At 32.5% G+C, this 265,627-nt stretch overlaps 38 protein-coding genes and 2 long non-coding RNA genes across 53 annotated transcripts; 18 read left to right on the top strand and 22 right to left on the bottom strand.

Moving 5' to 3' along the window:
• Window positions 1-7,462: 7,462 nt before the first annotated feature.
• On the bottom strand, window positions 7,463-13,748 carry LOC114190218 (ribulose-1,5 bisphosphate carboxylase/oxygenase large subunit N-methyltransferase, chloroplastic). Of its 2 annotated transcripts, XM_028079015.1 has the most exons (15): window positions 13,551-13,748; window positions 13,367-13,464; window positions 13,160-13,223; window positions 12,945-13,055; window positions 12,568-12,627; window positions 12,211-12,318; window positions 11,605-11,674; window positions 10,736-10,776; window positions 10,582-10,662; window positions 10,099-10,134; window positions 9,377-9,460; window positions 9,113-9,246; window positions 8,513-8,601; window positions 8,126-8,274; window positions 7,464-7,871 (listed from the first exon to the last, which is right to left on the bottom strand). In XM_028079015.1, the coding sequence occupies exons 1-15, from the start codon at window positions 13,644-13,646 to the stop codon at window positions 7,725-7,727; spliced, it is 1,368 nt and encodes a 455-aa protein (XP_027934816.1). In that variant the 5' UTR covers window positions 13,647-13,748; the 3' UTR covers window positions 7,464-7,724. The 2 variants fall into 2 exon arrangements, with proteins under 2 accessions (XP_027934817.1, XP_027934816.1); XM_028079016.1 differs by lacking the exon at window positions 9,377-9,460 and having other exon boundaries at window positions 7,463-7,871.
• An 8,320-nt stretch (window positions 13,749-22,068) lies between these two features.
• LOC114190935 lies at window positions 22,069-27,948 on the top strand. 5 transcript variants are annotated; one of them, XM_028080017.1, is made up of 4 exons: window positions 22,069-22,310; window positions 22,977-23,234; window positions 23,332-26,129; window positions 26,229-27,948. In XM_028080017.1, exons 2-4 carry the CDS (start codon window positions 23,211-23,213, stop codon window positions 27,583-27,585), a joined length of 4,179 nt encoding a protein of 1,392 aa, XP_027935818.1. In that variant the 5' UTR covers window positions 22,069-22,310; window positions 22,977-23,210; the 3' UTR covers window positions 27,586-27,948. The 5 variants fall into 5 exon arrangements, with proteins under 5 accessions (XP_027935818.1, XP_027935815.1, XP_027935817.1 ...); XM_028080014.1 differs by having other exon boundaries at window positions 22,088-22,310; window positions 22,466-23,234; XM_028080016.1 differs by having other exon boundaries at window positions 22,088-22,543.
• A 2,473-nt stretch (window positions 27,949-30,421) lies between these two features.
• LOC114192151 (nifU-like protein 4, mitochondrial) lies at window positions 30,422-33,775 on the top strand. The gene is made up of 6 exons (XM_028081773.1): window positions 30,422-30,657; window positions 30,728-30,889; window positions 30,989-31,164; window positions 31,807-31,910; window positions 32,341-32,452; window positions 33,249-33,775. The coding sequence occupies exons 1-6, from the start codon at window positions 30,471-30,473 to the stop codon at window positions 33,318-33,320; spliced, it is 813 nt and encodes a 270-aa protein (XP_027937574.1). The 5' UTR covers window positions 30,422-30,470; the 3' UTR covers window positions 33,321-33,775.
• A 249-nt stretch (window positions 33,776-34,024) lies between these two features.
• Window positions 34,025-36,425, top strand: LOC114192148. Of its 3 annotated transcripts, XM_028081771.1 has the most exons (5): window positions 34,025-34,601; window positions 34,770-34,891; window positions 34,978-35,201; window positions 35,278-35,535; window positions 35,630-36,425. In XM_028081771.1, exons 1-5 carry the CDS (start codon window positions 34,457-34,459, stop codon window positions 36,255-36,257), a joined length of 1,377 nt encoding a protein of 458 aa, XP_027937572.1. In that variant the 5' UTR covers window positions 34,025-34,456; the 3' UTR covers window positions 36,258-36,425. The 3 variants fall into 3 exon arrangements, with proteins under 3 accessions (XP_027937572.1, XP_027937571.1, XP_027937570.1); XM_028081770.1 differs by having other exon boundaries at window positions 34,025-34,891; window positions 35,374-35,535; XM_028081769.1 differs by having other exon boundaries at window positions 34,025-34,891.
• Window positions 36,426-36,755: 330 nt separating this feature from the next.
• LOC114191459 lies at window positions 36,756-37,241 on the bottom strand. The gene is made up of 2 exons (XM_028080630.1): window positions 37,065-37,241; window positions 36,756-36,977 (listed from the first exon to the last, which is right to left on the bottom strand). The coding sequence occupies exons 1-2, from the start codon at window positions 37,239-37,241 to the stop codon at window positions 36,756-36,758; spliced, it is 399 nt and encodes a 132-aa protein (XP_027936431.1).
• Window positions 37,242-38,059: 818 nt separating this feature from the next.
• Window positions 38,060-40,492, top strand: LOC114192152 (ferritin-3, chloroplastic-like). Of its 2 annotated transcripts, none has more exons than XR_003606068.1 (5): window positions 38,060-38,540; window positions 38,681-38,741; window positions 39,254-39,316; window positions 39,412-39,477; window positions 40,142-40,399. XR_003606068.1 is itself a non-coding variant. In XM_028081775.1 (5 exons), exons 1-4 carry the CDS (start codon window positions 38,298-38,300, stop codon window positions 39,436-39,438), a joined length of 390 nt encoding a protein of 129 aa, XP_027937576.1. In that variant the 5' UTR covers window positions 38,065-38,297; the 3' UTR covers window positions 39,439-39,477; window positions 40,142-40,492. The 2 variants fall into 2 exon arrangements, 1 of the variants encoding a protein (XP_027937576.1); XM_028081775.1 differs by having other exon boundaries at window positions 38,065-38,536; window positions 40,142-40,492.
• A 93-nt stretch (window positions 40,493-40,585) lies between these two features.
• On the bottom strand, window positions 40,586-51,076 carry LOC114192150. Its single transcript, XM_028081772.1, has 2 exons — window positions 50,324-51,076; window positions 40,586-43,850 (listed from the first exon to the last, which is right to left on the bottom strand). Exon 2 carries the CDS (start codon window positions 42,628-42,630, stop codon window positions 41,572-41,574), a length of 1,059 nt encoding a protein of 352 aa, XP_027937573.1. The 5' UTR covers window positions 42,631-43,850; window positions 50,324-51,076; the 3' UTR covers window positions 40,586-41,571.
• LOC114191458 lies at window positions 47,439-49,376 on the bottom strand. Its single transcript, XM_028080629.1, has one exon. The coding sequence runs from the start codon at window positions 49,374-49,376 to the stop codon at window positions 47,439-47,441; it is 1,938 nt and encodes a 645-aa protein (XP_027936430.1).
• A 1,016-nt stretch (window positions 51,077-52,092) lies between the features above and the next one.
• On the bottom strand, window positions 52,093-52,578 carry LOC114191457. Its single transcript, XM_028080628.1, has 2 exons — window positions 52,402-52,578; window positions 52,093-52,314 (listed from the first exon to the last, which is right to left on the bottom strand). The coding sequence occupies exons 1-2, from the start codon at window positions 52,576-52,578 to the stop codon at window positions 52,093-52,095; spliced, it is 399 nt and encodes a 132-aa protein (XP_027936429.1).
• An 823-nt stretch (window positions 52,579-53,401) lies between these two features.
• On the top strand, window positions 53,402-55,832 carry LOC114190995 (ferritin-3, chloroplastic-like). Its single transcript, XM_028080104.1, has 5 exons — window positions 53,402-53,873; window positions 54,018-54,078; window positions 54,592-54,654; window positions 54,750-54,815; window positions 55,482-55,832. Exons 1-4 carry the CDS (start codon window positions 53,635-53,637, stop codon window positions 54,774-54,776), a joined length of 390 nt encoding a protein of 129 aa, XP_027935905.1. The 5' UTR covers window positions 53,402-53,634; the 3' UTR covers window positions 54,777-54,815; window positions 55,482-55,832.
• A 93-nt stretch (window positions 55,833-55,925) lies between these two features.
• Window positions 55,926-57,807, bottom strand: LOC114190994. The gene has a single exon (XM_028080103.1). The coding sequence runs from the start codon at window positions 57,797-57,799 to the stop codon at window positions 56,912-56,914; it is 888 nt and encodes a 295-aa protein (XP_027935904.1). The 5' UTR covers window positions 57,800-57,807; the 3' UTR covers window positions 55,926-56,911.
• A 435-nt stretch (window positions 57,808-58,242) lies between these two features.
• Window positions 58,243-66,391, bottom strand: LOC114191455. Its single transcript, XM_028080627.1, has 7 exons — window positions 62,899-66,391; window positions 60,683-62,854; window positions 60,195-60,581; window positions 59,518-59,654; window positions 58,767-59,190; window positions 58,525-58,662; window positions 58,243-58,437 (listed from the first exon to the last, which is right to left on the bottom strand). The coding sequence occupies exons 1-7, from the start codon at window positions 64,729-64,731 to the stop codon at window positions 58,243-58,245; spliced, it is 5,286 nt and encodes a 1,761-aa protein (XP_027936428.1). The 5' UTR covers window positions 64,732-66,391.
• Window positions 66,392-68,693: 2,302 nt separating this feature from the next.
• On the top strand, window positions 68,694-79,005 carry LOC114192801 (SAC3 family protein A). 3 transcript variants are annotated; one of them, XM_028082621.1, is made up of 15 exons: window positions 68,694-69,052; window positions 69,159-69,230; window positions 69,737-70,576; window positions 70,851-71,069; window positions 71,178-71,300; window positions 71,524-71,625; window positions 72,845-72,942; window positions 74,128-74,302; window positions 75,114-75,605; window positions 75,712-75,852; window positions 76,243-76,302; window positions 76,795-76,925; window positions 77,830-77,963; window positions 78,046-78,281; window positions 78,529-79,005. In XM_028082621.1, the coding sequence occupies exons 2-15, from the start codon at window positions 69,171-69,173 to the stop codon at window positions 78,628-78,630; spliced, it is 2,913 nt and encodes a 970-aa protein (XP_027938422.1). In that variant the 5' UTR covers window positions 68,694-69,052; window positions 69,159-69,170; the 3' UTR covers window positions 78,631-79,005. The 3 variants fall into 3 exon arrangements, with proteins under 3 accessions (XP_027938422.1, XP_027938421.1, XP_027938423.1); XM_028082620.1 differs by having other exon boundaries at window positions 70,851-71,300; XM_028082622.1 differs by lacking the exon at window positions 68,694-69,052 and having other exon boundaries at window positions 69,153-69,230; window positions 69,737-69,932; window positions 70,027-70,576; window positions 70,851-71,300.
• A 2,363-nt stretch (window positions 79,006-81,368) lies between these two features.
• On the bottom strand, window positions 81,369-84,039 carry LOC114189780 (ABC transporter G family member 6-like). The gene has a single exon (XM_028078467.1). The coding sequence runs from the start codon at window positions 83,807-83,809 to the stop codon at window positions 81,542-81,544; it is 2,268 nt and encodes a 755-aa protein (XP_027934268.1). The 5' UTR covers window positions 83,810-84,039; the 3' UTR covers window positions 81,369-81,541.
• A 3,514-nt stretch (window positions 84,040-87,553) lies between these two features.
• Window positions 87,554-91,753, top strand: LOC114190805 (protein RDM16-like). 2 transcript variants are annotated; one of them, XM_028079850.1, is made up of 6 exons: window positions 87,554-88,131; window positions 88,527-88,811; window positions 88,969-89,424; window positions 89,517-89,711; window positions 90,063-90,223; window positions 90,597-91,753. In XM_028079850.1, the coding sequence occupies exons 1-6, from the start codon at window positions 87,607-87,609 to the stop codon at window positions 91,477-91,479; spliced, it is 2,505 nt and encodes an 834-aa protein (XP_027935651.1). In that variant the 5' UTR covers window positions 87,554-87,606; the 3' UTR covers window positions 91,480-91,753. The 2 variants fall into 2 exon arrangements, with proteins under 2 accessions (XP_027935651.1, XP_027935652.1); XM_028079851.1 differs by lacking the exon at window positions 87,554-88,131 and having other exon boundaries at window positions 88,527-88,610; window positions 88,693-88,811.
• A 1,661-nt stretch (window positions 91,754-93,414) lies between these two features.
• On the bottom strand, window positions 93,415-95,207 carry LOC114190807. The gene is made up of 3 exons (XR_003605853.1): window positions 95,022-95,207; window positions 94,831-94,902; window positions 93,415-93,678 (listed from the first exon to the last, which is right to left on the bottom strand). It is a non-coding gene; the product is annotated as an uncharacterized LOC114190807 (long non-coding RNA).
• An 812-nt stretch (window positions 95,208-96,019) lies between these two features.
• On the top strand, window positions 96,020-97,594 carry LOC114190806 (cationic peroxidase 1-like). The gene is made up of 4 exons (XM_028079852.1): window positions 96,020-96,292; window positions 96,469-96,660; window positions 96,761-96,926; window positions 97,001-97,594. Exons 1-4 carry the CDS (start codon window positions 96,029-96,031, stop codon window positions 97,411-97,413), a joined length of 1,035 nt encoding a protein of 344 aa, XP_027935653.1. The 5' UTR covers window positions 96,020-96,028; the 3' UTR covers window positions 97,414-97,594.
• Window positions 97,595-100,424: 2,830 nt separating this feature from the next.
• Window positions 100,425-101,840, top strand: LOC114190515 (chalcone--flavonone isomerase-like). The gene is made up of 3 exons (XM_028079430.1): window positions 100,425-100,807; window positions 101,042-101,265; window positions 101,449-101,840. The coding sequence occupies exons 1-3, from the start codon at window positions 100,546-100,548 to the stop codon at window positions 101,635-101,637; spliced, it is 675 nt and encodes a 224-aa protein (XP_027935231.1). The 5' UTR covers window positions 100,425-100,545; the 3' UTR covers window positions 101,638-101,840.
• Window positions 101,841-102,146: 306 nt separating this feature from the next.
• On the bottom strand, window positions 102,147-104,618 carry LOC114189846 (chalcone--flavonone isomerase 1B-2-like). Its single transcript, XM_028078562.1, has 4 exons — window positions 104,402-104,618; window positions 103,944-104,102; window positions 102,651-102,874; window positions 102,147-102,553 (listed from the first exon to the last, which is right to left on the bottom strand). Exons 1-4 carry the CDS (start codon window positions 104,490-104,492, stop codon window positions 102,371-102,373), a joined length of 657 nt encoding a protein of 218 aa, XP_027934363.1. The 5' UTR covers window positions 104,493-104,618; the 3' UTR covers window positions 102,147-102,370.
• A 2,521-nt stretch (window positions 104,619-107,139) lies between these two features.
• Window positions 107,140-109,027, bottom strand: LOC114192130 (chalcone--flavonone isomerase). Its single transcript, XM_028081738.1, has 4 exons — window positions 108,760-109,027; window positions 108,518-108,676; window positions 107,611-107,834; window positions 107,140-107,478 (listed from the first exon to the last, which is right to left on the bottom strand). Exons 1-4 carry the CDS (start codon window positions 108,863-108,865, stop codon window positions 107,302-107,304), a joined length of 666 nt encoding a protein of 221 aa, XP_027937539.1. The 5' UTR covers window positions 108,866-109,027; the 3' UTR covers window positions 107,140-107,301.
• Window positions 109,028-112,680: 3,653 nt separating this feature from the next.
• Window positions 112,681-124,143, top strand: LOC114191044. The gene is made up of 18 exons (XM_028080193.1): window positions 112,681-113,064; window positions 113,296-113,520; window positions 114,106-114,201; window positions 114,992-115,044; window positions 115,497-115,593; window positions 116,107-116,180; window positions 117,724-117,838; window positions 118,706-118,816; window positions 119,577-119,653; window positions 120,034-120,100; window positions 121,017-121,082; window positions 121,481-121,588; window positions 121,692-121,822; window positions 122,055-122,121; window positions 122,235-122,302; window positions 122,545-122,635; window positions 123,119-123,189; window positions 123,496-124,143. Exons 1-18 carry the CDS (start codon window positions 112,915-112,917, stop codon window positions 123,857-123,859), a joined length of 2,031 nt encoding a protein of 676 aa, XP_027935994.1. The 5' UTR covers window positions 112,681-112,914; the 3' UTR covers window positions 123,860-124,143.
• A 2,444-nt stretch (window positions 124,144-126,587) lies between these two features.
• LOC114190589 (probable membrane-associated kinase regulator 4) lies at window positions 126,588-128,080 on the top strand. Its single transcript, XM_028079538.1, has one exon. It carries the CDS (start codon window positions 126,833-126,835, stop codon window positions 127,895-127,897), a length of 1,065 nt encoding a protein of 354 aa, XP_027935339.1. The 5' UTR covers window positions 126,588-126,832; the 3' UTR covers window positions 127,898-128,080.
• Window positions 128,081-130,544: 2,464 nt separating this feature from the next.
• On the bottom strand, window positions 130,545-133,763 carry LOC114191809 (ankyrin repeat-containing protein ITN1). Its single transcript, XM_028081211.1, has 4 exons — window positions 133,531-133,763; window positions 132,929-133,450; window positions 131,948-132,357; window positions 130,545-131,786 (listed from the first exon to the last, which is right to left on the bottom strand). The coding sequence occupies exons 1-4, from the start codon at window positions 133,553-133,555 to the stop codon at window positions 130,953-130,955; spliced, it is 1,791 nt and encodes a 596-aa protein (XP_027937012.1). The 5' UTR covers window positions 133,556-133,763; the 3' UTR covers window positions 130,545-130,952.
• Window positions 133,764-136,460: 2,697 nt separating this feature from the next.
• On the bottom strand, window positions 136,461-141,393 carry LOC114191810 (probable protein phosphatase 2C 11). The gene is given in 9 exon segments (XM_028081212.1): window positions 136,461-136,757; window positions 136,853-136,924; window positions 137,035-137,126; window positions 137,244-137,264; window positions 137,267-137,329; window positions 137,634-137,792; window positions 137,922-138,020; window positions 139,292-139,434; window positions 141,154-141,393. Coding segments are annotated over 9 exon segments (948 nt in total). The 5' UTR covers window positions 141,324-141,393; the 3' UTR covers window positions 136,461-136,628.
• A 2,724-nt stretch (window positions 141,394-144,117) lies between these two features.
• Window positions 144,118-144,739, bottom strand: LOC114191454 (3-ketoacyl-CoA synthase 19-like). The gene is made up of 2 exons (XM_028080626.1): window positions 144,726-144,739; window positions 144,118-144,622 (listed from the first exon to the last, which is right to left on the bottom strand). The coding sequence occupies exons 1-2, from the start codon at window positions 144,737-144,739 to the stop codon at window positions 144,118-144,120; spliced, it is 519 nt and encodes a 172-aa protein (XP_027936427.1).
• A 1,767-nt stretch (window positions 144,740-146,506) lies between these two features.
• On the bottom strand, window positions 146,507-148,258 carry LOC114191453. Its single transcript, XM_028080625.1, has 3 exons — window positions 147,118-148,258; window positions 146,634-147,025; window positions 146,507-146,536 (listed from the first exon to the last, which is right to left on the bottom strand). Exons 1-3 carry the CDS (start codon window positions 148,256-148,258, stop codon window positions 146,507-146,509), a joined length of 1,563 nt encoding a protein of 520 aa, XP_027936426.1.
• A 988-nt stretch (window positions 148,259-149,246) lies between these two features.
• LOC114191452 (protein MAIN-LIKE 1-like) lies at window positions 149,247-150,986 on the top strand. The gene is made up of 4 exons (XM_028080624.1): window positions 149,247-150,167; window positions 150,255-150,440; window positions 150,543-150,656; window positions 150,750-150,986. The coding sequence occupies exons 1-4, from the start codon at window positions 149,247-149,249 to the stop codon at window positions 150,984-150,986; spliced, it is 1,458 nt and encodes a 485-aa protein (XP_027936425.1).
• A 5,695-nt stretch (window positions 150,987-156,681) lies between these two features.
• Window positions 156,682-158,535, bottom strand: LOC114190894 (3-ketoacyl-CoA synthase 19-like). The gene has a single exon (XM_028079964.1). It carries the CDS (start codon window positions 158,492-158,494, stop codon window positions 157,043-157,045), a length of 1,452 nt encoding a protein of 483 aa, XP_027935765.1. The 5' UTR covers window positions 158,495-158,535; the 3' UTR covers window positions 156,682-157,042.
• A 2,883-nt stretch (window positions 158,536-161,418) lies between these two features.
• Window positions 161,419-163,236, bottom strand: LOC114189901 (3-ketoacyl-CoA synthase 19-like). The gene has a single exon (XM_028078626.1). It carries the CDS (start codon window positions 163,160-163,162, stop codon window positions 161,711-161,713), a length of 1,452 nt encoding a protein of 483 aa, XP_027934427.1. The 5' UTR covers window positions 163,163-163,236; the 3' UTR covers window positions 161,419-161,710.
• Window positions 163,237-173,629: 10,393 nt separating this feature from the next.
• LOC114190464 (putative pectate lyase 21) lies at window positions 173,630-176,209 on the top strand. Its single transcript, XM_028079358.1, has 5 exons — window positions 173,630-173,883; window positions 174,036-174,387; window positions 175,256-175,466; window positions 175,578-175,646; window positions 175,771-176,209. Exons 1-5 carry the CDS (start codon window positions 173,748-173,750, stop codon window positions 176,005-176,007), a joined length of 1,005 nt encoding a protein of 334 aa, XP_027935159.1. The 5' UTR covers window positions 173,630-173,747; the 3' UTR covers window positions 176,008-176,209.
• A 1,936-nt stretch (window positions 176,210-178,145) lies between these two features.
• On the bottom strand, window positions 178,146-180,005 carry LOC114190057 (60S ribosomal protein L35). The gene is made up of 4 exons (XM_028078816.1): window positions 179,863-180,005; window positions 179,657-179,792; window positions 179,395-179,551; window positions 178,146-178,389 (listed from the first exon to the last, which is right to left on the bottom strand). The coding sequence occupies exons 1-4, from the start codon at window positions 179,864-179,866 to the stop codon at window positions 178,315-178,317; spliced, it is 372 nt and encodes a 123-aa protein (XP_027934617.1). The 5' UTR covers window positions 179,867-180,005; the 3' UTR covers window positions 178,146-178,314.
• Window positions 180,006-183,942: 3,937 nt separating this feature from the next.
• LOC114189660 (caffeoylshikimate esterase-like) lies at window positions 183,943-187,360 on the top strand. The gene is made up of 8 exons (XM_028078292.1): window positions 183,943-184,197; window positions 184,290-184,322; window positions 184,429-184,555; window positions 184,666-184,812; window positions 184,986-185,116; window positions 186,224-186,361; window positions 186,692-186,790; window positions 186,867-187,360. Exons 1-8 carry the CDS (start codon window positions 184,195-184,197, stop codon window positions 187,143-187,145), a joined length of 957 nt encoding a protein of 318 aa, XP_027934093.1. The 5' UTR covers window positions 183,943-184,194; the 3' UTR covers window positions 187,146-187,360.
• Window positions 187,361-187,912: 552 nt separating this feature from the next.
• On the bottom strand, window positions 187,913-193,730 carry LOC114189934 (spliceosome-associated protein 130 A). Its single transcript, XM_028078662.1, has 4 exons — window positions 190,552-193,730; window positions 189,580-190,071; window positions 189,175-189,330; window positions 187,913-188,399 (listed from the first exon to the last, which is right to left on the bottom strand). The coding sequence occupies exons 1-3, from the start codon at window positions 193,564-193,566 to the stop codon at window positions 189,193-189,195; spliced, it is 3,645 nt and encodes a 1,214-aa protein (XP_027934463.1). The 5' UTR covers window positions 193,567-193,730; the 3' UTR covers window positions 187,913-188,399; window positions 189,175-189,192.
• Window positions 193,731-194,983: 1,253 nt separating this feature from the next.
• Window positions 194,984-198,358, bottom strand: LOC114189544 (COBW domain-containing protein 1-like). Its single transcript, XM_028078134.1, has 10 exons — window positions 197,994-198,358; window positions 197,845-197,910; window positions 197,552-197,732; window positions 197,171-197,367; window positions 196,866-196,916; window positions 196,664-196,755; window positions 196,226-196,353; window positions 195,844-195,935; window positions 195,599-195,703; window positions 194,984-195,436 (listed from the first exon to the last, which is right to left on the bottom strand). Exons 1-10 carry the CDS (start codon window positions 198,300-198,302, stop codon window positions 195,299-195,301), a joined length of 1,359 nt encoding a protein of 452 aa, XP_027933935.1. The 5' UTR covers window positions 198,303-198,358; the 3' UTR covers window positions 194,984-195,298.
• A 6,858-nt stretch (window positions 198,359-205,216) lies between these two features.
• On the top strand, window positions 205,217-208,373 carry LOC114189983 (glutathione S-transferase DHAR2). The gene is made up of 6 exons (XM_028078715.1): window positions 205,217-205,391; window positions 205,498-205,588; window positions 205,670-205,813; window positions 206,219-206,336; window positions 206,440-206,580; window positions 208,114-208,373. The coding sequence occupies exons 1-6, from the start codon at window positions 205,334-205,336 to the stop codon at window positions 208,201-208,203; spliced, it is 642 nt and encodes a 213-aa protein (XP_027934516.1). The 5' UTR covers window positions 205,217-205,333; the 3' UTR covers window positions 208,204-208,373.
• A 3,646-nt stretch (window positions 208,374-212,019) lies between these two features.
• On the top strand, window positions 212,020-214,718 carry LOC114189635 (DNA-directed RNA polymerases II, IV and V subunit 6A-like). Its single transcript, XM_028078260.1, has 7 exons — window positions 212,020-212,118; window positions 212,397-212,498; window positions 212,801-212,834; window positions 212,964-213,136; window positions 213,217-213,268; window positions 214,212-214,279; window positions 214,403-214,718. Exons 2-7 carry the CDS (start codon window positions 212,464-212,466, stop codon window positions 214,467-214,469), a joined length of 429 nt encoding a protein of 142 aa, XP_027934061.1. The 5' UTR covers window positions 212,020-212,118; window positions 212,397-212,463; the 3' UTR covers window positions 214,470-214,718.
• A 3,347-nt stretch (window positions 214,719-218,065) lies between these two features.
• LOC114189659 lies at window positions 218,066-218,950 on the bottom strand. The gene is made up of 2 exons (XM_028078291.1): window positions 218,777-218,950; window positions 218,066-218,422 (listed from the first exon to the last, which is right to left on the bottom strand). Exons 1-2 carry the CDS (start codon window positions 218,931-218,933, stop codon window positions 218,265-218,267), a joined length of 315 nt encoding a protein of 104 aa, XP_027934092.1. The 5' UTR covers window positions 218,934-218,950; the 3' UTR covers window positions 218,066-218,264.
• Window positions 218,951-225,933: 6,983 nt separating this feature from the next.
• Window positions 225,934-227,500, bottom strand: LOC114190777. Its single transcript, XR_003605849.1, has 2 exons — window positions 227,165-227,500; window positions 225,934-227,072 (listed from the first exon to the last, which is right to left on the bottom strand). It is a non-coding gene; the product is annotated as an uncharacterized LOC114190777 (long non-coding RNA).
• A 5,839-nt stretch (window positions 227,501-233,339) lies between these two features.
• Window positions 233,340-238,917, top strand: LOC114192397 (beta-hexosaminidase 1-like). 3 transcript variants are annotated; one of them, XM_028082107.1, is made up of 16 exons: window positions 233,340-233,373; window positions 233,803-234,215; window positions 234,314-234,397; window positions 234,838-234,873; window positions 235,391-235,502; window positions 235,613-235,683; window positions 235,831-235,961; window positions 236,192-236,208; window positions 236,374-236,422; window positions 236,829-236,929; window positions 237,130-237,189; window positions 237,422-237,455; window positions 237,754-237,852; window positions 238,057-238,116; window positions 238,205-238,455; window positions 238,564-238,917. In XM_028082107.1, the coding sequence occupies exons 1-16, from the start codon at window positions 233,355-233,357 to the stop codon at window positions 238,737-238,739; spliced, it is 1,713 nt and encodes a 570-aa protein (XP_027937908.1). In that variant the 5' UTR covers window positions 233,340-233,354; the 3' UTR covers window positions 238,740-238,917. The 3 variants fall into 3 exon arrangements, with proteins under 3 accessions (XP_027937908.1, XP_027937909.1, XP_027937907.1); XM_028082108.1 differs by lacking the exon at window positions 233,340-233,373 and adding an exon at window positions 233,599-233,614; XM_028082106.1 differs by lacking the exon at window positions 233,340-233,373 and adding an exon at window positions 233,652-233,713.
• Window positions 238,918-241,010: 2,093 nt separating this feature from the next.
• Window positions 241,011-242,364, top strand: LOC114191451. The gene is made up of 3 exons (XM_028080623.1): window positions 241,011-241,628; window positions 242,069-242,256; window positions 242,340-242,364. The coding sequence occupies exons 1-3, from the start codon at window positions 241,011-241,013 to the stop codon at window positions 242,362-242,364; spliced, it is 831 nt and encodes a 276-aa protein (XP_027936424.1).
• Window positions 242,365-265,627: the final 23,263 nt, after the last annotated feature.

The raw sequence follows: 265,627 nt of genomic DNA, 5'->3' as shown, positions 1-265,627 counted from the left end.
TGTCATGAAATTTTAGTTTGGTTCTCAAGTTTTTCGTTATCCCAACTTGGTTTTCATTTTCTTAAAAATGACTCAATTTGGTCATTACTGTTAACTTTTACCAGACGGTGTTAAGTCAACACCAATGTCAATATCTGACTTTTTTGAATTTTTTTAATTTTTTTTTAATTTTTTTTAATTTTTTATTTTTATTTTTGACACGTGTCACTTCACAGTTGTGCAATGTGTCAAAGTGACTCAATTTGGTCCCTATATTTGTTTTTAGTTTCAATTTAGTCATAATTTTTGTAAAAATAAAGCAATATTGTCCTCCTTAGATTGAGACTCAATTTAATCTTTGTATACAACTTATGATGATATTCTTAATAAAATTGACGTTTTTGTTAAATATTTGTAGAAATATTTTTAAATAAGTTTTTTTTTTGTTTTATTATTAAAAAAAGTTAAACCCCAAACTTAATTTCAAAAGTTAACAATTTTGTAACTATATAAAAACATCAAGTGTATCATATTATACAAACTTAGTAAAAATTAAAAATCAAATAACTTGTCACACATAAGTTTAGGAACTAAATTTCAAGTTCAAAACAAAATCAAAATCTAATGTTTTGTATAGAATTTAAAGTTAATTTAAAATATTTATAGAAATATTTAATAAAAACATTAATTTTAGTAAGAATATCACCATAAAATTTATAAAAAAGTAAATTTAGTGTCAATTTAAGGAAGGACAATATTGCTTCATTTTTACAAAAATTGGGACTAAATTAAAATTAAAAACAAATATAGGAGTCACTTTGACACGTGGCACAACTGTGAAGTGACACGTGTCAAAAAATATTAAAAAAAAAACCTGATACATGACGTTGACTTTAACATCGTTTGGTCAAAATTAACGGTGATGATCAAATTGAATCATTTATAAGAAAATGATGACCAAATTGAGATAACGAAAAATTTAAGAACCAGACTAAAATTTCATGACAAATAGAGAGACCAAAAGACTAATTTAACCTTTTATTAATATAAAGATAGAATCAAAACTATTTGTTGATGACGTATATATTGATGACATGGCATGAGTTATTATTTGAATGAAGCTGAGAAGAATGATCTGAGTATAAGAAGTTGGTGGAATGTGATTGGCGAAATTCACTGTACATGGATTGGTGACATGGCACGACAGCTCAACAAAATTTAATGATTGAGAGATAATCTCAGCATATATGTTCAGATCTAAAATATTTATTTTTTAAAATATTATAAAATATATTTATGTATTAGTTTAGAATAAATTACAATAATAATTATGAGATTGTTTTCAATTAGGATAAATTTTTTTCACTACTAAATTATCTTTCTTATTGAAAGTATATTTAAATTTTAAAAGCAATACATGTAATATGAAAAGAAAAATAGAATAGTATAAATTTATTAAATAGATGAGAATTTTGTAGATGCGGTAAGAGATTACATGTGATGGTGTGATTTCCAACCTGATTTTAACATGTTATCCAAAAACAATTCTTTGAAAAAAGCTGATTAATTTATTTGTATGCGTGTAGTGTTAGTAGCATTTGATGATAAATTTTAATATTTTAATGTATTAACGTTGAATCAAAATTACTTTATTTAAAAAAATGAGATATAACTTGTTTTCATTTGATGAAAAATAATCATAAAACAACAAAAAAGCTATAAAATGACAAATTGTTCAACTATTTCACTTATAATATCTTATGTTTTAATTTTGTAAATTAATATATAAATTAATCACTATACCAACTAATTACTTTATATTTATACAATTAGTTTCTACTCAAGGATTTTTTATTTTTTTTATAATGTGTCGTTATGTTATTATAATTTCATCAAATAATACATTCACACTTAATACTTGTAATAATTAATAATACTAATAGTATTTAATTAGGAAGTTTCATAATTATTATTAATGAAAAAACAATACAACATTTAAATAAAATACAATCACAATAATATTTAATATCTAAATATTTAACATTTTTTATACCATATTTAAAATAATCATCTTTTTAAAATTAATTTAAACTAATTAAATTTTCAGGATATTTTTAACAATCGGGACAAATTTGTAATATTTAATTTTTATGTATTAATATAATAATCATTATCAATTTTTTACAAACTTTGTCATTAAGGGAATTAAAAATAAAATTTAAATCAGGAAGCTAAAATTAGAATTAAAAGGGAATTGTAAACAAAAATATTTAATTACATTTTTCAAAATAAAAACTTCAATAATAATAGTATAACTATTATAAACATTATAGTAATAAATAATAATAAATTTTAATAAATAATATATCTTTTTAAAGGTAAATGAAATTAAATTAAATTCCTACAATTTACCAAAAATAATAAAACTATATATAATGAAGTACATGTAAAATTAATATCATTAACATTTTTCTATTGTCATATCTATAACAATATATAAAAAAGATTTTCTCTTTTATGTCCATATCTCAAAATATCAATTTTATCCTTTAAAATATAATTATTTATTAAATTTTTAAAAATTGATCGTTACTTTTACAAATTTTCATATAGAATCGTCTATCTTTATTTTTTTTTCTCTATTTATCAACAATTATTCTCTCATTTTTTTATATATTTCACTTTAATTTTATTTTATATATTAATTTAATAACATTATATCATCACCTACTAATATAATATCATATCATATATTAATAAATATATACACAATATATACACATAAACGTGATAACTTGTATACACTAATATATATATATATATATATATGCGCGCGCAAATGTCAATTAATGCTAATTATCACACTCAAAATTAGAGACTAGAGTGGCATGTAAAACTGCCACAAAAACAGAGTGCTAACAAATTAAAATACTGAACACGGTCTAATACAAAGAAGGCTATTTTTATTTTCTAAAAGTGGTTAGGCTTCTAACAATACCACGTCCTAATCCAGATATAACTAATTTTTTTATTTGTTAATTAATTTTAGAAATTAAATTCTACATTAAAAATCAATTTTACATTAATTTAACGCAAAATCAAACACAGGATTATGTTAAACCAAATAACATGAAATTTTTCAAAATTCGCTGACACCATCTTTATAATTCATTTCAAAATTTTCAACCACTGTTATCAATAATTATAAGCAGCATGACATTTGTGAGAGTACATTATGATTTTTAATTAATTTTTTTTGTTTAAATATTAAAAACAATTACCTAAGTTAAAGACTTTGCAGAAGATATATAGGAGAAAAATCCATGCAAATGAAACGACATAAATCCTTTATTTTTGATACAAAGAAACATTGGTAAGACGTTAAGATTTCAACAACCATCATTTCGCCAAGTTTTTCGTTTCTGCCAGTTTTTGTTGTTCCAACTATGAAACACACCGTCTTCCTTCACTAACCAATAGATCCTTTGATGAGTTCCATCTGTGTTAGGATCATAACCATAGAAAATCGAACACAACACATCCCAATACACTATAATCACTGTGCGATCGAAGTTGGTAGCTTTGGTGAAGGGTCTTCCAGGTTGCAAATAGATTCGGGTTTTATCGTAGTTGTAAAAGAAAAACACTTTTGGTTGATTAGGGGACATAACATTCTTGATGGAAAACGAGAGACTGTTCATGTCTCTGTCATTAAGGTTTGACATGGTTGGAGATGCAAACCTGTTCATGTCAGAGGAAGAACATTCTGAACTGCTCATTAAACACAGCGTCACAAGAAGAAGGACAGAGCCATGGATTTTCATCTTTCTGTATCTATACTGTTCACTCTTCCTCAATATTTATAACAACAATCATATTTTGGAAATTCAACTTTTTCTTATAATATGGTATGTGACATGATTTTGAAATATAAAAAATTATATCATCTCAAAATATAATTATTAAAAAATTATTTTCTTATTTATAAACCAACAAAAATAATTTTATAATGATAATTCATGCACCTCAACTTACACGGCAGGTAAGAATATAAGTGTTTCTATATATATTTAATATCGGGAAAAAAGAGAGTTAATAATTATATAAAAATTAATATTTATAAATAATTACCTTAAAGTGGTGTCAAGTAGTCAAGAAGTTATGCAGCTATAGTACAGTATTCAAATGTATTAAATGCAATTTTAACATTGTGTATATTGCTCCTTATTTTTATACAACGGTGTTATTTTCGATCATTTTTTTTTTTTTCATCTGTAAACCACTGTTTTAATTGTTTGTATGAAAAAAGGTTTTTAATTATATAAAACTTACTTTATAGTATTGAATAAGTTAAAATAAAATTGCATTTTTAAGAGTGTTTTTGTTTTGCATGATGGATTTGAGAAAAATTGAATGGATGAAATTGAGGTGATTTAGAGAAAAAGTAAAATTGTTTATTTTAAGGGACGAAGAAGTGAGAATGAATGGATTTAAGATAAAATTTGTGAATGATTTAAATAGATATAAAATAATATTTTAATAGATAAATTTGTTAGATTATAATTTTACTTGATTAAAACTAGTATAAAATAAAATATAATTATTACTATTAGTTTTTGTATTATCATTATTAGTTTTATTATTACTATTATCAATTTTAATATTATTATTATATTATTAATGTTACTATTATTAATAATATAATTAATATTGTCATTATTGTTATTAATTATCCACAAGGTTTAAGTAAAAATATACTTGTTAAGTTAGAATTAAAAAAAATTATGGATATTTAGGTACATACATATATACTTATGTGTCTTTTCCTCCCATTTCTTCATCTGTGCAAATATGAGAATATTTTATTCTCCTTCAAACTGATATGCAAAATTCACCTTTAATTTGTTAAAAAGCAAACAAGTTTCGTCCCAGCATAAGAGTGTTTTTTTTTTTTAGAGGATGAATAACAAGGAGAGAGAGTGAATGAATTTTGGTAGATTTGAAAGTAAAAAATATGTTGTTTCTTTTAAAGAATTTAAAGGTAAATACTAATAAATTTGAAGGTAAAATTTATAATTGTGAATGTTTTGAATGAAAAAATTAAAAAGAAAGTTGTAAAAAATATAAAAGGAAGATTACAAAATTATCCTTATTATTAAAATTAATATAAACAATTTTTAGATTAATTAAAATTCATTTTTAAAAAAGATGTTCATAATATTATTTATTAGTTATTAATTATTAGTATTAATCATATTGATATTATTATTATTATTAGTTAGGGTTAAGTATCTCTTTAATCTTTGAACTTTGACGCAAATATGAAATTCGTCCCTCTTCGGAACTTTGATATATTTTGATTCTCATCCTTTCAAAATAAATGAATATAGTCCTTTTAATCTAATTATTTTTAATTTTGTTGGCATGTTAAATACGGTTCATGTTAGCATTTGAATCGTTTACACGATTCAACACGTTTATGTTTCAATGTTCGTTGAAAAACGCATTTGATACGTCAAAATAACTTAATGTAATTGACATAAAATGATTATAATCATTCATTTTTAAAGTATGTGTACTAAAATGTATCAAAATTTTATTTACGAATGAATTTCAATTTCACGTTAAAATTCAAAGACTAAAAACATGATTAATCCTTCTGGTCAAATATTTTCCTGATAAAATGTAAACAGTTACTTTTTCATCTATCTTTACGATTCAATACTTAAATTATACAATTACCAATGAATTTTGTATGAGAGTAATTCTGTATTTTTTTTTAGATCATTATGTGACAAATTTATTTAACCTTCTCATTGAAAATAAGAAAACAAAAATCTTTACAAATAAAAGATCCATTCAAATTTCAACCACAAAAAGAAAGTACATAATTATTCATGTTCTTGGTGATCCAGGAAGACCAAAGTCTCAGTCTATGAAAACATACATGAATCACCATTTGCTCACAAACAACACTGAATGTAATGTTGTGTTCACTGGAAAGAACAGTTTCCCCAATCTGACCTTTTCTCCCAAATCTCATTATCCCAACTATGATAAATTGCATCTCTTCTCATCGACCAAAAGATTCTTTTATGGTCACCTTCTACCTTAGGATCATACACATCTAGATCAACACAAAACTCACCATTACCTTTCCTCAGTGAAGCTTTTTTGGGTTCATAATTTTTGTACTTCTTGTAAGGCTCTCCTGCTACCAGTTCCACTTCTCCCCTTTCAAAGTTACTAGTAAATGATAATCTATCTGCATCTTCTGCCATATCCTTCTCCATCCAAATCAACAGTGTTTTGCGGATGGGATCGTATTTGAAATCAGGTTCAGAAAGGATTTCAGAATTAACGAATGGATTCAACCACAACACAGCAAGAACCACCAAAGCTGATGATACACGCATTGAATTTGACATTTTTGTTTTCTATTTTTCTCCATTCTCACTCTCACACCATTCTATTATAGAGAGATTTTCAAACTTTAGTGCAATAAATATTTTTCAATGGTATATTTACTTTCTTTTCATTGTTTTCTATGAAAATAACCTGTTTCTACACGTTTAATATCTATAAATAGAATTATATATTAAGTAAATTAGTAAATATTATCGGACAACAATACATACCATACTTATGTTACTGTATGAGGTTTTTCCTAATTAGTAATATTTCTTTATATAAGCAAAGTGATTATATTTATTGAACTTAAATATGAACAAAAATAAATTCTCAAAATTTTATTTTGATATATTACTTGAAAAATATTGATATATTTAATTTTAAAAAGATATTCTTATATATATTCTTTCCAAAATATATTTATATTTACTTTTAAAAATATATTTCTATACATGTAGGTGTGTGAAATTGAAAATATTGGGGCACAATAAAATTGTAGCAGGATGACCCACAATTAGGTTATCATAGCTATTTAACAATGGGGGCCCTTAACAATGTTGTCTAAGCCCAACAACTTGTCTCCCACCTCATGTAATCTTAAATAATAGATTCAAATTGCTAAAATTAAGCATCGCGTCTACTCTATTCTTTTTTGTGAGATAATGTGCTGTGTATCTAAGAGCTAAATCAATGTTGTTATATTTTATAGATCAAATTAAATCATTAATATTTTCCACTTGTTTATGTTTAAAGTTGTTGATGACGCTAGTCAATGATTTCCACTGTATAAAAAACAAAAGAAAAAAGAGAAAATTTATCACAAAAAAATAAAATGAAAACCTGTTGCAGAAGAACGTGAGAACAAACCATAAAAAACACTTTAACATTACTTTTTACTTTTTAATCCACTTCATAAACATTTATTTTTACGTCAAGAAAATCATATCCTTCCCATAAAAATAATATTCTGAGTATAATAAAAAGTATTATTATGAATATGAATATTCCCATAATCAAACAAAATAATTTCTGTAATTAAGGAATTAACAGTTAAATTACTTGTCTTTTACTGTATTAAAGAACAATAGAAGCAGAAAATCTCATAATATCTCTAATTTGGCAAAGAATCGTTCCCCACTTGGAAATATCTTCCTCATTACTATGAATTCTATCACCTATCAATTTGTAAACCTAATTCATTAATTTACAACAATTCATTTCAATCAAGAATCAATTAATGGTAAAAAAATGACAACTACAAGATAGCATACTTTCAAATGTTGCATGCATTTGGCGCTAACTATACTCCTGTGACTGCAGCCAGTAACTAATGACTATGAAGTCAAGGAGACACAGTAGTTCTCCAGCCAGGCAGAAACAGATTTGAGAATGCGAAGCTCACCGTTTAGGAGATCTTGAGCCATTGTTCTTCTAACAGAAAGTCTTTCACACAAGGGAGGGCTACGACAAGAACCCAGTGACTGTACAACAGTGTGAAAAAAACAGTAAGGCCTTTGAATGAATTGAAAAAAAAAATGACAAATGAAGCAAGCATTTTAATGCTCTTTATATTTTGATTAGCTTAACATTCTCAAAATATCAAATATGATAAAATGGTCAGGCCCACCCAAATGCACTTTTCTCTCAACTTGCTATTGATTCTGTAACCACCTTGTTTGATGTTTAAACAAATCATACAGATATATGGACAGATAGATGAAGTCCTAATTTTTACCATAATAATCGCATTGCGCTCCTCAATTAATTGGATGAATACCGATAACAACATCAAGTGTGCTTGTATCTCTTTGCTGATATCCTTTAAAGGACGCCTAGCCAGCCTGCCATCATTTTGAGCAGCTTCCTCGACCAAATCGTTAAGTTCTGATTTTTTTTCATCAGTAGAAATTCCAAAGTGTACCAATTTTTTTGTGAGAAGAAATGTAACCATTATTGCATGAATAAAATTAAATAAATGAGATTTTAGATGCGTTCTTTGATAAAAATTCCAAGTGAATACTGTTTCGCATTGCTTGTTTAACATGTGTGCCATTCTCTTGGTGGGAAGAATTGTACCCATTATTGCATCAATAAAACTAAACAAACAAGATTTTGTGCACACCCTGAGATGTGGTACAAGAAAGAACACGAGCAAGCGCACGAAGTGACTGTGGAAGACCCTTCCCTTTTCCTCTATCCGACTTCACCTCCCTACGTTATCACAACCTCCATCAGATAGCCAAATACTACCAAGTATATTATAAGCAAAATTTTCTAGTGAAACCATACCAGGAAATCCTACATTAGCAACAAAAAATATGGAAAAAGGTTCAACTGTTTGCATGCACATTTCATGCAGCGAGACACATAAAACTCAAAATGGGTACAGGTGACAGTGCCGTGACTCGTGAAGTGAAACATGGAAAATAGATCAAAATAATATTGCAAATTAACCATTGAAGATAAATACGTTGGGATATTGTATGTGCCCAATATGGGCTTAAAAGGGAGGGGAGAGGCAGATGATATATATCTATTCCTTTGCTTTGCTGAAAGTAAGCACTGCATTCATGAATAATAAGGGCAATTTGGATCCACAAAGCAAAAAGCATTCTATTATGTCGGTAAGAGAACCTAATACTAAGAATCAACATACAAAAATTGGACTGTATTATCTAAATGATTCCGAAAAACAAATAAAAAACTAGGAATCAGTACAAACTTGATACTGAAGGTATTCACGGGACATGTCAAGTCCTCCATATCTTCAGGATGAGGTACAATGTTTCGATGCAAGAGTTCTAACTTCATGTCATGCAAAGGGTCATGCTTAGGTACATCAATCTGGATCTTAACCTGGGATTTGTTACCATTATCAATTAAGGATAGCTGATACAATCATTAAAAAAATAAAGCAACAAGCCAGAGGACCCAAAAACATATCAGCTGACATTCTATAATTACCAATCCAATTGCAAGGATATACCTGATCGTAAATGTTGTATGGAATTGAAAAACCAAAGTCCAGCACTAGTGTAGCATTTGAAAACTTTCCATATCTTATTAGGACCTAAAAGCCATAAGAAAACTTCTAGATCCATGTGAAAAAATTTACAATTGAGAACCAATATGCCTCATTGAATTCAAGCAATCAATACATTAACTAAAATTTACTGAAGTCTCATTTTCTCATGAGAAAACCAAACATATTAAAGTGGATGGTTGCTTTATTAGAGATAAAATTCTTCCTAGTTGTATGGTGACTAGTTACACAATCTGACATTTTCACAAGTATCTTAGGAGGCATAAATTGAGTCTATTTTTAACAAACTTGGGGTTTATAATAATTTGAAAGGGCAATGCTAATATATAATAGATCGTATACTAATTTTGTAAACCTATCTATCTACTACATGTGCATATGTGTATGTGTGGTATATTGATATAACCCTTTAACTAAGATAATAAAATCATTTTTCAAAAAAAAAATTCTCTCTCTTTTGTCAAATGTTAAAAAGCAAACTAAGCAATGCTAGTTGTTTAACAATCAAGGAACAAAAAAAAGTCAAAGATGAACTTTTCAGGAATGGAATCACTGATTAATTCCATTGAGTAAAACAAGGGAAAAACTGAAACCTAAAATTTTTGTAATAAATTCCAGCTCACAAAAACTTAACAATATAAATTATTAGCACAATAATAAATGACCTGTTCACCAGGGGCATAGTCACGATCAGCAATAATCTGCACAGAATTGTAAAATTAAATTAAGATTCAAGTGCATAAGTTTAAAAATGTGTGTGTGTGTGTGTGTTAGGAGTAGTTTTTCTCATTTGATTTGGATAAAGAGTCTTATTGCAGCAGGACTTTGCTACCTGAATACTGGACTTGATTATCAGTTCATGCTTTGCATTTTATTTTTATTTTTTTGTTACTTTTAAAGATTTGTGCTCTAAGTACACCAAAATGTAACCCCATACCATATCATAATGGGACAAAGAGTGGAAATAAAAAAGAAAAATGGAAGAGAGAGATCAAACTTCTGAGCATTGTGTCTGAGATACAAGTCAATAACCAGTGATAGACTAGATACAATAACCATTTTAATAAAGCTCCAATAACCAATGATAGACTAGATACAAGGCAGGAATGTGTGTGTGTGTGTCAGAAAGAGAGAGAGAGAGATCAAACTTCTGAGCATTGTTTGTCATCATCACTCATTACAATTGCTTCTGAAAGTCCATCATGGTTTAAGAAATCTGCAAATGGAATCTATACAAATATTAAAAAACTAATTACGGACCAACCATAAAATATAATAGAAGTCTACATACAGTAGCCATACCAGAGCTAAACCCTTTGTGCTTCCCCATGCTCGAGAACCAACTGGAAACTCAACATTAAATTCATCAAATAGAACTAAGAATAGGTTTCATATTCAAAACAACATATAGTAAACAAGGTTTAACAACACCTTTCAAAATCCAATCGGAGTAAAAGATCGGGCACATCATAAAAGATCAAAAGGCCATAAGCTACAAAGACTAAAAATCCCCAGTGTGTATCTATTACAGGAAGTCTCTATGAATAACCAAAGAAAACCACCAAACAGAAGCCACGGGGACTAAATAATACACCAACTAACAATCCTGCCCCTTCTGCTAAACAACACTATAGATGGTGATCCAAAACTTAAGTAGATTATGGAAAAATAATTCTCAAAATAATTCTGATCAGATTGCATAACCATATGTTTGATGAAAGATAAATGAAACCAGAAACTAGGATAATATTGGGTCACTTTCTCATTTTAATTATTGAACAATCAGATAAATCTGGAATGAGACAGTCAAAACACACAATGAGAGATGTCAAGAAAGAGTAAGAAGATATAATAATACACAATAAGCAAAAGATTAATCATTAGAAGTCAAGGGCTAAATCATTGGCTCCCAAAACATCAATAGTTTAGAGTGTTTTACCAAACAAGTTAAATCTTAACAACAAAAATTAAACCATACAGCCACCCTCAAAACTAATTATCAAATTTATTATAGCTAATGCTATCAAAAACAAACTTGAATTAACAACCCTCAAATTGACCAAAGTAAACTTATATGCAACTCCTTCGTACATGAAAGATCCTTTAAAATCATTGTACCCTATAAAGTGAATATACAATGGAAGCACAAACTTTGCAAGAGTTTGCATTACCTAGTGTGCATGCATGCATGAAGTCCTTGAAGGTAAAATCTTCAAAACTTAGATGGAAAGATTCAAAAACCTGAATTAGGAGGACAAATTTAATATAATCAGTCTCCAAAACAGCAAACTTAATTTATTTAGCCACTCATATGAGAATAATACTTTGACCCCAAGCACCTATTGCATTGTAAAAGAAAACAATAGATGTATTTATTCTGACAGAAATTTGTTGCGTTTGAATTGATAAAAGTACTCACTCATGATCTCATGACTTCATATACACCAAAAGAAGCTAACGTTCTTCTGTATAGTTTTTGGGATTTTAATTCACCTCTCTATTTGGTAACAAGGTTTCTTGTCCTATAATATTTCCCCCAAAGCAAAATATGTTTTGCTTTACCCCAAGATAGATAATAATAATTAAAAAAAAATGGAGTCAAGTGCATATTTAAAACTAAAAATGAAATGACATACTAACCTAGGTAAAAATATGTTTTATTTCCAACAAATGGCAGCAACCTAGTATTGCACACACAAAAGCATAAAAATTTTAACAATAATAGATTGAGTAACAACTTGAACATTTAAAAGTAGATAATGATGAAAGTTACTTACACGCTTGATTGTCAGAAAGTCCTTTTCAATTTGAGACTTATGGTCAATAGTTTCTTGATAAACTGAACTTGGACGAATCATCTCCAACTCACTTTCATTCCAAAATACCTGGTGGAAACAAAAAGGTTCAAAAATCAACCCACAGTAAAGGTACTATTCTCCAAGTCTAAAAACTGTATACAAAGTAGGTATTATTAATTATGTCAAAAGAATAATTGCGGAAACAAATGAATGGTATAAACTATTTCAAAGTCTAAAATTGATACAAGAGCAAAGTGCCCATTAATTTCAGAAAAGAGAAATAGATTCTACAGAAATACAATACATTAGAAGAGCATTTTGGCCGGGAAAATTTACCGTATTGTGCTGCTCCCTTTGCTGTGGAAGACAGCTGATATAAGGATACCATTCAGAACCCTATCATTCAGACAAAGATGTTATCGATTTAGTTTGCTCTAAGCTAACTGTGTCACAGGTCTCAAAGAATATACGTCATCAAGGTATTGGTTAGCTGGGTTCTGTAGATTTTCTCTTTAATACATTCTTTTTCTATTTCGTACTTTTGTCTCTGTAGTTTTCTTTTACCCTCTGTCTCGATGTATTTCTTATTAAATTAAAAGAACTCTAAGCTAAATATAGCTATACAAAATTATATCTTACTTTATAAAATTTGAGCTCAAAAGCTCCTAAAATTCAGATGAAAATCATTATCAGAGCAAACTAATAAGGTTTACCTGACCCAATTTCTTCTCAATGAGAATAACAATAGCAAGTTTCGCAATATTTCCCACTTCCTCGCCAATCAAAGATTTGATTTCGGGAGGGAGATTATCAGCAGTTATTTGCTGAAAAACCAATTATGAATACCGTCAAGAGCAAGCAGTCATGCGACATGTGTAAGTAGTGGCATAACATAACATTCGAGCACAACTTAGAATGCGAAGCATACCACTCTGTAAGGAACCTTTAAAATGCAATCTCCAGTTTGTATTGTCTTGGAAGCAAACAGAGACCTATCAAGGGAAACGACAAGAGAGACAACATTTCATTTTGAGTTGCGAAGAATCTTATCCTGGAACAATTGACCCCAAAATAATTGACAATGTCATTTGAATTTTGCAGCAATAATATTCTACATTGCAAGAGGAAGACGAACCTTCCATACGAAGATTTCCCGATGAAAAGTGAGGAAGAAACTGCAGAATCAGCTTTCCGCTCCAACCATGGCAAAAATTCATGGCAATTGGCAGAAAACTAGTGTTTGGGTGAAGGAAAAAGGATTGAGAAAAATACGAATATGATTTATTAATTTAATATAAAAAGAAGAATTTGAAGTGAACCTGAGGTTTTGATAGAGACAAAGAACAAAAGCTATGGTGGAGACAATGAAGAGACCGCCGCAAGCTTGCAGTTACAGTGCGAGCTCGAAGTGGCATTGCTCAACTTCGAATGCTGCAGAGTGTCGATACCATACGACGACGTCGTTTGGTCATGCACTCTCTGGTTCACTCACTCTGTTGCAAATGCAAGCAATGCAGTCAAATCAGTAAAAAAAAAAAACACTTAAATCCGATGATTCAATTACACTCATTTTATTCTTAAAAATTAAAATTTGTGTTCTAATCATTTCCAACATAATTACATTTGCTACAAAGTATATATAAATAACAGTTTAAGACAATGAGATTAAAGAAATAACTAATATATGTAAGTGAAGCATCCAAAAGTTCATGTGAAAACTAAATGTTCTTAATGTAAAAAGTAAAACTGAATAAATTATTTTTAAAGAATTTACTAATTGATTTTTTTATCATCATGTAACATACACTCAAATTATAGTCGGAAACAACATTACAAAAAACATACAATGTTTCTGTCTTCCTCTTACTGTTGGACAAATATAAAAATGTCCACGGTGGTTATCAAGAGGAAAAACAATATCCGTAAGGTTTAATTTTTAATTAGTCGGATGATATTCATTTTTGTTTATATGTATGAGTTTGGTATCCATCCGCTTTTAAAAATGTGTCAATCTAGTTCTAATTTTTGAAAAAAAAAATTAAATTAAGTTCCTTTCAACAAAAAATTATTAATGCCGTTAGTTTTATTCATGACTTGTATGACTAAGTTTTAATATAAATATTAATACTTAATTTTGTAAGACATTTTAAATACCAATACCGTTAGCTGTGTTAATAATTTTTTCTGAAATATACCTAATTGAGACATTTTTTAAAAAATTGGGATTCATTTGACACTTTTTTTAAAGCTGATACCAAATCGACACATATGAACGAAAGTGGATATCATCCGACTAATTAAACATATCTATAACAACATATAAAGAGATAAAATATTTTGTGTTTACATTTCATTATTCCAGTTTTATCCTTAATTATTTTATAAATAATTTACTTTTAATCATTATTCTAAAAATCTCTTTTGTCCATTATTTAAAAAATATATGTGTATATTTTACTTTTTAATTTTATATTTAACAACTATTTTAAAAAATAAATATATATTTTTTATTAATTTTATCTTAAATTTATATGAAAATTAAAAATTATGAACACACGTATGTCACAATTCGCAAGTAAAATTAAAGAGAATATAAAATTTGTTGGTAATGATTTTAAAGAACAAAATAAATAAAAAAAATAGATGATTTGGTTTGGAGGAATATTAGTTTATTTGACTATAGAATTTATTGCTACCTTTTATTCATTTCATTATATTAATAGAAGTTTGTAGGTTACTTTTAGTATAATCTCAATTTTTTCCTTACATTTACTTTTTAAAATATAAATATTTTTTAGTTATAAAATGAAATAAAAAATAGTAATTACAATGTCATTAGTTTATTTGAGTATAAAAAATAGTCATAAAGGTAAAGTGTTTTTTTATGAACAGCAACATTAAAGTGAATTATAATCTCAAAAACTCTTAATTGAAAGTTGTTGGGTGACTTGGAAAACACTACTACCATTGTAACAAGTCATTCTGCAACAATCTCAAAAGAAAAGTCTGTTTTTGAGAAGAAAAGCAATTATGGAAAGCATGAAATAAAGGTTGATAAAGAAGAATGCTAGTGTAATTACAAAAAAATTATTAAAACGATTAAATATAAATTCAAAATGTTCCAAGTACATTGAGATAAACATAGTTAGAGTTGATCATCATACTTTATATATTGTTTTTCATCACAAATGGTTGAAAAATAAGAAAAATATATTTAAATTGTCGTTATTCTTTAATTTTAATATTTTTTTAATTAAATATCAAAACAATTAGTTTTCTCATCAAATTCGCATGTACATAAAAAATATCTAGAATGGATCATGTGTAAATAGTTTACTAGACATGTTAAATGATTTAAAAATTTAATATTTGTTACCTTAATTCATTTTAATAATACGTTAAAACCCTTAAATAATGATTATAAAAAAATCCTATTGAATTTGTACTTATAAAGTTGTCATTATACAGTTTCAAGCAATGTTTGAAAGATAAAAACCCAAACCACCAGTAAGAAACAAGTTATGTGCTTTACACGTTTGAATAAGCATCTTAAGGTGAATTTATTCCTAAGTTATACTTATATCGTGTTTGCTCCAAGGCACAAATTTATCAAAACAATGCACGCATTGAATCGAAGAGAGAACAGAAAACACGAAAAATAATGAATAGGAAAGTTTTAAAATAAATATTTGAAGGTAATTTTTATTTTTCAGGATTGCAAAGATTTAGGTAATACTGTGACCATTTTCATGATAACAGTGAATATAAAATAAATGCAATTAATAAAATACTATAATATAATAAAACAATCATTACAATATAATAAAATACAGCAATCATATAATTATAAACATAATAATAATAGTATAAAAATAATATAAAAATAATAATTAAGAGTCAAATAATAATATTTTATTTTTACCTATTTTTATTTAATTTATCAAACCTATCACGTTACTTACTAATTTTATGAAATAAAAAAATTAACTATCTTTATTTTTCATTATCTATATTTTAACTAACGAAAATACAGTTTATTTTAACCAGCGAAAATACATACGCTTGTATAATCGCATTCTTTAATTTTTATAAGAATTTAATTAAGATCAATAATATTTACTTTTAAATATATATATATATATATATATAATAAATTTAAAATTAGTTATTAAATAAAATAATTATTAAAAAAAGAGTTTTTTAAAATAATGATGAAAATAAAAAATATTCAAACGACTTAACTTTTTTATCAAACAAACACACTTTAATCATAAAAATAAAAATTTATTTCAAACAACTCACACAATTTAACTTATACATAAGTTTAATATATAAACAAATTATTTTTCATTTATAAACAAATATTTGTTATTTTTTCATATAATACATTTATGAAAAAAGTTTTTTCAAACATATTTTATATTTAATGTTATATTCATTATATAATTAAAAAATATTTAATTTTTAAAATATCATCTATATTATTTATTACTAAAATATCATGGATTTTGTTTTAAATATATCTTCAACCACATGTCACCAAAGCCACAAAATACACAATTATCAACTTATAATTTTAGGATCGTCATACAAATATGCATGATGTGACATCCCATTTTAAATAGAGTAATCTACTGAAAATTAAGCATCACATAATTATAATGTAAAAGAGCACATATCATGAAGCATACATGTACTAACTATTACAATTATCCATAGTATACTTGGAATAAAAGCTTAGGCACACCACAATTGCCATAAAAAGGATACAAGGGTACTATTGTTTTACAAAAGATTGCTCATAAAGCAAGGAATCTAAATAAACAAGAGTTCTTCAGAAAGTGGCTCAACAGTGAGACATAATCCAGACCATGGGAACCACTCTACACAGCAGCATCTTCACCATCCTGAGTTCAACCAAGGGTTTCCACATCTGCTCACACCAATAAATTGGTGATCATTGCAAAAGAGAAAGCAAAGCAAGGAACAAACAAAAATGAAAGGGTAAGCTAAAGTAAAATATTTTAACATGTTATAAAGCAACCAAATGATAAAACAGGTTATAATCAAACAAAGTAGTAGGCACCCAAATCATGTGAAAGCAAACAATTGCAAGACTCTATGACTCAATATCCGGATCATACTCTTGATATAGAATTCTAAATGAAGTATGCACCTGTGCTGGTTTCTAAACTTTGCAGAGTTTAGACGCAAGGGGTTATCACCCAACCACACACAGGTTAATCCTCTAATGTCTTAGGCCCGATACTTCCCAAGACTAAGACCTCCTGCCACTCTCACCACATAAATCATTATGCTCTATGTGAGCGTGAACGATTATTTAGAGTTCATGATACCTTTCTTTATCTAGACATCTCCTATATCAAGGTATACATTAACTACCATTACCAAGAGTTTCCCTTGAAACTCTTTTACCAACAAATTTCCACATGCCATCTCAATAATTCAATTTTCATGTCATTCCACCACCAACCACAAAACAAGTCATGTTTTCCATACCAACATTTTCATTATCAATCCCATTAAAGCATACAAACAGGTATGATCATCTATATTGAGTAAGGGAAAATTAAAGAAAACCATCATGAAACAAACAACAGTCAACACAACGTCTCCTACCCAAGTTTCATAAGAATGACTAAAAAAAAACATGTATTATCATTGAAAATCTGACATTTGTTTTGAACTTACAAATATATAAATAGTTTTAATAATATTTGACAGTAGCATATAAAATTAAAACCCATTATTAAACTTGCATGTGAAAGACTTTGAACAAATTATGTTAAATTGGTAATTGGTAATTAATACATTTAAAAATAAACATTTTTCTTTTATAATAATGAGAATAAAAATTACTGTCATTTATTCTTATACAAGGATCAAAGATATTGGTATTCTAAAATGTAACAAAATGATTAAAATTTCATCAGAAAACTAAAAGAATATTTATTATTTTTTTTTACCTTTACTATAAGAGGAAAGACATTACTAATTATAAGATGAAGGAAAAAGTAATAGGTCTGAAAATCAATACATGTATGGATTCATGATAACACTTACAACAAAATAATGTCTTTTACAACAGTGTATTCTGTTCTCATTAAACTAGTTTACTCTGGTGAAAATAGTTACATATATAATAATTTATAAATTATTTAACCAAAATATAATTTACCCAGAAGGGAATACTCCTCACATTTATACTTTTATCTAGATTTTTAGTTTTTACAAAACATAAAATGTGCTCGATGCAATATGAAAATTGTCAAGGGACATGCCATTTTTAAAGTAAGCATCAACACCTTAAATTATTTTTTACAAATCCTGCACATGGGAAATTTTCAATAAAAGAATAATTTAAACAAGATATCAATCCACAAATGTTTAAAAAAAAAACAATTTTACTCAGTTTATACTTCAACATAAACCCAAGTCTTCAGAGATTGAGACCAAAGACAAACTATTTTCATGAATAAAATCTCAACAAATAAATAAAAGTATCTAATGTCAATGATCCAATGCGGGCAACAATCAACATCTAAAATTTTAACCAAAGAAACTATGTATAGAAAACGACATACCTTTAAAAGAATAAATATTAAATACTGTCAGATACTATACAAATAAAAGTACAAAAATGATGCACCTTGTCCAGCAACAGTTAAATTACAAGGTGCTTTCTGTTACATAAATCTGATGCCTATATAGAAAGCATAATAACTTAAAAAAAAAAAAACTTTAGCTTCCCTTACCTCGAATGAAGCTAAACGTTCTTAAAGGACTTTTGGTGGAAGAGAACTAGGATTAATAACAGCTTAATGAGCTAAAAACAAACACACGAGCACGAAAAATAACTCAGATTTGATAGAGATTAACGTAGGACTAGAACTTATGAGCTAAAAACAAAAGGAAACAAGGGAAGGAATCAACTTACGTGGTAGAAAGATGTTTCAGCTATGAAAATCAAGGAACTTGTTCAAGAGCTTTCTGCTTCAGCACAAGAGACACAAAGAGGACTATTTTTTGTAAAAGTGGCAGAATGAAGGGTAAGTGACTGTGAGGGGGTCTTGGGGATCCAAAGTGAGTTGAACTTGGACCCTTAAATGGCTAGGCCCAACCCCTCTTTAGGACATAGTTTAAAAATAGAAAAAGGGATCTCACACATGAAGGTGAGATTAATGTATGTTGAATAATCTCATATCATTTTTTAAATAAAATGCATTCTCATCTTCATATTTAACATAATGAATATTTTTCTTCATCTTTGTCCAATAAAAAAACGAGTATACTCATATTTACATATGAGCACACTATTTTACTATTTTAAATATTAATTAATTTATTTAAAAAATAAAAATTACAATAAAAATATGATATTATTAAATATTTAATGTAAAAAATATCTATATTTTTTAATATTGAATATTAAAATAAAAATTATAATTGTACAAATATTAATAATAGTAATAAGTAAATGTAAAATGATTATATAAACAGTATAAATATTGCTAAATATATATTAAAAATAAGTTACCAAATTAGAGACAAAACAATAACAAATATAAGTTTTTTAAATTAACTGATAAACAAAAATAACAATATAGAAAGAAATAGGATATGTACATCCTAAAGTTATTTCCAAATTAAAAAATTGAGTAGTATTGAGATTTTATTTATATCTATACTTTAGTAATGTGAAATTCTTTATTAAAATAAGAGATATTAGAATAATATTACTACAACAATTCACATAGAATTATTTTCAATAGTATATACACACTATTTTGTGAAATAAATTTAATATTAGGACATTTTCGTTGAAATATGTATAAAATTATAAAATGATATAATTATAAATAGTAAAATTATAAAATTAAAAACTATAAAATTATTAAATCAATAAATTATAAATTTATAAAATAATTAAATTATTTTTTTTAAATTATAAAATTATACAATTTTATAAATTTATAATTTATAAATTTTTTATTTTGTAATATTATATATTTTATAAATTTATAATTTTTATTAAATATAAAATAATTTTAGATAAATATAATAACAAAATCTCAAATTCTTGAGAGATAAAAGAATATCCTCATCATTATTATAATAATTTATATAATATATTATATAGCAAAACTCCTGATATATAATATGAAAAGTTTTAAAATTTTAAGAAATTAATAAATTATAACAATTGAATAAAAAGTTATCCAAATTTTTTTAAATTTATCAAAAATTCAAACATATTTAAACCTATATTTGTAAGTAATAATGTAACTCGTAATTTATCATATTTATCTTTTGTTAGATTTCCAGGCTTCAAAGATTTGATTTTAGAGAGTTGTAAGAATTTTATATAAAATGAGTGAAGGTATAAAATAAAATTATTTTAATTGTTCTAGTACAACAATATATTATATGAAGCAACGTGATAAAAAGAATACTCATAAATTTGTAAAAGTATCATAAATCACAATTTATAATAAAAGTTTATATATATATAAGATAAAAAATGTAATATACCATATTTAGGTTCAATAATAATAATAATTAAGAACAATTAACAATTACAAATATCTTAAACAAAATCAACTATAGTGATAGTTTTAGAAACATTTTTTATGAGCGGAATAAATTATCTATCTACCTATCTCTCTCTCTCTCTCTATATATATATATATATATATATATATTTATATTATTTAATTATTTGGTGTACATTTTTTTCCAATTATTATTATTTTAAAGTAAAATAATTATATTTCTATTTTTACCAATTGTTAATTTAAATATAATTATTTTTCTATTTTATGTTTTAGTAATTATTTTTAAATTTAAATAATTTTTTATAATAAAAATTATAAAAATTATATTTTTATAATTATTGAACTTTTTATTGTTTAACAATTTTTATTGAAAGAAGCGGAAACACGTCATTAAAGATTAGTCACGACGGTATTATCTATGATTTATAATTATATAAAATATATTTTTTCATATATATATATATATTTATATTATTTTCTTAATTAATATTTTTTAATTTAAATAATTATTTATAAGAAAAAAGTTATTTTTTAGTTTTATTATTTTATAATTATTTTTTAAAATTTTAATAATTATTTATAATATTATTTATATATTGCTATATTTTTATTTTGATAACTAAAATATATTTTATTTATAATTATATATATATATATTTTTTATTCTTTTAATTACTATTTTAAATTTAAATAATTTATAAATATTTAAAAAATACGTATACCATAAACATAACTGTTTACAATGGTAGATAAATAAATATATTCAAAATCTGTTATTAATTTAAATTTAAATTACTGGATAAATTAAGTGTTTCTTGATATAAACATTTTAGAAAACATATTTAAGATAGAGTTTAATTGCATAAAGATAAACAGTTAAGTTTAGTTGTAATTAATTTAAAACTTGGATGCAAATTGATAATATTTTTTATTTGAATTATTATAAAATGACGTTTTTGGGCAACTTGCAGGATACTTTATTCTTGGTCCATTGAATGATTGAAATAAATAAGTGATAATGAAATTAGGTTAAAGATTGGAGGAAGGAGACAGGAAGGTCCAGTTGCCAGTGGGAAAGAACCACAATAAAAGTCACCACTTTAAATCGGACGGAGGAGAGCAAAGGGTAGAATATCAACAGACGAGAAGAAGCCACGTGGAGGGTAAGAACACATGGCGATACGTTAGTTGATGCGTCACGTCGGTGGAATAGAATATATAGAAACGAAGATAAGTTCCCCTTTTCACAAAGTCAATAAAATCAGCATAAAAACGCAAACCCTAATTTTTTCTCTCTAGATAGATACACACAGAAGAAAGAAAGAGATTAGAGATAGAGAGAGAAAGAGATTCCTTTTTATCTCTTTCTCGCTCGTTCCTTCTTGGTTTTCCACTTTGGTTGTTGTGTCGTGGAAGTTGCAGAGCTTGACCTCAACCCACACCAAACCAAACCCTTTGTTTTCTTTACCCTCTTTTATTTTTTCCACAACCAATCAGGTTCAGGTATCTCTTCGTCTTTATCAACTTCTTAGCTTTCTTCGTCAAGATCTGGCGTTTTTCCTTTGCTCCTCCTTGAGTTTTCTGTGCCCTGCTGCGATTCTGGTTATTTATTTTTAGCGATGATGCCGTGCCCTACACTTTATTACTTTCGTTTCTAGGTCTAGGTCTAGATCTGATTCCACGCCACTGGATTCTGAGACCTTTTTCCTCGGTTTCATGGGTTCTCTCGGTTCAAGGTCGTTATTCTAACTTTGCAGTTGAAAGGGGTTCTTCCTGGGTTTCTGCTTGATTTGATGAACGACGATGATGTAATCGAGTGGATCTTTTTTCGTCTTTTGATTGAATCTTGTTTTGGTGAATTTTGGCGTTGTGGGTCGTTTTGTGGTGGATCTGTTCATGGTAATTTGCTTGGGTTGTGTTTTCTGCTTGTTGTCTGCGTTTTGAGGTGATTACGAAGTGTTTATAGAGACTGGCGTGGAGTTTGTTTGTTATGATTGTATGGGGCAGTTAATTTTGGATCTAAGGTAGCTTTATGAGGGGATTTGGTTGACCAGAGGCTTAATTAAATTTGCACACGGGTGTTTTGTTAAATTGTTTTTGGCTTTGATCACAACCAGTAATCTGTCCAAGGGAGTTTACGATCTTCTGTCTTTGTGGTGTGTTTTGCAGGTTGACGCTACTTCTTTGTCTTCACCATTGAAGTGAGAGTAAGGCTAGGATTGCTTTACTCTGAAAGAAGAAGCTTTTTAGAGGATAGATATGCCTACGATGGTTAATTCAGTGCCAGATTTTTTGTACCCTACTTCAATAATTTGTTGAGGATTTTGCTATTCAATCGTATTAACTAAAGTTTGAAAGAAGGGTTTTTGACTTGTGAGATTTTTAGAAGACTACTTGGGAGTCATGCCTGTTTCAGGACATGAAGAGGTGTTTATTTCCTTTCTGATTTACAGCTAACTACGATTAGAGAACCATGCCAATTTGTTCTTTTTTGGATATTGATTACTTGATCTTCTATTGACAGACCGGGGTAAAGTCCTATGCTGGGCAATTTAGTGGTTTAATTGCAGGTGTGCCTATCAAGAAAAGAAGATTTCCTTCGTTTCAGCCTTCTTCCTCACCTGTGTCTGAGGAACCATGTTCTCTCTCTGAAGAAACTGAGTTACAACGTAAAGAAAATTCAAGCACTTCTCAAGGATCAACTTTATCAAATGCCAGTATTGCAGGTGCACCAATCAAGAAAAGAAGGTTTCCATTTATTCAGCCTTCTTCGTCCTCTTTGGAAGAGGCTTCACGTTCAGAAGAAAGTGATGCCTTGCGGAAGGAACATTCAAGCACCTCACCGGGTTCAACTCTTTCTACCAGCTCTTCTAGTTTATCTGATGTTAATGGAATCCCTGCGCTTGAAGATAGGAAAGCAAGTACTGATGTTTCCAATGCGACCACGGGCCAAAGCAACTCTTGCTTCCTTATACCGAAAATCGAGGAACCAAACCTTGGTACTCAATCATGTACTTTGGATGTCATGTATAGCAAAGAGACTGTGATACCCAGTGAAAGCAATAAAAAGTTGGAATCCCAAATTATCAAGGGCAATCCTGAACTCTTATTGGCTGCAAAGGAAGGTCTTGCTCTTAGCATTGGAACTGAAGTGAGTAAGCAAAATGTCAAAGATATTTGTAGAAAAGAGAGTCCCTTAGTTTCAGGAAGTTCTAGTTTATCTTTAAGCTTAGAGGAACACCACTTTCCAGCTGTTGAAAATGTGGAGAATGACAAGAGTCGCCTAAAAATAGAGAAAACGGAATCTGTCTCATTGGAGTTATCTTTAAGCAAGGAAGACTGCAGTTCTCACAGTTTAAATACTGATGCTAAAACTGATGGGAACACGACTCCTGTTCATTCTAACAGGGCAAACTGGGATCTTAATACGACAATGGATGCATGGGAAGAATCTGGGACTGAAGCTGGCTTGGGTAAAACATGTGTTGATGGGCTGAAAATTACTGAAAATTCTGTTGTTGAAAAGCAGTTAATGTGCTCTACTGGGATGACACGACCAACAAATGTTCTATCTGTGAAGCCAGTGTGTGAAGAGAGTCAGAAAAAAGATTTCACTTTTCCATCTGCGATGTGTGGACAACAATTTAAATTTGGTGACTCCAGTAATCTATCTCTTACTCCTTTTCTTCAGAAATATACTGAAGAGCCCTCTAAATTATCTGTTAAACTGAATTCTGGTAGTTCTATTCCCAATGTAAGCTTATCTAGTGTGGCTTCGGCAGCAGGTGATGCAAATACTTCTAGTTTTAGGTTGGTAAAGCCAGAACCGTTTGATGAGAACTTGAAAAAGGAATTGAAGGAAGCTAATACCTCTACGGCGGGTTCATTGGACAGTGTGACTGTTAAACAAGAACTATTTCAGCCTATCGTTGTAAAATGTTCTAAGTTGTCCAACGTTAGCAATTTAATGAAAGCTGATGCTGTCTCAGTTAAACAGGAACTAGTCCATACAGGTAATCAGGAAAAATCCAATGCCGCTGTGAGTAAAACAGATCGGTTAGATAAAGAAGTACAACAAGGATTGGATGACTCTTCTCCTTCATTGGCGATGTCTATTGTGCCCGATACGACACCAATATCTACCGACGCAGCTGGTCCTCAAATGAAACCTGGGTGTACAGCTGAGTTATCAGCCAGTGAAAACACAGTAAGCCAGATTGAAAATATTAGTCCTACGGATGGAGACAATGTTGCGAAAGTTTGTCATGGAGCTTGTTTAAATGCCGAGCAGGATACCATAGAAGCAGTTACTTTGCCTGTGGTTGATAATGGTTCAGAGTTGAAAATTTCTGGTCTGAAAATTTCTTCTGTTAGTACTACTGAGGAAAAAAATGCTGCCGATCGTGATGCATGCAGATTGAAACTCATGAATGAGCCGCTGTCTGCTGCCCGGGGCTCTGGTGAAGGCTGTGTAAGTGATGAAGAAAAGATAACCCTGTCAGGTGACATGTTGGAGGATGATTCTTATGGTTCCGATTACGAGTCAGATGAGAATCATGCAGTAACTATTCCTGTGGATACTGAGCGGTATGTTGAAGATGATGATTATGAAGATGGTGAGGTTCGGGAACCACTGGATCCTTCCATAGCAGAGGACAACATATGTGAGGTAAGAGAAGTAGAGCACCCTGACTGTAGTAACTTTGTAAATAAGCAGATGGAGAAAGGAATGGTGAGTGGTGAATGTGCCGCTCAATATCAGGTAGTGGTGGAAAATGACAACAAGACTGCAATTCAAAGTGAAATAAATAGTGAAGAAGCTATGGACATTGAAATGCACGAGAGGTCTGGTAAGGTCGTCGACAAAAATGTGTGTTTGCAAGAATCATTGGAAGACGAGAAGTCCAACATTGCTGCTCATGGCAACAAACCAGTTAATGTTTTGCAAAAGAAACCATTAGATCTTTTGGAAGGTAAAAACGTCTCTGAAGCTCTGGTGACAGAATCACTTTCCAATCAAGCTACTGATGGAAGCAATGGGGTTGATGTCCAATGTGCTGATGAGGTTGTTAAAACAACTGACACTGTTAAACAAACTGATCTAGAATTGCCAAATATGGAAGTGTCTGCGAATGCCAATGATGCATCCAAAGATGTTAATAATGGTGGTAATCCAGGTAGAATTATAGATCTGTCTCGAGCTACTAGTTCTTCATCCCCTGGTAAAACTAGGTCCATTCCAGGCAGATCACAACTGGCATCTCGAGCCGGAAGAGATGTATTGCCTGACACACTTGATGGGGATAAATTACACAGAGGAAGGTATACTTTTTAGTAGTATGAATAACTTATTTCTCGTTTATCCACTGAGTAGTTTGTTTGCGTATCCTCAAGTCGTATTCTTCTTGTTTTGGTTTTCAGAGATGATGTATACATTGATGGCCCTCCGAAATTTTCAAGAGAAAGACATCAAGATATCTCCCCTAGAAACTCTAGGTTGAATTTTGGGCGTGGTCGAGGAAGACTCAATAGTCGTCTAGACTCAGTTCGTAGTGAATGGGAATCTGACCGTGAATTTTCTGGCGAGTTTTATAATGGTCCGAATCAGTTCCGTGGGCCGAGGCCTAAATATGCGTCTGCTTTTGCCAATACTGATATGGAGTACAACAATGTTGCACCCGATGGCGCATATGTTGGGAATGGTCGATTAGGCAGAAAACCGTTGAATGATGGGTCTTATATAGCACCAAGGAGGCGTTCACCAGGAGGTAGAGATGGCATCCAAATTGGTCATAGAAATCCAAGAAACATTAGTCCAAATAGATGTATTGGTGATGGTCCAGACTTGGTTGGGGTGAGGCACAATGATAAATTTTTGAGAGGTTTGCCTGAGGATAACATGGATGCAATGTTCACACGGCCCCAGACATTTGAGGGGATGGATGGTCGGTTTACAAGGGGAAATAGGAATTTTTCTTCCATGCCGAGAAGAGGCCTTCCTCGAATGCGTTCCAAGTCACCCATAAGATCTAGGAGTCGCTCACCCGGTCCATGGTCATCTCCAAGAAGGAGGTCTCCTAGAAGAAGATCCCCTGAGGGTTTTGGTGGACATCCGGAACTAAACCATAGAAGATCACCGTTTTACAGGGTTGACAGAATGAGGTCCCCTGATCGCCCTGTTTTCCCTGCAGAGAGAGTGGTGAGGAGGCATGGCTCACCCTCGTTTATGTCAAGACCTTCTAATGATATGAGGGACATTGATTCTGCCAGGGACCATGGCCATCCAAGGTCTGGTCGAATTCTAATCAGGAACCGGAGGTTTGATGTTGTAGATCCCCGGGACCGTACGGATAACGATGATGACTACTTTGGGGGTCCCATGCATTCTGGTAGGTTACTTGAGCTTAGTGGTGAAGGAAACGGTGAGGACAGGAGAAGGTTTGGTGAGAGACGAGGACCTGTGCGTTCTTTCAGGCCTCCGTACAATAACAACGTTGGTGAGAATTTTCACCTTAATGCTGAAGAGGGACCTAGGCACTATAGATTCTGTTCAGATGATTCAGATTTTCATGAAAGGGGAGGCAACAACATACGGGAAAGAGACTTTGACAGGCGAATGAAGGGGCGACCAGGAAATGTGCCGCCGCCCAGAAGAACAAGAAATATGGATGAGCAGGAAGAGAACTTCAGACACGGTGGTGGTGGTGGTGGTGGTGGACAGGTTTGGAGTGATGACAGTTTTGATGATATTTCACGGGTGAAGAGGAAAAGATTTTGATATCCCCCTCCTAGTCTTCTTCTCATCGATAGTACATAAGGCCTCCTGCGGAATGTTGGAGGAGTATTATGGAATTTACATTTGCTGGTTTTTCACCTACAGAATTAGAGTTAGATTATAATAATACTAATGCTCCTTTTCCTTACTACCTAGTTTAGATTCTAAAAGCATGCGTGCGCATCATCAAATGTGGTAAAGATTGTAGGGGAAGAAGAAGTAATTATGAAATGAAGGGTTGGTGAAGGAATGAAATGAAGTGTGGCTCCCAATGATGGAGGAAGGATAATGTGCATGCGAGCCAAGCGACAGACATTTTCGTTTTTAATAATTTACTTACTGGAATGATGTTATTGGTTCTTTTCACTTTCCTGTTCCTACCAGCAACCATGGAATTATCAAATAACGCATGCCTAATGGAAGTAGTACTAAAATTAAATTAAAACAACAGAAAGCTATATTAAATGCAGAAAAATAACATTAAATGAAGTTAAATCTGTCAATTATTGACAGCGACCTCTATTTTGTGGTCAATGGGAGAAGTAACCCACCACAAAATGTCATTGATTCACACCAACAATTAGGATGAGTTTATTCGTATTTATCAATTTTTGCGAACCGAGTAAGTAAATTATTTTAGTGATCATAATAATTCTATAACCATTCTGCAGTACTACCTCTGAAATTGACAGCTACTACTATGCCTTGTCTTCTACCTGCTGCTGCTCTTCAATCCTTAAGGGGAACTAAATCAATTATTGTTTTATGACAAATCCAAAAAAACATAATTTAAATTCTCTAAATTTATAGAATTTGCTTAAACCATTAGGCCTCTGAGAGAAATACTATGTAAGGGCGATAAGAAAGAATTAAATTTAATATAAATTCTTATTCAATTTCTAAGTAACAGCTTAGAATAATTAAGAATAAATTAGATGTATTTTCATTTTTCTTCATTTATTAAAATACCTTTTTCATTTTGTCATTCTCATATTTTAAAATATTAGCCAATTGTAAGAATGATTGTTTTTATTTTTTATTTTTTATTTTTACTTTTACGTGTAAGAACAACAACACTCTAGGTGCAAGTTTAAGGTAGAAAGGAAAAAGGAAAAATCACAAGTCAAGGCACAATTTATTTATTTTTATTTTTATTATTAGATTCAAACAACCTAGAGCGTAGTCAGAAAAGATTAATATTCTTAATTTATAAAATATATGGATTTCGTATAAACGGTGAATAGCATCATCAGAAAAGATAATATTTCTAATTTATAAAATATATGGATTACGTATAAACTGTGAATGGGTGTTTGTTGAAAATTGCATATAATATTCTTCGGGTTTGATCTTTTACTTTTCTACAATGTGAATTGGGTGTTTGTTGAAAATTGCATATAATATTCTTCTGGTTTGATCTTTTACTTTTCCACAAGGATTATATTTAGTAACAGGGAAGAAAAACTTAATAACAATTTTTTTAATATTTGTAATGTGCAAATAACTATTAGTGATAATGTTTCAAATTTTATTTTTGGTGGTTTATTTTTTTTATCAAACTTTTGTATTTTTTTCTTTAAATTTGCTAAAATTGGTAAAAGAGAATTATAGGTAAGTTTAGCGAAAGGAGCATGATTCTAGTTTATATAGTATTTTTTAAGGCAGAAATTATCTATAACAATATATAAAGGGAATTTCTCTTTTTGTGTCTACATTTCAAAATTTCAATTTTATTCTTAAATATAATAATTTATTAAATTTTTAAAAATTGATCGTTATTTTACGAATTTTCTATAAAATCGGTTATCTTTCTCTTCTTCTTTATTTATCAATAATTATTATTTCATTTATTATGATATATTACTTTATTTTTAATAAATATAATTTTAGTTTATATATTAACTTAATAAAATTATAATATTATCACTTACTAATATAATATCATATAATATCATGTATATTTAAAAAATTCATACACACAGGCGTGATTAGCGCTGCGCGATTAGCGCCTGTATTTACTCTGGTGTGAAAAAGACAAATTTTAATTCACAACATTTCAAACTAAAGTATCATCTTCATCTTTGCATGTCTTTTATCAATTTCGAGAATTAAAGTTATGTTATTCCATTAAAAAACAGTAAACTTAAAACAAATCTAATTTAAAAATAATACATGTTAAAAAGTCTTTAACATGATTTCTACATAATGAATTCATGTCAAAATGATTTTTTTTTAAATTATTTATTTTAATAAAGTAAAAAATTACACAAGCTTATATTAAATATCTATAGTAAATATAAATGAATTATAATAATGATACGATGTATACAAAATAAGAAAGATAAAAGATAATTTATAGTAATAAAAAGCTAATAATTAAAAAAAATAAAAATAATACAGTAAGAAAAATACACATAAACAATTGTAATAAAGTAAAAGAATGTTTACACATAAAAATCATAATTATATCAGATAAAAATTATGGTATTTATAAATATATATATATATATATATATATATATATATATAAAGATTTTTTCTTTCATTTTTTGAGTTTTTTTCTTAATTATTATTTTAAAAGTTAATTATTTTATAAATAATTGATTTTTAATAGTTATTCTAAAATTTTAATTTTATCTGTATTTAATAATTATTTTAATTTTTTTACGTAAATATCATATTTTTTTAATTTATATTTAATATTATTTAAAAATTAATTAAATGTTATAAAAATAAATATTATTGATTTAAATTCAAATTTTTATAAAAATTACGAACACATTACGACAGAAAAAACAAATAGAAGGAAAATACCAGTAATAATATTTGAGCAGTAGATGAATGGCGAAGGTTAGGGTCTGAGAAAGTGTTGTTCAACCATTGGAACCATGAGAGGTAGTGCTACCAGTCTCTGGCGATTGGCAAGACGAGCGCGTCTTCCATTCCAACCACCCGCGCACTTTAGCAATAACAACACTGCGCTCTCTATCGCACGCCGCCTCTGCGCAACCGCGCCCTTCCGCCGCAATGATTTCTCCTCTTCCCGCCATCCACCACCCTTTCGATTCTCCACCGGTTAGTCCCTTTCTTCTTCCATTTTCCTCAATCTTTCCAATGCAACGGCTTTTCATTTCTCACCTCACAGGGCAACGTAGGACCATGTTCATCCAAACGCAGGCCACGCCCAATCCCTCCTCTCTCATGTTTTATCCCGACAAGCCTGTCATGCAGGTTGGAAGCGCCGACTTCCCCAACCCTCGCTCCGCCATGAATTCTCCCCTCGCCAAATCGCTCTTCGCAATCGACGGTCTCTTTCTTTCCTTTCTTCCTTCGCTTTCCCTTTTTCCTGTTTCGTTAGGGATTCTATTTAGGGATTCTATCGGCTTCCTCCCTCTTTGCCTTGCAGGCGTTACTCGCGTTTTCTTTGGATCCGATTTCGTTACCGTTACGAAATCGGAAGACGCTGCCTGGGAATTTCTGAAACCCGAGGTCTTTGCCGCTATTATGGATTTCTACTCTTCCGGTCAGCCTCTCTTTTTAGATTCTCAAGCCGCCGCCGCCATGGACACCGCTATCCACCAAGTAAGCATTTCTCAATAATTCGTGAGACGCTGTGAGTTGGATTTAGTTGTACCTGTCACCGTTCAGGATTAGAGTTTCTCGGGTATTCAATCCTCGTGGGAGAACAATAACAAAATCCCTAGAGAAAAAAAAAACTGCATCGAGGTCTTATTCAATTCCTAATCTGGGCTTTATTTCGAGTCTTGACCTAACTGAACTTGGAAACTGGTTCTTGAAGCAAGTATTTCACCTCTCACTAAGGATTGGACATCTCGAGTCAGAAGTTTGTAGGATTGGACGTGTGTGGACGGGTGATCGGACCCTGGACTGATATGTCCAACAGCAATCATTGCAAAAGTCTCGTATATCATCTTAGAATTTAAGGTTCTGGTTTGGAACAACATTAAAAGTTAGTTCTTCGTATGAGAGTTGTCTTTAACTTATATACACTACTTTTTGTCATATTGATAGTAAAGATGAGATCTTTCGCAAATATCTTAGATAATCATGTTATTTTAGTAAACATGAGAACAGTATTTTTAAGATTATGTACAATGGTCCGAGTGTCCTGGAGTGTGAGATTTGTCTCCGTCTTGATCATGTAGTATATGGGAAGTTTGGTTAGGGCAGAACTAACTGGCATGTATACGTGTTTCAATACAGGATGATTCTGAAACAGTCGCGATGATCAAGGAGCTGTTAGAGACTCGAATTCGGCCAGCAGTGCAAGATGATGGTGGGGACATCGTATATAGAGGTTTTGACCCGTAAGTTTCTTTTAACTTCTTTATTTTAAAAATCTTGAGGAGGAAGAGCATGGATATATTATAGACTAACTTTTGTACAACTTGAATAGAGAATGAGAAAACAGATAGTAAAAGATTAACTTTATTGCATAATTCTTTGGGATCCTAAGGAAATTGATAGTGCAGAAACATATTCCTCAAGTCCTAGGAAATTCTTGAGCCATTGTGATGGCTTTCCCTCCCAGTCCTAACCCCCAATCTAAAACATTCATTCCGTTGCTTCCCTCTTTTTTTATACATATAACATGTCAATTATTCTAACTAAACTAACCTACTTTCCTGAATTGTCCTCAGAGCCGTTACTGACTATACTGTACTGAGTGTTAATATTTGGTCAATTATCTGACTGATATTTTTACTGACTATTATTTTATGTTGTGAATTTCTTCAGAGATACTGGAATAGTAAAACTTAAAATGCAAGGGGCATGCAGTGGTTGCCCAAGTTCATCAGTGACTCTGAAATCAGGCATTGAAAATATGCTGATGCATTATGTTCCTGAGGTAACAAATTTGCCAATATCTTTTTGTGATGAGCACAATGTATTTATTATTTTTATCATATCTGATGGCGAACTTTATCTTCCTTTAGCATTGAATTGTTTTGCATGCTCCATGCAATTTGTCAAGTTAACTCAGTTCATATTACAGTGGTAGAGTCAGGGGACTAATTAAATTATTTTGTAAAATTTGATAATTGTATTGTATAATTTCTAATTTGATGGAAAGCATGTGATAAACACATAACTTGTGGAACATACCTATTAAAAGCTAATTTTTAAAACTGGATAACCAACTACTTAAATACATCACCGAATAAGGTGACCAAGATTGCATACACCTACCTTCCTTCCTTGGATACTACCATCTAGGTGCCTTGTACGTTGAGTCAAAATTGTCAGTTGTTTTTTCCCTCTATTGCATTAAGATGTGGAATATGGATTATAAAGAATAACTAATCCTAATTTTCAGCAATAACTTTTAGTAGTAGTATCTTTTTGAATTCAATCTCTATCCACAATCACTGTAAAATAATTTACACTAATAGTCAGTAAATGAATCATCATTGATATGACTTTTAATCCTGCTATTATGCATGGCGGTTGATCAAACGGCAGTGCAATTTTTTACACATTATTCATTCTATTTTCTCATATTAAATTTGTTATACATGCATTATAGTATTTATCATTGAATTTAGTCAAGGAGAGTTAATAAAATGATTGCAATTTTATACGAATTATTCATTTATACTGTATTTGCTTAAAGCATTATTTAATGCTGCTTCCCGCACTTACAGGTCAAGGGTGTGGAACAAGAAATGGATGCCCAGGATGATGAAGCAACATTAAGTGGACAAATGAGTAGTTGAACTTTTGTTGTTTTTGCTCAAAAAAGCTACCTGCATTTAGTCTCGTCATGCATGGATTTCACACTCGACGGAGCCAATGCAACGGCAGCACGGGATAGAAACAAAAGTCAGTGTACTAAAATTACATATTTAATAAACCGTGAGTTGGATACATTGTAGTAGGCATGAAATCATCATTCCAAGATACTTGGATCTTGCTGACATAGGATGAAGGTAAATTAATAACACAATGCACAATGTCATTACACAGAGACCAGGTCCTGTACCAATATTTTTCGGCCCCTTAGCTATGATTCTTGGTCATTTGTTCATGTTGAGGTTGTTGGAATAGTACAAGGCACTGTTTGTCCGTTGCATGTCTTCAGACACACCCCTATTTCATCCTTGTAGTGTTCGAATATGTTATCCCACATTTTACTTCTCATATACATGACCTATTTAGGTATTGGAGGTTATTTTACTGAATTAACATATGTTTTGTATTGTGTCAATGGTGCAAATATGAGTTTAGTTTGCGGATTGCAGTATGAGCTGTTAGTGGTGCGGCTCAAAAGAAAATGTATTGTGTTTTGAAGTTGCAGTTAGTGGTGCTGATTACAGTATTACGATGAACAATTTAGATTGTTTCATCATCGTTGAATTAATTCTAAAATCATGTATTATATTAAAGGGATAACATTTTGACTGTAATGAAAGAAAAACACTCATTTGAGAACTCAAACTTTTAATATTTTTCTATTTTTAAATTAACATATTAATGCATGTTATGATATTGTGAAAGTGATTGTGTACACTATATATTTTTTTTTGTAACACAAAGTTGGATTAAAGTTACATGAGCAACAACATAATCCAGACATTGTTTTATATTATAATAAAGTGCAGTGAATTTTTTATGGAAAAATAATCTCTAAAAAAATGTTAATTTATTAAACACTCGTAAATATAGCATAGATGTTTGGGAAGTGCGTGAAATTGAAAACACATCTATTATGTGATGGGCCTCAAAGATAGAAAACCAAATAATACTAAAGAGTGAGCAATAATACTGCTACGTCCTCATTTTTTTTTACATAAGGTAGGTTTACATTAAAATCTTAGGGTTGAGGAAGTGGAATACAAGTATTTCAGTGGCCATGGCTCGTAGGGCAAAATCCTTAGCTTCAGATCAAGTGGAAGGGTCATTCAAAGAACAGTTTCGAAGAATACATGATTATGCTTATGAAATTCTGAGATGCAATCCAGGGAGCACAGTCAAAGTTAAAGTGGATGAAATGCAGGGTGAGTCTATTTTTGGTAGGTTTTACACATGTTTCAAAGCATGCAAAGATGCTTTTGTGCTTTCTCGCCCCTTTATTGGGTTGGATGGTTGCTTCCTCAAAAGGAAATATGGGGGCGAGTTGCTAACTGCAGTGGCCAAGGATGCTAACGACCAAATGCTTCCTCTAGCATACGCAATTGTGGAGGTAGAGAACAAAGAGACATGGAAATGGTTTTTGGAAATCCTAGTGGATGATCTAGGAGGACCTGAAGTCTGTGGGGCATGTACATTTATGTCAGATCAACAGAAGGTTTGTATCTGTTCATGGAAATATTTTTATTCACATTATAGCCATGAACTGTATTAATTTTAATGCATATAACTGCTGTGAAACAGGGTCTGTTGCCTGCAATTCAGGAGTTATTACCTGGTGCAGAGCAACGATTTTGTATGAGGCATTTGTACTCTAATTTCAGAAAACGGTTTGGTGGCCAGAAGTTGAAAAACCTAATGTGGAAGGCAGCAACTGTGACACACCATGTGGCTTGGGAAAGGGTAATGATAGATATTAAAAAGGAGAATGAAGATGCTTTCAAGTACCTCATTGCTATACCACCTAGGTATGTGTTGAAATCTCATTTATTTTATAGTATTTAATATCAACACTGACTTATCATAATGTTTGTTTCTACACAGGTTTTGGTCCAGATTAAGATTCATTAGGAATGCTGTGACTGACACAGTAGTAAATAACATGACAGAGGCATTTAACAGTGTGCTTGTTGATGCTAGATGCAAGCCTGTTATCTCAATGTTGGAAGACATACGAATATACATGATGAAGAGGTGGCAATCTAAAAGACAAAAGCTGGAAAAAATGGAAGGGCAAATCTATACTAAAGTAAACAGCAGACTACAAGAAGAATCCAAAAAAAGTAGATACTGGATCCCAAGGTATGATTTATAAATTGGTTGATCATGTATAACCTCATTTTTGTTGATGATTTCTGCTGTAGAATCTAATATGTCTATATCAATTGTAATGTAGTTGTGCTGGGGGGAAAGTATTTGAAGTTGCACACCTATCAGTGCTAGGTGACAAGTATGTTGTCAACCTAGACACCCAAGATTGCAGCTGTAGGAAGTGGATGATAACTGGCACGTGCTGCCATGCACTTGCTGCCATCAGGTTCTTGAACTTGAATGCAACAGATTATATCCCCCTATGTTTCAGGAAATCAACTTTTGAAGAGATGTACAACTCCATTATCTACCCTATCAATGGACAAAACATGTGGCCCACCACTGATTTTCTAGATGTCATGCCTCCACATAAAAGGATTATGCCTGGGCGACCCAAGAAAAAGAGAAGGCTGGAACAATGGGAGTTGAGGAAAGATGATACCCAATTACGAAAAGGTGGCCATAGAAAAAGATGCAGAGTTTGTCGTGAACTGGGGCACAATAGAACAAATTGCCCACAACTGCCTACACAAGGACAGTCCTCACAGCCAAGTGATGCTCCTCCACAACCAACCCAGCCATCTCAAGAGCCAATTTCTGCTACTCAACAACCAACCCAGCCATCTCAGGAGACAATTTATGCTACTACACAACCAAACCAGCCATCACAGGACCCAACTTCTGCTCCTCCACAACCAATCCTACCACTCTGATTCACTTCTTTAATGTATATGTAATCTGGTCTTTAAGTTTTAATTTTGATGGCTGTTATTTTGTAAAATTCATTAGCCATTTTTGGATAATTTGGATCACAGACATTTTCATTTTGTAAGTTGGTAAATTCAGGATTATGGTGGACAACAACTTGTTTAATCTCAATTATGAGGATTTTGGTTATTTATGAATTATAATTTTATTAGTAATGACATTCTTATACGACTTACAATGCAATTAATTGTATTAAGAACATTATTAAACAGGAAAAGTTTATCCAGTACACAATCTACTTAAACAATTTTTTAAAAATTTGGGACCTATTTGAACATCAATTACAAAAGTAAGGACCTATTTGAACATCAATTACAAAAGTAGGGACCTATTTGAACAAAACTAACACAATTGAGGACCTGATTGAACATAAATAACTTAATTCATTCATAATTTTTGAAACTTCGTACATCAGAACCTTCACAATTACAACCCTTTTTTTGTCAATCTTTCAGCATCAACGCCAACATCACAACGATTATCAACCCAACGATACTAACAACTACGGCTAATACATTAAAGCATTTTTTCAGATCCTTAACTACATTCTCGAGATCTTCTATTTTCATGTTTTGGTTCACAATAAGAACTTCTTTTTCTTCATCAACGTCTTCGTACCACCATTGAAAAAAATTGCAGGAAACACCACCACCTTCACTCTGCCGCTGTTGATGAACAGAAAATACATAAAAGATTCATTAAATCAGACATACCCAGAACAATAGCAATTGATTCAATTAAATCGATCTTACCTTGTAGTTAGCACAACCACAGAATTTTCTACTCACATTTCTCGGAGTTCTTGCTGTCCGCACAACTGCAGCTTGCCCACAATCGCAAATAGGTCTTAAAGCTTGAGTGCGAGAAGCGGGAACACTACGCTGCACGCAGTTATTACAGTATGAAGAAGATGATTGGGTCCGAGACATAGCTGCAACAAAGCTTCAACCATGAGCAAGGTCACACACGACGAGATGGCTTCTTCGACTTTTTATAAACCCTAACACTTTCTTTTTTAATTTTCATTTCTTGCATTTAATTAAAAACTTAATGTCATTAACCCCCTAATTAACCATCTCATTATAAAGCAAACACTGACACGTAGGATTAGTATTTCGACACGTAGCAAGGAAAAGCCAACTGTACAGTGAAACGTTATCAATTTAAACGGCGTTACCCAATTAGGACCTAATTGAATCAAATTTACCAAATTTAGGACCTATTTGAGCACCCCGCGAAAATTGGGACCTAATTCAAAAAAATTGACGAAAATTGGGACCAAAAAGGTATTTTAACCTTAAAAAAATTAAACTCTGTGATAAAGGGCGAAAAACTATCCATCAAGTGAAAAGAATGTTAAGATGCTCATTTGCATTTGAAATTGATCCAAAAATATCATATTTAACCTCTAAAAAGTATAAAATTTTAAATTTTATATAAAAGAAAAAAAAAAGTAATTTTTCGTTACGATAATGCTATGGTGAAAGGTGTGAATTCATCAAAATCGATTTTAATATTTCAAAATATCAATTTTTAATTCACAACCATCAAACACCTTAAATTTATTAGAAAAATAAATTATGATAGACATATTGTGATTTGATTTTTGAAAATAGTATTTACTTTGCTACAAAACAAACAAATTTGTGATTTAATATGGTATGAACTAAACCGACACAGCAAGAATGAGCTGAGAGGAAGATATTGAAAACACAGTATTTGCTTTTAATCTACTTGACAAAAAAATAATATGAAAAACTAGGTTTAATATCTTGTTGTTGAGTGCATTGTGGTTTTGAGCTCATTTCACATCCTCTGGCCCTCGTTGTCCTCTCCAACCTCTCCCTACCCTCCGATTCCGTCGTTGCCATGCTCCCCTCCCGCCTCACCCACGACCTCTTTGCTAAAATCTTCGCCGCCTACTACCACCCTCATCCACCTCCGCTCCACCCCCAATAACAACCCTAATCTCCACCCCTACCCCTATGGCTACAGGTACGTCTTCGACCATGCCGACTCACTTCATCGACAACCTCCGACGACATCGTCTAGGACAACGTCTTGGGTCGGCCCCAGACGGCACCGACCACGCCACCCACCTCCACCGACATTCCTTTGAAGAGGTCAAGAAGGAGTTCGACCTTGTCCCCATACTTCCAGAAGCTTCCCTTGTTCGCCAGAAGTACACCAATGAATATGAAGTTGTTGTCAACGAACAAATCAAGTGGGTTGGTTCTCTGCTTCTATCTTTTCCTACTCCAAACTTAAATGCTCTTTTTAGTTATATTCACCAACGATAACCCCTTATAAATTTCACTTTATTTTTATGGGTGGGAGTACATTATGGCTTTTGATTTCATCGTTGCAGATTTTTTAAGGAGTCAAGTGAGGAGGAAAGAGAGCATGTTGATAAATTGATGGAATATCAGGTATAAACCAGTTACAGCTTTTAATCTACACAAAGATTCTATATAAAATTTCAAATGCTAATTTTCAAGATTGCTTTCTAGAAAGCGATACTGAGAAATTTGTTTACGTTAATGTAATTTTCATAACAAACGTGGTGGAAAAGTGAAGTTGCAATCTATTGTGAGGCCTCTTTCTGAGTTTGACCATGAGGAAATGGGAGATGCCCTGTATGGTTTGTGTGTATGACCCTCTCGTTCTGTTTTTTTTTTTTTTTCATATAATTTATAACCAAACCATTCTCTTTTGGTGCACTGTGTGCATTTATTTTAACGAGAGATGCGTGTTTAGTTTGTATGCACATGTTGACTTAATTTGTTAATTTTATAAAATATATAATTTCTTACCACATTCATTTAATATGTAACAGATGATGTAAAACAACTTGTTCAGAGTTTTCACTTTGCCTGATGAACTTCCCCTATAAATTTCTAAGTATGACACTAAATGTGTTTGTGTTTGTTTCTTGTTGCAGCAAGGGAACTTGCTCTGTCTTTTGGAGAAGCTAACAAATGAGAAGCTTCTTAACTTGCACACTGTAAGATGAGTTTTTTGTTTGTCACATTTATGTCCAATTTGATGTTATTAAAATATGTATTCCTTTCTTTGACCTTGTTACATGTTGTTTGACAGGTTGCCTCAAAGAACAATGATGTGTAATTGACAGATTTTATTGAAAGCGAATTTTTAGATGAACAGGTAATGTGGTGTTGCAAATTAAGGGAGCTTTTGTCTTGTACTTTATTAGATAGATTATTAAGTGACTTTTATCAATATTCAATTGACATACTTTAGATTTTAAATTGACCAAGGAAAAATATTTTATTTTTATTTGGGTAGGTGGAAGCTATTAAAAATATCTGAGTACGTTGCTCAGCTCATAAGAGTAGGCAAAGGACATCATCTTTGAGAAAAAAATTGCAATTTATTTATATTCTTATTGCAACTATAAATTAATTAAGAATTAAATAAATTTAGAAAGTGGGTGATAAATGAAAAGAAAAGATGTTTATGTTTTGATAATTAAAGGAGAGAATATATTGGAATTGGGGTGCCCCATAAAATGTTCCCATTCGTAATCAAGTCCACAAATTGGTCTCCCTTCGTTGCTCCATTTTGTCCACTAGTGATACATTTTTCATTGACATGGAATGACCTCAATTTAATTCACTCTTGTGTTGAAGACTAGAGTATTATCAACCATGACCTTACTTGTGTGTTCTGACATGACTTTTCCTCTTTCATTACTATTTACTAGTTTAAACTAAAATACTGATTTTTTTTGAAGGAAAACTTTTTTTTTTATATTGTTGAGTTTATTATTTTTTTAATGTGTTAAATTCCTTTCCTATTTGTTCTGCAGGATCTTGGATGAATCACTCCAGCCCCTGATGGATACAATCTAGCTACATGGATGCTTGAGGTTACCACACTAATTGTTGAAGAGAAACTTGGTGTAGACTTGTTTTGTTTTAATTTTAAAATATAGCTTTACATTCGTGCATCTCTTAACAGTGAGCTTGAAGAGAATTTTGACATTGGAATAATTATTAGGACTACTTATGACAGTGTAGTCAATAGGACTTTAATAGGTAGTTGAGTGTTGATTTTTCTCTAATCATTGTACCTAGCAGTCTAGGACAAGCCTCTTGACTGTCCAACTCCTCATTGTATCAACTCTTAATCACTATAAATAAGATGAACATAAGAAGGATCCAAAAAGCCTTATGAAGATATATTAATCTGTTTTTAATCTTAAGTTGGTATCAGAGCGGGTTTATCCCGCTCTGGTTTCCATCTCGTCTTGTCCGGCAACACTAATCACTGCTATCCGCATATGTCTTGCCTGTTTGCTAATGTCCACCTCTGTTTGGAGCTCTCCAACGTGTTAACCACTCTTTTTTGCCAATTTGTCGTCGTCCGCCACCGTCAGCTGCTGTTCGCCGCCGACCGCCGTCAATGGCCACCCTAGTTTTCGCCGGCGACCACTAAATCTGGAGCGCCTCTCCGAGCGATAGCCACCCCCGCCGGTGCCGGATCCAGACTCCCATTCACGCGCCACATCTCTCTCTGCTTCGAACATGCGCGTGAAGTCCACGTGCCACCATCCTCTTGTTGGATCTTCACCACACCACTTCCATAGCTCTTTCCGAAGTCTCCTCTGTCTGTTTTGACCCTTAAAATTCCATTTCGGTGTAGTCCAGAAGCCTCCCTTGCGGAAATCTCCCTAGGGTTTTCAAAAATCCTCACTGTTTCTGCATCTTCTCTTTGTTTTCTTTGTCCCCTTGATCTGAAAAGGCCACTAGAAGTGTTGGAGGTGCTATTTCATTCTTTGGAAGCCCTACATCCCTTCTGAGAAACTAAATGGCTGAAATTATCTATCTTGGTCTGTTGCCGTCTAAATGTGGTTTCTTTGTCAAGGACATCACGACCACCTTGAGAAAGATGACAGCCATGTACTTACTGAAAAAGCTAAACAGTGGAAACAGGCAGATTTCCAACTATGTGCTTTGTTGTGGCAGTCGGTGGAACCAAGACTTTTGATGTCCATCAGAGCCTTCAAAACATGTCACTCCTTTTGGAAGATGGCTCAGAACATCTATGCCAATGATATCCAACGCCTCTATGATTCGACAAACAAGCTGACATCTTTAAAAATGACCAACCATGATATGATCTCTTAATGAATGAAGCCCAACCGGCTGTTCAAGATGTTCATGTCATACAACAAGTTCTCCCTATTCCAGTGGTTGAGTCAAATATTTCCAATGTCTCTGTCAATCCAGGTCTTGATCAAAGTCCTCCTGAACCATCATCTCCACCTATTGATACCTTACAACACATGACCCCAATGGATAGTCCAGTTTTCCAAGAACATGGTGAATCCCTTACTTCAGATTCAGAGTTACTCTTTGCTGAAAAAATTGAAGCAGAGAAAATATGATCTTCGTCATCTTGCTCAACAACTTGGGCATTGACTTCATGTTGTTTGCTTCCACAAATTACAGCTTCATGTCCAAGCTGATTACACTTGTTGCATTTTGCATCTGGTCTTTTCCAACACCTGAATGGTGGATGACCCAATTTTCCGCAATGCTCACAAGGTGGGTAATTTTTCTTTTTGCCCTTGCCTTTGTATGTAGTGTTTTCACCGCTTGTTTGTTTATGCTTCTTGAAGTTTTTCTTTCCACTGTGATGCTTTGCCGGTAATGCACCTTCAACCACTTGATCTTGTCTCATAAGCCTCCGTTGCTCTTGGGCCTGCAAGGCATGTAACACCTCTGCCAAGGTAATCTTGGACAGATCTTTTGTGTTTTCTAGAGTGGTTATGGATGCCTCATACCTTTCTGGCACAGTTACAAGAATTTTTTCGATAATTCTGCAATCCAAAAAATTTGTGCCAAGTAATCTTACCTTGTTAACAATGGCAAGCAATCTGTCTGAGTACTCTTTAATGGTCTCAGACTCCTTCATCTTTTGAAGCTCAAATTCTCTCATCAAATTCAACACTTGCATACCTCGAATCCTTTCATCCCCTGCATACTCCTTCTTTAGATACTCCCATATTTCTTTTGCTGTTTTTAAGGTCATGATTCGAGTGAAGAGGGTTGCCGAAACACCAGCAAAGAGACATGATTTCGCCTTTGCTTTCCGAGTTTTCTTCTCCTTGTAACTTTTCATCTGGGTCATGGTGGGATTTTCGGGCAGCGGAAGGATTTCGTAATCTTCTTCAATGGCTTCCCAAAGATCCAAAGCCTCTAGGTAAGCCCCCATTTTTATCGCCCAGGCATCGTAGTTCTCTCCGTCAAAGACCGGAGGTGCTACTTGGGAGAAATTTGATTCAACGTCCATTATTTCACAGGCCCGTAAGAAAACAGCTCTGGATACCAGATTGTTGGAGTTGAAAGGGAAATAATTTAATCGGGAGAAGGAAAAAACAGAACCAGGTAAAGTGTACAGTATTATGAGATTGATATGAAGAAATGGCTTATTTTATTCAACGTAGCAGCAATACATTTATAACAAAAAATAAAACTGACAGTAACCACATAAGCATGATTTCAGGGAACGTGAATAACAGTCATAAGTCTACACGTGTTAACCCCTACAGTGAATAACGTCCCTCATGTCTCTCTAGGTGTCTCTGTCTCTCCCGGCGTCTCTCCCGGTCCTAGCCTCCTGTTCCGTCGCCGCATGATCTGATCGCGACGAGGTGGGGGTTTTTTATACCGACGCCATATGTGTGGAAAAAGGGTGCGTAGGGCCTTGAAATGATCGCGTACTCCCTTGTACTTACGTACAAGGGTAGAAAATGTAACCTGGTAAGATTAGATAAAATTAAATATACGTCAAATGAAGTTATATATTAATATTTATTTAATTATTAAGCATTATTTACTACTTACCCTATGCAGAGGGTTGTCTGGATCAATCACGTCGAACGTTCCCTCATCCAAGTCTGTGATAAGTCCAGAGACACCGCACTTGAGAGTGCGGCAATAATCTTTAAATAAGTCTGATATTTGCAGAAAGAAACATCTAATCTGAAAAAAAAAAATAAATAAAAATGTTAATGCTTATCTATAGAATTAACAATGTATAAAATTAACAAAACAATTACTTATAATGTTACTACTTCTTTACTTACCTGCACTGCCGTCAAGGGGGTAGGATGTTGTGCTCTCAAGGTAGCAGAGAATGTCTCACACTCTTCTAACGAGTAGTGGCATGAGATGATATCCCTAATATAAGATTTTTTCGTGGTGGTTAAATTCACCACCATGTATAATAAAACCCGATAAGTCTCATCTAGTGTTTGTCCTAAATCAGGGAATTCATCCTCTGGAGGTGGAGGATGCGGGTTCTGCACACCATGGTCTGCATGTGGAGGATGCGGGTTCTGCACACCATGGTCTGCATGTGGAGGATCCGGGTTCTGCACACCATCGTCTGCATGTGGAGGATCCGGGTTCTGCACACCATCGTCTGCATGTGGAGGATCCGGGTTCTGCACACCATCGTCTGCATGTGGAGGATCCGGGTTCTGCACACCATCGTCTGCCATTGTATCCCTGTCATGGCACATTTTGGAAATAACATTCAATTAAAAATCAAAACAATAAGCAATTTAAACATAATATATTATTTTTTCTAAAGTACCGGGTAATTTAAAGCAATCCACAACAAAATAATCATCACATTATATAAATCAAAATGTAAAGTCAATAACACACTCATCTTATCAATGGTTTTAGTGTATGTGGTTTGGTTTTATTCTGTTTGGTTTTATGCATTAGTCTGCTGAACATTCTGTTTCTATTCTAAATGTATGTGGTTTGGTTTTAGTGTACTAACTGACTTTTGTCATGAACCCAAATTGATCCATATATTAGTTTTACATTGACCCATTCTGCCACTTAGGTTTCATGCTATACTGGTTTGAATTCACGTTGCATAATTCTGGAGCAGCATTCAATTCTCCTTTCCATTTCTCCACTGGGACTTGATTTTCAGCTCTGCATGTGCATCTGCATTTCTGCAATTGTTCATTCTAGTTTCATATTATAATAGTGCTGTCACAATCTAGGTTCTGCTGTCATACTGCCATAGTCATATTCCTTTTTCTGCTGTCACAGACCCAATTCTGCTGCCATTGGGTCTCATGTGCACTGTCATCTAATTTCATGCAGCATTCATTGTGCACATACATGCATCTTCACTCTAAAGTACTTACTCTAGATCACCTTAGCACTCATGCATAGAGACTGTCCATGCTTACAAAGTTGCATTGCCGTTCTGCGCTCAAAATCTGCATTCCATTATGATAGGATTGATAATTGCTGGACTTAGCTAACAGCCTGCTTTATTGAATATGGGTATATCTCCCACTGCAGTAACAGGGAGAAAATCCCAAGAACTTGATTCTTACACACACTTTGCACCAAACTCTGAGAGACCCTCTCTCAGCCCTTCCCACGCTTCCGTAACCGAAAAACAGACTTAACAAGAAAAACACCTAGACCTTTAACAGACTTATATAGGTCTGTTACAGTTTACATTCCTAACTGTTTCTAACTGTTTCAACTGTTTGTTTGGCCCTCCTTTTGTACACAATACCATATCTATCATTACCCCCTCCATGGAGTTTCACCTTGTCCTCAAGGTGAAAGTCGGGGAACTCCCTAGAAATGCACTCAGCTAATTCCCAACTGTTGTCTGAGGGTGGAAGATCCTTCCACTGAATTAAGACTTCGAGATCTACTTGGGGTGTACGCCTAACGTCCAACAAGTGCTCAGGACCAACTTCCAACACATAGTCGTCAGCCAAAACTGGAGGCAAGGATTGAGGCACTGCAGGTGGTGTAACAGCTTTCTTCAACAACGAGACATGGAATACGGGATGTATTCTGCTATGGGGAGGTAAGTCCAGCTGGTAAGCGACCTGACCAACACGAGTAAGCACCTGATAGGCCCATAAAAACGAGGACAGAGCTTTTCATTGGGTCGCTTAGCCAAGGACCTAAGCCTATAGGGCTGCAACTTCAGATAGACCCAATCCCCTACCTGATATTCCACCATTCTACGATGTTTATTGGCCTGAACCCGATTCTGATCCTGGGCTTTACAGAGGTTCGCTTTGAGTTCCTGAAGCATATCATCTCGTTCCTGTTGTAGCTGATTCACACTAGCAACTTTAGAAGGAATTGTAGTCCCTTTTAGAAGTAGGGGAGGGTCACGTCCGTAGAGAGCTTTAAAAGGAGTCATTCGTGAGGAAGCATTGTAATTGGTGTTGAACCAAAATTCTGCCCAAGGCAGCCACTTGGGCCATTGTTTAGGTTGCGTCCCCGTCATGCAACGAAGGTACGTTTCCAAGCAACGGTTCACTACCTCGGTCTGGCCGTCCGTTTGTGGGTGGTAGGCGGTACTAAACTTCAGCTTTGTCCCTGCCTGTCGAAACAATTCACGCCAAAAGTTGCTTAAAAAAAGTTGATCGCGATCAGATACAATGGTGGAAGGAAACCCATGAAGCTTGACCACTTCTTTAAGAAATACGTGAGCCACCTCTGCTGCTGTGTAAGGATGAGAAAGGGGGAAAAAATGTGCATATTTGGTCAATCTATCCACCACCACGAAAATGGTATCTTTCCCTTGTGCCTTAGGTAACCCTCCTATGAAGTCCATTGAGATGTCCGACCACACAAGCGTGGGAATAGGTAGAGGTTGGAGTAACCCTGCAGGAGCCAAGGTTTCTGCTTTATTACGTTGACAGATCTCACACTGCATGACAAAGTTTTTGATATCCTTCCGCATACCATCCCAATATACCACACCTGCTATCCTTTTCAATGTTCTGAAATAGCCGCTATGGCCACCAAACGGGGATTCATGCAGATCCTTAATAATAAGAGGGATGCGGGAATAAAGCTTTGGTAACACCAATTTCCCTTGATAAAACAATCTGTTTTTCGTCCATTCATATCCAGGGTGAGCCTTCGAATTTACCATAAGATCCTGGATTAAGGAGGTAAGTTTAGAATCTTGATGAACTTCCTTTTCCCAGGCTTCCCACTCATCAATATGAAAGCTGGATAAAGCGAGGAAATGCCCCTTTCTTGATAACGCATCCGCCACTGTATTTTCCTTTCCTGGTCTGTAAGTGATTTCGAAATCAAACCCAATTAATTTCGAGGCCCATTTGAACTGTTCCTCCGTTAATAGCCGCTGGTCATTGAGAAATCGCAAGCTTTTTTGATCTGTAACTACTATGAAGTGACTTCCCATCAAATAATGCTTCCATTTATTTATGGCTTGAACCACCGCCATTAGTTCCCTTTCATAGACAGATTTGTTCTGGCTTCTTTCAGACAAAGCTTGGCTCCAAAAGGCCAGGGGTTTTCCCTCCTGCGACAAGACAGCGCCCAAGCCTTTACTAGAGGCGTCTGTTTCAACAGTAAAAGGCTTGGAAAAATTTGGAACTGTTAAGATAGGCAGCTGAGTAACAGCCTGTTTTAGCGTCTCAAAAGCTTGTTGAGCTTCTGCTGTCCAAAGAAACCCTTCCTTGGTTAATAATTTGGTTAGAGGTTTAGCAATGCTCCCATATCCTTGCACAAAACGCCGATAGTACCCTGTGAGACCCAAGAATCCCCTCAAAGACGTAGGATTCTTAGGGACATGCCACGTTTGCATAGCCTCAACCTTTTGAGGATCTGCTGCTACCCCTTTACTAGAAATAATATGGCCCAAATATTCCAAACTAGCTTGCCCAAAACTGCATTTTTTCTTATTCAATCGCAACTGATGACGTTGCAGTACCTGCAAAACTTCTGTCAAATGAGTTGCATGCTGCTCTAAGGTGGGGCTGTAAACCAAAATATCATCGAAGAAAACCAGCACTGATTTCCGTAGATAGGGCTTGAGAATGTCATTCATTAGGGATTGGAATGTAGCTGGTGCATTAGTCAACCCAAAGGGCATGACTAGGAATTCGTAATGGCCTTCATGAGTGCGGAAGGCAGTCTTCTCAACATCACATTTCCTAATCAAAATTTGGTGATACCCGGATTTCAAATCTAATTTCGAAAAGAGCACAGCCCCAGCCAATTCATCCAATAATTCCTCAATTACAGGGATTGGGAATTTATTAGGGATGGTAATTTTGTTTAAAGGCCGATAGTCGACACAAAATCGCCACCCCCATCCTTCTTTCGAACCAAAATTATGGGGCTTGAATACGGACTGATGCTAGGTCTAATAATCCCAGCATGAAGCATCTCTTGTACCAAGGTCTCAATTTCATTTTTCTGCTGATGGGAGTATTTGTAGGGTCTGAGGTTAGGGATTGTAGCTCCCTGCTGGAGGTGAATAGCATGATCATGATTGCGGCTAGGGGGTAAGCCTATGGGCTCTTGAAAAACTGTCTCGTGGAGCTCTAAAATTGGAAGCAATGTAGCAGGGATATCTAGAGTGTGGTTGCCCTCCTTTTCTTCTCCCCATTTCAGCAGAAAACATGATCCTTCGTTTCGCCATTCGTGCAGCAGAGTTTTCAAGGAAGACTGCGATTTTGATAAGGTTGGATCTCCTGTGATAAGCCTCTCTGTATCACCCTTCCTGATGGTTAACTTTAACTGACCAAAATCTGCCTTGACCTCCCCAAGGCTAGCCAGCCATTCCAGCCCCAACACAATGTCTGCCCCACTCAAATCAAAGACGAAAAATTGTTGTTGAACCTGGAATCCCTGTAAATCCAATAAAAATCCTTGGCATTTACCTTGGCACCGTACCTTGTGGCCATCACCAACTTCCACCACGAATGGAGGTGTGTCTTCCTGTTGCAGCCCACATCTAGAAATAAGGTTGGAGGAAATAAAGTTGTGGGATGCACCACAATCCAGCAACACCACTACTCGTTCAGATCCAATACTACCCCATAACTTCCAGGACTTCTTTGTAGTGATCCCAGCCATGGTGCACAAGGAGAGTTGCAAAACTTGCCCCTTTGCAGTCCCCATTTCATCATTGACCTCAGGTTTGTCTTGAACACCCTCTAATCCCGTCATTTCTTCCTCTGTTAACAACAACATGTGGAGTTGTTTGTTTTTGCAAATGTGGTTAGGGCCATACTTCTCATCACACCGAAAACAAAGGCCTCTCTTGATCTTGTCTTGTAACTCAGCCTCAGACAATTTCCTAAAGGGTGCTCCTCTAAGACGTTGCCCTCCTGATGTGTTGCTGGCAATACTAGTGGTCTCCCCCGATTTCCCTTTTTCGTCATTGAAATTGACAGAACTTCCTGAGGCTGTTGGCTCCCTGGAAAAACTTCTTGTCACTGTATAAGGTTTGGAGGTAGTGGTAGACCTATTCAGAGATGAATAACCTGCCTTCGAATGCACGCGAATCTTCTCCTCCACCATTTGGGCTTTAAGCATTAAATCTGCCAGCGTAGCAGGGTCATACAATTTGACTTCTGCCTTAATGTCATCTTTCAGACCATTCAAGAAGATCCCCACCAAGTATTCTTGCTCAATTCCCTTCAAGAATCCTGCATACATCTCAAACTGCTCAATATACTCATCAACCGTTCCATTCTGACTTAAGCCTATCAAGATTTCAAAAGGGTTCCGTAACATAGTTGGTTGGAACCTTCTAACCACTGCTACTTTAAACTCTTCCCAAGAAGGGGTCTGATGACAGGTTTCCCACCACTGAAACCAATTGAGAGCTTTCCCTTCCAACGCTACCATTACCGCCTGCATTTTTTCCTCCTCCGACACAGCCTTCAATCGAAAATATCGTTCTAAACGATTTGTCCAGCCATAGGCCTCCTCCCCCACAAAAACTGGAATATCCAGTTTCCTCCAACGCGACGGACACAATCCCATATCTGTTTCCTCCTTCTGACGATCATGAGGACGAAAATGTCCTGTTGAGGACGACTGCCCTGTTGGCTCTCCCAAAGATATCTTCTCCACCAGCCCTGAAACCCCTCGCAGCAAGTCTTCAATGCGTTGAAAGCGATCATGATTCTCATTATCAGTTTTATCACGATCTTGCGCCATTTCTTGGAGCAACTTTTCCAATCCATCCAATCTTGCCTCCATTCTTGTATTCACCATACCCAGGTGACGCTGTGACCACAGTGCCAAGATCCCAGCTCTAGATACCAATTGATAGGATTGATAATTGCTGGACTTAGCTAACAGCCTGCTTTATTGAATATGGGTATATCTCCCACTGCAGTAACAGGGAGAAAATCCCAAGAACTTGATTCTTACACACACTTTGCACCAAACTCTGAGAGACCCTCTCTCAGCCCTTCCCACGCTTCCGTAACCGAAAAACAGACTTAACAAGAAAAACACCTAGACCTTTAACAGACTTATATAGGTCTGTTACAGTTTACATTCCTAACTGTTTCTAACTGTTTCAACTGTTTGTTTGGCCCTCCTTTTGTACACAATACCATATCTATCACATTATGTAGAAATTCATTGCTGTCACAGATTTGTTAAATGCTGCCATCTAGGTTTCATGCAAGTTTTCTGGTTTAAAGCTTATTTTGCATTAAGTTTTAGTATGAAATGATAATCGTGCGAGAAAATTGAGCTCATACTAACAGATTCAGAAAAATATATTGTAATTGTCATCATACATTACAATAACTGAGTGTGTTAATGATGGTCCTTCAAACTGGCTGATAAGAAATATATAGGAAGGTAAGGTAATCCATGAGATTGCAAAGAACTTACATCTTTTTATAAGGCCAGTAAAAAATTTACCTATAAAACAATGTACTGCGAGTATAAGAGCATGTCATTATTTAGATAAATAAGTCAACAAAAACTGAGCTTTTACCTAGGTAGCTAGATGCATCATTGACCCTAAAGACACCCTTTTCAATTAAAAGCACAATATATACTTTAATTCAGATAAGAAGCGGCAGTCTTTTCCTATCTTATTTTCTTTATACCATCACATATATTTAGCATCTAAACTATAAACCTGATTACTTGGATCTCTATTTCATAACCTTTGTAAACCTGTGTACCTGAGATTTATCCTATGGTTAGTCGGAAGTCCTCCAAATCCTGCAAGCTATTTCACGCACCAGTTCCAACTACCTCCAAGATTTTGATGTCCTTCAAAGTTCAAACAGACTAATCAGTCAAGTGTTATGAAAAAAAAATTCTAAGACAATTTATCTAGTTAATATGACAACCACAATGTCTACCAATAACTAATCATAAATTGATACAGATTTATTTCTTATAATAATTTTATACTTTTCCAGTAATTGTTAAACCAGTTGAACAGTAATTGCTCAAACAAAAATGCTTATTGTAAGTGCTTATCAATCAAATGTCTCCAACTTTTACATCTTAGCAATCTTGCATGTAATGGTAAAATTGTGATTGGACACAGGAGAGTATCAGGGAAGCAATCAATTACTGGCGCAACTCTGACCACCAAAGACAGTAAATTTTTAATCTTTCCAGCAACAAACTTCACTTCATCGCGCTTGCACATACCCCCATAGTAAAAAAGATTCAATATTGAAAAGAAAGATGCAACCTTCAACATGCAAGAATCGACGAAAATATGTAAAAACAAAAATGGCGAATTAAGAAAGGAAGAGGTTTATTTGGTAACAGGTAGATGGCGAGAAGAGCGATACCTACCAAATCTAAGCCCGTGGAGTGTTTTTCACTTGATGACAGTGAGAAGGAAAGCCACCGGAGGGAATCGAGTGATACAAAGGAGGGAAATGAAATAGAAAGCGAATTTTGACTATTTATATAAAATTAAATAAATAAAATATATTTTTTTATACATTTAGTAATAACTTAATAAAATTAGGGATATACTTGTCCACTATGTCTACATAGGTTATGTATACATATAAAAGATGTTATATTTTTTTAATATAATTGATTTCATGTTTTTGCTATAAATTTGTAATAATTATATATTTAAGTTGGGAGAAGTAAACATGTACCATGAGTTGATAATTATAAAGTGTGTCAAGTTGACTTTAAAGTAGATACCTTCTTAGAAACATTATAAAAGTTATAAAGTAATGAAGTTATAAAATAATACATCACTATAATATCACTAAACTTATGTAGAAAGGCAAGAGAGAAACAAAAGATCTAAAGATAATTGAACAAAAGACAAAAAAAATTAAAAAACGCGTGAAACTAAATCGATATTTACAGTTTGTTTTATATATTTTAACCAGTGTTATCTTTTAATATATATATATATATATATATATATATATATATATATTGTAAGGAATTGATTTATCTTTTAAATCAAATTATAATAAAAAAGTTACCTAAAAGTCAATGATTTTGTGACAAAGTATGTTCAGTCACGTTATTTAATTTGTTATCGTTATTTTATACATTATATGATCTGAACTACGTGAAAATAATAAAATAAAATAAAAGTAAATTTTTACTTGTTGATGGCAATATCATGAGACAATTTTTTTAAAAAAATGTTCAACATCTAGCTTTAAATGCATCTTGAAGTTAACGAATTAACAAATTTCATTTGTGTATATATATTTTTTTTACTATGTATGTATTTTTAAACCTGACTTATTAATATAAATTTGACGAATTTAAAATCGCTATATTCTAAAAATTGCACAAAATAATTACAGATTTTTTACAAAGTCGTGTGAATATATATATATATATATATATATATATATATATATATATATATATATATATATATATGTATGTATATATGTGTGTGTTTCAAAAGTAAAATGACAATATTCATAAAATATTTACCCTTTTTTTGTCAATCTTTCAGCATCAACGCCAACATCACAACGATTATCAACCCAACGATACTAACAACTACGGCTAATACATTAAAGTATTTTTTCAGATCCTTAACTACATTCTCGAGATCTTCTATTTTCATGTTTTGGTTCACAATAAGAACTTCTTTTTCTTCATCAACGTCTTCGTACCACCATTGAAAAAAATTGCAGGAAACACCACCACCTTCACTCTGCCGCTGTTGATGAACAGAAAATACATAAAAGATTCATTAAATCAGACATACCCAGAACAATAGCAATTGATTCAATTAAATCGATCTTACCTTGTAGTTAGCACAACCACAAAATTTTCTACTCACATTTCTCGGAGTTCTTGCTGTCCGCACAACTGCAGCTTGCCCACAATCGCAAATAGGTCTTAAAGCTTGAGTGCGAGAAGCGGGAACACTACGCTGCACGCAGTTATTACAGTATGAAGAAGATGATTGGGTCCGAGACATAGCTGCAACAAAGCTTCAACCATGAGCAAGGTCACACACGACGAGATGGCTTCTTCGACTTTTTATAAACCCTAACACTTTCTTTTTTAATTTTCATTTCTTGCATTTAATTAAAAACTTAATGTCATTAACCCCCTAATTAACCATCTCATTATAAAGCAAACACTGACACGTAGGATTAGTATTTCGACACGTAGCAAGGAAAAGCCAACTGTACAGTGAAACGTTATCAATTTAAACGGCGTTACCCAATTAGGACCTAATTGAATCAAATTTACCAAATTTAGGACCTATTTGAGCACCCCGCGAAAATTGGGACCTAATTCAAAAAAATTGACGAAAATTGGGACCAAAAAGGTATTTTAACCTTAAAAAAATTAAACTCTGTGATAAAGGGCGAAAAACTATCCATCAAGTGAAAAGAATGTTAAGATGCTCATTTGCATTTGAAATTGATCCAAAAATATCATATTTAACCTCTAAAAAGTATAAAATTTTAAATTTTATATAAAAGAAAAAAAAAAGTAATTTTTCGTTACGATAATGCTATGGTGAAAGGTGTGAATTCATCAAAATCGATTTTAATATTTCAAAATATCAATTTTTAATTCACAACCATCAAACACCTTAAATTTATTAGAAAAATAAATTATGATAGACATATTGTGATTTGATTTTTGAAAATAGTATTTACTTTGCTACAAAACAAACAAATTTGTGATTTAATATGGTATGAACTAAACCGACACAGCAAGAATGAGCTGAGAGGAAGATATTGAAAACACAGTATTTGCTTTTAATCTACTTGACAAAAAAATAATATGAAAAACTAGGTTTAATATCTTGTTGTTGAGTGCATTGTGGTTTTGAGCTCATTTCACATCCTCTGGCCCTCGTTGTCCTCTCCAACCTCTCCCTACCCTCCGATTCCGTCGTTGCCATGCTCCCCTCCCGCCTCACCCACGACCTCTTTGCTAAAATCTTCGCCGCCTACTACCACCCTCATCCACCTCCGCTCCACCCCCAATAACAACCCTAATCTCCACCCCTACCCCTATGGCTACAGGTACGTCTTCGACCATGCCGACTCACTTCATCGACAACCTCCGACGACATCGTCTAGGACAACGTCTTGGGTCGGCCCCAGACGGCACCGACCACGCCACCCACCTCCACCGACATTCCTTTGAAGAGGTCAAGAAGGAGTTCGACCTTGTCCCCATACTTCCAGAAGCTTCCCTTGTTCGCCAGAAGTACACCAATGAATATGAAGTTGTTGTCAACGAACAAATCAAGTGGGTTGGTTCTCTGCTTCTATCTTTTCCTACTCCAAACTTAAATGCTCTTTTTAGTTATATTCACCAACGATAACCCCTTATAAATTTCACTTTATTTTTATGGGTGGGAGTACATTATGGCTTTTGATTTCATCGTTGCAGATTTTTTAAGGAGTCAAGTGAGGAGGAAAGAGAGCATGTTGATAAATTGATGGAATATCAGGTATAAACCAGTTACAGCTTTTAATCTACACAAAGATTCTATATAAAATTTCAAATGCTAATTTTCAAGATTGCTTTCTAGAAAGCGATACTGAGAAATTTGTTTACGTTAATGTAATTTTCATAACAAACGTGGTGGAAAAGTGAAGTTGCAATCTATTGTGAGGCCTCTTTCTGAGTTTGACCATGAGGAAATGGGAGATGCCCTGTATGGTTTGTGTGTATGACCCTCTCGTTCTGTTTTTTTTTTTTTTTTCATATAATTTATAACCAAACCATTCTCTTTTGGTGCACTGTGTGCATTTATTTTAACGAGAGATGCGTGTTTAGTTTGTATGCACATGTTGACTTAATTTGTTAATTTTATAAAATATATAATTTCTTACCACATTCATTTAATATGTAACAGATGATGTAAAACAACTTGTTCAGAGTTTTCACTTTGCCTGATGAACTTCCCCTATAAATTTCTAAGTATGACACTAAATGTGTTTGTGTTTGTTTCTTGTTGCAGCAAGGGAACTTGCTCTGTCTTTTGGAGAAGCTAACAAATGAGAAGCTTCTTAACTTGCACACTGTAAGATGAGTTTTTTGTTTGTCACATTTATGTCCAATTTGATGTTATTAAAATATGTATTCCTTTCTTTGACCTTGTTACATGTTGTTTGACAGGTTGCCTCAAAGAACAATGATGTGTAATTGACAGATTTTATTGAAAGCGAATTTTTAGATGAACAGGTAATGTGGTGTTGCAAATTAAGGGAGCTTTTGTCTTGTACTTTATTAGATAGATTATTAAGTGACTTTTATCAATATTCAATTGACATACTTTAGATTTTAAATTGACCAAGGAAAAATATTTTATTTTTATTTGGGTAGGTGGAAGCTATTAAAAATATCTGAGTACGTTGCTCAGCTCATAAGAGTAGGCAAAGGACATCATCTTTGAGAAAAAAATTGCAATTTATTTATATTCTTATTGCAACTATAAATTAATTAAGAATTAAATAAATTTAGAAAGTGGGTGATAAATGAAAAGAAAAGATGTTTATGTTTTGATAATTAAAGGAGAGAATATATTGGAATTGGGGTGCCCCATAAAATGTTCCCATTCGTAATCAAGTCCACAAATTGGTCTCCCTTCGTTGCTCCATTTTGTCCACTAGTGATACATTTTTCATTGACATGGAATGACCTCAATTTAATTCACTCTTGTGTTGAAGACTATAGAGTATTATCAACCATGACCTTACTTGTGTGTTCTGACATGACTTTTCCTCTTTCATTACTATTTACTAGTTTAAACTAAAATACTGATTTTTTTTGAAGGAAAACTTTTTTTTTTATATTGTTGAGTTTATTATTTTTTTAATGTGTTAAATTCCTTTCCTATTTGTTCTGCAGGATCTTGGATGAATCACTCCAGCCCCTGATGGATACAATCTAGCTACATGGATGCTTGAGGTTACCACACTAATTGTTGAAGAGAAACTTGGTGTAGACTTGTTTTGTTTTAATTTTAAAATATAGCTTTACATTCGTGCATCTCTTAACAGTGAGCTTGAAGAGAATTTTGACATTGGAATAATTATTAGGACTACTTATGACAGTGTAGTCAATAGGACTTTAATAGGTAGTTGAGTGTTGATTTTTCTCTAATCATTGTACCTAGCAGTCTAGGACAAGCCTCTTGACTGTCCAACTCCTCATTGTATCAACTCTTAATCACTATAAATAAGATGAACATAAGAAGGATCCAAAAAGCCTTATGAAGATATATTAATCTGTTTTTAATCTTAAGTTGGTATCAGAGCGGGTTTATCCCGCTCTGGTTTCCATCTCGTCTTGTCCGGCAACACTAATCACTGCTATCCGCATATGTCTTGCCTGTTTGCTAATGTCCACCTCTGTTTGGAGCTCTCCAACGTGTTAACCACTCTTTTTTGCCAATTTGTCGTCGTCCGCCACCGTCAGCTGCTGTTCGCCGCCGACCGCCGTCAATGGCCACCCTAGTTTTCGCCGGCGACCACTAAATCTGGAGCGCCTCTCCGAGCGATAGCCACCCCCGCCGGTGCCGGATCCAGACTCCCATTCACGCGCCACATCTCTCTCTGCTTCGAACATGCGCGTGAAGTCCACGTGCCACCATCCTCTTGTTGGATCTTCACCACACCACTTCCATAGCTCTTTCCGAAGTCTCCTCTGTCTGTTTTGACCCTTAAAATTCCATTTCGGTGTAGTCCAGAAGCCTCCCTTGCGGAAATCTCCCTAGGGTTTTCAAAAATCCTCACTGTTTCTGCATCTTCTCTTTGTTTTCTTTGTCCCCTTGATCTGAAAAGGCCACTAGAAGTGTTGGAGGTGCTATTTCATTCTTTGGAAGCCCTACATCCCTTCTGAGAAACTAAATGGCTGAAATTATCTATCTTGGTCTGTTGCCGTCTAAATGTGGTTTCTTTGTCAAGGACATCACGACCACCTTGAGAAAGATGAAAGCCATGTACTTACTGAAAAAGCTAAACAGTGGAAACAGGCAGATTTCCAACTATGTGCTTTGTTGTGGCAGTCGGTGGAACCAAGACTTTTGATGTCCATCAGAGCCTTCAAAACATGTCACTCCTTTTGGAAGATGGCTCAGAACATCTATGCCAATGATATCCAACGCCTCTATGATTCGACAAACAAGCTGACATCTTTAAAAATGACCAACCATGATATGATCTCTTAATGAATGAAGCCCAACCGGCTGTTCAAGATGTTCATGTCATACAACAAGTTCTCCCTATTCCAGTGGTTGAGTCAAATATTTCCAATGTCTCTGTCAATCCAGGTCTTGATCAAAGTCCTCCTGAACCATCATCTCCACCTATTGATACCTTACAACACATGACCCCAATGGATAGTCCAGTTTTCCAAGAACATGGTGAATCCCTTACTTCAGATTCAGAGTTACTCTTTGCTGAAAAAATTGAAGCAGAGAAAATATGATCTTCGTCATCTTGCTCAACAACTTGGGCATTGACTTCATGTTGTTTGCTTCCACAAATTACAGCTTCATGTCCAAGCTGATTACACTTGTTGCATTTTGCATCTGGTCTTTTCCAACACCTGAATGGTGGATGACCCAATTTTCCGCAATGCTCACAAGGTGGGTAATTTTTCTTTTTGCCCTTGCCTTTGTATGTAGTGTTTTCACCGCTTGTTTGTTTATGCTTCTTGAAGTTTTTCTTTCCACTGTGATGCTTTGCCGGTAATGCACCTTCAACCACTTGATCTTGTCTCATAAGCCTCCGTTGCTCTTGGGCCTGCAAGGCATGTAACACCTCTGCCAAGGTAATCTTGGACAGATCTTTTGTGTTTTCTAGAGTGGTTATGGATGCCTCATACCTTTCTGGCACAGTTACAAGAATTTTTTCGATAATTCTGCAATCCAAAAAATTTGTGCCAAGTAATCTTACCTTGTTAACAATGGCAAGCAATCTGTCTGAGTACTCTTTAATGGTCTCAGACTCCTTCATCTTTTGAAGCTCAAATTCTCTCATCAAATTCAACACTTGCATACCTCGAATCCTTTCATCCCCTGCATACTCCTTCTTTAGATACTCCCATATTTCTTTTGCTGTTTTTAAGGTCATGATTCGAGTGAAGAGGGTTGCCGAAACACCAGCAAAGAGACATGATTTCGCCTTTGCTTTCCGAGTTTTCTTCTCCTTGTAACTTTTCATCTGGGTCATGGTGGGATTTTCGGGCAGCGGAAGGATTTCGTAATCTTCTTCAATGGCTTCCCAAAGATCCAAAGCCTCTAGGTAAGCCCCCATTTTTATCGCCCAGGCATCGTAGTTCTCTCCGTCAAAGACCGGAGGTGCTACTTGGGAGAAATTTGATTCAACGTCCATTATTTCACAGGCCCGTAAGAAAACAGCTCTGGATACCAGATTGTTGGAGTTGAAAGGGAAATAATTTAATCGGGAGAAGGAAAAAACAGAACCAGGTAAAGTGTACAGTATTATGAGATTGATATGAAGAAATGGCTTATTTTATTCAACGTAGCAGCAATACATTTATAACAAAAAATAAAACTGACAGTAACCACATAAGCATGATTTCAGGGAACGTGAATAACAGTCATAAGTCTACACGTGTTAACCCCTACAGTGAATAACGTCCCTCATGTCTCTCTAGGTGTCTCTGTCTCTCCCGGCGTCTCTCCCGGTCCTAGCCTCCTGTTCCGTCGCCGCATGATCTGATCGCGACGAGGTGGGGGTTTTTTATACCGACGCCATATGTGTGGAAAAAGGGTGCGTAGGGCCTTGAAATGATCGCGTACTCCCTTGTACTTACGTACAAGGGTAGAAAATGTAACCTGGTAAGATTAGATAAAATTAAATATACGTCAAATGAAGTTATATATTAATATTTATTTAATTATTAAGCATTATTTACTACTTACCCTATGCAGAGGGTTGTCTGGATCAATCACGTCGAACGTTCCCTCATCCAAGTCTGTGATAAGTCCAGAGACACCGCACTTGAGAGTGCGGCAATAATCTTTAAATAAGTCTGATATTTGCAGAAAGAAACATCTAATCTGAAAAAAAAAAATAAATAAAAATGTTAATGCTTATCTATAGAATTAACAATGTATAAAATTAACAAAACAATTACTTATAATGTTACTACTTCTTTACTTACCTGCACTGCCGTCAAGGGGGTAGGATGTTGTGCTCTCAAGGTAGCAGAGAATGTCTCACACTCTTCTAACGAGTAGTGGCATGAGATGATATCCCTAATATAAGATTTTTTCGTGGTGGTTAAATTCACCACCATGTATAATAAAACCCGATAAGTCTCATCTAGTGTTTGTCCTAAATCAGGGAATTCATCCTCTGGAGGTGGAGGATGCGGGTTCTGCACACCATGGTCTGCATGTGGAGGATGCGGGTTCTGCACACCATGGTCTGCATGTGGAGGATCCGGGTTCTGCACACCATCGTCTGCATGTGGAGGATCCGGGTTCTGCACACCATCGTCTGCATGTGGAGGATCCGGGTTCTGCACACCATCGTCTGCATGTGGAGGATCCGGGTTCTGCACACCATCGTCTGCCATTGTATCCCTGTCATGGCACATTTTGGAAATAACATTCAATTAAAAATCAAAACAATAAGCAATTTAAACATAATATATTATTTTTTCTAAAGTACCGGGTAATTTAAAGCAATCCACAACAAAATAATCATCACATTATATAAATCAAAATGTAAAGTCAATAACACACTCATCTTATCAATGGTTTTAGTGTATGTGGTTTGGTTTTATTCTGTTTGGTTTTATGCATTAGTCTGCTGAACATTCTGTTTCTATTCTAAATGTATGTGGTTTGGTTTTAGTGTACTAACTGACTTTTGTCATGAACCCAAATTGATCCATATATTAGTTTTACATTGACCCATTCTGCCACTTAGGTTTCATGCTATACTGGTTTGAATTCACGTTGCATAATTCTGGAGCAGCATTCAATTCTCCTTTCCATTTCTCCACTGGGACTTGATTTTCAGCTCTGCATGTGCATCTGCATTTCTGCAATTGTTCATTCTAGTTTCATATTATAATAGTGCTGTCACAATCTAGGTTCTGCTGTCATACTGCCATAGTCATATTCCTTTTTCTGCTGTCACAGACCCAATTCTGCTGCCATTGGGTCTCATGTGCACTGTCATCTAATTTCATGCAGCATTCATTGTGCACATACATGCATCTTCACTCTAAAGTACTTACTCTAGATCACCTTAGCACTCATGCATAGAGACTGTCCATGCTTACAAAGTTGCATTGCCGTTCTGCGCTCAAAATCTGCATTCCATTATGATAGGATTGATAATTGCTGGACTTAGCTAACAGCCTGCTTTATTGAATATGGGTATATCTCCCACTGCAGTAACAGGGAGAAAATCCCAAGAACTTGATTCTTACACACACTTTGCACCAAACTCTGAGAGACCCTCTCTCAGCCCTTCCCACGCTTCCGTAACCGAAAAACAGACTTAACAAGAAAAACACCTAGACCTTTAACAGACTTATATAGGTCTGTTACAGTTTACATTCCTAACTGTTTCTAACTGTTTCAACTGTTTGTTTGGCCCTCCTTTTGTACACAATACCATATCTATCATTACCCCCTCCATGGAGTTTCACCTTGTCCTCAAGGTGAAAGTCGGGGAACTCCCTAGAAATGCACTCAGCTAATTCCCAACTGTTGTCTGAGGGTGGAAGATCCTTCCACTGAATTAAGACTTCGAGATCTACTTGGGGTGTACGCCTAACGTCCAACAAGTGCTCAGGACCAACTTCCAACACATAGTCGTCAGCCAAAACTGGAGGCAAGGATTGAGGCACTGCAGGTGGTGTAACAGCTTTCTTCAACAACGAGACATGGAATACGGGATGTATTCTGCTATGGGGAGGTAAGTCCAGCTGGTAAGCGACCTGACCAACACGAGTAAGCACCTGATAGGCCCATAAAAACGAGGACAGAGCTTTTCATTGGGTCGCTTAGCCAAGGACCTAAGCCTATAGGGCTGCAACTTCAGATAGACCCAATCCCCTACCTGATATTCCACCATTCTACGATGTTTATTGGCCTGAACCCGATTCTGATCCTGGGCTTTACAGAGGTTCGCTTTGAGTTCCTGAAGCATATCATCTCGTTCCTGTTGTAGCTGATTCACACTAGCAACTTTAGAAGGAATTGTAGTCCCTTTTAGAAGTAGGGGAGGGTCACGTCCGTAGAGAGCTTTAAAAGGAGTCATTCGTGAGGAAGCATTGTAATTGGTGTTGAACCAAAATTCTGCCCAAGGCAGCCACTTGGGCCATTGTTTAGGTTGCGTCCCCGTCATGCAACGAAGGTACGTTTCCAAGCAACGGTTCACTACCTCGGTCTGGCCGTCCGTTTGTGGGTGGTAGGCGGTACTAAACTTCAGCTTTGTCCCTGCCTGTCGAAACAATTCACGCCAAAAGTTGCTTAAAAAAAGTTGATCGCGATCAGATACAATGGTGGAAGGAAACCCATGAAGCTTGACCACTTCTTTAAGAAATACGTGAGCCACCTCTGCTGCTGTGTAAGGATGAGAAAGGGGGAAAAAATGTGCATATTTGGTCAATCTATCCACCACCACGAAAATGGTATCTTTCCCTTGTGCCTTAGGTAACCCTCCTATGAAGTCCATTGAGATGTCCGACCACACAAGCGTGGGAATAGGTAGAGGTTGGAGTAACCCTGCAGGAGCCAAGGTTTCTGCTTTATTACGTTGACAGATCTCACACTGCATGACAAAGTTTTTGATATCCTTCCGCATACCATCCCAATATACCACACCTGCTATCCTTTTCAATGTTCTGAAATAGCCGCTATGGCCACCAAACGGGGATTCATGCAGATCCTTAATAATAAGAGGGATGCGGGAATAAAGCTTTGGTAACACCAATTTCCCTTGATAAAACAATCTGTTTTTCGTCCATTCATATCCAGGGTGAGCCTTCGAATTTACCATAAGATCCTGGATTAAGGAGGTAAGTTTAGAATCTTGATGAACTTCCTTTTCCCAGGCTTCCCACTCATCAATATGAAAGCTGGATAAAGCGAGGAAATGCCCCTTTCTTGATAACGCATCCGCCACTGTATTTTCCTTTCCTGGTCTGTAAGTGATTTCGAAATCAAACCCAATTAATTTCGAGGCCCATTTGAACTGTTCCTCCGTTAATAGCCGCTGGTCATTGAGAAATCGCAAGCTTTTTTGATCTGTAACTACTATGAAGTGACTTCCCATCAAATAATGCTTCCATTTATTTATGGCTTGAACCACCGCCATTAGTTCCCTTTCATAGACAGATTTGTTCTGGCTTCTTTCAGACAAAGCTTGGCTCCAAAAGGCCAGGGGTTTTCCCTCCTGCGACAAGACAGCGCCCAAGCCTTTACTAGAGGCGTCTGTTTCAACAGTAAAAGGCTTGGAAAAATTTGGAACTGTTAAGATAGGCAGCTGAGTAACAGCCTGTTTTAGCGTCTCAAAAGCTTGTTGAGCTTCTGCTGTCCAAAGAAACCCTTCCTTGGTTAATAATTTGGTTAGAGGTTTAGCAATGCTCCCATATCCTTGCACAAAACGCCGATAGTACCCTGTGAGACCCAAGAATCCCCTCAAAGACGTAGGATTCTTAGGGACATGCCACGTTTGCATAGCCTCAACCTTTTGAGGATCTGCTGCTACCCCTTTACTAGAAATAATATGGCCCAAATATTCCAAACTAGCTTGCCCAAAACTGCATTTTTTCTTATTCAATCGCAACTGATGACGTTGCAGTACCTGCAAAACTTCTGTCAAATGAGTTGCATGCTGCTCTAAGGTGGGGCTGTAAACCAAAATATCATCGAAGAAAACCAGCACTGATTTCCGTAGATAGGGCTTGAGAATGTCATTCATTAGGGATTGGAATGTAGCTGGTGCATTAGTCAACCCAAAGGGCATGACTAGGAATTCGTAATGGCCTTCATGAGTGCGGAAGGCAGTCTTCTCAACATCACATTTCCTAATCAAAATTTGGTGATACCCGGATTTCAAATCTAATTTCGAAAAGAGCACAGCCCCAGCCAATTCATCCAATAATTCCTCAATTACAGGGATTGGGAATTTATTAGGGATGGTAATTTTGTTTAAAGGCCGATAGTCGACACAAAATCGCCACCCCCATCCTTCTTTCGAACCAAAATTATGGGGCTTGAATACGGACTGATGCTAGGTCTAATAATCCCAGCATGAAGCATCTCTTGTACCAAGGTCTCAATTTCATTTTTCTGCTGATGGGAGTATTTGTAGGGTCTGAGGTTAGGGATTGTAGCTCCCTGCTGGAGGTGAATAGCATGATCATGATTGCGGCTAGGGGGTAAGCCTATGGGCTCTTGAAAAACTGTCTCGTGGAGCTCTAAAATTGGAAGCAATGTAGCAGGGATATCTAGAGTGTGGTTGCCCTCCTTTTCTTCTCCCCATTTCAGCAGAAAACATGATCCTTCGTTTCGCCATTCGTGCAGCAGAGTTTTCAAGGAAGACTGCGATTTTGATAAGGTTGGATCTCCTGTGATAAGCCTCTCTGTATCACCCTTCCTGATGGTTAACTTTAACTGACCAAAATCTGCCTTGACCTCCCCAAGGCTAGCCAGCCATTCCAGCCCCAACACAATGTCTGCCCCACTCAAATCAAAGACGAAAAATTGTTGTTGAACCTGGAATCCCTGTAAATCCAATAAAAATCCTTGGCATTTACCTTGGCACCGTACCTTGTGGCCATCACCAACTTCCACCACGAATGGAGGTGTGTCTTCCTGTTGCAGCCCACATCTAGAAATAAGGTTGGAGGAAATAAAGTTGTGGGATGCACCACAATCCAGCAACACCACTACTCGTTCAGATCCAATACTACCCCATAACTTCCAGGACTTCTTTGTAGTGATCCCAGCCATGGTGCACAAGGAGAGTTGCAAAACTTGCCCCTTTGCAGTCCCCATTTCATCATTGACCTCAGGTTTGTCTTGAACACCCTCTAATCCCGTCATTTCTTCCTCTGTTAACAACAACATGTGGAGTTGTTTGTTTTTGCAAATGTGGTTAGGGCCATACTTCTCATCACACCGAAAACAAAGGCCTCTCTTGATCTTGTCTTGTAACTCAGCCTCAGACAATTTCCTAAAGGGTGCTCCTCTAAGACGTTGCCCTCCTGATGTGTTGCTGGCAATACTAGTGGTCTCCCCCGATTTCCCTTTTTCGTCATTGAAATTGACAGAACTTCCTGAGGCTGTTGGCTCCCTGGAAAAACTTCTTGTCACTGTATAAGGTTTGGAGGTAGTGGTAGACCTATTCAGAGATGAATAACCTGCCTTCGAATGCACGCGAATCTTCTCCTCCACCATTTGGGCTTTAAGCATTAAATCTGCCAGCGTAGCAGGGTCATACAATTTGACTTCTGCCTTAATGTCATCTTTCAGACCATTCAAGAAGATCCCCACCAAGTATTCTTGCTCAATTCCCTTCAAGAATCCTGCATACATCTCAAACTGCTCAATATACTCATCAACCGTTCCATTCTGACTTAAGCCTATCAAGATTTCAAAAGGGTTCCGTAACATAGTTGGTTGGAACCTTCTAACCACTGCTACTTTAAACTCTTCCCAAGAAGGGGTCTGATGACAGGTTTCCCACCACTGAAACCAATTGAGAGCTTTCCCTTCCAACGCTACCATTACCGCCTGCATTTTTTCCTCCTCCGACACAGCCTTCAATCGAAAATATCGTTCTAAACGATTTGTCCAGCCATAGGCCTCCTCCCCCACAAAAACTGGAATATCCAGTTTCCTCCAACGCGACGGACACAATCCCATATCTGTTTCCTCCTTCTGACGATCATGAGGACGAAAATGTCCTGTTGAGGACGACTGCCCTGTTGGCTCTCCCAAAGATATCTTCTCCACCAGCCCTGAAACCCCTCGCAGCAAGTCTTCAATGCGTTGAAAGCGATCATGATTCTCATTATCAGTTTTATCACGATCTTGCGCCATTTCTTGGAGCAACTTTTCCAATCCATCCAATCTTGCCTCCATTCTTGTATTCACCATACCCAGGTGACGCTGTGACCACAGTGCCAAGATCCCAGCTCTAGATACCAATTGATAGGATTGATAATTGCTGGACTTAGCTAACAGCCTGCTTTATTGAATATGGGTATATCTCCCACTGCAGTAACAGGGAGAAAATCCCAAGAACTTGATTCTTACACACACTTTGCACCAAACTCTGAGAGACCCTCTCTCAGCCCTTCCCACGCTTCCGTAACCGAAAAACAGACTTAACAAGAAAAACACCTAGACCTTTAACAGACTTATATAGGTCTGTTACAGTTTACATTCCTAACTGTTTCTAACTGTTTCAACTGTTTGTTTGGCCCTCCTTTTGTACACAATACCATATCTATCACATTATGTAGAAATTCATTGCTGTCACAGATTTGTTAAATGCTGCCATCTAGGTTTCATGCAAGTTTTCTGGTTTAAAGCTTATTTTGCATTAAGTTTTAGTATGAAATGATAATCGTGCGAGAAAATTGAGCTCATACTAACAGATTCAGAAAAATATATTGTAATTGTCATCATACATTACAATAACTGAGTGTGTTAATGATGGTCCTTCAAACTGGCTGATAAGAAATATATAGGAAGGTAAGGTAATCCATGAGATTGCAAAGAACTTACATCTTTTTATAAGGCCAGTAAAAATTTACCTATAAAACAATGTACTGCGAGTATAAGAGCATGTCATTATTTAGATAAATAAGTCAACAAAAACTGAGCTTTTACCTAGGTAGCTAGATGCATCATTGACCCTAAAGACACCCTTTTCAATTAAAAGCACAATATATACTTTAATTCAGATAAGAAGCGGCAGTCTTTTCCTATCTTATTTTCTTTATACCATCACATATATTTAGCATCTAAACTATAAACCTGATTACTTGGATCTCTATTTCATAACCTTTGTAAACCTGTGTACCTGAGATTTATCCTATGGTTAGTCGGAAGTCCTCCAAATCCTGCAAGCTATTTCACGCACCAGTTCCAACTACCTCCAAGATTTTGATGTCCTTCAAAGTTCAAACAGACTAATCAGTCAAGTGTTATGAAAAAAAAATTCTAAGACAATTTATCTAGTTAATATGACAACCACAATGTCTACCAATAACTAATCATAAATTGATACAGATTTATTTCTTATAATAATTTTATACTTTTCCAGTAATTGTTAAACCAGTTGAACAGTAATTGCTCAAACAAAAATGCTTATTGTAAGTGCTTATCAATCAAATGTCTCCAACTTTTACATCTTAGCAATCTTGCATGTAATGGTAAAATTGTGATTGGACACAGGAGAGTATCAGGGAAGCAATCAATTACTGGCGCAACTCTGACCACCAAAGACAGTAAATTTTTAATCTTTCCAGCAACAAACTTCACTTCATCGCGCTTGCACATACCCCCATAGTAAAAAAGATTCAATATTGAAAAGAAAGATGCAACCTTCAACATGCAAGAATCGACGAAAATATGTAAAAACAAAAATGGCGAATTAAGAAAGGAAGAGGTTTATTTGGTAACAGGTAGATGGCGAGAAGAGCGATACCTACCAAATCTAAGCCCGTGGAGTGTTTTTCACTTGATGACAGTGAGAAGGAAAGCCACCGGAGGGAATCGAGTGATACAAAGGAGGGAAATGAAATAGAAAGCGAATTTTGACTATTTATATAAAATTAAATAAATAAAATATATTTTTTATACATTTAGTAATAACTTAATAAAATTAGGGATATACTTGTCCACTATGTCTACATAGGTTATGTATACATATAAAAGATGTTATATTTTTTTAATATAATTGATTTCATGTTTTTGCTATAAATTTGTAATAATTATATATTTAAGTTGGGAGAAGTAAACATGTACCATGAGTTGATAATTATAAAGTGTGTCAAGTTGACTTTAAAGTAGATACCTTCTTAGAAACATTATAAAAGTTATAAAGTAATGAAGTTATAAAATAATACATCACTATAATATCACTAAACTTATGTAGAAAGGCAAGAGAGAAACAAAAGATCTAAAGATAATTGAACAAAAGACAAAAAAAATTAAAAAACGCGTGAAACTAAATCGATATTTACAGTTTGTTTTATATATTTTAACCAGTGTTATCTTTTAATATATATATATATATATATATATATATATATATATATATATATTGTAAGGAATTGATTTATCTTTTAAATCAAATTATAATAAAAAAGTTACCTAAAAGTCAATGATTTTGTGACAAAGTATGTTCAGTCACGTTATTTAATTTGTTATCGTTATTTTATACATTATATGATCTGAACTACGTGAAAATAATAAAATAAAATAAAAGTAAATTTTTACTTGTTGATGGCAATATCATGAGACAATTTTTTTAAAAAAATGTTCAACATCTAGCTTTAAATGCATCTTGAAGTTAACGAATTAACAAATTTCATTTGTGTATATATATTTTTTTTACTATGTATGTATTTTTAAACCTGACTTAAAAATTGCACAAAATAATTACAGATTTTTTACAAAGTCGTGTGAATATATATATATATATATATATATATGTTTCAAAAGTAAAATGACAATATTCAAAAAAATATTTACCAACACTTAAGGGTCATAAAATTTTATGTTTCTAACTAGACTTTATTAATTATGTCCGCAACTTCAATGACATATTTTTGATACATGGAAAAACAATGATCGAGAAGTAAGTAAGAACTTTTACTATTATATTATTATTATTATTATTATTTCTAGTATTTCTAGTATTTCTAACTTCGCAAAATTAGTGTGTTTAGTAGACAAGTAATGTTTTAACAAAATACATTATCCAATTTATTAAAAGAATATATCAAATTAAATTGAATTAATATTTCATTTTGTTTACCTTTAACTCATTTTAACCAATTCTCTAATTAGCAAGTTATTTGTGTTAATATGATATTTTTTTTAAATTGTACTTAAAAAAATAATTTAACATTTCAAGTACAATAATAAATAAATTGTAGTAAATTAATCCAAACTAATTCAATATGCATATATAACCCATATAAAGAGTGAATACTATACTATTCATGTCAAACTTATCACTAAAATTTTATTAGTTAGTTATGTGAATTTACTTCAATTATAGACAAAACTCAATCTAATTCATTTAGACTCAATTAAATTGAATTAATCATACCCGAGCACTAAAATTCTACAAAAATTAGTTATGTGAATTTCATTTCAATCAAAAACAAAATTCTATCTAATTTATTTGACTCAATTAGATTGAATGAGTCATTAAATAAACCAATCTAGTTATCCTAATAAATATCTCTAAAAAGATTATGATAATCATATCCGATCACTAAAATTTTACATAAGTTAGTTATGTGAAATTTAATTCAATCATAAACAAAATTCAATCTAATTTATTTGGACTCAATTAAATTGAATTGATCACTAATAAATTAATCTAATCATTCTACTAAATATCTCTAAAAAGTTTATGATAATCATATATCAATCACTAAAATTTTATAAAGTTAGTTATGTAAAATTTACTTCAATCATAAACAAATTTCAATCTAATTTATTCATACTCAATTAGACTAAGTTAATTAATGAATAAATCAATATAATTAACCTAATCAAATAAATATCATGATAATCATATCCAATAAAATATTCTAAATGATTATTTTAAGTATTAAATATGTTATCTGAATGTTTTATAATAAAATTTTTATTTTATTTCAAGACTAAAATATATAATTTATAAAAATCAAACATAACCAAAACTCAAGATTCAAGATTGAGGACAAAAATATAATTAAGTCAAATAAAAAATAACACTTAATTGTTAAAGAATGGTTAATTAATCGTTAAGATAACAGTATTTGAGAAAATACTAAGATTACTAATACTATAAATACATATTATTGTAGCGCCACCGGAGGACCCACCTCTGCACAGTCCCCTCCCTCAATCAATTCTATTTCTCCCAACTTTTTCCCTCAAAAACAACAACACATCCCAACCCATCTCTCTCTCTTTTCCGGCGTTTACGCCTGTAACCCCTTTTTACGTTTTACTGCAAAGTCCTTCCCCTTCTTTCTTTTTCAATCTTTCAATCTTTTTATTCTCCGTCGTAATATTTCGTTCTTTCGTTCATATCTATCTATCTATCTGCTACTTGTTTTTCTTTTCTGCTTTTCATTAATTTTTCTTCTTCTCCCCAATTTGCTTATCTGCTTCCTCGGATTCCTTACCGCTTCCCTGATTTCACCGTTATGACCTTTTCCCCATTCATTTTCTGAGATTTTCCGAGGTTTGCACTGTTGCCATTTTATTATCAATTTATTAGGGTTTTTCTCCTATCTGCACCGACTTTATTATTAATTATCTGCGTCTGTGTTTTCTTTTTGATCAATCAGGGTTTCCGAGAGATGGCGAACGAAGGAAGTAATACTGAGACCTTAGCTCCCGCGGAGCCACATCTGTTCGAGGTATTATATGAAGCGTGGTTCCGTGTCTTGAAAAAATAAGTAGTTTAGATGCTTATATTTATGGTGAAGTTTGTGAATCAAACAGTGTTGTTTGTTTAATGAGTTTGAAGATGTGATGTACTGATGTCGTTCAAGCATTCTTTATTTAAATCTTGCATCCGTTAAAATTTTGATCCGTATGTTACTGGATACTGAGAGCCTCCTGCAATCATTGTTTTGATATTTTCAACGGTTCTTAAATCATAAGAGTTTACTGGAGAAGTTTTTTGTGTCTGTTGTGTGAATGACATGTCTTCCAGGGGGGAATTTTTCTTGCTAAGCGGCTAGTCCTCTTTCTGCACTTACTAGTGTAAATGGAGGCCTATTTAATTTCTACACCAGAATTTTTCTGTTTTGGATGTTTTGGCGTGAATGATATCTTCTTATCCTTGTATCACTTAATTCTTGCACGGTTCAGTTGAGTATAATTTGATCACGTAAAACATAACTCATAATCTCTTTTGTAGAACCGGCACGTTGATGCTAGCCAACATCATCAAACTTCGTATGCTCCCGCTACAACTGGGTCTGAAGCCGCATCATGGACTGTTCATAGCTCTACAGGAAATGGGATCTATTCTAATCCAACCTACCAGTATGATCAACATCCACAGCCGCCTGCAAGAAGCATTCAAGATGGACACAATGTATCATCAGTTGCTGGTAATTCATCAAATTTGGGAACAGCTAATGTAACCCAAGATTACAATGCATACGCATCATACCCAAGTTCTTCTAATCCATATGGTTATGGCAGCATGGGATACTCGGGCTACTATAACAACTATCAGCAGCAGCCTAATCATACCTATTCACAGCCTGTAGGAGCATATCAAAACACAGGTGCTCCTTATCAGCCTATTTCCTCCTTTCAGAATACTGGGTCTTATGCTGGATCTGCAAGTTATTCAAGCACTTATTACAATCCTGCTGATTATCAGACTACTGGAGGTTACCAAAACAGCAGCGGATATGGAAATCAAGCGACTGTGTGGAACAATGGCAGTTACTCTTCTCATCCGTATACTAATTACACCCCAGATTCCAGTGGTTCCTATAGTTCTGGTGCTGCCACTACTTCATTGCAGTATCAGCAACAGTACAAACAGTGGGCAGACTACTACAATCAAACAGAAGTCAGCTGTGCACCTGGGACAGAGAACTTATCTGTCGCTAGTTCATCTGCTTTGGGTTGCCCTATTCCTGCAGTTACTAGCGGTTATGCAACTCCAAGTAGCCAGCCACCACAATCATATCCACCATTTTGGAGGCAAGAGTCCAGCTCTTCTGCTATACCTTCTTTTCAGGTTTGAAGATTATTTTCAGTCCAAAAGTGTGGAAAATGATTACTTCTTAGAATATTTGACCTGACAGAGCAGATACATTGTTATTCATACTGTCAAGTTGCTTCTGTTCTGGCTTTTGTTGAATTCCAATTCTAATAAAAGAATTTCCATGATGGATATCTAATATTTGTCTGGCTTCAGTTTTATGAGATTGTTGTATTTGGATGATTAGTATTTTTTTGAAGTCTAGTTTAGTTAACTTAATAATTTTATGTTAATTTCTTTTTGTGGTCAGCCTGCTGCAGTAAATGGTGGTGATCACGATGGTTACTGGAAACATGGGCCCCAAAGTTCTCAGATACAACAAACTAATCCTATTCAGCCAAACTATCAAAGTCCTTTGGATTTAAAATCTTCTTATGATACATTTCAGGATCAACAGAAGACTCTATCTTCTCAAGGAACCAATTTGTACCTCCCTCCTCCTCCTCCGCTGCCTCTCCCCTCTCAACAGGTAAACTTGTCACCTGTACAAAGTGCTCCATCTCCAGATGCAAAACGGGTAAGCAAACTTCAAATTCCTACAAATCCACGAATTGCTTCAAATTTGACATTTGGACAGCCCAAAGCCGAAAAGGATGGGTCTTCAACTGTTTCTGCTCCGAAACCTGCGTATATTGCTGTTTCGTTACCAAAGCCAGCTGAGAAAGTATCATCTAACGATGCTGCTAATTCCATACTTAAGGTGATACTTGGACAATAATATTTAATGGATTTTTAAATTACATAATGCATTCTAAATTATTATCTTCCTGACAATTTTTTTATTTCATTACATTATTTGCTTTATAAGAACATCATTGTACTATAAGTTGATGGAAACTAAGTGTTTGGACTTACAAGCTTGGCCATAAAAGAAAAAAAAAAGTATTATCTTTTAATAATTACCGAACTATTCTTGCTCACAGCCTGGTATGTTTCCCAAGTCTTTACGTGGCTATGTGGAAAGAGCTTTGGCTCGTTGTAAAGATGATAAGCAAATGACTGCATGTCAGGCAGTCATGAAGGAGGTGAGATTTTAGTCTTATACTTAAAGAAGAAAATATATGATGATAATATTTCTTTCATATCCTGCTCTTTATTTATTTGCTAGATTTGTTTCCCCCTTCCTTCTAGTTTTGCAGCTTTTACTCTATGGCAAATGATACATGTTTGTATGTAACGTTTGAATCAAACAAAACAGGGTTGACGGTCTTGACCTTAGTTATTCAGAGCAGAAGAAGTATATGATTTTGTAATTTCGTATAACTTGCTGTCATGTTTTTAAATTGATACTCTCCAGTCATTCAGAAAAAAAAGTTGACGTGTTTATAGAGCTAATGGTAAGTGATAGAGGGACATTTGTGTACGGACATACCCACGGCAACATTCTTAATTACCTTTTTTATTGTAATTAATAATTTCATTTTTCATCCAATCACCAACCATCATGTATGGTATATTAACTTTTATAATGACTATCTTGAAAGTCATACTAGGGATGATTTCTGATTGGTTGACTTTTATATCGACTTCAATAGTGTAAAAGGTTTTACTGATAGTGCATGTCTGTGAAACTCTTCGTAATAGTGAATTTAGTTAGATTCATCTACATTGTTGATGCCTTTTACATTGTCATCTGATCATGATAAGATTATTGAATTTTTGAAATAATGACTTTAAGAGGAACATCTATGGTGATTTCTGTTTGGTTGATATTGTAAAAATCTTTATACTGACAATGTCTCAATGAAATTCTTGAATAAATACCTGCTGCCAAATCATTGTACATGCACACAATGTCTTGTAAATTTTCCCCTCAATAAGCACACAACTTGTGTGTGCACAAGGATGAAAGAGAAATGTAAGCTGTAGAATCTTATTATCCGCTACAGGGAGCACATGATACCATTCAGTGCAGTAAAAAGCCAGAGCTTTAGGACTATTATTTACCATGAGATCTCCCTTGACAATTTCTTTCAAAATCCTTCTTGGTCTCCCTCTCCTCCAGTGCATGCAAGAATGTTACTGAAAACGATTGCAGTTTTTGCCTGCAAAGGGAGACAATTATTATCTGATGCTGTGTCTGAGAATTGGAATTTATTTTTACTTATTTTCACTTATGGCAATTGACTTCTTGTCCTTTTTGTTGATCGCTATGAACATCAATCATATAGGTTGTTTTCTTGATTTTTGTTTGTGAGTTTGCTTCTATAATAATCTTACCCGATTCCTTAACCTACTTGGCAGATGATAACTAAGGCAACAGCTGATGGTACCCTCAACACACGAAATTGGGATATGGAACCACTTTTCCCAATGCCAGATGCAGATGTGATCAATAAAGAGTATGATTTCTCTTGTTTTTGTTGGTTGAAATATCATTATTGTACCTACCTGAGTGTAAATTTCAGGTGTTTATATTTTTTTTTTCTTCTGATTTTCATGGTTTGATCAATTTCTGTTTATTCTTCCTATTTTCCATTTGGAATATGTACAAGGAGGAATTAAAGTAGCTTATTTCTTTTGTTTGGGAGGACCAAAAAGTGAAAAATTGAATGTAGTTAAATTAAAAGAAAGTTAAAAATTTAAAGTAAAGTAAATAGTTTATGTTGTACAATATAGAATTACGGTACTTTATTAAAATAGGTATACAAAGTATTAAAAATTTTGTTTGATGTGATAGTATGATAGGAGCTTCCTCTTTATACACAACAAGAACCTATGTGTTTTAAATGTTATTAGAAGCCATACAAATTTCTGTTGTAGTAAATGTGACATTTTAGAAACTATTAATCATGTTGCTTGATTTTAATTGGATTTGGTCAGATTAGAGCTTATAGTGTTGAGTGTATTTTATCGAATCTGTTAGGCCTCTTGGTCGCTCACAATTAAGCCTCTTTTGGATCATCCATAAATATGTATTTTTACATTCGAGATGTCTAGTCTTTAGTATGAGGAGGTGTATTAGAGATCCTCCATCAACTAGAGATATGACAAAATTATAGTATACAAGTGAGTGCAAATCTTACCTAACAAGCTTTTTGTGGGGTTGAAACTTACTTGCTAAGTGCAATAAAACACCAATTCATAAAGATGAGAATGTATCTATGTAGTCTTTATCTGATACCAAAGCACATACCTAAATGCTTATCCTTAAAACTTATACTAAGTTTTTACCTTTTTTTATTTTACATCTGTTGAAGGTTTTCTTAATCTCTAAAGCAATACATTAAGGAAAAAAACTATTGAATGAACAACTAGAAGCATCTAATCTCTTAGAAGTCCTGATATCATTTATCTGCTTCCTCTTGAAATAATTAGGATAATTTAATGGAAAGTGATGCATGTCTTATTTTATTTTTTAATTTTATCCTCATTTTATTCTTTTTCAAACGTATATACCATGCATTGCATCTGTGCTTCATATGCATCCTATCCTTTGTAACATTAGATTATAATGTTAACGATAGAATATTATTTTAATGTGATGTTATATTATGACAAATATTATTTGTTGCTGTTTCGAGCAGTAGTTCACTGTCATCAGCTCAGGATTCTTTGTTGCCAAAGTATAAAAAAAGTCCTAGACGATCTAAAAGTAGGTGGGAGCCCATGCCTGAGGAGAAGCCAGTTGACAATCCAGTGTTAATGAGTAATGATGCTGTGAAGTTCAATAGTTGGGTGCCTAATGCAAAGGACAGAAAGGTATTTATATGCTTGTTCAAGTAATTTATGGAATTTTCAAGGCTCTAGCTGGTGTCATTCTTGTTACTTGTTACAAATTGGGTGGAACTGCAGTTTAATTAGTTTACCTTTTTGTTTTCCTGTTTTCTCTTTAGTTTTTTATTATTGGTTTTGCTTCATTTCATGCCATTTTTATCTTATGGGTTATGTTTGAGGCTATGCATCGATATAATCAGGGATCTTTACTATTATGCTATGGATAATAGTTGCTTTGTGATCCCCATGGCACGATCCTAGTCTGAATGATCCTTTGCTTTTCAGATAAGTTGGTGGTTCACATCCCATATATTTAGTGTGCTCACTTTTATTCTACATTTCAATATCCTGCAATTTTTGTGTGAGCTTCTGTGAGTGAGCTAGTATCATATGAAAATTGTATAGATGTGTCATTTGGTTGGCTTATGTATTGTCATAATTATAATTATTTTGTTCATAAAGCTTCTCAAGTTCATTGTATTCTTTTATGTTTAACCAAACTGACTGCTTTACTTATTTATATTGTTCTATAAACTGTGTCATTATTGACATATACCGTAACTGGTATTCTTTGTTGGGTCTGGAGTTTGGTACCCTTGTTTACGAAAACATGGATTTGTTTTTTGTGTCTTTAGCCTTATTCATTTTCAAAGAACTTTTAATCTTGTGAAGTATTGTTCTTTTTTCCTCATACCAGAAGTGCTCTTAAAGTACAATCACGTTGAGAATGAGAAGTATGTGTGCCTATAAATTTTAAAGAATGAATGTTTCGCTTACCTCATAAAATGCCATGCAGGTGGCAATGGAAAACAAAGAAAGCAAGGAGGACGTGTTGAGGAATACTAAATTTTCTCCATTACTGCAGAGAATGTCTAGTAAGGCTCTCCAAAGGCCATTTAAGAAGCAGCGTCTTACTGATGCTTCTATTGTTTCTGAAAATGGTGATGCATCTAGTGATAGTGACAAGGAACAAAGTTTGACTTCGTATTATACTTCTGCAATGGCATTTAGTGATACACCAGAGGAAAGGAAGAGACGCGAAAATCGTTCCAAAAGATTTGATTTACAAGGCCATCGAACAGAAAATAACCACTCTAGGAAAAAACATGCTGGAGCTGGAAACTTGTACAATAGAAGGGCTAGTGCCTTGGTTCTGAGCAAAAACTTTGAGGATGGTGCCAGCAAAGCTGTTGAGGATATTGACTGGGACGCTCTGACTGTGAAGGGCACTTGCCAGGAAATTGAAAAGCGATACCTGCGTCTAACTTCTGCCCCTGATCCTGCCACTGTAATGTCTCCTCTCAATAATTTAAATTACTGTTACTTTTCTCTGTCTTTCTATTATTTCCTTTACTCCCTAACTATGAACCTTATTAAACTGCTATGAATTAAAGGTACGACCTGAAGAGGTTCTTGAGAAAGCTCTATTGATGGTTAAGAATTCCCAGAAGAATTACCTTTATAAATGCGACCAGTTAAAGTCCATTCGCCAAGACCTAACTGTTCAACGAATACGCAATCAGTTGACAGTCAAGGTATTTTTTCTGATGGATAACGTTCTAGTATTGCTTATTCTTTTTTTCATTTTTATTTTTTTTAAAATTTAATGGTTTCCCACTTCTCCTGCATCTCTCTGGCTATGCTACTGATCAATTGTTCAGGAACCTCTTTAAATTTTAAATTTCCATATCTTTATTGAAGTAATGAGATATTATAGTGAAAACATATCGTCCCGCACTTGTATTTTTCTTATTTTAACGTGTTCTGCATATCAGAATTCGTTTCTGATATAACATAATGACGTCATCTGATGTAACCTATAGAAAAAGGCTTTTTGTGATGGTAATTTGCATATTCTGTATACACTGATATATTTTCCACTTTTCTGCCGTTGATAGTAAGTAACCCTTGAAAGTGTGATTCAGGTGTATGAAACACATGCCCGATTGGCACTAGAATTTGGGGACTTGCCTGAATATAATCAGGTTAGTTCTGTATATTATCTGTGAAGAAAAATGCTTTATTTAGTTTTAGGGTCTGATTACTTTTTTGTGTGTTTTTTCTTGTGAATTATGCATCTGTTTTCCTTCTGAGATCAAGGATTAAAATATTTCACTGTTGTTTTTTTGGTTGGAGGGGTTAGAGTGGAAATAGGGAGGATAAAATTTAATTTATCAATACTTTTTCACTTTATTTATCACCTATTTTCATTTTTTATCTCTTCTCTTTATTTTTCTTCACCTTAGTACCCTTTTTAATTTTTACTTTATTTCTCACCCATTTCCACCCATCGTTTTAATTGCTATCTATCCTATTTCTCTAGTCTCTCTACCAAACAAGGCATAAAGGCAATCAAGGATGAAAATTGGGTTCCATTCTTGCTCGTTTTGAAATGTGAATGATTTATTATAGACGTTGCCGATGTTATTCAACTTGTAAATGAACTTTACATATCGATCCTATTTGTGTGAATGCAGTGTCAATCTCAGTTAAAAACTCTTTATGCCGAAGGAATTGAGGGCTCGGATATGGAATTTGCGGCTTACAACTTGCTTTGTGTTATTATGCATTCAAATAATAACAGAGATCTCGTGTCATCAATGGCCAGGTTTGCCCTGCGCTTCCAAGCCTTGATTTCTTTTTTGAAAGGACTCATCTGTCTGAATTTTGTGATGTTATCTCAGATTGAATCGGGTGTGGGAGTTATCTCCCCAAAAACATGCTTTGATAACTATATTGTGTTTCACCTATCAGAATTTTTGTGCTTTTGTTATTATAATCTGCATTGTTAAAATTTACTAGTTTTGGTCTTTTGGGAGTTCTATTCCCTGAAAAGTACTTTGATAATTCTGAATGTTATTTAAAATTTGGAAATTGTTGGTTTGAATTGTAGTCATGTGATGGGAAGGATTTGCCTGCTCAAAACCTCAAATGTTAGTTGTTTGGGATAAGTGAAGTGATAGATCTAAAAATGTTTGAGAGAAAATAAAAGGATCGAGTCTAGGAATGAATTTACTGGGTCAATATTTACATTCTGAATTAAGTTTTTACTATAATTTAAATTATAAAGAAAATTTATAATATGTAAAATATACATCCAGAATAGAGGATATTAAAAATGTTTAATTGAGAGAAAATAAAAAGGATTGAGTCTAGGAATGAATGTACTGGGTCAATATTTATATTATGAATTAATTTTTTACCATGACTTAAATTATAAAGATAACTCATAACCTACACATCTATACTTAAAATATATTAGAAGTTTGTGTCCTAGTTGCCCGAAAGTCAATTTTGATCCCATCCCTATTCCTTGGGTTGAAATCACTGATTCTCAGATGCTGATGAACAATAGAGGATTGGATCAATATATGCCGAGTCTTTCCATGGATATACGGAAATATTTTTCCAGAAATTATTGTAATAATATTATAATTATAGCCCAGTCTCAATTATTCTGCCATGATTCATATAACGTCTCAAATTTGAACGTCTAATGTTCTCAACACCAGGTTGTCACCCGAAGCAAAGAAGGATGAAGCTGTAAAACATGCCCTTGCCGTTCGTGCTGCTGTAACTTCAGGAAATTATATTGCATTCTTTAGACTGTACAAAGCAGCTCCTAACTTAAACACCTGCCTTATGGGTGAGTGTTTGAAATTAACTTGTTTTCACCGTGTTAAGGGGATAAACTGAAGTGATTTTTTATTTTATTTTATTTTCCACAGATCTATATGTTGAAAAGATGCGTTATAAGGCTGTGAACTGCATGTGCCGGTCATATCGCCCAACTCTACCTGTCTCGTACATTTCTCAGGTTCTTGGGTTTTCGACTGGAGGTGCCATAAATGGAGCCAGTGACGAAAGAGATACAGATGCTTTGGAAGAGTGTTCAGAATGGTTGAAAGCACACGGTGCTAGCATAATTACTGATAATAATGGAGATACACTACTTGATGCTAAAGTATGTTCGATCTCTATCCTTCTCATATTTTGATTTGTTGAAACATCACTCATGTTGAGCATTATGGTAGTGTTACCTTGAATCATTGCATTGACTTCTTCCACATTTTGAGAGGTGGTTTGGACTTAATCCATGAGCCGGTTCACCTGTATAAGTCTAGAAATTCACCGTCACTAATCGACTTGTGAAATTGTTTTCTTAACCTGATTTATGGGTGGGTGATCTGATGGACATTTTTAATTTGCAGGTTTCAGCATCTTCTCTGTGTATGCCTGAGCCAGACGATGCTGTTGCCCACGGAGATACCAATCTTGCTGTTAATGACTTTTTAGCACGAGCACCTTTATAGCCAAGTTTATTGTTTTTGAGGCACAGAATGATATGTGATATGACGTGGTGGGTAGAACAAAGGCTGTGTGATGGATGGTCGTGTAACTTAGAGTCAAACCTTGGGATTAGTAAGTGGAATATAATGAACTGTGGGAAGAGAAAAATATGAAGCCGCCTAAGGTTCCAATGAATACGTAACATACATACAGCCTTAAATATTGATTGATTAATTGTTTTGATGCTTACTATTCTTTCCTGGAGAAAGGTCAGGACTATAGGTGCAATGCAATGTAATTTAGCTCTCAAAATAGTTATAAAATTTCCCTCTCATTTTTGTACGAGAATGTCTTCTGTACTTTAGACAATTTCAAATATTCATATTTTATATAAAAAATTTATAACATGCTTTCGATTTCGATGGTTAATAGCATCTAATATAAAGTCGGGCCGAAATAAATGAAGAAACATGTATATTTTGTTACATAGTTGCAAGCTTATATGCTTAGGTATTGCCTCCTGCACCCTATCTTTTTTTTTTTTTTTTTTTTTCTGCATCTTATCGATTATCAATGTGAAATATCATAGATAACTTTTTAACCCTATTTACTTTAAGCCAATTTTTTTTGACAGTTTCATACCCAACGTGAGGCGCATATCCCTCAATGTTGACGGTGGCAGCACCTTTGAAGTTGTGAGCTGCGTTTTTGCAGCAGAGAAGAAGCATGTGGGCAGCAGATCAATGTATTAGAGCATAGAGCAGAGGGCAGTGAAGTGGTGGCTTTCCGCCGGCAAGCGAACGGCAGTTTCCTCCACCTGAGAGGTAAGCTGTGTTCTCCGTTAAGGGGAGCTTTCGAAAAGCAAGAAAAGCAAGGTCACCGTGTTTGAGTAAGGGCATTTTTTTTTGCATCCCACGTTTTTTTTTCCTGCATTTCCTTTTTCATTTTATGTTCTTGATTTATATTTATATATAATGAGATTTTTTTTGTCTGCAAGGACTTATTTGTAATATACTATTTACAATATAATTAATTTATTTTTTAAAGATGAACAGTTATTTTTTTTATATATTTTTATAAAATTATTTTAACAATTAATTAATTAATTATTAATAATTAATTTTCTTTTTTCTTTTACTTTATTTTTAATAAATATAAATTGACTATGTATATTATTATATACTAATATAATATTATATATGTATAAAAAAATGTTTAAAAAATGTGTAAATAGTGTTTATGTTTACGCAAATAATAATAAATTGGATAACAATCTGTGAAAACGAACCGGATAAAAAGAATTCAGGATATGTGGTGTGAACCAGCATATGAAATCCGGTTAATTTTTTTGATGAGTATTAGATTTCACAATTCGTGATTAAAAAAATTTGACATTTAATTGGATTTTGAAATTTGATGAAGAAAAGAAATTAACACAATTTATATAATCGGATTTTTAAATTCAATAAAAATAAAAATGATATAATTTGGTTTGGAAATCCGGTAAATAAAAATCATATCCAGATTTCAAAAATTTGATGAACACGAGAATTTACACATGAACAGATATTAAAATCCAATGAAAAAAAATTATATTCAACCGGATTTCAAAATTTGAAAGAAAAAATGAAATTCGGTAACGATATTATTTTATTTGGTGGAAGTCTAAATAGGGTCATACTTAATAATTTTATAATTTTATAAATTGATATTAGAGTTGAATTGGGTCTAAATTTTATTTCTTAATTGTTATTTATTTGGGTCGTTTACTATTGGATCACTTATTAATATTTAATTTTCTACAGAAATATATATTTTGGTGAGTGGTATGTTGAAAGACTCATAATGATAAGATCAATTTATAGTAAATAAATAGACATAAATTTTATCTTACGAATCAATTTATAAAATGAAATTTGGTGTAAAATTTGATTGATATATATATAAGATCTCCTAAATTCTCAACTAAAAACTTGCAAGCACTTGTCATTTTCCATCTCCAAAACTCATAAATATTTGGAGTAACTTTACTAATATATATATATATATATATATAAAGTTGACTTTTTCTCTTTTATTTTACAAAATAATAAAAATATAAATTAGCTACAATATATTTAATCAGAGTCTCTTATTAAATAGACGATCATTAATTCATAGCCTAAAATTAATTTTCTATTTGTAATATAAAATTATTTATATGCCATGCATAAACATATTTTGTTTCATCATTTTAAATGTCTAGATTTTATTTTATCAATTACCTTTACTAAACAAACAATTTTATTAATTTAACAAACAATTATCATGTTTTATATGATACATTTATATATATATATTTTACACAAACCTTTACCCGTGTGTTAATTTAGCTAAAATACCGTGGTGTAAATTAGTAATATTTCATAGAGAAATACGGCTTTGACACTCACTCTAAAAATACACATATTTTACAGTTCTTTTTCATAACACAATAAAATAAATTAAAATTTTAAATTAAAAAAATATATAAATATGATTATAATATTATTATTTTGAGTTGTAATATAAATATATTTTTTTCCTGGTGTGAAAGTATCACCGCTCCATTTCATGTTCTACTTAAAATATATTTTTCTATATTTTTTTAACTCTTTGGTTATAATTAGGGTAAGACTAAAAATGCATTCAATATTAAACCAAAAAAAACTTCTGTTTTTTGGTAAAACATTAAATGATGAAAAATTTAATAGAAACAGATAAACACTGAGGAATGTATGAATGTTTGTGGTAAGGAAATAATGAAGTAATTTATGAAAGTGAAGATTACAACTTTTTACCAGAGTGCCGATTGCCAGCACCGCACTAGGCAAGAACAGAAGAAATAGAATAGAGAAATTACAAAAAACAAAAAAATGCACAAACTGAAACTCACGATGGTGATGATGATGATGATCAACTCCTCTTGTTTTTACTACCCAGCAAGAGGGAGAAGTAGAAGAGAAATCTAAAGAAGAATCCCCAGGCAACTGTGACCCACAAGCAGTTCCACTTGGTCAAATCGGTGACCCCGTTCTGCCGCAAAATGTCGGAACCGGTGGTCAAACAGGTGGAGGTGGTGATGTTCATTCCGAGAGTGTTGCTCATGGCGTCCAAAAGCTTAAGCTTCAGGGCCTGTGGCACCGACCCAAGGGGCGTGTTATCGAAAATCTGGACCCCCCTCACGAAGCACTTCACTGGGTCATCGAACTCGTTCTGCAAAACAGCTTCATAAGGGTACTTCACCAGTGACAGATAGTGGAACCAAATCCAGTAACTGGGAATCCTATCCCTGTTGATGAAGAATCCACTGAACAGCAAGAAATACGCGAGAATGGCCACCACTATGGTGTAACCCAGCATCACGTGAGGCACCACACCGGAAAGGAACGTCACGAACGAATTCCCAGCCCAAAACGACGCAAAGATAATCAGGAAATAAAACAAAAAGCCCGAAACTCCACCGTCCAGGCCCACGGCCCAGAACGTGGTTGCCGCGAAAGCCAACGAGAGAAAGGCTAGCGCCGGCAATGCCACCACCGCATGCGAGACCAAATAGGAGATTCTCCGATAAGCGTTGTAAGCAGTTTCCCTCATGAAAATGTAGCGTTCTTGGAGGAACACGGGAAGCGCGTCGGCGGTGGTGTAGAAAGTTGTTGACATGGCAAACGCGAAGAATCCGAGTCTCTCTTGCACTCCTTTCGGAGAGTTATCGAGTTGCCAAAACATGGTGGCAAGAATGAACCCCGTCACCATCACCGCACCCAATCTTATCCCAAACAACTCAGGCATTCTTCTCGAGTTCAAAAACGACCGCTTCGACAGCGTCGCCATCTCAATCCAAAACGGATTCGCAAAAGTTGGCACCATTGACGACGGGTTTGGATTCGTGTTCGTGGCGCCGGAGACCAGTTTCCCTCGCGAAATGCTCGCGCTTATTGCTTCCTTCAACGACAACCCGTTCCGTTCCGCCTCCGTTGTCGTTTGATGATGCTTCGTCATGCTCTGCCACGACTTGTTGAACTCGACCAAGCTCTTCGTTCCGCCGGGGGAGCCTTCCAGTTCGCGAATCAGGTCCAACGCGAACTCCGTTCTATTGTCGGTTTCCGGAATCGGATGACCGAACTCGGAGAAGAAAACCGGTAACTGCGACGGTGAACCGCTGTAAACGGTTTGGCCGCGTGATAAGAAGATCATGCGGTCCAGAAGCCCTAGGATTCGGTAACTCGGCTGGTGAATGGACATGATCACGATGCTTCCGCTCTGTGCGATTCTCTGCAAAACCTTCACCACCAAGAACGCGCTGGTGGAGTCAAGTCCCGAGGTTGGCTCGTCCAGGAACAGCAGGATCGGGTCGTGGATAATATCTATACCGATGGAAACTCTCCGTCGCTCTCCGCCGGATACCCCGCGGTGGCCTTCGTCACCGATGACTGTTTTCGCGGCGTTCCGAAGACCTAGCTGCTCGATGAGAGCCTGGACGCGGGCGTTTTTCTTCGACTTGGAGAGCGTGCGCGGAAGTCTGAACTCCGCTGCGAACATCAGAGTCTCTTCCACGGTGAGCATCGGGAAAAGCAGGTCATCCTGCATCACGTACGCGGAGATCACCTTCAGAAGACGCGATTCCAGCGTTTCGCCGTTCAGCGCCACCGTGCCTTTTAGACTTCCCTTGGCGATTCGGTTCGCGAGCGCGTCGATCAGTGTTGACTTTCCAGAACCGCTTGCACCTAGAACCGCCATGATCTCGCCGTCGCGCGCCTCGCCGGAGATATCGTTCAGCAGCGTCTTGGTCCGCCTGAACATGCTCTCGCCGACGGCAGGAGCCTCGGCCACCGCGGACCCGCCGAGGCGGCTTCTACGGCGGGGGAAGACAGAGGAGAGGCTCATTTTACGGCGCGCCTTGACGCTGTATGTGAGGTTGCTGAAGGAGAGGACGAATGGCAGCGAGCGAGGCCCAACTCCGGCGGCGTCAACTATATCAAGCGCGTGATGAACCGGTGTCTCACTCCCATCACCGGCGGCTTCCTTCCTGGCATCTCCGACGTGCTTGAGGAGCTGTCCGAGAGTGGGCATCTCAGCGGAGGCGGGGCGGCGCGTGAGGTCGTCCATTTCCATTAAATCGAAGTAGGGAGTGGTGACATTGTTTATGGATAATGAATTGTCCGCAACAATGCGAGATGACATTGCTTCTGGGAGCTTGAGAGTGTAGAAGTTGTTGATGAGTTGGAGAAGAAAGGTTGAAGAGTTATGCAGTATATATATGGAAATGGGTGTGGAAGGATAATAATATAGGGTTTTGACTAATGTATGGGTTTTATTTGGAGGTGACCTACAACTCCTAATTCATCAATTGCCCAAACGTATGTATCTGAATGTGATGATCTGTTATCTTATTCATCACACTGTTTGAAATTCAAATTCCTGCGTGTTAGGTGGGGGCGTCCATCTACTGTGGCCTAACCATGCAAATACCACATCTTTCGGTCCAATACTATTTCATCTTCCCCATTTTTTCACCTTTCTTCAGACCAACCATTCACGAAACTGCACCTTATCCGAAAACTGTCCAAACAAATAACCACTTATATTAGAACACCTATATAATATCACCAATGTTGTTGGTCTTTTGGATAATCATTTCCTATAACACAAAACAGTGTCACTATAATACTATGATTTTAGTGTTACGACGTGTCATTACATAATGAGTTTCACTAGACAGTACACAGTTCCAGAGACGAAAGGGGATTGAGGATGAAGTCTTACGGCTTTTGGGTTACTTCTCTCCTTGTTAATGCATTCACTGTATTCATAAAATTACTAAGTTGTGCACGTAAAGCTACCAAAGTAGGCAAGAAATATGCGTAAGAAAGGGAGAAAAATATGTGGAACTGAACTGATGCATCAACACTGTTACTTTCAAATTATTATTATTGTAATTATATTTTGAAATACTTACAGGTATTAATTATATTAATATTTTCATTGCCGTCTATTTTCTTCCCTGTGTTAAATAACTGAATTTTACTTTTACTGTCATGTTTTTATTATTCTGTTTTGGCTTCCAGAAGAAAAAAAAAACATCGCCGGCCAAAGTCAAACAACATCATCAGGGATAGAAAAATGGTCAGAGGTGACGGTTGGTTACCTTTTACAATTTAAATTTGTTTTCTTCGGTAATCTCTGTCTTTGATACTGCAATATGATTGTTTGCAGATCTAATTATAAACTTTAATCACTTTCTATCTTTAAGAAAAAAAAAAGAGACTTTTGATTACATATTCTTCGTCAACTTTGGTGTCAATGCAGGGACATTGCTACCTTCTCACTCTCACTTTCAACCATGAAACTTAGTATATGTTTATTAATTTACAACAAAAGAAAAGAAAAAGCAGAAACATGGTAGTTAATGCAGGTGGACTACCATCCCAAAGTTACCAACTTGCAAGCTAACTCTTACCAATCTCTCTCTCTGTGGGTTGCGTTCTCACGTAAAGCACTGAAAAGTGAAGACAAAAAATGTGTATGAACAATTTGTGCATGTGCACACACACCCTTCATTCAAATTATCTTTGTATTATGCTACACTGTTCCAACGGTGTTTGGTTATCTAGTTAACTGTCACTGTTTTATGTGTTTGGAATCTGCTACTTTTCTTGTCACTTTTTTTCTCCATAGCACCGTCAATTCATAACCAAGTTCTGCTAAAATAGTAAGTATTAGGTGCTTTTGGATACTCATATCACCAATTTCTTTCTATTCAAATCATAATAGTTTAAGATACTGTAACAATTTCTGGTCAAACATTTTGGTTCAATTTTAACTCCTATTTCTATTGCTTAAGTTACGTGCCTTTCCACCTTATCGAAAGACACACATTACGATTTTTTTTTTCTTTATTGATGATTGTGTTAGTAATTAGATTAGTTTATAGATCTCGTTTTATAATTGATTTTGTAAAGTTAAATTAAATTTAGAATCCACTTATTATAATATGAGAGTCATGAAAATTCTATCACAACGTTATTTATTATATCTTTGTGTCGTACTATTTTCAAATAATTAAAAGTCTTATTGTTACTTTACATTTTACATGTAAGAAAAATAATTATTACGTTAGTGGATCACGTTGAAAGTTTCACATTGATTATAGATAAGACAGTTTCATATAGTATATAAATGAAGTGTAAATCTCACCTTACAAGCCGATTTTGTGGGGATTGAGTTAGACTTAAAGTTCACTTTTTAACATGTATCAGAATCAGGCCAGGTTAGAGTCTATCCTAGTGAGCTTTCTTGGACATGTTGTTTCATCTCCTATCGGACCGCTAACGGACTACCCATTAATTTCTAGTCTCACGCACAAGATGTCTATATTTCAATGTGAAAGGGTGCAAACCTCATCTTACAAACCAATTTTGTGTTTTTTGGGTTGAATTAACCTTAAAACTCACTTATAACATATCCCTTAACTTTTACCAAAACAAAAATATATATTAGAAGTCTTTAATCATCAACTACACATATCCTAACATTTTTTTTTTTATTGAGAAAATGATTGGAAGTCCAACACTGGATCCACTTCCAAAAGAAAAAAAGAAAATGACCCTTCGCCATGCCCAAAAAGGAAGAAAGTTATGGATAATGTCAAATGTGAAGAAGAAGAAGAAAGTCAGAGACTGTGTAAAGTGAAGGAAGAAAAGTAAATAAAGAAATGTGTTTGCAAAGATATCGTTATTGGCATTTACTTTGATTTCGTGTTTAAAAGTGGTAAGAAAATGTATTATTAGGTTTTTAGTTGTTGGTCCACTCTCAACCGTGTTAAGAAATTATTTTTATCACTTTTAGACTCATAATTCTCTTACTTTCTTTCTAGATTCTTTTTCAGATTCATAGCCATAACTTCTTTTCCAAGATTCAGTATATGGACTCATTTGCCATATTATTGAATCATTACTATGTCTAAAGTATTTTTATGCTCTGTTTTATTTAATCTATCTTCCATTTTTTTTCCTAATACAATATAAATACAAACTATTATATTTAACAATTATAATAAAATGAAGACATTTTTTAATTACATGTTCACATTTCACTCTCAAATATGACCCGAATGGTTAAACTTGCAACATGTCCGAGTTTGAAAAACGTCAAAGCCATTTTTTTTTCAGAAAAAAAAGTGATTCCAGATTGTTGGACTCATCACTCGTGGGTTAGCCCACTAACACTCAAATAATCCATATAATTAATTAAAAATATACGTTTAACACGACAACAAACATTTTCATTGTTGTCAATGGAATTGCTGTGTTTATTTTTATATCATTATATAATCAAATTTAAAATGAATAATACATTATTTGTGTTTTAAAATAGATAAAAGATAGTACCTCGCAATAAGTTTTATAACTATATATATTGTACGTATTTTAAGATTGTATCTAAGTTGTTTATATTGTTTGACACACTTTTGCTTTAATGTTAAGTTAAATATTATTATGAAACGTGGTTGAAATGTCAAATAAACTTAACAAAATTTGATTAAAATGAATAAATCCACGTATTTATAGAAATGAAAGACTAAATTAGTTTAAAGTTTCGAAATGAACTAATTTCAAAATTTATTGAAAGTTAAGAGACAAAAACATATTTAACCCTAATAATAATAAAGAATTTAATATTAATTTTAAATAAATATTACTTCATTTTGGTAGAACTATATCAAACTTATTGAGATCATTTTAGATTTGATTAAAAGATATATTATTAGGCTAGATTAAGTTAATTTTGATTCAATTGTATTTTGTAATTTTTGGTTAAATATACTGAGTTTTTCTTTTATTTATTTTGATTTCAGGTTAATATTTATTGTTAAGAAAGAAAAAGAGTTCATATATATGTACTAATATATAAAGTTATAATAAAAGGTAAACCCAATTTACAATAGCAGAGAAGAAGCATTTTCCAATCCAAACCCTGAAATGGACGACAGAGACAAATCCGAAAAGAGAAGCAGAGATCGTCACTCCGAACGCCATCGCGACTCCGATGACCACCGCCATCGCGACTCCGACGACCACCGCCATCATCGATCAGACAGGCATCACAAGCGCGACCCCAAATCCAGGGACAGAGATAGAGATAGGGCTTATGACAGAGAAGGAAGCAAGGACAGAGATAGGGTTCACGAGAGAGAGAGTAGGTCGAAGGTGAAGCGCGATGAGGAGAGGGAAGATTCGGTGGAGCCGCGACACTCCTCGCACTCTCACAAGCGCAAAGAGAGGGAGCTCAGCGAGGAGAGGGACTTGGAGGATAAGAAAATTAGGGTTTCCGTCGAGAGGAGGGAACGGAGGAAGTTTGGGGATAAAGTAAAGAAGGAAGAGCAAGAAGAGAGAGTAAACGGTGATGATAAAATCGGAGGTATACCTGAGGCCAATGTCAAGGAGGAAGTCACCAATGGCTCCCATGCCTCTGCTTCTTTCGAAGACGCTGCATCTGTCCAAAACGTGAGTTTCTTTCCCTTATTTTAATGTTATGTTTTAACGTTAGGATATTTCACAGCATTTTCTTGTAGTTTTCTTGGTTATAGATGAACTGTAATGTGCTTGGTTTCATAGTGTTCCTTATAAATTACAGAGCTGTCTGATTTCAGTTACTGCTTAATGAACTAGAAGGGGTTGCTGGTTTACTTAACCATCTTTCGATATGTAATTTTATCCTTTGTCTCTTTACCTATAGGTAGGTTTGCGCAGTGATGTTTTGTTATCTTATACGTCCGTAATTGCGAATTTTGTTTCTGTTCTGTGTTTTCTAATTCCTTATCTTCTGTTAATTGATCGATCCTGTTGGAATACTTGGAGAGGGACATACGTTCACTGGCGTTTTATCCTTGCTCTTTCAGGGTGCATTGGGATCACTAGCTGTGGCACCCTTGGCTGTGCCTGAGACATCTTTGACCCCTTCTTCTTCTTCTTTTCCCATCAAGGTATCTTCGAATTTTACCACAAATGAAAATAAGGGTGTTAGTATTACCAGGTCTCATGAGGTTACTGGAAAATCTAGTACAGATGGGCCGTCTTCAACTGCTGGAAAGCCCGGAAGCTTCTCTATTGATGCACTAGCCAAGGCTAAGAAAGCTTTACAAATGCAGAAAGAGTTGGCAGAAAAACTGAAGAAAATTCCTCAGGTACGTTAATGTTGCACATTTTATCTATTCATAAGTATCAGTTGTCCGCAAGATATTTCTCATTAATAGCTGCCAGAGCCAGACGATACTGATATATTTTGTTGTTGCTATGCTTGTTCCTCCGAATGCATTCATTGCCATGCTTTTGGTTGTGCAGTTGAATAAAAGTTCTACCCAAAATTTGCAAGGAGGCTCAAAGTTGGGTTCAAAGGGTGAATCTACAGCGCCATCTTCCATTGCTGGAGTCGCATCAAATACTTCCACCTCAACTTCTCTGGGCCCAGTTGCAAACATGTCAATTTTCCCATCAACTGCCTCTGCTACTTTTGCAAATTCTCTCGCTAGTGGCACTAGCGCTACTGGTATTGCAAATCTACCCAACCTTGAAGCTGTCAGGCGTGCTCAAGAGCTTGCTGCCAGGCTGGGATTTCATCCTGATCCACAATTTGCTCCTCTAATAAATACGTTTCCTGGTCATATGGTAACAGATGTTGCCATTCCACAGAAACCCACCAAGGCCCCTGTTCTTCGTCTTGATGCTCAGGGACGAGAAATAGATGAACATGGAAATGTTGTTAACGTGACCAAGCCCAGCAACCTTAGCACATTGAAGGTCTGGTGTTTGCTCAGTTGTTTCTTCCTACACATTTTATCTCTTTCTGGGATTCCTGTCTTAACTGTAGAATCTGTGTCTTAACATTCCAGGTCAACATTAACAAACAGAAGAAAGACGCATTTGAAATACTAAAACCTGTATTGGATATTGATCCTGAATCTGATCCTCATTTTGATGCAAGCATGGGTATTAATAAAACAAAGCTCCTGCGACCAAAGAGGATGAATTTCCAGTTTGTGGAGGAAGGAAAATGGTCACGAGATGCCGAATCCATAAAATTGAAGGTACTGGAACCGAAAATGGGTAGAAAGAAAAGTTTTTATTTGTTGATTGTATGTTAAACTGAGTCAAAGGTTTTTGAGAGACTTGTCCTCTCCTCAAGAATGATCAATTATGATACTACCATTCCAAACTCAATCGCTTCTTTTATAATACCCACCTAATTAATGACTAACTATAGTCAGTTATTAGTTATTTCTTTTGTTACATTTTTTACGGGGCTTCATCCCATGATCCTCCTATGTCTGCTTCTGTAGACATAGACTCCCCTAGTAGGAGGTCTCAGCTCCTTGTAATCTTTATCTGTCTTGTATGTGCTTTTTGACAGCTTTGTTATTATTATTTGGCTCATGCAGAGTAAATTTGGAGAAGCTCAAGCAAAAGAGCACAGGGCCAAACAAGCACAGTTGGCAAAGGCAAAGGCTGCTCCTGATATAAATCCAAACTTAATAGAAATAACAGAGAGAGTTGTAATTAAGGAAAAACCCAAGGACCAAATTCCAGAAATTGAATGGTGGTAAGTTTATGACGGCCTGAACTGCGACTTTCTATTTGTGTTTCATAAAAGGTTCATGATTGTTTTTGAGGGTGTTATTTGAATGTCACAAATTTTAGCAATGTAGATTCAGCAAGTATACTGCATTTGGCTGGTTTAAGACTTCAAGTAGTTATGACCTTGTGTCTTTTATTTCTGTTTATAATGATAACTATAATCATGTTAGAAGAAGATACGATGTGACAAACGGGAATAAACCAGTCGAGTAGTTTGAAAACAGACTGGTTGAATAGTTGGAAAATTGAATCTGACAATGAACATTTGACATTGGGAATCTATTTGAGTATGGTATTGTCTCATTTTATTGTTTCCATTAACTACTTGAATTTAACAGGGACGTGCTTCTTCTGCATGCTGGAAATTATGGTGATATTGATAATGGAATCATAGGTGAAGATAAACTGAAAATGGAAAAGTTCACTTTTTACGTGGAGCATCCTCGACCAATTGAACCACCTGCTGAGCCTGCACCACCACCACCTCAACCGCTCAAACTAACTAAGCAAGAACAGAAGAAACTCCGGACACAAAGACGTATAGCCAAGGAGAAAGATCGACAGGAGATGATTAGACAGGGTGTCATAGAACCGCCAAAACCAAAGGTCAAGATTAGCAATTTAATGAAAGTACTTGGCACTGAAGCAACTCAAGATCCTACTCGGCTTGAAAAAGAAGTCCGTAGTGCAGCTGCTGAGCGTGAACAGGCTCACATGGATAGAAACATTGCACGCAAGCTTACTCCTGCTGAGCTGCGAGAGAAAAAGGAAAGGAAGCTGTTTGATGACCCAAATACACTGGAGACACTTGTCTCTCTCTACAAGATAAATGATCTCTCACATCCGAAGTCCCGCTTTAGGGTTGATGTTAATGCTCACGAGAACCGTTTGACTGGATGTGCTGTGATCTGCGATGGTATTAGTGTTGTTGTCGTTGAGGGTGGAAGCAAGTCGATTAAGAGGTATGGGAAACTTATGCTCAGGCGTATTAATTGGAGTGATGTTTCGAAAGAGAAAGAAGAAGATGAAGAATCAGATGATGATAAGACTGTCAATAAGTGTGTTCTGGTGTGGCAAGGAAGTGTTGCAAAACCCAGCTTCAATAAGTTCAGCGTTCATGATTGCATCACTGAAGCAGCTGGCCGTAAAGTTTTTGTGGATGCTGGTGTTCCTCATTATTGGGACCTAGCGGTGAATTACGTAGAAGATGAAGCTGTGTGACATGTCTTAAAGTGTTTTTGTTCTTCGTTATTGGCCTTAATAAGGCCTTCTGGTGAGTGATCGGTTCTATAATTTGCATTTAGCAGTGTTTTAAACAAAATAATACACATGATAGATCGATTAGTGGTGTAAACCTTTTCATGTTGGTTTGGATGATTCAGTCAAATATGTTAATGATTGCGTGCTAACATTTGTTTAAATTTGAAGCCTTCGTGATTTTACTATGTTTCTGACTATCTAAAGTCTCTGATTTGATGTACTAATATTTTATTGATCTCCCTTGCTATATATCCCTATTACCCACTGAAAAGCCATTATTCACATAATAAGAGGTGGCACGAGGGATTTCCGAGGTACCCTTCTGAAAAAGTAACTGGTATTGAGTTGGATGAAGCCTTTTTTGGACTTCAAACTTCCCAGCCCCTATTACTTGGTAGTTATACAAATGTCATTTTTAAGATTGATCATAATTGAATTAGTTGTATTATTTTGAATTATGTTAATTTACTTTGTTAATTGTCAAATATAAAAATAACTTTAGAAATTTCATAATGCTTAATTAGTAGCCTGACAAATTGTCGTGCAAGAGATTAGTTTGGTTTAAATTTGACGTTACATTTGAATTTGTAAAATTCGTATGACTTTCCAAAAGTTCGATCAAATTGTGCTGTGAACACTGAAAGTGGAATGCTTATAAATTCACAATCTACTTTCATTACATCTAAAATATCCACCCACCATCTCTTATTTATGGCTGCCAAAATTTCCCCTTGTGACTTAAGAAACCTAATTATGAAGTCATTTTCGTAGTTTGAATTCAGCAGATATCAAAATTCTAAAAACTGAAATCATATATATATTTGAAACTAAAAATCATCAACGTTTACAACCAATTTTTGCTTTAATACATTCCAAAGCTTAAATTGGTGTGAAAATGGAAGTTATCAATTCAGTTTTATGATATCGTTTCATATTTCACTTGTATATATGATTTAACAACCAGCATTAAATATTTTTGTTGGACTAAATTCCATTTATAATGGAATATCAGTTTTTCCTGTAATTATTAAGAGATCCCTAGCTTGAAGGTAGGATTATATCTACTTAAAAACATTAGAAGCGACACAAGTTAGTGCAGACTATATATTTATACATGAATGATAAAAAAAATTCAATATCTTTTTGAATTATACGGTTGGGTTTCATTTTACAAACTTCATTACTTATTCTTAGAAATTTTCAATAAATTATATTTTGGTAATGTTCAGATCAAACGTAACTCTTTTTTTTCGTTTAATTTGTTTTTTTTTAAATGTGTATGACAAGATAATTTTATAAATTTGTCACTTATTTTTTTATAATAAATAAGATTATTGAAATGTTTGATTAGGAAGCCTTTTTGGGAAAAAACGTTTCACTTAAAGTAGTATATAACTTATAAACTAAGTGTTACACTTTTTCCAATTTTGGTCATGCTAATTTTTAAAAAAGGCTTTTGCTCTTCCTTTATTAACGTCTTCATTTTTAATAAATTATTATAAGCACGTACTTAATCAATTCACTTTTATTTTTGTATGAAGCGTACTTTGTCTTATATATAAGAGCAAATTTAAATATAAGTTTACTAATTTTTAATTATTATATGTCCACATATATAAGTATGCTTTGTTATGCAATTAGAAATGTATTAACCAATTAATTAATTTTATAAAAAATTGTTTAATCAAAAGTTGATTTATTTCGTTTCCAATTCCTTTTTTTTAACTGTCAATAACTTCTTCTATTTGTAGATCGCATAATTATAGATGACTTATCAATAATTTTATCATCTAATCATTTAAATCATCTTCTTAAGAAAATTAACATGTTTTTATTGTGACATCCCATTCTCAATAGATTAAACTATTAAATAAAGCATCACAAAATTATAGTAACGAGAAACACTCAGATGAACATAAACGTAGAAAAGGTAACTGTTACAGTCATCCAGAAGTATACTGTGAAAACAAATTTAGGCATACCACCATGCCATACACAACCTAAGAGAAAGTTAACAGTTTTACAAAAGGCGATGCTCCTCTAGAGCATGAGATTACAAAAAGGCACTTAGGGCCATAGACTGATCCTGAGAGTCACACAGACAGATCTCCTAAGCTGCACCACTGCTACCACTGGGCCTACTCCCAGAATTTCCTCCATCTGCTCCCACCAAGGGTGATCATCGCAAAAGAGAAAACACAACAGGAACATAAACAGAAATGCAAGGGTAAGCTAGTGTAATTTAATCTTATCATGATATAACGGACAAGTACTTAAACATTCCTTAACATGCAACACAACAGGCATAGAACATCATGTTATAGCAAACAAACAGGACACCATGACTCAATTATCCGGATAAATATACTAAGATCGGATTCACTGGACGCTTGCACTTGTGGTGGCCTCTACTGCTCTGCAGAGCCATTGCCAATGGGTTTCACCCTACACGCACAAGGTTAGCCTTTAAACGTCTAGGGCCATTATCCTGCCATAGACTAAGGCCTCCCGCTACTCTCACCACTTGGGTCAGTTTGCTCTACTTGAGATTCACTGACTCTTTAGAGTTTCGGGATGCGGTCCTTACTTGAATCCTTATCTTAATATATACACTACACGCCACCATGAAGTCTCCCCACGAGACTTATGGAATTACGCCTAACTCACAATCAGAATCATGTTTCTCATACAATTCCCACCTCTTTTTGGTCATTCATCCAATTTTCATGTTAAAACATCACGAAGCCACAAACCCATGATCAATCTCATACCAAGCATGCCAATTTCGTTCATAAAATCCAAACACCCAAGCATATTCACGTACATCATATTTAGGAAGAATAATCTGAACAATACATGCAACAATTCATCCAAACAGTCAAGAAAACATAGCACACATTCGCAAACTCGCTCAGGCGAGAAGCTGGCCTCATTGAAACAGCGGATTCTCGCCCAGGCGAGACGCGCGACAGTGGAGGCTTCACGAATTCTCGCTCAGGCGAGTCCTTCTCGCCTGAGCGAGACTATGCGTCGCTCAAAACGGAAACTGGGCCGCCTAGGCGAGTGCTCGTGGCAGAACCAGGGTGAGCATTCTGATACTCTCGCCTAGGCAAGACGAGCTCGCTTGGGCGAGAATAACAGATCTCACCACTATCAGCCCACATGCAGTGGCGGAAACAACTCAGATCAACACCCAAATACACATGCAACTCCATTCCATCCAATAAAAGCATACTATGCACGCATATAAACATAAAATCGACCAAAAACAGCCAAGAGTAACTTAGGACCGATGAGTCTAGCTTCCCTTACCTTTTTAAGCGCTAGCAAACACAACGAGTCCACACCACGGAACACCACAACTTCAGAAACTACTACAATGAGCTGCAACCACGAAACCAGGACCAAACAAGGATACGGAGTTAGATCCCAACCAAACTCATGTGCCCAACAACGGAAGAAAGGAAAAGGGAAAAACCAAGAAAGTTCCCAGATTTACTTACTTGAAAGCCAAAACGAACTTAGCTAGTTTGAAGAGGGAGATTCACCGTGCCCTAGCAGAGAACTTCTGCTTTCGTAGAGAGGTTGAGAGGAAGACTGCTTTTCTGAAACAGAGGTGATGTGAAACTGTGAGGGGGCTGGCAGGGTAGGGTGTCCTTCAGAGGGGCTGCCCTTGGGCCTACGAAGGGCCAGGCCCAAACCTCTGGGACAGAAAAGAAAAAGGGCTTACATTTATGATAAATGATGAGTACATTTAAATTATTTATTTTCAGTACAAAATCTCCGGATAATTAATTTAACTTGTATAATAGATTGATATCGCATTTATCTTCGGATAATTTTATTTATATACTTTTTATTTTTCTCATTTTTATTCAAGAAAGACTAAAACTCACTTTAATTTTCATAACATATATATTATATTTCTGTTCTTGTTACACCGGATTAAAGAAAGGGATCTTGGGGAAGAAGGTTAAACAAAAACCAGAAGGATCAGTTATAAAGAAGAGAGTGTACAATGTCTTATTTCTTACAAATTCAGAAACCCTATCCCCAGCATTTGAAGTTATTAATCTTTTCCTCTTATCTTTTCTCCAAAGTTTCATTAGCACAGAAGCTTTCTGTATAGTTTTCTTTCGGCCACCAAATTATAGACAAAGGGATCACAAGTTGACAGCCATAAAACTGTAGATTTGTTTTTTTTTTCTCTTATATTTGGATCGATCCAGCCTTATAGGTTGAGTGCAGATGCAGTATCTTGCAGTGAAATCTGCAAGAATTTGATGAAGTCAAACATGTTTAGCACAATACAGCTAACTAACAACTTTATATTATACACGGTTTCGTAATCTCAATCATTTGCACGCCTTTGCATGTCCATTTCCTCCATTTTGCTTTAGTCAAATGATTCTTTCATAGATACACAATTGACCCGGAGTATATGGACCATGTAGCTACACTAACCAAAATCATGTTGCAGAAGAACTTCTATATAAGAGTATAACATTTCATGGCCATGATAACCAATCTTTTTGCAATGGCCACTACAAGTTCTCTCTCTATGTCTTTTCCCGGTTTCAAACTAAAACTTTGTCTGACTTTGATTGCATGTGTTGTTGGTTTTACTTCAGCTCAGTTATCTACTAAATTCTACGAAAAAAGTTGCCCTGGTGCTCTTGTCACCATAAGGAAAGCAGTTAAACAAGCTGTGCAGAATGAGTCTCGCATGGGAGCATCCCTGCTCCGACTGCATTTCCATGATTGCTTCGTTCAAGCAAGTCTCATTTCTCTCTCAACATCATCATGTTTGCGTATAAAAACTTTACTTTCTAAATGAAAATCGAATGAGTTTATAAACACTATACCTCACACTATGTCATGATTTCAATACAATATAGTGTGTTTGTGTTAAGAAAATGAATTGACATTGATCTGTGTTTGGTATTACAGGGATGTGATGCATCAGTGTTGTTAGACGACACGGATACTTTCACTGGGGAGAAGAATTCATTTCCAAATGCTAACTCTCTCAGGGGTTTTGATGTGATAGATAGCATAAAATCAGATTTGGAGAACATGTGCAAAGGTGTTGTCTCTTGTGCCGACATCTTAGCCGTTGCTGCCAGAGACGCTGTTTTTGAAGTAAGTAATTCTTGTTCAATTAACATTCCAATTTAGATTCTTTATTGTCAAATCTGATAGATATGCTTAATTTCTAAGATGAGTTGAAAAATTGTATCAGCTTGGTGGACCAAGATGGGAAGTACCATTAGGAAGAAGAGATTCAACCACAGCAAGTTTAGCCGAATCCAACTCAGACTTACCAGCTCCTTTTTTCGATCTTGATGGCCTCGCCAGTGCTTTCGCCAAGAAAAATTTCACTGTGAAAGAACTAGTTGCTTTATCAGGTAAAACCTGTTCTTGATGAAATGATTGATATAAAGTATGAATCTTGATAAACTTTTCTTGATTTATGGTTCAGGTGGTCACTCGGTAGGACTGGTGAGGTGCCGTTTCTTCAGAAAGAGGATTTATAACGAGAGCAACATCGACACGACATTTGCAGAGGATAGGCGACAAGATTGTCCCTTCGAAGGTGGTGACAACAACTTAACTGCTTTCGATTCGACCACTCCTTTCAGATTTGACAATGCGTTTTACAAGAACTTGTTGGTGCAAAAGGGTCTTGTCCACTCCGATCAACAACTCTTCAACGACGTCAATGGAACTGATAGCCCCACAAAGGATCAAGTAATTCGTTATGCCAGAGACATGGGTAAATTCAAGAAGGATTTTGCAGATGCAATGTTGAAGATGAGCATCATGACCCCACTTACTGGTTCAGACGGTGAGATCAGGCAAAACTGCAGGGTTGTTAATCCTCCTTCAACCTGATCAACTTCATCTTCAACTTCATATTCAACTATACTCTCTCTCATGATTATTATTATATGTAATGTTAATATTCAATGCATGATGTGTTCTTCAAATAAAGCTTTCTTCTTTCGTGTGTTTCTCACCTTCAACTGTAATCTAATGAAATTTCTTAACTAAATACCAGTTGATTCTCCCCTGATTCTTGTTACTATTAAAAGAGCATGCATGCACTAAGAAACATAGTTTTTTCGGTCAAGATTTCAAATAGATTATGTTTTTCTCTTTTTTTGAAGAAAAATAGGTTGTTCCGTCGTGATCTTTACAATAGAATAATACGTATAATACAAAAGAAATCATACGTATAATACAAAAGAAATACTCCATATATGTTGGATCTTTAAATGGAATCTCATATTCGAACTATAGTTTCATTATGTATAATACACATTGTTGTACACTTACGAAAAGAATCGTAATCGATTCCTAAATATCTTTTATTTAGGACATTACTAATGCAGGATCTACCACTGATTTTTTTTTTAATATAAGTTATTTTTAACATTTAAGATCAATTATTGAAAATTTATAAACAGTTGTTACACTAATTTATATCATATGTACTCTACTACACTGTTAAGAAATTTCTATACACATATTACCTAATATATAAAAAATAAATTAAAATAAGGGAAAGTGTTGGGGTGGGGTGGCTACATGCATGTGTGTGATTTTGAAGAAACTTAAAAAATGGCATAAATCCCAAAGCATATGTATTTTCTAATGAAGCTAGATCATCAAATTCACTGAAAGATATTTTCTAGGTTATATTATATTACTATTATGAAGGCTTGTGTATTTGTAAAGAAACGCGTTTTTGCATGCAAAAGCACTTTTTTTTAGACATTCCAAGATTTTGACTTCACTAAAATCACTCAAGCATCGGTATAGACAAAATCCAAGGCCACTTGTGGTTTTTCTATTTGGACTCACTTGTTTTTGTTAGGTTTACAAAAGGAGTTTTACTAGGGAGATAAAACACCAATGAGACTTGAGTCCAATCACATAAGACATTGACACCACTTTTAATCCAAAATCTTAAGGCAATGGGTTTATGGATCTTTACTTTTATATAGTTCTCTACTTTCTCATTTCTAGCCAATGTGAAACTTAGACTCAAACACTTGGATTTCTAACAATCTTCCCCTCAAGTGTGAGTCCCTTCAACCACATTGGTACATTCCCCCTCCAGCAAAAGCACACGAGTACCCCTTCCCGTACCACCGTTCATCTTTAACGGGACACGCTTATCTAGAACCCTTGTCAGGAAGACTTTCAAACCTGCACTCGTCTAAGCCGATTTTAACCATCGGTTCTAATACCACTTGTTGGATCGAGCACTTGCTTACCACTTGGCCAAAAGGTATAACTATTAGTCAAGACACATCTCTTTCTACTTAAGAACATATAAATCCAAAAGTTATTATTCGAAACAGTTTTCTTCATCATTAGGAAGATTCTACAACTTACTTCAAATCAACAATTTCTCTTATCTATTCTCTCTTTTACACAATCTGAAAAAAAAAAAAAAACTAAATGACCTGTGTAGTTTTCTTTGTAATATAATATGAAACGAAAAGGACGAGAAAATCAGGTTAGTTGCATTACCTTTAAAATATACATATTTTTTTATGACTTTTTTATAAATAAGAAAACAGTGGGATAAGATGAGTAATGTAAAAAATATATATAAGAAAAACTGTGTTTAAGAGAATATAAACAAAAAGAGAGAGACATTAATCTCACCGACTTTTCTTTGAATCTATGCATCAAAATATTATAATTATAGTCTTGTTATCTTTAAATGGATCAGAAAAGGAGCATACTTTTAATTTACAAGTTATTAGAATACCTTTGCATTCTTTTGACTTTTTAGTGTTACGTAAAATGATTAAATAGAAATGAAATCCATGAACTCGAAGTCAAATTTTCAATAAAAGAGATGAGTTAGTTCATGAAATTATTTATAAGTAAATAATTATGAGAATTTGAGATTTTGTTGCTTTGTTTCTTAATATAACGTGTCTACATATTATTATAGTCACATAAAAATATACACATTTGAATAGAAACCGAAGAAAAAAATATTTCTTAAGGAAAAAATATTTAATGATTTTCAAAAAAAATGTATTTATTATTGAAAAAGTTAATATTTGTCTAAATGTTATGTTGTTATTTATGGGTGCGTTTTCCCAATAAGAGATTAACTTAATAGTGTTTGTTTCTAATTTTCATTATATAGATAATAATTTTTATATTTAATTAAAAAGATAAAAGTTACAAAAAAAAATTAAAAATTATATTGATGTTGTCCATAATCACATATAATAAGTTTTTATTACCTAAATTGCGAAAATAATGAATTAGAAATGAAGTTCAATTTTTTTTATCATACAAATGTAAAAAAAAGGTAAAGATGATTTTTTTATATGTGAGATTAGATATAAAATTTAAATTTTACCACCACAACAAACATTAAAAATGGCACCACCAAAAAAGTGTCAACTCAAAACAAAAATCAAAACTTATTGATGAACTTGTACATGATTATTTGAATAACAAATTATGTTTGTTTGAAGCATAATCAATCACATATTAACCATAATCTATTATATCTTATTTTCTTTTTAATTAAGTTAAAAGGGTAAACAGGTAAAAATACTTTTTACACGTATGTTTATACGTGTTTCATCTCATGCTCCTTCGCCACCTTCCTCTTTCTGTCTCTGCAAATAATCAATTACCACACAGTATTCATCATATGCCATTTCTGCATAATTTCTTAATAACCCAGTGTACCATTATGGACATGTTAGTGATATTAGCAAATTATTGTTTGAATCATTGTTGATTAGGTAAGAGAAATGTGTTGTGTTTGCAGTAATTGAGAATAAAAAGATGGTATTTTTAAATGAGTTGAGAAGTTAGACCCAATAGTTTAAGACTGCATTGAATGCTTGATGGCGCCACCTTCCGTTTCCCTTTCCTACCTACCCTTCACCAATTTTCCCTCTTTAAATTTCCCAATTTTTTCATTTCACTTCACTTCAATCCATCAAATTCACTCCCTCACTGCTTCCAACGCCGTTACCAATGTCACTCCCTTCCGTAACCGCCCTAGACGTCGACAACGTCACATTCCCTCCCACCGTCATCCCTCCCTCCTCCACCGCCGCCTTTTTCCTCGCCGGCGCCGGCGTCAGGGGCCTCCAGATTCAAGACAATTTCGTTAAATTCACTGCCATTGGGATCTACCTCCAACCTAACGCCGTTCCTCTTCTCTCCGTCAAGTGGAACGCCAAATCTGCTCACGAATTAACGGAATCCGTTGAATTCTTCAGAGACATCGTTACAGGTAATTAACTAACTAACTAACTAACTAACTAACTAACCACTCCTTGTTGATACACACGTGTGGTCATTATGTATTATGTAGCATCTGTGGTTGTCTGCTAAGTAATAGTGTTTCGAAAATGTTACTGAAACATGTATGATGTAATGGAATCTCTATGTAAGGTTTAGAGACATGTTTTCAACATGTGAATGGGAAGAAAGAAACTAAAAGGGTGTTTTTTTTTTCACTGTTCAGGGCCGTTTGAGAAATTTATGCAGGTGACAATGATCTTACCCTTGACGGGGCAGCAATACTCAGAGAAAGTTGCAGAAAATTGTGTAGCCATTTGGAAGTCTCTTGGGATTTACACTGATGCAGAAGCTGAGGCAATAGACAAGTTTGTTTCTGTTTTCAAAGACGAGACTTTCCCACCAGGCTCCTCTATCCTTTTCACAGTGTCACCCAAAGGATCATTATTGGTTGGTGATTATAGTGTCAAAATAGTAGTTGTAGTTGTTGTCGTGTATCAATTTCACATCATGTCATGGTTATTCCTATAAATTATCTACTCTTATCTGTTTTTTCTTATATATGTATGTTGTTTCTACAAATATTAGTACATCTTTTTTCATTGTTTGATTAGAAATATGTGTTGCAAACAGATAAGTTTCTCTAAAGATGGATCCATTCCAGAAGAAGCAAGCACTGTTATAGAGAATAAACTACTTTCAGAGGCTGTGTTGGAGTCGATGATTGGTAAGCATGGCGTTTCCCCTGCAGCAAAACAGAGTTTGGCCACCAGATTATCTGAGTTATTCAAAGAGGAGGGTGTCCCTGAATCTCACAACTGATTTTATCACCTTCTGATGATGAAAATCCTTTATCACTTTGGTGTGTTACCAATAAATAATGGAGGAATTTCAGATTTTATAAGTTTGTTCAAGTCTAGTAAAACTTGTGTTGTTGTTATCCTTTGTTTTCTAAGTTCTGAATTGTTGTATTTGATTTTTCGTTGTGAATCAGCTAATTATGCTTATCTGTTTTGCATGCTTGAGGATTTCTGCTGATTGAATTCAAACACAGTACATGAAATTTGAATGAAAAAGTGGTCAACTTAATTTGACCACCTTTACAATAAGTTAAAAAAAATTGTCAATTTGGCTCAACTTAATTCGGGAGGCTTGTTCGTGGGTTGGCTAAAGGAGAATCAGATAAAAAAAGGACAAAAAAAAATGTAAAGTGATGGGCCTAAAGTTTAATTTTATAATAATGCATAATGATGAGACTGATGTAAAATAAAGATTATGGCAGTGCTAAAAAAAAAAGTAGTTTGATCAGGTTCATTTCATATAATTTCATATAGTATCAAAAGTTAATAAATTGAAGGAAAAATGATATACTAAACAGAATTTTATTTTCCTTACATTCAAACCCCATTTGCTCTGATAAATAACTCAAACAAAAAGATTAGAAATGTCTGGTTTACATTATTCAGATTAGGAATACATTATTTAGAGAGTAACACAGAAAGTGCAGCAATGGCTGAGGGAGACAACATTGTATATCTCATGCATTTCTCAGTTTTCACTCAGTCTTGGAATTGTCCTCTTTCAGAAATTCATAAAATCTTGTAGCCAAACTCTCTTTCAAAGCAGGAGAAACAGGAATCTCTCCGATCATAGTCTCCAGCACTGCCTCTGAAAGTGCCTTGTTCTCTATCACAGCATACTCATTTTCTGGAATTGTCTCATCTTTTGAGAAACTAAGCTGCAATTTGTGGAAACAAAAAAAATGTTGTAAACTATATGTGTGCACAGGTTCATTATACTATTCAATTTCACAAACAGCTGGTGACTACACTAACCCCCAATGTTCCAGTGGGTGATTGCCTGTAGAAAACAGTTGAACCTGGTGGGAAATGTTGATCCTTGAATGCATATCTGAATTCTTCAATCGCTTTTTCTTCTGCTTCACCGTAATTTCCATCGGATTTCATAAAGTTCACACAGTTCTCTGATACTTTCCTAACATATTCAGGTCCTTCCAATGTTCTTACCTTTGACCCTCGAATGAATTTCTCAAAGGGACCTGATTAGACACATTCATTCATAATTTCAGTTGCCATTCATCCAACAATTTTCTAAATGAAGTGACGACAATTCAATCGTATACAAGAATATAGTGGTTGGACACCAGATTCAAATTTTCTTGTTCATATTATAAAATTCAACAACAAAGAAAAGTTCTAACTTTCTAAAAAAGGAATCTCATTGAATGTCTGCCACTTGATTAAAGACATATAAAGTAGAAGAGAGAGCATTTCAATCTGAACTAACTTACATACAATAATGGAGTTGAATTTATGCACAGAATTGAATGTATCAAACAAAATTAAATTGTTTAATTCAAGAATGGTGCTATTGAAAAAAAGAAAAAATACAAAAGACAAAACCCTGAGTTCCAGGTTGTCTTCAACGCATGTGCTAAGTAAGAAATTATTTAAATTTGAACCAATAATTTTCATAGTAAAAGAATTTAACATATTATAAGCTCAGAGTATTACAGCTACATTAACTACTCTTTCAAAAAATCCATCACAAACCTCTAAGGTTTTGGATCAAAGAATGAGTAACTCAGTGGTACCCAATTTTCTTATACCCTTAAAAGAATTCAATAATTTTAAGATGTGGAAAGATGTTAATTAATTTGACTAATATAAGATAACAACAAAAATTAATATTCAAATATCAAACTGAGGAAATATAAATATATTTTGAAGTTATTGATTGATCTTTGGTGGGAGGAGGTTTCATATCATTAATGAGACATTTATATATTTATGTTGTTAGATGGAAAATTATACTATAATTTACATTTTTTGACACTCATCCTTCATTTCTTGACATGACTTAGTATGAGTCATTAATTCTTTCAAAGTAAAAGATATTGGTATATTAACCAATGACCCACGTTAATCAACGTCAAGAATTAAGGAATAAGAGTCAAAAAAATGAGAATTGTAGTATCATTGTCCGTTGTTATATAATGTTCCATTTTTTCACTTCTATCCAATATAAGACTTAGACTCTTATTCGAATTTTCCAAGAAAAAAAAAAAACAATAACTAACAACACATGAGCTAAAGATCAATTTTTACCTTTGATGATATCTCTGTAGAACTCAAGGGACTCGACCAATTCAGCTGCACTTTTGCCCTTCCATTTGGAACCGAGCCATGCCACAGCCTTCTCTTCCAAATAAACCCCAATTCCAGTGAACTTAACAAACTCTCCTTCAATATTCAACCCTCTCACCCCTGTATAAAATAAGTAAATAAAAAACAAACAAGATAATGATTTTTTTTTTCTTTATTACTTTTTAACATACTTAATTTTGTGTCTTCCATCAACTGTCTTAACTCTAGCAAGTTTCAAGCAAAAGCAACGAAAATTTCAAGTTAGATGGTAACTTGTTCGTTATCTCACATCATGTAAAAACTGAGACCATCATCAATCTGTAAAAACATGTCTGTCTTTTTTAACTGATTGAGAATCTTAAGAATAAAATCGTAAAACTTAAACCAATACTAAATGATGAAAAGTATATAGAATGAACCTGCTCCACCAAGGAAATAGGGTTTGGTAGAGGAAGGAGGTGTTACAAACGCAGGGAATTCAAGGAACTCAACAGTGACTGGTGTGGCCATTATAAGAGCAACAATGGAGAGTGTTGTTTGTGTTCTGATTTCTTCAAGAACTGAGATGGTTTATATAGAAGCCATAGGACCTCATCCTTCATTTTTTTCAACTCTCATTACATTTTTAAACAAACCAATGCTGATTAAAAAAATTTGATGGCAGAAATAGTGGATCACGAACTTTTAAATTAATATAATTTTCGGTTGGTAGATGAAATAACATAATCAGTGATCCCATGAGACGACTCTACCTCAGACTTTGTCAAGAAAATTATGATATTTTAAACAACTACTGCATTGACTACAATAATATACAACATTTTTTTTATCTTTTCGTCTGAATGAAATTTATCAAACTTATGAGGATCAATGAAGTTCAGAAGTATTTTGGTACATCCATTAAGTTTCATATAGTTTAGAAATCGATATCAAGTATAGTTTAAATACTCGATCATTCTTCTATCCTCTGAGACGTTTTTTAAGAACGAAACTCGTGATAGAACTCTATGCTTCAAAGCGTATACAAAAGGAAAATAATCGATATACACAAATACAAATTTTTTTATGTAAGCCAATTCTAACAGATTATAAGTTATGCGAGCCAGCAGACTCAATATCCCAACCTACCATGCATTTTTTTAATAGGTCTATAGACTGACCAATTATGCCAAACTCGTATCGTCACCCCTTCTACCGATAATTGGTAGGGAACATCTTAATTTATGAACTGTATTCATATGAACTTTATATGCAGCAACTTAGAGGCAAGGATAGTAAGCTTTATCATTGTAAGTACAATTTCTGTATGATTGTTGGGAGTATAATGACTGCAGATGAAAGAATCGTGTACCATATATCCTTATAAACTAACTTTATCATTCTTGGGAGTATAATGAACGTGGAGATGAAATAGTTACGTACATATAACATTATAAAAAAAATGAAAATTTAATAAATTTATTGTTATAAAATTTTAAGATAAAAAGATATTAATTAATGAATTAGATTTATATTTTATTGGTGATGTATTTATGATTTATACTCAAAATACCATTTTATAATTTTAGTACCGAAAGTTTGTCTCATAAATCAACTTAGAATCATCTTTTTATGGAGGATCAAATAAGCACATCTTGTAAAGGTGATATAAGTAAAAGGATATTCAATCTGAGTAAACTCTATAATTTAAAAGTCTTCTTGACAAAAAAATCAAATAAGTATATTGGAGATGATACAAGATAGTCGAGGAGAGATACTAACGTGAAACTAAGAAAAGTTCTTTAGAATCTAAAAATTATCATTCATTTTTTCTCCTTTCCGATGGAAAAATATTCCATTTAACAAAATTGAGAGTTGTATCGCAATACTTTCATTCGCCATTTTAAATTTATCAAACTAACTTTATTTTTTAAAATATATATTTATTGTATATTTTTTATTATTGTTAAAAAAACAAATATTTTATCATAAATCTATTACACATTCATATATTACCACAAACAGAAAATTAATTCAAGATAAATTAAAAAATTTAACACTTTAATAAAAGGTATCAAACATTATGCTAATATTTTTTTAATCATATGTAACATTTTAATCCTATAAAACATAAACTAAAATAATAATTTCACTCTGACTCTTTCTTTAAATATTATCGGGTGTTGTGATTCACAGAGAAACAAGAAAAAAAGGAGAAGAAAAAAATAAAGTAATGAGAATAATATTTTGACAATTCTTTTATATAACTTGAGATAATATTTTTTAAGTAATTTTTTAATATAAATAAATAAAAAATAATAAAATGAGAAGACATTAAAAAAAATATTACCTTATTACATTATAGAAAAAAATATTATGTTATTATATTATAGAAAAAAAATTGTTGAAATTTTAATTGTAAAATTTTAAAAAAAAATTAAATATATAAAAAAGAGACAATAAAAAAATAGACAGAAAGATCTATTAATAATTAAAAAAAGCAGACAGTCAAAGAGTGATGTCAGCTTGTTAATTATTATCTATTACTTTCTCTTCTTTTCTTTTCTTTTTTTTTATCTAAATTTGGACTTTGAAAATGATTTTGTTAGCACATGAACAAGTTTTTAAATATAATGCATCACAATTGGTCGTACTTAGAGGAATTGCTAAGAATCTCACGAACACCGACAAGATATTTTTTACCAAATAATAGATGAAGACTAAAGAATTACGTTGATGACAGATTATAATCAAAATTTGATTTATAAAAAACTAAATTTTAAAAATGAGTTGAAAAATAAATAAGAATTTAGCTCCTGGAAGACTAAATTTTGAATTGAATTATTATTATTTAGTTGAAAAAAAATTAAAAATAGTCCGAGTATCTATTGAATAAATTTTAAATTTTACATTAATTAAGTTTAAAAATTATTTTTTAATATAATATTAAATTTATCTGATAATGATTATTAAAATTTTTAAATTAATGTCGTAAAATTGAATTAAGATTAAAATTTATTGCTAATTTTTGGAGCGATCCAAAAGAAAAAAAAATTTCAACATGACAAAAAATCATTTTTCATATTTTTAGTACTACGTATGAAATATACATGTCTAACTAATCACAGTCATCTTTTAGTTTGGACAATGCTGTTTAAATAACACAAAACATTTATACGTTGAAACTCAAACTCAGATTTTATTGATTTGATAAAGCAGTAGAAATACAAGAGTAGAAGATGAGTTTAGTAGGAAGAAGGAAAGAGAGAGAAAACAAGAATATTTGAAAAACTCAAGTTCATAACAAATTTCCCTCAACTCATGTGATGATCCTCAATTTTCAGACTATAATGCCGTCGTTCAATACCGCAGGCAATCGTGAAGCCAAACTGCGTTTCAAGTCAGGGGAGACAGCGTGTTCTCCGATCATAGTCTCCAATACTGCAGCTGATACAGCCTTGTTCTCTATAACTGCAGCTTCTTCCCCTGGTATCGATGCATCTTCAGAGAAACTAAGCTGTGGGTTCATAAAACAAAACAGTTATATAAAAATATACAAGTTTTAAACTATTTTCAAGGAACAAAAACATGTTTAGTGTAGGAATTATTACTAAATTAGGTTAAGTTGCATATATATATATATACTCACCCCCAAGATTCCATCAGGTGATTGCCTGTAGAAAACAGAGGCACCAGGTGGAAAATTGACAGGCTTGAAGGCTTCTGCAAACTGTTCAATGGCTGCGGCTTCAGCATCACCATATGTCCCAACAGTCTTCAAATGTGCCACGCAGTTTTCCATCACCTTCTTTGAGTATTCTGGCCCACTCAATGGCAGAATCTTCGATCCTCTTATTAGCTTCTCAAAGGGTCCTAAGAATACAATAAAAACACATCTCAACGCCATACACCATCCTTTCCAAGTTCCTCCAACTTAGCAAATAGAACCATTTTACACACACTACTACATTTCAGTAAGAGAATTCAAGTCTAACACTTTCTCAGAAACTGTTTTTAAAGTGGGATTTATCTTCAATTCAACCTTATTTCTATTTATGTGTTATATCTCCAACCTATTTCATCATATGTTGTAAATCTAATAAATCTTACAAATGATTTTAAATCTATTTGATCTCTAAAGTTATAACATAAAATTTTTCCTGGACTTACCCTGTGGCTGGTTAAATGTAGAATCTCTAAACCAATCCGTAAATAAATATAAACAGTATTATTTAATAGTAACAACTTGACAAGTATGCTTTTGTTGACCTTTAGTTTGTCCATAATATCTTAATTATATCTTATGATATGACTACTTTTAGAAGAAAAAATATCTCTCTTGTTTCAATAATGTCCTTATCTATACTCAATTATTTGTGATAAACAAACAAGAGACAAGTAAATTTATGTTCAGCAAGTTTGAAGAATATTAATTAATCTAATAAATCTGACATTAATATTGCAGTAAAATTCCCAATTTCAATCAGAGATGAGTAGAACAATACAAAAAGGAGTAAACAGAAAAGAGAAACAAATGGAGAGAGTTGGATCTTAACCTGAAATGATATCTCTGTAGAAGTCAAGAGTCTCGATCAACTCTTCTGAAGGCTTACCCTTCCACTTAGCGGCGAGTGATGCCACCGCTTTATCCTCCAAGTATACTCCGATCGCCGTGAACTTTATGAATTTCCCCTCAATCGTCAATCCTCTCTCCCCTGCATCATAATTCATCTCTTAAATATATAGGTCAATTCAAATACACAGATTTCTATGTATTTAATGGCGGAAGTAGCAGAACCTGCGCCGCCGAGGAAATAGGTTTTTGCGGTGGCCGGTGAAGTGACCACCGCAGGGAAGTGGAGGAATTCCACCTGAACGTCGGTGATCGTCGGTGCTGCTGCCATTTTCAAACTCTGTTCTGTTAATGCATTGACAATGCAAGGACGCAGCCACACTTATATAGGAAGCGACGCACTCCTATGTCTCGTAATACATTATTTTTTAAATAAATTTCTATTATATACTATTCCATTTTCATGCTTCTATGTTCTTCACACATTTCCCACAACACACTTCTCTTTTTTAATTTAACCTTTTTATAACTAAAATTATCTTAAAGGAAATTTCTATTATATGAGAAAAATATAATTTTGGAGTATACCATTTAATGAACAAGATAATTATTAATTAAATAGCTATTTTATTTAATCATTTAAATAAAATTCATTAATTTTATATTTACTTGTTTTTGTTTACGTGTATATAAAAGTCGTCACCACATCGGTTTTTAAAATTTTGAGGAAATATTTTTCTAAAACCTAGTCAATTATTTGACCACTCTCCTTTGAGATGATTCTAAGTGAATATTTGAAAATGAAATGTATTGATATTAAATTTTATTAATTCCTTTGTCAATATTTTTTGAATATAGTTATCACTATAAAAGTTTATAAATGTTTTGCTAAAAACATAATTATAAGACACTCACTCGTGTTTATCTTCTTTCTCACCTACCCACCTAACTAGCACACTCGAAAGAAAATAATAGAAAAATAATATAAATGAAGGTGCCAAAGTTGACTTATAATTGAGTTGAGTGGGTGGGGTTATTTTATTATTGTGTTAGAATAATCCACACATATATGCTTAGTTTACCTCACCTAACATCTCACAAAAAAAACAAAACATATGTGTTCTTATGCAGATTAAAAGTTTTAAAAGATTATTTTAATTGAATAGAAATGCATTAAGAAATCATAATCAACATACTTTTATGTATCATGATCACAAAATTAATTCCTTAACCAGTCATTTTAAAATATTGATTAGCATTCATCAAAACCAAAACCCTTAACAAAACAACACCCTTGACCAGACCTGATAAGCATTACATGTTTTACAGTAAAATAATAATACTTCTTTATCGAGAGAATAAATGAAGAGAATATTCAAGGTGATATATACATATCCCTTTTAATCAACTAGCGTCGCCCCATGTTCATATATTTTATGCTTAATTACTCCTATCATACTTATTTTGAATCGAAAATTTCAAAATAATATCTACTTTGAACTTTATCTCAATCTAATACTCAATTTTGATTATTTTATCAATGTAGTACTCTCCGTTAAGTCTTCACAAACGGCGTTAACTACCTTATCACGTGTCAGCCTCTGGATTTTTTAATTTTTTATTTTTTTTTTAATTTTTTTTTTTTTGATTTTTCTTTTTTAAAAAATTGCCACGTGTCAAATCCTTGATGTGACACGTGGCAAGGTATCGCCACGTGTCAAGGTACATGACAAGTGTCATTGTCTTCATTTCAACTTAGTCCCCATATGTGTCTATTTGTTTCAGTTTAGTACTCATATATGTTTATTGGTTTCAATTTAGTACCCAATTTATTTGTTTTAATTTTGTCTGAATATTTTTTTACAAAATAGAGAAATATTATGTCTCCCTTAAGACCAAATTTATTATTTATATAAATGTTATATCTATATTTGTTATAAAAAATGACTTACAAATATGTTATTCATGACTTTTACCATTAACTTTAATATAATTTTCAATACTTAATTTTATAACTCATTTTTAGTAACAAATATCAATATAACATTTATATAAATAATAAATTTTGTCTTAAAAGATATACAATATTTCTCCATTTAAAAAAAAAATATTTGAATAAAATTCAAACAAATAAACATATATGGATACTAAATTGAAACAAATAGACACATGTGGGGACTAAGTTGAAATGAAGACAATGACACTTGCCAAGTACCTTGACACGTAGCGATACCTTGCCACGTGTCATTGACAATGCCACGTGTCACATCAAGGATTTGACACGTGGCAATTTAAAAAAATAATAAAAAAATAAAAATAAAAATTTTAAAAATTTAAACAAAAAATTTAAAAAAAATTCAAAAAATTAAAAAATCCAGAGGCTGACACGTGGCAAGGTAGTTAACATCGTTTGTGAAGACTTAACGGAGGGTACTATATTGATGCAATAATCAAAATTGGGTGTTAAATTGAGACAAAGTTCAAAGTGGGTACCATTTTGAAATTTTCGAACCAAAATGGGTATGATCCGAGTAATTAAGCCATCTTTTTAATTTTCAAAAAAAATTTTAGTTAAAATCAATAATAAACATATATTTAACTTTTAAAATAATTGTTAATTGTAAAATTAAAAAAATTATATACAATTTTTTTTAAATAATAATTTAAGATAATTTTTTTTTAGAATAACGATTACAAGTAAATTATTTATAAAATAATTAATTTTTAAAATAATTTAGGGTAAAACTGATATTATAAAGGTTAAGTATATTTTTAGTCCCTGAACTTTGATTCAAAATTGGAATTCGTCCCTAGTCAAAACTTTAATAAATTTTGGCCCCTAAACTTTAAAAATGAATTAATATAGTCCTTTTAACCCAATTTTGTTAACTTTTTTTTACATTTCGAACACATTTCTCAGTAAATATTGATTCGAGAATGTGTCAAACGGCGTAAACAACTATAATATTTACCGAGAAATGCGTTCAAAACTTAAAAAAGAGTTAACAAAATTGAGTTGAAAGGATTATATTTATTCATTTTTAAAGTTTAGGGACAAAAATTTATCAAAGTTTCGACCAAGGACGAATTCCAATTTTGAACCAAAGTTTATAAACTAAAAACATACTTAATCCTATTATAAAATATGGACATAAAAGAGAGAATCTCTTTATATATTGTTATAGATACACATCATGATAGACCGTAATAAAAATATATATATATATATATATATATATATATATATTATTTTTTTTTTGGAATTTGAAAATATAATAGCTAGATTTCACATTTCTTAGTTAGTTTAACATTCATTTGTTTAAAAAAGTAAAAAATATATGAAGATTAATAAGAAAATTTCAAAAAAAAATTAATTTTAATTTTCACTAAAAAAAACCAGAGACAAAAAAAAAATTAACGTTTATATAAAAACATAAAAAAAAAACACACGTTCACAGACTAATTCGTTTGCAATCTCATTCTTCATTTGTGAAATGACTAAATATAACACACAAAGTTCAAAGAAAGATATATTACAATAGATATTTCTAATGGTGTTTACAAATATCTAGAGAGAAGTTTTTTCTTCAAATTTTTTACAATACCTTAAGCACAAATTTAAGTTTATAAAATAAAACTATTGAATACACATTAATCATATTAGCCTAACAAATTGAATGCTTAATTATCACCCTACTAAACACGCTATGACCTAGTTAACATCTAATTAATTACCACAAAGGCATAACTTGTCAAGTTATTTATCTCAATGAACAGTTAATTCCATGCTTAATATACGAGGCTTGATCTAGCCATCAAATGGAAAGACTAAAAGTTAAATTTTGAAATTTAAAAAGATAAAAAAACAAAATTAATTGTAAAATATTTATCCGTTTACAATTAATATTTATTTTTATTTAAAAATAAAGTTAACGTAAATAACAAATATTTTAACCAAAATGAGAAATTTTGATTTTTAAAACTTCTAAAATTGTGATTTTTGGGAAAAATTATCAAAGACAAGTAATTTTTTCTATGTAGGAGAAACTCGTAACAATCTTACATCTTTAGAAAACTATTCATACCGTTTGTACTATAACCAACCAAACTTTTTTTAGAAATTAAAGAAAAATGAAACTTGAAAAAAAACAAGTTTGAAGATCGAAACGGCGTCGTTGAGCCTCGAAATCTTGACCCTCTGGAAATCCGATACGAAGCAAACAACAGAGTCAGACAGAGGGATGGTCGGTGTTCATTTTGATTCTCCCTAACCTTCTTCTCTATCTTATCGTTCTCGCTTGTGATATTCCAAACCCTAAATAAATTTGTTGCCTCGCTCTTCAATCGCCGAATTCCGACTCGGAGTGGCCGAGAGCAATCATGTCGTGGCTGAGATCTGCGGTGAACAAAGCCGTCGAAGTCGGCAACAATAACAACCTCACTCGCACCGTCAAGAACTACGCCGACACCGTCGTACAGCAAGCCGGTCAAGCCGTCGCCGAGGGTGCCAAAATCCTCCAGGATCGCATTGTAAATAAATTCCCTGTTCTCAGTTCCTCTTTTATCTTCTCTCATGCCACCTCTCGTTTTTAATTAATGCATCAGTGTGTATGCTAGTCACTAGACTGAGACCAATCCATAACCATCGTCTTTGTGTGCGTTGTTCCAATCAAAGTGCTGTGTTACCGATATTAGGGCGTGTAAACATTTCGATAGGAGAATATTAATTTCGTGTTATGTTCTGTTGTGCACACTATGCAGGGTGCTAAGAATTTCAGAAGTGTTGAGCAGACCATTAAGAGGTTGGAAGACGCTGCTATCTCTTACAGGGGACCTGAGAGAGTGCAGTTGCTTAGAAGATGGGTGGCTGTGCTTCAAGAGATTCAGAAGTTGTCTGAAGCCTCGTTGGTTGAAGGTAAAGAGAGGACCCTCGAGCAGCACCTTGCAGTTGAAGAAGCCAAGGAGAACCCAAGCAGACCATCTATGGTTTGAATTCGTGACCTTCCTTTTTCATATGTACAGTAGTTTGTTATGACCGATTTTATACTTTGCAGAAATTTGGTTATACGTTTGAGGACTATACTGTCTCTGAAATTAGAGAAATGCTAGCAACACTCTCTTTAATACACTTTTCCTAATACACTGTATTATTCAAAGTACAAAATTTTATAGGTCTACATCAGAACTTAGTAAATTCCACTCGTGATTTTATAGTTTTCCGTAGAATTTAAGCAATAGTAGAAAATTTGTTAATAGGAGTGTGATGTCACTGATAGCAATCCTCCTGATTTATGGCGTATTGATGCCATTCCCTAGCTAAGTCCAGTCTACTTCAGAAGCTGTTGCTGTTTGTTTTCTCACTGCAATGTCTTCTCGTGTTTTGGATGATAATAAAATTCTTCCGTTGTCGTTTTTTTTCCTTCCATCTAGATTACAGGAGGATATTTTCCCTGTTGGTAGGTAGTTGGTGCCCAAATTTTTATTTTGGTAATGTATTCTTCAAAATAGCGAATATAATGGCATCCTTTTACCTTAACCGTTTGTGTTTGCTATTCTACTGTTTCTTTTCAGGTTCTTTACTATGATTCTGATGTTGGGGGTGAACCATTAAATTTTCGTGATGTTTTCCTTCAAAGTCAGGCATTGGAGGGTATAGCATTATCCATGGTATGTTCAATTAATGTTGATTATTACGTATAAATATCCTGAACTTCCCATGGTATAATTGGTACGTATCTTTTTAACATAAATATGTATGGTTTGTTCTGTAAAGCATAAAAAACTTTAGTGTTTTTAATTGTCTTAGCAAATTGGGTGCAAAAAGAGAAGCGAGTTTCAAGTGTACTTTTGAAGTGAGACATGAGATTAACTCGGTGAAAGCCCAAGATGTAAGCTTGAGATGCACTGTCTCAGACTGTAAAGAATGTATACACACATGCAGCATAAGTACAATGTTCTTTATATATATATATATATATATATATATATATATATATTGCGTTCTTTTCCCTTTATGATAGTGAGTGGGTTTGCATTAATACTTACTATTCAAAGGTGCACCTTGTATATCTAAAAAATTAATTTAACGTAAAAGTTAATGCAATTTGCCTTACTTTAATAAATTTAATAAATTCTTGTGAATATTTCTTACAATGTGGGTTTATGCATAATTCAACCTCAAAATCGTCTTGTAAGGTGAGGGTTGTCTCCATTTATATACTCTTTTTTCAGGATCTATATTTAGTCATCGTGAGACTTGGTTTTTCCCTATAGTATTTTATTGATTATATTTTGATCTAGTTACATACCTTGTCCTCAATTTCTCTTTGGTGTATGCAGCTTTATATTTTACCATTTTCATTATACCGGTAAAAGAATATCATTCTGGATAAATCAATTTGTTTCTTTTGCTGATAATGGAGGTTAACCGCAGGGTTAACTCTTTTCTATTCCTCAGATTATTCATGCTCCTGATGAGGAAGAGGTTTCCCTTCTCCTGGAGATGTTTGGGTGAGTTTATTGCTTTTATACACACAAACCCACGCGGACACATACACACACACACATATATATATATATATATACATATATATATATATATATGTGTGTATATATATATATGTATATATATATGTGTATATACACACACACACACACACACATATATATATATATATATATGGATCTCTCATTGTGATTGGCCATGGCAACTTGAGTGTTACATTTTCATGCCATGGTTTATCTTTGATCTTATGTTTATGAATGACATCCGAGTCTATCTTATATGGTATACTAAATCCTTTGGTGCAATTTTCTTGTGGTTAATGATCAATGTTGTTATTGTGAAAATAATGTCTAAAATTTTAATTTCATTTGTGTCTTTGTGAGAACTTTTTAATATTGCAGTTCAGCTGAAGATACATCTAATCTTACTTTCTGCATCCTTGTCTATATCTATATAGACTCTGTCTTACTGGAGGAATAGAAGTTCATAATGCCATAGTGAGCAGCCTGCAAGATTTAGCAACCGCTTTTTCAAGCTATGAAGATGAAGTACTGGTAAGGATGATTTTTATTTCCCTCGTCCCTATGGACAGAGGTATTGGTCAGAAGTAAATGCTTCCTCTGTTTTCTCCTCTCTTTGATTAATTGTATTTTTGGTGTTTAGTTGTGACTTCACAAAATCTTGGATTCTTTTAGTCAATTTTTTCTTCCTGATATATCAATTTTAAACCGTGACTTAATCTTACAGTTAATATTATATTTTATAACTTATTAAAACGGGGAAAATGGGATTAAAATAATAATTTTATAACTTCAATTATGGATTTTCAATATATCATAATTAAATATAGAGAGAATAACTATCAATATCTAATCATAATTTAAAAGGTGACCTGAATGCTAGTGTTAAATGGAAGTTGATTATCATTCAGGTCACCTTTGAAATTCACTTTGCTGCCATTTTCATTTCCATTGATCATCTCTCAGTGGGGCCTCCAATGTCTTCTCCTCTTAAACTTGCTCTTTATGCATTCAATAAGATTGTTATATGTTTACCTTTTTCATTAGGTGAAGCGAGAGGAATTGCTTCAATTTGCACAAGGTGCCATCAGTGGGTTGAAAATCAATTCTGATGTTGCAAGGTCAGTGTGAAGACATGTGTTTCCATTGTCATTTTCTTTGTACCTCGCTGGTAGACGCTTAAGTCTTGACATTATCTTAAGTTCAAATATCAAAATCTATAAATTTTGTTGTCATATTTCTGAAGATTTGGTCTTTAAATGAGCCAAATGATGTCTGGCAATTCATGTAGCTACCTCACCTTGTAGGACAATTGATGTATAAATTGTTTATGAATTTGGTTATTAGACTCTTTTTTCTCCAAGTGATTTATAGATAATCCCATTTAATTAATGAAATAATTTGTGACAATTTTTCTAATAAGGAAATGTTGCTCCAGAGAACATCATGATCTGAATGCTTCGTAGCTCTGATCTTATATAGGTAGGATTTCAACAGTAGTAACTTTGGGTGGAAAATGTCTTTTCCTATTGCAGTAGGTGGTGGGATTGTAATCTTGTACCTCCCTCCAGCATCAGGCCTCCATTATGTTTGATTTAGGAGAAAATGGTAGGCAATCAAATGAAAAATGTAGGGGTATGCGGATTACTGTTGTATGATGGATGGAATTTAGTAAATAGATAAAAGTGATTACAGAGCAAAAGCCCACATCATCCTTAATAGAAAAAGATAATAAAAAACAGTGAGCCTCCAGAGGTTAAAAACTGCAACAAAGCTGTCATAAACTTCTGCACAGCACTCAAAGGCACTCAGAGGTTACAACTTAAACACTATCGTAGTCCACATTGTCATTTAGGCTAGGCAACTGGAGCAGGGACAGAGCCACATTGACTTGAGATGGAAGCACAAATATGTTTTTTAGCAGATGAACAAGTACTAAAAAAGTAAAATTTAACAACAGTGATGACTGGATGAGTGATTGTTTTTGGCCATTTACTTTGGGAAATATATATTTATTGGCATTGACTAGGAACATATTGTTCAAAGATTTCACAGCGTGAGACCTCTGTGTCTCCCCCTTCTTATTTACTTCAACTTACAATTATTAACTTTATTTCATTATCCTTGATGTATGTCATGATGCTTTGGATTTATGTAGTAAGCATAACCAGTCACTACAGCTCTACAAAGTTAACTGATAATATTCCTTTAACTAATATCAAAGAAATATGAAAATAGCTCGGTCACTTCTATAGAAGATAAACCAAATTCAACCATTTATGTTCTTCCAGGTTTAAGCTTTTGGTATCGTTCTATTTTGGATGGTTTCACATTTGGATTTGATTATATCTTTATTATAGGTGAATCATTTTATGTCATTTATAAAATATTGATCCATTTTAAAGTTACTTTTATTGATAATATCTGAAATAATCTTATTGAATGTCTAATATTACACAGCAGGATTTGTTGTTACTTTTGGATCAAGTTGAAATATTTCTCTTTGCTTGTGAATTATTAATTTTTTTTTAATGTTCCATTTAGTGTGTACTTTTCAGATATTACTTCAGTTATTATCAGCAGACCCATGTCGTTATAATATAATGTGAGAAAACTGCCTGCAATCTACCTCAAGTCATGTATCGTTTTCCTTATTGACTGCAGAATAGATTCTGAAGCCTCTACTCTTAAGAAAAAGCTCACTGAGATAATAACTTCAAAGGGGTCTGTAAACAAAGTTGGTTTTAAAGCTGCTGAGGAAACAACAGCAACTCTAGAGGTTTGTTTCTGCCGTCACTTCCTCTCCAAAGCCTATTGCCAGTAATGAATTTTTTCTTTGACTAATATAGTAATAATATTAAACAAGTTTATCTGGAACATTTATCGAGTCAGCCATTTTTTATTAGTCGAGTATGCTGCTGTTCCCATTCTTGTTTCTTGTTATGAGCTTATTTTCCATGTTGGTTGAAGAAGCGGGGTTGGTATACTGTAAATTCCTTAGTTCTTTCTTGAGTTCCATGTGATATTTTTACTCCTATCTCCATCACTCGTCACCCTTCAACAAGAACATGACATTTATCAAATCTCACATTTTATCCTTTTAAATATTTAATGTTTTGGATTTTGAAGCTTTACTGTGATTGATTCTTAATTGAACTGCGATGCTTTCATACCTTCTGGCTTAAGCATTTTTTGTTTTACTTACCAACTATCATGACAACGGAAATGGAGTTAGAGTGCATGGATTGAATGAGTGGGTGAAGTGGTGAGATATTCTTATACATAAGTTTAGAAGTGCTCCTTCAATTGCTTTTCATTTAACAATTCATGCTTATATGCATTTTCAATTTCTTTTACGAGAATTTGTGAAAGAGAAAAAAAAAAAGAAAATTATTGAATCTTGTAATTTGTATTGATAAAAAATTTCATAGATTCATTCATGTGTAGTGAGATACAAAGTCATTTGTGATTCATCTTATGATATGATGAAGTGCAATATAGCCAAATTACATCGTAAGTTAAAGATTCTAATTACTATGTTGTAATGTAATATATATTTATATATATGATAATTTACTGTTTATTTTATTTATGTAGACCATTCTGTGTTAGAGAGTGGATTATAAACCAACCAATAATTTTGCAGGCTTTGAAAATTGCCCTTGCTCAAATTAGAATTTGTTCCAGACTGGAAGCATTATTGCTGAAGAAAAAAAATTTAAGCAATGGAGACTCTCCTGAAGTTCATGCTCAAAAGGTATATTTCTTTCCTTTATTAGTTTCTTTGGGAAGGTAGGAGAACGGAAAACAAGAGGTAAAAGTTATATTTCCGTATATGAAAAACTAATATTTTGGAGCAATTAAAATTGGAATGGTTTACCTGGAGTTCCCCAAATTAAAAATTTATTCACTCATTAAATGGAGAGAAACTGAAAAAAAAATGGAAAGATTTTTTAGCATTTTTAATTTTCATAATTACCCTTCTCTAGTTTGTGAATCATATAAAAAAGATGTTTACTAGAGGTACAGATTATATTTCCTTGCTTGAAAAACTGATTTTATGGCTAAGAAAATTGGAATGATTTAGCTTGCGTTCACCAAAATAAAAAAAATTGAATCACTCAGAAAACGTAGAGAAACAGAAAAGAAAATTAGAAGGATTTGTAGCATTTATAAATCCCATAATTACCCTTCTCTAGTTGTCAATCATATCAACAAAATGTTATGGGTAAACATTATTCTCTACATTTTGTTATCAGGTTGTCAAATTGCAAAACAATAAAACTACCAGGTGTCCTAGTTTGGATCTAACTATTTTTTTAGAGTGAATGAGATGGTAGAAGTAGAACTTACATTTGGGGTTATTCTGCTTTGAAATGTTCTCAGTCTTATTGGAGTGTTCTCACTGAATATAGTTCCTTGTTATCTGTCGTTCTGTCTATTATGTTCCCCATGTTTTTGGGTAATAAGTTTTGATTGTTTTCTATCCATGGAAATACTTTTGTGTTTTTAAGTAGGTTGATAAGCTGAAGGTTTTGACGGAATCTCTTGCCAACTCTGCTGTAAAAGCTGAAAAACGTATTTTAGAGAACAGGTAGCCTGTCATAATAATAATAATATCTTCTCTTATACTCCCGTCATTACTTTTTGTCATCTGAATTCATAGTTTTATCCTCGCCAGACAAATAGGTTTTGTTGAAAGTACTTTATTTAGCATTTTACTTTATAGTTTTTATTTTCAGATTCCGATCAATAAATCTGTTTTATTTGTAAGTAGTGGGCTTAAATATGCCAGAAGTATGTCCATTCATTTAGAAATTGTAGTGGTGGTGGTATAAGTCTACCTTCTGCCTACTCTCTTAGTTCATTGTGCAGTTTTTGTAGATGATGTCACTGATTAACTGGGGTTTTTTGTTATTCTATTTGGCTCAAGCTAATGAACACTAAACCATATTTCTCTCTCTAATTTTACAGAGTACAAAAAGAGGAAGCATTAAAAGTTAGAGTAACTAAAGATGGTGAAGCTAGTGAAAAGGAGAAGGTAATGTATTTGCTTTGGAATGTATTATATTTCAAATGGGGAAGCTAGTGAAAAGGAGTAGTTAAAAAGTTCAACAGGGAATCATTATGTTTATTCCCAAATATCACTGGTTTGTATTTGCTTTGGATATCATATTTCAATTGGGGATTTCATGGTTGTACGTCTACTTATCTAGGCTGTTGTTCTGTATGTCAATTCTTAAAAAGTGGTTTTTAAGTTTGATTTAACCTCAAAACCGGCTTATAACATAATATTTACGTACACTTATATACTATGATTTAGTCATATCTTTAATCCATATGAGATCTCTAACACATTCTCTCACGCCGAAGACTAGGCATCTCAAGCTTGTGACTATATATTTGTGGTTGGTACCATAGCAGGCGGTATGATAAAGCCTATCAGAGCTTTGCTAGGATAACCTAGCGTCATTTTAGAAAGTGAACTTTAAGTTTGACTCAATTTCACAAAACTAACCTATAAGGGGAGGATTGCATTTACTTATATACTAATATTTGACTCTATTTCTAGTGGAAGTAGGTTCTCTAACAAAAGTGATATATGGACAATATGATCGATATTGTTAACAGCTTTATTGCATTAACATCTGGAATTTATATATAGCTTCCTTTATCATCGTTTCTATTATTTTGTTCTTTCTTCATAGGTTATGCTGGACGAGATTTTTCAGAATGTATTAATAATTTGCTTTCATACATACATACATACATACACCCTTCAATTGGTTCACTGTTATTTGGGGGCTGTGTGGCTGATTAAGTTTGTAGAGAGATGATGAATTTCCGTGTGTCATAGGAGCCAAGACCATAATGAAAAACTAACATTTGCCTGTCAGTACTAAGTCTTCCATCTATTGTAGGGGGACAACTGATTTTTCTTTCTTCCTCAATTTCAGGAACTGACAGCAGAGATATCTGAACTGAAACGTAAAAAAGAAGATCTTGAAGCTGAATTGAAAAAGGTATCACCATATTCAACTTTTTTTTTTTTGTGGTGCTGGTGAGAGTGGTAAGTGATATTTGCTTGAGAAAATGGGTTTATTTATTATCTTCTTCATTTCTACTTATGCAATGTCTGATTTTTGTAATCTAGTTGTCTCTTTTATATCCTTGCGACTTAGGGATTGATATTTGTTGAGAAGCCTTGTATTGCCCGTTTTTAACTTTTAACATGAGTAAGATTCTTTGGCCATTGAATGTGAATTTTATTCAAGTTTACTGCTAATAGCAATAAATGGTAGTTTGTCTTATTATATTGTCAAAATGACTCCAACTTTAGTATATGGGATGCTCTTGGAGGAGTGGTGACGACTTTCATAACTAATTTGTAAATAATTGAAATGTGGCATATGAGGTGTAGGTTAACACTTCTTTGGCTGCTGCTCAAGCACGACTATGGAATGTGAGGGAAGAGAGAGACCAGTTTGAGGAAGCAAACAATCAGATAGTTGAGCACTTGAAGATAAAGGTTCGAGGTTTTAATTTTCTATTCTACGTATCCTTGAATATTCCTGAATAGTGACCCTCAGCATCCAGGTTGTCTGAAATTTTGGTTTGACCTTGATTGACAGGAAGATGAATATTCAAAATCCATTAACTCATGTAAGGTTGAAGCCGATGTTATCAAAACCTGGATTAATTTTCTGGAAGATACTTGGGTTCTTCAGCAGTCAAATGCAGAAACTAATGACAAGCTGGTCAAGTATGTAACTGAACTTAAGTAATGATAAATGTTTTGTCGCTTGTAAGGTAGACTAATTTGAGTAGGACCTGGGTGTATATATATTTATTAGATTAGGAATAAGTCCAATTTCACATATACTTAGTTCACTATATCCTTCAACAAGAATTCTATGAGCTATACTTACTCTTATTCTGTCATTGCTTTTTGTTTTTCACGAATTATTATTTTGACTAATACTTACATTTTAAAGTGATGAATTGGAGAGACATGAGAACTTCTTTGTGAACTTGGCCATTCAACTTCTTACTGGTTACCAGGTACATACTACGCTTTACTGATTCAAATAATGGATGTATAATGATGGCAGACTCCTTTTTGCTTCCCTCATGGTTTTTCCCATTAGTAGTATGACCTGCTATGTTGTGTGCAGAAAGAGATAGAGCCTTCTATTAACCATATTGGAACATTTGTCATGAACCTCAATAATTTAAATCAGAGGTAATACCTTTTAAGGGTGTGCTTGTAAATTTCTTGAGGAGTACAATATTTTCTCCATCTTAACATAAAAGTTTAGATTTTCTTGCTTCAATAAATGAACTGGTAATCAAATGATTGGTATTTTAATTTCTCCATAAAGTATTAAGTTTTAATTTTAAAATATTCATGTATGTGTGCTCTTGTGTGTGTGTTTCTGTATGTTATTTGTTTATCAATTTTCTCCAATTTTGTTGAGAATACAGGTTAGTGACACACAGTCCAGATACTGAGGATTCAGAAGGATTAAGTCCAAGGAAAAACCTTGAGGAGGAATATTTGACGTACGAAGCCAAGGTATATATGCGTATCACTGGCTTGTTCAACTAGCAGTTTATTTACCTTTTTTTTTTTATTGTTCATGTGTGAATTTGGTTTTTGACTTAGCCTAATGGCAACATAATAACTGAACTGACTTTGAAGGCAGATCTTCAGCAGTTAAAAAATGGACTGCACCTTCTCCAGTTGTATCCAATAGCCCACGACTTTTAAAACTGTATTTGCTTCTTCTTTTTTTTAAATAAAAAACGTTAAACATTTTAATCGTGATATCTTGACTGCACACCCTGCAGTTTTAAAATGAACTACAGGGTATCCAATTCCAATTGACTTATCCTAATAGGATAAGATAAGGCTATCAATGCTGTTGACTGCTGTCTACCTAAATGAGTTTGATCTTCCAATATATGTTGTATGCTGTATGCTTTGTTTATGATAAAAGCAATGGAGTAGTGCTATGATTTGCTTGAATTTGTTGATGGTTTTCTTTCGTTGTTTCAGATTATTACCACTTTCAGTGTTGTGGATACTATGAAACAGCAGTTTTACGCTCAGCATGGGAAAGTTTCCAGGTTGTGTTTTCTTTCCAGATAACTTTATTGGGTGGCTTTATTAACTTAAGAATTGAACGGTTGGTTTATACAAGTTCAAAATAAATGTATTGTGTAAATCCAGCTGAAAGTTAGAATTCTCTAATTGGTTTTCACCCAAAGTCACCTTTTACAAACCATTTTGTTCTCTTCCTGTGAATAACATTTTCTCATTTATTGAAAAGATGTTATAAATTCCGTTTCTATGAATAGAAGATTATCGTTGCATCAGACACCTTGTACTGAATTTTTTCCTTTTGCCTTCACTTATTGGTCGCACCAATCCAGGAACGATGAAGAGAGAGTTAAAGAGCTGTTTGATGCCATTGAAAAGTTACGAACTAAATTTGAGTCTATTGAGAGACCAATTCTTGATATAGAGAGTCCTGCAAAGCTTGAAACTCCACCTTCTGAGAAAATTTTCGATGGTGCTACTTCACTTTCTGCACCAGCTCATGGTGCACACCGTTCAAAGCCTGAGACGGATGAACAGCCAAAGTCATCTTCAGTTAAGGCAGAGCAGGTATTAGACCATGAAGCTGAGTTAGCTAAGCTGGAATCTGAGATTGGGAAGGTTAGTGACGAGTATTCGTCAGAAGAAATTGGTGATTGGGAATTTGATGAGCTTGAAAAAGAATTGTCTTCTAGTTAGGTCAAATCTTATTTATGAGTAATTAAGCTTGCTGTTGTATTTTTATAAGGAGGCAAGTCCAAGTATCATAAATTTGTAAGCATGGGTCGGCTGTTAATGGAGTCTCAGTTTGGGTCCAGATATCTTTTAATTTGTAAACATTAGAGCATAATTTCTTGATTCTTCTGTAAATTAATGAGTATGTAATATTCAGACCAGTCATAAAATTATTTGTAACAATCAGTATGGTTACCATAGAACCGTTACTTCGAATGACTGGAAAAGTTCTTGTGTCATATTTTGTTTTTGGTGAGTGTTCCCAGCCCACACTTTCTGGCATTCTTTTATTGATTGAAAAATTGCAAAATTGAGTTATATATGTATTTTTCTCTAACAATTTTTAGTTAACAGTAGTGTTAAAAAAGTCTGCTAGCCTTTCTCTTTGAACTTTCTACATTTATGGCATGTTTGGATAAAAAAGAAAAAAGAATTTAGATAGAAATAAAAGAGTATAATAAGGAATATAATGAGTGTTCCTCTCTTTTTAACAGAGCTGTTTATTATTTTTAGAAGTGAAGAGAGTGAAAATTAAACATTGTACTGTATTTTTCTTTTTAAAAAGTGTTGTTTATTGTTTTTTATTATAAAATATTTATAAAATAAAATAAGAAATATAACAAGTGTTTCTCCTTATTTTGAGATTGTTTTTTCTTTGCTAGGTGGGACTTACCAAAATGTTTATTTCCTTCTAATTTCTCTTCAAAATAAACAATGAAAATTTGAAATTTTTATCTTTTTTTTTGCTTCTTTTTTTCTTTCCATTTTTAATGAATATATGCAAATAAACTTCCACTCAAATGTACACTGTGAACCCTGTACCTAACATGCAAAGCATGAAACATAAACTTCGTAGCTGCTAGTCAATCTTGTTAATGTGATTCATAAAATCGATTGGTGAATCTATCCATGTAAATGCACCAAGTGTATTATTAGCCTTGAGATGGATGTTGTTATATTTGACTATGCAACAAAGAAAATTATTGGCTCAACGAGGAAATTTTAGTTCTTTTTATTTGTTCTCAATCTGATCCTTTCTAGTAACAAAAGTAAAGTATTCTTTTCTTTTTTTTGTGATAGAGATGCAGTTTAATGAATGTTGACATTATATTATAATATATAAGTAGGTTTGAGAAAATAAATGAAAATGCTTGACAACCTAACTTGACAAATTGGACATGAAAGTAAGGTGGGCATTAGCATAGGTCCTGCATTGACAGAAAGAACCAACCATTTGGTGGCAAATAATAATCTGAAAGAAATTGCAGATAGGGGGAAAAAAGAGGAAAAGTTAGGAGCTTATGGTTTTGTTTGCGACTAAAAAATGGAAAAGGGAAAAGGATGGTAAACTCAAAAGTAGGTAGGAAGAGTGTGTTAAAAGATGATGACAAACAAACTCTCGAGCTTTGCAGGCATTCCGGTCTCAGTCTCTTCTCCCACCATTGCTTGTCGGGTCATGTGTTGCTTCTTTCCCTACTCATTCTTCTTCACTCTCTGCATTCACTATAATACTTTATTCACTTACCATACAACTTCATTTTCCAAAGTGAAATTAATAAACACAAAAGTGGTGTAGTTAAAGAAGACACAAATAATTTCAAATGAATCAAAAAGATGCCCATGTTTTGCATCCGTGTACGCCAAAAGCTTTGCCAGGGCTTTTCCCGTGTGCAATTATTCACTAAAGTGCGTTAAAACAAAGGCAGGAATCCAGTTAAAAGTGCAAAAATTTAAGCTCTGCTACTTCTTCATCAACTCATTCTAGTGCACAGCCTATCATAAGTACTTAAGTACTAACAAGATCACAAATCAGAAGGGACCATTTTGTTGTGATTCAGGAAAAAATTTTGTCCTGAACTCAATTTATTAAATTTATATATATCAATATATTAAGAAATTGATTCTTTTACAAGATGAATCAAGATCATCTGAATTCTACATTAATTGTCGATTAGTACTTTTTAATATATACTAATATAGCATTGATGATCGTGCTATATTTTGTATGTTTGGTTAAAAGATAAAAATTACAATGAAAATTGAAAAAACCCTTCGAGATCTTATCATGACATGAATGTCAGAGTGCATGCCTCCAGACATATCTTGTTCACAAACCCAATTTTCTTGCATGGGAATTCGGTAGTGTTACACAAGGTTCCAAAATAGGCTCTTTAATTCACAGACCAATTTTCCCCAGAGACAAAAAAAGTACCCATAATATGAGACTCAAGGACAAATACTGTAGTTACTACCAGGAGATTCCTGTGTTGTACTCTTTTCTCAGTTTTAGCCTTCTGCTTAAAATAACAACAATAAAACATTGCAGTTCACTGGTTTTTAATTAAGATGTCTGTTTTTGATTAAAGGTTCACCTTGTTAGAAAGTAATCATCAAATCAATGGCTACAATCATTATGTAATATCTTGATTCTAGTTTCCCATTTTGCAAGACTTCATCATGCCAAAGGCACTAAGCAAGTAACTAAGCTGCAGTGAGACACGCTGCAGATTTTGGACAAATTCTCTGCATTATTAATCTCTTGAGGAAACAAAATAATTCCAATCATGTCATGCTAGTTACCATTAGCAGCAAAAAAGAAGTATAAAAGTAGCAATCCCAATTAGAAATAAGCCACAATGTTTATGTTGGGTGGGTCAGTGCTTCTCCCCGTAAGAAAATCAATGAGGTCTTAATTTCACATTTGGATGCTTGCAGACAAACTCCTTCAATAATGACAAGACATGAAATAAAAAATAAAAAGCAATAAGATTAGAATACCACTAATTCCAGGATACTGCTTTTTGAATAAATCATTCTCTGCACTTTCAAAAGAGGTACTACACCACTCTTCGTTTTTCCATTATAAAAGCTCAGCAACCATTACCTGCTATCAAGAACTTCAAAATACAAGAGTAGTAGTGAACCTGAGAAGTAACAATGGCTGCAACACTCTTAGCATGTGATCCTGCAGATGATGATTACATTGACATGGAAGTGAACTCATACTCCAACTTCTTCTGCCATTCTCATCAATCTTATCCACAGCCTAGAGAATTTGAGTTTCAAATGTCCTCCATTGTTCAAGAGAAAGAAGCAACAACCTCACCAGCTGATGAGCTTTTCTACAAAGGAAAGCTTCTCCCTCTTCACCTTCCTCCTCGGTTACAGATGGTTGAAAAACTCCTTGAAAACTCAACCTCTCCTTTTCACAAAGAAAATGATACCTTTGATGAGTTCTTCAGCACTCCTCTGGCCACCACCTACACAACACCAATTGCTGGCACCCCATTTGAATCCTGCAACATCTCTCCATCAGATTCTTGCCAAGTTAGCAGAGAATTAAACCCTGAAGAGTATTACAACCTTGCCTACCCCACAGATACCAGTGATGGATTTGTTGTTGAAAACCAGAAGAAGTCGTGGAAGAAGAAACTGAAGCAGTCTTCACTAGGTTCCAAGTTGAAGGCTTCAAGGGCTTATCTCAAGTCTTGGTTTGGAAAATCTGGTTGCTCATATGAAACCTATGCAACCTCAACCAAAGTTGCAGATGAAGGATCGGTTTCAAAGGCCAGGGAAATTTTAAACAAGCATGTGCAAGTGGCAAAGAAGAACCCTTATGGCCAAATTCACAGGGACAGATATCAGTCTTCTGATTCTGTCATGAGAAGCTACAAAGAGAAGACAAGTGAGGATGGAAGTAACCAGCACAGAAGGTCTTTCTCTGTCGGCATAAAAATGCTTCCAGGGAACAAATCATCATCATCATCATCATCTTCATTTATGTCTGGTTCAACTTCGTTTTCATTTTCAAACAAATCTTATGGATGCCAAGCTCGCCAGCTACTGAAAAGGTGCAGCAGTGCAAATTCAGAGATAGAAAATTCAATTCAGGGAGCAATTGCACACTGCAAGAAGTCTCAGCAAGTGTTCTCTTCAAAGAACACTGCATCTAGAACCTCAGTTTGTGAGGATCATGAGAGGGTAGAGCTTTGGAGGGGTTGATGAGGAAATTGAAGAGTAGTTTTTGCTTATTTTGTATTCTTCACACATTGTCTTTCAATTCAATAGTAACTTTGGTGAAAGATAGCTTCATTCACCAGCACTAATTTTAGAAACACTCATGGTTATCATGATGATGACTACAGAATGAGATTCTTCTGAAAATAAAATTCCAACTTTGTACTATCATCTTCCAAGTCGAAACAGTGACAAGTTTATTTTAATGTCTTTCTGAAAATTGGACCCTGTCAACTGAAAAACTGATTTGATCTTTCTCCAGCTTGTAAATCAAATGCAACAATCAATTATTGCACTATGATAGGCATTGATATGCATATATCAAGCATTTTCATATGGATCTTAAAATACAAGGAACAGTGAAAAGAAGAGTAGATTAAAAGTTTATCTTGTGCTAGAAATTTCATTGCTTGTTAATGCTGTCAACTAGAATGGTGACAATGCAACTAGCACTATAAATGTCTGATACTTGATACTAAGAAATTGATTCTGTTTTGTGTAATTCCTTTTATGAATCATGAGAAAGAAATGATTAATGCAGGCACAGTACAAACATAATGAATGTAAGAGTAATGTGGACATCAAAACCTAATTGTTGAAGTGTAAAGCACAATAATATGTACAAACAACTATTAAATTGAGAACAAGCACATTGCAAGATCTTCTGAAAAAGAAAAAGTTAGACATACAAAACAAATGAGAAAGTTAGAGTTAGAGGTATCTACTAATGCAATCCCAGGCTCTCACTGTCAAAGAATACTACTGACTCAGTTGTGTTCAAATGATGGCAAGAAATAAAGAACACCTATCTTTTCATGTCATTTGCCACTGAATTGTAATTGCTTATCTGTTAACTTTGATCATCTAATTTTCCATTAATTTTATGAGGTTTCTTTAATGAATAAATAAATATGATTGCCATACACCAATTTTTTCTGATAAATAAACGTCTTTTAAAATTAAAATACACGTTTCTTAGGTCCCTTCTAAATTCTATTATCAGAAACCAAGAGGGTCACAATCATATTGTTGAAGCCCACATGTCTTCGTCCCTTGGCTACTACTCTAAGACATTTTCTGGCTTCTAATTTCTGTGCGAAGAAAATTTCTTGACCATTAAAGTAAAGCTTATTCTATTATATGGCAAAAAGCTTGTCAGAGCAACTGAGAAAGAAGAAGAAAAAGAAGAGTTATGAGGAAGTGAACTTCATACGTAAAAGAATATGTTAAAATATTCACACTTGAAGTATAAAAAGATCCTTCAGTGCAGACAAGGTGACAAACAGCTTTTCAGGTGGTTCTATTCTGATTTCTTTAAGTTATCAGATGTTTCACAACTTTGTAGCTATGAAATATATTTTATGTATGGCACATCACAAGAATCTCTATTATTTTGAATTTTAATATATGAAAACTGCTTTCAACTTTGGTTTTCTCCTCAAATAGGGTCCTTATAATTTACCTTATTCTGAAGAGATTTTTTCTGTGTCAGCTCCTCATATTCTAAGCACAAGTTATTAAAACCAACATAGAGCAATGTAATGTAACATCTCTTGAGAAAAGTCACTCCCTTAAATAGATTTGAATACGCAATTCTCCTTTTGTATGATTTTGTATGTGTTTATTGTGCAGATAGTGCTTTCAATGCTGTTAAATGGTTCAAGAATAAATAAATCATGCAGGCTATTTTTAACATTCAGTGTTCCTATTCGATCTCACGATTTCTAAGGTGACAAAGTTATTATGTTTATTTTTTTTACTTGAAGTGAAGCTTGTAATCACCAACTATTGTACTAACACTTTCCCTTACGAAGTTAACCACTTATTATAGTGTAGTCAATATAGAGGTTTTCGTTTTAAAATAGCAGCCATTGTTGTGTCCTATCAGTTGTCAAATATTAGGTTTTCAAAGTCTACATGTACTGTAAGAACAAAAAACAAAAGATTATTTGTTGGGAATAAACAAATAAAAGATTTAAACATCATTTAAGAAAATGATTCATTAAATTCAATGTCTCGATGTTTTAGTTGGATTCATGTTACATATAAAAACCCAATAAACTTCTTTTGAGAAAAAAAAAAAAAACCCATCTCGCTCACTTTTAATATAAAACTTATGTATGGGATTATAATACAAGATTTGTGCAACTTTAATAAACATGAGTAGAAACATATGTGCTTTATTTTGTGTTCATCAATTCTGCTACTTTCTAATTAATTTATTATCTTATTTTAAATTAGCTGCTCCATCCTTTATCGTTTTTTTACTTCATCACTATGTTCTTATTTGTTTATTTTTAATAAATTACTTCATCCTAATTGGTAGCACAGTTTGTGTAAGCTAAATTGTTTATTTTTAATAAATTTCTTGAATCGAGATTCTTTGCAACATAAATTATTTAATTTATATTATTATAATATTGAAAACAACGGCCATCTTGGTATCCCACTATAATATTTTCAAAGTTGGCTGCTACACGTCGCTACTAGAAAGGGATAACTACTGCAAGTTGACACCACACTTTTGAAGACAGAACAAAAGTAAAACCTTCATTACAAACTCAATCATACCCTTATCTGCAAATTCAAAACCTTGTTTTCACCTCACAAATTCATCAAATATAAACAAAAATACAATTAACAGGTATATGATTAAGCCTCAAGAAAATTGTCATAAAATACTCAGTAACTAACAGGATTGGCAGGTATATTTTGATGATACATAAATACATAAATTGACAATTAAAGCAATGTTCAGTTTATTTTCCTAGCAAATCACAACCTGGGATTAAGACACAGGTGCTTAATTACGCCCTGCACTGCATCATTTAATAGTTACAATGATGATGAGGGCTTCATTCTAATTCCTCAAGATTCTAGAAAAACCACCACCACCAGCAGCAGCAGCATTACCTGCAGCTAAGTCTGAGAGAACAATTTCCTGTACAGTGATTTCTTAAAGTGGTAGAATGGGGCAACTCTAAACACCTGCATCCATTTTGCAACAATTTGTGTTCTACATGAGGTTGCAAGTTCAAGATCAAATCGCATAAATCCGATCACCCTCAGAGTTGGAGAATTCAGAATGATGCCATGAGTTAGATCCACTCCTCCTGGCTAGCTGCTTCTCCTTCTTCCTCATTGACCTGCTTCTCTTAGATCTCACTACATAGAAAGTCATGGTGCCAATAACTCCAGAAATTATCACCCCTCCAACTAATGTAACAAGTATAGCAGCCCACTTATTCTTCCTTCCCACAACTATGTAAGAAGAAGCAATAAATGCCACTGAAGTACAAACAGAAGCCAGCCACATGAGCTTGTTGATTACCTCCACCACCCTTTTCTCTGCTTTTGTTTCACCTCTCACCAGGGTGATTTGAACAACCACAACCGCCAAAGATGTGAAAAGTGCAATAGCATTAAAGATGAAGAAGATTTTAAAAGCAGCATAAGCAGCTACCACCGCCGAGCCATCATTGTTATCACCGCCAGGCACAGTGAATATAGCAGCAAAAGCAACTGTAGCAAACAACACTGCCACCACTGTTACTGAGTTTGTGGCATTGTTGATTCCTTCCCTATGGAGTTTCCTTAACTCTTTGGAAATATTATGAACATTTTTGTTGGTTCTCTTGGTTTGTTCAAGTTGAGTGTGAACATCTTTCTTGATTTGAGTAACAGTTTTCCTCAGTTCATCCCTTGGCTGGTTGAGCTCGTTAGCTCTAAGTGCTCCGTATCGAGAAAGACATTCTTTTATATCTGATGACTCTTCGGAGAGTGGAAGGCCTTCAGCAATGTCAAGAGCTGTTTTGTGGTCTCTGGTTAATGCATTAACATTGGTGTCTGGCAGATGCAATAACTCATTCACTATCTGTGCAGGAAGTTGAGAAAACACAGTATTAGATTTTCATTTGAGGAACTACGATGGATGATTAAGAATCTGTGCATGGTTATATTAAGAAAAACTAAAAGACAAAAAAGGCTCAAAACTTCTGGACAAATGTAAGTTCAACCATGCAACTTTTGACATACCTCTACTCGCTTTTTCCTGGTTGCCACATGTAATGCTGTGTTACCAAATTTGTCAGGAAGCATAACAATGGCAGCATCTGCATCAAGAAGTAATTTTACCACGTCACAACTCTGCCCTTTTACAGCCATGTGCAATGCAGTTTGGCCTTTCTTGTCGGTCCTTCGAGCCAACTGTGGATCTTTACTGAGCAAGGCTTTCACAATCTCCACATGACCCTGACGAGCTGCTAAATGCAAAGCGTTTTTGCCATTGGATCTAGCAATCTCCAACAAGCTACAATCTTTCGACAGCAGCTCATTCACCACTTCCGTGTGTCCTCTTGTCGCCGCAGTTATAAGTGGAGTCGAATTGGATGGACCAATAGTTTTGCTCAATCCCGGGTCATAATCTAGCAAAACCTGAACAATGGCTGCAAACCAAAATACACCATGAATAACACGGAAGAACAGAAAACCAAACACACATTACACTGCATCAGCAGATAAGAACATCTCATCAGATTACACTTACACACCAACAAATTGAAGTCCATCATCACAATGAACTAACCAAAACCTATCAAGGTCTAGAATTCACACTCTCCCTTCATAACTTTCCTTTGAATCTCGCTCCTCTAATGTAAGTAAAAATAAAGTAAATAATCTCAGTCTCTGATGAGAAAAGCAACGGTTGATACTTCAAGGCTAGTAGAAATCTGACAGAATATTGTTGTGGAGAAGACTAATTATCATTCATCTGCCAAAGAACTCTCTTAAACTAAAGAAACTAGGGTAACCGAAAAGTTTATTCAACGACTTAGATTAATTACTTCACTTTCTAGGATGAGTTGGTAACTTTACAGGTTTTATAATCTTTTTCCTAAACCTCAAGCAGCAGAGTATATCCAACAATATGTTCATAAGTTCATAACATAACTCCTCGTATAACTAACTAAAGCAGCACAAAGAAACACAGGTACCAGAAAGAGAAAAACTACATACAGTGGTGGCCTTTACTAGCTGCAATATGCAAGGGATCAAATCCCGATCGGTTCTTCTTGGAAACAGTCTGAGCAGTGGAATGGTTGAGAAGCTCCTTCACGACATGGAGATGACCCTTTTCGGCGGCAGTGAACAAAGGGGTCTCACCGAGCTCGTTCTCTTCGTTGACGAGGCAAGCTCGCACCTCCGCAATCTCGGTGTCGAGATCGTCGTCATCGCCGTCGCCGAGAGTCCCCATAACCTGAGATTCGACGTCGAGAAGGATCTGCCTCACGGCGCCGACGTCGCCCCTCTGCGCCGCCAGGTGCAGCTCCGTGTCGTTGTGCCGCCCCGTCACTTGCTTCACGTACTTCTTCCTCCCCGTCTGGTCGATGCGCTTCCCCGAGTTCGACAGCACCAGCGCCGGCGCCGTCGAGGAGGACGGCGACGGCGACGGCGATATCTCGGAAAGCGGATTCTGAGAGGCTGCTGCTGGGATCGGCGAAGGGGGGTCCTTTTCTCGGTGCCCTTCAGCTCCCGTTCCTGATACAAGCAAAAGGGTGATCGAAAAATGAAAAATTTAAAAGAGTGGAGAAATATAGAGAAAGAGAGAGAAGGAGAACCTGGTTGGTTTGGGTGAGAGGCCATTGAGAAAGTGGAAAAAGGAGCAGAGGAGAGTGTGGAAGTAAGAGGAAGATGGTTTTGGATTGTTTTGATTACAAGATTACAAGATATTGAGAATCTGAAAGGAAAGGAAGATGGGTGGAAGGAAAGTGCAGAAACAGAACTCAGGAAAAAGGAAACTTCAGAGAAACACACGCATTCAGAGGAAGACACTTTGGACTTTTCTTTTACTTGTCCTTGCTTGCTATATTTTACTTTCTTTTTCTTTTTTCTTTCTCAGTAAAATATTTTTAACCATTACTTAAATTAATTAATTTTGTATATATTTTTTTAAACAAAATTTATATTTTTATGATCAGATTTAAATAAAAAAAGTGAAGTTTACAAATTGATCTTAAAGTAGCCTGATTTATTTTGAAATTTTAAAAAATAAGTAATTAATAAAAGACTTTTCTTATTTCACGGGCTGGCATCATGATTCATGACCTAACTCACAATATTTTTCTTCTTTTTGGAGAGAAATTCCTTTGACATGTGTTTGATTCTGAATTTGTGGATTTGAATTTGACGATAATTCAAATAGTAAGAAAGAAATGTGTTTCCTACCCTTACACTTGAATATACGTCAAATATATGGTGTTATATGTGAAAAATAATTATTTTATTTTGGACAATCAATGAAAATATATCATATTCAAGGGAGTAAGAATAATTTACTATAGGATTAGTATATTCAGATAAGCATCTTATCATACTTACCTGCACACAAATATAAATGTTTAATTCAATTTTAAGCATATGATAAATTTATATATTTTTATTTGAATCACTTTAAAAAAAATTGTTAAATTTTGTTTTTTTTTCTTAGTTGTCTTTCTGTAGTTTTATAATAAATAACTTTTATTGTTAGATAAGGATAAACGAGAAGTGTGGGATTGGACTTTCAGAAATTATGATATGTATTTCAACTTGTGTCAGTTCATCATTTTCTTACATAACTTTTAAGATTCTATTTTTATTTTATAAATTTAATTTCTCTGATCTAATAAAAGTAATACTCAAATAAAATTTAAACTAAATTATTAAAATATTGTATCATCTTTAACAAAAGGTTTAATTAATCGTATAGTGTGTCATATAGGTAACCGATTTTAAAAAAGTGTCCATTGCATCCCAACTTTTGAAAATTCCTTTAATTAGGTCCCTTTCAGTTGACTAATGCCGTTAGTCAACGTGCCACCGCCACGTGTCAATCTTTGGTTTTTTTTTATTTTTTTAAAAAAAAAATTAACTTTTTTTTAATTTTTATTTTTAATTCCTTTTAAAAAAAAATGCCACGTGTCAAGTCCCTTGTGTGCCACGTGGCATTGTCAGTGTCACGTGTCATTGTAATGCCATATGTTAGTGTCACTATCAGATGTCATTGTGTTGATTTCGATTTAGTCCCCATTTATATTTTTTCGTTTCAATTTAGTACCTACTTATGTGTATTTGATTCAATTTTGACCTAATAATTTTTAATAATTAAAATATTTTTTTATAAAATTAAAAGTACTTAAGTATAAAAGTTTTACAAAAATTAAATATTTGATATTTATATTAAAATTTAGTAGTAAAAGACATTTTGTTAAGTCATTTTTAGTAAAAAAAAATTAGCAACAGACAATATTGTTCTATTTTGAAAAAAAAAATAACAAAACATGAGTACTTAATAAAAAAGTAATTAATAAAGTAATATGTTCAAATTCGTTTTTAATAAAAAATATTAGTATAACATTTATACAAATAATAAATTTGGTCTGAAATTGAGAGAAACATTATAAATATTAGTACTTAATTTTGTAAAAATATTTATACTTAATTAATTTTAATCTTATAAAAAATAGATTACAAAAATATTTTAATTATTAAAAAAAAATTGGGACAAAATTGAATCAGAAATACACATACTTAGGTACTAAATTGAAACAAAAAACATATATGGGGACTAAATCGAAATCAACACAATGACATCATCTGATAGTGACACTAACACGTGGCATTCCAATGCCACGTGGCACTCCAATGCCACGTGGCACTGACAATGCCACATGTCACACGCAGGTACTTGACACGTGACATTTTTAATTTTTTTAAAAAAATAAAAAAAAATCAGAAAAACCACATATTGACACATGGCCCGTTGACTAACGGCGTTAGTCAACTCTGTCTGAAAGGGACCTAATTGAAACAATTTTCAAAAGTTGGAATGCAATTGACACTTTTTTAAAACCGAATTCCTATTTGACACACAGCCCCAAACTGAGTACTATACGATTAATTATACCTTAACAAATATTTTCCACCACTGAAAGTTTGTAACACATTTTCGATCAAAGACTCAAAACGGTCCAAACTTGCACGATCTGCCATTCCCGACAACTATTAAGGTAATAAATTTTTGACAATTTTCTCTTAAAATTTTTAAATGATTTTTAATATTAAAAAATAAAAAAAAAATTATTTAAAAAAATAACGCATAAAATTGTAAAAAAAAATATTAAATAGTCAAAAAATTATTTTTCTTTTAATTTTTATTTACAAAAAATATCACTTTATCTTCATTTTATTTTCTGCTTTAAAAATTTAAATAAAATTAATACGGGTTTTCTTTTTCTGCTTTCCGTCTTAACTATTTTCTTTTACAAACTATTAAAAATAAGAAACATATAATAAAAAAATCAGAAACATTTTTACAAACCAAACAATCCCTTTGTTGCCCTAATGAGCACAATGTGTTGGAATCGATTAAAAATGGGACTAATTTAACTGAAGACAAACCTTAACTTTGTAAGCAATTTTTGAGATTGAGTTACATTAAGTAGATGATCCTAGAGATTTAACCTCCACTGGACTGGAAAAAAAAAAGAAAAAGAATGAACCTAATACATTATATAAGACTAGAATAAATTAGGCAGTGGCAAGATCATGATGAAAATAATTAACAAAGCAATTCGTTAGAAAACATAGTACACCTTCACACCCATTTGTGATTTCTACACTCAGAATTTCAGTTGTTAGAAATGATAGATACCTAAAGTACAAGCATACAACCATATCAGGATATATCAAATCGAACAACAACACTAGTGATGTTATCTGAGCTTCCCCGTGCATAAGCTTCTTTTATAAGTTCTCTCGATGCCACTTCTGCATCTGTGATATTTTGTACTAAAGACACGGCCTCCTGAAAAAGGCATGGACGCACAATCAATCACAAAATCAAAATGAAAAAGAAACCAACCTAGTTTAGGTCAACTTTAATAAGTAAGATAGTCTCACCTTGTTTGATATGACATTCCAAAGGCCATCACTAGCAATTATAATAAAATCTACACCGTCAATTTCTTCCTCCTAAGCCATAAAAGAACCAAAAGAGGGGAACTTAGCAGGCATACAAAATATAACAGCACAGAATACCAAATGGATGATGATCAAGCTTATTCGCTTATGATTTGAGCAACCTGAATTTCTGGGTCAGCAACAACGTAAGGCTTAAGAAGTTTGTCGCCAAATGCACGGGACACTGCAAGAACACCACCAACCCTCCATGTTCCTGGATCAACCAGCAGCAGTACAAGCTATTTATTTATTATCAATTTATTGTGGAGTATGGCCCCCCACTGCCCCCGCCCAAAAAAATGACAGTACAACCCTACAGGAAGAAACTTACCAGCCCAGATTATAAATCCCCAGCCTTTTCAATCCTTTGACGTTCATCAGATCTATCAGGCTTGTGATCAATAGATAAAGGAATAGCTACATTAAAACAAAAACTCATCACAAGAAGGAAAAAAAAAACGGAACAGGAGTTTATATATTGCTTCTTGAGCCTATCTTGCCTAACCAACTAGCTTAAGCAATTTGCAAGGAAATTTTACTAAAAAGGATAACACTGGAAACTCAGGAAAACTGAAGTGACCCAAAACCAATGTTTGACAATGTACTTCATTGAAAGGAAACATGCTGCATATTCCCTCCACTCATTACCATATTAAAAATATGTGGATTATGCCCAATGTAAATAAAATTCTCACTAAAACATAAATGACATGGCATCAACCTGAACCAGCTCTACTTGCAACTACTCTGGAATCACCAACATTTGCAACAACAATTCGGTCCCCCAACAACATAGCTGTTGATGCAGTTGACCCAGCATCTCTTTGATGGCCTTTTTCCTCATTGAGGTAGTCGATATCTGTCTGTTTAAATGCTTCTACTGCAATGAAACAAATAATTAAACAGAAAACATGTTAATATTTACACTGTCCAGCCGCAAACCAAACAACTATAATATGATATGAAAATTTTAACATATCCTATAAATTTACAACAATGAAGTTCATACCTATAGCAGTCTTTGTGTCTTTAAAGAAGTCAGGATGGCTACTCAAATTCTTAAATAGATTATTTTTCAGATATTCTGCAGTCCGGGAACCTCCGTGACCTAAGAATAAAAAGAAACAAATTAACACTACTTTTTGATTTTGTGTCCTTATTTTTAACATATCTAATCAAATAATATAAATAATATTTTTATCAATATCAGAAATTAATATTGAATAAGGACCAGAGAAAAATAAAGCATTAACCCTTAATTATACTAATGTACTAGATTATAACCCTAAGAAAATAAGAAAAGAAATCGTAATAGGAAATATAGAAAGTAGATACTAGAAACCATTGTTTAAACCGGACTACGCTTTATTACAAATAAATCCGTTTTAAAATATAATATAGACTCCAACCATGGTTGGAATAATCATTTTCTAATTTGGGCTGTGCATTACTCAATCCCAAACTCAACAAGTGTCCATTGCCAAGTCTTTATTACCTCTACTTTGACCCTATCAACCCTATAATAGTTGATGTTGGGTTTCAACAATCATCATCCCAGGACAGAATATCTACAGGGGCAGTGCACACAGGACTAAAGACTAGAAGGGTCAGAGTGTGCCTGAGACTGCTGAAGACAGCAAATGGAGAACCGAAGCAGAGAAACCAATGTTGTAGGCAAACAAAAGTCAAACCAGAGCAAACCAAAACAGACAAAAGAGCTCTAAAACAGAGGTTTCTGCAAGAAAAATCTAGAAGCCAAGTGCAGCCACCAAACATGAGGAGTGCAACAAACACTGGGAAAGAAGTCAAACAATAAGAGGATCCTTCAAAGGAGAGAAGAGGCCAAAACAGAACGGGGGACTTGCTGAGAAGTGACAGAGAGAAAGAAATGTTGATTCAGCCTTCAGAGGGTCCGAATCAACCACAGGTAACAAAAAGGGCTGGACAGCGAGAAAATGAGCTACATAGTAAATAACAGAAAACATGGATGGATCAAGAAAGCAAAGGTGGCAAATCCAAGAAGCAAAGGGTACGATGAGTCTAGTAGAGATGGAAAATGGAAACAGTGTTGAACGCACAGGAGAGATGTTTGTCAAATTGCCACAAAAGCCGAGACACTCACCATGGAGGCACATGCTAGCGAGATTGATCCTATTATAAAAAGCATGTCACCAACAGCCAACAGCAGAGACAATAAACAGTCATATAAGTTATAAAAACGAAACAGGACCACGAGTTTTTATTCTAAATGCCATACCAAGCAATCAAAATCTTAAAATTGATTTGTAAATTGGCTATGTTGCACACTAAATCAGATAAAAAGAGGGAAGGGGGTAAAGATAAAAAAATCCAATTTTAGGGAATATAAAACAGGCTTACCATCAAAAACACCAAAAAACGCAACCATCTGACCATCGACCTCTGATATGGTGGTCTCAAAGAAATCCTCCATTGATGACCTTTTACCCTTGAAACTGGAATATCCATAGCTGAACCTTCCACTTCGACTTCCAGAGAGAAAGCTAGACAAAAATAATCTTTTTTTGAATATTTGAGAGTTGGGAGACAATTATTAGAAAACATAAGAGGGTACCTGAAGCAAAATTCAAATATATCTCATAGAACCCTACAATTTAATTTCAACGAATTTTGGTAAAAAATTGTTAATGGCAGTAAATAAACAAACAAATTATGTCATTCATTACACTTTCCCACAATATCTGCCTTGATCAGACATTACTATGAGGTACAGATTAAATAGCATTTAATTGAGTAAATATTTCCCGAAACTACTTAATATATGGTCCATCTTTTTCTTAACCGAAGCACTTACTAAATTATGTATTTTCCTCCCTCCTCTCTATATAACGTTCGCTAGTTTGAATTCCAAACTATACAATTCATTATATAATCAAAGAAAGTACGAATACTTTTTCCTTTCCTATGCTTTAATCTACAGCTTGAAAGTCATATAGCAGAAGTGTTTGATCACTAATAAATAGAAACCAAAACCGTTGTTAGACCAAATATGGTCTTAGACCCATAATTTTGCTATTGGCAGAGATGAATGGTTCATTGGTACAGACAGATGAAGTTCGATCTATAACATCTAGTCATTGGTACAGGACCGCTTGCATAACAGCCTTGGATGTGACGGTAAAGCCAGACTGCCAGTATTGAAAGTTCAGTCAAGCATGGCATTGGATGTGATTGCAAAGTGGGCCTTGGATCAAAAACTGGTTTGCATCAGTCTTAAGACCGGTTTGATTATGTTAGGATTGGCTGACCGAGTTAATAACACATTTGATCTAATAATTGAGCCAAATCGGTATGGAATAAATTCCAAATTAGACTGGTTCAACCAGTCATGGAATAGTTAAAAGGAACTATCGTATTTTGGGGTTGAGTGGGGGAGGGGGGATGCTACAAAATTAAAGGAAAAAGAATTCCATATTTCCCTAAATTCTTCATCTAATGTGGTAAGAAACGGATGCTTCCAGGTAGGACAAAGCAAATAAACTGATACAAACTTGAAAAAGCATTTTAAATTTTTAATGAGCATACAAGAACCATTACTTTGCAACCTCAACACCACCCAACTTTATAACTTCACGCCTCACTACTATAACTGTAAAATATAAATATTAAAAGAAAAATTGCTTGAAATTAGTAGTAGATGCAGGGTTTGGTCTGAGTGGTCAGGTGACGAAAAATTTATAAAACAATAGCTTGTAATTCATAAAAAGTATAAAAAGGCACCACGAGAAATTATTTAATAAACATGAACATAAAAGAAGGGTACACAAAGCCATAACGCCCATTTCTAATTAACAGTAACATAGATTAATATAGACACTACAATTTCCCTCCTCACTCCTTTCAAAAGCTTAAATATCAAGAAGGATCAAACCCAAGTATTCTTATCATCAATTTGCGATGTCATATCATATCATACAAACACATGACCATCAACCCACGGCATTAAAATGCAATAAATTACGGTCGCAATTTACAAGCATGCTAGCATCGTATTTTCCCGGTCCTGTTAACAATTTATTTTCCCATTTTATCTAATCGCGTTGATAATTGAATTTCCGAACACAACTTCAACTCATAGCGGCGTCGATCACGAATTTGCCGATTAAAAGCCTCAATTCAAACCCGAAGTAATAGAAAATTGAAACAAAAAAGAGAAACAGCCTCAGAAAAAGGGAGGGCCCACAGTAAATGGAAATAAGCACCTGATGCCGCCACCGCTGAAGAGAGAATCGTGATCCTTGGAGGACATCACAATGTTTGGCGTCGCCGGCGGTGCAGGCTGACCTTCAGCGGAAGACGAAGCGGTTACCGCGACGGCGGGGGTGGCCGCGGCCGCAGTGAGTGGTTCTACAGGGTCGGAGTTTGAGATCATTTTACCATCTCCTCGTTCTCATTTCTCCCTCTGTTTTTTCCCTCTATCCCTCTTTCTTGCACTATCTACTTTACGCGTAGTTTATTTCGCTGGTTTCAGTTTTTTGGGTCCACTCATTTTCAAACAAGCCAAAAAAAAAGAAGAAGGCCCAAATAAGCCTACGAGAGCAAAAGGCCCAATACATGTCCGGCGTACAATCAAGTACATGTGTTGGTTCTCTTTAACACTACTCAGCTTCTGAGCTTCAGTGAATGAACGCCATTGTCACAAGTCTCATGTCCTTCATTGAATCATGTCATGCAAACTATCACATTATCATCTTCTTTCAAATGAATAATTTAAGTTACTGGCTTTGACATGTTCCTTTCCCTTTTCTTCTTCACAACTTGGAAAATGATTTGATTCATTGTAATCGTAGCTTCTTATTATACTAATTATAGGTATAACAAGGAGAAAATCTTAAAAAATGTAATTATTTTTCTCTTTTATATAATCCTGATAAAACATGGTTGTTTAGGATGTTGTTGCTCTTTATCCAACATGTTCGGTTTGGTCCTGGTTTGGTGGAATGGAACCAACGAAGTGTCAAAGAAAGACAAAACCTCGTAATGTTTGGCCAATACTAAGAATTGTTTCGTATTGGCGAAAAAAAAAACATGATATTTAAGCACGTTCATATCATGGTTGTACTGGGTTTTATATATAGCAGAGTAGTACATTAGGTGTGCAGCAATTATTTTGTAGTAGTTAGAAACTTAGAAGGAGTAGTAAAAAAGCATTAAAGACATATGTGAAGTTGTGAAGAGATTGAGTGGTGAAGACATGTATTATAAAGAGTCATATTTTTTATTGATTTTGTAGTGTTGTCTTTTTTTAATATTAAAAATATATTATATTGATATTTTAAATATTTTTTTATATATTTTGAAACGTTAAAATTAATGATATTTAGTATATTATTACGAAGATATAATAGAAATATAACACAAAAAATTTCAGTAAAAAGTCTAAATTCGGTATTATAGTATTATAAGGTGTTGGGAGAAAACATTTTTTACATAAATGAGCAGGAGCAGTAAATGTGGCAGAAGGTGATGTAACTCTGACCGATAGTTTAGTTTAGTTCAGTTTGATTCGGTTTGGTTCGGTTTTAATCTCAGTCACCCAAAATGAATTCAATGTGTGTTTTTATTTGTTTAACTATTATTTTCCTTTTGGCTGCAGTGATGGAAGCACTTAATGCTTCTACCATTTTTGGGCAGTGTAGTAATGAGGACACTGTGGTGCTTCTGATTTCCCATTAGTTGCATTTGCATGGAACACTCTCCATGTTCCAGGTTTCATGTTTCAAACACTTGCATAACTTATTATTAAAATAGAAAACTAAATTTGTATGACGTATATGCTAAAATGTTTTTTTTTTTTTGTTTCTAGTAGTGAATACAGCTATTTCCCAGTATTCTTTATAATTATTACCCTTTATTCTTTACAAATATAAAAATTAATTTTATTAAAATTATTTTATCTCTATAAAAATTGATAAATAATAGATAAATAGGGTGAAATAACTTTTTTTTCCATATCAATATATAATATAATAAGTATTATCTTTTCTCTCTCTTTAACGTTTAGTTGACAATTATCTTTTACTGTAATAAAAAATATTTCAAATATTATGATATGATTGGATTGTTTCAACTTTATAGCCGCAAATTTCGTTCGATTTAATCGCTATTTTATCTTAATTTTAAATATTTATTAATCCTTACATAGTTATAATAAATTTTAAATTAACCCCAAATTAATAGCTAGATTTGAACACCTAAATTGCATATTTGAATTTAGTTATGAATTTTAAATTTTAGTGATAATAATAAGAATGCTAAAATTATACAATTGAAAGTGTAAAATCCTGTATTATATGCATGTTAGTATGTTACGGTTTTCTTTTGTATATAAATTTGTATTCCTTTTCTTTTCTTTTTCTATTTTTTTATATTTTCAATAATTAATTTTTGTCACAGATTTGATCATTAAAATTCAATCACAGATTTGATCACTGTGAAGAATCAATCAGTGACCAACGTAATAGTGATGAATATGTTGTTCAATCACTAAATTGACATTCTTTCCATCATTTACTGACTTTAGTTATTTAGTGATTGATTTTTTGGTCACTATTTTTTTAGTGTATTTTATAATATCTTGAGTAAATATAACAAAATTTGATAATAAATTATTAGAAAAAATAAATAATAAATAAATAAAAATAATAACAAAACAGATATAAACCTAATCAAACAATTCTTATAACATAAATATAATATAAAATTATAAATGAGAAAAAGATTAAAAAATATTAGAATCAAGGAATAGTTTAGAAAATATTTATTATTATCGATGATTTTGTATACATATTACATTAGATTCTTATATACATATACGTACATGATATATAACGGTCTCTGAAAATGTTATTGCCATTCATAAATAAAAAATAAATAAAATTTCTGAAAAAACAAAACAGGTTTTAAAATTTTACAATAAAATAAAGGAAAATAATTTTTTGACAAAGATGTAGTTAACAAAGTTGACAAAGTTACCAAATAAAGTAACTTTTTTATTTTGTAATGAAAGTTAAGATAATAAAATAATAAAATTTTAGGGTTTTTTTTACCAATATTTGTCAAAAAGTTTGTCAAAAAATTTTTGTCAATGTATCATCTCCCTAAAATAAATAGAAACAAAAAAAATTTCAAACCTCCATAAAATTAATAGAAACAAAAAACAGGTTTCAAACCTCCGTGCCACAGTACCAGTGTCCACCGAGATCCTCGGTGCTCACAACAATCCCAACAGAGTTCTTGTAAGTCTTGAACAGTTGCTGCACCACATCGATAGCAACCACACTTGCACTGCACCCCATTCCTGCAAGATTGAAAGCTTTCACGTTTTCTCTCATCTTGTACCTGTTTATGATGCGTGCTGCGAGAGAAGGTGCCGGCGAGAACAAGGAGACGTTCACTACGAGGATGTCTACCTCGGAGGGTGAAATCCCCGTTTTCTTGAAGAGGTTGTCGAGTGTGTCGAACATGATCTCGTCTATTTCATGGTACGAGTCTTTAAGAGATGAACACTCTTCTCTCCCTTCAAGAACTGTTCTGGGGCAGTAAGTGTTCTCCCCAATCCCCGAACTGATAATGGTTTTGAAGAGAAACCTATACTCCTCTAACCCCAGTTTTCTGTTTCGTAGGACGATCTTTACTGCGGAGGCAGAAGAACAAAAGATCCATCTCTGGCTATATCAAGAAGCTTTGAATAAGGTGATGAGATATATGTTTGCAGTGCAAATGCATGTCTACATATATGACAGGCACTTTTCAAGTAGTTACTGTGAGAAACCATACATCAACCATATGTATTCCTTTGTTAAACAAATATTTGAAGGGAAGTAAAATGTAACCATCAAATATTTATTGAATGATAGCGTGCGATTGTTAGGTTCTGGTGAAGGAAGGAAGTGGCTGAAAATAAAGATGATGAATTTTTTGATCTTCTGTTTCTGGGTTTTTTTCGATTGTAGGCAAATGGGATGGGTTTATTACGGGTATGGGCAAATTTTTAAAAAATTACGGAAGTAGGCAAAACGTTTGGGGGGTGCACGTTTTCGTAAGAAGAAATCGTGTACCCCCAAACGTTTTTGTGGGTCAGCGTGGTCAGAGGAGAAATCGTGGGGGGGGTGGACGAGATTTAAAGAAAAACGTGTGGGGGTGGAACGACTTTTAGAGGAAATCGTTGGGGGGGAGCACGATTTTAGATGAGTAATCGATTACACCAAACTGTAATCGATTACTGCATGTGTTTCAGTTTTGTGGATGAAGTGTAATCGATTACAGACGAACTGTAATCGATTACATAGCAAATTTTGAAATCGATTGTTAAATTTGAATTGGATACATAGGCGAGAATAATTATTTGTTCTCATTTGATAAAGTTTTGTTGGTCCATAAAAGAATAAAGTATTTGAACTTGTAGTTGATGAATGCATAAGAAATATTAATATTCATTGTAGAAAGAAGAAAAAAACATTGAAAATTAAATTAATTGAAATAAAAAATGTACAACTTATTGACGAAATGGACATTGTCCCCTATGATGACCCTCAGTGCGACAATAAGAGCATTTTTTTGGCTTATCCGTAACGGGTTGATCCATTTCGTTATGGATCCTAGTCCTTGGAGGTCGTCCGGAAGCCTTATGTAACACCCCTGGCCCGCCAGACCATGTCAGGTTACTGCAGCCCAATGCACCCCAACCCCTCACCCTTCTCCGTCCATTCATACTGGGTGGGTTGTTGCCAGTGGGAATCGAACCCCCAACCTGACCTTTAACACCTCTGGCACACCAGCAGATGCTACCAGTTGTGCTGCAGCGCAACTGGTAGCATCTGCTGGTGTGCCAGAGGTGTTAAAGGTCAGGTTGGGGGTTCGATTCCCACTGGCAACAACCCACCCAGTATGAATGGACGGAGAAGGGTGAGGGGTTGGGGTGCATTGGGCTGCAGTAACCTGACATGGTCTGGCGGGCCAGGGGTGTTACAAAAAAAAATCGAACCCCCAACCTGACCTTTAACACCTCTGGCACACCAGCAGATGCTACCAGTTGCGCTGCAGCACAACTGGTAGCATCTGCTGGTGTGCCAGAGGTGTTAAAGGTCAGGTTGGGGGTTCGATTCCCACTGGCAACAACCCACCCAGTATGAATGGACGGAGAAGGGTGAGGGGTTGGGGTGCATTGGGCTGCAGTAACCTGACATGGTCTGGCGGGCCAGGGGTGTTACACAGCACAACTGGTAGCATCTGCTGGTGTGCCAGAGGTGTTAAAGGTCAGGTTGGGGGTTCGATTCCCACTGGCAACAACCCACCCAGTATGAATGGACGGAGAAGGGTGAGGGGTTGGGGTGCATTGGGCTGCAGTAACCTGACATGGTCTGGCGGGCCAGGGGTGTTACACCTTACGCCTAGTTTGGGGGTCTGGATTGAAATTAGGACCTGTATATGTTGACCAATAGTCCTCATTTCGCAGGGGGTGGAATTGGACTTGATAAGCCTTATTTATGTTATCAAGGGTGTAAACTGGATCGATAAAATTTGAAATTGGCATGTGACCAAAAGAACAAACAGCTATGACGTGTTGACAGGGTAATCGACTAGCTTGGAAGTGACCACAATCACACCACCAATCGTTTAATGTGACAGTGAATGAGATTGGTTTTGGCCGATAGCAATGGGGGCTCGATATCTCTTGCACCTCGAATTCTGAATTATCTCGATCGTAGCGTTGAACATGACAATATGCAGATTTCTGTTGATTTTGTTGGAGCAAGGTTGTGACATCTTCTGGATATTGATGTCCAGCTCTTAACATAGAGTCTGCCTTTAAGCCGCGTTCAACAAACCAGGCATTTATGTTTTGAAATGTAATTTTCAAAAGTGCACAGATAGGTAATGAGCGAGCCCCCTTTAGCACAGAGTTCATGCACTCCGCCAAGTTTGTTGTCATGTGCGTGTACCTGCGCCCCCCATCATAAGCCTGAGACCACTTATGTAAGGGGATTTTATCAATCCAAGCTACTGCTTGTGGGTATTGGGACCTCATAGCTGAAAGTTTTGGTTGCACGATAGGTTGTTTGACTTCATAAGCTGTGAAAAAGAAATATAAAATGAAATGAAAAAGTATTATGTATGGGAAATATTTTGTGCATCTGCAATTTAAAGTTAGAAAAACGTCTTACCCAAGTTAATGAATTGTTTCTTGAGATCGACATTTTTGAAGCGATTGTTGAAGTTGGAACCCAGATGACGTATGCAGTAGACAGAGTGAAGATTGTCTGATTCCCAGTCAACTTCTTCCGATCGTAGGGCTGACAAAATTCCCTTGCCTCTATCAGTAATTAGGCAGAGATTTGGCTGAGGAGTTACATGCTCTCGCAGTAGTTGAAAAAACCAAATCAATGCCTCCTTTGTCTCACCTTCTACTATTGCAAATGCCAAAGGAAATATGTTTCTATTTCCATCCTGAGCAATTGCAGTAAGCAAGGTGGCATGATATCTGCCTGTTAAAAAGGTTCCATCCACTTGAACAACAGGTTTACAATACTTAAAACCTTCAATGCAAGGTCCAAATGCCCAGAAGCAACATTCCATAATGTATGTGGAACTTCCATCCTCAGCATCAAAATTAACTGGAGGACCGGAAAGTTGAAAAATTGTCCCAGGATTGGTTTGCTGGGCAGCTAGTAACCATCTGGGAACTTCATTATAAGATTGGTCCCAATCACCATACTCCATTGTTATTGCTTTCTCCTTCGCAATCCATGCTCTTCTATATGTGACTGTGTATTCGTAACGACTTTTGATGTCAGCGACCAAGCTTTTGATGCGAATGCTTGGATTTGTGCGGACCAAATGAAAAACAATTGAAGCAATTTGGGTGGAATCTAGGTTGCAGTGATCTTGTGACATTACTGTAGAGAAACACGTATGTGTACCATCAATGGACTTGATTTCCCAATGATGTCGGATTTTACTATAACTGGCCCTCAGACGCCATTGACATCCATTGTTGTAATGGATGCATCGTGCAACATAAAGATGCGGTTTTGATTCTACCACATTGAAGCTGTATCCATTAGTGATGTGATAATGTTTGATGGCAGACACCGTTGCTTCTTTAGAATCGAATTGCATGGCTTCTTCTAGTTGGACTTCCCCATAGGGATTGTAATCCATAGGAGGAATTGGGACAATTTCTTGATTGTCTGCATTGTCTTCCTCAAAATCATCGGAACTAAAGTCTTCGACAATGTCTGGAATGATAGGTTCGTCATCAATTGGATTAGACGAAGAAGATCCTCCATAATTCCACGAACTCATTCTGAACAGATTGGTATGGAAGGTTACACCGGAATTTTTTAGATCCAAAAATAGATCAGAAAATTGTAGATGTGAAGCTTGTATGCAGAGAACTTTTGATAAGAGAAACAATGGTAGTGTGGTTGATTATATAGGCGTTTTAGTAACTACAATGAATTGGAGTGGGTTGGTGCGCAAAAGGAGGGGTCAGGGGGTGTGAAAAGTAAAAAAAAATTAATTTTTTAAGAAAACGTGCACCCCCCACACGTTTTCTACTAGAAAACGTGCACCCCCCACACGTTTTCTACCAGAAAACGTGCCCCCCCCCCCACGATTTCTGTTTTAAAATCGTGCCCCACCAATACGTTTTCTAATTAGAGAACGTGCGCACCCAGCACGTTTTGTTCTTACATTTATTCGATTCTGCGTGATTCCTGGACTGCACCTGCCATCATACTATTACAATTTCACGCTTCTGTGGTGAAATTAAATCAATCACGCTTCTGCACTACACTATTACACTATTGAAAATAATGCATCCTCTTTTGATAGTATTCACAATAATGGTTTGATTGGAAATGTCTCTGCCACCTGCAAATATAAGAAATAGTATGAGATTCTCTGAAAAAGTTATTATTATTGAAGAGAAGGTTTGAGTGGCAAACATAGGGAGCCATGTGGTGGTGTGCATGGAGATATAGGAAAATAGTGTCCTATTTTTTAGACATGTGGTGGAGTACGTGAGAGAGAGAAAAATGAGAAGTAAGGCATGTGAGTGAATAGTGTTGTGAAGTAGTTTAAGTATCCATAAGAGGTGCAACATTCACATCACTGAAAACTTCATTGGCTTCCCGTAGTTGTTGGATTTGCAGCATAGAAAAATTTATTTGTCCTCCGTTAACCTAACAGGTTTGCAAAATTTAATGATAATTTTTTTTGTTTGTTTTCTTAGTGATTAAGTTCAATTGATATTCTGTTAATATTTTCATAAACTTTGATGTAGTTTAGTATGGCTCAGAACAACAACCTCCCAGCAAACTTGTCCGTGTTACGTCATCAAGACGATCACATCACAAACCACATTTGGGAAGGAAACGAGAGGGTCCTCCGACCACGACGCCATTCTATCTGGATACTAAAACATACTGATCTTATTGACCCTAGGGTTAGAATGGTAATTGATGCAGCTGGTTTTGGTCACGTTCTGAAAGTGAGTAATATGGAAATTAACCACCTAATGGTAACAGCATTATGTGAAAGGTGGAGGACTGAAACTCACACCTTCCACATGCCACTCGGAGAAACAACTGTTACCCTGGAAGATGTTTCACTACAACTGGGGATGCCAATTGATGGTGAACCTGTCACCGGTGGAACTTCAGGAAACCTACTACAACTGTGTCAAGATTTATTGGGGGATATTCCTCCCGAAAATATGTTTACAGGTAACCGAATAAAGCTATCATGGCTGAATAGCAGATTCCGAGAATTACCGGATGACGCAACACTGGTTACAGTTGGACAGTATGCACGAGCACACATCCTCATTTTGATTGGATGCATGTTGATGCCTGATACATCAGCCAGTCTCGTGCATTTTATGTTCTTGCCATTGTTAGCAGATTTGGAGCATATTTCAAATTTTAGTTGGGGTTCCGCAGTATTGGCATGCCTCTATCGTGCACTGGATCACAGCACAAAATTCCATCAAGACAACATTGGTGGATGCATGTTATTGCTCCAGTGTTGGGCATGGGAGAGATTTACATGCATCTCTCCAGAAATACAAGCAGTCACGGAGGACGAGATTGTGGCTGGGCTTGCGTTTCCCTTAAGTGTGAGATGGTGTCGGCAAACACGTTCTCTGTTCCATGACCAAACAACTGTGGTTGGCTTCCGGAAAAAATTTGATCAAATTCAACCAAAGCAGGTTTATTATCAATCCATGGTTTAGTATTTTGTTCCTTGAAATTCCCTTAGTTTTATCTTTTAAAATTATTAACACTAATTTTTGCAGTTTTTATGGACACCATATCGACAGCCACATGTTAATCGCATGATAATAATAAATGTTTCTCCAATTAGTCGGGCCTTGGTTCCTCTTATTTGTTTTGCGACGGTTGAATTTCACCAAGTTGACCGGGTAGTTAGACAGTTTGGTTGGCGACAAAACATTCCATCCGACCCGATGAACCTGGATGAGGTTCACCGAATTGATCTCCGAGGAAGGGGGGAAATTAATTGGAGGCAATATCATCATCGCTTTATCATGCTATGGAATAATCGGCATAATTCCATTGTTCAGGGCGAACCTTTCACCAAAAGCGGTCATCTGCGTGATAACTCGCCCTACATGCAATGGTACATAAATCATACCATCCGGTATATCACGACTAATGCACAATCATCCGATGATGAAGTGAGAATCAATTTATCATTCCCTGCATGTTAATTAAAGTTTTAATTATAATTCATTTGAAATAATAAAATTGATTTATTTATTTCGTATTAGTATGACATGCCGGAGCAATATCAGAATCCGCCTTCACATCAGCAGTTTCGTCCGGATACACCCTTTTCCGGCCTCCTTCACTCACAAAATGTATCTGCTGGATTTGGGAATTGGGATCACAGAATGCATCCTCCATCGTCATCTCAACAGGTTCCCAGTTCATATGGTTTTTTTCCAGCACCTTCAAACTTTGGATCAGGTCCAGCGCAATGTTATGGTGGTTCAGGTGGCCCGTAAATTTCCAGCTATGGGGGTGTTCCATCACAAATGTTTGGGACATCAGCACTAACTCCACCATCTGCATACCGAGGTGCCTCATCTTCACAACCATACTACAGACCTGAAATTCCATTTAATGTGTCAGAAGGAGGTTCTGAATCTGTGGAAGTGGAAGATACTGATGACGAAAGTGAGTCACCCCCTCCTCCCCCACAACCTGAGAGACGACCTCGACGACCGACACGAAGGCCACCATGTGGCACAGGCAGCCACCGTTGAATAATGTTGTTGTGAAATAAACTTATAACATTATGGGACAATATTGTACTTTGTATGTGTATTATTTAAATATGACAATTCCATATCTACGTAATGAATTCAAACTTTATCATTTTGTCTTTCTTCATTCACTCAATAATTGTAGACCTACTATGCTTATAAAAACCACATCCCCACACTACATCAAATGCAAAGTTTCAACTTCTCAACACATCAATTGCTTCACATCTCCTTCCTCTTTTTCTTTGTTAATACAAAACCCAAAGATGGAACAATTTTCCCCTGAAATGTTTGGCATAACAGAGTCACAGGATTTCTCCAATTCATACATAGCTGCCTTATACACAAACGGTGAAATCAAACTCTGTGACGATGGGGTGAAGTTCATATGTCAGACTCCAGAGATTGTTCGCATTCCATACAACTGCACATACAACATGCTAAAGCAAAGAGTTTGTGCAGCCATTCCAAGCCAGTCACACACAACCATTAACAACCTATACTTCAGACGACCCACAATGACTTCTGAAGGAAATGTTGTCTATGACGCATTTGAAATAAAGACAGATGAACATGTTTTTCAAATGTTGGAATGTAAGTCTTCTTTCCCTTTGAACACCATGATTGAATTGTACGTGACCTTCACAAGATCACCTGAAGAAATACTTTCTCTATTAACTACAAACACCCCATCATCATCATCCTCAAACACTCTCCCAACTTCACCAACTATTATTTATTTTGGTGGACCTTTAAGGGGTGCTACTATCATAGAGAGTCGATTAGGTTTTGGTCTTGAGTTTCGTTCCGATTCCACGAAAACATTCTCCATCACACATAATTGCACCTACAATGAATTATTACAAACCGTAACTCAATTAGTGGAGTGTGGTGACCGTAGAGTTGTCAAGCAAATTGACTATCGTCGCCCTTCAACAATACGCAATAGGCGACTATATCATGACACCGCGGAAATCAAATGTGACTTTGATGTTTCACAAATGATCAGTCGTTGGACACACGTACAAAGTCTAGACCAATCTGTCAAAAAACCGCGCATCTCTTCCTATATCGAGCTTTTCATCCAAACTAGAGACATCAGACCACCAACACCTTCCGAAGAATACCAAGATATCAATTCCGGATGGTTTGTGGATCACCGCGGAAGAAGAAGATACAGATGGTTGCCGTAAATTGTTTTTTTTTTTTGTATTTTGCTTTCCATTTGAAGTTATGTGCAACTTATTTCGCATTTTCTTTCTCTTTAATTAATGGAATATGCTAAAGTTTCTTATCAATCGAGTACAAAAGCCAAAATAATAAGTTGTTACCATGAAAGTGCGTGGTAATCGATTACCATGCAAGTGTAATCGATTACAATTACCAAAATTTGCACTTGTAATACCACCGTAATCGATTACCAAAACCCAAATTTGGTCAATGTAATCGATTACCAAAGGCTGTAATCGATTACAACCCCTCCCGTAATCGATTACAACCCCTCTCGTAATCGATTAACAGGAGAATTTGGCAAAATTTATTTCTACATTCGTAATCGATTACACATACACTGTAATCGATTACCACTCTACCACGAACCACTACAACTGATTCTTTTCCTTCGTAATCGATTACTAAACCCTGTAATCGATTACAGAACTTTCAGGACCCCCTGCAATGTTCTTTGTAACGTCGTAATCGATTACACAAACCCTGTAATCGATTACGACTCGTCTTCCACTATAAAAACCACATTTTCTCTCTCCGCCGCTGCATCAAACAAACCCCACCCGCGCCTCCATTCTCTCCTCCGTCAATTCATCACTCTGCCTTCATATCTTCACCAAATCACATCCCGTTTGTTGCAATCTTTCACATTTTCAATTCTCTACAAAACCCACCGATTCAAATCTTCAAAAACACCCTCAAATGGCAGAATCATCAAGGAAACGCAAGACTCAAGTTGGTGCTCGCCGCCGCCGTGGTCCCGCCATCAACGAACCTGAAGAAATAATCGAACCTTCACAACCACAGAGACTCTTCTCTTCCGTAGCACAATACGAGAGGTATAATTCAAAATTTTCTGCCAGAGATATTCTTGAACCCAGATATCCTGATGATTTTCTTGCTGAGCAAAATTTTGAGTGCTATGATATGCTCCACAACTTGGGATTATTACCTTTTTTGACTAATCGTCAACGTTATTATCCGGAATTAGTTAGGGTATTTTATTCCAACTTACAAATTACTGAGGAAGGGGTTATTCTTAGTGAAGTTAAGCATGTCAAAATTAGGATGGATATAGATATGTTTTATCGTATCACTCAATTGGGCACTCAAGGGGTCTGTTTTGAGGGAAACATAGTTCAGGAATGGAGAGATGATTATTCAAGTCACAATGCAAAAATGATGATTTGTCGTGAAAATGTAAATATTGGAGGAAGAATACTGGCAGGGCAAATGAAAGTGGAAACACGTATCCTGCACTACATCTTATGTCGATGCATAGTGCCCCGATCAACTAACCTTGCCCAAGCTACTGAAGAAGACATTATCTTAATGTGGGCAATGCTGACCGGAAGGCAGCTTAATTGGGGTCATCTGATTAGATATCGGATGAAAAAGGCATTAAAAAACCATGCCCCTTTACCATATGCTAATCATATTACTGACATTTTTATTAAGTTTAATGTTCCTCTAGATGATGAACCATTTGAGGAGATTAATTGGAGAACAGGTCCAATTGGTGCTGAAGTGATTCATTCCTTTGGTTTTGTAAAAAACCAAAATGGTGAATGGATTCATAAACGTGATATGCAGAATGCACCTATTCATGATGACCGAACACCATCTCCACCGCCTCAGCCTACCCAGGATGCATCTGCTGCTATGCTTAATGATATTATCCATGAAATCCGCGATCTCCGGGCTTTTGTTGGTTCAAGATTTGACAGTATAGATGCTCGGGTTGGACAACTTGAGGAAGACATGGCTTATGTGCGGCGCCAATTTCCTCCATCTTAGATGCATTTCAAATGTTTATTTTCATTCAAAAACTTTGTATTTCTTTAATGCACTTTGACATTGATATTATTATGTTAGTACTTTAATTGATAGTCATTTTTGTTTTCACTAATATCACTATTTTTTACTCTCATATTCGATTACATTATACATCATTGTTTTCCTATCGAGTGAAATGTTTTTTTTTTCAAAAAATTTCGCTTGTAATCGATTACACAACGTGCGTAATCGATTACACAATACCCAGAAAACTGCAACACATTTAGTAATCGATTACAAACGACGGTAATCGATTACGGATTAAAAAACGTTACACCCCTGCACGATTACAACATGCAGTAATCGATTACAACAAATGGTAATCGATTACAACAACAAAAACGTCCACCCCCACCACGATTTCCCCTCTGACCACGCTGACCCACAAAAACGTTTGGGGGGTACACGATTTCTTCTTACGAAAACGTGCACCCCCCAAACGTTTTGCCTACTTCCGTAATTTTTTAAAAATTTGCCCATACCCGTAATAAACCCATCCCATTTGCCTACAATCGAAAAAAACCCTCTGTTTCTGGACGGAAATAGCAGCTAAAACTTAAAAATGGAATGTTAATCGCAGTCATGATTATAACTTTGCATTATGAGTCTGAATACAACATTGTGCTATGCATTATAAATTGTCACAACAAAATTTTTATACCAATTCTAACGCTCTACTACCTTACATACATACATACATGATATACCACAGTGTTTGTGAAGTTTGTCATTTATTAAATTTGATATTACCCTTTCATTGATTCATCATATTTGTAATATAATTGTGCAGTTATAGTGAAATTAAATAAAACTTATTATATTATTATCTTAAATTTTTTGGACAATTTATCTCGTTATTTATTATGGGGGTGTAATTGTATCAAGCTTATTAGATTTATGAGAATGTTACCGAAATAGTAAATAATAAAAAGAGAAATTAAAAGTGTAAGTAATTTATTTAAATCATAATAGTGGAAAAATGAAAATGTTGCACCCAACCTAAAATTTATTATTAGTTACGGTGTCCGTAGTCAACATTGACATATATATAATAATGAGTTGTAGAAAATTATCCAAGTACATGACAGGGCAAAATGAAAATGAAAATTATTTGTTCATAGCAACTTACCTACACTGACAATATTAGGTTTCCGTTCTGAACAAACGTTAGAGAAAACCAGATCATTAATCTCCGCGTTTAATTAATTTTGGTACGATGGTTTCAGAATTCGAATGAGAAAAGGGACAATCTAACAGTGTTAGTAAACACACCACCAACCAATCAAAAGAGATAGATAATGCCACAGCAAGCGACAGCCATGCAGAAATTTAGGTTACCGGCAAGTCAGCAACCCCAGTTCTGAACAAAAACACACCCACATTAATTCATCATTACCACAAATACTACATGCTTCTCAACTTTCTCTCAATAAATCAACTCTTCACTTTCTGTTCCTCCTCTAACCAGAATAAATACTTTAAAAGCACCAAATTCAAATCATCACATATTCCATTAAAATCATAAAAAAAATACATGCATATGCATTTCTAAGGTTGGGTTGGGACTAAACTAACCCAAAGTTTTTAGAATCTACTAACTTTAATTTTCACCGAAAATTATTAAGAGATAAAAAATATATTTAACCCTTAAATTTAATTATTAATTTTGTCTAAATTTAAGATGACCAAATTGCTTAATTTTAAAAAAATTGACACTACATTAAATCAAAATTATAAACATCATGACTAAATTGTCATGTGTCACTACCACGTACAACTATGACTTTACACGTGAAAATTTATGTTTTTAGAAAAAAATTTGAAAAAAAGATTTAAATTTCACTGATTGACTATAGTTAGAAGTGGATTTTAAATTTAACTTAATAAAATCAACTTGTAAAAGGAAGATTGTACTAATTTATATTTTTAAAATTGTTTTATCCCTTATCGACATAGGATTTTCAAGTATTATTTTGTAGGGATATGTGAATTGTTATTGCTATAGTATCTATATGAACATATTAGGAGTTGTACCAAATTAATGTGATTCTTAATGGATGTATGTCAACGTATAGTTTATTACATTTAAGAGAATGTCACCGAAATAGTAAAACTAATAAAGAGACAAATTCAAAGTGTTACTAATTTATTTAAATCTTTATAGTAAAAAAATGAAAATGTACGTATACACAGTATATTACACCGCACCTAAACTTTATGATCAGTTAGTTTATATATATTAATTCATAACAATGAGTTGTAGAAATTGACACATGACAGAGCAAAATGAAGGGTTTCCTTTCTCATTAATTTCCGCGTTAATTCATTTTGGTAGGACGGTTTTAGAATTCGAACAGTGTTACTTAACACATACACCAACCAAAATAAAATTGAAGAAAGGAAAGAAAGAACTCACAGGAAATGCCAGTAAGCGACAGCCATGCAGAAATTTAGGTTACGGGAAAGTTCTGAACAATACCACACAACCACATTAATGACATCAAACTTTAATTCATCAACACCACAAATACTACATGTTTCTCAACTTTCTCTCCACAAATCAACTCTACACTTGTTGTTCTTCCTCTGACTAATTATATGGATCCTTATGTTTAAAAATGAACCAGAATAAACACTTCCAAACCTGGAATTTAACATCATCACATATTTCTTTTCCTTTCTCATCTTATTTTACTCAACTATATATACCTTTCCCTGTCGCTGTACCCCACCTAATGGACAATCCTGCTAAAATCGAACCTAACAAAGCTAAGATACTCGTCATTGATCCACTCATACTTGTCCTTGAAAGGGTTACTTATGTTCTGTAGAGGGTAACTTTCTATGCAATCCTTCCACACATTGGTATCAGACAAGTCCCTCATCACCTCCCAAACACAGTTGTTGCACTTGAACCCAGCTCCAAGACTGATCATCAGAATCCTATCACCCTTCTTCAACCTCTTCTTCGCCTCCATGTAACCCAAAACGTACCAAAGCCCACCGCAAGAAGTGTTCCCCCAACGGTGAAGTGCCATTCTTGCAGGTTCTAGGTCATATTCAGACAGCCTAAGACCCTTTCCAACACCATCAATAACTGCCCTCCCTCCAGGATGCACACAGAAGTGTTCTATCCCTGTCTTGAAATTCAACCCCCCTCCCAACAGATTAACCTTTGTCTTCTTCATCTTGTTCTTCCCAAGAACCAGCCCAGTGAAAAAGGGTACCATTTCCCTTTTCTTCATCCCACTGTACCTTACAGAGGCAAAAAAGAACCTTACCATTTCCCACACCGGCAGAATCTTGGGTGCCATCGCTTGAAGATTCACCGTCAAGGCTTGAGCGGCACTCTTCACAAGACTCTTGGTGAGGCGATGACCCAAATACCCCTGCTCATCTTCCTCATGTATACAGCAGTTGTAAGCCTCGTCATCAGCACCGTACTGGGTCCTCTCCATGTGCTTCAGTTTCAATATCGCACGCTCCTTCAGAGAAGCCTTGTTTGTCAACATCACAGAGCAGCCACCAGAGCGAAAGAGGCAGTTAGAAAGCATCATTGTCCTGTCCGTGCCACAGTACCAATGTGCACCAAGATCCTCCGTGCTCACAACAATCCCAACAGCGTTCTTGTAAGTCTTGAACAGTTGCTGCACCACATCGATAGCAACCACACTTGCACTGCACCCCATTCCTGCAAGATTGAAAGCTTTCACGTTTTCTCTCATCTTGTACCTGTTTATGATGCGTGCTGTGAGAGAAGGTGCCGGCGAGAACAAGGAGACGTTCACTACGAGGATGTCTATCTCGGAGGGTGAAATCCCCGTCTTCTTGAAGAGGTTGTCGAGTGTGTCGAACATGATCTCGTCTATTTCCTCGTACATGTCCTTAAGAGATGGACACTCCTCTCTCCCTTCAAGAATGGCTCTGGGGCAGTAAGTGTTCTCCCCAATCCCCGAACTGACCATGGTTTTGAGGAGAAACCTCAATTCCTCCAACCTCAGCTTTCTGTTTCGTAGGACGATCTTGACGGCCGAATCGGTGTTGAGTTTTGTGTCTTCTTGGGGCATAAAGCACTCGTAGGCCAACATGTAACATGATTGGTCTCTACGTTGAAGAATCAACTTCAAAAGGGAAAAGAAAGAGTAGAATACGAAGGGAAGGAGGCACAAGAACAAAAGATCCATCTCTAGTTATATCAAAGAAGCTAGGGATATGGGGACGGGGATATATGTTTGTAATTGTTAATGTTACAAGTTCAAATGTATATATATATATATACGTCCTATGATGTTGAGACTCACTTAACCGCAAATAAGATTGAATTATATATAATATCTAAATTGGATGCATTTATAACTAATAAATTTCATTAAGTTAGTCATAAACTCTCATTAACTAGTAAGTTCGATTGAGTTTTTCATAACAAACTCACTTAAATTCATTCACTTTGACAAGTTGCCTGAGAAGAAAGGAAATAAATAAACAAGTAATCTGTGACTGTCCCGTGCTCTTTTCTTTTTACTTTTTCATTCATCAATTCACACTGCGATATTTATGACACTTTTTCGGTCATGGTCTATGGGTTTGCTGATAGAAATAGAAATCCTATGAATGTAAGTTCCATGTTGATTAAAAATGAGAAAGTAGAAGAATAAAGATCTATAAATATATTGTCTTAAGATTTTGAGTTGAAATATATCAATTTCTTATATAGTTAAGCTTAGATCTCATTCATGTTGTATTTTTTCGTTCAAACCCCCTCGGTTCAACTCTTTTACATCATCTTCACAATCAAATCAGTAATACATAAGGCATGATGAATATTCCAAGAATTAATGAACAATGCCTACTCTGCAAAATGATGACTTTTCATAATATTCTAATTCTAATCTGATTAAATGTAATTTGTTATCTTTATACAATGATTTCATTTTAATATATTATTCATCCAATATGATGTCATTATATAGTTGATATCATATCAGTTACCTATGTTACAACCCATTGAGTACCGTAGATAAAGATATTAAAAAAGTAAACAAACATTAATTTGAAAAAGAAAATATTCATATGCTTGAAAAGAAGATTATTCAAAAAAAAAATATTTCAATTTGTAACAAACATTTTGTTGTGAATTCATTATTTTTAGTTGTGAAATTAATATATGTTGAGGAGAAAAAGATCAAAAGAGAGAAAGCGACATGTGATTAATGATACAATATAATAAGAAAGGTTTAGGTTAAAAAATTGTAACAATATGAATCCCAAAGGAGTATATAGGGATGTCATGTGCATGTATATTATATATTCCATGTTCGTACCAAAATCTGAAATGAACAGAAAAATGGAAAAAAAAATATAAAGTTCTGCAACCAATTGAGAAATGGATAGACTAAAAAAAAAAACAACATTATACCACTCTTATCTTGTAAGAAATTTAGTAATCAAAATATGATTGTTCTTTTAATTATTATTTATTTATGAACTAAATTAATCCTACAAAATAAGTTTTTATCAGTGAATTTTGCCATCATTTATATATTAAAAATTGTATTACTTTTATTCTTCTTATTCTATGTATGATCCTCGACACTTTCATCACTATTATTCTCCAGTGAGATTGATTTGTCGTAAAACATAAGACTCTACACCAGAGAATCCAAAGCATCCTTAATATTACAGGTTGTTCTGTCTCTCCAGAATATTACCTCTGCATCCCTGAGAGTATTCTTAGATGTTGAGTCTTGATTTTCACAAATGAGATGGTAGCACGATAAAATGTTAGATATGAGATAAATCCTTCTATCATTAATGTTATGCTCCACAAAAGTTTAGCTGAACAGTTTCTTAAATCTGTACAGATTAAAATATGTACAACACATTTATTAAAATGTGTACATATTGTTCAACAACCTTTTTAAATTTAGAGTTTGGTTTATTTTTAATTTATATTATCATCTTTGTCTTTAATATTTAATTTTATCTCTTTATTTCATTTTTATACTTATCTATAATCTTCAACTCTTTATTTTTTACTATTTTCTATTAACTTATTATATCAATTCACAATAGTGAATTTATGTTATTTATACTTTCATAGAGACATTGTGGCGCAAAAGATTGGATAAAATAAGATATTTTTATAGTTGCTTCTATTCTGAGACTTTTAGCCACTAATTTTTCTTTCTTTTAGTAATTTAGTAGTAAATAATTAATTCCAACAGATTTTCGCTTTTAATCAGTTCTTTTATTCACTATTAAAATTTGAGATTTTATTTATAAGATTGGACGATGTGAATTGAAACAACAAACTTATGTTTGCAATGCTTAATTAGAGATGTCAAAATGGGTAATCCAGCCCGATCCGACTCAACCCACCACGGATTGATGATTTAGTGTTGGTTATCTCTTTAGCGAGCCAAAAAAATTCGAACCCGGTCCAGTCCACCACAGGTTGACGGGTTAAACGGGTTGGCTCACGAGTTCACTTAATTAAAAAAAATATTTTATTTTTTTATTTATTTTTTGAGTCAAAACTAATTATAATTCTAATTAAAATCTAAATAAACTTTAATACAATCCAAATACAAACCAAAATAAAAAAAATACAAATTATTTATGTGTTGGCTAAAAACAAAAACCTAACATAACCCAAGTGTAAAATCCAACTTAATAAAAAACTCTTGTGTACCTTTTTATCTGCGGGTTGGTGAGCAAACCTGGCTCACCACGGATTCAACCCGGATGAGCCAGATTTTAGATGAACCGGATCAAAAATCAACCCGTATTGAAATTTGTAAAAAAATTTCAACCTAACCCGACTCGAACCCATGATAAACCGAATTGACTCGCAAGTTCTAACGCATTCTGACATCTCTATATATTTAATAGAGCATAAGATAATTATAAGCTTCTAAAATAGGTAATCACACGTATTTATCCGTATCTTGTATTAGATGTAGAAGAAGTATAGTCCATTATTTTATTTATTTTCAGCCACTGAGAAAATATAGAACTACGAGTGTATTCATGAAAGTGTTTCTGATTGACATCTTCGACAAAGTTATAATTGTTTAATGTTTTCTAGATCTTAACTACCACACCCACATTAATGACATGAAACTTTATTTCATCAATAGCACAACAATAGTACATGTTTGTCATCAAGTTTCTCTCAACAAATCAAATCTACACTTGTTGTTCTTCCTCTGACTAATTATATGGATCCTTGTGTTTAAACATGAACCAGAATAAATACTTCCAAACCTGGAAATTAACATCATCACATATTCCACATCTTCTAACTGAATAATTAAACTGTATAGTTTCATCTAGAGTTTAGGTTTCTTTTCCTTTCTCTTCTTATTTTACTGAACTATACCTCTCCCTCTGTACCCCACCTAAAGGACCATCCTGCTAAAATCCAACCTCACAAAGCTTAGATATTCATCATTGATCCAATTATACTTATCCTTGAAAGGGTTACTCAGGTTCTGCGGAGGGTAACTTTCTATGCAGTCCTTCCACACGTTTGTATCAGACAAGTCCCTCGTCACCTCCCAAACACAGTTGTTGCACTTGAACCCAGCTCCAAGACTTATCATCAGAATCCTATCACCCTTCTTCAACCTCTTCTTCGCCTCCATGTAGCCCAAAACGTACCAAAGCCCACCGGCAGAAGTGTTTCCCCAACGGTGAAGTGCCATCCTTGCAGGTTCTAGGTCATATTCAGAGAGCCTAAAACCCTTTCCAACACCATCAATAACTGCCCTCCCACCAGGATGCACACAAAAGTGTTCTATCCCTGTCTTGAAATTCAACCCACCTCCCAAAAGATTAACCTTTGTCTTCTTCGTCTTGTTCTTCCCAAGAACCAGCCCAGTGAAAAAGGGTACCATTTCCCTTTTCTTCATCCCACTGTACTTTACAGAGGCAAAAAAGAACCGTACCATTTCCCACACCGGCAGAATCTTGGGTGCCATCGCTTGAAGATTCACCGTCAAGGCTTGAGCGGCACTCTTCACAAGACTCTTGGTGAGGCGAAAACCCGAGTACCCCTGCTCATCCTCCACCTGTATGCAGCAGTTGTAAGCCTCGTCATCAGCACCGTACTGGGTCCTCTCCATGTGCTTCAGTTTCAATATTGCACGCTCCTTCAGAGAAGCCTTGTTTGTTAACATCACAGAGCAGCCACCGGAACGAAAGAGGCAGTTAGAAAGCATCATTTTCTTGTCCGTGCCACAGTACCAATGTGCACCAAGATCCTCCGTGCTCACAACAATCCCGACGGAGTTCTTGTAAGTCTTGAACAGTTGCTGCACCACATCGATAGCAACCACACTTGCACTGCACCCCATTCCTGCAAGATTGAAAGCTTTCACGTTTTCTCTCATCTTGTACCTGTTTATGATGCGTGCTGCGAGAGAAGGTGCCGGCGAGAACAAGGAGACGTTCACTACGAGGATGTCTACCTCGGAGGGTGAAATCCCCGTCTTCTTGAAGAGGTTGTCGAGTGTGTCGAACATGATCTCGTCTATTTCCTCGTATGTGTCCTTAAGAGTTGGACACTCCTCTCTCCCTTCAAGAACGGTTCTGGGGCAGTAAGTGTTCTCCCCAATCCCCGAACTGACAATGGTTTTGAGGAGAAACCTCAACTCCTCCAACCTCAGCTTTCTGTTTCGTAGGACAATCTTTGTCGCGGAATCGGTGTCGAGTTTGGTGTCTTCTGGAGGCTTAAAGCACTCGTAGGCCAACATGTAACATGATTGGCCTCTACGTTGAAGAATCAACTTCAAAAGGGAAACGAAAGAGTAGAATAAGAAGGGAAGGAGAAACAAGAAGAAAAGATTCATCTCTAGATATACCAAAGAAGCAAAGGATAAAGGTATGAGGATATATGTTTGTAATTGTGGATGTTAAAAGTGCAAATACATGTGTGTATATATATATACAAACAGAAGCAGTTATGTAATGTCAATGTGCAAGTTGTGCGTCACTCAGTTTGACAAGTTGCGTGAGAAAAGTTGAGGATGTGCCCTACCAGACAACTCTGAACCAGTCGATATTGACTGTGATTAAGTGTCTGTCTCTCATTCTCAAAAATAAAATAAATAAGTGATATTGTAGACTGTGAGTGATTTCTATTTACTTTCATTCATGAATTGACACTCCGAAATTTGTAATCCTTTTTCGGCCAGTTATGATTTATGCTGGATAAACAGGAATCTCGTTGGAGTAGGTCAAAGTTATTAAATACTGTGTGGACCAACCAGCTTGCGAAGATGAGCGAAACCAAAACTCCATTTGAAAACTTCATCTTCCCAGTTTATTTCAGAACTCAACTAACATACCCCAATGGAGTTGAGAAACTTTAATGATCCCTCTCACGTAAATATAATATGTTTATGGTATCTGAATCAAGTAACCTCGTGCATATAGGTTTTAATAAAGTTCCACTACCAGCTAACTATATATGTATTATTAGTACATGGTGTTCTTGTTTATTTGCATTCTTTAGCATTCAATTCAATTAATATCTTCAAATCAATGGAGTGGCTTAGTTAATCTCTTCTTCTTGTTTTTTTTTTTTCTGTAATTGTTGTTCTCATCTTCAACTTTAACGTCGTCAGAGAAACATGAATCACAGTCACATGGATCTGCAGTTATACTTTATTTAAGGAAAATAATTTTTTGACAAAGATGTAGTTAACAAAGTTGACAAAGTTACCAAATAAAGTAACTTTTTTATTTTTTAATGAAAGTTAAGATAATAAAATAATAAAATTTTAGGGTTTTTTTACCAAAAATAGTTATTTGTCAAAAAGTTTGTCAAAAAATTTTTGTCAATGTATCATCTCCCTTTATTTAAATTGTTAGTTTTAATTGCTCTGTGAACATCATATCCTCATATGACATTTGCATGACATCTATATTACCAATAATTAAATTAATACTAAAAAAATATTATTATTCCTATTTATACATTATATATATAATATCATGCGTGAATGGTTTAAATTATTAGTTTGTATCATTGATGTAAATGATATATGTTGTATTAAATACACTAACAACATAACATGACAAAGTCAGAGAGCGATGTTTATGTTATCTTTAAAATTTGAATGTATTTTATATATTCTGCTAAAAATAAATTGTGTTGAAAAGAGTATAAAAACTTAACTGAACCCATTCACTCTCAATGTTTTGCCCATCACTTCAAACCTCTGTTTTGGTTCTTGATTTTAGTACGTTTTACTTTTTCTTCATTTATTACTTTTTCTTTCTAGATATCACAGTAGATATAGTCTCATAAAAGTAAATCAAATGAAAAATATTTGTCAAAAATAAAGAATTTACGATTTCATAAGCCTTTGATATTGGCATGGGACTGTACCAGCGGCCATGATGTAAAGAATAATTAGTTATCCTTTAATTAATTAATTGAGCATGACTCTTCAACATTGCCCTCAAGAAGACGTAACTGTTGATATTGATATCTGTGTTTAAAACTTCTAAACCATATTAATTACAATTAAAGCTCGTTTACTTAGACTATTCTTGTTTTAAATGTTCTGTTTATCTTGATATATACTACATTCGAATCTAATTTTACGTCTTTTGTATTACTCTTCAATTAATTTATTTATGTATTAAAGCTTTAAGCAAAATTTATGAATTTAATTAATGTTTGCCAACTGCTTTATGGAAAACATGACCAGAGCAAAATAATGCTTTATTTATAGCCGGCTAAAGTTTTTTTTTTTTTCTTTTTCAAAGACCTGGTCATAACAAAGACACATTTTCACTAACTTCTTTATCACTTATTCCAGAAAAGAAAAAAAAATTATATATATATATATATATATATATATAAAGAAAAAATAAATTTGACTTTGTTGTAAGTTAAAACTAGTTTGTATAAAAAAAAAGTAAAACTTAAAAAAAGTTTAATACCAAGTTAATATTTCTACCCATTAATTCATTATGAGTTGATTTCAATTTTCTTTTATGATAGCAACTCTTCTAGATATTCTCTAAATTATATTAATTACTAGACAATGTTTTATACGAATATCTTTATTATCCGATGCGAATTTAATAAAGATCGTGAATGTGATAAGATGTTTAGAAGTTGCATGGTTCATAAACCTCTACAATAACATTTTTAACTTTATATATATTTTAAATAAAAGGTATCAAATATACTCTCTGACAGACCTATGTGTATACCAAAATGTGTAAGTGCACCTCTGATTCTGTTAAAATTATTATTCATGAGTGATCATCCTAATAAGTTACGTAAATAATCTATATTTAAAAATTATCCATCAATTTTTTTTTTATAAAATATTTATAAATTTTGTTAAGAAAACAAATTTGTAGAAAATTGTTACCAAATTGTTTGTAAAATATTTTGTATAAAACACTTTTCACAACAAATTTTATAGAAAATACTTATGAATTTTAGAATTTTGTAAAAAATAATTACTCACGAAAGAATTATCTGTGAATTAAGATTTTTAGAAAAAACTAGCAGAAAAAAGCTTTTTTGCAATCCTTTTTAACAAATTTGTAAGAAAAATTTTATTTAATATCAAATTTTTTTAGTAGTGAACAAATTCGAAAAAAAAAAACATAATTTAATCTAATAATACTTAACAAAAGTTAAAAATCTTTCCATATTCTATCATTTTTCTTTATTATTTTTTCCACAGAGAGAGTTGGTTATTTATTTTAAGTTTGAACATAAAATTATATAAAAGTATGATGTCTTCTATTTTAATTCATTTATTAAAAAATAGTTTCATAATTTAATATTAAATTGAAAATAAAAGTTCACTCCTCTCCCTTCTCATATAAAAAATAAATAAAATCAACTATATTTTCTGGTCCAAAATAAAATTAACAGCCCGTGCCTGAAAAATCAGAAAAACAAATCGACATAATGAGTTTGATTTGAGTAAGCGGATAATATTAAATGAATAATAATAATAATAATAATAATAATAATAAAATCAGATACGAGAGGAGGATTATAATTTCAAGAATACCACTTAATCCGAAATCATATTTTAATATTTATATATATATATATATATATATATATATATATATATATATAAATATATATAATCAATTAAAAAACAATTATTAAAATCATGTATGTAAATTTTTTTACAAAGATTCCTTCCAAACAAAAGTAAAAGTGTTTTTTTAAAAAAATTAATTAAAATAACCGGTTAACTCATAATCTGAATAATATATATCCTATCCTACTAACCTAATAATAAGTCAAATAATTGAACATAAATTTTAAAATATTACTCGATTAATCAAATTAAGTATAAATTCGTACCAATCCCACCGATACGCAAACCAACTATTGCTCACTTTCTTATCTGTAAAATATTCCATCTCAATTAATTCAGTAAACCTTAGTTAATATCTTGATTAAAATAAATGTATTCTCTTAATAAATAAATATTACTTTATCCAAACACAAGCATATGTACAACTTATTTGAAAGTACATTAGAAACAACATATAACTAAATGTTTCATTAGAAACTAAGAACATATATATATTAATCCAGTACACTTTATTTAAAAAATTAAAACTACAATAGATTTTAAATGAAGAGAATAACATCAGCTTCTGTCTCTGTAATACAACACCAAATGATAGAGGCAAGAACATGAACTCCTCTGTTTCCCTGTACGTGGCAATAAAGCAATGAATATTTCTGTGATTATTATCATGTCTATTTCAAAAGATAAACTATTAAGTGGTCCTCAAAATTGTTATTTCAACAAATTTTATTTTAGTATGATAAAAAATAGTTGGACGTTAGTAACGTTTTCATATTAATAAAATACATCGATTGAACGATAGCACATGATGAATAATGTTTTCATCTTAAGTTGCTGGAAGAAACCCTAATCGCAGCCATGATTATGAAGCTGCTGCATTATTATGAGTCTGAATAGAACCTATATGCATGCATTTTGAAGTCAATTTTGGGCTATATGAGCATTTATTCGATAGCTAAGAGACAAAGTGTGAGATGTTATATTAAGACAGGTCTATAAAAATCTTTGTTAGTGGCATTGTTAAATTATGGTAAAGAAATTATAAGAAAACAATTAATGTGCATGTATGAACAAAAATAAAACCATTGAATAAGATAAGCAACAACTTGGATGTAGGAATTGCATGGATTCAAATAATAAGGAGATAGCAACATGCAGCTAATTCATTGAAATCATGTTCAACATTATTTCAAAACTTTGTTACGTGAAGTGTTGTTCCAGATATTTATTCACATTTAATAACACTTTATATATGTGTACTCTCTCGTTCTCAGCCACTGGGCGTATATATATATATATATTATATCAAACCATTTTATAATTTTAAGAAAGTATCTGCATCACTCAATGAGATAAGCTAGTTAATTTTTAATTTTCTTTTTGTCTATGAAGTATTAAAAAAAATTAAATTTTTAATTAAATATTGTTGTTTAATTTTTTTGTTAACAGAGTGATCATAACTATTATCTTAATTCTTCATGTTGCTTACTTGTTCTCACGTATTAAGAAATGTGATATGATATGGTTAATACAAAGAAATATTTTAACTAATATATAAAACGATAAATAATTTTTATTGTTTTCATCGAAAACTTATTAGATAGTAAGAAGCTGACATTGTCACCTAGATTGGGGTGGGTAATAGAAATGTATTTATCAAATTAAAAAAATTATTATATTTAATAAATACTTTATTTGGATAAAGAGAATCTAAAGACTATTCCTTTGCTCTTGTGTAAATAAAATAAATAAATTTAAATTATTATTAAGAGATAAAAATATTTATACTTAAATAAATTTTTCAAAGTAAATGTTAGTAGAGAAAAAGATATAGAAAAGGGAGAAGTGATAATTTGATAAATGATATAATGTTTTAAGAAAAGTTTAGGCTAAAAAAATGTAGCAATATATGTGAATATGAATCCGAAAAGGGTTTTATACGGATGAAATGTGCATGTATATGAGATATTGCATGGATGTGAATGTACGTAGTAAAATGTACAGAAAAATGAAAAGGGTTCGCCGCCAATTGAGAAATGAATAGAATCAAAGAAAGAGGATAGCAACATTCAACTAATTAGTTGAAATTATGCTTCTATCTGTTTAATATATTTTTTTTCTATTTTGTTTGTGACAAGCTTCATTACATTATCATTTTGAACTTTCCCTTACATCAATGCATCACCATCCCTTCTTATATTTTCTGTCTCTTCTCATTTATTGTTTTGCACTACTTTTAACTAACCTTTTCTTTAACATACCTATAATTGCTTTCATCCATAAATGGTTTCTTTTAATTTCTTCAATCATTACTATATTCGTTTTCTTTTCTTAATAATTTCATATTTCTCTTCAACATTGGTTCATCTAGGAATCACTTAGTTATCTTGTTACATTTTTTAATTATTTAAAGTTTATCGCTTTATTATATGTGTTTCATCATGTTTAATAGTTTTTATAAAGATATTATATATTTTCTGCTATGATTTATATTCATAGAGATATCATATATTTGATTATCTTTTATTATTATCAAATATTTTGTTTTATTAGGTTTTACTTTTTCTTTTATGATGAGACATCGTACTCTATACATTGAACAAGTTTCTAATAAATCAGTAAACAAGCTCTCATTAAGTTGTTTTCATCAAATACCTCTTGTTAATATTTTTCTTCTTATGACTTATATGTATCTAATATGGTATCAAAGTTAGGTTAAAGTATATCATAACAAAAATTTGTTCCACCTGCTAATGAACCACCCACAAATTTTTAGTCTCACGCACGAGATGAATATACCTCGGTGTGACGGGTGTGTTGAAAGTTCCACATCGATTAGAGATAAGGCCCCAATTCATAATATATAAGTGGGGTGCAACCCTCGCCTTACAAGTTGATTTTGTGGGATTAAGTTAGACTTAAATTTCACTTTTAATAGTTTTACATCATTTAAAAACTAAAGTTAAAATAATTTAAATACAGTTTCAATCTTTTATTCAATTCTAATATATATATATATATATATATATATATATATATATATATATATATATATATATATATATATATATATATATATATTTCATATTACCTTCATCTTAAGAAATTGAAACTCTTATTCTTTTTCAACCACCAAGTTTTTAATGATTAATTTAAACATTAGTCATGTCCCGTCAAAAACCCGTTTACCTTTATATATCAATCATTCGAACCTAATATTTTATTTACAAAACTAAGTTTCACTTCAACCTAATATTTTATTTATAAAACTAAGGTTCACTTCAGTCATGTCAACTAAGATTTATCTTTTAATGGAAATATAATATCTTTTTATAAAAAAAAAAAATGAAATAGTTAATTCCATAGTTTTGATAAACTTTTTATTATGTTAAGAAATTTATTTATTTCTTTAAGCTTTATTAGAAAAAAAATGAGTTTAATTCCATACGAATCTCCCCATATATAACTTATCTAAGACTGGGTCAAACTTAAAAGCAAATTATTTAAAATTATTATTATTATTGTTTGACTTATGTGTAAAGGTTGAAAGTATATATATATATATATAAGCCAGTTCAATTTACTATTTGGCAGAAGTGTGTCCTTTGAGGCCTTAATATAATATTAATATAAACAAAATATGTGGAGTTTAATTATATATTATATACTATATGTCTGAATAAAAAATGTTATTATAATATATATGAGACAATTAATCACCGACAATATGGAGTGGCAATTTAGGTTGGATTTAAACACGTAACAAGGGAGAAAAGTCTTTTTAAAAGATTAATGCCCTAATATTTTTAATATATAAATTGTTTGGTATCACAATTTAATTGAAAACAATATATAAATTATGTGAGTAATATTTATTTATTTAAGATTGAAGAGGATAAGAGCGACGTAAAACTGTGACACGTGAAGGCATCGATCCGAAGGGACATATCTGCATGACATTGATATGTTTTCCAACTCTCAATGTATTAAAAAGAAAGACGCAATTCCCTATTGCAAGCACTTTCCATCATCATTTTGATTTCAAATGACAAAAATTTTTATTATAAGAAATGCTGATTACAACACCATATTAATAATTATAACCTATAAGAAGTTGGATATCTCATATTAATTAAAATAATGAAGTTGTTTTATCAATTATGTTATATTAAGTTAAAAATTCAAAGATAAGTTGAAAATTTTATCTTGAGTAGAGATAAAAAAAAATTATATGACATATAAAAAATAATTAAATATGATTTCAACCATTCAACTTTACACAAAATAATTTAATTATAATAGATATCTTATACCTGTTGTCCATATCATGTACAGATCATCATTTAATTTAAGTACTAGCAATTCCTTTTTCTTCATAAAACTTTTGGGCTTAAGATTACATTAGATGCAGACTTGAATCATATTTCATTATTTTAATTTTTTTTTTCTGTGAAGAGAAAATATAGACTCACTCACCAGCGTATTCATGAGAGTATTTTTATTGACATTTTTTTAACACAGTTATTTCTTTATTTTTCAAAATAAAAGATGACTACTTTTGGAATTAGATTTACTTGATTTGATAGAAGTGATATTGAAACAAAATTATTTATTATACATATTAGAAGAGAAATGTTGTTATGGTCGTAATTTGTTTGTTATTAAATATGTTTATATATATATATATATATATATATATATATATATATATATATATATATATATATTTATATTTGACCGAGATACTAATTTGATAGTCAAATATGTATGAAAATGTCCGGAAGAAATTAAATTTATTAAGAAGATTTATCAATATTTATATACATTTAGAAAATAAAAATGATAAATTTATATATATTTTATATTTTTACATAAAAAATTTATAAATGTTACTTTTTAAGTGATCATTGTTTAAATTTAATTATTTTTATAAATTTAACTATTTTTAAATTAAAAATTATCTATAAATAAATAAAAATGACTTACAATCAAATTATAAAAAATGTATATTTAATTTTATAATTATAATAATATTAATAATTTTATTATTTTTTATTATCATTAAAAAGAAAAACGTATGTGTTTTCACTTAAAGAAAGAAAATGAAAAGCAAATATACATAAATTAAATGTGTATGAGTATCTTTAATTAAAAAAATCAACTAAGATTGTATGAGAAGATAACACTGGCGGCTATATTTAAAGTTAAAGGTTAAAGAGGGTAAGAGGCACGTGCAATTCATAACTGCATCATCTCCCACTACATGTACCTTTTATTTGTTAGGTTTCATATTATTGCATTTTTATTTTAAATCACCATAAATTCAACAAATTAATGCTTTGACTTTCACCTCACCACACTAAATTTTTCTTTTTATTACTTTCCATCACTAATATAATTTAATCATTCATTTATGCTCGCAGCAAAAACATTTTATATGTATAAAAAATTATTAATAGAACAAATTAACAACACAAATTCATTCAAATTAGGGGTGGGTAAGTAGTCATTTTAGCTTTGACTTTTGAAACTCTGTGTTTAAAGGAAACATTTATGAAATAAATTATTATTTTCAGTTTGAATGTGACTTTCAAAAGCCTCCTTATGAAAAGGGATTTGGTTAGTGGGCTGAACTAGTGAAAAACTAAAAGAAAATATTAATAAAATACTTTTTTTTTCCTTTCATTTTATTAAGAATTAGTTTATCCAATTAAAATTAATAAATTAATTCAGATAATTAACAATTTTAAATTTTAATTAAGTTTTTGTTAAAATGTTTTGTAATCAATTGAGTATTCAAAAATTTAAGATATTCATCTTTTATTTCTTTTATTAATTAAGTCACATAAAAAAATTTCTTATTGTGTTTATACTATAAAAAATGTGAATAATCTATGTATGAAAAGATAGTGTGATTAATGTTAAACATTGTATTATTTTAGAAGTTTTATAATATCAACATACATCAGTTTTTTTCAAAATATTTTTTAAGTTAACGTTATTTTATATATTTAAATAGTTTTTAACTTTAATATAAGTTAATTTTAACTTTATAAAACATCCAAATTCATTTTTTTCTTCACATTTTTCTTATCTAAAAGCTTTTTAAGAAAAATAATGTTCCATTCCATCCATCTTATTGGCTGCTATTAACTAGCCACAAAAAAATAAAATAATTTATAAATTATTTCTATGTTTATAAAGAATTGTCGGCAAATGTAAAATTTGGTGTAAGGAAATTAACCACCAACGCCCAACAATATTTGAATTTACTTATCTTTTATAAACTAACGTGTTTTCTAAATTATTTGTTGTGTATTTAATTCTTATCTATCTTCTTTATTTAAATCCGTACGTCCATTCATTGGAAAATTTGGTCAACTCATCCGTGTCAAACCCTTACCCATAAATCTAGAAGGCTAACCCTATATGGAGTACACAAGTATTACAATAACCTAATGTTATATACAATAAAACCAAAAATTAACAATATATTTTTCAAATATATAAATGGGTTTCTTCAAGGCTCTATAAATACTTTGTAAAATTAATTATTCCAATTTGAAGTTATAAATACACTCAAAATATATTTTTCTCTCAAAATATTTGTTTCCATTTTAATTAACTTGATTTCTCTTTTCATCCACATAACTCATATAATGAATTGTCAAACTTGGCCACTAATGGTTAAGGAAAATATCCATTAATTGATTTAAATAAGTATTAATCTATTTGATTATTTTAAATGGTTGTGGTGCTATGCTATCTAAGATTAGGCTGCTAGATCCCAAACATTTAATGAAAGAAAATTCAGACATATTTATTTTACTGATTTTTATTTGAATATTATTTTATTATGGACTTCCTAGACCGAGAGTTTCTTCTTAATTAAAAAAAAAAATCAGATATAAATGTAAAAGAGATTAAATAGTGAGAAAGTTGAAAAAAAAAATCATAAGGATCAGAAAGAAATATTATATTATGAAAAATATATACATGTATAAAAATTGGTTTGGGTTATGACATTGGGTTCACTCTCAAGATCTATTGAGAAATGATAAAGGGACAACAAAGAGGACCCTAATTTGTTTAATTTTATTATTTAGTTTATTCATTTTAATTCGTTATTAGTAAAATGTTTAGTCAGGTCTTACATATAATTTTTTTTATATTATTAAATTGGCGTAGTTAATTTGATAACTGAAAACGTAATTTTGTTATGATTAATCACGATCTGTAATGCAAAACGTAGTTTTGTTATTTAAATGTTAAAATATTGAATTTGTAGTTTGATTCAGAGAGGAAGAAGAAAAGTGAAAAAGAGGAATTGAACGGTGAAATTTCAATGGCGGGGATTCAGATGCTACCGTACGGCGACGTCGATTCCAATTTGAGGGCTATGGCCGGGTGCGCCGAGGGTTTCGGCCGCCATGCCATCGGCGGCCTCCATGGTTCTCTGTATATCGTCACCAATCTCGCAGGCACACTAACCTATGCTCCTTTTCTCTGCATTCGATTTAATTTAATTGAATTCTGAAAATGTGAATAAACAATAATTGATTGAATTGAGATGAATGACAATAAGATAGTAAGTATAGATCGTGGTTTATGATGGATGAATGATTGATTTCAGATGACGGTCCTGGGTCCCTTCGCGAAGGATGTCGTAGAAATGAACCTTTGTGGATTGTTTTTGAGGTTTCTGGTACGATTAATCTGTCGTCGTACCTGAGTGTGTCGTCGTATAAGACAATAGATGGGAGAGGGCATAAGGTGAAACTGACTGGGAAAGGTCTGAGGCTGAAGGAATGTGAACACATCATCGTGTGCAACCTTGAATTTGAGGGTGGTAGGGGTCATGATGTTGATGGCATTCAAATCAAACCAAATTCTAGGCATATATGGATCGATCGATGCACCCTTCGTGATTACGACGATGGCCTTATAGACATCACAAGACAAAGCACCGATATCACTGTATCCAGGTTGGTGGGCTCATTTTCTCCATTTTTAATTGAATTAGAACAGTGGTTTGACTCCTGTGATGTGATTATGGTAAACGTAAGTCATCTCAATAGTTGATGAGAGGGTTAATAGACATGTGCATATTTAATATCATTGGTGGGTATGCTTTGTTATGCATGTGCATGTAATATTATGAGAAATGATATTTTGACAATTCCTTTTCCATCTAGAACCAATCGAAAACCCTTTTATAATAATATAATAATAGTAAAATCTGAGTTCGTCAATGATGTTTTGATAATAATTGGGTAAGTGGCGGTGTACTCCTTGTATAATTAATATTAGTTACGCTAGTATTAATAGTTTGTTTTTCATTAATGGCTGGCCCTGTGTTTGGATTCACATCCACACAACTCTAAAGCATGTCATTGAAGAAACTATTATGAAGAAGTAGATAGACTTGGACATAAATCTGCGTGCATTGTGATTATTTACCTTTCCTTTGAGAGGAGTTGTTCATTTTAACTGAATTGAACTGCAACATTGGTTTGTCAAATGTTCTACGCATAGTAATCTCAGTTGTGGATAAGAAAATTCATGTTTGATTTTGATTTTTCAACGCATCCAAGATTTATAATCTATCAGCAGTTGATTTATTCATCCATGACTGAAGGTGTGTTTTGAATCCTCTTCCACACGATTTGGGCACGTCACTGGAAAGAAAAAACAATTAGTAATTGCTTTTAGTCTTTTTTTGACATGGATCATTGATGGATTCTCAGATACACAGAGATTACATACCTTATCCTTTAGAGAGAGGATCTCGATTTAGAGGAGGCGAATCAAATGGTCAAAAATGTGATGGGTTACTTTGTTTTGTGGCTCTAGGTGTTACTTTGGGCAGCATGACAAGACCATGCTCATTGGAGCTGACCCGACTCACGTTGGTGATAGATGCATCCGGGTGACCATTCACCACTGTTTCTTTGATGGAACGCGGCAAAGACAGCCACGTGTGAGGTTTGGAAAAGTTCATCTGTACAACAATTACACCAGAAACTGGGCGATTTATGCTGTTTGTGCTAGTGTGGAATCCCAGGTGAGCTTGCTGCTTTCATCTGCAGATTTTCTTAAAATTTGCTTTCTGTCCTAAGTTCTATGCAAGAACTGAGAGAGAGAGAGTAATTGATTCCGTGAAATCATTTTACAGATATACTCTCAATGTAACATATATGAAGCGGGAACAAAGAAAAAGACTTTTGAATTTTATACTGAGAAGGTAAAATATTTCTTTTCACTCAAAAGTTTGCTGTTTTATGGTCATTAAGCATATCATATTCACAAAGTTACTCTAAGAACAAGTTTTATGGCTAGTAATGGTTGTGATAACAATGTGTCTCTAGGCGGCAGATAAGGAAGAGCAAAAGTCCGGCAACATAGTATCAGAAGGAGACATGTTTTTGAATGGTGCAGAGCCATGCTTGGTTACAGAAAACAGAGAAGTGGCCATGTTCCATCCTACCGAATATTACCAGACGTGGACGATGGAAACTGCTGCGCATTCTCTTAGAGAGATCCTCCAATTGTGTACAGGTTGGCAATCCATTCGTAGGCCAGTAGATCGTATGGTCCCTAATTAAGATTCATTGCATGAGCACACCTTCTGCATTATGAGGAAACCTTTCACATTACATCAAGCACATTTAAGAATGAAACTTTAATTTGTCCTTTATTTAATTCGAGTTCTACTAACATATTGTTGTGTTCTGTTAACATAGTCAACTTTGTGGTTATGACACTTTTCGATTTGGTATTTATATCGGTCCCCATTCATAATTTTCATTGTCAGAAGTTATTCTTATTCAAAATTGAAATTTAGAGGTATTTTCTTTTTATAATTTTATTTTTGAAGTATATAGATGTGGTGACCAAGCAAGAAAAATATTTAAACTCGTATTTAATTTACATTGTTTAAGTCCTTGCCTTTGGCTATTCTCTAAGTATGAGACGTGAAAACAAGGTCACTTTTTCTAAGTTGATGACTTGAAATAAATACATTAGCGTTTTTCTTTTCTAGTTGAAAGCACTGAAGTTAGTCATAAATTGGAGCTTAATAAGTTAATTAATTTACTGCAAACTGGCTTCTGATTTTTATGTGTCGAACTACAAGACCATAACTTTTAATTTTATTCATTTTGAAACATCTATTATTAAATGTAACGAGGTAATGAGTGTATATGAATTTATACTATAAATTTGATAATTTTATATTATAAAGAAACGGTATTTAAGGAGTTCCTTGTGAAGTTCACATGTAAATAATTTAGACCAGGAAGAGAGTTGGTTATGGAGTTCACATGCCAACAAGTTTGACAATCAATAACAACAAAATGAGATTTAGAGAGAATAGTAGTTGTGGCATAATGTTATTGGTCTTCTGTACACTTCTTTATTCGGATTCTTCGGCCCATCAACTGTGATCATCCCTGGACCACTGCACTTTTGGCCCACTCTTTTGATTACTCGAGGTCACATTTTATTCATTATTTTTTTAATTTCATTTGACTAAGGCAATGTGCTGAACAATAATGGTTTACTCTCAGAAAGGGTTTGGACAAAGTTTTTCACAAGATTTTGTTGGGGGAAAAAAATTTCCAGCTTCTAATACAAACTAAATTAACTTACGTACTTTAACTTTAAGTAAGCTAACTAAAGAGTTTATTAAATAAGAAAAGTGAATGAGTTAATTTTAACTTGCTTTCGAAAAACAAGTTGATATATAGAAAACTCAGTTCATTTTACCTTTTTTATTTTCTCATTCTATAAATATTTAGAGAAAAATTTAGCTAAGTGTAATCAAAGTTATTTGATTGTATCAAATATAAATGATATGGAAAATTTTATCTGTATATGGTTGGGTTGTACTGTGAAAAAAACAAAAATCTCCGCCCTTTCCAAGAAGAAAGTATATTTTGCCATAATCATGGAGAAGAGAGACGCTAAGCCGGGAGAAGATGCTACTCTCATAAATGGCAGATTGGATTGAGAACACATACAGTTCAATAGAGATGAGACTGACTATTGAGTAGATTAGCGGAAAACATGAGGATTAAGTACCTAATCCATGCAGTAATTTAATACCACAGAATATATATATATATATATATATATATATATATATATATATATATGCTTTGACTTTTCTTTTCTCTGTTACTATTTGAAGGTGTGATGTATCTACATTATTTCATGGACTAAGCATCTCTTCTACCATACTTAATTTTGCTAGCAATCAAATCTTATTAGCACAAAAAAAACAAATTACAAGTTTTGCAAAAATGTAAACAAATTGGATGCAATTTTGACACTTATTACATATAAAACAAATTAACTCCTTTATAAATACCTTCTTAAACTCTTATAAATGAAAAACACTGGCATAGTAAAAAATTTAATTTCAACAAACGCCCAGCCCAGTATAGTTATTTCCGAAGGAAACAGAATATTTCAAAGCTATTCGAAATAGGTAGGCATTAAAAATTCCAACGTGATTTTAACTGATTAAATGTGTCTAACACGAAATATTATTGAGTTCGATTGAAGACTAATTTCTTTTAGTTAATTATATTCAGACTCGTACAATATAAACATCATAAATTAAATTTATGGGTTCTCTTAAACGCCGCAAATGGTCTGGGAACACATTTCTCAAAATGTAAATGTAAAGGTTGATTAAAAGAAACGTCAAAAATGCAATGCATCAATTTTGAACGAATACTAAAACAATGCGCATAAATTCTAATAGCTTCAAAAAACCAAACACGAATTTTAACATAGGCAATAACAAATGGTAACTCCGACATGAAACTACAAATCTGTGATGTATCAAAACTGGTCAAGTATTAAAGGAGTAAACGTCAAATTGATCAATAAGATTTGCTCTAATATTACACCTTGATAGCATACTTCCTCATTGGGAAATAAGTCTCCTTCTTCTTCTCCCTCTCAGTCTTCAACGAAGCCTGCATGAAAAAGAAACAAGAAATCTCATGAGAAACAACTGTTGTCCATCACCACCAAATATAGTCCTATAAGAGTTCACTTCTCTACAATCATGTTAATCTACAATGTAAGAACACCTAATAGTCGCATTTAACTTCACTTCTCCCCAATAATTTTTATAGAAAAAATTAGAGGAACATTGATGTTTATGTCTCTGAGATTTTATAAAAATCCTAAACAAGGTTATATTTCCTCGTGTCTAAAGCTAATTATATCAATGGAAGTCAAAATCACAAGCATTTCTCCCAAATATTGTTTAAGAACAAATTCAGGAGCAAATAACACATTAGATAACATTTGGAAAGGACTGGATCAGATCAAATTGATCCAACAACCGGATGTCGCTGACTTTCAATCAGGATAAAAGAACCTTTACGAAGGACAGACAATCTTAGCATGGGTATTTCAAACAGACAAACTTCAAAAACAATACAGTATTTCTCTCTAACAAGATGATGGTGCAAATATGTCTATCTCAAAAATTAATTTTAAACCGACCAGTGTACATCCCAATTTATATAAGAGAAGCAAAGTAACACAACCCTCACTACAGAATAGTATAGGAAGGGATTCTCACACATTTCGCCTCTGTCAAAATACTCCATAAAGCATTGAGGATATATAATTGAAATTTGAGTAATACAGGAGAATTATAAAGCACACGAGCAACCATAGAAAAAAATGGTCCAACACAAATAAAGTACAGATAGAAGTTGCTCGAGTAACATCTCAAGACCATAGACATTAAAGGCATTACACAAAAAAGTGCACTCAAATTAGATCAGGTAGGCACTAGTAAAAACAAAAGTGGAATGAGTATCCCTAAAAAATAGAATAAATTCAAGCTCATCAAAACCAATGCAATCCATTTATTAAAAACTAACAACAGAGCATTCGCATTAGTCGACATACTTTTGGTAACATAAAGTTAGTAGTTCCATTAAAGGAAGAACCAATGGCATTACCTGGTGCTTAGTAAGCCTCCTGCGAATAGCCCTGGTCTTCTTGGGGCGGAGATCAAGGGGCAGGTACTTTTTGTTCTTGTAGGCATCCCTCAACGCAGCCTTTTGCTTCTGAGAAATCACAGTCAAAACCTGGGCAATCGACAACCTCACCACTTTTCTGCAACCACGAATTGAAAATAAAAACATAAACACAAGCACCACACATGCAAAAATACAAATTCAAATGACAAACAACCCAACGCGGAAAGACATGAAATTTTACATCTTGGAGAGCTTGTTAGGGGCACCTCCGGTGACCTTAGCAACACGAAGCAATGCTAGCTCGGCCTTGAGGTCCTTCAGCTGATTCAAGAGTTCAGCTTTCGTCTTCTGTCTCAGCTCGTAAACCTTAATCCTCGCTGCAAAAACACCGCTTTTAGGCACATCAATTAACAACAATGGACAGGGAATAATGCTTCAGGAAATTACCCATTGCTACAATTCCACGAGCTTCCGCTTCGGCTGCGACTCTACGTTGTAAACCCTAGTGTTAAATAAAAGAGACGAAGCTCGAAATTAGGGTTTTTTTTAGTTATATAGAATGCTGTTTCGGGTTCGACCACATGCGGTTTTAAACGGGCCTTCAGTTTTTTGTTAGGTTAACTCGAAACGGCGAGGCCCACTTTACTAGATTGGGCCGATTTAAACTTTCGAATTGGATTTCTTTTCTTACTTCCTCATAATTCTTATTTCACTCTTTCTTTTTTTGTAAATTTTTCAAAGCCGTATCCTCTATTGCAATGTTTCCAAATATATTTTTATAAATATATAAATATTTCAGAAATTATTTTTTTAGTATATTTACCTTAAATAATATACTCTAAAAGCATTTAAAATGGTAAGACTAGCTAGAGAAGTAATATTAGAAATCTGATATATTGTCAATTTATAAACTACTCAAATAAGCTCATAAATAGTTTATTGTTTTTTGACCAATCGAATTTGTAAAGATGATCTCCAGTATAATAAAAATATATAATAAAAAAATTATATCTAATAATTATTTCTAGATATTTTATTAAATATCCTTTTATGTAGAGCTTTAGATGGATTCAAAATTGTGATTGAGATGTACGAAAAATTTGATTCGTGTGGGGAAAGTCTTATCTTTTTGTAATGATGATTTTTTCCTTTTGTCATGTTGTTTTTTGAAAAGTTTGTGTTAATGGCGAATTGTGACTTGTGTGTGTTGAATTGTGGGTTTGTGCTTGAACCATCCATATGGCAATGATGTGGTGGTTCCGAGTTGTCACTCGTCTTTTACGGCCAAACCAAACAACACACCAAAGTACAGACAAAAAATAAACAGTGACGAAAATAGAAAAAAGCACCAACACATGCGTGCCTTCCTCGTCCATTCGAATTCAAACAATAGTCTATTTCATTATCTAAAGAAACTATCTCTTTCGATAATTATCTTTATTAATCTTTCAATTCCATGATTTGATTTTTTGATAAATTTAAATATCTAGATTAAATATGTTTGTAGTCTATAAATTTATCGTGAAATTTAAATTCTTCGATTAATTTTTGATACATTTTGATTCTCAAATTTAAAAAAATAATAAATATAATTCACTTAATTATGTTAATTTATTTTTGTGTTAAATGATGTTTCAAGTTGATATTTGAATTGAAAGGTGTATAACTCAATGTCAACTTGTATTGGACTACGTCTTGAAAAGTCTCACATCGTTTAAAATAACTTAGGGAATGGGTGTTAGTGATTATATAATGGATTCTATGTTCATATTGTTCCTTGTATTTAGCTAAAAAAGGTATTTTTTTTATAATTATTTTTAATAATCTTTCAATTCAATAATTTTATTTTAAATAAATTTAAATAATTATTTTAAGGTTAAATATGTCTGTAATTTCTATATTTGATCGTGAAATTTAAATTTAATTATTATTCAGATTTTGATATATTTTAATTTTTAAACTTTAAAAATAAATTAATATAATTCACTTCATAACGTTAATTTGTTTTTGTATAAAATGGTGTTTCAAGTTAATATTTGAATCAGAACATATACTATTTAAATGTCAACAACTAAAAATATATTTAATCTATCTTATTAAAAAAAACAAATATACAATTTCTGAACTAAAAATTATTTATATAAAAAAAGTCATCACAGGACTTCTGTAAAACTAGTATTATAAATGAAATTAGGATAAAAATGATCTAAAACAATATTTTCATCATTAAATATACTTTATTTAAGAGAGAGAAAAGTCAACGTTGTGACGGAAATCATGTAAACTTTTCTTTTGGCTTACATACCATGCATTTAAATCACCATTCATTTTAACCCTTAGTTTTAGTTGGAGTTTTCGACATGTACGTTAAAGAGTTATTTTATTCTACTTAGGTGGTTTAATAACGAAAGTATGCATTATTTGTTTAGTTAAACAATACAATTAGCTTTATGCTCTAACAGTTTGTGTCTTTATCTTAATAATACACCTTTAAGTCTATAGTTATAAAACTAAAATCATCTATCATAATATAATGTTAACTTTTTTTCTTTTATACATTTTAGTTTTAATTGTTTATGTAAAATATGATTATTTATATTTATTTGGTGTTGACTAAATAAACTTATGGTGTAAAAAATATTGTTAATTAATCGTAAATTGTAAAAAATATTACGCATGATATAAATTCAATGTGAGTTAAGAATTTCACATAATGGAAAAATTAGTAAAATGAACAGTATATAAATAAATAAAAATTAAAAACACATTATTTTAAAGTTTTGAATTCAATATAGTGTCATAATTATTTAAATGGATTTGTTCATGATTCGTTAGTATCAAATCAATTCATATCTCTCTTAGGAAAAACTTAAGATTGATATCAAAGTCAATAGTTCATTAAATAAGATGAACAATAAGTAGAAAAAATTATAAACATACGAATTTAAAGTATTTGATTAAAAGTGGTACCCAATTTCTTATATAAATTTGTACATGTAAAGAAATTCACACTTTGTACTATGCGTACTATTTTTAGATATGCTATTCTTAATTTGGTATTGATAAGATCTTGCAATACAAATTAACCTTTTTTAGATGATTTTATTTAAAGTTTGTTGATAACTTTTTTATTTATTTTAATACATTTAAATAAAGAATTTCAAAGTCATTGAATAAGTGTTTCATTTAATTAATTTTTAAAACACATTCCTGTATTGCAAATATTGAATATATTTTGCTAAGAAATACAAAATCATTTGTAAAAACTTTTGAAAGAAGAGTAGTTTCACCTTCAAAGTTAAAATAAATGGCATGTGTAGAACAAGTTGAAAATGCATAAAAAAAAAAGGTTATTTCACACATTCAATAATCAAATCGTGGAGGCTAGTTTTGTTTGAATTGGAAATTTCACGTGTTCTTGGCTTTCCTTCTTTATTGAAAACCGTGACTTCTAGAAATAACCCTTTTTGAAAAAAAAAATACAAGTCAATATTTTTGTAGTTTCAATTATTCCAATACACATTCATATAAAGTCTAATATATAATCAGAATGAGAACAAATAGCAAAAAATGTAAAGTCAAAAAACATTTGTTTCAACTATATTAATTAATTAGTATTACAATTCACTTACATTCCTTTTTCAACGTACTGTTATCCCTTGTGTTGTGTCCATCAATGATGCTTTAAAAACAGTTTAATTTCTTTAATTTATTTAATAAAAATATAACTATGATTTAACGATACAAAGAGCAATTCAATTATTTGGAGTAAATTAACCCTACATTTAAAGGGTATGATCATATCAAATTAAGGACGAATGTCATGATTGAATTTTATACTTGTTTGTGTTTTCATATTTCAAATAAATTAATCATAAGTTTAAAGAATATGATAATGTATCAAATTTTTGCCGAAAGTTATGATTGAAGCGTTTGGGTGAGCGAGATTTAGTTGTTATTTGGATAATCAAATTCAAGAATATTTAATTATAACAAGAAGATGGAAATTTACAGTTTTGATTGCTTTATCAAAGTTATTGTAAATATTACATAATATTATATTTTTAATGTTCAGATAAAAAGTTTGTTTGTTAACATTTAAAAAAGTTTTTTTTTTTCATGTCAAACAAACTCGCAAAGAGATGTAACCAATAATGTTCGTGTTAATGCTAACAAATTAAATGATCATAAATGCATTAAATATAATTAAGGAATTAATAGCACCCAGTCAAAAGAAACTTCCCCGTCCAAAAAAAAAGTCCAACAAAATTAATGCCAAGTTGCTTCCAAATGAAAACACCAAAACGTGGTTTTATTGAAATAAAAAAGCACGTCTATTATACTATTAATTTAGCTTAATAATCTAAAATATTTTTGCATCTCTCTTTGCCTGTTCCATTGATCCATTCAATTCAACCACATTTTTTTATAAATTAGCCAAATCTTAATCGGATACAATTCTGATACAGAAGATATTGATATATAATAAATTAATAATTATGATAATTAGTCTCATATTAATTAATAATTAAGTGGCATCATTAATATTGAGATGTGTGTAGACCAAGAACACAACACTTCTCTGGTTCTCGCTTGTTGCCTCTATAAGTGGAGAAACTCATGACATTGTTTTTCCCACTCTTACGTGTTTTATTTTCCTGAATTTCATGCACTCTAATCTTAAAATCTCTCTCTCTCTCACTTCACTCATCTAATCATCACTCTCTTCTTCTTCTTCTTCCTCTCTTCGTCTCTCTCACCAAAAACCAACCTTTCTTCATGGTCTCTCTCTTTTTCTTCATCTCTTTATCTATAAATATCATATCTTTGTTCATAACTGATTTTCTTTTGCTGTTCCTTTCTTCTTTCTGCAGGCCACTGAAACCCCCGCGATCAAATACGAGGAGGTAACAATCAACATCGACATATATATAAATATCTTATCTTGATCTTGTTCAAATTCTTCAGACAGAAATTCAAGGAAATCTTAATATTTTTTTCTACATTTTTAAGGAACATATACTAAATTCACGAGGGATGAAGCTCTTTACATGCCGATGGCTTCCGGCTAATAGGAGTCCGAAAGCTTTGATCTTCATGTGCCATGGCTACGCCATGGAATGCAGCGTCACCATGAACAGTAATCACGCAATAACCCTCTGAACGTTCATTCGTTTTCACTTTTCCAGTTTTCGATGGAAGTTGATTCGGTTGATGTAAATTTTCTGCACTTTTTTTTTCTGATTGCAGGCACGGGAATAAGACTTTCGCAAGCGGGTTTTGCGATGTTTGGGATTGATTACGAAGGACATGGAAAATCAGAAGGGGTTCCTGGTCTTGTCATGAATTTTGACAGAGTCATCGACGATTGTTTGCAACATTTCTCCACAATTTCTGGTTTGTTTCTTCTTCTTCTTTCTCCCTCTCTATTTTCATGTCAATTTGTTCCCTGCCACTAAGGTTGTTTCGTTGAACATGTTTTTTCAACCCTTGACGTGGCCAATTTGTCGCTTGGTGAATATGTTTGCGAATGAAGTTGTCTTTTTTTTCTTTATTTTTTGAAACTGCAGAAAAAGCAGAGTACAAGAACAAGATGAGGTTCTTGATGGGTGAATCCATGGGAGGAGCTGTGGCACTTCTTTTGCATAGGAAAGAACCACAATTCTGGGATGGGGCCATTTTGGTCGCACCCATGTGCAAGGTTTTGATCCCTTTCTCCATTTTTTTTTTGTCCTTATTCTTCCAAATCCACACATGTGATTCCTTTTATAAACACTGTTCTTTTTGCTGCTATATTTAATCATTTATTGAGTTTAATCAAACATAATAGTGCAAAATTAATCATACACCAAAACTTGAATCACAGACAAAAAAAACCTAATAACAACAACTCTGAGTTTCATTTGGACCATTCAGAGGTTGGTAGCATTGGTGTGTTCTGTGATTTTCAAAACCCAGCAAATTTGGACCCAATCAAAATCATTCTTTTCTTCTTATTTACCTATTCTCATGGTTTCTTTCTGGGAATCTATTCAAAACCGTTTGAATACAAAATTGTTTTTAACAGATAATAACTTAAGAGAGACGCAAAATGATCGACATAAAAAAAATACAGAGATGGTTTGTGAGACAATTACGTAAGAGATAGAAAGAGATAGAAAAAGATAGTAAATTAGTTTGTATGTCACTCTATCTAGATAAGGCACGTCAGAATCTTTCCTTTTTGTTAATTCAATGCATCGATACTTTTATTATCAATCGTTACTTGTTCTATATAATTTATAACCGGAAAAATGTATCCCGAGAAATAGATATATAGTTTTGTTTTTATCTAAATTTATTTATCTATTATATTACTAGAATATATAGAAGACAAAATATATGTTTTTATATATTAGATTTGAGTTTATTCGTAAGTTAAAAAATAAATTAGTGGATTTTTTTGACCGATACTATTATTTGACATCGAAGGTCTTTGACTTTTTAGAAGCGTTGAATGTTAACGCATCGTTGAAGATATTTTTAAGCTAAACCGTTGTAAATTATTCTGATAATGCGTCAGAATCAGAATCCGCAGCCTACAGAAAGGGACTTATTAATGCATTTTTACTTTAAAAATACACCCACATTTTGAAATTTTCAAACCCACAACATAATTATAATGAAAAATGTTAATAAATTTAATTATTATTTATTTAGCATTAAACAGAGAAAAAAAAAAGAGTTTTGTTGTAAGACTTGGGTGAAAATGAGGTGAATTATTATTTTGTTGATGCATTGAGGTGACGTATTTGTTAATAAATTGCAGATTGCAGAAGAAATGAAACCAAACACAATGGTGATTAGGGTATTGAATGCACTAAGCAGAGTTGTTCCGTCGTGGAGAATAGTGCCCGGCCCAGACATAATTGATATTGCCTTCAAAGTGCCTGAAGTGAGAGAAGAGGTATTTCGAAGCATTTATTTTTTGGTGTAATTACTTCCATAATATCTGTTTTTGTTTCGATATCAGTTTGGTATCCCGTATTCGCTTTTAAAATTAAAATTGTGTTAATTAAGTTTCAACACTTGAAAAAAATATTTCCATGATAATGATTTTTGTTTTAAAGGAACCTAATTGAGACATTTTTTTAAAAGTTGAAATTCGATTGATACCTTTTTAAAAGGATAATAAACTGACACATTCCAACAAAAGTGTGTATTATCCCACTAATTAAACCTTAGTCTTTTATCCTTTGATAACATTTGATGCATTATATATTGTTGTATTGAACAGATCAGAGAGAATGAATATTGCTACAAAGGAAGGCCTCGGTTGAGAACAGCCTCGGAACTTCTAAGGATCAGTACAGAAATCGAGTCAAGACTGAATGAGGTAAATTTGTATGAAGTGAATGAGAAAGACGCATTGAATTGAATTGAATTAATGAAAAATGTGGATTTTTGGTTAGGTTTCACTTCCTTTTCTAGTTTTACACGGTGAGGAGGATCAAGTGACGGATAAAGCAGTAAGCAAACAGCTACACGAAGTGGCTGCAAGCTCAGACAAGACACTGAAGTTGTACCGAGGAATGTGGCATGGTCTGCTGTATGGAGAGCCACCGGAAAACTTGAATATTGTATTCGCGGATATTATTCGGTGGTTAGAGAAGAAAACTCAGTTTGGAAATGCAAGATTGGAGAGAGAGCTGAAAGGAGAACATGAACTTGCGATGAGGTCTGATCTCTAGCCATTTAGAAACACAAAGTTAGGGAATAAGCGTTAGAGCGAGGGAGGGGTCGTGCATTTTAAACAAATCAATTTATATGTGCATTAACGCCCGTGTGTACAGTTTCAAATCAATTTATAAACCAACAAATGCCTCAATTTCTTATTTCAACATTACCACATACCTATTCTCTTTATGTAATTAACTTTTACTCATTTATATACGTAAATTCATCACCATAACGCCACCGGCACCACTCTATATAATAATTGTTTCAAACAGTGTATGCTTCTGTGTTTGTATCAGCATATGCATTTTTATTCGTAAATTTATAAAATCACTGTTATAATTCATCTTACGAATTTGATAAATTATTGCAAAACTTAATACACGAAATACTTCTTCACATGTTAAACCGTATTATTATATTTATAATATATATCACCATTTATTTGATATTTTGTAAACAATGATTAGATTTAAACTGAAAATCAATCCTATACAAAGTACTATTTGATTGAATTACAATATAATTGATGTTTTTTTCTTTTAAATAAAAAAGTCATTGTGGTTGAATCGATTCATTTATCTTTAAAATTAATTTAATCTATTTCGGAAACACCTTTATCGGAATATAAGATCGCAAAAGCTTTGGTAACCCCCAAACAGCAAAAAACCATTACGACATATGCATGTTTCATTTCAACAGTAACCAACACCCGGTAACAACGCGGAAAAAGCAGGCACCACAAATTCAACAAAACAAAACTCCAAATGAGGGTAATCGGTTACCACTACACAGTTTCTCAACAATTAAATAAAATAAATAAAAAAAAACTAATAATTTCTTTCGTGCATAGTGTCTGATGATGAATTTTGATAGGTACATTAAATGCAATGGTGTTTAATTTTGGAAAACAACTAGAACCAACTTTTCGTTGAAATGGTAAAGCAGTGATATTCTACACTAAATTTCAAATCCAGTTAAATCAAGCATCTGATTGAGCAGAAGAGGGGTTGCTGAGTGAGTTGTAGATAGGAAGTGATGTGGCACGTTATCACATCCACAAAGCGTGATAACAGTTAACTACGACTAATTACAACATAAATTGCCAACTGAGGTCGCCAGGTCCCTTCATCCCCCCTTGAAATAAATAGGACAAGAAATCACTGTTCCCGTATTAATGAGATACACCACCTTACTTCACTTTGTTAGTATTTGACCTAGCTCCGGCGCCCAAATGACCTACTACAAAAACACATTTCCACCATGACCTGCAAGCAACACCAAAACACAGTATACAACACATTCATCAAATCAAAACTCTCAGTAACTAAGCAACTGCAAAAATTATTCAAGATTAATTATCATTGTCATCATCTCTGTCAAGACCCACATGGCAACAGATGGAAGTAGTTTAATTGGAACAGAGGTGATCTATTTAAACAACGCCTATAACATGGGTTCTAACCTAAAGAACAAAATATGTTGCGTCTTCTATTTCCCTCTTATCAATAATTATCAACTAATTAAATAACTACTACCAAGTGTGTGGGATGGGGGAGGGGTCTACTTCTCCTTCCTTAACTACCACATAACTGAAAATCCAAATCTCTAAAGGGGAGAAAAAGGTAAACGACCTGTTTGATTACCCAGTTTAGCAGCTGCCTTGGGAATACCAAACAACAAAAATTTTGGACAGGCGAAGAATTTTCCTTTAAATTTTATTCAGCAGAAAATAAAGAAAACAATCCTCAGCCAAGACTATCCTTTAAAAGGAGATAGTCCAGATAAGGGGTTGGAGGGTTAGTCGCATTAAAGAGGCTAGCTTCTTGTAAACATGTGTAACAGTAATACCTCATTCTCTATTTAAGGATATCTAAACTCTTTTAGTATAAGATCTGCATGAAAATGGAAAGGGGGACAAATCCTCATGTTGATAGTGGACCCAATGTTGGAATTATCCATCTCAAATAAAATTACATGTCAAGTATTGGTTATAAATCTATTATAATAAGGACCCAAAGAGATAAAATTAGGGAATCATACCTTTCATGCAACCATTTCTTAAATAATCTTATTTCTCACTTCCTCGAGTTTCTTCAGTATCTCTCCAGGGGTTCTGTCCAATTCATCAGCAATTTTTCTCTGCAAATCCATTGGCAATGTTGGGAATTGCTCGCATAGATCCCCATCAATAACATCCTACACAATAAAGCAGAACTATCAGAAATTTGAAAAAATTTAATGCCACGTCCAAAAAAAGCACAATAAACAAATAGAACATTTTGGTGTGCACATGTTTAATAGTGACAAAAGATGAACGGCTCTTTGTCAAGCAGGAACAGCAATGAAAATATATACAGGGACAATGCTCTTATCCCACAGATTGCAGATAGCACTTTCGCACAATTTCATACAAGCAATAAACAGCGGAATATTGATCAGGCATACCTTAACGGGAAAATATGCAGATCTATATGCCATGTGGTCTCTTCCGCACAAAGGTGGGTGATCTTGTCTCATATGCATCTCCAAATGAGAAAAGAAGTCAACATCATCTCGTGAAGTAAAGGCATGTAGCGCGCCAACACTTCCCATAACTGTTCCAAATACAATGCACTCTCCACCACCTGGTATGAGAGAAGCCTTTTGCAAGCATGTGACCACATCACCAACATGAAACTGTACAATTTCTTCCACCTTATTGGGAGCTCCATTCAGCTTTCCTTGCTCCCACTTGATCCTACCACCAGTAGGATCTTCTTCTATCTCATCTGAAACATCCTGTGGCAGCCGCACAAAATAGATATTTCCAAACTTGTCTGCACCTGCCATGGTGTCAAAATCTATGTGGTACGATGCAGTAAGCCACCTTGGAACACAATCATCGGCAAATATATAAAGTTGGTTTTCGTCCCGCCTATACTTGCAGTAATGGAAAGACTGGAGAGAAGAAAGAAAAGAACACAATTAACTAAAGATTTTATTCAGTGAATTAAAACATGTAGTGCAGCAGCACATTGGATCCAAGAATAAACACACTGTCTACTTGCAAAATTAAGAGAGAATAAATTCCCAACAGAAAAGTCTTAGTCAAGTCTTTCCAAAATAGTATAATACCCACGGAAGTTTTGTATAAAAACCAAATCAGTGAAACTAGTACATTAAATTTTGCAGCACACAGACAAATTAATGTCACAATAATCCACACTGATATCAATCAAAAGCTACCAGAAAGCTCAAGTCACCAAATGTGGATATTCAACAGCAATGGATTAACCACAATTCCAAAACTGTGGTAAATGCATCCACCGTAATTAATGCATAAATTAAGATACCAATCAGCAATGATAGAAAGCCTTCTATGGTTCCACATGAGAACCAGTACTAACATAAGCTACATATGGATAAAACAGAACGTACCTCTTGAACATCACCAACATAAATTCGATCACGATATGCCTGAATAGAGACAATCGTGTTGGGGAATAGCTTATTCTCACATTTTCTTAACAGACGTCTTTTCCCCAAATCATATAACCTGAGCACAGGTCCTATCCCTGCAAGTAATCTTCCTTGAAACTGACATAGAGCAAGAGGAACACCTTCTACCTGTGTTTTGTGAAGAAGTTCAAGAGATCTTCCCTCCTCTACAAACCTATAAATATGAATAAATCCTGCAGTTACAGTCCTTTTGGGCAAAAATTGCAGTCCCTTAGCCGTCCCAACAGCTAAAAGGGTTCCATATTCCTTATCATGGAAATTTACTGTGCATATGCTGAAAGCAGCCTCATTCTCCTGAAGCTCCAAAAGACAAGTTGTATTTCCTGTCCTGGGATCAAGAACTCTGATGCATGAAACCCATTTGTCTGATTCAGCTTTTGGATAGCCATAGTGCTCATCAGAGAGGGGATCATCTTTATCTTCATCATCACCACCATTCTCCATTTGGTCCGCGCTTCCAGTACCATTCTCCCCGGCTTGAGCAGCCTCAAAACACTCTTTCCTAGCAGCTTCACGCTCTTCTGCAGTTAATGCACCCTGATCACTCTCAATCATCACAAGGAGTTTTCGTTTGGGTTGCAGAACAAATTTCCTTGGTGTGTACCTTAATGGAATTACAGTTTCATTAAATGTTTCCCCTAACCTTTCTATGGTAAAAATTCTCAAGGCTTCGCCAGCAACAGCAACTACACCTTCTACACACTGGTCAGATGAAAATGAAGCAGCATATTCAAGGGTTTCATATGAAAGGGGTGTTAAAAGGAAATGTCCTTGGTGAATATAACCAAGCCAGGGTCGACTAGACAAACAAAGCATAGCCCGCTTGCCTCTCACAATGATGGAAAACAGCTTTGGGGCTCTCAATCCTAAGAACCTGGAACGTGAATCAGAAAGCTGACCTGTAACCATATCCACCACAGTTCTAAACAACACACCATTCTGTAACCCAGCGTTCAAGAATAGGCTAGCAGGATGATCTGCACCATCCTCACCACCAACAGAAGCTTGAACTTCAAGAAAAAGTAGAGACTCTGGAGCTGAAGAAACACTCTGAACACTTAGTGCCTGCATACAATCATCAGGATCCAGTGATAAGATGCGGATGGTCTTGTCATATGAGCCAACTGCAAGAAATCGAGATCTTTGTCTGCCTTCGGGCACTGGAGCAATGTCTAAACAAGCAACATCTCCAGACATTTCATGCTTCTCCACCTCCATCAACTGGCCAGTTACATCTACTTCAAAATATATAAGCTCCCCTCCACTGAGTGCAATAACCACCTGAAGTCTATTTGATCCAACTTTTGAAATTGTCCTCTTTCCAGGTGTTCTCCATTCATTAATACGGCCATCCTCCCTGATATGCCTGATACCATTTGGGTGAACCTGCATGAGAGAATCATCTCCTATCAAAGAAACAGCAAGGGAGGGAGTCGTGTCAAGAAACCCACTGTCGCTAACTTCTTCAACAGTCTCACCAATGGAAAGCACAAGAGTTGCGTTTGTGAATGACACAACAATGTAAGCATCAAACTCGTCAATAACATTCTTCTTCACCGTCCAGACAGCACTTGGTATACCAGGAAGCTTGGATACAGCCATCTCACTAACCGCTAAACCAGTTCTCAAAATCCTCAAAGACGACCTAGGACCACGTCCACAGAGAGTAAAAATCTGAGGAGTTTCCTCTTCAAAGAGATTACTGACCTTCATATCCATTATTGGCATTAAACTCTCAACCTGGTCAATCCTGACAAGGTTTTTCAGTCTCCTGGGCTGGAAAAACACAGGCTGAAAACCTTCCTCGGTTTCCATTAGCGTGGCAGATGATGCCTCCACGTCATCCTCATCCCCTATAGACTTAAATTGATACAGAGCATGGTTCCCAAACTCTGAGGCAGCAAACAAGAACCCTGACTTCAGCACACACATCGAAGCAGTAACAGGAATAGTATCAAAGTATTTAATCTTCAATTCAGATACACGGTCATTGTTGTGTTCCAACGTGACCTTAAAAATGTCCCCATATTCCGTCTGCAGGAGGAAGAAGAACATGCTCTTCAGTTTGTGCATGGCAGCCGAGACAATAAGCACGCCACGCTCAGCTGGCAAGTCGTCTCGCCGTGGAATCACAGCCCTAACATCCGGATGACCTTGATTCTTATAAATAACAAAATTTTCAGCACATACAAGCACCCCACTAGGGCCATCACCACCACCAGGAACAGTAACAAGCAAATTGGCCCCATTATCAACCTGCTCGGACCACTTCCGCGAAACATGGTTGAGCCCAAGATCAAGCTCATAAAAGGTCAAATGCTTCTGAGCCTCAGAAGCAGCCTGACCAGTGGAATCCTGGTCTGCCTCAGAGTAGTCCAATTCAATAGCAGCAAAAATAGGGTTTTCAAAACCACAATCAACACCGCAAATTGAATAAACTAAAGTGTGAGATTTGTGAGCTTCTAAAGGGGAAGAAATGGTTAACCTAGCAGCAGTGTCCCTATTCAAAACATAAACGAGTTTCTGCTTCTCGCAGGCGCCAATCATAACGGCCCTACCCTTTGGATCGATGGCGAGGTACTGACCTGGGACAATTCGGCGGCAACCAGATTTTCCGAAGGTTTCTTGGTGGACTTTGTCGAATACGTTTTTCTCTTTGTTATATTCGAGGATTACGATGCGACCGGAGTCGGAGCCGACGACGATGTAGTCCTTCTGAGCGCCCATGAGGCGGAACTGAGCGAGGGAGCGAATGGCGCCGAAGATTTCGACGGAGAGGATGGTTTGGATCCGGCCATTGTCGTCGGGACGGAGGAGATCGAGGACCTTGCCACGGGCGACGACGATTTCCTGGCTCTTGCCGCCGGAGAAGTTGCCGTTGATGGCACAGATGATGCCAGTGGGACGCTGGAGAGTGAGACTGTAGAGATACATGGCGTAGAGAGGTTAGGGTTTAATTTAGGGTTTTGGTTTCAATTAAACATTCACAGTGACAGAGTCGCTGGTGAAGAAGATGGAATAGACTCGTTACGATATCAGTCTGAGTAAGCAGAGCGGGAATAAAAACCCTATTTGGGGTTTGGGTGTGTTTTCCCCTCTCTTCCTTTTCTATATCACTATTATAAACATTAAATTAAATATACAGTAAAATCAGTGTTCTTTTATTTATTTTTTCTAAGAAAAGCAAATAAAAGTGTTTTATTATTTCTTAACAGTTGTTATTTTTTTAATCTTATACTCTGATGTAATACAAAATCTGTTTCTCCTCCTTAATTTCTTTAGTCAATGGATCAAACAAATATTTTGTAACTCAAATTAATCTCATTGAAATAGTACTTCGAAATTTTAATATTTAATAAATATGTTAAGTGTGTGATTATTAAAATTAATATATCAATATTGTGATTTCAAAAGTAATGTATAATAGTAAGACTGAATTAACATATTTATCAAACACGGCATATGAAAATACTACTACAAATTTAATTGATCTTTTAGTATTTATAAAAAAAAAAGGATATAGATTTTATGATATTAATAAATTTGTTTTAAGCAATATTTAGACTAAGATGCACCATATTATTGTATAATGCATCTTGCTGAATGTTAAATTTTTCGATTTTTGAATAATAATATATAATGATTTCTTTGAAATAGACACATTATAATTTTTTTAATTTTAAATTAGATAAGTCATGTAGATAAAAAAAAAAAATGGTTCATTTTAAAATATTCATCAAATCGCACTATCGTATGTTCTTAACTTGTGTTGTAGAATTTTGAGGATACTATTCAGAGGATAAAATTAATTTATAAATACTATTAAATTAAAAGATTCTTAAAAAACATTTGTATCTTGCATTCTTTATCCAAATAAGTCATTAATTTTGATAATAACGACTCCTAAGTGAAATATAAAAATTGTTCACATGCTTTTACAAGCCAAATGGAACATTCAACCAAGTAAGCGGTAATCTTTTTTACTATTCAATTATCAACTTTCCGAATTCTCTCCATCACAGTTTTTTCTTCACACATGTTAATATCATTTCTTACAATCTTTACATATTTAACAGGTAGGCTGACAACAAATCTACCACGTTTTTGTGATAAAATGACATTAAATTTACTTAAAAGTTCATGTTTGACTCTACATTACATCACAATCATCGCTTGTTAGCATATTTTAAAAACACAGAAAAAGAAGAAACACAAAAAAAAAAATTCAGCATAAAATTCAAATTTGTGAAATTCAAAATGGTGGTTAAAATACTGTAGAATATATATATATATATATATATATATATATATAAAATAGGGGAACTTTTTTAGTATGTCTAACATCGAACAGTAATGATAATTGTTGCTTACATGAATATATTCATGTTCTCATTAATTTTTATCAAGGTTCTTTGATCTGTACAAGTTCAATGTTCTCGGATGATTCTTCTTAACAAAATTTAAGCTCATGAAACAACCAAGGAAAATAAGTTAAAACTAACGCAGTCACATTTGAAGCACCAAGAAAGACTGAATGTAGAAATGGAACATTCTTCACTATATATATCTGGACGGTCTACATGGTATACAGGCACACTCATAGCTTCAACGTGCATCAATGGGCAACAGAGAGATACTTCAAAGCACTGTATTCAGTTTCTTAGCATCATAGTAAACATGCCTTGAATCCTTTTTCCAACTCCTTAGCATCCAAGTTTTTTCCAATGAATACAATTTTGTTTGTCCTTGGTTCATCCGGACCCCACAACCTCTCAGGTGATCCTTGAAATATGTCATGAACCCCCTGTAAAAGAAAAATTGCTTAATTCCACGAAACTGAACATAAATCATAATTGTCAGAGTCGATGGATAATCACAAACACAACAATTAGCCCAGTGGAAAATATAAGGAATTCATTTAAGATCCATGAGGCAACCCCTTCACGGTAAAGGAATTTAAGCTTGCCTGAAAGACAAATCTCTCGTTCATTCCTTCAACAGATAGAAGACCCTTCATCCTATAAATGTCTTCACTTCGATCCAGTAACAAGTTACCAAGCCACATGTTAGCCTGCAAAAGATAGCCGCTTAGTAGGCCAATGCCAGCACTGACTTTTTACATGTACATAAAAGAATGAAAGACATTCCATAAACATCTAAATGGAAAATAGAATTTGACACACTTAGCATTAAGTATACGCCATGTCTAACCTTCTCAAGGTCTAAGCTTCCTTCACAAACTATGCTGACGGATGAAACACCAGGATCGTGAGTATGATCATGAGAGTGGTGATCGTGGTGTTCTGTACAGAACAAAATGGATATGATTACCAACAAAGTAAAAATGACACATTCCACAAGCATGTCCTTATGAATGATGAATTAAGAAGCTACTTATTAGGAACTGATCCCTATCCAAATGCCAAATCCAGAGAAAATAATAATATAAAGGCATCCATGTAAAATGTGTAAACAAGTAAATCTACACTTGTAAGACTCAGAAGACCTGAGCACCAGTACGTTGTAACTAGTGCTACAAACAGGAATAAAATGATATGTACACGACTCTGACTCAAGAAAGAATAAAAGGTACCATGCTTGTGGTCATGGTGATGATCATGGTCATGGTGCTCATGCCCGTGGTCGTGGTGCTCATGTTTGTGGTCATGGCTATGGTCATGATCTTCTTTTGCGCCTTCATCATTAATGGAATTCTCAATCCTTGTAGAAGATCAAGAAAAAACAAATTATATATCAACATTTAGAAAGACACAATAATATTAAAGCAGAACATTTGAGATATCCACGTAAGGTTATGGATCACATAGCAACAGAGCAAGAAATATGACAATGATACAGGAATGTGAGTACTGCTATGAGCATTGTCGCCAGTGAGGATAATAATTAACACGAAGGAACCATATGATTAACAAGAAATTTCTTGTGCAGACAACTAGCCAGCCCAAATTTAGATTGCCATTTTCTTAAACAATTCAAATATAGTGAATCGGAAACAAGAACAAAAAGCTACCTCTCCAAATCAAAGCCCCCAATGCCAAGAACATAATCCAAGTTAACTTTTCCATATTCTGTCCGCTTTAAGTGGGCCAAGCTGTTTATTTTCTGAAGTAATGACAAAACCACGTTCATGTGGGGCTCAAAATAATGAAATAAAATTAAAATTAAAGCTAAAACCGAACTCTTAGAAACAATAGGAGGAGATAGACACCAACCCTTATCCGCTGGACCAAAGAAGCAATGCCTGGTTCACCAACTAGGTCAGTCTGGTGCAATACAAACAAGAATGTCATCAGCGTACAATTTCAGGCATAAATCACATTGGAATGTAGAATTCTATGAATAACTTTTTCACATTGAATGTAAGGAAAGACAAGGCTGCCCATACTACAATAAAAATAATCTATCTTTTAGCAGGTTGGCTAGTTGGTAAATAAAAACCGACATGCCTTTAATATTCCAAATGTTTCACTCTTGCAAAACTAAAGCCATTCCACAACAAAAATAAGTTAGACAATACCTTATTTACGATTATACGGTCCGCATATGCAATTTGTTCAACAGCCTCGTTGACCACACCTTTTGGCTTAACCTCGTCAAGATGAAAACCAGCATGCTTTGCATCAACTAGTGTAACAACGCCATCCAATTTGACTTCATTAAAAATATTTTCCTCCGCATAGAAGGTCTGGATTATTGGCGCTGGATTCGCCAAACCTGTCGAAGTCCAGAGCACAAACAACAAAACAAGACACTAAGTACAATCATACACAATCGCAATAACTAATAAGGAAGTCCACAACATCTTCAGAATAAACTGCACCATCTCAAAATCTCAATTCTACACAATCATGGTACGAAAATAATTACATACACAGAAAAAAAAAAAGTTACTCATTACCTGTAGTCTCAATAACAATATGGTCAAACTTTCCTTTCTTCTTAGCAACTAATTCAGAAATCATTCGGACAAGATCACCCCTCACAGTACAGCAAAGACAGCCATTGTTCAGCATCATAATATCTTCAGCACCAGCAGCTTTTGCCGCGACCAAAGAGCCATCTATATCAATTTCACCAAACTACAAACAGTGCAGAGAGTAAGTTCGTTCTACTAGGCAACACATTAACCGAAACAATCGCATTCAACTTAACATAACCATAAAAATTGAGCAAACTCCGCTACAAGAGTACCTCGTTCTCAATAACCGCAATGCGCTTTCCATGCTCCGCTGTAAGAATATGGTTCAGCAGTGTCGTCTGTTCAGTTAAAGACAGTTAAGTATTCAGACCCAGCTGTAATTTTTCTCAGAGTAGTAAAGTGAGGGAAACAGGATGGATACCTTGCCGGAACCGAGGAAGCCGGTGATGATGGTTGCCGGAATGCGATTGTCAGGGGGGATTACGGTGGAAACGTCCGAGTCCTCGGATTGAGGCGGAGCAACGGTGGTAGCGGCGACGGTGAAGCGGCGAGCGGGTCTGAGAGGGAATGGTGCGGAGAGAGAGTGGGTTAGAAATTGGGAACGAGTGGTTGTTCTGCGTAGAAGAGGGAGGAGAGTGGTTTGGAGTGAGAGCGTGAAGGGTTTGGGATTGCGGTAGGCGAGGCCGAAGAAACTGGATGCTACCTCTGCCGTGAAAGTTAAGGAAGACATGGTGAAGAAGACAAAGATGAAGATGAAGATGAAGAGTAAAGAAGGAGAAAGAAGAACAGACACAACACAAGGTTTAGATTTTATGGGATTCTCAATTGCGTATTGGGCCTCGGGCTTAAACCCAGAATACATTAATTGAAGCCTATTTCTTTCTGCACCTTCGTAATTTCAATCTTCAATCTATAAATTAGCGTAAACATAGTAGCTTATGTGTGTGATTTTTTAATATTTTATAGAAATTTGAGTTAAGTTTAACTTCCATGCTAAAAGTAAAAATATTAAAATATCTTTGATCGTTGAACCATGTCATTGCGGCTACCGCGCCTCCGCATCCGTCATCATTGTCATTACACATTTATTCTCCATTGTTGCTGCAATCCTTTTGAGAGGAAACAATGAGAGAGAGTGTAAATCGATGATAATTTATGGAAAATTTGTTTAAGAAAACTTATTCTGAATAATTTGTTTAAGAAATCTTGTTCTTAAAATCCTATTTTGGACTGCATCTTATAAATTTTGAAAAGTTTGTTTTGAAAAGTTCATCTAAAAAAGTATTTCATATGTTCTGGAAAGCTTATTTTGAAATTTCTGGTCTAGAAAGCTCTTTACAAAATGTATTTCATATGTTTTAGAAATTCTATTTAAATTTTTTTCTTCCAAAAACCCTATTTTGGAAACCAAGTTCTTAGAATTTCATAGAGTTTGTTCCAAAAATCTTGTTAAATAGGTAGTCTTGAAGTCCCTTTAGAAATGGTAGAATGTTATTTTGAAACATGGGACTGTTGTTAAAAATCATAGGAGCAGAACAAAAAAATCTTTTCCATTCATCTATAACAATATATAAAGAAGATTTCCTCTTTTGTATCCATATTTCATAATACCAATTATACCCTTTACAATATAATTATTTATTATTTTTTTTAAATTAAGGGTTATTTTTACCTATTTTCTATAAAACTGTTTTTCTTTTTTTCTTTTTTTTTATTCATGAACAATTAAATTTTTTTGTTCATTTCACTTTATTTTTAATAAATATAAATTTATTTTATATATTATCATTCGTATTTAAAAAATGTGTATAGACAGGCGCAATAGGGTCTGTGTGTACACTAGTAAAGAATAGACACAATCAATCATCAACTAACATTATTTTAATACAATAGAAAATATATTTTTTATTTCTTCTTGTAAATATTTTATAATTACTTGTTGATTAACCTTTAAATGTATTAGAAACTTCCTTCCTTCATACTTATTGTATTTACATTGTCATGTGCTTGCTGAAAAAGAAAAAAAATTTTGTCATGTGCTTCTTCATCTCTTTGATTTGATTATCTAGTTGTTGTCTATTAAATTAAATTTTCAAAATAGTTTATAAATTTTAAATATCTACTCTTAATATTTTGTCACAGTAGAAGATATTTGTAGTTATTTTAGACAAAGTTTAACATCTACGTCGGGATAGATTAATATCTCTCTCTCTCTCTCGTAGTAGTAGTAGACTTGATTACTTTTATCATAACATGAAAATTATGTGTACACCCAATCGTATAAAAATGTATTCTTAAAAGGAATTATTAAGATAAATCAATATTGTTAAAAGTTCAATTTAGACATTTTGAAATAAATTGAAAAGTAATGAAAGCCTAAAAAATACTCAAGGAATTAAAAAATTAATAAATAAAAGATATTAAAAGGAACCATTTGTTGTTTTGAATTTTTTTTTTGATAAAATTGACTTGACTAATACAATAACGATAGGTATCATGAACATCTTTGATATTTTCCTTTAGTTTGAGGCAATGACTGTGAGTTTCTCATCTCCGTCACTACTATATAAGGTCATGCTGCCTTGCTCTCGTCGTCCCACCTTACCACCTTCACTGCAATTCTAACACCTCACACCCCACCCAACTGGTATGTCTTTTTTTCAACCTTAACCCTAACTAACATTTTATCTTTCTCTTATATGTCTTTTGCATTCTTCTCATTCTTTTATACTCAATGCTTCACTACTCCCATTTCACTTGTTTTTCATCGTCTTATAATATTTTTCTTAAATATTTAGGCTTTTATCAATTTCGGAACTCTATGTTCTCCACTCTGACAAAACAATTATTTGTGTGAAAGGTGAATAGAAAACAATCCAAGCTTGTCCTTTGAATTATTTTTTTTATTGAAAGTATATAGTTTGTTTATGTTATTGTTTATACACTTGCTATATTTAATTTAGGGAAAAACATTATGTTTCAATTGTTTAAGAGGGACCTCAAGATTGTGGTCTTGATGTTGAAAAAACTGTTGGATGTGACATCACGTTACAAAATGTCTTTCCTTTTGCTATATATTAACTAATAATGAAAGTGTAGTTTTTTCCTTTAAATTTTCTTCTCTTATTTTGAAGGTGTTTTACAATTCAGCACAACTAAAGAGTAGTTCGCTTCAGTTCGGTTCAGTTCAATTCAATTCAATTCGGTTTGGTTTGGTTATACTCGATTTAACTCGGTTCAGTTAAGTGCAGTTTGGTTTGGTTCGGTCTGGTCTGGTTCGGTTTGGTTTAGGACGGTTCGGTTCGGTCTGGTCTGGTTCGATTCGGTTTAGTGCGGTTCAGTTCGGTTTGGTCTGGTTCGGTTTAGTTCAATTTGATTTAGTTCGGTTTAATTCAATTCGATTCGGTTTAGTTCAATAAACAATATATATTGAATTTTTTAAATAGTTTTTAAATGTAGAATTAAAAAAATTAAATATTGTTATAGATGAAAAAAAAATAATTTAACTAAACTTAACTATGATCATCTGTATTATATTAAAGTAACAACAAAAAAACTAAACTATTTATAATAAATATTAAAGTAAAAAATAATAATAAATAAATAATAAAAATTAAACAATATTGTTTTATTGTTTATTTTTAAAAAACTGAACTTTTATCGATTAATTGTTCACTAATTGAATTATGTATTTTATCTTCTCTTTTTTCTTCAATGGTCTCTTGTTCTAAATGTTGCGCACACTCCATTTTTAAATTCAATCACCACCATTAAGACAACGATCGTGAGCTCTTCATCTCTGTCACTACTATATAAGGTCATGTCGCCTTGCTCTCGTCGTCCCACCTTACCACCTTCACTGCAATTCTAACACCTCACACCCCACCCAAATCATATGTCTTTTTTTGAACCTTGGCCATAACTAACATGTTATCCTTCTATTATATTTCTTTTGCGTTATTCTCATTTTTTTTATACTCAATGCTTCACTATTCTCATTTCACCTTTTTTTTTCATGGTCTTATAATATTTTTCTTAAATATTTAGCTTTTACCAATTTTCGGAACTTTGTGTTTTCCACTTTGACAAAATAGTTATTTCTGTGAAAGGTGAATACGAACCAATTTAAGCTTGTCCTTTGAATGTTTTTTTTATTGAAAGTATACAGTTTGTTTATGTTATTGTTTATACACTTGTTATATTTAATTTAGTGAAAAACATTATGTTTCAATTGTTGAAGAGGAACCTCAAAATTGTGGTGTTGAAAAAACTTTTGTGTGTGACATTTTTTACGCACATTACAAAACGACTCTCCTTTTGCTATATATTAATTAATTATGAAAGTGTAAATTTTTCCTTTAAATTTTCTCCTATATTTTTTAAGGTGTTTTAAAATTCAGCACAACTAAAGAGTAGTTCAGTTCAATTTAGTTTAGTTCGGTTCGGTTCGGTCTGGTTTGATTCAGTTCAGTGCGGTTCGATTCAGTTCAGTGTGGTTCGGTTCGGTCTGATTTGATTCGGTTCAGTGCGGTTTAATTCTGTATGGTTTGGTTTGGTTCGGTTCAGTTTAGTTCAACCAAAAATATATAATGAATTTTTAAAATAGTGTTTAAATGTAAGATTAGAAAAATAAAATATGTAAAGTTTTGAAAACAAGTGTTGAAGACAAAATAGTTAGTTAAACTACCGGTTAAAAGTAAACTATTTATAAAATAATTATTTTTAAAAATAATAATTAAGGGTAAAATTGGAATAACAAAATATGAATAAAAAAGAGGATGTCTCTTTATATATTGATATAAATGTTTGTTTTTTAAAATTTATACTCTGAAATCTAAATTTTTTATATTCTGAGTTCATAATAAAAAATAAAAAATATATTTTAAATTACAAAAAATAATATTTAAAATTATATATTTTAAAATATAAAATAAATATTATATTTTTAATTTTGCAATAAAATCTACAAATCATGTGATATAATCTAAAATACAAAAAATTAAAAATATAATATTTTTTAACCCCGTCGTAAATAAAGAAGTCTGACTCATTTATTCGTGGTAGTTTGACATTTTTATTTTTTATTATGATATTTTTTTGGCGAAACTGTGTCAACATCACCTAAGACTACAGTTAAAGCCATAACTTCTAAAACATAAAAATATTATTAAGTGACTAGTGGAAGTTATATTATATGTGTAAATTTAAACGAGTGAAAAAAACAAAACTATATGAATGGTTATAAAATAGAGCACAACAAAAATATCTAAAAAATAATTATACACAAACTAACTATGATATTCCCTTATTATGAAGAATATATTGGAAAAACAATAAAACAATATTTCGACAAAAGTAACAACTTATTATAAAAAGTTGTTTTTAACTACTATACTCTTTTATCAACTTGTGCTTTAGTCTTTACACTTCTAAATTGATAAAATAATTCTTAAACTTTAGTAACCTATAAATATAGTCTCTTAAAACTATACTTTATATTATATTTAAATATTAAAAATTACATATTTTTTTTAAATTAAAAAATTATACTTATCAATTTTAATATATGGATTAAATTAATTTTTGAAAACTACAAACATTTTTCTTATTAAAAAAAATCTTGTAATTTACATTACATTGCATTTTTGGTTATATTTCACAATTTGCTTATATAGCCTCGTAACTTAAACTTAGACAACAACCTCTTTAATACATACAAATCCAACCAAAGTCATTTGCACAAATGCTCGTAATTAATGAATTATATTGGTCATATTATAAAAAGGTTCATGAAAATAAATTATATTTTTGTTAGTATCGTTATGAGGAATTCATAATTTATATTCTTTTTACAAATTATTTTCACACTGAACGTGGTATTATTATTTTCCCTAAAGTGAACTGCAATTATTATAATTACTGAAATCTTGATGCAGATGTGAGGAATGTAATGAATGTGACCAAATTTTATGACCAAATTCATTTTTTTTTGTTGGGAATGGGATTTTCAGTGTCAAACTTTTAATCGACAACACAAATTCATGATTACATCAGTACTGATATTGACTAGAGAGAGGTTTGCACAACCAAAATTAGAAAGTGAAAACTTTTGCCAGCCAAATAATGCCTAAAAACTTTTTCCCAAAATATACACCAACATAAAAAATCTCCTCCTACTCTAATTAATTTTGTTTTGATTTATATTTTTCAGACAATAAAGGATACTGACATAGATATATTTGAATGACACACGTATATAATATAATGTTTAGGAATTATTTTATGTTTAAATTAATGAAAAACATTTATTTTCAAGTTTTTGAAGAAAAAATGGCTTACTAATTGTTTCCACCGAATAAGTTTAAGATGATAATACTAATTATTTTATGTCCAAATTAATGAAAAACATCTATTTTTTTTTAAATGACAAAATGAGTGTTAACTGATTTCAATTTTTTAAATATTATAGACTATAACACTCCTTTATATGTGTCACCAAAAGAAAAAAAAATCAACACAACAATTTGTTAAATTTAGAACTCGTATATAACAATAATTCAAAACGAATGTTGTCCAAATTAAATACAACCTGTAACTTCCTCGAAAAAAAAAATTACAACTATGCTTATGCGATAAAATATATATACAACTAATATATATTATTCAATATAACATACGTACATATATTCACTCTACTTAACACCTCAATAAATTATAATTAAATTATTTTAATGAATGGTATACTAATTTTGTGGGAAATTTCACATTGATTACTAATAATACTAAATTATAACATATAGGTATAATGGATCTCAGTTTACAATATAACGGTATGAGATTTAATCAGACATAAGTCCATTTATTAAAATAATAGCAAGAGTTATTTGATTTATTTTCCATATTATTTCATCTACATATTTTATAATAAGTTTAATTAGTCGGATAATATCCAATTTGGTTCTGATGTGTCAGTTCGATATCCGTTTTAAAAAAAAATGTCAATTGAGTCTTAATTATTAAAAAAATATCTCAATTAGGTTTTTTTTAGCTAAAATTTATTATTGTCATTAACAATATCAATACTTAAAATAACTTACAAAATTAAGTATTGATATTTATATTAAAATTTAGGGTAAAAGTCATAGATAAAATTAATGGTATTAATAATGGTGTTAATAATTTATTTGAAAAATGGACCTAATTGATATATTTTTTTCACAAATTAATACTCGATTGACACTCTTTTACATACAAGTACCAAACTGTGATAATCTGAAAATGAATATTATCTGACTAATTAAATTTTTATAATACTTAAATAATCACCTACTTATCAATATACATACATATTCACCACATTTAGGTAGATCCTATTATGCAAATAATAACATATAATAATAATAATATATAATAGGCAATATATATTAAAATAAATATAACCACATCCTATTAAAGTACTTTTTCAAATTTTGTCTAAATTTTGATGTTTTATAAAACTCAAACATTTATAATTTTTATTTGAATTTCAATCATATATAAGACACAAATGGAAAAACCTTCAATTTTAAAATTTGGATCTTGAATTAATTAGGAATGCCATTACTGCACATGTCTTTTAATTATTTAATATTTAAAAAAAAAAACATATCTGTATAATAAAGGTACGAAGTGGAGCGGGATCGTGAACGGAATTGGTTTCACCTGGTTTCTGGTTTCTTCTTTTTTTCTTCTGTCTTTCTTGCATTTGATCATCCATCGGAAATGGCTCTTGAGGTTGCTGTCAAGGCTGCTACTGGTGCTCCAGATTCTCTCGGAGACTGTATATTCTCTTTTCTCTCTGTCTTTTTTTCTTTTTCACAGCATAAGTCTGAGTTTTGATCACTTTGTTTATTATTATAATTTTTTGGGTTTGATTTTGATTTTAGGTCCATTTTGCCAAAGGGTACTCTTAACTTTAGAGGAGAAAAAGATTCCCTACAAACTCCACCTAATTGATCTCAGTAACAAACCCGAATGGTATATTGTTGAACTTTAATGTCTCATTCTGTCTCTTCTTTCTCAATGAAATATCATTTTTTTTTTTTTTGTTATTGGTAGGTTTTTGGGTGTGAACCCTGAAGGAAAGGTACCAGTGGCTCTTTTTGATGGAAAATGGGTGCCTGATTCTGATGTGATTGTGGGGTTACTCGAAGAAAAGTACCCAGAAATCCCTCTCGCCACTCCTCCTGAATTTGCCACCGTGTATGACTGCTCCATTACCCTTCTCTTTTTTCAAAACTTTACTCTTTGTTCTTGTCTGGGAATATTTTTATCTTGTTGACTTTAGAACGTATGTTTTAACGTTAAGTAGAACTGTTTTTGATAATTAAACCGATCTTTTAACGTTTAGTAGAACTGTTTTTGATAATTAAACCGATCCGAGAATTTATTCCTACTGTGAAAATGTTCTCACTGTTGTTGTGTTCACATTGGAAAATAGATCGAGGTTTTTAAGAGTAATGGTTTGCCATGATCCTTTTCGAGGTTTTTTGTTTGGTGATGAGCGAGGGAATTATGATCTGTTCTAATTTTTGCGGATCTGTTTTTTAATTTCGAGTTGTTCTTGAGTACTGAATTTAAGTGTGCACGATGTGTTTGCTCTTGTAGGGGATCGAAGATATTTGGGTCTTTTGTGAGTTTTCTTAAGAGCAAGGATCCGAATGATGGAACAGAGCAAGCGTTGCTGGCTGAATTGAGTGCTTTGAATGAGCATCTTAAGGCCCATGTATATATGTGAATTTTATACGATAACACTATTTTTTTTTGTTTATTTGTTATCTTTTTTAGTGGTTACACTGTCAATGCTAACATGGTGGAGGTATGATCAGGGTCCATATGTTGCTGGGGAGAAAGTCACTGCTGTTGACCTGAGTTTGGCACCAAAACTGTACCATCTAGTGGCAGTACTTGACCATTTCAAGAACTGGGGTGTTCCAGAAAGTTTGTCACATGTCCACATCTACACTAAGGTTTGGAGTTGTTTTCTGCAATGCATTTACTCTGGTGGAACTTTTTAATTTAGCCGTGTCGTTTATATACACATTGAACAGTGACTGATCCATATTTGGTGATGAGAATTTTGTGGTCAAACTTATCATGCCAGTATGCTTAAAATTTCTTCAAAATGACTGAAGTATCAATTATTTCATATACACTACTTTATATGACTTTTAGTCTCACTAAAGTGTTTGAAAAGAAAAAAACTAAAGCAAAGAAGTAAACACAATTGGAAAAGACTATTCTTTTGTTTGAGAAAAAAATTTACTTGGATACTTTAGGACATGTCTAATCCTGATTGTGCATGGTAATTTTAGGCAGAAAGTGTTTTCATGGACATAAGTACTGTGCTACGGCCAAGGTTGCACAAAAATCTGTATATCTATTTGTGAACTGACCCGGCATTGAGTAATCCCTACTTTTCTCCTCTAATTATATTTTGAACACCAATTGATCCTTAAAAGATTAGTACAAAAGTTTATAGGATTAATTTGATGTCACCAATCTTTCAAGAAACAAAATTCATATGCAAAAAATACTAACAAAACAAATAGAGGGTCTGCTTGTGAATTGTCATGAAAAATTTGGTGCCCAATGATTAATTCAAATGCCTCTTGGTAATTCAAATGTCTTTTTCTAATTCATATATTGCTACAGTGCCCCTTTCTCCTTTAAATGGGCCACAATATGAAACATGCTATAAAGTGAAAATGAATGTTATATGCTGAGTTTGAAAAACTTAACCTATAAAGTTTTCCAAGCCTCAGGAATTCACATGATTTCCTTGGTCAGTCAGCGAGTTAAAAGCCTTTCTTACATGATAAAATGTTGTCAATTTGTGGTTAACCTAAATCAACTGATTTCGTGACTTTTATGATTTTTATCATCTGAATGTGGACTGGCTAATTTTTGAGAATTATTTTGCCTTTCATTCTCTTGTAAACAAAGAAAATTGCATTTACTGTTTAATTAGTTCTTCTCTTAATTGTCCTTTAACCGCCATGTAAATTGAAATATCATCCCTCTTGGAGCTTTTTCTAACCTTGCTTCTGGTACCGGTTGTTGACAATTAGAGTACTGCTTTAGTTTTCAGTCATGTTCTAACTCTATTGCCTTGTATTTAAGATTAATATATCTGTTGTTCTTAGATGATGATTTTTGCATACCTGTATGTACATTGTCATCAACATTCATCATATCAGTATCTCTGTTGCTTTTAGTTTAGGTGCAATGGTTCATGAAGCTCAGATATCACAGATAGTCATAGTGATAATTAGCTGGTTTGATGTTGCCAATGTGTTAAATAGTAAATTAGATTGATTATTGAACTAGTGAAGGCATTAATTCAGGATTCACTGGCAGTGATGAGACGGATCTAAGATCTTAAGTTAGTCAGTAGGGACAATTAAAAATTATTTGGATCTCAATCCAGCAATTGCTTGTTGTTTGAATATTATAGCTGCAGAAGATTTAGCTGGTTAATGGACAATTATTTTGTGTTGCAGCTACTCTTCTCCCGTGAGTCATTTGAGAAAACCAAGCCTGCAAAGGATGAGTTTGTTTTTGCTGGATGGGCACCAAAAGTGAATGCTTGAAGTAGTTCTATGAGCTATCTCAACATCATTTGTGTACTGTGATTGAAACTTGTTAAGAATAGGATGTTCAACTAATCACTTTTAAGAATGTGTTGTTCACATATTAATAATATTAAATATGTAGTTTGTTGGTTGTTTATTGGTGATGCCACAACCGTGGCTTAATTGCATGTTTTTGTCACTAACCTTTTTAGATTTTGAATTTCAAAATTATACAGTTTATTTTTTTGAGTTTAATTTTATAAATTTTATCATTTAAAACTTCTTCCAATTAATTATTTAGAAGTAATTTTTCTATCCAGGGATTATAAAATAATAAATATATTTTGTGGTCTATAGATCGCCCATCAGTAAATATATTATCTTCTCCTTTTCATCGATTAGTGTGGCTGTGACAAATTTATATCCCTGAAAAACCGAAAAATGATGACTTAAAAAACTTACATAGCATATAAACAAAATATAGTTTAGAAGAACTATTTTTTATAAAATCAAATTTAAATATTTATTTTTTATGTGTTTTTAAATTTAACTCAATTGTCTTACATAAATACTCTTAATGTTAAAGTCGTTAAATTTATTTTTTAATCATATCAAAATATAAGATAGCTTGATGTGAAACAATTGAAGAGAAAATTATTTATTAAAATATTTATAATTTTATTTTGCTTGGCATAGTTTAACTATTAATTTAATTATGTTTTAAAAGTATGGTTTTTGATTTAAATTTATGTTATTAAATTTATATTTTATCTTTTTACCGAAATTTAAACTTTTTAAAATGATATTCCTGATTTTTATAAGAAGATTAAACTACTCCTTTGGAGTTGAAAAAGCCTAGTAATTAGAAATTGAATGAATTAAATAATTATAAAAATGAGAACAAATAAGAAGTCTTAAACAATAATTTCAAATTCACATTTCATATTCACTCTTTTTCCTTACAAGTTAAGTAAATAATAGATTCAGAATAATTCATTTATAAATATCCACTATTCAATATATTCAATATAATGTTTTCTATATCTGACGAACCTTAAAAAAATAATAAAGTAATTTTGTAACTCAATAAAAATCATATTTGTTTTAATTTATAATACTCAACATGCAAAACTAAAATTATGTATCACGCAACAAACTTAAATACAAATATATCCATTTCTTAGAGTGTTTGGTTGAATAATTCCAATTTCCACTATAAAATCACTGACATTAAATACACTGGCAGTATGACAGCAGAACCTAGATTGTGACAGCACTATTATAATATGAAACTAGAATGAACAATTGCAGAAATGCAGATGCACATGCAGAGCTGAAAATCAAGTCCCAGTGGAGAAATGGAAAGGAGAATTGAATGCTGCTCCAGAATTATGCAACGTGAATTCAAACCAGTATAGCATGAAACCTAAGTGGCAGAATGGGTCAATGTAAAACTAATATATGGATCAATTTAGGTTCATGACAAAAGTCAGTTAGTACACTAAAACCAAACCACATACATTTAGAATAGAAAATCACTTTAAACCCATGCATGACATCAGTAACCTAATGCATTTCAGCAGCGTCACACCCAAACAGAATGTTCCTATATTATGCAGACCCAGAAATTATATGGCAGGGACACATGACAGACACATGAGAGACACATGAGAGACACATGAGAGCTACATGAGAGCTACATGAATTTGTTGAATAAATAGTATTATTCATAAAAAAAAAGTCTAATTTTGAATTTGAATAGTGTGTACTATATAATCCATTCAAATTAGCAAAAATGCCTTTTTAATCATGTTTGCGAAAACAAAGATAAGAAATCAAAGTATCTTAGTTCTATTCTCTTATTAGTTATTAATCCATAAATATATTTTTAGTAGCAAAATTCTTATAAATCATTGATTCACCTGGTATATAATATAGATATATAATATAGATATATATATAGATATATATATATATAGATATATATATATATATATATATATATATATATATATATATATATATATAGATATATATATATAATTGGTTTACCAATTTACTAGATTGAAAATGTTAATTTTTGATGTTCAAGGATTATGTTCCAATGTCACATTCAGTAAAGATTTATGATACATGTATAAAATGTACTCAATGTGTACGAGCCTAGCCAACAGATGTATTAGAAATGATACCTTGGGACGGATGTAAAGCTAAACAAATTGCTCAATGTGTTGGTTGGTTGTAAGAGGTGTGAATCCGCCTGTAGACCTATGACTTGTACCCTTGTATCACAGAATGTTATGCATCTTTAATAATATCAATAACATTTTCCTTTCAATTTTTCTATTATCTCTGGTTCTCACTTAATTTCATTCATCAAATGTGTAAATTAAAACCCAATCTCATTTAAATGTAATTACATATCTAAATTAATTTGACAACAACTTTCACATTAACAAAATCACAATTTCAATGTTATGACTTTATTTATTAATTTTTCAAACAACTAGGTGCCAAAACATAATCATCCATCAATCAAATACATGACCTTTGTACATAAACATACGGTTATAATCAAGTCACATTTACACAATTCAAATCTTCTACTATAAATAATTTATTAAATTGTAACTAGCTTCCTTTGCATATAACTATTTCAATTAAAGTTTCAAACTTGTTTTAAGATAAAACATTTAAACTTGTTAAAAAAAAAACTCTAACTGCTAAACTAAAAATATCATTACAATTTTAATATTTACTTTTAGTCATCAAACCATATATATATATATATGTGTGTGTGTGTGAAAGTCATTCTACATGTAACCAGAAAAAATCAAAAAATAATCAAAAAATTACTTTGAATAAATTTTCAATTACTAGAGTGACTATGACAAACTATTATCACAAAAAAAAAAAAACAAAGAACAGTGACTTAAAAACTTAACATAGCATATAAATAAAATATAATTTTAAACTTTTTATAAAATCAAATTTAAATAGTTTTTCTTTTTTTACTTTGCAAGTTTTTTTTAACTTACTGTGTATTAAGATTTCATCTCCATTAATCGTTGCTTGTTACCAATAAAGTTACATAAATAAAAATTAAAGACAGTTTAATGTGAAACTGTTAAAGTGAAAAATTATTAATTAAAATATTTATAATTTTATTTTACTTGACACATAGTGGATGACGTAAAACATGGTCTTCGCAATATATACAATATATTAATTATTATTAAGTTTTTTAAGTTATAAGAAAATTATATAAAATAAAAAATATAAATGTACAAGCTTCTATAAAAGCTATAAAACTTGATAAAGAGTGTGAGTTAGTCTTAGATTAAAATCCAATTGTAGTTAAATTGCATTTTTATTTTGTTTTACTCCTGTTGCCTTTCCTGACAGAATTGCACAAATTTTCGCAAAACTCTTGCACTATATATTTTTGTTGTATTTGTAAACAAATTAAAATAATAAAATAATTTGAATTATTTGGAAATTCATACTCATACCATACATAATTAGACAGAGAATCAACTATATAATAAAAAGTATATAATAACTGAAATAAATGAAAATAATAAATTAATATAATTGAAAAAAATCGAGAAATTATTAAATGATGCCTACAATATTATCTTGTTTATGTTTTAAATTTATGATTGAACTGTAACTCAGATATTTTATTATAATATTTGATTTATTAGTTAATCTCAACATAATTTGACTACAATATACAAAGTTGGATAGAATATTTAAAAAAAAAAAAAAACACTCTTTGAATCAAATATTTATCGCGACCGGACCCGACCCGAAATAAACAAATAAATAAACATCATTCGGGTCTTTCGCTTTTGATTCAGACGGTCTCAGACTTTGGCTTCAACTCCTTCTTCTGTTTTCAGCCTCACCACTTTGATTTGTTTATTCCTGGTGTGTGTTTCTCTTTTCATGTATCCGACATTTTAATAGCTAATTTAATCCCTAATCATCTGTTTAAATGTGCTAAAGTATATTTTCTTAATAAGAATGTTGATTTGAAGAAGTTAGGCTAGGTTAAATTATAACCTTCAGTATTGATATTATGTAAGGTTATGAATTAATTTAGAACATGAATTCTTCTGCTGATTCTCTATATGTTTTATCAATTAGGTCTGCTGCAACTCTATATGATCAAAGTCTCTGATGTTATATTATTGTCTTTCTGTTAGGGTTTAGGGCGGCACAAGCTTAGCCTTAATATCAAAGGCAGGGTATCTTTACTTTTTGCGGTTTACAATGGCTGATGACGATTATGATGACATGGACATGGGGTTCTCTCTTTCTCCCTACTACTAACAAAAAATATATTTAGCTTTTCTTCCATTTAATTTGTCTATTGAGAATCCTTGGTGCAAATCTCCAAGAGAGTTTTTAAGTGTTTTATGTTCCTGCATGTGAGTTTTAACCTAAAATAAGAAGTTTTTTCAAACGTATGATTGTCTTTTCTTTCAGATGATTCATTGTTATGCTTCATATCTCACTTGTTAGCAATTGTTAGCATTACAACTATCTGTTTTGTCATCTTTATTTCTCCATTAAAGGATTTCTCATGGAATAAAGAATGGTGATGCAGGTACGAGGATGAACCTCTGGAGCCTGAAATTGAGGTACATAATTTTGTGGGGCTTGGTAGTTTTCTTTTTTGTATGTAGAAATACATTTACAGATCTTATGGGACTTAACTAAGAATGAGGTAATATGTTTGGTGCTTGATTGATTGATTGATTGATGAGCAGGAAGGTGCAGAGGAGGATGTTGATAATGCAAAAAATGATGACATGGCTGGAGACGCCATTGATACTGAGGACAAGGAAGAGGAACAAGCAGTAGAGCGACCTCGGAAGACTTCTAAGTATATGACCAAGTATGAGCGTGCCAGGATTTTGGGTACTCGTGCAGTTCAAATCAGGTTTTCTTTGAAACTTACTGTGTGATTTTAAGATTTTGTCTATTCATTGTTTGTAACATTTTAACTTCTTTGTTGATCAGTATGAATGCACCTGTCATGGTTGAGTTGGAGGGGGAGACTGATCCGCTTGAGGTCTTAACCTTTTATATTTTACTCTGCAATTTTTTTATTTATTTTTTCATGTTACTGCATCTGAACACATTAAATATTTTAGTTTTCAATTTCTAAGTATGTTGATATGCCTCAGGATATGCACACTACCGAAGTTGAGTTTTTATGGTTTGAAAGTAGGTTTATAAATCTGCAATTATGCAAAAAGCATCTAAATTCATGGATAACGAGGAAGGAGGGACATCAGAAATCAAGTTGGAGGGACAATTTTCTTCTTGATATAATTTTTTTATCATCCTGTAGATTATATTCTCCATCATAGCTTGTCTTCTTTTCTCTTTCTCTTAACAAAGGGCTTTGGGTATAACCTAAAATGGTTTATATTTCAGTTTGACAAGGATGTGCTTTTTTTAATATGGATATTCCCACAATGTCATATGAACATCTTTTCTTTTTGTTTAGTTGTCATGATTATGAACTCAATTGATAAATTCTACAGATTATGAGCTGCTCCTGTTATCCTATATTGAATCTGGTTAAATGATTACTTAGGATGTAAATAGTCTCCCTAAGACGAGTACTATGATTTGTATTATCAAAATAATGATTGTTATTGTTATATGTTATTTGATTATCAAGTTCTTTGGTTTCCTGAAGAATGCACCATGTACTCCATTCTAGAAATAAGTTGATTATATAGTTTCTGATTTTTGTATGCTGACAAGAACCGAGTCCAGTATTACCTGTTATGTTATGACTTGTCAGGTGAGCTTGATCACTTTCATTTAGTATGACATGTTGAACCTTTTTCAATGTCAATTATCCTAGTTGTTTTATTTCCTGTTTGATCTGTACTTTTGATTATTTGTTGGAGACACCTTTTTGTGTTTGGGTCGAGGAATACACTGGTGTTTGTTACCTCTGTTGTGTTGTCTTCTGATATCTAGGCTTTTCAACTTATCAGATTGCCATGAAGGAGCTTCGTGAGCGGAAAATACCCTTTACAATCCGGCGCTACTTGCCTGATGGAAGGTAAATACTGCCCCTTATATAAGTTAGCCAGCCACATTTTATTCCTTTTAGGGGTAGGTGAGGTTAAGGTTGATCACATACTTTATGCCACTGACTCTTACTATTTTTGGCGACTCTCTCCAGCTATGAAGACTGGGGAGTTGATGAACTAATCGTGGAAGACTCCTGGAAGAGACAAGTGGGTGTGTGATTGATGTTTGAACTTATAGGTGGGAGCAGGAGTCACAAGCACTAAGATCTTTATCTCCTCATAAATTTTATCTTTGATTTGTTTGAGGTTGATGCTGATCTATGATCCCACATCAAACTTGACTCAACCATGATAAGTTATTGGCTATGCTTTCACCAAGTGTTTCATGTTGATACTTAGTTTGTTCTTGGATCTCTGCTACTTGTGGTTTATTTTAATATAATTTGTGCTTCGTCTTGCTTTTATGCATCTCTAGGTTGAGTGTGTTTGTTACTATATGTGAAATCAGTTATTTTGAGTGTGTTTAGTACATATTCGCAGAAATCAGTTATTTTGTGTAGCAGGAATAAGAAACCAGTAGGAGTTTTGACAATTTTCTTAATATAAAATTTTTATTTTATTTTTCTAAATATATTTAAGAAGAAATTTATTCAAACATGTTCTGAATAAATATTGATTTGAATACTTTCTCAAGACATGGAAGAAACAATAGCATGTTTGCCTTGCATTCCCAATTTCTGTCAGAAGGAGAACATTTCCATTCAGATTTATGATTATCTATGCAGAAATTTATGATTAAAAATTGACAAGAAGCCAAGAAAACTTTTTCTTTAGCCATAAAATCACCAATCTTCCCAACATTGCATTATCTAATGAAATGTCAATTTTCATATTGTTGTATTTGCTTGACAAATCACAATATTTCACTAGGAGAATGTATCTGATGGTTCTAACATATCCAGTTTCATTCTCTGTGGCTTGGATAACTGATATTGGAAATATAGTGAACACATCAACAATTTGCCCATTACAACACATGATTATGAAACATCGATAATATTATGCAATTATGCAAGAATTTTGCTATGAATGCTTTGACACTAAAATATTTCCCTTGTTTGAGGGGAGGCTAATTCAATGTTTTAATTCCTTGGGACATTATTTTCAATCCGCATATTCTCTCACCTTCTTAATATATTAAGTAGAAAATGCAAAAGACTGAGACACACAGAGCTCATATAACAGGTCTCACCGATCTCATTCTAGACTTCATAATTATTTATGCAAAGATTAAAATTTTTAAAATAATAATATTATTCTGGAGAATAAGATTTTAAAATAACCTGAAAAAAATAAAATTTTGGAATTTATTGTTTACATTTTAAATTCTTATTTTGGTTTCTATTATATGCAAAATTTATTTTTTAGATATTATTTAAAAATAAAATTTCAGTATTAAATTTTATGAAAATAAACAGTAGTTCATTTTAAATATTGAATAACAAGAAATAATATTAATATAAATGTGGACACCTTTTATTTTGATAGGGATAGAGATAAAGTTAACATCAAACTAGTGTAAAACCGAAAGCAATGAAAAGGAAAAATATGAAATATATTATTCAATATAAATTTGGTTTAAATAAAATATATGATTTCATTAATTAATATTTAGGGGTGTTTTTTTAATAACAGTGTTTTTATCGGTTAAAGAGGAGAGTATAAAAGAAATATGACATGAAATTTTTTTAATTTTTATTTATTTGAAAAAATTTATTTGAAAATGTGCATTTTCATACAAACCAATAACATTTTCTCTGACAAAATTTTTTAAGTTCTTCAGAAAAAACACTATTTTTCCTTTACATAAAATCCGAACATGAATGAATGGGAGATAAATTCAAAGTTGTAGACAAAAAGTAATCGCAAGATCCATGTTCGGTCAATAAATTGTGTTAGTCTATATGTCTTTCATAGTTTATTCAATTAACATTTTTATTATTATTTTTATTACATTTGTTCGACCAATATTATTTTTCTTCAGCAAGTAAAGGCGAAAAAGCTTAAAAATATATATTATTAATACTATTTAACATTTTATTTTGCAAACTCTACCTCTTTCTATACAGGCACACCTTTTTATTAGTTTAAGAGTTTACATAACTCAAAATCTCTAATTTTATGTTAATTGAATGTCTATATTTTTAAATATACACTAAAATCAGATTGATAAACTATAGTATTTTGAATAATTAGAATGATTTGCAACATATGTGAAGTCTCTTTAAAATATTGTATATTGAATTAATTATATTTTTATATAATTTTATTATAATATTATGCAACTTTATAATTTTTCACACATTCAGTATATTTTAACTAAATTGTATGACCAAGATTAAGTGTATATATTCATTTTTTTACTACATCATTGTACAAACCGATATTGTATATGGGTGACATTGATGCATTTGAAATCAAAGAAACAATATTTTTTTATTAAAATACTCCTTTGGTCTATGTTTTTGTTGAAAAATTTCAAATAGGTCCTATGATTTTTTTTAGTCTCAATTAGGTCCATATTTTTGAAAATGTGTAACAATTAGGCCCATTCCGTTAGTATAAAGTTAACGGTGTTAAAGATGTGCCACGTGTCAACTCCACATTTTTTTGAATTTTTTTAAAATTTTTTGAATTTTTTTTGATTTTTTTTTTGAATTTTTGAATTTTTTTTTAAAAATTATTCATGCCACGTGTCACGTTAGTATTGTGCCACGTGTCAAGTCAGTAAGGTGACACGTGTCAAATCATTATCTGAATCTCAATTTGGTCCATATATTTGTTATTTTTATTACATTTCAGTCCATTTTCTTAAAATTTTTTAAATATATTTATTTTAACTTTTTACAAAATTGTTTTAAAATTTTATATTTAAATTTATAAAATTGTTAATTTTAAACCAACTCTAACATTTGTATATAAATTATTTAAAACAATTTTGTAACAAGTTAAAATAAATATTTTAAAATTTTAAAACAAAATATAAAATAAACTTAATATTATTAAAATGTTTAATAAGAATATCATTATAAAATTTATATAAAAGTTAAATTTCATCTCAATTTGGAAAGGATGAAATTGAAAAAAAAAAAAAATGGACTGAAATATAATTAAAATAACAAATATATGGACCAAATTGATATTCAAACAATGACTTGACACGTGTCACCTTACTGACTTGACACGTGGCACAATATTGATGTGACACGTGGCATGAATAATTTTCTAAAAAAAATTTTAAAAATTTAAAAAAAATAAAATAAAATTTTTAAAAAAGTTAAAAAATTCAAAAAAATGAGAAGTTGACACGTGGCATATCCTTAACACCGTTAACTCTATACTAACGGAATGGGCCTAATTGTTACACATTTTCAAAAATATGGACTTAATTGAGACTAAAAAAAATCTTAGGACCTATTTGAGATTTTTCAACAAAAACATGGATCAAGGGAGTATCTTAACCTATTTTTTTTAGGAATGTAAAATGGTCTTGAATAATAGTGTATAAAAATTCAAACAATTTTTTAATATTTTAATTGTGTCTAATCATGTGTTTAAATCTTTATGCCTTTGAGAGATATTAGACTCTTTGATTTGGGTTGCTAGAGGACTATTTTCGTATCTCTTGTATTAATAGATCCATATACTATCCTATGGGGTAGGGATATCAATGCAATGTTCTATGTTACAATGGATTTATAGTGAGAAGTAAATAGGAAATAGGTGTAACTTTGAGAGAGATGGCGAAACACTGCTACCATACTGCATATCTATCTGAGATAAAATTACATGGGTGACGTGCACCATAATAAAGCATGAGAAGTAGCTGAGTAGAGTAGGTATAATCACCATAGCTAACAATAGTGACACCATGTACATATGATCGTGGAGAATGAGTGTGGCTTTGTTTTTTGAAGGAGTGAAGAATCCAAATGTCACATCCTTTTCAACTGTTTAGTGGCCTTTTGCATCTTTAGAGGAATCTGAGTCTGAGATCATCTTCTGTATTATCTGTGTTGTCTCTTCCTCACACACTCTTTCGTCTTTACGCTTCCACTTCGTGTAGTAAGGCTCAAAGAATTCCTTGTTTTCCTTCTCTAGCTCATTCCACACTGATAATATATACATTAATTCATCATGTTTCTTTAATTATCATATATATATATAACATCTTCACGTGCATGCTTCTGTTTTGGTTGGTTGGTACTGCAACTTATATATATGTCTCATATACAATCTCATGTCTATTGGAAAAATTCAAAACTTTTATTTCACAATGTCATCAATCTTCTTCTTTCTTTCTTCAAAGGCTTTTCAGTTTGTAATATCTAATGTTTTCAAGTAAAATTCCTTGGGATTCAAAGAGGAAGAATTGAAAAGTACAAGTTCTGTAAAACAAATACAACTCTGCAACGATGTTGCATGTGTGCATGGTGTTTGGTGTAGAGAGAAAATTAAGATCATACCAGTGGATGTTATAACAGGATTAATATTTGCATGTTTAGAAAGCGCTTCCATGCATTCTTCCTTGGTCATGTGAAATATCAAACACTTCTCGATCAGATGCTGCACCAAATGAATGTATGAAGCAGGAGAAGAAGATGAAGAAGAAGAGTCTGCCATGGATGATTATAAAAGTAAAGTAGAGGTATAGTAGCATGAAATTGTTAGTAAGAAAATGTTATATATAGAGAGAGATGAAGGATAGGAACAGAAGAAGGAGCGTGTGAAGACGAAAAAGGGGGGGTGGTGGGAGCAAGAATCCCACGTGAGAGATAAATGATAATTGGCTAGGAAAAGATGAAAAGATTAGAAGAGATTGTAAATGACTATTCTTTGTCTTCTACAGTTGCTATAGGACCTTCCCCCTTCACGTGATTTGTGGGCCTCCCCACATACCAACGACAAACCCAGTTTCATCACCCACACACAAAACCATTTCTTCGTATATTCTGAAATGATGTTTTTTAATTGATTTTAAAATATAAAAAAATAGAAAATTATTTTAAAAAATTATCTCAAATTATGAAAAAAAATTATTAGAATTTAGTAGTTAAAATATTATTTTTCAACATTAATTATTGATGCATTCAGAAAATTTTACTGTCAACAAAATTTACATCTGATTAGAGAATGTCAGACATAAAAATTTAATCACTTATTTACAAATTTTTCATCAATATTTTTAATATTTAACTTCTTTACATCAAACATAAAATCCTAAACGTTAATTGCGTTAATTGTCTATTTTATGTTACTGTCAACGTTACCCTAAAATAAATAAAAAATGCGCATGCATAAGGAAACAATGGCACTGCTAGCTACAAGTTTCCCTATTCTATATTTAGTGGTATGATTTTATTTGTTTTTTATAACGATTGTTATAATTTATAATGATGTTTGTATTTAACTCTTACTCTTTTAATTTTTAATTAAACAAGTTAAGAAAAGAAAAAATATAGTAAGTAAAACATGATATTATATATTAATGATATTCGGTGTCAACAAAACATAATTTCTTTTGTTTAATATCAAATATTAAAAAATAATAAAATTTGTAATATTAAAATCAAAATAAAGTACTAAATAAAATATAAATAAATGTTGAATAATTATAGAAAAAAGTAAACAATTTTTCAACTGAAGTTTTATCACAACTAAAATATCTTTAATATTTTGAATGTTAACTAATTTCACTTGTCTTCGATAATGAAGGAGAAAAAATATTAGATATAATAAATAAAATAGAAATATCATCACACTAATTTGAACTTATTTGAACTTTTTTTTTCTTCAACTATTTGGCATCTATAAACATTAAATATAGAATATTAAGTGAGAAACTATTAATTAAAATAAATATAAATAAGGTTTAAGCACATTTTTAGTCATTGAATAATTTTGAGGCGAAATTAAAATTCATACCTCTCTCAAAACTTTGATATATTTTGATCTCTAAATTTTAGAATTGAATATATATAATTATTTTAACCCAATTATGTTATTTTTTTTTACATATCAAACACATATTCCCACTGACAAAAAATATAGAATAACTCAAATGCTAATATAAAAGTGTTTAACAAGTTAAAAAAATTTAAAAATTTAACATAATTGAGTTAAAAGGACTATATATTCATTTATTTTTAAAGTTTGAGGATTAAAATATATCAAAATTTCATACATAGATAAATTTTAATTACGCCTCAAAATTCAGGGACTAAAAGAAATACTTAACTCTATATATAAATTTGAATACTTTACCTAAATAGTTTGAATTCCATGTTGAACTTATTGATATGAAGTCTAATATTACAATTGTACCAAAGACATTCTAATTATTTAAAGGTCGGATCCTTTAATCCACTTGTTTCCACCATTAAGATATCAAAATTTGGACTAAGCAAATTATCCTCATTCCATTGATGATTCAACTTTGCTTTCATGAATAAAGTTCTGGATTTTTTCTTTGTGATCATAAACTATAAAAAAAATTCACTCATCAACATTCTTTCTTCACCTCCAACAACATAAATTTTAGAAGAAGTTTCATTATTTTCCATTGATATTCTAAAACCAAATAATTGACATTGTTAATATTTAAAAATAATAATTTCTAAATATTTGACTGTGAACGTTTTTTTATATTTAAAATTAAATTGTATTATTGATGTAGTTTTGAAAATGCTTGAAACTTTAAAGATTGACTACACATACAAAAGTTTTTAATAGATTTAAAATATTCAATAGACTATTTTTCATTTCCTGAACAGCTTGTGCAACTATTTATTCTAGTCCCACTAGTGTTTTTTTAGCATCATCATTCTCAATTATTTATTTCTTTTGAAACAAAATTGCATTGATAATGACCATGATTTAAAATCTGAAATGCTAGGGCATTATTTTTTATAGCACAAGATCGCACCACTAAAGTTATTATTGATCTGAATGGTCCAGATAAGTGGGAGTTCAGACTCGTGAGAATAGCAAATATTTGTTTTTCTTTTTTTTTTTCATGAAAAACTAATAATTTTATTACACACATGTATAATAAATAAAATAAGTATAACCCAATTTTATATTATAAATATATATATAGAATACCTTTTCAAATGAAGTTTTTTTTTCATCTAATGACTCTTCGAAAAGAAATATAAAAAAAAGAAACATAGCTCGAAATTTAGATGGATGTTTTGGAAAACCTAAGCAAGAGGGCAAAACCTTATTCAGGAAATAGAGATTATTATTATTTCTTGGTTAGTGATTTCAAAAAGTATATTAGATTCGTTTACGACACTGAAAAAAACGACATTGGAATGTTTCCAAAATTACAAAAAAACATTACATCATGTTATGTCGAATCTGCACTAACATGTAACAAGGATTTCTCCCACACCAATCTCCTGTTTGCCCATTTCATCATATATCCAAGTTTTTTACATTTCCATAATAAGTTAAGAGATTCGTTTAATAATTAATACTATGATGTTTGTTTATTTTAAATTAGGATAAAATATCTTTTTGGTCCATTTTCATTAAATTTTGTCAAATAAGTCCTAATTTTAGTTTTGTGTTCAAATAGGTCTCAATTTTCGTTAATTGTGTTCAATTGAGTCCTTTTTTGCTAACACCGTTTAAATTATTAATGATCATGAGCATTGATGGTCACGTATCACTTCGTGATTTTTTTGAATTTTTTTGAATTTTTTTAAATGTCCACGTGTCAACCTTATAGCTTATCATATGTCAAAATCAATGTTCTATATTCAATTTTATCTGTATATTTGTTATTTTTGTTCAATTTAGATCCAATTTTTGTTAACATGAACCAAATTGGTCCCTCTCCAAACTGAAACAAAATTTAATTTTTATATTAAAATTCACATTTTTAATTAAATATTTTTTATATGATATATTAAAATTCACATCATTATAATTTTGATATAAAAATTAAATTTGGTCACATCTTCAATAGGGACAAAATTGGTCAATTTTAAACAAAATTGGGACTAAATTGAACAAAAATAACAAATATAGAGACCAAATTGAATATAGAACATTGACTTTTACATGTGGCACGTTACCAGGTTGACACGTGGACATTTAATTTTTTTTTTTAAATTTAAAAAAATCCAAAAAAAATCACGAAGTGACATGTGACAGTCACTGTTCATTGTCGGTAATGATGATTTAAACGGTGTTACCAAAAAAGAACATAATTGAACAAAATTGACGAAAATTGTGACATATTTGAACACAAAACTAAAATTATGACTTATTTAACAAAATTTGACGAAAATTAGGAAAAAAAAATATTTTAACCTTTAAATTAGTATTTATAATTGTTATAAAAATTTACTTCCATGGGCTTAGACCATGTATCCAAATTTATAGAAAAATAAGACTACATCCATCACGTAAGAGATAATAAGGCTAAAGAGAAAGATGCAATGCAAAAGCTTGATTGATGATAAAAAGTAAAACAATTAAAAAGCATCAAAATTATAAAGATGAAAAAAATTGAAACTGGAAGGGTGTATTCAACTTAGCTCACACGAATTAGAGTTAAAAATAAAATATTTTAATTTGTTTTCCTTTTGGAGATAAAAACTTTAGGTTTAATTACTCGGATCATACCCATTTTGGTTCGAAAATTTCAAAATGGTACCCACTTTGAACTTTGTTTCAATTTAGTACCCAATTTTAATTATTGCATCAATGTAGTACCCTCCGTTAAGTCTTCACAAACGGCGTTAACTACCTTGCCACGTGTCAGCCTCTGGATTTTTTAATTTTTTTAAATTTTTAAAATTTTTTTTTTGAATTTAAAAAAAAATTGCCATGTGTCAAATCCTTGATGTGACACATGGCATTGTCAGTGACACGTGACAAGGTATCACCACGTGTCAAGGTACTTGGCAAGTGTCATTGTCTTCATCTCAACTTAGTCCCCACATGTGTCTATTTGTTTCAATTTAGTACTCATATATGTTTATTTGTTTCAATTTAGTACCCAATTTATTTGTTTGAATTTTATTCAAATATTTTTTTTTAAATGGAGAAATATTGTATCTCTTTTAAGACAAAATTTATTATTTATATAAATGTTATATTGATATTTGTTACTAAAAATGAGTTATAAAATTAAGGGCTTATTGAAATTTATATTTGTAAGTCATTTTTAATAACAAATATAAATATAACATTTATATAAATAATAAATTTGGTCTTCAAGGAGACATAATATTTCTCTATTTTGTAAAAAAAATATTCAGACAAAATTAAAATAAATAAACTGGGTACTAAATTGAAACCAATAAATATATATGGGTACTAAATTGAAACAAATAGATACATGTGGAGACTAAGTTGAAATGAAGATAATGACACTTGTCAGGTACCTTGACACGTGGCGATACCTTGCCACGTGTCACATCAAAGATTTGACACGTGGCAATTTAAAAAAAAAATTAAAAAAAATTAAAAAAAATTAAAAAAAAAGTTAAAAATTAAAAAAAAATTAAAATAAAAATTAAAAAATTAAAAAATCTAGAGGCTGACACGTGGAAAGGTAGTTAACGCCGTTTGTGAAGACTTAACGGAGGGTACTACATTGATGCAATAATCAAAATTGGGTACTAAATTGAGACAAAGTTCAAAGTGGGTACCATTTTGAAATTTTCGAACTAAAATGGGTATGATCCGAGTAATTAAGCCAAAACTTTATTATCTGATTCGATCTATTATAAATTAATAGGTTAGATAGATAAATTTAGTTATTTATTTATTTATTTTACGATTAAAATGAATTGAATAGTCTTATTTATTTACAACCGTACAATTAAAATGTTTATTTATTTTATAAAATATTAATCAATGATATATACATATATAACAAAACTAACTTGAAAATGATAAGGTGACCTGTAGTTCGAAGTGTGGGGAAGATCTAAAAATAATATATAATAAATGGAAGTAAAATTCTGATCAAATCTTTTTTAAATAAATAATATACAAAATAATAAAATGTGTAGAAAAGAGAAGGGAGGAACCAACAAACACCAAAATTTTATCATCGGAGACACTCACAATTTCTGTCTTTATGTTTCTCATTCTATTTTCTCTCATTGATCAAAATTGAAACTGATGAAAAAGTTAGATATTTAAATTGCATAATGGATCGAGGCCATAAAAATACCTCCTTTCATTATTTTTTAATTAAATTAGTATGAGTCCAATAGACTGATAACTCACCTTACACGAAGGAAGGTTATGAGTTTAACTACTCGCTACCAAAATTTAACCACTAACAATTAATGACAAAGTTATCCATTCCGATATTTTATATTAAGAATATATCATATTGGTAAAATTACTCATTTGAAACATATACAAAATTGTTACCATACTTAAAATCATATCACAAATAAAACAAAAATTAATACCTTTTTTATCAATTTTAATAGACAAATATTTACTTAAAAAATATATTTTGAAACATTTGTAAAATTTTCTTTTTATATTTTAAAATGACTATTTCAAAAGGTTATTTTCGATACGAAAATATTTTCTAAAAAAAATATTTTAAAATATAAAAAAAATTCAACGTATTCGAAATATGTTTCGAATGCTTTTCCGAAACGCATGTTCCTAAATGTATTTTTATATATTTTTTCGGGTTGAATATTATGTATTTTTGGATTATAAAATATCTTTTGAAATATTTCATCCAAAAAATATTAAAAAAAGTGTAGGAATTTTTATTATAATTTTAAGAAGGGATGATTTTGGAATTCCATATTTTATGGGGGTGCATGAAGATATAAAAGTGGGGTGTAGGAAGAATTACCAACAAAATGTTAGACTTAAAATGGGCTCGTCATATTTATTCTACAGTTTCAACTTTCTGGTTTTGGTATTCATTTTAAATGAATGTTTTTTATTCCATCATTAAGAAAATAATATGAATTTCACAAGTGAATTAAAAATATATTTCATTGCAAAATGCATATCTATCAGATGTCACTTAAATATTTTATGTAATTTAATTAATTTCCGAAGTTATATATTACTAAATATTAATGGATTATCTTATAATAGGACAAACTCCTAAGTCAACTTATATTTTTTTGTTGTTCTTTGAAGATGTACAAATTTTGATTCTTCGAGAACTACAGTAATTTTATTCTTGGAGTGTTAGATATAGTATAAATTTAACAAATTTTAAAAAATTTCAAATGATCTCATTCAAGGCAAGTACTTTTATGGTAAACAACACAAGAACAAAAAAAAAACAGAGAATATGCATGATTTTTTTTAAACTAATATGATAACAACAATAGTAGAAAATAATAATAATAATAAAATAAGAGAATATCAAAATTTTTAATTTTGAAAAAACTCTTGCTGTTAGAAGTAAAAACTCAATTATAAAAAGTAATTAATGAAATTGAACTAAGATTTAATGTGAAAACAAGATAACCAAAAAAAAATAACACTCTCTAAAATCAATACATCAAAACAATAATATTATTAAATATGAAAAACAAAGAAAACCTAAAGTAAAACAATAATAAGAGATTGATTTCTGTGAGCATAGACTTCCAATTTACAATCCCTGCGGTTAAAATGAAAAATAATATATTATAAAACTACTATCAAATTTTCGGCCATGGCCAGATCCAATGATAAATCGAATATAAATCATAATTTTACTGGGAGATATATCAATAAATTTTCTTTATCTTCTTTTCCTTCCAAAAGCTGTCAAATCTCCACTTCTTCTTCACCTATAAGACCACTTTTTACTTAGTTTAAATAAAACAAAATATAAACTCAATTTCAATTTGTTCAAAATGATATATTTTATTAAAAAGTGGACTTTAAGTCTAACTCAATCTCACAAAATCATTTTGTAAGGTAAGATTTGTATCTCACTTATACATTATAAATTGTTTTATCTCTAGTCGATGTAAAACTTCTAATATATTTAGTAATCTACCTAAAATAAATTTAGGCAAATTAATGGAATTAATACAATGAATTTGTACTGTACGGTCCATTGGCAGATCGGCCCAGCGGACCAAAGTCAAACGGCTACAGACTGCCCGTTACGGACGAACTTCGTAGCAGACGCTGAGGCGACCAGCTTATCGGAGTCTCAGCTCTGAGCACACTAAATCCGCTACCCATCGGTCAGACGGACTAAACATTCCCTCCACTTTCATCTCCATTTGAACTTAGTCTCCATCTTCATAGAGACTCTCACCTTTAAAGGGCAACTTTCGTCAGGCCGTGCGACCCTCGGTTGGTCGGCCAAACGGGAACCTGGACCAGACAGTCAGTCAAATTAATTAAGATAAAATAAGTCAGTAATCAAAATTAAAAAGCCATTGGGCCATGATTAAGGAGTCCTAATCACAGACCCACATCGAAAACTATAAATAGGAGCCCAAGGTAGGTGGGTGAGAATCTTTAGTTCGCATTTATTACATCAGGTACAATTATCTACCGATCGGCCTTAACTGACTTAAGCATCGGAGCAGAGCCTTTTAAACATGTACACCGATCATCCGCCTGACCGATCAAGGAAGAAGGAAGATTGGGCGGAACGGAGGATACGACGAATTACATAAGAAGGAAGCAGTGAAGAGAAAAAGGTAATTTAAGTGTTGACTGCATGTGCTTGACCCCTACACCCGAAACATAATTCAAAAGCATTAAGGCTCTCTTGTTCGGAAGAATCGAAACTGAATTAGGGTACTGCAGAAAAGAACATGGGATGTATGTTTTAATACAAGATTGAATAGCAGAATGAAAACGAAAAGGATGAACAAAAAGTTGAACAGATGCACCTGAGACTTCATAGAAGACAGACGAAGAAAGCAACAAGAGTGAAGTTAAGTGGTTTAGGTACAAGTGTTGTTTCCTCTGAGCGATCCATGTTTGAAGCTATGAAGTGTGATGAATCACTCAGCATAACATTGACTTAGAAGAAGCAACATTGTAACTAAACCACCACAACTTTTTAGCAGCATAACATTCACCTTCACTGGCTTTGGATGAGATCTATTACTGATCCTTCTCCCACACACTCCTTCTATTTATAATCAAATTTTCATGACAGAGAAAAATAATTGAAAGGTCTCCACTTTCGAGAAGAAATTTTTTTATGAGAGTGAGTTCTGCAATTTCTTCGAGATAAAAGGTGTGGTTTCTTTTTTTTTTTTTTCCACCAATTAAGGCGTAACGAAATATCTAAGTTTTCTTCCCACGTTAGCTCCAAGATTCTCTTTTTTTGAACTTTTCTCTTTTTCTATTAATAGCTATTATATTATAGCATGTTTTGTAGTGGCTCTCGAAAGTCACAGTTTGGAATCACGGTTCAAAATTAAACGTCGATTAAAGTTAAAATAATTTTATAATATATAAATGGAATATAAATTTTATTTTATAAATTAATTTTAATTTTGTAGAATTGAATCAGTTTAAAATTTGCTTCTAAGGACCACATCAATCTTATAAAGTAAATATAAACAAATTAAAGTTGAATGTATCACGTGAATGGCTACACAGTAAACTATTCGTTTGCATTTGCAATTTTTGTTTTTTAATTTTAGATATTAAAATTTTGTGTCAACTTCATTATATTGAGAGATGGGTATTCCAGTATTTGTGAGATGGAGACGTATAATTATACTTTTTTGTTTGTCGGATGATAGAGTATTTACCATTTGATCAAAAGTTTATTATTTGATCAAGAAAAATGATTTTTTGACTACTAAATTTTAACAATTTTTTTTTACAACCTTAGGTGATATCTTCTAAATGGTTCTTTATTTCTCCATTTTCTCATTCTTAATATTCCAACAAAACCAATCAGAATATGACACATCATGTTGTAAAAGGAAGTTGTCAAGATTTAGTAGTCATAATATCATTTTTTTTTTATCAAATATTATAGTTATTAGTCAGGACGTAACTCCAGATGTTACAAATTAATTATGACCCATTCCATTTGATCTCCATTACAAAATAAATGATGTCACATGCAAAAGTTTGTTATTTTAAATATTAGTTAAAAAAACATAGATTAAAATATTCAACAAGAAATAATAAAAGTATTGCAATTTGGTTGGTTCTATAAGATCGAAGGGTGGTTAACCTATTCAACAACTTTGAATTAAAAATAATCGATATTGTATGAACATTAGAATACTAGTGTAAAAGGTTCACTATTTTAATCTGTCATAAGAAAATAACAAAGTGTCTCCACTTTAAGATTGAAAATTTAAAAAATACAGGACAAAGAAAGTAAAATAGCTTTAGTTTGGAGTAAAGCATGCATTTGAAAAAAATATTCATGTGTGAAGACAAAAGATCTTTTTGATTTTGTTGCTGATAAATCTACATGCCTCTTCTTAAACTCTTTTCAAAAATATCCTCTTCATTATTGCCGTGTGTTAATGATTACACGTCATTCTCAAACACTCATTTCAATTATTTTTATTTCAATGTTTTTTGAACATTTATGATTGCATTATGTTTTATTATATTCTTATTTTGTCACCTAATATTTAATTGAGAAAAATAACAATAAATCATTGTATAAATACATGTGTTATTTCTCCCTTTTTCAAATTTTAATAAGAAATACAATATAATCATAAATAATTGTTAACAATAATATACTAATGTTTTTAATTGAATGATATCAAAATTATCTCTATTTTTTTTTCTTTCTAAATAAACAACTTACATTTTTTTCCTATTCTTCACCTTCTCAAACTTCTCCTCAAGTAAATACTATTCATTTCACTTTATTTCTCCTAAGTGTGAGTGGTATATTTTAGTAAATATTCTCATGAAAAATGAAGCCTTTTCACAACTTTGTTGTACTGACTTTCAAAATTGTAATATTTTCAGTAATATATTGAATTATATTATTTTTAAATATTTAATTTTCTCATTTTCTTAAAATATATAAACATGTTAAAATAATTAAATTAAACTAATAAAAAAAAGAGAACAAGCCATTTTATCATTTTTATACTATTTCACTTATTTATACTATTTTATTAAGTAGGGTGTTCCTCACAATACAATAATTGACATTCTTAAAATAAATTCTGAAGACCTAATTTTGGGATTTAGAAAAAGAAAAATCATTAAAAAATAAATTTTGTGTTGGCCCATTCAATTTCAATTATAACAATATTAACCAATATTAAGGAAACTGAAAAGAGTTCACGGGCCACCATCCATTTGGTCTTCAATTATTGACCTATCAAAAGGAGAAAATGTCGGAAAATTTTGAACGGTAGAGATTAAACCACCGAAAGGAGATATTTTATTCCTATTTCAAGAAAAAAAAAATAGTAGATGAATAATATCAAGTCACAAAATCTGTTTTATGAATAGATATAATATAAAAAAATATAGAACAAGTTAAATTATATTTAAAATATATGATTTTACTTTAAAAAGGTCGTATTATATAAGTATAATTTCAATTTTTTATTTTTCAATAGAAAGATTACATTTAGTATATATGATTTTAATTTATACATTTTGATAAATATAATATTTATTGTTTATTTTTATAATTGAAGGGAAGTTTTATATACCAAATACTATTTTCCATTATTCAGAAAAAAAAAGAGTTAAAATTATACCTACCTAATTTTATTTATTTATTTTTCCTTTTCGTAATTTTCTTTTTAAAAAAAATCAAAATTTTCTAAAACCACATCTGCTCAAATAAATTCTTATAATCAATTGAATTAGTTAATAACATGTGATCAGAATGTTTTCTTTTTTTCCAAACAGATATGTATCATTATCAACAACAACTTTGGTTTACCAAATGTGAATGTGATGTCATGAAATCTAAAAGCTATGTGATTGTGTTCACGGATTACCCAATCTCAATTATGATACTATAAAAGTTTATTAGGCACAGTTTTATTTTATTCCAGAAAATAACTTTTTTTGTGTGACCAATATTGAATATTTTAAAAAATTAAGATGTATGAAAAGTTAGTTAGGGCAGATAGTTAAACTCTAAATTTCTTACAAATCTATTGAGTAATGAAAATTGTATTAAAGTGCAAAATACAAGAATAAACAAATTTTATCTCAATCAAACCTAGGTAAACCACTCTTAAAAGAAATTTTCATATCACATTTTTAAATTACAAGTAGTTAAGAAATCACTTATTGAAATAAGTAATTATTATATATATTTTTCAAGAGATTAAACATACTTTCAGACCTAAAATTCGATCCAGAATTGAAATTTATTTTGCATTTAAAACTTTGAGGAAAATCTTAATGACAATTCTCAAAATTTAAAAATTAATATGTAATTTTTTTAATTCAATTATTTTAAATTATTTTGACATATCAAATCGTGTTTTTAGCTGATATTTAAATTGTGTTACACTACATTTTCGTATAAAACATATTTTACCATGTAAAAAGATTAATGTAATTTATTTTTAAAGTTTATAAATGAAAATATATTAAAGTTTAAAACAACGAAGAATTTTAATCTCACATTCATATTTAAAAAGTACAACTATATTTGATATTTTTTATATTTTCTCAGTCATTTACCACCAAAAATAAAATCATTAAAAATATTTATTAACGAACGAAAGGAGTTGGTTTGCATCGTAGTAAAAGAAAAATCACCAGATAGTTTGTTTATATTATATTGTATTGTTAAAATATATGAGTAATTTGCGGACGTTGAAATGTCAATAAAATTTTTACACGCAGGTCAAATTCAATACGGGTAAGAAATTGATATATGTAAATAATGGGTATGAATATTTTTGATACTCGTATGTTAATAGATAGGTATGTGTATCATAATATCTGTATATGTGGATATTCGTATCCACTATATTCTACTTTAAATTAAACAACAAAACATAATTAAAATATTAAAACATCGAGTTTGAATGAATTATTTTTTATTAATTGGTTTTAAAAAACATCAATTTCTTTATAAATTGTCGTTCAACACTATTTAAATAAATTATCTGCATTTGTTTTGAAATTTATGAATTTTTTGCATTATATTTTTATTTAAATTTATGGTTAAAATATGTTGTTAAATATTAAATTTTTCTTTTGTAAATATCCGCAAATACTTGTGGATATCCATAGATATTAAAAAAATATGCGGGTACCCGCACATATATGAATACAGTTACATGACAAATATTTATCAACCGAATAAGATACGGAGAAACTACTAAACGTACCTACCCAACCCATTGACATTCTAGATGAACGTATATAATTGCTCTTTTTAATTGAGAAAATTTCTCTTCTTTTAGTTTTAAGATATATTTAAAGGTAAAATAAAATATAAAATGTCTATACTGAATGGAGAGGTTTTCTTTATATATGGTTATAAATGTTATTAATTTTTTAATTTTGAAATAAATTAAAGACATAATTGGAATGTGAAATATGCACATTAGTTAATTAAATATTGTTATATATAAAAATATAATTATGGATAAAATGAAAATGAAATTAGTAACTCAAATGAGAAAAATTGTTTTATATATTATAATAGATAATTGTGATATAAATTTAAAAAACATTTTCATAAATCAAAATATGGAATATACGTCGCACAATATATGTATAATTACTAATAGTATATAATTAACTAACTTAAAAAGTGAAAGCATATGTCACACCTTAAGAACCGAAAACAAATTTTTTTCAATGTTTGTGAAAAAGTCAATTTATCCAATGCTAACTTTTATTTTATAAAAAAATTTAAATAATACGTGACACGTCATTTGTTATATTTTACGTAGTCTAAAAATAAGAATTAAAAATAATAATTTTGAAAATGTAGAGACTAAACATTAATTATTATGGACATTTTTAAATTTAAATTAAAGTTTAGAAATTAAAAACATATTTTTCTCCTAAATTATTTATAAATTTTATTTTTATTTTTAGTACCTAATTAAAAATTATTATATTTTTATTATCTTAAATTATGTGATTGTAAGAATGCAAGTTAAAAGCCGAACTTATGTACTGTTTACGTAAAGTTTTTAAATACAGTTGATCTAAATTAAGTGATAATAAATACCAAAATTATTTCTTTAATACTAATAATAAAAAAATTTCTATGTTCAGAATTTAATTTTTATATAGTAAATATATTTGTTAATTGAAAAGAAAAAACGTAATTTTGCTTTGCAGTATATATATTAAAACATTATTATCAAACTTTTCTTATCACATTGCCCGAGTCTTTCTGTAAATCATTCTTCTAAATTTTATTATCCTTTTAAAAATTTGGATCAAATTTAAAACAATAATAAATTATATTTGGAACTTAGTTTTGACAGTAAATTGAATCCAAATAGAGTCATAATACCCTAATAATTGTCATTTAATACACTCATAATACCCTGTATATTAATACATTTGTATTTTAGTATGTTTTGTTTTTTTTTTTTACATTTAATACACTCATAATACTCATAAATCCTGTATATTAATACATTTGTATTCTAGTATGATTTTTTTTTTGTTGGTAATGCATTTTTGATATGATATATTGTATTGTCAGTGGAGACGGACATATATATATATATATATATATATATATATATATATATATATATATATATATATAGTTCTTAGAGTGTAAATGTTAATTAGTTATCACTGATTTTTATACTTCAAGTTGGAACATGGGGGAGAGTTCATGGGAATAAGTGAATGACGCATCCAATTAAAATTCTTGTAACTTACTATAAATTTGTCTCTAATTATTATTACTAAATAAGGACACATTAGTCATTTTATTTTATAAAACAGTTTTCCGTGTTCTTACCATCCATTTTGGATGGTAAAAATCCTGTGAGTTTGGTGTAGTTTTGCATCATTCCTTCATTTCTGAAACCTACAAATGGAAGAGGAAACACATTCTACCGTTTTTTTCCTTTCTCTCTTTTTGCTCGCTGCCATTTTCAATTGTTTAGAACAGAGGATTAGACTATGTATTCAAAACATTATGGTATGCACGTCATGCTCTTTCACACACAATATGCTTCGTATGTAGAATTAACTATACTTTATTTCACATGGCTAGGAAGAAGAGAAAAAAAAAATGGTTTGACATAAACAAAGAGATGTAAAAGTTAGGATAACATGACAGTGAAGCAACTTGGTGGAGTGCATAATTATATATTTTATCTATGCACTAAAAGTGAAATTGTCTTCGCCATTATGTAACGTAAAGGAATCTCACACAAAGTGTGTGTGAGTGCCTTAAAATGGTGAAATAGACTATTATGTTGTCTGTTGTGTACATTTAATGATTCTTACCTTACCTGCATATGTCTGTTTCTTACAGCGTCAGATTTCTCGAATTTTTCTTAATCTTAAATACTCCAATAATCATGTTTGTTACATTCACGTTCTCTTTAATGCTTTTCTCTCTCAGCGCTTCAAAGCCCAACAATTCCTCAAAGTCCTACCAGAGCCATGGGGTTGTTGAGCATACCCACATCATCATCGTCGTCATCGTCGTCGAGTGCTGTTCCAACGTTGTTCCTCGTTTGTTGTGCATTCTTTGTTTCTCAAGCTCTCGGGGCGAGAATCCCGCATCCCGAGAGGTTTCTTCCCTTCATTTGGCCTCTGCCTGAAAAATTCAGCTTCGGCAATGAGACTCTTTCTCTTGACCCTGCTCTCTCCCTCTCTGGCAATGGTGCTGCCTTTAACATTGTTCGAGAGGCTTTTGAGAGATACAAAGGGATCCTGTTCAAGCATGGTGACAGGTTCAGTTTCCTCAGAACACTGAGGCCTGCCTACGATGTTAACAAATTGAGCATCACTGTTCATTCCAACAGTGAGGAGGTGGTCTTCTTTTCTTTTTTCTTTTTTTTTTTTAATTTTTTTTTCCTTTCTGGGTCTTCGTCAAGTTTGGTTTTTGAGATTGGGAACTCATGTTGCAGCTTCAACTTGGAGTGGATGAAAGCTACAATTTGTTCGTTTCAGGAGCCCATCAGCTTTCTGGTTCTGGGGGGGTCACAATTGAGGTGTGGTTTGTTTTTTTACATCACTATTTGTTATTCGATTCGAATATTCAATGAGATTGTGTTACTGTGTACTTTAAATCTGAAGGTTATGCTGTCCCTTTCCCTTCCTGAATACTATATAAAGTATTTCCCGTTTATGTGTGTATTTCTTAGTTTAATGGCATCATTTTCTGCGTCATGGACTAGTCAACCAATTCGTCCGCACCATACTAAAATGCCATAAACCAGCAATTGGAATTCATTGGAAAACACTGATTGATTGAAGTCTTTTGTTATTAGGGTAACAAGATGATTGATAAAGACTCTTGTGGTGTTGTGCTTCATTTCTTATGTTTATTGGACAGAAACAGATATATTGCAATGTGTTATATATTTATTTAATCTCAGAGTAATCTGTGGATGACCATTAGTCATCTAATTTTTTATTTTTTCTTGTGTAGGCAAATACTGTTTTTGGTGCATTGCGTGGATTAGAGGTATGTATAGAGTTTGCAACTCAATTCAGCTCCAACCTTTTCTGCCTTGCGCTTTTTGCTGTTCAGCATGAAACGGAGGGATGAAAGGAGTTGTAGTTACTTGATATTTCTGGATAAATTCAGATGTTTACTATTTTAGATAACTATTAAATTGTGTGTGCAATCTTCATTTTTCATAATTCAGAATTCAGTTTCTGTTTTCTTCATACCATTGGCAAAGTCTTTTATCTGTTCTGTTTGTGTCTATTGGGCAAGATGTCAGCAGTTTGAAAGAATGTAGCCCCTGTCACTCTCAATCTGTGAAATTATGAACTAACATAAGCATGTAAATTGCTTAAACTCAATTTTATTATATTGTTTAACTTGAAAATTAAAAGTGAATTATGCTTTTTTTGTGTTTCTCAGCATGCACTGTGGCACACAGGAATCACTACTTCCTGAACGATTTGAAACTTGTTATGTTGTGCACGACCTATAACCTTAATTTCTTTTTCTATTTTAATCTGTGATGCACCAGACATTCAGCCAGTTGTGTTCTTTTGATTATACAACTAAAAAAGTACATATAAGCAAGGTACCTTGGTCCGTCCGAGATAAACCTAGATTTCAATACCGTGGGCTTCTGTTGGGTGAGTCAAGATTTTTCCGATAAGATCAATCTACATTCTGCAAGTGTTTATGTGCTATGTTCTTACGCTCTATTAATACTTATGTTGTTATTTATTTATTTATTTTGCAGATACATCAAGACATTATTTACCAGTTAACGTAATTAAGCAGATAATTGAAGCTATGTCCTACGCTAAACTTGTAAGATTAAAAGTCATAAGTTTACTTCCCTTACCATTCCGCTGTTTATGAATGTTGGAAAGAAAACAAGTGTATCCTAATTCTTAACTAGCATACGATGCTACTTTGTTTCATGTAATTCTTATGTAAAAAAATTGAACACGGTAGAATGTTCTGCATTGGCACATCATAGACGAACAATCATTTCCTCTTGAAGTGCCTTCTTATCCAAATTTGTGGAAAGGTTCATACTCAGAGTGGGAACGTTACACAATAGAGGATGCACATGATATTGTCAAGTAAGACTCACCTTATTCCATCTCCTACAAATGTAACATCTTTAATTTTCTTAAATCATGCAAAGTTTATTGGCTACTTCTTTAAAATCATACTAAAGAAATGTTGATCAATTGCTCTATGCTTTTTATTAAATTGTTACTTTCCAGTTCATCTTTGAATTTGCTTTCTTAATCTAATCCGGACTAATACTGTATTCTCTTTTCGTGTTTCGCTTTGCCTCAATGTAAAGCTTTTCCAAAATGAGAGGTAACGTATCTTAAAATCCTTTTCGAGTTTCTGCTTCATATTATTCAGACCATTTTGAACTATAGGTCGTGATTTTATATTTTTTGGGTTTTTTGTTTTCCTTTTGTGCCTCCCATCTTTCTCAGTACCGAGCAAGATAATGAGTATCTTCTGGGTTTATCACAGGCATAAATGTGATGGCGGAAGTGGATGTCCCTGGTCATGCAGCATCATGGTAAAAAGTTTGTGTTATGTTCATATTTTTTTTTCCTCTGATGATAATCTGGTAATTTATAAACTTACAATAATGTCTTGAAAATGGTGCTGCATGAGAACCTATGTTTCTTTTACTTCATCTATTTGATATAGATATTTCTTTCAAGAAATTCTTGTGTTTTCAAAGAAAAGTTTAAGTTTTCTAGCTATGGATTGGATGCAGCTGTGTCATGAAAGTTTGCTCCGAATGGATTCCTATGTGTTGACGTCAGACACTGGTTTTGAAAAGTTTTATTTAGGCATTGATCCAATTATTTTACGAATTTGGACTTCAATTGGATGCTCCAAAAAATTTAATATTTCTACTGACTAATTTTGTAGAGCAGAAATAAATTAGCGTTTCTCTGTTCTTCATTTCTGTTTAGGGGTGTTGGATATCCTGATCTTTGGCCATCACCCTTCTGCAAGCAGCCACTAGATGTTTCGAAGAAGTTTACTTTTGATATCCTGTCTGGTATTCTAACAGGTTAAGTCTCTGTAAAACTTGCATCACTTTATTGAGCTTATATCTTCTTCCATTCTACCTTGAATCTTGCAAAAATATCAGTATTATGGAGTTTGTCAAAACCACCCTTTGACAGTACTAAGTTATACTCATATTTTCCTAGTATGTAATCTGATCTAAAATAATAACTTTCTTTCATTCTCCTTTTCTAAATTTTGCAGACATGAGAAAAATATTCCCATTTGAACTATTTCACTTGGGTGGTGATGAAGTGAATACAGGTCAGTGTGCATGTCTTTCTTCTTCCAGCTTGACCTAAAAGCTCAAAATTGGCGTTTTATGTCTATAATTGGCACCAACCTTTATTGTTCACTTTTACTGCATACGTTATTGAGGCAAAGTTTTCATTTTAGTTTGATATAAAAGTAAAAACAGTAGAAGCACACTTTATTATGGTTTGCCCATTATTTTTGAGCTGTTTTATTGATAAGTAATTGCAATTTATTTTGACAGATTGCTGGACTAATACTTCTACAGTGAATAAATGGTACAAATCTTAACCTATTCTACACATTTATTATATTATATACGACGATTTTTGGTGTCTTAGGGCAGTAAAGACATTGAGTTATCATGCTATGGAAACTGAAAATATGAACTTCTAGCTGTTTTTTCCCCTCTTCGAATCTGAGTCCGAGAAAAAGTATTTTAGGAGGGATACAATTGATGTATTCAAGTTACTATCAGTTGTCACACTTCAGAAATCAACAGAACTTTTTTGGGATTATTTACTTGTGAAGCATGTACAGGAACAATGTTCAGTTTTGATTATATCTCCAATGCAGGTTACAGAACAAGAACATGACTGCTGAAGATGCCTATGAATATTTTGTACTAAAGGCTCAAAACATAGCACTTACAAAAAATTGGAGTCCGGTAAACTGGTATAATTTCTATATTCATAATATAAAAACTCATTTATACCCTTAATTGATCCTTGATGACCCTAGTATTTCAGATTCCAATAGTAGTTTGCCTGCATGTAAACTACAGAAATTTAGAAGCATCACTTCTATTTATTTACCATGTCATGTTCTTAAACTGTTAGCATGTTTTTAAGATCTGACCTTTTCTATTTAACTTGTCAGGGAAGAAACCTTCAACACTTTTCCATCTAAGCTCAGTCCGCAGACTGTAGTGCATAACTGGTGAATTTCTGCCTAAGTAAAGTTTTATTTTTATATGATACTTGATGATCCCAGTTTCAGAAATTATAATTCCAAGTAAATACTGTAGGTTGGGCCCTGGAGTTTGTCCAAAGGCTGTTGCAAAAGGTTTCAGGTGTATTTTCAGTAACCAAGGTGTATGGTATCTTGACCATCTAAATGTACCTTGGGAAGTTGTCTATGATGCTGATCCACTTGAAGGAATTCAGAAAGCTTCAGAGAAAAAATTAGTTATTGGGGGAGAAGTGTGTATGTGGGGCGAGACAGCTGATACATCAGACGTTCAGCAAACAATATGGCCTCGAGCAGCAGCAGCAGCAGGTTTGCTTCATTACTAATGCAAAGTTGTTCACCATTCTCTTGTCTTGTTCTTTTTTTTCAGTTTTAGTACTGAAACATAATGTATTCACCATTGTTTGTTTCCCACAGAACGATTGTGGAGTCCTAGAGATTTTACTTCAGGAAAACATGCTAAAGTAACAGCACTGAAAAGGTTGCAATACTTCAGATGTCTGTTGAATAGACGTGGGGTTGCAGCAGCTCCTGTCACAAATTTTTATGCTAGAACTGCTCCTGATGGTCCAGGCTCATGCTTGGTGCAGTAAACTTATTCATCTGTGCATGTCTAGATTATTGTGAATGTAGTAAACTCATGTTTATCTAGAGAATGATAGATATTTGTGGTTCATTGACAGCATTCATAGTGTAAGTTATTGTCCAATTCAATAAACAACACCTGTTCACCTGTTTATCTGTTTCCAAATGCAAGTTTTATGGTTATGACTGATGTGTATGATGTTGATTTCCATTTCTAGAATTTAACATGGCATCGTAGGGTGTTAGTGAGAAATTTGGCAGATGAGAGTATGCAAGATCACAGTGATCACAACATAAGCAAATGGATTTTATAGAATAATGTGGAGAACAAAACAGAGTTTACGGATAAATTTATGTTATCTCACAACATACGTTTAATGCGTAGTGATTGCATTTATACAGTAGAAAAGCATTTCAAGAATTTTATTTAGTCCTTCTGTATTTCTATTTAAAAATTCGAATGGTTTAGTTCCAGTGAATCTCATTATTGAACTTGAAAGGGGAAAGGAGTAGAAACAGAATTATGTAGAATTCTGTGGAAACAGAAAACGGAAAGGATAAAAAATAGCTATTTTGATCGAAATTATGTTTTTTTTTTCATAAATATTACTTAAAATTGAAAATAATTTCTGATCGAAACTTACTGTTTAACCCCTGAATCTTTTAAGTTATTAGCTTTGGTCCATATTTTTTCAACGGTGTTAATGTATCTTACCAACCATGTGTTATTTAAATTTTTTATAAAATAAAATTTTTGTGTCTGTTTGATCCACACTATTAATGATTAATTATAAAACAAATAAAAAGAGTTAAGGATCCATATGGAAGTGGTAGATAGTGAATATTTAAAAACCAATTCTAACTTTTTATTTATAATTATAATAATAATAATAATAGTTTTAACAAAGTTTATATTTAAATGAATTTGGATGAACATACAAATAATACAATGCGTGAAAATAAAATATGTCATTAAGTTATAGCTTAATTGTATTTTCATTTTGATTGAAACCTACTCATTCAAGAGGATAAAGAGTGCAACAAAAAAGACTTTTACTTACTATTAGATGATACTGACAATCGCATTAAATTTTAATTTAATTTTAATTAAAGAATAAATGATACAACGAGCAATATATATATATATATATATATATATATATATATATATATATATATATATATATAGATAGATAGAAAAATTAATTATATATACGAATTTGTGATTTTCTTCAATAATCTTAATAATTTTGATGTGCTATGTGAAAGCTGAATTTGAAATAGGAAAATGATATTTTGATAAAATTTTGTTTAACAAATTTTAACAAACAATCATTTTTTATAAAAAAAACTTTAAAATTTTATTATTTTATTTTTGTAACTCTATAAAAATATAAAAAATTATTCTATTTAATAACCTTGTCAATTAAATATTTATCAAAAAATTATTTTTGTTTAAAATAATATATAAAATCGAAAAATGATACCGTTTTACGAGTTAAATCTTAATTCTAAGTGAAAAACAAAGTTAAAGTTATACTTGAAAGAAAAAAAAAAACAAAAAATAAAGGGAAGTCAAATAATTTTGGGTTAAATATGTTTTTGGTCCCTCAAGTTTGAGTGAATTTTGGAATTAGTCCCTCATCAAAACTTTATACCAATTTAGTCCTTCATCTTTCAAAATGCGTGAATTTAGTCCTTTTAACCAAATTTTGTTAAGTTTATTTGACGTTTCAAGTGCATTTCATGATAGTATTTAAGTTAACATTGAAACAAAAATGTGTCAAACAGTGTAAATAATTTAAATACTATCATGAAATGCGCTTGAAACGTCAAAAAAACTTAACAAAATTTGGTTAAAAGGACTAAATTCACACATTTTGAAAGATGAAGGACTAAATTGGTCAAAAGTTTTGATGGGGGACTAATTTCAATTTTCGCTGAAACTTGAGGGACCAAAAACATATTTAACCCAATAATTTTCATACGTTGTAGATACGAAAAATAACTGCACGTTGTAAATATAAACGGACGGAGAGGATCACATTGCACACTACTTTATTGATTGATATTATTTGTTTTGTTTATGCCGTTTCAGTTTCTTTCTGGAGTAGTTGATAAGCAATGAAAGAAAACCTTGATTCAAGAACTCAATGGGTACTTCTCGATCCAAATTCAAAACTCACCATACATATGAATTTCATTGTTTATATATAGCTCTCAACAATAACATTCAGGTTAAGACGTGTAATACAGCATAACACCTGATATATATGAGCATGGCATCTTCTTCCTCCAAATTGATTATTGACTCAAAGCGTGAGAAGGTGCTGTTCGTAGAAGCATCAAAAGCGGTTGTAGACTTTCTCTTTTACTTGCTCTGTTTGCCCATTGGTAGTGCCACAAGGATTCTGAACAAGGATCAAATGGTTGGCTCCTTAGTCAATCTGTATGAAAGTGTTAAGAATCTGGATGAAACTTACATGGAACCAAAGCTGCGTAAGGATCTAATGTTGAAGCTAATTGCCTCCGTTTCTTCACAAATCTCAGGCCTTCTTCCTTCAATCGATGACACTTCTTCTGACACCTCCAAGTATGTGTTCTACAGGTGCCCAACTCACTATGGTTACGTCACATGTGATAACACCACTCGCTGTCCTTACCAATGTGGGAATACTATGAACAGTGTAATGCAATTTGTTGGTGAAAAGGTTGGAAGTTTTGAAATTTCAGCCGACAAGAGTGGTTTTGTGAACGAGGTAGTAACTTACATGGTGATGGATGATTTAGTGGTTCAGCCCATGTCAAGCATCTCAAGCATTACCTTACTCACCAAATTCAACGTCAAAGAGGTTGGTGCATTGCAAGAAAAGGTGGTCGATTTAGACATGAACAAGGTATGTTACATATGTTTATAAAATATGCAAATATTCTGAATCACTACATATATAATATCTGAATATATACTTCTAACTATAATACCTCTACTTAAGGTTTTCATGAATAAATGTCTTCCTAACTATATACATATATAGCATGGTTCTTTAATATGTTTGCTTTGTATTTTTTAGGCTTAAATAGTCATTTGGTCCTAGTTTGAGTCGACTTTTTTCACTTTGGTCATACTTTTGAAAATGTTTTCAATTTGGTCATACCTTTCGTAATTTTTTTTCAATCAACTCCTTTTCGTTAACTCCGTCTAAATCGTTAACGGAACAGTGCGACGTGGATACTGTTTAGTGACATGTCCGTTTGCACTGTCATAGCCCAGATTTTAAATTGAAATTTAGGGTTTGTGTTCATTGTGGTTGTCTTCCATTAAAGTTCAGCTGAAAAGGAATGTCTCGTGGGGCATCTTCATCTTCTTGCAATAGCTGAGTTCACCGAACTTGCAATTCCTGCCATGGTGGTTCTAGGGTTTCAGGCTGACCCCCAATTTGTGATTGCGGAGACATTGCAGTGGTGCGCACAGCTAGAACTACAAAAAACTTGGGTAAACAATGTTGGGGTTGTGCGAACTTTAAGGTTTGTTTCCCAGTGTTCGACTTTGGGTGTTTCTTTCACTTTCAGTGTTTCACTTTCATCTTCATGGGTTTTTTGTGTTGCAGGACATACCTCCGCGTTGAACCCTAAAGCAAGACATACCTTCGCGATGAACACGTTTTTCTCTCCACAACGATTGTACAAAGATGAGCGACGAAATTGGATGCCAAAAATTGATCTCAAAGGCGAAATTCCAGAATTTCGACAAAAAAATCTCCAATTCGACCACCAAATCCCCAATTCGACATAAACAATCCTAAACCCAATTTAATCCAACTTAAACCCTAAAATGAATATGCAATTTCAATTAAATGGTCAGCACAGTGCAAACGGACACGTTACTGAACAGTATCCACGTCACACAAAATCACCACGCTGGCCACCGTTTCGTTAACGATTTAGACGGAGTTAACGAAAAGGAGTTGATTGAAAAAAAATTACGAAAGGTGGGACCAAATTGAAAACATTTTCAAAAGTAGGACCAAAGTGAAAAAAGTCGACCAAAAATAGGACCAAATGACTATTTAAGCCTATTTTTTATAGGGTGTCAACCTTTTAAAGGCTTCTCTGCGGTCGAAGACTTTTTTGACAGATGTTTTTCTCATGAAATAGTATTTCGATGTAGGGTTTCACAACGTTTAATCAGTACTATTTTCTTTTAAGTCAATAACCAAAGCATGGAATTGTAGTGTTGGACTATATAATTACAATATATTTATAATTATGATCCTAAAACAATTTCTTCCTTTTTTTTTTAAAACTGTCAAATAAATATATGTGATAAATTACCAATTCAATCTACATGAAGAAAAACACCTCTAAGATATCCTTTTGTTATGCTATGTTCCAAATTGTCTATGTTCCAACTTTTTGGGTGAAAGGATATAGTTTAAATAAAATTTAAACCTAATTAAGAGTTAATACAACTAAAAATACTTTTTATTACATGTGCTGTGACATAAATGATGTGCTCACTTGTGAAGATTGATTGGAGAGAAAGAGAAAAGATAAAAATGAATTTGAGTGGATTAGAAAGTAAAATTTGTGTCCTTTACTTTAAAGGATGTAGAGGGGAAAGTGAGTGAATTTAGAGATATATGAGTAGTTTAATGAATGTGATAAATTAAAAAATAAGTTTAATGAAAAGAAAAACAAGATTATCAAATTATCTTTGATTTACAATTTTAGAAATAATATTAAAATGAATAAATTAAAATAACATTTTAATAAAATAATATTTGTAAAAAATTTTAATAAAAAAATTTAAAATGATTTTTTAAACTTTTTTTATTATAATTTAAAAATTTTGGTATTAATTATTTTTTAAACATAATTTTAAAAATCATGTTTTTACATTACCACTATAAAAAAACTAAAATTACCGACGGATTCTCAAATTTTAATTACCGATAAAAAAATCCTTCGGTAACACAAATTTCATTTATCGACAGAAAATCCGTCGGTAATTCAAAATTTTTTTATCAACAGATTTACTGACTGATTTTTCCGTACGTAAAAGAAGAGGGAAATTTTCCGCCAAAATTTGAATTATCGACGGATTTACCGATGAAAAAATTCGTCGGTAAAACAAAACAGAAAATTTCCCGTCAAAATTTGAATTACCGACAGATTTTTCTGTCGGTAAATCTGTCGATACTTACATAACTCAAAATTCATCGGTAAAATCTGTCGATAATTTAATTTTATTTTATCGACGAAATTATCGACAGATTTATCCGTCGGTAAAAGAAGCGAGAATTTTCCTGCCCATATCTCACCTTATAAGAAGAAGGCACCTTACTCACCCATACCCATCATCCAAAACATGCACAAAGCTTACCAACCATCTCATATAATTCCTATGAACCCGAAAACATGTACACATCATGGGAACCCTTAACATAATATCTTCATGTGCAAACACCACCTATTTCGCAACTAAAACACAAAACCCAAATATATATATATATATATATATATATATATATATATATATATATATATATATATATATATATATATATATATATATATTAAAAATAAAATCTAATATTCGTGTTATCATTTTATAATTTATGATTTTATGAGTCCTTTAATATACTGATCTTAATTTCAATTTTTAACATGCTTATGTTACGATTCTGATTATCAATTTCAATTTTAATTACTCCTTTTTTATTTTAAATCAATAAATTCTCAATTTCATATGTAGTCTATTTACTGAAAAAAAAAATCACCTTTACGTATAAAAAACTTGAAAAAAAAAAGATTTAAAAAAAATAAAATTTAATTAAACATAAAATCACTTATAAAGCATAGAATGGAAAACAAGAGATGGAGAAAAGAAAATAAATTAATTTTGTTTTACAATTCTAATAATTTTATTGTGTTATGATAATACAATATATTTGAATAATTTTGGTTTTTTTTTCTCAAAATAGGTCATGCAACGAATAATTTAAAAAAATGCTAAACAACTAAACTCATACTAGGCAAAGGACATGGTAAAAAATTATTTGTTCAGCTGCATCTACTTTTTGAATATGTCATTCCTAAATGCTTTCAAAGAAAAAAATATATATTTGCATTATTTTCTTTTATATGGATTTTCAGGTGTGTGGCACTTAGATCGAATGTATACGGTAGAGAATTGATTTTTCTAGCACGATGAGAATTCTATCCTAGTCAAGTGCATTGCATCTGAATCTAACCCTCCCTCTACTGATAATATTGTTAATATTACAATGGCATGTGGTGCATCTAACCTCCTATCGCAAGCGAAATCACGACGGGACGACGAAAATAATTCGAAAGGTACAGAGGAGTCGTCACCATAGTTTATTATGGAAAACTATAGAAAAACTTTAAAAAAAGAATGGTCTTCGAAATCAAATTTGGATTCGGGAGTTGGTTACATGTGAGGAAGGTAGTAGCACCCCACAACGCCCGTCTTAAGACGGTTCCCTCTTTAATTAAGTGTGCAAAGTAGAATTTGATGTTTAAAATATTTTTTTATTCCCCAAAAAATCAAACAAAATAAAATAAAATTAAAAACATGAGTGTACATCCAAATTAATGTTGACATGTCATGTGAAGAGTGTGAATAGCAAATAGTGGGGTGAAAATATGTATAAAACATTTGGGCTCATGAAATGGAAAGGGTGTGATAATTAAAAATAGATCATATTCTCCCTTATCTTGTTTTTTCCTTCCTTTCTTTTTTTTTTCTTTTTTTCCATGGTAGAATTAAAGTTAAAAAATCTACTATCAATCAATTTTTTTTATTATTTTTATTTTTATTTTTATTTTTTTTTATTTTTTTAACAAAACAAATTTATTTACCCGGACAAAATTGGGTGTTGACACCTCCCTCTAATTATGTTGCGCTCATAACTCGTAAAAATGTTCAATCTAAAAGTTCTTAAATTTGCGCACAATATTATAATTTGCGCACAATATTGAAATGCTGAGTTGTTATCGAAGCTTTTAAATTACCGAATATACCTTTTGCTTGGTTAGGTTTTCAAATAATATTAAATGAAACTTAGTCTATTAGTCTATATATTCTTCCCAGTGTAGGAAATTACCTTATAATTCATTAAGTTTAAATTGTTAATTTGAAATATTGAATTTGTTAAAAACCTGATGTGTCGTCATTTTTTTGGAAATTCAAATATAAATATCTTGTTAGTGACTGTCACTATTATCTGAAAATTTTAAAGTTCCTAATAAGTATTTTAACAATATTAGATTGAGGTTGATTAATATTGAACAATTAACAATATTAGATTGAGGTGGATTAATATTAAACAATAAGTTTTTTTTTATTCACTCCTCACTAGAGGTGACAAATAAATTCGTATTCGTAGATATTGTTTGAACCAGTTTTCGTCTTGACGAAAAATTCTCGCATTGACTGAGTATGGGTATGGATATAAATATTTTATTTTATATGGATTTTCAGGTGTGTGGCACTTAGATCAAATGTATACGGTAGGGAATTGATTTTTCTAGCACGATGAGAATTCTATCATAGTCAAGTGTATTGACGAAAATAATTCGAAAGGTACAGTCGTCTCGTCACCATAGTTTATTATGGAAAACTATAGAAAAACTTTAAAAAAAGAATGGTCTTCGAAATCAAATTTGGATTCGGGAGTCGGTTACATGTGAGGAAGGTAGTAACGTAGCACCCAACAACGCCCGTCTTAAGACGGTTCCCTCTTTAATTAAGTGTGCAAAGTAGAATTTGATGCTTAAAATATTTGTTATTCCCCAAAGAATCAAACAAAATAAAATAAATGTAAAAACAATAGTGTACATCCAAATTGATGTTGACATGTCATGTGAAGAGTGTGAATAGCAAACAGTGGGGGTGAAAATATGTATAAAACATTTAGGCTCATGAAATTAAAAAGGTGTGATAATTAAAAACAGACCATATTCTCCCTTATCTTGTTTTTTCCTTCTTTTTTTTTTCTTTTTTTCCCATGGTAGAATTAAAGTTAAAAAATCTACCATCAATCAATTTTTATTTTATTTTATTATTTATTATTATTATTATTTTTTATATATTAATTATTATTTTTTTTAACAAAACAAATGCATTTACCCGGACGAAATTGGGTGTTGACACCTCCCTCTAATTATGTTGCGCTCATAACTCGTAAAAATGTTGTACTTCAATTCAATTTTAATTTGTTGTTTGTTAGCGCCTTATTGGCCCATAGTGGTTTGTCAATCACTTTTCTATTTTTTATTTCTTCTAATTATTTTGTTTGTATGAAACTCATTCGTATCCAATATATTTTTCATCTTATCATAAATTTTTATGTAATTATGTTAATATTGGACGGTCCCTGCTGCACGAAAATAAAAAAAACAACGTTTATTTTTTTAATGAACAAGGCACCTTACTCACCCATACCCATCATCCAAAACATGCACAAACTTACCAATCATCTCATATAATTCCTATGAACCCGAAAACATGTACACATCATTGAAACCCTTAACATAATATCTTCATGTGCAAACACCACCTGTTTCACACCTAAAACACAAAATCCATATATAAATATAATGTCATTTAACTTTTTTTAAGATCTAAAAAAATTTAAATAAAAAAATCATAAAAAAAATTAATGATTTGATTAAGATTGTTGATTTATTTAATTTAATTATTTTATTAAATTATGAAATATGGGATAATTATTTGAATGATTTAAGTAATTGTTTTATTTATTTTAATTTAGTTAGTTATAAAATAAGAAATGTATATATTTATAAATATTTGGTACATATTATATCATGAGAAAGCATATGATTTAGTGGTCGGTGTGTGAAGGGGGTGCCAGTTTGAATCCTCGTCAACTAGGGATGCCTTTGTTTAATTTATTTCTCTTGTGTAGTGAGTCCATGTAATTACTCGTTGTTGCCATTTAACAAATATATTGTGATAATTTATTTTGATTTATTAGTTGGAAAGTACAGTGTTAACCACAAGATTAAGATACAAATAGCAATTAGCCAAACAGATATATGATAACCAAACAGATTTATCGACAGAAAAATTTGTCGATAATTTAAATTTGGTCGAGAAATTTCATGCTTCTTTTACCGACAAATTTTTTCGTCGGTACATTTGTCTATAAAAAAAATTTGAATTACCGACAGATGTATCAACGGAAAAATTTGTCTGTATTTCAAATTTGGGCGGGAAATTTTTCGTTTCTTTTACTGACAAAAAAATTCGTCGATAAATTTGTAGGTAAAAAAAATTTGAATTACTAACAGATTTTACCGACGAATTTTTTTTGTCACTAAATGAAATCTGTGTTACCGACAAAAGCATTATTATCGGGAATAAATTAGATTATGCTTCTCTTGGTTTTTACTTCTTTTTTTTTTTTCTTTTTTCCCATGGTAGAATTGTAGTTAAAAAAACCTACCGTCAATCAAAATATATTTTATTTTATTTATTTATTTATTATTATTAACATACCATCATTCAAAACTTAATTTGAAGTAAACATAATTTTATTTAATCTTACTAAGTTGCATTTTCTACCTTGCACGTTAGTACAAGGGAGTACGAATCATTTAAGGCCATATGTACCCATTTTCCACATATATGGCGTCAGTATAGAAAGCTCACCTCGTCGCAATCAGATCATTTGTGACGACGGAACAAGAGACGGGGACCAACAGAAGAGGACCGGGAGAGACGCAGGGACAGACACCGACACCGGGATCGACATGAGGGACTTCGGGAGCTACTCGTGTTAGTTCACTGTAGGGGATAAACTAAGGGGACAGTAACACATACTGGGGCATCTTCCCACCTTCAATTCCTTTGTCCTCACCCATCATAACATTTTTATTAAACCCATTCAATGGATGTGGATGTTTTCTCTCAATTATAGAGTTTTGTTCAAGTCTTTCCGCATAAGAGTATTGCTGGACTCCTTAAGTTTTACCTTTAACGAAATGTTCATCTCTCAATCTAGGGTTTAGGGTTTAGGGTTTCAGGTGTGTGGCACTTAGATCAAATGTATACGGTAGGGAATTGATTTTTCTAGCACAATGAGAATTCTATCTTAGTCAAGTGTATTGACGAAAATAATTCGAAAGGTACAGTCGTCTCGTCACCATAGTTTATTATGGAAAATTATAGAAAAACTTTAAGAAAAGAATGGTCTTCGAAATCAAATTTGGATTCGGGAGTCGGTTACATGTGAGGAAGGTAGTAACGTAGCACCCAACAACGCCCGTCTTAAGACGGTTCCCTCTTTAATTAAGTGTGCAAAGTAGAATTTGATGCTTAAAATATTTGTTATTCCCCAAAGAATCAAACAAAATAAAATAAATTTAAAAACAATAGTGTACATCCAAATTGATGTTGACATGTCATGTGAAGAGTGTGAATAACAAACAGTGGGGGTGAAAATATGTATAAAACATTTAGGCTCATGAAATTAAAAAGGTGTGATAATTAAAAACAGACCATATTCTCCCTTATCTTGTTTTTTCCTTCTTTTTTTTTTCTTCTTTTCCCATGGTAGAATTAAAGTTAAAAAATCTACCATCAATCAATTTTTATTTTATTTTATTATTTATTATTATTATTATTATTTATATATTTATTATTATTTTTTTTAACAAAACAAATGCATTTACCCGGACAAAATTAGGTGTTGACACCTCCCTCTAATTATGTTGCGCTCATAACTCGTAAAAATGTTGTACTTCAATTCAATTTTAATTTGTTGTTTGTTAGCGCCTTATTGGCCCATAGTGGTTTGTCAATCACTTTTCTATTTTTTATTTCTTCTAATTATTTTGTTTGTATGAAACTCATTCGTATCCAATATATTTTTCATCTTATCATAAATTTTTATGTAATTATGTTAATATTCGACGGTCCCTGCTGCACGAAAATAAAAAAAAACAACGTTTATTTTTTTAATGAACAAGGCACCTTACTCACCCATACCCATCATCCAAAACATGCACAAACTTACCAATCATCTCATATAATTCCTATGAACCCGAAAACATGTACACATCATTGGAACCCTTAACATAATATCTTCATGTGCAAACACTTCCTGTTTCACACCTAAAACACAAAATCCATATATAAATATAATGTCATTTAACTTTTTTTAAGATCTAAAAAAATTTAAATAAAAAATCATAAAAAAAATTAATGATTTGATTAAGATTGTTGATTTATTTAATTTAATTATTTTATTAAATTATGAAATATGGGATAATTATTTGAATGATTTAAGTAATTGTTTTATTTATTTTAATTTAGTTAGTTATAAAATAAGAAATGTATTTATTTATAAATATGTGGTACATATTATATCATGAGAAAGTATGTGATTTAGTGGTTGGTGTATGTATATACCACGATAATTGAATGCCTTTCATTTATTTGTTTTGCGGTTGTTATGGTTCACTTGTATATTGGGTACTTAAATGGTTCACTTGTATATTGGGTACTTAAACCTTTAGGTGTTAGGGAATTGCTAAAAAGGTTACATACGGATTTATTCTATGAGTGAAATCTACATTTGTTATATGCGAATCCACTTTTTTATGTACTGTCCTCATCAATTACATACAGATTTATTATGTGGGTTAAGTCCACATCAATTACATACGGATTTATTCTGTATGTAACATTACATATGAATTACTAACGGATTTTACTGACGAATTTTTTTTGTCACTAAATGAAATCTGTGTTACCGACAAAGGCATTATTATCGGGAATAAATTAGATTATGCTTCTCTTGGTTTTTACTTCTTTTTTTTTTTTTTCTTTTTTCCCATGGTAGAATTATAGTTAAAAAAACCTACCGTCAATCAAAATATATTTTATTTTATTGATTTATTTATTATTATTAACCTACCGTCAATCAAAACTTAATTTGAAGTAAACATAATTTTATTTAATCTTACGAAGTTGCATTTTCTACCTTGCACGTTAGTACAAGGGAGTACGAATCATTTAAGGCCATATGTACCCATTTTCCACATATATGGCGTCAGTATAGAAAGCTCACATCGTCGCAATTAGATCATTTGTGACGACGGAACAAGAGACGGGGACCAGCAGAAGAGGACCGGGAGAGACGCAGGGACAGACACCGACACCGGGATCGACATGAGGGACTTCGGGAGCTACTCGTGTTAGTTCACCGTAAGGGATAAACTAAGGGGGCAGTAACACATACTGGGTTCCTCCTCCTGGGCGCTGCTCCTCTCTTCTCTTTCACACTCTTTATTTTTTTCTTGTTTCTCACACCATCTTCTCCTTTGTCCTCTGCCAACGCTGCTTCATTCTCTGAATCACTGCAACCGGTGCTGCACGATGCGCTGTACAAACCCATAGCAGCCGGTGCAGATGAGTCACCCTTTCTTGCATGGAAAAGGAAAATTGAAAAACTGACACATAAAAGTTGCACCACTTATTTTCACTTACTTTCGTTTTTGTCTTTTTCTTTATCTTTCTATTTTTAAGACCATTCAAACCCTAGATAATCTAAAATTTTGTTTGGTAATTTTTTCATTTTATTAAATTAAACAAAAAGATATGTTTTATTTTCTCAAATTAATGCATGTTTATATATATATATATATATATATATATATATATTGTATGTTTTTTCAAGTTTATTTATTTTAATATTATTTTAAAATTATTATCTGAAAGAAATTGATCTGATGACCTCCCATTACACTAAAATGATTTTCAGAATATATAATTTTACACTTAAAATATTTAATTCTACACCTACCTGTTTGTCTTTCATTATTTTAAAGTATTGTACTATTTACTAAATTTGTAGGGCTATTCAGTACCACCATGGTTTTTCATTATGTATTTTTTATCTTTTTTAGTTTCAGATTTCTTTATGATGTACTATTTCTGTTTTAAAATATATAATAAATTTATTAATAATTTTCGTAAACAAATGGTTTAAGTCATTCAACTTCAAATCATTATATAATTTTTTTTTTAAAAAAGTATGATGAATATTTATTTATTTCATCAATTTAGCCCATAATTCTTTTGTGTATTATGATGCAATAAAAATATGAATTGGTTTAGAATGATAAATTATATACGAGTAGATAAATGATTTTTATTATTATTTTTATAAAAAATAAAGAACTATCGAATTACTTTAGAATGTATAATTATTGAAAATTTAAAGTAATAGAAAATTATTAAACTAAATTAAAATGTTGTAAAACTAAATTTTACATATATTCGAAATAATTAACCTGTATAATTATTCAAATAAATTTCACTATACTATAATTGAATGAACTAAACCGAAGTATTTCGAATCACTTTCTAATCCAACAATGTTACAGCATTCATCTTACAAGTAGGTTATATATGAATTTATTTACCTAAAAAGTAGCATGTGTTGGTAATTGCAACTAATAAGCATTTTTCCGGAAAATATCAACTAATTTTCTTGAAAACACAAAATTGAAATATTCCTCTTCAGAAGCATTTTTTTCTTCTTTCTAATTGCAAATAATAAAAAAAATACAAGTAAACAAAACAAAAAGAAGAAATTTACTTACGACCAACATTCACAACAAATGTTTGCATGAGGTTGAACATCAGATTTGAACACAAAAAGTATATAGAAATGGTTGAACATGAAATTTGAAGACACTTGTCCCCCTAATAATTACAACAATTCAATCTACGCATGTTGCAACTCTAACTTGGAAAATAAACCTGTCCTCATCAACCAGCTCAAAATTACAGACATCACCTTCATTCAACTTGCATTGACCCATAAAGTAAGACCAACCAAAACATAATTTATGGTATTTTTGTCTTGGATCATGTTCTAGCCTCACAGGAAATGTTCTCTTCCCAACTTTCAGCATCACCTTAGCTGCATCACCCATGTTATGATTTCTGATGAATTGCTCTGGTATGCACTGTTCCACAGAAAAATAAAGTGAATTTAGTTAGTCATACATTACATATGCAACAACACATCATAGTTTAATTAATCCTACCACATCATTCGGTTTCACAAAGAGGGAAAAATGATTCCCTGATATTTCATTGTCGCATCTACGGAATTTAGAATCTAACAAAAACAAAGGCAAATATCATCAGAGAAACATGTCTAGAACCAAAAAAAAAGAAACAAACAAAAATGTAAAAATAGTAACATTCATACCATAAAAGACATTGTTATTACTTGGGTGCTTCTTTGGAGTTCCATCACTGCCTCCATCAGCAGAAGTGTTTTGAAGTCGTGTTTGTTTGCTACCATTTGCTGCATCATCATTATGCAAAGGTTATTCATAAAAAAGGAATTGAAAAAGCATTTTGAATATTCAAACGTGTGTAGTAGGATTTGTGATTGAATTACCCGGAAAGTTGGAAGGACCAGATTCTTGTGTATCACGGAAAATAATAACCCTAAATGAGATGATTTCTGGCTTCTTAATTCTCTCAAAAACACACACATTCCCTGTTTTCAAGTTATTGTCCTTTACAAAATTGGCCCAACCAGAAACAAGCCTCACTCGTCTAAGGTCCGTACTCAGACAGAAGTTCATATTCCAACTTTGTTCTTCAGAAATCCAAAGCCTCACTCTGTTATTTCCCTTTCCAGGCTCCTCTGTTATGAAATTGACTGGCATATTCTGTCATAATAAGGGAATGTTCAGTTCCTATTTCATCATGTGATACCCGGATATAGACATGGGTACGGATACGACACAGACACGAAAATACGGTCAAATTGAAAAAATATAGGATACGGAATACTGTATTTATATATATGTTAAGTTTGAAACTGTCAATTAACAAAAAAATGAATCTAATCTATCTATCTAATATCCAATATGTAAAAGTAGTGATAATATAAGATTTGATCCTTATTTTAATTATCAAAACCATGTTAAAAATAAAAAATATATCTTTCAAATTAGACATAATATCGTGTTATGTTGGTGTCCGATACGTATCCGGAGACACCATCTATGAGCATCTATGAGGCGTGTCGAAACATCTTATATATAAATAAATTGATTGTCTAATGAGATGATGTACCAAGAAATTACTACAAATGTATGATCTATGCATTTCACGAATGAAGTAGGGATTCTCATAATGGAAAGAGTTAGCTCTCTCCAAAGCAGTGCCACTTTCAGTATCTTCTGACAACTCCTTTTTTCTAATAGTATTAGCCTTAGATCTTGAACATCTCATTTTACTTCTTCTACCTGTCAACAAATCAATGTCACTCAAAACAAAAAGGTTAGAATACATTCAGAGACTTTCAAATTGAATAACAAAAGAGAAAGAAAAAAAAAAAAACAACAACACCCCACCTGTTTTATCAACATTGTCACCTGAAAATTTCTTTAACCCAACATCTTGTGTTGGATAACTATGAGGTTCCTTTCTCGGGTTGGTTTTCACCTTCTTAGAAGGAGAAGATGGTGAATGAAATTTTGCTCTCTTACGCCGAGCAAAACGATTACCATTATCTGCACCCTCCAAAGGTCCTTCCATCGAAGGATACACTATCTCCAACCCACCTTGATCAAGTATTACAACCTTAAACTCTGATTTTCCCACATATCTGAACACCACAACATGCTCCTCGTCCAAACAAAACGACTCCGCAAATTTCTTCCATTTATCGATTAACCAAACGTCAGCATCAATCTTTTTCCAATTCACTTCCCATTTGGTGCGGTTCGGAAGCAAAAGGAACATTGGATTTGATATTTCTTCCCAATATTTATTCACAAAGCTCCGAGGTATCCTCTGTCGTAAACTTATCGTCAATAAAGTGAATTATGATCACAGATTAATAGGAAAACTGAAACCACTGTTTCAGATACTTCATTCAAAGAAAAAAAAAATGGTATGAACACGATTCAAAAGATGACTATAAATGATTACCAGTTCCCCATTTCTAAGGGTGTATTCTTGGATTCTCTTGAAGAAGTGGACGTGACTGTCATGGTCACAAGTCATTGTTTAAGGAATAAACCAGAGTTGGGTTCCTAAATTGCTTCAGCTCCTGTGCTGATCTTTCAAGTTCAGAACCAAGAAACAATTTTTCCTATAAATACTCATTTAGCATGGCACAATTAATGTTTACTATGCAACTTTTCAACTTCTCTGGTTGAATCTCACAGCTTGATCATGCAAGATTGTATGATATGATGGTAAATTTAATAAGACTTTTGTAAAATAAGAATCTTCACATCTATTATGTATCTTATATGATGACTTATGAATCATGATTTATAAAACACTAAAAATATCAAGACGTAATCTCACCATTTCATCGCGCTTTAGAGGATGTTTAACATCGACCCACGAATCAGGAACCAAAACCAAGAATGCTTATTGCAATAACTTTTAAAAGCAAAGATGGAGAAATCTTACCTTGTGGATAAACTTGCAACCCTTGAAGAAAATCACCCTTCTTCCACTACAAGAAAAATCATTATTACCGACGGTCAAAATCCGTCGATAATGGCCAAAATCCGTCGCTAAATCAACATTACCGACGGATCATTGACGGTCAAAAATTCGTCAGTAAAATGCTTGTCTGTAAAATTTTACCGACGGAAATCATGTTCCGTCGGTAATTACCGACGGAAAAATCCGTCGGTAATTACCGACGGAAAAATCCGTCGGTAATTACCCACGGAAATATCCATCGATAATTACCGACCGAAATATCCGTCAGTAAATACCAAAAAGCTGTCGGTAAATTAGTTACACTATTCATCTTCTTCCTCCTCCCTCTTTCAATTTTTTTTTTCATTTTTTTTTCGTGGTCGCCGTCAATGTCGCCGCCGTCGTCGCCGTCGCCATCGCCGTCGCCACTGCCACCATCGTCGCCGCCGCCACCACCGCCGCCACCGCCGCCGTTGTCTTCTTCTTCCTCTTTCTTCTTCTTCTTCTCCTTCATCTTCTCCTTCTTCCTCTTCTTCTTCTCCTTCTTCCTCTCTTCTTCTTCTTCTTCTCCTTCTTCTTCTCTTTCTCCTTCTTTTTCTTCTTCTTCTCCTTCTTCTCTTCTTCTTCTTCTTCTCTTCTTCTTCTTCTTTTCTTCTTCTCCTCGTCTTCTTATAAGGTGAGATTTGGGCGGGAAAATTCCCGCTTCTTTTACCGACGGATAAATCCGTCGGTAATTCAAATTAGGGCAAAAAATTTCCCGCTTCTTTTATCGACAAATTTTTCCGTCGGTAATTCAAATTTGGGCGGGAAATTTCCCGCTCTTTTTACCGACGAAAAAATCCGTCGGTAATTTTGTCGGTAAAAAAAATTTGAATTACCGACGGATTTTACCGACAGATTTTCTGTCGGTAAATGAAATTTTTTTTACCGACGGATTTTTCCGTTGGTAATTAAAATTTGAGAATCAGTCGGTAAAATCCGTCGGTAATTCAAATTTACCGACAGATGTATATCCGTCGGTAAAATTCCGTCGGTAATTTCAATTTTTTTTTTAGTGGCATCTTCCCACCTTCAATTCCTTTGTCCTCACCCATCATAACATTTTTATTAAACCCATTCAATGGATGTGGATGTTTTCTCTCAATTATAGAGTTTTGTTCAAGTCTTTCCGCACAAGAGTATTGATGGACTCCTTAAGTTTTACCTTTAACGAAATGTTCATCTCTCAATCTAAAATTCATGTTAAAAAAATTATGCACTTGCATTATAAAAAATGCACTCTTCAAATATTAAAAAAATTACTATATAATATTTTGTACAAAAGTATAATTTAAAATTATAATATTATACATAAAGTTATAATATTATACGTAAAGTTATCTAACTTCATTTGAAGTATACTTCATTTTATCTAATCTTACCAAGTTGCATTTTCTACCTTGTACGTAAGTATAATGAAGTACAAGATCATTTCAAGGCCCTATGTATCCTTTTTCCACATATATGGCGTCGGTGTAGAAATCCCCACCTAGTCGCGATCAGATCATTCGGTGACGACGAAACAGGAGACGAGGACCAACAGACAAGGACCGAGAGAGACGCCGGGACAGACACTGACACCGGGATCGACATGAGGGACGTCGGCAGCTACTCGTGTTAGTTCACTTGTAGGGGATAAACTAAAGGGGCAGTAACACATGTTGGGGCACCTTCCCGCCTTCCATTCCTTTGTCCTCACCACCATCATAACATTTTTATTAAACCCATTCAATAGAGATGGATGTTTTCTCTCAATTATTGAGTTTTGTTCAAATCTCTCCGCACAAGAATATTGATGGACACCTTAAGGTTTTCCTTTAACGAAATGTTTATCTCTCAATCTAAACCTCATGTTAAAAAAATTATGCACTTGCATTATAGAAAATGCACCTTTCAAATATTAAAAAAACTTACTATATAATATTATGTACAAAAGTATAATTTAAAGTTATAATATTGTACGTAAAGTTATAATATTGTATGTAAAATTATAATATTGTATACAAAAGTTTAATTTTTTTACTATGGAAGTGATCTTCATCTTCTTTTGTTCTTATCCTTTAAAAAGACAATATAAGAACAGAGTTAAACATATGAGAAAAAAGATTAAAAAAAAAAAAAGACATAAAAGGAACATATCGAGGGTACCTCACAGCTGCCTCTTCCTTCAACTCTTTCTTTACCATCAATGTCGTTAGTTCTTCCTTCACAATCCTGCCAACGGCTAATTCCATGAGAATACCTTCTTCAATTGAAATATAATTTTTTCAGTATAACTAATGGTTAGCCTTAACAAAGTTTTTTTTAAACCACTCTATATTTTCTAACAATTTATAACAACAATATGTTACTTTCTGTTATTATCATTTCCTAATTTAAAAACTGAAACATATATATTGAAATAGTAAAACTTTTTTTATTATTATCATAATCTTTTATATAATATCAAATTTTAAATCATGATCAAACACTACATGAAAAACTTATATTATCGACGGTTAAACTCCGTCGGTAAATCAAATTTATCGACGATCAAAAATGTATTGGTGCAACTTTTGTCGGTAAATTTTTACCGATAGAAATCATGTTTCGTCGGTAATTACAAAAAAAAATTAGTCGTTAGTTACTTAATGAAAATATCTGTCAATAATTACAAATAGAAAAATTCGTCGATAATTACCGACCGAAAAATCCATCGGTAAATAATCCAAACAGGTTCATCTTCTTCCTCCTACCTCTTTTTGCTTACGGTTTATGATTTTATTTTATTTTCAATCAATTTGGTGGAAGAAGATGCCATGATCATAAATGAGCTCCTATTCTCTTTTAACCTATATTAGTAGATTGCTTCCTTTTGTATTAGTAGCCCCTATTTCTACTATTTTACCTTTCAAATTCAATAATAATGAGATTCAGATGACAAATAAGGATAAATTTGTATTCTGAATTTTTTGATATATATATATATATATATATATATATATATATATATATTAACATTACATGATTAAATCTATTTTTTGCCTAAATGCTCTTTATTTCATAATAAGTGAGGAGAGTTCCTTATATTTTTATATTTTTGTTTTCTGTGAAAACACTTCTCGACGCCACCACTATTCCTGATGTCCTGAACACGACCCAACCTCAGATTGTCTACTCTGTTGACAAACCCTCACCTCTCTGCTTTGCTTCAATTTTTTCACCTCTCCGCTCCTTCAACATATTCTTGAATGTCTGCAAATAGAGAAATAAACCTCATCATCTATTTTTTTCCAATCATTCCATCATAAAATTTAAATATGACATAACCCCAACTTATGAGTAACTAAAAAAAATTAGAAACCGCTTAAGAAATAAGAACATTTTTTACAACTAATCTTGCTACTAATCCTTTGAACACCTTCAATAAGTCGAATGGTTATTGGTTAATCATTCATATACTAAATAATTCTACCAATAACTCATTTTTAATAGTTATTGGTTATTGTAATTTGGATGGAGGGGTATAGTCATTGCGTTGAATCAAGCTTTTCTTTCATTGCTCGTTAATTCCTCTGCAAGTGAAACAGCATGCATGTCCAACAACAAAGAAAATAAATAATATCGATCAATAAAAAAGGTATGAAAAATTTAGTGGGACACCGTAATTAATCATCTTACAAGTATGAAAAAGATGTAACTTCCCTTTTTCTTTCAACCTCATGAACCTGCTCATTAACCTACACATTAACCTCCTCATTAACCTCCTCATTAACCTCCTCGTGAACCTCCTCATTAACCTCCTGATTAACCTTCTCCTGAACCTCCTCCTCAACCTCCTCCTGAACCTCCTCATTAACCTCCCCCAAACCTCTTCATCAACCTCATTATTAACCTCCTCCCGAACCTCCGCATTTATATGATTGTTCTCCCCACTCTCTAACTCATCCCCACACAGCAAGCCTTGTTTATCCTCTAAATCGTTTTCCACAACTTCTGCTTCAGAAATACCATGCACAACAAACATGTGAACTTGGCCATAGTGCTTGGTAACGTGCATCATGTTTATTGCACCTTTGTCATCCTCCAATATATACATGGCATTCTCTATTGCATACCATAATTCCTTAACATTAACATACCCCATTTCCCTTATTTCCCCTATCACCTCAAAATAACTCCACCTATCTGGGTCACAATCCCAAACAGTGGTTTCCCCACCTATGTAATTAATAGGACCATCATGTTTAAAAAGTCCACCATGGTGGACAACAACTTCGAAACTTTCATCACACATTTCACACCAATATTCAAACAAGTGATATCTGGCAGATATAAAAAATAATTGTAAGCAGGGTCCACGAAAACATTTAATATGGCATAAAATATTTGAAAGAACACACACAGGGTCCACGAACAAAAAGGGACCACAACTTTGAAAGAAACGAGACCGACAAAGCACGCACACAACCCCAATCCACTGACAAAGATGTTCACTAAAATAGGGAAAAGGAGTGGGACACTCCAATGAAAATCACAATGGCATACAATAGCAGACAATGACAACATAAACGCACAATCAAACAAATAGAATCGCTTTCGAAAATCACACCAACCCAATCGCAAACCAGGAAAATCACAATCGCAAAAACCAAAAACGAAAATGCAAACGCAATAGAAAACCTAACCTGCCTTCGATATCTACGATGAATTGATGATGATCACATAGCAATTGCAGAAGCCAAATGAAGCAACTTTCCTTTTCTTTCTTTCCCCCAAATTCGAGCACAACTAACCTAAATCCCCAATTTTCTTAGCACAAACCTAATACGTTTTAACCCCTTTTACTTTTTAATTTGCGTTGCAATTTGTTTTTATTTTCCTTTCTTTTACTTTTTTTTTTCGTTAAATCCTGATAATTAAAAACCTAATATGTTTAACCCCCTAATTAACCATCTGATTATAAACAAACACTGCCTGCCACGTAGGATTAGTAATGGAACACGTAGCAAAGAAAAAGCCAACTGTACAATGAAACGTTATCAATTTAAACGGTGTTACCCAATTAGGACCTAATTGAATCAAATTGACAAAAATTAGGATCTATTTGAGCACCTCACGAAAATTTGGACCTATTTGCAAAAAGTTGACGAAAATTGGGACCAAAAAGATATTTTAACCTATTTTTTTACCTACTTTAATTTATTATTTTAATTATTATTAAATTATTTATTTTGATTTGTTTAGATGTGATATCTAATAATTATTAAAATAATGAGTTAAAATTGAATAAAAAAATGAGTTAAAAAATATATTTTTTTTAAATATAACTACCATTCTTTTTCCGTTAAAATCAAAACTTAACTCATAATATTTTATTTTAAATATGTAATATATCGTAACACAACAAAATTATTATTAAGATACTAGTGTACACATAGCGCAGCGCATGTGTATATGCATTTTTTAAATATATGTGGTGATATTATATTAGTAAGTAATGATAATGATAATATAATGTTATTAAGTTTTAATATATAAAATAAAATTATATTTATTAAAAATGAAGTTAAATATATCAGACAATATGAGAGAATAACTGTTGATAAATAAAGAAAATGAGAAGAGCAGAGATAAACGATTTTATAAAAAAATTTGTAAAAATAGCGGCCAATTTCCAAAAAATTTTATAAATAATTATGTTTTAAAGGGTAAAATTTGTAAGACCCGGAAAAAATTAGACTAAAAAGAAACACATGAAAAAAAAATTAATGGCTTGATTAATACTGTTGATTTATTTAATTTAATTAGGTTATTAAATTATGAAATAATTATTATTTGAGAGATTTAAGTTATTGATGTATTTATAATAATTATTTAAGTGATGTAAGTTATATGTGATGCTAGAATATATCTATATAATTAAGTGGGTCATATAAATTGTGGAAAAGTAATTGGTCTTTTGGTTTGAGAGTGCATATGTTCTTGAAGCGCTTGGGCTCGATTCGGGCCGGGTTCATTTTGTGGTTTTAACTATTTTTTTTATTCAATTATGGCGGATGCACAATATGCGTTTATATTTTATTTGTGCATTATTTATATTGAGAAAGCATGTAGTTCGGTGGTAGTTGTGTGTGCTTCTGGTGCAAAGGTACATGTGTTCGAACCAGGTAACGGCATACTTCAGTTTTCGACTTTTATTTTTTTTAATTGTGGGGCCCACGAACTCTTGCAATCAAATTTCTCTCTCCTCATTTACGATACAGAATGGAGGAAGAAACGGAACGAACGTAGGTAGAGATTCCTAACAAGGTAGAAGCCACACTTTTATTCTGGAGCCATAAACTTCTCTTTCTTTTTCTTGGGTGTTTATGAAGGACCTTGAGTGGGAATGGACTTGTTATACGTTATGGAGGGGTTCTTTCGGGGTTCATTACTTTTTCTGCATCACAGTGATAATTGCATGGGTTAGTTTCCTTTCGTTTATCTCTGAGCTTGGTTTGCTGTGGGTGCAGTTTTGGTTGCATGCATGAGTTGCATTGATGGATTTTAAGTTAGTGTGTAGCCTTTATCGGTTTCTTATCATTTTATTTTGGTACAGTATATTAGTTTACATACAAGGTTAAATCTTCCTATTAATCTTTTGAATTCCATGCAAAGAAAGTTGCAGTGTTGGAATGGGTTACCATGGGTCTCCACAGTGTTTTGGTTCCATGTTTAATTGTCTAATGGAAACCACAGCCACATTTAAATTTAATATCTTTCTCTTAATCTTTGAGTGTAATCACAATGTAAGGAAATATATTACTATCACATTCTTCCTTTTGGGACGTTGAATGATGGGGTAGTCTAGTTGTTTATTTTCTTTCTTCATCTTTTGAAATCCATGTGACATTAGTTGCAGCATTTACGTTTCACAATCTTTCTTTTTCTTAGCCATAATTCTCTCTTTCTTTTGGTAATTTGACTTTAGCATGGTGGGGCCGTTTTTGTTTTCCTTTTATTTTACATATGAAGATTTGGTTTGTTGGTAGAAAACCATGGTGCAGCCTTCACGTAATGCAATATTGCTTTGTTACATCGGTTCATGTATACCACACGTAAATGGGCCCATTTGCTTTTGGTTTTCTTTAACCACGTGAATGCATGGATTTGTTTTGGTCAAGGCAATTAATCTCTTTATGGGACATTTTTTTTTTATGTTAGCTAGTTTGTAGTGCAGTAGTGCATCCATCCTATTTCATTCTTTAAAAACTTATGGTTTTTCTCATGATTACTGATAAAGGTTAAGAACATGGCCAACGTACCTTTTTGGTTTAATCTTTGATGCATGCAAACCGCGCGTTTCTAACTTTTGCCAGTTATAAGAGTTTGTTTAAAGCTTCAAGACTTTGATGAGTTGGGGTAGTATGCATGACATGTGGGTTAGTTGGTGTTCCATCGACATAAGTCTTCTTTTCTTTAGCTTTGTTCCATATACTTTATAGTTTGTTTAATTTTTTTAGATATCTATGATTCACTTGTGGTTTTTATAAATTCATATTGTATGTTTAAAATTATGTATGACAACTTTTGATTCTCTTTAAATTCTCATACTTTTGGTTTAGTGCTTTTTATTAGATTTTATTAATTATCTCATATTTTAGTGGGTTGATGACCAATGGCGGATCTTCACCATAATTTTTAGGGGAGCCAAAATAATATACTCAAAATTTATATATTTAATATTTTTGTGACTAATTCAATAAAAATGAATACATAATCTAGTACATATATAATTATCAAAAAAATTACACAATTTAAAGGAATGTCTATCGTTTTTGTCATATTTTTTAACTCATGGAAATTGATTATAATTAGATTTTTCAGTTAACTTTTTTCGATGTAAATAATCATATTATCTGCAAAATATTCATCTTCTGTTCTATTAATAACCATATTATCATGTTTTCATCTTCACGAGTAGTTTCTCTATCAATTTTAAAAAATAAATTTATTCTTTTATTTTTCATTAATATACCTATTTAGAAAATAAGTTTAAGACTAAAAAATAATTTATCATAATCTAATCAAAAGTTGAGAGACATAATTACTAAAAAAAACTATGATAATCAATTTACAATTAAAAATTGACTATGAAAAATCACATATACATTGTTTCTTCTTCTATATTAATAAAAAATTAATATACAAAAAGGTCATGAGATAAAAAATAATATTAAATGTTAAAGAAATAGTTTACTATCAAGTGAGACAAGAGAAAATTACCTTATTTATTTATTTAATAATGGAAGAGAAAATATAAAAAGATGAGGATAGAAATACTGAATTTATGCCTAACTTTTTTTTAGTAACAAAAGAAAATAAATAAACATAAAAAGAATACAACCTATAAAAAACTCAAAAGATAATTAAGAGAAAAAATAAAAAATATCTTAATAATTTTGTTTTTCTTATATATTTAATTTTATATTTAATTTTGAATATAATATTATTTAATTTAAAAAATATAAATTATTTAAAATATTTAAAAAAATTAAATGTAAAATAATGAAAAAAAATAAAAAAAAATTGGGAGGGGGTGCGTGGCACCGCCTGTCTCTTGTATGCTCCACCACTGCTGATGACCATTGATAAGATAAGTGTGTTGTTGGTTTTACTTTTTGATTTATATAATGTGATGGTTATTTTGTACTATTGATTGCATAGGCAAAGGTTGAAGTGGATCCACTCGTTCCAATAACTCTTCTCATCATTTTTTTTATCCTTTAACGCTGATGTGAATCTTTAATTTCAAGAAAAGGTACTGAGTACTGTTTCTTTCCCCTCTCTTATTTCCCTCTCTTTTCTTCTTCGATTCTTCATTTTTTGGGCCTCTTCGGGTGTTCTGCGCTTACATAGATTTCTCCAAGAGTCTCCCTCGTAGATAGAAGTGAAATGGTGTGGTGCTAGTTAGTTACAAAAAATACATACGTACATATAGTAATGGGAGTAATGGTATGCTACGAAAATTAATTAAAAGAGGATAAAATTATGGAAATTTAAAATTTGATAATAAGATAAAGGCACAAAGTAAAAAAGTGATATAATTCAAAAAGATGACAAGTTAAAGACGGTACATATCAAACAATTGAAGTCTTCACCTTTAAAGTTTTCACTTAAAGATAAAGAGATATTTTTTCTATTACTTTTCAGTAAATATCTTAAAAATTTCACAAATGCTTAATTTTTGTAAAAAATATATTTCTAACCCGTCATTCCATTTTTGGATTCGTCCATCAAATGAACTTTCTTCTTTTTTACTCTATCTTAGCAAGACGTGATTTTGGCTAAATGTCTTACCCTTTACTAGTAAGGTAGCTCAAGAAAAATTACTAAAGGTAGTTCAAGAAAAGTTACTTTTTTATGTGATGTTTAAATTGCGTATTGTTTAAATCAGGATTATGTTTAAATAATATATTATGTTTAAATTGCTTTAAATTATCCAGTAATTTAGAAAAAAATAATATATTATGTTTAAATTGCTTATTGTTTTGATTTTTAATTGAATGTTATTTTTAATAGAATTCTATCGAGTTTTATTGGACATGGTGGTGAATTTAACCACCACGAAGAAATATTATATTAGGGATATCGTTACTTGTTAGAAGAGTGTGAGATGTTCTCTACTATTTTGAGAGAACAACATACCATCCGCTTGACAGAAGTACAGGTAAGTAAAAAAGTAGTACAATTACAATTAATTGTTTTATTAATTCTATACATCGTTAATTTTATAGATAAGCATTAACATTTCTAATTTTTTTTTCAGATTAGATATTTCTTTATGCAAATTTCAGAATTATTTAAAGATTATTGCCGCACTCTCAAGGGCGGTGTGTCTGGACTCATAACAAACTTGGATGAGGGAATGCTCGACTTGATTGATCCAGACAACCCTCTGAATAGGGTAAGTAGTATATAATGCTTAATAATTAAATAAATTTTAATATATAACTTCATTTGAAGTATATTTAATATTGGACGGTCCCTGCTGCACGAAAATAAAAAAAACAACGTTTATTTTTTTAATGAACAAGGCACCTTACTCACCCATACCCATCATCCAAAACATGCACAAACTTACCAATCATCTCATATAATTCCTATGAACCCGAAAACATGTACACATCATTGAAACCCTTAACATAATATCTTCATGTGCAAACACCACCTGTTTCACACCTAAAACACAAAATCCATATATAAATATAATGTCATTTAACTTTTTTTAAGATCTAAAAAAATTTAAATAAAAAAATCATAAAAAAAATTAATGATTTGATTAAGATTGTTGATTTATTTAATTTA

The sequence above is a fragment of the Vigna unguiculata genome, chromosome 7 (assembly GCF_004118075.2).
Source record: "Vigna unguiculata cultivar IT97K-499-35 chromosome 7, ASM411807v1, whole genome shotgun sequence".
Taxonomy (NCBI): domain Eukaryota; kingdom Viridiplantae; phylum Streptophyta; class Magnoliopsida; order Fabales; family Fabaceae; genus Vigna; species Vigna unguiculata.
The sequence above is the reverse complement of the archived record's forward strand: the minus strand, read 5'-3'. Positions and strand labels throughout refer to the sequence as shown.

Coding starts and splice junctions, on each gene's coding strand:
- LOC114192152 (XM_028081775.1), top strand. CDS start 38,298: ATGGCTACAGGTACGTCTTCGACCATGCCGACTCACTTCATCGACAAC. Junction 38,537..38,680: donor GTTGTCAACGAACAAATCAA/GTGGGTTGGTTC, acceptor TCATCGTTGCAG/ATTTTTTAAGGAGTCAAGTG. Junction 39,317..39,411: donor AGCTTCTTAACTTGCACACT/GTAAGATGAGTT, acceptor GTTGTTTGACAG/GTTGCCTCAAAGAACAATGA.
- LOC114189635 (XM_028078260.1), top strand. CDS start 212,464: ATGGCTGATGACGATTATGATGACATGGACATGGG. Junction 212,499..212,800: donor TATGATGACATGGACATGGG/GTTCTCTCTTTC, acceptor ATGGTGATGCAG/GTACGAGGATGAACCTCTGG. Junction 213,269..214,211: donor GGGAGACTGATCCGCTTGAG/GTCTTAACCTTT, acceptor TCAACTTATCAG/ATTGCCATGAAGGAGCTTCG.
- LOC114190464 (XM_028079358.1), top strand. CDS start 173,748: ATGGCGGGGATTCAGATGCTACCGTACGGCGACGTCGATTCCAATTTG. Junction 173,884..174,035: donor TATCGTCACCAATCTCGCAG/GCACACTAACCT, acceptor GATTGATTTCAG/ATGACGGTCCTGGGTCCCTT. Junction 175,647..175,770: donor TTGAATTTTATACTGAGAAG/GTAAAATATTTC, acceptor ATGTGTCTCTAG/GCGGCAGATAAGGAAGAGCA.
- LOC114191809 (XM_028081211.1), bottom strand. CDS start 133,555: ATGGCCTCTCACCCAAACCAACCAG. Junction 133,451..133,530: donor CTCTCACCCAAACCAACCAG/GTTCTCCTTCTC, acceptor TGCTTGTATCAG/GAACGGGAGCTGAAGGGCAC. Junction 131,787..131,947: donor CCAGGAAAAAGCGAGTAGAG/GTATGTCAAAAG, acceptor CTTCCTGCACAG/ATAGTGAATGAGTTATTGCA.
- LOC114189660 (XM_028078292.1), top strand. Junction 184,556..184,665: donor ATGCAGCGTCACCATGAACA/GTAATCACGCAA, acceptor TTCTGATTGCAG/GCACGGGAATAAGACTTTCG. Junction 186,791..186,866: donor TCGAGTCAAGACTGAATGAG/GTAAATTTGTAT, acceptor ATTTTTGGTTAG/GTTTCACTTCCTTTTCTAGT.
- LOC114189846 (XM_028078562.1), bottom strand. CDS start 104,492: ATGGCCACACCAGTCACTGTTGAGTTCCTTGAATTCCCTGCGTTTGTA. Junction 104,103..104,401: donor CTATTTCCTTGGTGGAGCAG/GTTCATTCTATA, acceptor TATTTTATACAG/GGGTGAGAGGGTTGAATATT. Junction 102,875..103,943: donor CTACAGAGATATCATCAAAG/GTAAAAATTGAT, acceptor GTGTCTAATCAG/GTCCCTTTGAGAAATTCATT.
- LOC114191452 (XM_028080624.1), top strand. CDS start 149,247: ATGGCTCAGAACAACAACCTCCCAGCAAACTTGTCCGTGTTACGTCAT. Junction 150,441..150,542: donor ACCCGATGAACCTGGATGAG/GTTCACCGAATT, acceptor TCCATTGTTCAG/GGCGAACCTTTCACCAAAAG. Junction 150,657..150,749: donor CACAATCATCCGATGATGAA/GTGAGAATCAAT, acceptor ATTTCGTATTAG/TATGACATGCCGGAGCAATA.
- LOC114190218 (XM_028079015.1), bottom strand. CDS start 13,646: ATGCCACTTCGAGCTCGCACTGTAACTGCAAGCTTGCGGCGGTCTCTT. Junction 10,135..10,581: donor ATGACAAACAATGCTCAGAA/GTTTGATCTCTC, acceptor AATTCTGTGCAG/ATTATTGCTGATCGTGACTA. Junction 7,872..8,125: donor AGCGCAATGCGATTATTATG/GTAAAAATTAGG, acceptor ACTGTTGTACAG/TCACTGGGTTCTTGTCGTAG.
- LOC114189780 (XM_028078467.1), bottom strand. CDS start 83,809: ATGTCATCTCGCATTGTTGCGGACAATTCATTATCCATAAACAATGTC.
- LOC114192148 (XM_028081769.1), top strand. CDS start 34,457: ATGGCTCGTAGGGCAAAATCCTTAGCTTCAGATCAAGTGGAAGGGTCA. Junction 34,892..34,977: donor TTATGTCAGATCAACAGAAG/GTTTGTATCTGT, acceptor GCTGTGAAACAG/GGTCTGTTGCCTGCAATTCA. Junction 35,202..35,277: donor CTCATTGCTATACCACCTAG/GTATGTGTTGAA, acceptor GTTTCTACACAG/GTTTTGGTCCAGATTAAGAT.
- LOC114190994 (XM_028080103.1), bottom strand. CDS start 57,799: ATGAAAAGTTACAAGGAGAAGAAAACTCGGAAAGCAAAGGCGAAATCA.
- LOC114192151 (XM_028081773.1), top strand. CDS start 30,471: ATGAGAGGTAGTGCTACCAGTCTCTGGCGATTGGCAAGACGAGCGCGT. Junction 30,890..30,988: donor ATCGCTCTTCGCAATCGACG/GTCTCTTTCTTT, acceptor TTTGCCTTGCAG/GCGTTACTCGCGTTTTCTTT. Junction 31,911..32,340: donor GTATATAGAGGTTTTGACCC/GTAAGTTTCTTT, acceptor GAATTTCTTCAG/AGATACTGGAATAGTAAAAC.
- LOC114191455 (XM_028080627.1), bottom strand. CDS start 64,731: ATGGTGAATACAAGAATGGAGGCAAGATTGGATGGATTGGAAAAGTTG. Junction 59,655..60,194: donor CCAAACAAACAGTTGAAACA/GTTAGAAACAGT, acceptor GAACAATTGCAG/AAATGCAGATGCACATGCAG. Junction 59,191..59,517: donor AAGTGGCAGAATGGGTCAAT/GTAAAACTAATA, acceptor GTGCCATGACAG/GGATACAATGGCAGACGATG.
- LOC114190589 (XM_028079538.1), top strand. CDS start 126,833: ATGGCTGCAACACTCTTAGCATGTGATCCTGCAGATGATGATTACATT.
- LOC114190806 (XM_028079852.1), top strand. CDS start 96,029: ATGGCCATGATAACCAATCTTTTTGCAATGGCCACTACAAGTTCTCTC. Junction 96,661..96,760: donor CCAGAGACGCTGTTTTTGAA/GTAAGTAATTCT, acceptor AAATTGTATCAG/CTTGGTGGACCAAGATGGGA. Junction 96,927..97,000: donor AGAACTAGTTGCTTTATCAG/GTAAAACCTGTT, acceptor TTTATGGTTCAG/GTGGTCACTCGGTAGGACTG.
- LOC114190935 (XM_028080017.1), top strand. CDS start 23,211: ATGCCTGTTTCAGGACATGAAGAG. Junction 23,235..23,331: donor CTGTTTCAGGACATGAAGAG/GTGTTTATTTCC, acceptor TTCTATTGACAG/ACCGGGGTAAAGTCCTATGC. Junction 26,130..26,228: donor GATAAATTACACAGAGGAAG/GTATACTTTTTA, acceptor TTTGGTTTTCAG/AGATGATGTATACATTGATG.
- LOC114191458 (XM_028080629.1), bottom strand. CDS start 49,376: ATGGAGGCAAGATTGGATGGATTGGAAAAGTTGCTCCAAGAAATGGCG.
- LOC114191451 (XM_028080623.1), top strand. CDS start 241,011: ATGGCATCTTCTTCCTCCAAATTGATTATTGACTCAAAGCGTGAGAAG. Junction 241,629..242,068: donor TCGATTTAGACATGAACAAG/GTATGTTACATA, acceptor TCAGCTGAAAAG/GAATGTCTCGTGGGGCATCT. Junction 242,257..242,339: donor GGGGTTGTGCGAACTTTAAG/GTTTGTTTCCCA, acceptor TTTGTGTTGCAG/GACATACCTCCGCGTTGAAC.
- LOC114190995 (XM_028080104.1), top strand. CDS start 53,635: ATGGCTACAGGTACGTCTTCGACCATGCCGACTCACTTCATCGACAAC. Junction 53,874..54,017: donor GTTGTCAACGAACAAATCAA/GTGGGTTGGTTC, acceptor TCATCGTTGCAG/ATTTTTTAAGGAGTCAAGTG. Junction 54,079..54,591: donor ATAAATTGATGGAATATCAG/GTATAAACCAGT, acceptor TTCTTGTTGCAG/CAAGGGAACTTGCTCTGTCT.
- LOC114189544 (XM_028078134.1), bottom strand. CDS start 198,302: ATGTCTTCCTTAACTTTCACGGCAGAGGTAGCATCCAGTTTCTTCGGC. Junction 196,756..196,865: donor CTTTGGTCCAGCGGATAAGG/GTTGGTGTCTAT, acceptor TCATTACTTCAG/AAAATAAACAGCTTGGCCCA. Junction 196,354..196,663: donor GGGGGCTTTGATTTGGAGAG/GTAGCTTTTTGT, acceptor ATCTTCTACAAG/GATTGAGAATTCCATTAATG.
- LOC114191457 (XM_028080628.1), bottom strand. CDS start 52,578: ATGTCTCGGACCCAATCATCTTCTTCATACTGTAATAACTGCGTGCAG. Junction 52,315..52,401: donor GTGGTTGTGCTAACTACAAG/GTAAGATCGATT, acceptor GTTCATCAACAG/CGGCAGAGTGAAGGTGGTGG.
- LOC114192397 (XM_028082106.1), top strand. CDS start 233,674: ATGATTCTTACCTTACCTGCATATGTCTGTTTCTTACAGC. Junction 234,216..234,313: donor TTCATTCCAACAGTGAGGAG/GTGGTCTTCTTT, acceptor CTCATGTTGCAG/CTTCAACTTGGAGTGGATGA. Junction 234,874..235,390: donor GTGCATTGCGTGGATTAGAG/GTATGTATAGAG, acceptor GTGATGCACCAG/ACATTCAGCCAGTTGTGTTC.
- LOC114191044 (XM_028080193.1), top strand. CDS start 112,915: ATGTCGTGGCTGAGATCTGCGGTGAACAAAGCCGTCGAAGTCGGCAAC. Junction 116,181..117,723: donor ATCAATTCTGATGTTGCAAG/GTCAGTGTGAAG, acceptor TATTGACTGCAG/AATAGATTCTGAAGCCTCTA. Junction 121,083..121,480: donor TTGAAGCTGAATTGAAAAAG/GTATCACCATAT, acceptor TATGAGGTGTAG/GTTAACACTTCTTTGGCTGC.
- LOC114189934 (XM_028078662.1), bottom strand. CDS start 193,566: ATGTATCTCTACAGTCTCACTCTCCAGCGTCCCACTGGCATCATCTGT. Junction 190,072..190,551: donor ATGTTGGTGATGTTCAAGAG/GTACGTTCTGTT, acceptor TCTTCTCTCCAG/TCTTTCCATTACTGCAAGTA. Junction 189,331..189,579: donor CTGCATATTTTCCCGTTAAG/GTATGCCTGATC, acceptor TTTATTGTGTAG/GATGTTATTGATGGGGATCT.
- LOC114189901 (XM_028078626.1), bottom strand. CDS start 163,162: ATGAATCTTTTCTTCTTGTTTCTCCTTCCCTTCTTATTCTACTCTTTC.
- LOC114189983 (XM_028078715.1), top strand. CDS start 205,334: ATGGCTCTTGAGGTTGCTGTCAAGGCTGCTACTGGTGCTCCAGATTCT. Junction 205,814..206,218: donor CCTCCTGAATTTGCCACCGT/GTATGACTGCTC, acceptor TTGCTCTTGTAG/GGGATCGAAGATATTTGGGT. Junction 206,337..206,439: donor ATGAGCATCTTAAGGCCCAT/GTATATATGTGA, acceptor AGGTATGATCAG/GGTCCATATGTTGCTGGGGA.
- LOC114192801 (XM_028082620.1), top strand. CDS start 69,171: ATGGCGAACGAAGGAAGTAATACTGAGACCTTAGCTCCCGCGGAGCCA. Junction 69,231..69,736: donor CGGAGCCACATCTGTTCGAG/GTATTATATGAA, acceptor TCTCTTTTGTAG/AACCGGCACGTTGATGCTAG. Junction 72,943..74,127: donor GCAGATGTGATCAATAAAGA/GTATGATTTCTC, acceptor TGTTTCGAGCAG/TAGTTCACTGTCATCAGCTC.
- LOC114192130 (XM_028081738.1), bottom strand. CDS start 108,865: ATGGCAGCAGCACCGACGATCACCGACGTTCAGGTGGAATTCCTCCAC. Junction 108,677..108,759: donor CTATTTCCTCGGCGGCGCAG/GTTCTGCTACTT, acceptor ATTATGATGCAG/GGGAGAGAGGATTGACGATT. Junction 107,479..107,610: donor CACCTGATGGAATCTTGGGG/GTGAGTATATAT, acceptor ATGAACCCACAG/CTTAGTTTCTCTGAAGATGC.
- LOC114190515 (XM_028079430.1), top strand. CDS start 100,546: ATGTCACTCCCTTCCGTAACCGCCCTAGACGTCGACAACGTCACATTC. Junction 100,808..101,041: donor CTTCAGAGACATCGTTACAG/GTAATTAACTAA, acceptor TTCACTGTTCAG/GGCCGTTTGAGAAATTTATG. Junction 101,266..101,448: donor CACCCAAAGGATCATTATTG/GTTGGTGATTAT, acceptor TGTTGCAAACAG/ATAAGTTTCTCTAAAGATGG.
- LOC114191459 (XM_028080630.1), bottom strand. CDS start 37,241: ATGTCTCGGACCCAATCATCTTCTTCATACTGTAATAACTGCGTGCAG. Junction 36,978..37,064: donor GTGGTTGTGCTAACTACAAG/GTAAGATCGATT, acceptor GTTCATCAACAG/CGGCAGAGTGAAGGTGGTGG.
- LOC114190057 (XM_028078816.1), bottom strand. Junction 179,552..179,656: donor CCTAACAAGCTCTCCAAGAT/GTAAAATTTCAT, acceptor TCGTGGTTGCAG/AAAAGTGGTGAGGTTGTCGA. Junction 178,390..179,394: donor GGAGGCTTACTAAGCACCAG/GTAATGCCATTG, acceptor TTTTTCATGCAG/GCTTCGTTGAAGACTGAGAG.
- LOC114191453 (XM_028080625.1), bottom strand. CDS start 148,258: ATGAGTTCGTGGAATTATGGAGGATCTTCTTCGTCTAATCCAATTGAT. Junction 147,026..147,117: donor GAAACAATTCATTAACTTGG/GTAAGACGTTTT, acceptor TCTTTTTCACAG/CTTATGAAGTCAAACAACCT. Junction 146,537..146,633: donor GAGATAATTCAGAATTCGAG/GTGCAAGAGATA, acceptor GTCACTTCCAAG/CTAGTCGATTACCCTGTCAA.
- LOC114189659 (XM_028078291.1), bottom strand. CDS start 218,933: ATGGCAGACTCTTCTTCTTCATCTTCTTCTCCTGCTTCATACATTCAT. Junction 218,423..218,776: donor TCCTGTTATAACATCCACTG/GTATGATCTTAA, acceptor ATATATTATCAG/TGTGGAATGAGCTAGAGAAG.
- LOC114192150 (XM_028081772.1), bottom strand. CDS start 42,630: ATGGACGTTGAATCAAATTTCTCCCAAGTAGCACCTCCGGTCTTTGAC.
- LOC114190894 (XM_028079964.1), bottom strand. CDS start 158,494: ATGGATCTTTTGTTCTTGTGCCTCCTTCCCTTCGTATTCTACTCTTTC.
- LOC114190805 (XM_028079850.1), top strand. CDS start 87,607: ATGGACGACAGAGACAAATCCGAAAAGAGAAGCAGAGATCGTCACTCC. Junction 88,812..88,968: donor AACTGAAGAAAATTCCTCAG/GTACGTTAATGT, acceptor TTGGTTGTGCAG/TTGAATAAAAGTTCTACCCA. Junction 89,712..90,062: donor CCGAATCCATAAAATTGAAG/GTACTGGAACCG, acceptor TGGCTCATGCAG/AGTAAATTTGGAGAAGCTCA.